The sequence below is a fragment of the Lepidochelys kempii genome, chromosome 10, assembly GCF_965140265.1.
Source record: "Lepidochelys kempii isolate rLepKem1 chromosome 10, rLepKem1.hap2, whole genome shotgun sequence".
In the NCBI taxonomy this organism is placed as follows: Eukaryota; Metazoa; Chordata; order Testudines; family Cheloniidae; genus Lepidochelys; species Lepidochelys kempii.
Window position 1 is genome coordinate 22,107,097 of NC_133265.1, and position 288,358 is coordinate 22,395,454.

The window sequence follows — 288,358 nt, forward strand, 5'->3', positions numbered from 1 at the left end:
TTTCTTTTAGCGGACCACTTGAAAATTGCTGAGGATCTCGGCGGACCACTTAATGATCTTTTCAAATGTTGTTTGTACCATTAGCTAACTACTGTATTGTAAAGTGCTTTGGATAAAAGCGCTATATCAAAAAAACGTAATAATAATTAACATTTCTTTGTTCTACAAATAAAAACACACAACTCATATTTGAATATCAATAGTCTTACCTTTCTAATGCGATGGATGTGCCCTCTCTCCCCCACCACAGCAGCCTCCAAGCTGGGGCTGAGAAGGAGGGGGATCTCTCCCTCTCTCTCCCACCATGGCAGCCCCTGAGCTGGCGTTGGGAAGGGGGAGGTCTATCTCCCACCACAGAGCTGAGGCTGGGAAGGAGGGCCATCTCTCCCCGGCAGCTGCAGCCCTGGAGCTGGGGAAAGTTGCTTCTTTCTCTGGCTGCCTCAGCCTTGCATGTCCCAAATTCTCCCCACCCCCTCTTTTCGCCCCACTACTCCCTCCCAACTACCCCCTATTCCCCCCACAGCCACCACCTCACCTTACATGTGTATCTTCTCCAGGGTCCAGGCACCTAATTAGTTGAGCCACACTTGCGTGGCTCCACTAATTAGGTTGGTGGCCCTTCATTCTTTCGTGTGTGGCAGCCCAGGTGCACAACTTGGAGGGAACTATCTGCGGACTACCTGTATGGAGCTTGCGGACCACTGATGGTCCGTGGACCACAGTTTGAGAACCTCTGGTCTAGAAGATACACACAATAAACAAACAGGCATGCACGCAAGCTCTGAAGTGCATACACATCTGAATGTACTGATGAATCTCACACCCACCATGTACACTTTTCAAGCTTTTGGCAGATAACAGTTTAAAGATTTGACCCACTAAAATGGGAAGAAAATGAAAATCTGTATCAGAATATGTTTCAGAAAACAAGGAAGTACTCAAAAGTTTAAAAAAAACTGAAGGGAGAAAAGTATGAAGTTGAGTGTATGTGCTGCAAATGGTGTGGCCCAATTATTAAATATAAATATTTATAGGCTAATAGTTGCAAGTCTACAACAGTAAACTGTTTATTTAAATGAAAAGTTTTATTTGGCGATCAGAGATACATTGTTTTCTTAAACTCAGAGGTGACATTGTGTTTTGAGTTCTGTTTTAGTTCTGCAGCAAACCACACTGATGAACAAAATTCAAAGCATTAATATACTGAATACTTTCCCCCCGTCTTTCTGTCCACCAAAATAAACCCCGATATTTACCCAGAAAATTAATAGTTTTTTGCACTGATTTTCACCTGTTTTTGTTGTGGTGGTAATAAAAACTGATAAATTTCTGGGAAAAATTAAATAAAATAAAAACTGAAAACAAAGGGCCCCAGATATGATCCATGCTCATCCTGCTGGACTTCTCTATAGCCTTTGATACTGTTGATCACCAAATGATGCCATTGTGCTTCAAAGAGATAGTGCTGCAACTGAGATCAGTGGGAGCTGACCAGTTTAAGCTGGAACTTCTTTTGGTTTAAGTGATGGAGTAATGGCAAGTCATTTTCTATGAAGTCCCTTGATTTTGCAACATGCTTCTTCTCTTAGTCAACCAGAACCTGGATTTATTACCCTACCAGACACACTGTAAACCCATGTCTTTTCTCAGATGTTTGAGGAAGGGACTGTTTGAAAATTTTTGGGATATTATTCAGGAAGTTTTGAGGTGTGAGGTTGTGTGTGGAGTTTTTATGGGGATCATTATTGCTGGCAGTAAATTCAAGATGTAGGCAATTTATTTTGCTCCTCTTATTGGCATTTTGATGTGGGTTTGAAATATTGTAAAAGGACCCAGAACTATGTAAATGGGTTGCTAACTTTTGGGCACCAATTTAAAATGAAATAGAGATTTTTTTTTAATCTAGGATTTTGTTTGTGGAATTAACTGAAAATAACTGCTATAAAATGTTAGCATTTGATTATTACTAGGCCTGATCATGAGATATTGTGCTTATGGATCAAGCTCATACTCTACAATATGGCTGAAATATAGTTGAAAAGTTTCAGAATAACAGCCATGTTAGTCTGTATTCGCAAAAAGAAAAGGAGTACTTGTGGCACCTTAGAGACTAACCAATTTATTTGAGCATAAGCTTTCATGAGCTACAGCTCACTTGAAAAGTGTCTGTTTCCAGAATGATACTTTCAACAAAATCACATAGGTTTGGGTTTGGTTTTTTTAACTACGCCCTTCTCTCAAATACAGTGTATGGGTGTATGCCAAAACATATATTTGTTAGGGATCATAATAACTCTTTGGATATGAGGATTATTTGGATTCCAAGAGGAAAGATGACTTGTAAGAGGAAGAATATTTGAAGCATGAAACGTAATCCGTATTTGTATGTCTTACTGCTACATATCCAAACATAATAGGACATGTGACACCAAAGCAGGGGCCTCTCACCCATCAGCTGTCTCCTTCATTATATTGTTTTTACAGGTAATCACTGTTCAATGTTTATGCTACGTTTATTTAATCTTTTTATTATCAAGAAGAGATGTATTCATATGACTGACAGTGATATAACTAATACATTCCATTCTGTGCTGTTAAGGCTTAATACCAATGTTTGGACTGCTCCAGTTTCATAATTAGTTCTCGATTTACTTTTATTACTCTTTTTACTTATAGGACTGAAAAAACTTGTCTTTTCATATAGTTGAACCTCATTTTCCTTGTAGTTATTAACAGCAAGCTGCTAATTTGTAAGTGTGAGGCAGAGTCAGGTCCATATTCTTTGGAAACAGTATTCTCCTATCAATAGCAATCATTTTACTTCTGTTCATTTCTCTTACTTCTATTGTAAGTAAGGACATATAGAGTTAATTATTATTCCTGGAAGCAAATTGATTTTTTTCCTTGATACAGAGAAATTAAGGTAAAGAAGTATTGTATATATTCATGCCCAAAACAGGAAAGGTGGTGCCCAGGAGATTAGCACTATTGTGTTGGGTTGGACAGTTTCCATGGAATGAGTTTGTGGGACTAACTGTTTTTTAATAGTTATTTGCATCTTTAAATGTACTCTCGGTTTCACTTCTTGGTTACGTTGGCTGGTATCACTGTGCTTTTGTTAAAACGATGCACTAGCATTAATTGTGTTAATTAATACTGTTAACCAGCTTTTTTCCCTTTTGTTGTTTCTCCGCTTTCAAAAGGGTAGAGCTCTTAGTGTTTTAATCGGATGAGCTGTTATGTATCCACTTTGTCCTACACTACAGAGTTTTGTCAACCCAACTTAATCCGACAATCAAAAATAGGTATAATTACATCGCTTGTGCATGTTCACACTACACTCCTTCTGTCAGCAGAACACATCCACACTTGGTGCTCTAGCATCGAGAATGAGAGCAGTGCACTGTGGCTAGCTATCCCACTATGCTACTCACCATCTACTGCAGCTAGGAGTTGTGGAAAGATGTAGTGGATTGAGGTGCATCATGGGTGCAAGCTCAACATCCCATGATGCAGTTCTTTTCATCCCAGCATTCTATGGGCTTCTGACTGAGTTTCGTAGCACTTTTCAATGGCCCCTGTTTACTGTACACCTGCTATCTCTGTCTGAAAGGATGGGTCCCGCACTGCTCTCTACTGTTGTGGTCACTGTTATGAACACATCGCAGATGGTCATACAGTATATCATGAGCTTCCAGTCTGAACTGGAATCAGAGTTCTGAACTGACCTGCTATGTGCCATGGAATAAACAACACCAGATTACTTTTGGCATTCACAGAGCAGCTGAACATGGTGGACCGTTGCTTTTGGGCTCAGAAACCAAGCACTGAATGGTGGGATCGCATCATTATAAAGGTCTGGGATAACAAGCAGTGGGTGCAGAACTTTTGGATGTGGAAAGCCACCTTCCTGGAACTGTGGCAGAGCTTGCCCCAGCACTGCGGCTCAAGGACACCAAAATGAGAGCTGCGCTCTCAGTGGAGAATTGTGTGGTGATCGCTGTGTGGAAGCTGGAGACTCCAGACTGCTACCGGTTGGTCACAAATCAGTTTGGAGTTGGGAAGTTGACCATTGAGGCAGCGTTAACGCAAGTGTGCAGGCCCATTAATCACATCCTGCTTCAAAGGACTCTGACTCTTGGCAATGTGTGTGAAATAGTAGGTGGGTTTGCAGCAATGGGATTCCCTAACTGCGGAGGGGCGATAGATGGCATGCATATTCCAATTTTGGCTCTGGATCATTTAGTGACAGAGTACATCAATAGTATTGCAGGTGCTTGTGGATCACTGTGGGCATTTCACTGGCATCAACATGGGGTGGTCCAGGAAGGTGCATCATGCATCCATCTTCAGGAACATTGGCCTGTACAGAAAGCTCCAAACAGGGATATACTTTCCAGACCGGAAGATTCCACTAGGGGATGTTGAAATGCCCATAGTGATCCTGGGAGACCCAGCATACCTGTTACTCCCACGGCTCATGAAGCCTTACACAGGAAACCTGGACAGCAGCAAGGAACACTTCAACAATAGGCTGAGCAGGTGCAGAATGACCATGGAATGTGCCTTTGGCAGATTAAAAGCACACTGGTACTGCCTTTATGTCAGGTTAGACCTAAATGAGGAAAACATTCCCATGGTCATAGCAGCATACTGCGCTCCACAATATTTGTGAGGCTAAGGCTAAAAAGTTTCCCCCGGGGTGGAGCATAGAGGTGAATCGCCTGGCACCTGAATTTGAGCAGCCTGATATCAGGACTATTACAGGGGCACAATAGGGGGCTTTTTGAATCAGGCTTTGAGGCAACATTTTGGTAATGAGCACCAGTAATGTCAGGTTTCAGAGTAGCAGCCGTGTTAGTCTGTATCCGCAAAAAGAAAAGTAGTACTTGTGGCACCTTAGAGACTAACAAATTTATTTATGTCTTTCTATACATCACTCTGCCATGCTTTGTTAACTTGTCACCTTGCATTAAAATTGTGATGATTCCTGATGGGAATTTATAGTCAGCAAATGATCAAACTGCCACTGTGTATTACTAGTAGCACCAACCACCAAGCGTAGGAATCAAATAAAGATTGGTTATCTTTCAGAGAGTTTGTTTTTATTAAATACCAATTAACAACACCCACAAAAGGCTTAGTGGGAAGGGAGATAACAGTGCAGGGCAGTGTAGGATTTCATGGCTGTGTGTAAGTCCATCTATCATTTTGGAAGCTGTCCACGGGGTGAGTGTGGAGTGAATGAGGTACTGAGATGTTATGGAAAGTTGCAAGGAATGTGTGGGAGGAGTTTGGGGAGGGCATGGAAAGGAGTTCTGTATTGGCTCTGAGGGAGTGGGGAGCACACATGTGTTATGCCTGGTGCATGATTAGGGACTTTAGCATCTCTATTTGTTCCTTCATCACTTTTATCATCTGCTCATGGCCCTTTTACAATGCGCTCCTCACTCTTCTTTCTGTCTTGCCTTTCTGTTTTTCCTTCTACTCCCTACATTCTCTTTTTTCAGCCTCTGAGGATTGGAGCACCTCTCGGAACATGCCCTCCTTGCTCCACCTTGGTCTCTTCTTTTTCTGGTTGAGGCGCTCCGCTGCTGTGTAGGGGGTTCCCCTGAAGGCCACATCTGCAGAAGCACAAGAAACAATATCCAGAAGCATGATTGTTAGATCACACACAGCATTGAATCATTATAGTAAAATACATCTCTTTTAACATATGAATTACATTCTCACTGTCCCTTGGCAAGCACACATCTCGGCAAACATCTAAACACAGTGAGTTCAGCCCAGCTAGGGGTTGGGTGTTCAAGGTGGGGCAAAGGGTCTAGGTGGTTTTTTAAGGGGATCAGTGCAAGTGACTAGGGACAATATTGTAAATTTTGATACCATTTTCCACAGGCAGGGGTCATTGAAGCCGATATCTCACTCCTGATGGTAAGCAAGGGTGCATCTCCTGCATGCATGCGACTTCAGACCCAATCCCTATGCTGCTCGTCTTTGTGCCACTTTGGCCCCTGCACAAGTGATTGATGAGCAGTGCGAGAAAGTTTCTTACACATGGGGGAAGGAACAAAGCAGCTCTGTCAAGGAACCTTTGGCAGAAGATTGGCGAGTACCCCCAGGAAAGTTTCCTAGAGATCTCTCTGAAGGATTCCTGTGAAATTTCGGTGTGCTTAGCTGCACAGGGGAATGTAGCGCACACTCAAACACAGCTAGTCTTGTACATTTCTATCCCTTCACCCACTTCTAGAATATACAGAGCGAAGGACAGCTCTGCCTCATATAGCTGAGTGGCATCAACTGAAAAAGATCACTTACCAGAGCTCGCTTCTCCTGCATCATGCACACCGCAGACGGACTGCTGAGACTAGCTAAACCCTTCTGGGGAGGAAAAGAGGTCATGACTCACCATACCACCAGACGACCCTGTAGCGTGCTCCACATCATCATTCAACTTGACCTCCTCATCCACGACTTTGTATTCAGGGTTAGATCCACTGCCTCCAGACCTGCCGAAGTATCCATGAGATACTTGGAGGTGGGGTCACCTTGGTGTCCAGCTCCTTATAGAGTGGTAGGTCTTTGGTGCAGCATCAGAGCAACAGTTTGCCTCTCTTGCCTTCTGGTACGCCTGCCTCAGCTCCTTTCTCTTTGTATGGCACTGCTGCCTGTCCTGTTCATAGCCTTTATCCAACAAGCCATGAGAAATCTACCCATAGGCATTGAAGTTCCTACAGCTGGAGTGGAGCTGGGATTGCACAGCCTCCTCTCCTCCACAGTGCCAGTGGATTCAACAATTCAGGTGTGTTCCAAGAGGGAGAGCATTTGCCAAGTGGAGCTGCCATGGTCAGATGGCAAGATGCGATGTGAGCTGTCCACACCAAGCAAGCAGGAAATGGAATTTCAAAAATTCCTGGGCCTTTAAAGGGAGGGGGGGATGCCTGTGTACCTGGGTGCAGAGCTGCAGAGTTCGAACTGCTGACCAGAGTGCTCAGAATGGGCATTGTGGGACACCTCCTGGAGGCCATTTACAGCGACATAACCAAGCATGATATCTACATTGACACTTTGTTAATATAACTTTGCCACCTCATCAGCAAAGCAGGGGAGTTTTGTCAGCAGAAGGAGCATTGTAGTGTGTTCACCTCCACTGTTTTGTTGACAAAACCTGACTTTTGTTGACAAAACTGTGTAGTGTAGACAAGGCTCAGTTAGTTAATGATGCTTAAATACATGGTGTGGTTATTGCCCTCCCCTAAGAGAACAGAGACACTGCTTCTTTGATAGTCATTGTTTTTTTCTCTCAGGGAATATGGGAATTAAAATGTCATAAGAACATAAGAATGGCCATACTGGGTCAGACCAATGGTCCATCTAGACCTCTGTTTTTCAAATTTCAGGTCGCGATCCAGTACTGGGTTGCAGCATGTAAGGCACAGGGTTGCCTTGCTCAGCACCCAGGGACCATAGTGGCTCTGGTCAGCACTGTCGACCGGGACATTAAAAGTCCCGTTGACATGCTGCCCAGCTAAGGCAAGCTAGTGCCTACCTGTTCCAACACCGCGCTGCACCCCGTAAGCATCCAGCAGCGGGTCTGGCTTCTAGGCGGGGGGCCACGGGGCGCCGCGTGCTGCCCCTGCCCTGAGCACCAGCTCTGCACTCCCATTAGCCAATGGTTCCCGGCCAATGGGAGCTGGGGGGGCAGTGCCTACGGGCGAGAGCCACACAGACCCACTTGTTTGCCTCCGCCTAGGAGCTGGACCTGCTGCTGGCTGCTTCCGGGGCGCAGCACGGTCTGTGGTGCCAGGACAGGCAGGAAGTCTGCCTCTGTACCGTGGCTGTCCTGCTGACAGGGAGCCACCAGAGGTAAATTTGTGCCCCAATCCCCTGCCCCAGCCTTGAGCCTCCCATTGAAAACCAATGCAACCAGAATCCCTTCCTGCACCCCAAACCCCTCATCCCTGGCTCCACCCCAGAGCCTGCACCCCGAGCCCAAAGCCCTGACCCCCTCCCACACTCCAACTCCCTGTCCCAGCCCTGAGCCTCGCCCAACCCAGAGCCCCTCCTGAACCCCAAACCCCTCATCCCTAGCCCCACCCCAGAGCCCTGACCCACTCCCACACCCTTAATCCCTCATTCCCGGCCCCACTCTGCAGCCCTCACCCCCACACCTGAACCCTCTTCCCCAGCTCTGAGCCCCTCCCAGACCCCAAACCCCTCATCCCCGGCTCTGTTGGGTCATGGGCATCAACAATTTTCTTCAACTGGGTCCCCAGGAAAAAAGTTTGAAAACTACTGATCTAGACAAATATCCTGGCTTCCAACAGTGGCCAATGCCAGATGCTTCAAAGCAAATGAACAGAACAGGGCAATCATCAAGTGCTCTGCCCCCTGATGTCCAGTCTTAGCATCTAGCAGTCAAAGGCTTAGGAACATCCAGTATGTGGGAGTGCCTCCCTGACCATCCTGGCTAATAGCCATTGATGGACCTATCCTCCATGAACTTATTTAATTCTTTTTTGAACTCAGTTATGGTTTTGGACTTCACAACATCCCCTGGCAATGAGTTCCACAGGTTGACTTCTGTGTTGTGTGAAGAAGTGCTTCCTTTGTTTGTTTTAAACCTGCTGCCTGTTAATTTCACTGGATGACATCTAGCTCTTGTGTAATGTGAAGGGGTAAATAACACTTCCCCGTTAACTTTCTCCACACTATTCAAGATTTTATAGACCTCTATCATATACCCCCCTAGTAATATCTTTTCCAAACTGAACAGTCCCAGTCTTTTTAATTTCTTCTCAGATGGAAGATGTTTAATCTATGTGTCTGCTCATTCTGTTCAACTATAGTTTCAGACAATTTGCCTGGTACTGAAGTGAGGCTTACCAGCCTGAAATTGCCAGGATCACCTCAGGACCCTTTTTTAAAAATTGGCTTCACATTAGCTATTCTCCAGCCATCTGATACAGAAGTTGATTTAAGCAATAGGCTACATACCACGGTTTGTTCTGCAATGTCATAATTGAGTTCCTTAAGAACTCTTGGGTAAATACCATCTAGTCCTGGTCACTTATTACTGTTTAATTTATCAATTTGTTCTGAAACCACCTCTATTGACACCACAATCTGGGACAGTTCCTCAGATTTGTCACCTAAAAAGAATGGCTCAGGTATGGGAATCTCCCTAACATCCTCGGCAATGAAAACCAATGCAAAGAATTAATTTAGTTTTTGGCTTCCTTGAAAGCTCCTTTAGCAGCTTGATCATCCAGTGGCCTCACTGATGGTTTGGCAGGCTTCTTGCTTCTTTGTTATGCTGATCCTATCTCATCTGCTAATATGTAGGTTGTTTATTACCCCTGCCTTTTAATTATAGAATCATAGGGTTAGAAGGGACCGCAGGGGTCATCTAGTTTAACCCCATGCAAAAATGCAGGGGGCTCCAGATTATTCTGTATTTTTCTTTTTCTGTATGCCAATAGTTTTAATCTTTCAATGCTAGGACTACAGTAGAACCTCAGAGTTATGAACACCTTGGTAATGGAGGTTGTTTGTAACTCTGCAATATTCGTAACTCTGAACAAAACGTTATGGTTGTTTTTTCAAAAGTTTACAATTGAACGTTGACATAGAACAGCTTTGAAACTTTACTAATGCAGTAGAAAAATGCTGCTTTTAACCATTTTAATTTAAATGAAACAAGCACAAAAGCAGTTTCCTTACCTTGTCAAATTTTTTAACTTTCCCTTAATTTTTTTAGTAGTTTACATTTAACACAGTACTGTATTATATTTGCTTTTTTCTTTTGTCTCTGTTGCTGCCTGATTGCATACTTCCGGTTCCAAATGAGGTGTGTGGTTGACCAGTCAGTTCATAACTCTGATGTTCATAACTGAGGTTCTAATGTAGTTTATATCTTAACTTTATAACTTTATTAATTCCATTTGTTGTTAGCCCCATGTAAACATGACATTTTGCAAAAAGAGACTGTTTTCTGCTTGATCTTTTATGGAGTGGAAGAGGCTGTTGCCTTCTCTAGAACAGTTAACAGAAGGAACAAATATAGGGGAATAGTATGTACCCCAGTTCTGGAACATGAATATAAATTCTGGTGTTGCCTTCTTGCTGCTTTCCATATGGATAAAGTAAGCAACATCTTTTCAGCATGCTTTTTTCCCTGGCTTTCCCACAAGTGATTTGCATTGTTCCACCCCCAAATTGGCCTATTTAGAGGAAAAATGTTCTTTTCTGCAGGAATGTACGTTTCTCTGCTTCCAGTTTTCTAAAATACTCTGGAGACTATTGTGATGGGAGTTTCAGGGATGTAACCTAGACTGCGCGACCACTGAGCCCTCTGTCTCACCAGCCTGGGGTATCCCTCTCATCTGTGATAGTGTCAAGCCACAAACCTCTGGCAGATACTGCACTTACACAGACATCCACAGGCAGGGACACACCCAACTGAGTTACATGAATGCTTTCTCAGCCACTCATGAACCAACAATAGAGATTCCAGCCAATTTCCTCCTGTTCCCCCACCTTGCACCCCAGAACTGTACTGTCTCGCTCTGGCCAGAAGCCTGGTCAGTGTAAGTTCATTACCCAGTCTGCCTCACTATGGAGTGGACACAGACTAGCCTTTGTAAACTGAGCTGAGATTTCCCAAGCACTTCAACCAAAACATCCTGTTTTAGGTAAAATATAAAACAGATTTATTAGCTACAGAAAGATAGATTTTAAGCGATTATAAGTAGCATACATAGAAATCAGAGTTGGTTACAGAATCACAGAATATCAGGGTTGGAAGAAGAAACAAAATAAATTTGCAGTTTGAGTTATACAAACTAAACAGGGTTTGAATCAAGCAGTGTCTCACCCTGATATATGGCACAAACAGGTCACAAATCCTGAATATACAGGCTGGAACTCTTTTCTGGCCTGGGACCACCCTCTCCAATTCAAAATCTTTGTCCTCCAGATGGTTCTTCCTGTTGTTGAGTTGAGGGGAGAGAGAGAGGCCAAGTGATGAGGTCACTTCTCCCCTTTATAGTTTCTTCCAGCTTGCTGAAAAGGTCTGTGAGATGGGTTAGTCAATCCCATTGGTCAAACAGTCTCCACTGTCTTTGTGTTCTCTCTGAGAAATCTCCATTGTGTATAGTGGATTCTTTCCTTGACTGCTGTTTGGCTATTACATTGTTGTACATGAAAGGCTGGCTGTGGGTGTTCCCAACTTCACAACATTTTTCAGTAACATATAGAGCAATACTTTATAACCTAACATATAATGATAGCACATACAATCAAACAGGATATTAATGTTCAACAGGTCGTGACTTTTAAAATGATACCTCACAAGGCATATCATAATTATATCATCATGGTGAATATGGGGGTTCCAGGGTGCTGCTTTGAGGTACAAAGTGTCACAACTATACTGTATCTTAAAGGAGAGATTAAATATCATGCCCTAGTACAAAATTACTAGAAATAATATAAACTTGAACCCAGATCTTATTAGATTGTGTAGGCAGGTTACCGACTCTAACTTAGGTTGGCCATCCATACTTTATTTTTATGGTCTCCTTTATTTGGTGTCTCATGTCTCATATTAAGTCAATATCAGAGACACTCTTCCATATTTCTGCAATAATGATGTATATAATCATATACTCCTATTCAGATTTATGATTTTGAACAATGAATATAAAACATTGTCTGCCATTTCTTGAAAATATTTTTTATTTTTCTTTGTAGTTGTCTCTCTTTCCTTGAAAGTGAGGGTGGGAGGTATAGCTCAGTGGTTTGAGCATTGGCCTACTAAATCCAGGGTTGTGAGTTCAATCCTTGAGGGGGCCATTTGGGATCTGGGGCAAAAATTGGGGATTGGTCCTGCTTTGAGCAGGGGGTTGGACTAGATGACCTCCTGAGGTCCCTTCCAACCCTGATATTCTATGATTCTATGAAACATACATGGTCACCTGACTTACCTAAATTGGAAATAACATCTGAATAGATTCTGAATCTGAATTTTGTCCATGTGATCTTTCCCTGGCAAAGTAATTGCAAGTCCAGTCATTAGAGCTTATCATGGCAACTTATCTTAATGCATGTAAATCAATAAGGATATTTGGCAGATATCTTAATTTAGGTGCTTTGCCCTCCTTCCTATTCTTAGGAAAACAGACATTATTGGTCCTTCTCCCTCCTTTACTCTCCAGTGAGTACAGAAAGTCTATCAAATGCAAGCTGAGATAATATTAATAAAGCAAATACCCTGATTATTCAATGAGTTTGCAGAAAAGTAAATGCCATAACTTAATTTCTTTGTCATTTCTATGTGACCTTTCATCTTCAGTACTGTTAATAATCAAATGCTTGTGGCTGGAAGCTAAGGAATGACAAATCATATTTTTTCCTATTATTTATAGGCGTTGTGTGCATTTTAGAATTCATTAATGAGGATTTTTCTTTCTAATTACTGGAGCTCCTTAGACCAGAGTTTTATTCCAGAAGACTTGATTTTATTCATTTATTTTATCTGAGAGAACAGCACTGAGGATTTATTCATCTTTAGAGAGAGAATATGCATGTCCTCATACTCCAGATACCGTTACTTCAAATGCTTGATCTTAGAGCTAGGCATTAGAAAGTGTAAGAGGTGAGGTTAGGACATTCATGTTTTCAAGAAGGGCCCAAAGAAGGGTTTAACTCTTAATACTCCCCAAGTTCAAGTAGTGGTCATAGCCGTGGTTTGATAGAACCTATCAATTTCTGTACATAGGCTGCCCAAAATTTTGTTAAAGGTTTACACTAAATTATACTTGCTCTTTTTTCTGAATAGTTTGGAGTTCCCTGGATGATTATTGATTACACACTTAAAATAAGCCTAAAATACTGTAAATTGTCTTTTAATTGTGGTAGCCTGTATTCTAGCATCAGAATTATAAAATAATGGTAGGTAATGGGGACAGAGTATCCAGGATACTATGTAAGGCTATCCTTAGTTTCCTTTTAATGTCCCCTTAGATGATGATGAGGGGATGTTTATGGGATATATCCCATTAAATTTGCAGAACCAGAAGATCCTTAGGGAACTCTTTTTGCAGCCTGTGGGTCCCTGGGTCTACACATTGCTCTATAGACAGGGCCGGGTCCAGGCACCAGCTTTCCAAGCAGGTGCTTGGGGCGGCATTCAGAATGGGGCAGCAGTCCATGTTCCGCGGTGGCAATTCAGCAGCAGCTCCGCTGCTCTTCTGGGTGCGGCAGCTCTGGCGCTGTTGTGGCAGTGGCAATTCAGCAGTGACTGCTTGGGGTGGCAAAATTGGTAGAGCCGCCCCGTCTATGGATCCATTAACTTGTGGGAACCTGCCTTGGTACACCAACATTATGGCATCCCATTGTAGCTGTGCTAGAGAAATCACAGAAGGGACATCCTGAAGCTTGGAAATAGCTAAGGCAAGTGGGGAGCATGATTAAAATTATTAAAAGTTTGCTTTCTTTCATGCATGTACATATTTTGTGGTACTGTGGCATCAAACAACTCTATAATAAGCTCTGTGGGGCAGGGACCAGTTTGTTTTTTAAGTATTGCTTAGCACAGTTGGCTCCAGGTCCATGCCTGGGGCTTCTAGGTGCTACCATAGTACAAATAAATACTGCAGGGTGTGATTTAATAGAGCTGCAACTAGGTTTTTAATTTGTGGTTTTGCAGAAAAATAGTTGGAATTCAAGAGGTAAGATTTTTGTATATCTGTGATGCACATTGTACAAAGCAGAACAGCACTGGTTCTATGTTAATTGAACATTTATTTCAGTCAGAATACTCAATTTGCACTATGCTGGAAGTAGAATTGGTCTCCGCACATGCAATGTAAACCATTAAATTTGCATTTTGAAATACTCAAACTTGCAGCCTGAATATCATCCAAATGTAGGTTTTTTTCCATTATGCAGACACTGTTGACGTCTTCTAATTCAGCAGCCTCAGCTGTGCATTGCCCTTTTGTAAGAGGGAGTAGAACTCAGCATTTGTATTTCTTGGGGTTTTGTGAACATTTCTTTTTGACTCTCCTCTCACTCCCATTATGATCTGTGCGCCTGTGCACAGCAGCATTTGGCCCATGTGTATTTTGTGCATTTTTTAATCTAGTTCTAGTCTGCAGTTGTTTGGTCTAGATGTGTGGCTAATGCTTACAAGTAAGTGTATGCATATAGTATACTCTAGGTTCAGAATCATAAGCCACCTTTCACAGAGGTGCTGGAACAATTTATATAGGGAGGATACTGAGAGCCATTTAACCAAAGTATAAACCTTGCTTATGATGGAAAGCACTTCATGTCAGGAGGTGCACCAGCACCCCCAGTTCCAACGTTCCCTTTGAGTTTATTAGTATAAACCCAACAGTTGAGGGAAAACACTGTGGGAATTGCTCTGTTGTGTCTTGGCGCTTTTGTCTTCCTCATCCCAGTCTCACCCAATCCTGTAGAAATGCGCACGAGCCCTGGGGGAAAGGTCTCTGGGTCTGGGCCTGGTTTAAAGTGAGTAATGACCGTGATGTAGGGAGAGGTAGGTGGCTAGGGACAACTCTGGCCCTTGCATCCACAGTAGCAGGGAGATGCCCTGCATGACACACCCTCGCTCGCGAAGCGGCGGCGAGTGTAAATGAGCGACCGGGTCCCCCCTGCATCCCTAAGGTGACTGAGTAGCCAAGCGTGATGAGCGGCGGCGAACAGCTGGGAGTGTGACACGTAGCTCCCGACCCGCCGCCTCTGCCCTCTGAGGAGAAGAAGGGGCGGGAGAAAGAAAGAGGGAACAGAAGGACCCGGATGGAGAAGCCCTGCCCTTCCCTCTCCTCCGTTCCCCACATGTGCTAGGCGGCCGGAGCCTGGAGCGCGCGCACGCATACTCCCCCACCCCTTCTACCCGCAGGCCAACGGCCTGGGCACGCAACCCGCACCCGAGAGAGAGGTCTCGGCCGCACAGCTCGCGAGAGGACATGTCCGCGGCGGCGGCGAGGGAGGGTGAGTGAGGGGCAGACGGGCAGCTGCTGCTGGGTGCTTCCATGTGGGGTCCGCGGGGGAGGATATATCACGTGACCGGCTGTGCGCTAGCTGAGGGCGGGGGGATTATTTATTCCCCTCCCCCAGCCCTCTTACTAAGAGATGGGGGCAGTCGCTGAACGGTGTGCTCTGCCCAAGAGTCAGGGTAAAGCTAGGCAGTGTGTCTAGGGTTGGGACCGACTGAGCCTGAGGGCTGTGAGTGGCAGTGAGGGAGCTGCCTGGCCTCTACTGGTTGCAGTCTCCCACCAGAGGTGGTTGCCGTCTAGTGGGAGGTCATGCGACACCCCCCCCCCCCCCGTACAAAGGCCGGTGGAGGCCAGTGGTGTGAGGGACAGCAAGCCGTGCACCCCAGCTATGGAAAAGGGTCAGGCTGGTGGTGCCAAAATGAGTCTGTTTCTTGTGTAAAAGCAGCAGGTCCTCTGAAAATGGAACCCATTTCACTGAGTTTGAGGGCTGGGGGCACTGGGCCTTTGGGAAGCTGACCAGCGCCAGGTGAGCAGGAGCGGTGAGGTGCCTACAGCTCAGATTTTGAACAAAAAATTCATTTTTTGTAGTCTGTAAAGTGTGCTTTATTTCTGTCAGATAAACAGGGCTTGTCTACACGGGGAAATTGAGTGGCATAATTATACACGTATGCAGTGGTGAGTTGGAGCCAGTTCGCTAGAACCGGTTGTTAAATTTAGAAGCCCTTTTAGAACTGGTTGTTCCATAAGGTTCTAAAAGGGCTTCTAAATTTAACTGGCCAAAAGTGGTGCCTTAGGTGCCGACTCCATGGGTGCTCCAGGCCTGGAGCACCCAAGGGGAAAATTTGGTGGGTGCAGAGCATCCACCGGCAGCTCCCTACCCCCGGCCCCAGCTCGCCTCCGCCTCCTCCCCTGAACGTGCCGCCCCGGTCTGCTTCTCCGCCCCCCAGGCTTCCCACGAATCAGCTGTTCGCGTGGGAAGCTGGGGCAGGCTGAGAAGCAGGCAGCAGCTTTCCACTCAGGCCCGTGGAGGTGGAGGTGAGCTGGGGCGGGGGGGGCGCAAGGAGGGCTGCTTGCCCCGCAGCATGTAACCTGGGGCCGGGGGTGGGGGGCCCGTGCAGGGGAACCACTCCCCGCCCCAGCTCACCTCTGTGACCCTGGGCCTAAGCGGGAAGCCGCCACCCGCTTCTTAGCCTTCCCAGGCTTCCTGCCGAACAGCTGATTCGCGGGATGCCGGGGGAGGGGGCGGAGAAGCAAAGCAGGGTGGTGCATCCAGGAGAGGAGGCAGAGCGGAGGTGAGGTGAGCTGGGGCTGGGCACAGGGTGGGGAGCTGCCGGTGGCTGCTCTGCACCCACCAAATTTTCCCCGTGGGTGCTCCAGCCCCAGAGCACCCAGGGAGTCGGTGCCTAAGGCACCACTTTTGATGTGATCAGTGGGGGAGCAGCCGCTCCCCCCGCTCTCTTCCAGCTACGCTCCCATGCCCCTAGGAGCCAGAGGGACCTGCCGGATGCTTCCTGGGAGCTGCCCCAGGTAAGCACCTCCAGGACTCCCCACCTCGCTCCCTGGCAGGTGCGTCTGGCTCTTAGGGGTGAGGTGGGCACCCACTACGGTGGCCCACAAGACCTTCCTGCCTGGATCTAGGGGCAGTCAGGGGACAGGGGAGGGGGGTGGATAGGGCAGAGGTCCTGGGGCTGGGGGCATCAAGGAACGCAGTGGGGTTGGATGGGGCAGGAGTCCTGGGGTGTGGGGGTGGGCGGGAACCTGTTAAGATTTTGGTAGCTCATCACTGCATGTATGACTATAGTGCTATAGTTACACAAATATAACCTCCCCCCCACACACACACACACTGTCTGGAATAAGAAAAGGAGTACTTGTGGCACCTTAGAGACTAATAAATTTCTCTGAGCATAAGCTTTCATGAGCTACAGCTCACTTCATTGGATGCATTCATTGGAAAATACAGTGGGGAGATTTTTGTACATAGAGAACATGAAATAATGGGTGTTACCATACACACTGTAAGGAGAGTGATCACTTAAGGTGAGCTATTACCAGCAGGAGAGCAGCAGAGGGGGACCTTTTGTAGTGATAATCAAGGTGGGCCATTTCCAGCAGTTGACAAGAATGTCTGAGGAATGGTGGGGGGAATAAACGTGGGGAAATAGTTTTATTTTGTGTAATGACTCATCCACTCCCACTCTCCATTCAAGCCTAAGTTAATTGTATCCAGTTGCTGTTCCTCAGACCTTCTTGTCAACTGCTGGAAATGGCCCACCTTGATTATCACTACAAAAGGTTTTTCCATCCCCCTCTTCCCGCCCCCACCCCACGGCTCTCCTGCTGGTAATAGTTCACCTTAAGTGATCACTCTCCTTACAGTGTGTATGGTAACACCCATTGTTTCACGTTCTCTATGTATAGAAATCTCCCCACTGTATTTTCCACTGAATGCATCCAGTGAAGTGAGCTGTAGCTCACGAAAGCTTATGCTCAAATGAATTTGTTAGTCTCTAAGGTGCCACAAGTACTCCTTTTCTTTTTGCAGATACAGACTAACACAGCTGCTACTCTGAAACCTGTCTGGAAAAGAGTGCTTTTTTCTATGTGGTCTTCAGATGTGACATTCTTATTCTGAATAAATGAGTCTGCATAGTGCATTTTACTGATATCATTATATAGCTAAAGTTATGCCTGTAAATTCCCCCATATAGAAAATCCCTTTATGTTCTAGTTTTATCACAAGTTGTTGGGCTAGATTCGGGAATCACTGGATGAAAAGTATGACTTTTGTTACACAAGAAATTAGACTAGGTCATCATACTGACCCCATTTGGCCTTAAAATGTATGAATGGAAGAGAGAGGTTTGTCTTGTTTAAAGCATAGGACTTGGAGTCAGGAGATCTGGTCCTGATCACCAAGTCACATAACTGTTCCTCTAAATTTACTTACATATGAAAGGGCAAATAATAACTACCTGTTTCACAGGGCTTTTTGAAAGACTTAATTATTTCTGATGTGCTTTGAGATCTTTCGACTTTTGTGCAACTGGGATTTGGTTAATCAGCATTGTATGTAAAATAGGTAATGTATTTGCAGCACATATGTATGTAGATGTAAAGCAGCTTAAATTTGTGAAAGATTTTGGAATTCTCTGCATAGAAGGAGCAATAAATAGTTATGTTACCAAAAAAATTCCACACCTACATTTGTTTACTTTGCCTTATCCATGTTTGTGCAACCTTTATGTTCAGTTTTAATTATTTTTCCTTCATGTGCTTGAGAAACCTGGCTATACAAATTACTCATCCAAACACTGAAGATAAACAATATTATAAGAACATAAAAAGGGCCATACTGGGTCAGACAAAGGTCCATCTAGCCCAGTATCCTGTCTTCCGACAGTGGACAATGCCAGGTGCCCCAAAGGGAACGAACAAAACAGGTAATCATCAAATGATCCATCCCCTGTCACCCATTCCCAGCTTCTGGCAAACAGGGTAGGGACATCATCGCTGCCCACCCTAGCTAATAGCCATCAATGCACCTATCCTCCATGAATGTATCTAGTTCGTTTTTGTTATAGTCTTGGCCTTCACAACATCCTCTGGCAAAAAGTTCCACAGGTTGACTGTGTGTTGTGTGAAGAAATGCTTCCTTTTGTTTGTTTTAAACCTGCTGCCTATTAATTTCATTTGGTGACCCCTAGTTCTTGTGTTATGGGAAGGTATATATATCACTTCCTTATTTACTCTCTCCACACCAGACATGATTTTATAGACCTCTATCATATCCCCCCCAGTCGTCTTTTTTCCAAGCTGAAAAGTCCCATATGGCAGCATTTCCATACCCCTAATAATTTTTGTTGCCCTTTTCTGAACCTTTTCCAATTATCTTTTTTTAGATGGGGCAATGATATCTGCATGCAGTATTCACTGTTTATATAGAGGCAATATGGTACGTTCTGTCTTATTATCTATTCCTTTCTTAATGATTCCCAACATTCTGTTAGCTTTTTTTGACTGCCGCTGCACATTGAGTGGATGTTTTCAGAGAACTATCCACAATGACTCCAAGATCTCTTTCTTGGGTGGTAACAGCGAATTTAGATGTATAGTTTTATTTTATACCATCATTTTAAACATCATTTTATACGTATAGTTGGGATTATGTTTTCCAATGTGCATTACTTTGCATTTATCAACGTTGAATTTTATCTGCCATTTTGTTACCCAGTTTCGAGAGATCCTTTTGTAGCTCTTCGCAGTATGCCTGGGTTTAGGCATATGTGACTTTTGTGACTAGTCACAACTAGCAGTGTATCTTAAACAGCAAGCTATACAGTATACAAAGTCCAAAGAATAATTTGTTGAATAATGAAGTAAATATGAGAAAATCACTATCCGTTTGGATCTTGAATATTTCATCACGATCTTGGACATTTCATAATCTGTGATAATTTCAAAAAGTGTTTTTACTGTTTATTTGTTCAGTTCTCATTAGTAAGTATAAAATATTTAGACAAATACCAACCAATCATGTTAAAATATTTTATTACTCAATACTATGAGTACAATATGTATTTTCATTTATGTTTATATATAAGAGGAGCTGTGGCTCTTCCTTAATATTACACAGATTTCCTCTTCAGATGGAAAAATGCCCAACTTTTGAATTAATAAAACTTATTAAGGGGCGATCAACAGGTTATCTCAAGTGCTTATATACAAATGCACAAAGCCTTGGAAACAAGCAGGGAGAACTGGAGGTCCTGGTGATGTCAAGGAACTATGACGTGATCGGAATAACAGAGACTTGGTGGGATAACTCACATGACTGGAGTACTGTCATGGATGGTTATAAACTGTTCAGGAAAGACAGGCAGGGCAGAAAAGGTGGGGGAGTAGCACTGTATGTAAGGGAGCAGTATGACTGCTCAGAGCTCCGGTATGAAACTGCAGAAAAACCTGAGTGTCTCTGGATTAAGTTTAGAAGTGTGTGCAACAAGAGTGATGTAGTGGTGGGAGTCTGCTATAGACCACTGGACCAGGGGGATGAGGTAGATGAGGCTTTCTTCCGGCAGCTCACAGAAGCTACTAGATCGCATGCCCTGATTCTCATGGGTGACTTTAATTTTCCTGATATCTGCTGGGAGAGCAATACAGCGGTGCATAGACAATCCAGGAAGTTTTTGGAAAGCGTAGGGGACAATTTCCTGGTGCAAGTGCTAGAGGAGCCAACTAGGGGGGGCGCTTTTCTTGACCTGCTGCTCACAAACCGGGTAGAATTAGTGGGGGAAGCAAAAGTGGATGGGAATCTGGGAGGCAGTGACCATGAGTTGGTTGAGTTCAGGATCCTGACGCAGGGAAGAAAGGTAAGCAGCAGGATACGGACCCTGGACTTCAGGAAAGTAGACTTCGACTCCCTCAGGGAACGGATGGCCAGGATCCCCTGGGGGACTAACTTGAAGGGGAAAGGAGTCCAGGAGAGCTGGCTGTATTTCAAGGAATCCCTGTTGAGGTTACAGGGACAAACCATCCCGATGAGTCGAAAGAATAGTAAATATGGCAGGCGACCAGCTTGGCTTAATGGTGAAATCCTAGCGGATCTTAAACATAAAAAAGAAGCTTACAAGAAGTGGAAGGTTGGACATATGACCAGGGAAGAGTATAAAAATATTGCTCGGGCATGTAGGAATGATATCAGGAGGGCCAAATCGCACCTGGAGCTGCAGCTAGCCAGAGATGTTAAGAGTAACAAGAAGGGTTTCTTCAGGTATGTTGGCAACAAGAAGAAAGCCAAGGAAAGTGTGGGCCCCTTACTGAATGAGGGAGGCAACCTAGTGACAGAGGATGTGGAAAAAGCTAATGTACTCAATGCTTTTTTTGCCTCTGTTTTCACTAACAAGGTCAGCTCCCAGACTGCTGCGCTGGGCATCACAAAATGGGGAAGAGATGGCCAGCCCTCTGTGGAGATAGAGGTGGTTAGGGACTATTTAGAAAAGCTGGACGTGCACAAGGCCGGACGAGTTGCATCCGAGAGTGCTGAAGGAATTGGCGGCTGTGATTGCGGAGCCATTGGCCATTATCTTTGAAAACTCGTGGCAAACCGGGGAAGTCCCGGATGACTGGAAAAAGGCTAATGTAGTGCCAATCTTTAAAAAAGGGAAGAAGGAGGATCCTGGGAACTACAGGCCAGTCAGCCTCACCTCAGTCCCTGGAAAAATCATGGAGCAGGTCCTCAAAGAATCAATCCTGAAGCACTTGCATGAGAGGAAAGTGATCAGGAACAGCCAGCATGGATTCACCAAGGGAAGGTCATGCCTAACTAATCTAATTGCCTTTTATGATGAGATTACTGGTTCTGTGGATGAAGGGAAAGCAGTGGATGTATTGTTTCTTGACTTTAGCAAAGCTTTTGACACGGTCTCCCACAGTATTCTTGTCAGCAAGTTAAGGAAGTATGGGCTGGATGAATGCACTATAAGGTGGGTAGAAAGCTGGCTAGATTGTCGGGCTCAACGGGTAGTGATCAATGGCTCCATGTCTAGTTGGCAGCCGGTATCAAGTGGAGTGCCCCAAGGGTCGGTCCTGGGGCCGGTTTTGTTCAATATCTTCATAAATGATCTGGAGGATGGTGTGGATTGCACTCTCAGCAAATTTTGCGGATGATACTAAACTGGGAGGAGTGGTAGGGGAGGGATAGGATACAGAAGGACCTAGACAAATTGGAGGATTGGGCCAAAAGAAATCTGATGAGGTTCAATAAGGATAAGTGCAGGGTCCTGCACTTAGGACGGAAGAACCCAATGCACAGCTACAGAGTAGGGACCGAATGGCTAGGCAGCAGTTCTGCGGAAAAGGACCTAGGGGTGACAGTGGACGAGAAGCTGGATCTGAGTCAGCAGTGTGCCCTTGTTGCCAAGAAGGCCAATGGCATTTTGGGATGTATAAGTAGGGGCATAGCGAGCAGATTGAGGGACGTGATCGTTCCCCTCTATTCGACATTGGTGAGGCCTCATCTGGAGTACTGTGTCCAGTTTTGGGCCCCACACTACAAGAAGGATGTGGATAAATTGGAGAGAGTCCAGCGAAGGGCAACAAAAATGATTAGGGGACTGGAACACATGAGTTATGAGGAGAGGCTGAGGGAGCTGGGATTGTTTAGCCTGCAGAAGAGAAGAATGAGGGGGGATTTGATAGCTGCTTTCAACTACCTGAAAGGGGGTTCCAAAGAGAATGGCTCTAGACTGTTCTCAATGGTAGCAGATGACAGAACGAGGAGTAATGGTCTCAAGTTGCAGTGGGGGAGGTTTAGATTGGATATTAGGAAAAACTTTTTCACTAAGAGGGTGGTGAAACACTGGAATGCGTTACCTAGGGAGGTGGTAGAATCTCCTTCCTTAGAGGTTTTTAAGGTCAGGCTTGACAAAGCCCTGGCTGGGATGATTTAACTGGGAATTGGTCCTGCTTTGAGCAGGGGGTTGGACTAGATGACCTTCTGGGGTCCCTTCCAACCCTGATATTCTATGATTCTATGATTTTGGCGACTTCTGCAGCTGCAACATTTGGCACTTCATGAAGTTCTGTTTTAATGTTTGGTGTTCAGTCTAGTTCTGTTTTAAAGTTGCTTGATCCCACATACTTGGCTACTGCTAAATAACATGTTTGTACGTGATATAGCTTATGTTCAGAATTTAATACTGTCAATGCAGGTTTTTCTCACACCAGTTTGCAACAAACTATATGGGAATTGAGGATGCCCAGTACCTTGCAGGAGGTGCTCTTCCTTTCAGAATCGAGCTGTGTCTGAGGAAAGTTAAAGAAATTAGCCATTTAAAATTAGACTGGACAGAACACTAGAAAATAAGCTTGAAGGAGCAACCCTATGGTGGCTTAGAGATTATAAAATTATAGGGTTTTTTCCATCTCTAATTTGTAGGATTCTGTTAAATTAATTACTGCAAAAATTGTAGAGGTAAGTGTTAGTATATTAATGTTCAACCCATGTTTAGGATTTATTTGAATTAAACATTCAGTAAATCAAATATCTTATTTTGCAAAACAATCTAGCAATCAAGATGGATTCTTGTGCAGCGGAATGGTAACAAACCATTACAGTGTAACATTTGGAAAGGGAGTATATTTTATTTTGAAAACTGTAATTTAGATTATCTTGTGATGGGTTGGATCACAGAAACCCCCTTGGGGCTGCCAACTGACGTGCCAAGACTACCTCTGCCCCTGCTTTCCCTGCCAGCTTGGGACTCCAGCACCCTGTCTTGCTGAGCCAGACACTCCAGTCTGCTCCAACACAGACCCAGGATCTGAACCACGTGCTCCAAAGCTGCAGATTTAACTGAAAGCAACTTAAGAAGTGTTCCTGTCTTTAACACTCAGATGCCCAACTCCCAATGGGGTCCAAACCCCAAATAAAGCTTATACAGGGTAAACTCATAACTTGTTCGCCCTCCATAACACTGATAGATATGCACAGCTTCCCCCCCCCCCGGGTATTAATACATACTCTGGGTTAATTAATTCATAAAAAGTGATTTTATTAAATACAGAAAGTAGGATTTACGTGGTTCCAGGTAGTAACAGACAGAACAAAGTGAATTACCAAGCAGAATAAAATAGAACACGCAAGTCTATTTCTAAGAAAACTGAATACAGACAAAATCTCACCCTCAGTGGTGTTCCAGTAAGTTTCCTTTTACTGACTAGTCTCCCTCTAGTCTGGGTCCAGTAATCACCCCCCTTCCCCCCCGTAGTTACTGTCCTTTGTTTCAGTTTCTTTCAGGTATCCTTGGGGTTGGAGAGGCTATCTCTTGAGCCAGCTGAAGACAAAATGGAGGAGTCTCCCACAGGCTTAAGTAGACTTTCTCTTGTGGGTGGAGACCCCCTCCTCTCTCCTATACAAAATCCATCTACAAGATGGAGTTTTGGAGTCACATGTCCATGCATGACTCAGAACTTATAGGCAGCCGCCATGGCTCACGTTCTAGCTTCAACGTCCTTATGTAGACTTCTTATGTGGACTGGAGCCTCCCAAGATCCATTGTCCCTTAAGTGCTTCTTGATTGGGCACTTAATTTGTACATTCCTTTCTCAAGAAGCTGACCAAATGCTTTACAAAGGCTACTTAAAAATCAAGCCCATACACAGCCAATATTCATAACTTTGAATAACAAAACAAAAAACAAATATGTGCATACAAATAGGATTAATAGATTTGGTAGATCATAACCTTTACATAGATATGTTACATGGCATATGTAGCATAAAACATATTCCAGTTATGTCATATATATATTCATAATATATTTCCATAAAGCCTTATGGGGGGCACCGTCACATATCTAAATAAATGTTTGGGGACAGGGGAGAGGAAAAAGTACTCTAGAGGTTATGTTCTAATATATAACACCTCCATTCTCATCCCCCTTCTCCAGCTCCTTTTTCTAATGACTGAAGCCCATGTACGACCGGCTTCGTTGCCCTTTTCTTAGCCTTCTACCTTCAGAGTCTATCCCTTCCTTCAGTTGTAGGGACAATAATATTAATTTAAAAACTTTAACTTTCACAAACATTTTTTTAAAATGTCAAGACTGTCAAGACTCATGCATTACTAACCAGAATAACTGCATGATCTTGTAGTGAGGGCCCTACCTAGTTCATGGTCCCTTTTGGTCAATTTCACCAGTCATAGGTTTTTAAAACTAATCAGTTTCACGATTTCAGATATTTACATCTGAAATTTCACGTTGTTATAACCATGGGGGTCCCAACCCAAAAGAGGGTGTGTAAGGGTGTCGCAAGTCTATCCTGGAGGGGCGTGTTCCTGGTATTGCCACCCATACTTCTGTGTTGCTGCTGATGGAGGCACTGCCTTCAGACTTGGGCAGCCGGAGAGCAGAGGGTAGCGCAGAAGTGAGAGTCGCATGGTATGGAGGGGTCATCACTTTTTGGGTGGATCCCTGTGGTCAGGGGGGCACTGTGGTTCCTCCTCCCCCAGCCAGCACAAAGCCCCTTTAGCCCCGAGCACTGGACCCGGAGCCGGGGAGGGGCAGAGCTGGGGGCAAGGGCGCTGGAACCTTTGTAGAAGCTCCACAGCCACTCCCTGTGCAGTGACCCTTCCTTCCCTTCCCTCCCTCTGTGGCTGGGGAGCAATGGGGCAGGAAGCAGGGTGGGGTTGCAGAGCTTCCTGCACCTGGGGGATGTTCTAAGAGATGGGTATGACCCGGCTCCGGGAGTCGCCTTTGCAGGAGAAGAGGAAGTCCCATCCCTCCCCAGCCCTGTCAGGACTGGCAGCTGGAGCCTGGATGCATGGGTAGGAGCCCCGGCTGGGGTACCTCCATCCCTGCGCATCCCTGGCAGATTTCACGGTCTGTGACGCATTTTTCATGGCCATGAATTTGATAGGGCCCTACTTATAGTTTTACATCTGGGACCTTTCACACAGATCTGATTACAGGGTCAAAGCCAAAGTTGGTAAACTTAGTAATTAGCGAGATCTGCATATAGTTACACAAACGTAAAACACTACTTAACACCAGGTTTCAGAGTAACAGCCGTGTTAGTCTGTATTCGCAAAAAGAAAAGGAGTACTTGTGGCACCTTAGAGACTAACCAATTTATTTGAGCATGAGCTTTCGTGAGCTACAGCTCACTTCATCGGATGCATACCGTGGAAACTGCAGCAGACTTTATATACACACAGAGAATATCATCGGATGCATACCGTGGAAACTGCAGCAGACTTTATATACACACAGAGAATATCATCGGATGCATACCGTGGAAACTGATCCGATGAAGTGAGCTGTAGCTCACGAAAGCTCATGCTCAAATAAATTGGTTAGTCTCTAAGGTGCCACAAGTACTCCTTTTCTTTTTACTTAACACCAGTAACCCTAAAGATAATGACTGAGATTTTTCAAAGCTAACCGGGGGGTTTAGCTACACAATTCCTTTTAATGTTTGTGCATGTGTATTATGATATTTTAAGTCACACATTTCACTCATTGTCATAGCAAAAGTGCCAGAGCACAAATATCAACATTCTTCCTTCCAGCTTCTGAGAAATGTCTACTGTGAGAATTCTATTGTTCTTACTAGATTGAACTGATTTCATAAGCCTCCCAAATCTAGGCAACTGCAGATGCTTTTCCTAGGTATGGGCAGATACCTAAAAGGAAAATATTTAATGCCAAATATCCAAATCTGTCCCTTCCTAAAGCAGTGTCACAAACTCAGCCCAACTGACAGATACCAGTTGTCATAGCAAAAGTTTCAAAACACAACCACCAATCTTCTCTCCTCCCCCCAACTTTTTTTTCCCTCTAAACTTCTTTATTCATACTGGGAATCTGCAACCCCTCTAAATATGTTTTGATTATAAAAGAAAGAGGTCGTAGTCTAGCATTTTAAATGTTTCAGGTGTAAAAACATTCCAACTCAGGGATTGTGCACACAATTGAGAATTTGAATTCAGAAAGATTTCAAAGCATGGTCAGACTTGAAGTCTTGCATGTTATACCGTAGCTATGGAAAAAGGGCATGGGAAAGCACCTCTGGGCTTGGTCTCTTAGTTAGTTTTAACTGGAATGACAAATGATCGTAGTGTTATATTGTGAGTCATGTTATTCAAGGTGTCAAAGAGTCAGATTTGAGAGCACTGGAATGGGTTTTACTATATAAATTTGGAATTCAATTAAATATTTGCACATCACAAAACTAGAATACTAGAACTTGGATCAAATCCACTCTCTCAGAACAGGTTGCAGGATCAGGGTCTTGGGTTGTAATTTGTAATGCTTTTTTGTTTTGTTTTTTAAATACATATATAGATTTAAACGTTAGTTCTTGTGGAATTATTTGTGAGCTTTAATTTTTAGTTTTAATGTCAAATCCATTGTAAATGTGTTGAAATAGAGAATATAAAAGAGGGACACAATTTTAAATATTAGTATTAAGGCAAGTCAAGTATTGTGTTTTGTTTAACATAGAGAACTATTTTACATTTAAGAGCCCATTAGTTTCCTTTATTACACAACGTAGTCTTCAAAACAGCTCTCTCAATTGTAATTCCTGTCAAGTAGAACTTAAAGGGATATTAATTAATTTAATATTTTACCACTGTCTGAAAATGTTTTATGTACTGTTTTTTCAAGTAACACTTAAGTTTACTACAACTGAAGTAGATTGTAAAGGGAGAAAACTATTTTTGGCATTTGACAGCACTTTCTGTATAATCACTTTCAACAGTTTCCTGTGTATAGTCAGTTAGTTTCCATTTTTTGTTTGCTTGAGTTTTTAATGCAGCATGGAGAGAGAGAAATTTTTAAAATCATGAACTGGGATTGTTAAACCACAAAATATTGTTAGGGGGACTGTGGTAGGTATACTGTCTGACACTATTTTTAAATCACGTTGTGAAATTGACTAGATTTCCAGTTGACGGTATCCCTTTAAAGATTTGTGATCAATATGGATATGTTGTGTTTTGGTAGAGTTGTATATGTTTCTCTAGGGTAATATTTTTTAAGATTGTATAACAGCCATTTTTAAAGTAGGTTGGGGGTTCTTTCAGCAGTTGTCAGTATTTGATTTGTCTGTTGTCCTTTAACCACAGTCTGTAAGAACCTACCTGGGGAATTAAAAAGGCCTCTATTATCAAAATTTCTATCTAATAGACAAAGGTATATAAGATTAAATGGCTAAAAGTTGAAGCTAGACAAATTCAAATAAAAAATGACATTCACATTTTAAACAGTCAGGACAATTAACCGTTGGAACAACTTACCTAGCAATATGGTAGATTCCCTATCACTGGCTATTTTTAAATCAGGATTGGATATTCATCTAAAAGATATGCTCTGGTTCAGACAGGAGCTAATTCAAGGAAACTTATGGCCTGTGTTACACAAGAGGTCAGACTAGATGATTACATTGGTTCATTCTGGCCTTTTAATCTATTAATCTGTATATCTACATTTATATAAGCATCCACCTTGAAATAATTGTGGAGGATTTTTGGATGATATTTTATATTTTATTCCTTTTATACTTATGAAACCTATATACTGTAATGTATATCAAGTGCATTTTCTTGGTCTGATACTATTTCATATTAGTGATCATCCTTCCAAATGTATAGTGTTTCCAGTAGATCTCAAAAACCAAAGCTACAGTTTTAAATGATTTAAATTAAAAATAAAATTTGGCAGTGCTTATTCAAAAAATTGTCTTTTTACTACACATTGCTATGTACTAGGTAACTTACATTTGCTTTCTGTTAAGAGGTAATGTTGCCTGTTTAGTGCACAGGATTGTGACTCAGGACTCGAGTTTATTCAGAACTCAATCAGTGCTTTGCTGTGGGATCTTTGGCATGTTGGTTAAATCTCTGTGTATTTGGTTTACTCTTTAAAACTAGTGTAATACTTATATAACCCACACAAGCAAGTTTCACCACACCTAATGTTAATAAAGTGTTTTGATGTCATCAGATGAATGGTGCTATAGAAGTGTAAGTTATTAACAATGATTATAAAATAAAATGTTGGTACAGGCTTCAGTTAGTTATTCACTTCTAAAATAGCACCAGAGCACTAAATATTCATGCTTTTTAAAAATCCCTCATGTGCAAGACCAGATCTCTTTTCTTCCTTGTGGGTTACTGGCTGCCTTGCATGAAATTTTTGACTGGCAAAACACTACTTTAACAAATCTTGGGAAAACAAGTGGCTTGAGCTACTTAGCAAAGCAAAAGAACTTGAAAAAAAATTGCAGTTAAAAATGTCATCAATTTCTTAATTACATGCTTCAGGTGTTAAACTGTTACAGAAAATAAAAGAGAAATGATTGGTTTCTTTCCATTAGTTATTTGAATGAAGAGAGATATGGAGCTTTGTCACTGTTAACTACAAGGGTGTTTCAGGTGTACATGGCAGCATGACCTGCAGAACTACTTTGAATGTGGGAAAAAAGAGAAGTATTGGTAGAGTACAGGGAACAGGATCAGACAGACGTTGGCCAGGATGGCAAGATAAAGAGAAGATTTTTTTGTGGAATGTTGAAGTGTAGTGTTAGACTTTATTACGGTATAATGTTCTGCATTTATGTACAATTATCTGACATGCATATAAACCAAGATTGTACTTAATCACTGAACTGTGTCTGCAGATGACATTTACCAGCCAAAGAAACAATTTGATAAAATCGAAGTTCTAGATTTAAAAGTCTATGTTTTGAATGTTGTATTTGCCAAATGTCCTCAACTGTAGCAAAGTGCAGTGAGTATTCCCAATAGCCAGGTGTCATGGACTCACAGGTCATGCCCACTCTTTGCCTGTACGGTCCCTGGGGGGAACCCCTTTCAGTGCGACAGCCCTTCTCGAGGGTCCACTCTCTCCTGGGGGGTAAGCCCCTCTGCCTAATGGAACTTCACCTCTCTGAGACTTAGCATGCCTGTCTCTCGCCATGGGCCCCTCAGGGAGTCCACTCGCTCTGAACCCCCAGGGCCTCCACTTCCAGAGGGAATAATGCAACCCTGCCCTCTAGACTGGAGTGACTCTCAGCCAGCGTAAAACAGGAGTGTTTATTGAGCGTCTGAACACAGCATAGGAAACTCTCAGGGCCACCAGGCCTGGCCTCCCTCAGCACAGTACATCTAAGTCTCCCCTGCATCCAGGTGGGCTCTGCCCACTCTCACTCACTTTCCAGCTGGGCATCTGATATCACCTCCCCCAAGCCCCGCCTCTGTCCACTGTCTTCTATCCAGGTAAACAGGGTCTCCTGGACCTCCTCTCTTCTCAGCTGTCCTTAGTACTCCTCTGGCTGGAACTGGCTGGTCAGGTCACCGGAGTCCTCTCTTTGCAGCCCATTGTCCTCCCACTGGCCAGAACTGGCTGTGACTCCCAAATTGGGCCTCCCAGTCACCATGTCACCAGTTGCTGGGGTATCCATTCTCCAGGCCATTGGCTGGGGTCCCAAGTTCCATCATTGGTCTTCTGTAACAACACACTCTCTCTCCCATCTTTTCGTTAAACCAGTAACACCCAGGGAAACTGTGTCCCACCTCTCAGCATGCAAACCATTGAAAATAAGAAAAAAAACAAGAAAACCCCCCACTTCGTCACACCAGTATCAAAGGGATAGTCAACACACCATTTGTTTAAAATGTATTTAATCAACTGCAGAAGTCTGCTGGTGCATGGAGCATGTCCCTAGGGATGAAAGGCTAGGTTTTGTTTGTTTTAATGTTCAGTGTTGCCAAAAAGAAAAAAAAAAGAAAGCAAAACAACCCACAACAAGCAAACAAACTTAGCTCAAAGGGTAAACAAAAACATTAGTATTTAAACAAGTAAGTAAAAACTTGCTTAATACCACCTTGTGATCCTGGTTGAGTGTGGAACAGTATAAAACTGGAAACAATGGTAAGTTATGGCATTCAGTAGGGCAGGACAGCCAGTGTTTGAGTCTGCATGAGTTGAGGGAAGCAAAATGCCCGATTCTGTGTTCTACAGCAGTGACTCTCAACCTTTTCAGACTACTGTATCCCTTTCAGGAGTCTGATTTGTCTTGCGTACCCCCAAGTTTCACCTCACTTAAAAACTACTTGATACAAAATCAGACATAAAAATACAAAAGTGTCACTGCACGCTATTACTGAAAAATTGCTTACTTTCTGATTTTTACCATATTATTATAAATAAATATTGTACTTACTTTTCAGTGTAGAGTATACAGAGTAGTATAAACAAGTCATTGTATGAAATTTTAGTTTGTGCTGACTTTACCAGTGCTTTCTAGTTGTAAAACTAGGCAAATATCTAGATGAGTTCATGTACCCCCTGGAAGACCTCTGCGTACCCCCAGGGGTACACGTTTCCCTGGTTGTTCACCACTGTTCTACAGGGTCTTTCTTGGTACTTGGAAGGCATGATTCAAGATTGGACTTTCTGGTTGCCAAGTTGTGGAAGTCTGCATAACTGGAGGGTTTTGGTTTTTATTTTCATTAAGTGAATAAATCCCAATTTTGTATGCTTAAAATAGATAATTAAACTAAGATTTAGTAAACTCATATAAGAAACTCATATTCCTATGAAAATTTTTGTTCCACTTCCAAACTCTTATTATTTTTATAAAAATCTACTTTTAAAGACTAACATTGTCATTTCATTAATAAATTTAGTCATATTTGTGAATGTTCCTGATATTGTATCAACAGTATTCAACAAAACTTGTTTTCTCAGTACATTTTGTTTCTTTGTAAGCATTGTATAAACATCTTAATAAGAGATTATAGGTGTGAATTGAAATTATATTCAAAATTTTATCCCGAGTCAGTTATTCCTAAACTGAAATACTTTTTCTGTCAATTTGATTTTCCAGTCTCTTGCAAATCAGTTGAGTTTTGTAGAGTAAGTTAAATCAACTATGCATATAACTTTTGTGACAGTAGGTAATTACCTGCACTGGTGTTAGTCATGGCAAGCGTACAAAGAACACTTAAATTGCCTATGGCTATTCTGTCGTGTTATCAAGCCTTTTCTAAATGGTTCCTAACATTCTGTTAGCTTTTTTGACTACCACTAGACACTGAGCAGATGTTCTCAGAGAACTATTCACAATCACTCCAAGATTTCTTTCATAAGAGATAATAGCTAATGCAGACCCCGTTGTTTTGAATATATAGTGAAAGCTTTTTTAGCTGGCATGTTGGGGGAATGGAGGGTGCTGGTAAGTGAAAAATTCTGATTAAGAGGGAGGGAGTTTGGGTGCGGGGCAGGGGGTTGGAGTGCGGGAGGGGGATTGGGGCAGAGGGTTGGGGTGTGGGAGGGGTTTCGGGGTGCCAGATCCGGGAGGCGCTCACCTCGAGTGGCTCCCTGTAAGCGGCGACCTGTCTCTGCTGTTTCTAGGCGGAGGCGTGGCTAGGTGGCACTGCGTGCTGCCTCCGCCCACAGGCACCGCCCCTGCAACTCCCATTGGGCGCGGAGCCAGTGCTCGGGGCAAGGCAGGGGCAGCGCGCAGAGTTGCCTAGCCGTGCCTCCGCCTAGAAACAGCAGAGACAGGTCGCCACTTGTGGGGAGTCACTTGAGGTGAGCACCCCCCAGATCTAGCATCTCAAAACCCCTCCCATGCCCCAACCCACCCAAACTCCCTCCCAGAACCCACACCCCAACTCCCAGCCCCATATCCCCTCCTGCGCTCCGAACCCCTCGTGTCTGTTCCTCTGCCTAGGTGCAACAGGGACATGTTGCCGCTTCCAGGGAGCCACGCAGAGTCAGGTAGGGAGCCTGCCGGCCCTGCGCCAACCAGATTATAAACCAGAGTTTCTATGAAGATTAGAAATGCCGGTTTACAGAGCTTTCTGGTTGGTACAGGGCAGGATAACACAGCTTTTACTGTATATAGCTGGGGTTATGTTTTCCAACGTGCATTACTTTGCATATATCAACATTGAATTTCATCTGCCATTTTGTTGCCCAACCACCCAGTTTTGCGAGGTACCCTTGTAATTCTTTGCAATCTGCTTTTAATCCAAACCTTTGTTTCCTATCTTTTAACCAGTTACTGATCCATGAGAAGACCTTCCCTCTTATCCTGTGACTGCTTAGTTTGCTTAAGAGCTTTTGGTGAGGGACCTTGTCATAGGCTTTCTGAATGTCCAAATATCCCATATCCACTTGATCGCTCTTGTCCACAGGTTTGTTGATCCACCCTCAGAGAACACTAATAGATTGGTGAGGTATGATTTCCCTTTATAAAAGCTGTGTTGACTCTTTCCCCAACAAATTATGTTCGTTTGTGTGTCTGATCATTTTGTTTTTTACTATAATTTCAACTAATTTGCCTGGTACTGAAGTTAGGTTTACAGGTCGGTAATTGCCAGGATTGCCTCTGGAATCTTTTTTTTAAAAATAGGCTTTAAGTTATCTATCCTCCCAGTCATCTGACGCAGAGACTGATTTAATCGATAGGTTACAATCCACAGTTAGTAGTTCTGTAATTTCATGTCTGAGTTACAGTTGTTTGTGTGTAACTGAAGGGTATAATCTGGCCCTACATGTTTAACAATAGGTGTTTTCAAGGCAGATCCTTTAAAGCCAATGAGCACATAATACACCTAGTCGCAACCAGTTGCTAGGTAAAGCCGTGGCTGGCTTGCACAAGCAAAATGCGGCAAAGAGCTGCTTGATCTGGACACAGCAGAGAATAAAGATAGGCATAGGAATGGTTGCAACTTTATTAAACTTAACACAGGGGAGGGCCACTACCCACCCATGCACCCATAATCTCACATGCCAAGCATTTGAAGTGGTTCCAGTGAGGGGGTTACAGAGCTCCCACCATATAACCGATAACTTGGGGCAGACTTTCTCAGCCTACCGCTAGAACTCAGCTTGCTCCTCTGAATGCTGCCACTGCCCGTGAACAGGATAGAGGGTACTAAAATGGGAGGGACCTCTCCTTGTGAAGGCCTCAAAGTCTTCTCCTCTCCCATAACCATGAGGTGCATCAAAATTCCTGGTCTTTTACTTCTGGAAGTAATTTCTTTTAGCCTTTTTAATTAACTGGAAACTGGCTCCAAGCTGCAGCAAACTAATATCCCTACCAAGTAATAGCATGAATTACTAATCCAAATTACTAATCCCATTCCTATTTAACCTACCTGTGCCTCCAGGATGCTGTGAAGAAAGTGAAAAAAACCACTATCCCTATGCCAGTTTGGCCCCAAAAAGAATAAAAATTCTTTCCTGACCCTGTAACAGGTTGATTGTTTGGACCTGCTGCATCAGGAAGATGCAGCTCCAACACTACAGTTACAGGGGGGAAGGGCTTCTGAAATAGAGCAAAGCAAGGCTCCACGTGGCCAGGTCTGGGGTTAAAAGTAATGAAAGGGATGAGCAAGGGAGCCATCAGCTCCCTTCTTCCCCAACTGGCCAATGAGTGGATAAAGCCTCTGGAGGGGAGGGGTCATTGCTGTGTCCCCAATGAGTACTCTTTACTCTCCTTCCCCTTTTTACTGGGGCTGTCCCAATCGCTGCCTGTCCCATCAAGTTTTCCACATGTTGGGCAGGTAGGCCATATCCTACCCTCATTATTACTTCCATCTCTTCATGAGGCTGCAATATTAGGCAAAAATAAAGCAACTGTGAGCACAGCGAGGATGAAGGTTAGAGATGAGGACTGCAATTATCCTGTAGTAAGGAATCTGACTGCGGTGCCTTCCAGCTGTTTGGAGAACAGCTGGTTTGATCAGTGTTGGCAAAGCAAAGTAGAGTGTCTGTCCTATTGATTTAATAAAGCTGTGATCTTTATTTCTCTGAAACAAGTGTGTCTGCTGCTTCATTAGCTGTGTGTCGGGCAGCAACCAGCATCATGCCTAGAAAACAACTAACAACCCAAATTAAGTCTATTTGTATTTGCAGTTGGCAACCATGAACATTTCATCTCTCAGCATCTCTAAATAAAACTGTTCCATGCACTGTTGAACACAATGAATCAGACACTCTGGCACTGGTTCTTAAGCTGTTCTTCATCAGCTGAAGTTCAAGATAGCTTTCAGTAACCCAGAGAATAACTGAAAACAGTATGGTCTTCATTATGCAGTACAACCTTGAAAATTTCTTTTTTCTGTGATAAAGATTCTGACAACTGTAAAATCTTTCTGTGGACTTGTTAAGGCTCTGTTTTAAACCACCACCATAAACCTCTGTAATATCTTTAAGCTCCAAAGCAAATGGAAGTCATAGAGCTTATTAAATAGTTTTCAGATAGCCTAGTTAAATTCAGATGTTAATATTATCAGTTATGCACTCATAGACTAAAATGAATATGTATAACCATTGCACTCAGTATATAGAGTTTTAACATAACGTAGTATTTGGGCACTTGGCTAAATATTAATAACTAAAGCCATTAATTGAACGTTGTTTTGAAAACTGGATTCAATCTGGGCATAATGCCAAAAGCAGCACACTAGGAGATAAGTCTAGTTATGCTCCCTCTAGGTTTTCACACTGAATTGTGAAACATAAACAAAACAAAAAACACTTGAATTACTTTCATCCTTGTATGAAACTGAAATCACAGACAACAAATAAATAGTCTTTATTAGTATCCTCAGGAAAGCTTGGCCAGTTGCATTTATTTCCAGAAGGCTGTAAATAGTGTTAGAAGCCTGCTGGAAAGTTAACGTCGTTTTTATTTGTTTTAAACAGTATTTCATTGCAACTCTGAATGTACTAAATCAAAATTTTCCATTAAAAAAGAAATTTGCAATATTATAGTATCAGGCCTTGTTATAGGCTCTAATTCACAAGTAGCTTGAGATGCATTCTAACTTGAATCTTAATCCATTACCTGCTACAAAAATGCAAAGAATATTGATTAATACAACAGTGTCGGAGCTGGCAAGCAGAAGATAAAGATGACCATTTTAGGCAGTAACATGCTTAAGTCTTACGTTTTTTTAATAAATCAGTTGTTACCATTGCTAGAAATATAATTTCACTACAATGTAGCTGTACTGTGTCTTTTTAGTGGCTGTTCTTCCAACGCAGTTAATGTAATTTTGCCGCACCAAAATACTCAGACTATCTACCAGGTAATGCCATGATACTCAGAGTGTAGCTCGCAAGTGGCTCTTTAATGTATCTCCTGCGGCTCTTTGCAGCACATGATATTAAAACACTCTGTGGTTTAATTTTAACCAATCAGGATGTTTTTACTTGGTTATTAACCAATTGTAGTTGATATAATAATACTTGGTCGGTCATTTTGCTGTGAGAATTATATATAAATGAAATATTTCTCCTGTCATCCTGTTTCAATATGAATATATAGTAATATAATAAATGAAACAATGAAGTCACACCACTGTGGCTCTTTTGGGTAATGTTGATCACTAATTTGGCTCCTGAAACACTGAGGTCTCAGTATCACTGATGTTGTGGACTAATAATAGTCAAAACACCAGCTTTCAATTCTAGGGAAGAAGTGCTAAAATGTCTGAAGTCTTCAATATATTAATTTTTAGATAGAAGCACACTTTTTATGGCAGCATTATTAACCCAAGAAAATAGAGTAAATTATTTAATATTTTTCTTCATATTTTTATTCAGACATATATTCTGAAAAATAACTCTGCAAAAATGTTCCTGTAAATTGGTGATAAAAGAACTCCCTCTGCAATTAAATCACAACTTTATAGCAACTATGATAGAGAGGAACTAACTATTCTCAGTGAGAAGCCAGAAAACAGAATTGTAAAGATGGTTAGTCAAGTACAAAGACTAAGTGAACCAAATGGATGACAGACCAGTGGTGACCAGGTGGTTGAGGTAATATCTTTTATTGGACCAATTTCTGTCAGTGAGAGAGAAAAGCTTATGCAAAGCTCAAAGCATCTCTCTCACCAACAGAAGTTTGTCCAATAAAAGATATTACCTCACCAACCGTATCTCTCTAATATCCTGGGACCAACACGGCTACAGCAATGCTGCATGACACCAATGATGTCACATTAACTTACAGTTGGTGCTTTAATTATATAGCATCACACATTTTATAAGTCTGGTATAGACCTCATATGTATGTTCATAAAATACAAGGTTCTAGAATACAAAGGTATAAAAGGTGAGCTTCCCTTACAATTATGCACAATATCGCGGAGGACCGTATAACAAGGGTGATTAATGTGATGCCTTAAACATGAGGAAATCATCAGCAACGTATGCTCCAGAGCATCAAAAACATATACGTTACATTTATATGTATCTTTTCTCTTACGCTTTTATAGTCCATAGTGGTGAAAAAATGTTTTTGCAGTCATGTCTGAAATGAGAAACGGATGTTGAAGACTTAGATTAATCTAGTGTTAAGGATGTAAAATGTTAAACGGTTAACTGATAAGCAGGGTCTTATTGTGAAGGTATTCTAGTTAATGTTTAAACTCCGCTGCAGGACCCTGCTGCCGGCCATAGATCCTGGATGCTGCCCCCCCCCCCCCCCCCCGGCCTCCAGCCGCTCCCCTCAGGATCCCAGCTGCCCCTGCCCCCTTGCCCCCACCCCCCAGGAGTGTGTGCATGGCAGCAGCAAGTCCCAGATGCGGGGCTGGCAGCCGGGACCCCGGGCATTCGGGGCAGTAGTGGAGCCTGACAAACATTTAACCAGTACAATTTTAATAGTTTAAACGTTTACTTTTTTAAACACTATTTACATCCCTATCTAATATAAACATTAAAGTTAGTTGTTTGTCCAATTTTTATAATCAACCCTTATAAAAATTCAGAAATAGAAAACTGTTAAGAAAGAGTTAAGGTTGTCCCTGTGTGCCAGTGGAGTTCAGTGAACACTCAAAAGAAATTGTAGACTTCCTTTACAAAATTCTGTTCTTCTTGAAACTCCGAGTGCATTAATATGGGTGAAAATAGGGTTGCAACACGGTAACATAATCCATTATTCAATGGCACTCCACTTCACTTGCATCACCCACCAATGTTACTTTGTCCACTTGTTTTGTAGTGAAAATATTCTGTTGGAGGTATACTATTGATTTTATGTATTGTATATTGAAGCCACAGTCTTGCGGAGACTTAAGCACGTGCTTAATTTTATGCACTGTGAGCAATCTATCTGACTTTGAGACTGCTTACAGTGTGTAAAGTTAAGCATATGCTCTATGTATATTTGGGGCCTAAATGTGTAGTAACGTTTTAGAAGTAATAACATAGTCCCAAATTAGATTAAATTATAGAATTTTGATCTTAAATTCTTAGTGTATGTGTGGTCCTTTCTGCATGAGAATATGATAGATTCTTTCAACTCTGTATTTATGGATGGTGTCTTTATGTATAATTTATTAATAAATATTATTAATATATAACTTTGTCTCTCTACTACAAATAGGACATTCCTAGTTGCTCATACACTTTCTCCTGCTATATTTTATCTGATTTCTCATAGCCAAATACTTTCAACAGTTAAAAGTGAACTATAAAAAGCTTTCTTATTTTTATGTTTTTCAATCATTAATGGACTACTCATGTAGACCTAAATATTACAAAAAAAAATACATTGCTAAGTTTTCCATTTTAATTGTTAGACATGCCTTTGTTGTTTCAAGTATCAGTGGGTAGCTGTGTTAGTCTGTATCCACAAAAACAACAGGGAGTCCAGTGGCACCTTAAAGACTAACAGATTTATTGGGGCATAAGCTTTCATGGGAGCTTCTTCAGTAAAAAAACACTTTCTTTTGTTGTTTCATTATTTATATTGATTACCTTTGATATTTTACATCCTTGTCAACTAATGTAGGTTCAGCTGGGCAAGTAAGAAAAATCCTTTTACCGTAGGCAAGCAGAAAGCATTTGCTCAATAAAGCTGTCAACTTCTGCAAAATACAAGTTTAATAAGTTTCTGGACCTTATGGTCATGAAGCTGACCTTCCAAACACGACTCAACAGTAACCAATGCAGAGTTGCCTTCTAAAGCCTTGTCTCCAGGGGGATGGTACATTCCATAGTTAGTGCTCCTTAAAAGTGCCTTATGTCCACATTAAACCTATTTTCAAAGTGATTTATTTGGTATTTTAGGACATAGTAAGTAATCTTCCTTAGAAGAGAAGTAACTTCACAGTGAGTTTATTCGTCTAAGATTTTTATGTACCAATTCCTAACTAGTGTGTTGCTGGCTGTCTTTCAACTAGAATCCCACACTGCACTGCTTCACACCTTGGTTCCTGTGTGCCCTCCACTGCTCTGAGTTTATCTTGACTGGATATAACCTCTCTGTTAAATGTTGGCAGGCAGCCAGTAGTACCCCTTTCCAATACTCAGCAGTAGTGTTGGATTAGATTTTCCTCTTTGAACACATGCGTGTCTAGTCCCGTCTGGGTAAGGATCATCAGAATGAAGACATTTACAGGGGACTGTCAGAGAAAATGAAGGTGAGAGGGCACCAGAAGCAGTTCCCATGACAAGTCAAAGCAAAGGAGTTCCAGCAGAGTTACCTGAAGACAAGGGACTATAACAGGACCTCCAATGATGCTCCCCTCTATTTGCCCATAATATGAGGAACTAGATTGTATTTTTGGTCACCGAACCCAAAGTTGATGTGGTGGATAGTGTCACAGGGAAGATGGCAAACACCCAACTGCTCCCTTGATCCCACGTATACCATGGAGGCTGACCAGGAGGAGAAGAATCAGGGCAGCCAAGAACTGTATGACTGGGCAGATATATACAAGAAGCCCATGTGGGCAGCCATACTGAAACTACCCTGGAGGGGAGCTCTACCACCACCTGGCTAATCGTTGCTAGAGAGGGGAGCAGAACTATCCATTTCTCCCTTGCTCTCACGGGTGATGTACAAAAGACACTGCTCACAGGAAGCACATAATGATGAGAAACATCCAGCCTTCTCCCATTCAGCCTTCTAAAAGTACATTCCACTGACACTCTACAAGTAATCAAGGTAAAGTTAGGCCTCTTCGTTCTCTTGTCCATGTATCCTGTGTAGAGCTTCTTAGGCCAGGGAAGCGGAGGGTAAGCTGCATCTCCCAGAATGAGGAGGAATCATTATTCCATTAATGTCCACACTGTTGTGAGGAGCAAATGTTCCCTTGCTCATTCCAGAAAACAGTCTTGAGTTTCTAAGTATCCTTAGATCATGGACCTTTCCAGGCTACCCCATGTTAATATTGCTGAATCATAGACTACAAGGCCAGAAGGGACCATCATGATCATCTAGTTTGATCTCCTGCACATTTGAAGGCCACAGAACTTCATCCACTCACTCCTGTAATACACATTTGATCATCTAGTTTGATCTCCTGCACATTTGAAGGCCACAGAACTTCATCCACTCACTCCTGTAATACACTCATAATCTCTGGCTAAGTTATTGAAGTCCTCAAATCATGATTTAAAGTCTTCAAGTTATAGAGAATCCACAATTTACTCTAGCTTTTTTTTGTCCCCACTGCTCCCTTTGGAAGGCTGTTCCTGATTTTCACTCTGCTGATGGTTAGAAACCTTTGTCTAATTTCAAGCCTAATCTTGTTAATAGCCAGTTTCTATTCATTTGTTCTTGTGTCAACATTGGTGTTTAATTTAAATAACTCTTCTCCCTCCCTGGTATTTATAGAGAACAATCATATCTCCTCTTAGCCTTCTTTTGGTTAGGCTAAACATGCCAAGCTCTTTGAGTCCCCTCTCATAAGGTAGGTTTTCCATTCCTCTGATCATTCTAGTAGCATTTCTCTGCACCTGTTCCAGTTTAAATTCATCTTTCTTAAACATGGAAGACCAGAATTGCACGTAGTATTCTAGATGAGGTCTCACGACTGCCTTGTAGAACTGACACTTCCCTATATCTAATGGAAATACATCGTCTGATGCATCCTAGGATTGCATTAGCCTTTTTTCACAGCTGCATCACATTGGCGGTTGATCGTCATCCTGTGATCAACCAATACACCCAGGTCTTTTTCCTTCTCTGTAGCTGCCAACTGATAAATCCCCAGCTTATAGCAAAAATTCTTGTTAGTCCCTAAGTGCATGACTTTGCACTATTAAATTTCACCTGCTGTGATCAACCAGGTCTTGCAGCACCATGGAGAAATAACTCTTCCTATTGATAGTCTTTCTTCTGGAGTAGGGGGGTAAATAGGCACATGTCCAATTTAATAGCCCCTGTACAGTTTGGGGACCTCAACAATGCTAAGCCATCAGTAACCTCTTGTACATTGCCAATCTTTATGGCACTGCACTGCAGCATCTGCTTCACAAACCTCCATGATTAGACGCTGCACTTGATCTGCCAACACCAAACTAGTTAGTTACTGACAGGTGGTAGAGAGTTTTGAGATGGTGATAGCAACACATTTCTTCACACTGAGGGGAGCTCATATTAGTCTCCTGCTGCTGAAGCTCCAGGTTGAACTCTACAGAAATTTCGAGGAAAGCTGCTTTTGTCATCCTGAAGTTTTGCTACTACTGCTGTTCATCCAGTTGTGCATCACTACTCTGTCCCACCAGTCTTTGGTAGTTGGCTAAACACAGAAGTGGTGGTCCTGTGAGTAAAGGTCCTTCAGCTGCATGCTGTGCAGAAGTAACTACTCAATTTCATCCTCCTCCAGTAGCCATGTCACTGCAGTATCAACAGTCCTGTGAAACCTCAGAGCCAAATTCATCAACTTAAAATCCATGTGCATCATCCTCTTAATACTAATGACTGTCATAATCACAGTGCTCAGCACTGGGTCCTTCATACTGCTTGACACCAGTTAAAAAATGGTGCTGGCAAAAAATGAATGGTTGCCAGGAGAGGAGTTATGGGAGTTTTAGTTTCACACCAAGTCCCAAAATTCCTGTAGTTTCTGGTATGCATCCCAGAATGAATGAACCATGTTTAAAAAAAAAAAAAAAAAAGCAGAGTTGCAGAACAGTGAATCATGGATATCTGCTCAGAATGGTAAACTGTTAATTCGACCCAATGCAGAGCTGTGTGGATTCAATGGTAAATCATGAAAGTACTACAACAAAGTGGTGTGGAATCACTTGAGTTAAATCACTGCATTTAGAGTCAAGAAACAACATTGATGTAACATCACTGTGTAGACCCGCCTTATGTCCGCAGACAGCTCTAACTGACATCTCTGCAGCTACGGTAGAATGTCAGAGTTATGAACACCAGCGTTACAAACTGACAAGTCAACCACACACATCATTTGGGACTAGAAATAAATATGCAATCAGGCAGCAGCACAGACTACCAAAAAAAAAAAAAAAAAAAAGCAAGTACAGTACAGTGTTAAATGTAAACTACTAAAAAAATAAAAGTTTAAAATAAAGATTTGACAAAGTAAGGAAACCCTTTCTGTGCTTGTTTAATTTAAATTAAGATAGTTAAAAGCAGCATTTTTCTTCTGCATAGTAAAATTTCAAAGCTGTATTAAGTCAATGTTCAGCTGTAAACTTTTGAAAGAACTACAACGTTTTGTTCAGAGTTATAAATAACTCTGAGTTTCTAGTGTGTACAGAACCCTGAGGAAGCAAGAATCTAGTCAGTTTCACACTCTGGTCACTTAAGAAAGCTATGAGCAGTAGCAGAGCCAGGTACTGAAACTATTCGTGGAGGAGAAAGCACTAAATGCTGAGACAAGGGTGCTGGGACGGGTGGGGGCTCATGGGCCCGGCCCCCGCCCCTCCTCTTTCGCCTGAGGCCCCAGGCCGGAAGCTACAGCCAGGCCATGGTAAGAGCTGTGTGGACAGCTGTCGGGAGCCATGGACCCTCTACCTGCCCTAGGCATGGGGTCCTGGGGCCCTCTCACCCCAGCTCTGGCTTCTGTCTTGGCTGGGGGTGGGGTCTTGGGGGGAAGAGTAGGGGCAGGGATACAGCCATGGAGGGGGCAGGGCCTTCTTGGCCCCCACCACCCCCACTTTGAGGACGAATCACCTGAATAAAGTACTGGAGAGATGGTCTTTTCCCTTTCTGCAGCCTAAAAGCTTCACTCTCTAAGCTATCAGGAATCAGTGGGGTGTAGGGAATAGAGAGAGAATTCTGCTTTTATGAGGGTTTGGGGGTAGCTGCAAACATATCAGGCATTTTCTAGCCAGAGGCTTATATAAAAGATTCCCTTCCCTCCCTCCCCCCACCAGCAGAAACCGGTGACAGCATCCCCCTAGGCATCTCAGCAGCATCCATCTTTCCCAACTCCTGGATAGAGACCCTAGATATTGGTGTGCACCAGTCTTTCAGATCCATTTGTGGACAGTATATTTAGTCCTCCAGCTGTTTAGATGCCTGGTAGAAAATATCTGTTTGTGACTGGACACCTGGAAATGTCTGTGCACCTGTGGATGTATGGGTGGTTGTGGAGATGGCCATAAGAGGGGGAAAGGAAGAATGGTATGTAGAATGGTTTTGGGGATTGAAGTGGAAATTGCAATTAGAGGCAGGCATTGTAAGAGAAGGACATAGAGAACACAATATTAGGTGGGTAAAATAAAGAAGGGGATGGACTGGTCGAGAAGGTGAAGAGGAAACAGTACTGAAGTGAATAGAGGAAGAGTTGTACCATGATCTATTACAGGAAAGAAAAAGAAAGTATACTGAAATCAAAGAAGGTAATGTGAAAGCTAGGGATGCAGTAAGTAGATCTGGTCAGAATGTATTTGATAAATATATTATTTGATCAACTTGACCATTAATCATCTAATAATTTATTCATCTAACTCTAAGTGTTTGTTATATTTTTAAAAAATTGAAAAACAATTGAATTACAATACAGTATGTTACCAGTAAATATAGTAAACAATTTTATTTTAAATTGCAAAGGCATGGTCTAGGGGAAAGGGATGGCATCACAGATACTTTTCACCCTGGCTGTCAGGATTAGTAGTTGTTGGGTAGATTTTTCAAGCCCTGTAAATAGGCTTATCTGACATTCTAGACAAAGCAAACCTGACAAGTGAAGATTCTAATTGGAGATGGAGGCTCAGATTCCAGTGAATGCAGTCTGGCTAGTGTTTTTCCCGTTTACTTGCTAAATTAAAATAAGCCTTTTAATATCTATTTTTGTATAATTAATATACAATTAAAATTGAAATTTGGAAAAATATTTAAATACTACCAGTCACAATTTATGGGATCCAGCTGTTGAAAGCAAACGAGTTATTTTTTGGAAGATCGTGGTTCTGATTTTATTTTTGGTGTATCAAGAAAGCAACTGTATATTGACAGTTGAGAGAGATCTTTATGATATTATAGACAAAGAAAGCTTGCCAAAGAAGCTTGGAAAAGCAAGCAAAATGAAACACTTTTTTGATTGTGTTCAAGCTTTTTGGCTCACAGGACTGCCTTGTCGAGCTTACTTGGAGTATTTGATACTTTATTTATTGAAAACACCTATAGTACCTGGGAAGAGGTACTCCTCTGTAGAAGAAACTTGATTGCTCTGGTTGAAGTATATAAAAGGAATCGATGTATGGTACTCTTCTCCTTTGATTGTTTATCGCACCAGCACGTCAGTTTTAAGAAATGACTGTGTTTTAGACTTTTAATGCATTTGGTTGAAGTAGATCTAATAACTGTGAATATTTAGTGGCAGTAGAAGTGTTGTTAGTATGCAGTGTACTTCGCTTTACTTCTGCACATGACTACTTCTTCAGAACATCAAGTCTCCTCTCATTGCTGCTGGCTGCTTTCTGCTTCTGGTTTCCTCCCTCTCTCTCTCTCTCTCTCAAAGGGTGGTGAGACACCTATTCTTTTATAACCTTTAATCCCCTTTGTCAGGTGACCCCTCAGTAGGCCTTGTCTGATGATCAAAGCACCCTACCAGGTGATCTGTTGCTTAGGTACCACCCCCCTAGAGTTAAGACTTGGAAAACTGTTTGCAGTGGGTGGTAGCTATCTTTGTCCGTGTGTGTTCTAATTAGTGGACAATTATAAAAGCTTAACGACCCTCCATTATTAGTCCTGTACCAGGTTCAATGTGGAGGCAAAAGACACCGGAGAAGGCAACCAAGCCCCACATTAAAAATGGAGTTTTCAGTCTGACAGAGAGTGAGTTCCAAATATCAAACAGAATTCATACACTGTATATTGACACATTCCCCAAATGGTCACAGCCACTTTTTAGGCAGCAGGGAAAATTGTATAGAAAAACCTGGATTAAACCTCAATCTAATAATAGTTAAATTTCTCTTACTTAGAGTATGCCTACACTTAAAATGCTACAGCAGCCCAGCTATAGCAGTTATCTCATTGGTGTAGGTAATCCATCTCCCTGAGAGGTGGTAGCTAGGTTGACAGAAGAATTTTTCTGTTGACCTACGAGTGTCTACACAGAGATTTATGTTGTTTTAACACCATTCAGAGGTGTGGATTTTTCACACCCCTGACAAATGTAGTTAAACTGACCTAATTTTCTAGTGTAGACCATACCTTAGGAGTTAAAATGCTAAAAATGTGGGTAAACAGAGATGAGTTCTATTGACTACATTATTCTAACTTTATAAAAAAAAAAACAGTCCATTACTGGATATTAACAATATTTTGATTCATGCTTGTCTGTAAATAGGTTTCTAGTTTATACATGGTTACTCTGAACACATATAGCATGTAGTAAATTGGGACACCTAAGCACACCTGATTGTGTATTACTAGATAAGAGCTTTATTTTGAATTTATTTCTAATTAGCATTCAGTTTATTATGAGATTTGGAAACTGAATAAAATCCTGGCCCCATTGAAGTCTCTCACAGTTTTATTATTTACTTCAGTGGGGCTAGGATTTCACCCTAAATATCTTACTTTGGGACACCAAATATAGTGTTTAAGGATTAAATTATGCTAACCCTTGTAAGATTCAAAGGAAGTAAAGTTAATATTTTTGGAAAGAAATTTCAGTTTGTTTACAGAAATTCTTGTGAAATATAGAATTATATTCATGGAGGAAGATGGAAAGTGGAATGTTCTACAGGAAAAAGTCCTGAAGTTCCTTCCTCTATAACTAGAATCCTAATGCTTTCCTCTCTTTGTTTGATTCAGTGGCTTAGTTTACATGCACTAAAATAAACGGAATTGCACCTGCAGTTTAGTTATAAATGGGGACATCTTGAAGTGGCTAAGCAAACAGATGAAATCATGAAGTAATTTAACCGTTTATGAACTGCTTCCTGAAAATTCTACCAGCATAATTTTAAAAAGTAAAGGGTTATAGGAAGATCAAGGCTAAAGGACCATTATAGTAGAAAAAGAACAACCGCGTAAAAAGAAATTGTTTCAAATGTATGGGCTAGTGTTCTGACAGAAGTGAATGGAACTGATCATTTTTAAATTGCATGGACTCCTCATCAGAAGGATCTCAATGTTTTCTGTCTTAATGATTTTCTGTTTGGAAACACACACTTTGACAACATTTAAGAGGCTGAAAACATTAATCCTTATTAGTATGTTTGCTTCTACAATATGGTCATATAAATATTTGACTTACTCATATTGCAGTTGTCAAGAGTATTTTAAATGCTACAAAATATCTAAACTTCCATTTTGATTTTACATGAGATCAATTTCAATAACTCTATAAACATCACCTACATGCTAGTTGTCATTACACTGCAGTTTGTCTGCACCCATACAGTGACATTAAACTACCCCTATTTTTCCCTTTAACTCCTTTCACAAAATTTTGTCATAGTCCAGAAGAAATAGAAAGAATTACCTTAGAAAATTAAACCTGAGCTTCCTGTGTGATGTGTAGAATGCTACCAATAGTCTCTTACTATCAAAACAAATTATGCAAATTTCTAATTACAGATGAACAGATTTCTTGTATTGGACTATTAGAATTGATTGCTTCTGTTGTGGTAATGCATTTGCTTTTGAGAGAGAATAGTAGACAATTTTATAAGAAAAGTTATTCTGAATAATTTAAAATGTATAAACATTCTAAGTGGGTAGGAAAATATAAACACATTTTTAACACTCATATAACCCATTTGAAATAATGGCAGTTGTTAAATAAATTAGTATTTTGCGGGAACACTCTAGTATAGATTCAGATTTTTGAGTGGCCTTTATATTTATACTTGTGGGATCAAAGCATGTGCTCCGTTAACTTCTGAAACCTTCTGGAAAGCTGTGTTTGTTGAGGTTACTCAGCCCTTCCTCCTCCATTGTATCCTGAGAGTATAAAAAGGCTTATGGCCCCTCAGTTCATTCTAACTGTTGAAGGTGCAGCAAGATTGGTCTCATTGCTTTGCTCTTTTTATTTATTTATTTGTTTTCTTTTTTTCCCCCTGCCCTTTGGGGGGAAATTTTGTTTATAGTTAATGTTAGTCAGCTTCTTTTTTAAGAAAGAAGAGAAGATGCCCGTCTGGCACATGATCTGTCTGGACCCACAGGAGCAGGACAGGTCAACTTATAAAGCCCTATTGACTGAAGAGGCTTCTCAGGCCCGGTTGATTAAGCGGCTGTCGGTAAGTCCAGCATTAACTTGAGGATCCAGTAGCTGTCAAGGTCCCTACATCTGTCAGGTGGACCTAGGAGGCCTGGTTATATGCCTAAGTGGCTCTGGCCATTGGATCCAAAAGAACTGGATCTGCAAAGCCCAGATCCGGGGCAGCCAAGCCGTGGATGCAGATCCACAACAAGGCCCAAAGAGAGTGGGGGTGGAGGAGAGATGGATTTGACAACTAAGTACAGACATGTGGCTGACAAATATGGATCTGGACCCAACATCACAAGCCAAGCCTGCATCTAGAGCTGGCAGCCAAACACGGATCCTGGGTCAGAGCCCAAATCCAGATTCAACAGACAGACATGAAGGACTGCCATGCATGATGGCCAAGAAAGGATCTGATTGCCCGGAGTCCAGCATGAGGATCTGACATATTTGATTATTAAGAGTCACTTGTTCAGTGGCTTCTCACTACTGAGACCCCAGGTCAGTAGAGTCTGATATTGCAGTTCCAGTACAGTAATTGTTCAGAACCACTTGCCTTACTGATTGTGTGCCCTACGTAGTGGTGTGAGTAAACAATCCACTGTGGAAGTCCTCACAACACTGGAATGGGGAAATACATTGCAAGCTTCTGATCTGATCCAGGATGATGGATCTCTTAGTTACATGAGAATGTTTTAATAATTTGCTTTCTACTTGGCCATTTTGAGCAGGACACACTCAATGCTTTGCTTGCCTTGGAGAGGGACTTTCCCCTTCTAATGCTTCATCTATCATACTCTCACCCTGAAGGCTAGTAAAGAGGGACAGATCAATTCTTAGACTCTTACTATCTAGAGCCTTAGAAGCCAATGTAGTCCCAGAGCTGTCCGTTCTCTTGGTTGTGTGTAGGACCTGTTGAGATTCTTTTCCCCTCACAACCAGTCCCTAATGGCTAAATTGTCTAGAAGAAATTTTGAAGGGACTGTATTCAGAGGATCTTTGTAGCCCTTGAACGCAAAAGCCAAAAAGACATACTTAGAATCCCTTTTCTTCCTTAGGGAGTTAATAGGAACATTGTCAAGATTCTGCAGAGAAGATAGGGAGCTGTAGGTCTAATTTGGATTTAGAGGTGTATGTGAGTGGTCATGACACCAGTGACAGATTTGGTCACAGAGATCCCCTTGAAACTGACGTGCTGAGATTACTTCTGAGCCCATTTCCCCTGCCAGCTTGGGACTCGAGAACCATGTCTTGTTGAGCCAGACACACTAGCCTGCTGCAACACAGACCCAGGGTCCAGTCCACGCCCCCAAAGCTGCAGACTTAACTGAAAAGAGCTTAGCAGGTTACCTGCCTCCAGCACCCAGACACCCAGCTCCCAATGGAATCCAAACCCGAAATAAATCCATTTTACTCTGTATAAAGCTTATACAGGGTAAACTCATAAATTGTCCACCCTCTGTAACGCTGATAGAGAGAGATACACAGCTGCTTCCTCCCCCAGGTATTAATCACTTACTCTGGGTTTATTAATAAACAAAAGTGATTTTATTAAGTATAAAAGGTAGGATTTAAGTGGTTTCAAGTAATAACAGACAGAACAAAGTAAGTCCCCAAGCAAAATAAAGCAAAAACATGCAAGTCTAAGCCTAATACATTAAGAAACTGATTACAGGTAATATATCACCCTCAGAAATGTTCCAGTAAGCTTCTTTCACAGAGTAGACTCCTTCCTAGTCTTGGCCCAATCCTTTCCCCTGTACAGTCCTTGTTAGTTCCAGCGGACATCTTAGGTGTTAACTAGGGGGGTTATCATGACTAGCCACCTTTGTTCTGCTTGACCCTCTTTTATAGCTTAAGCACAAGGTGGAAATCTTTTGTCTCTCTGGGTCCCCACCCCTTCTTCTAAATGGAAAAGTACCAGATTTAAGATGGATTTCAGCATCAGGTGACATGGTCACATGTCCCTGTGAGACCTCATTCTTCATTACCCACAGGTACACAGGAAGGCTTGCAGGTAAATAAACCCATTCACAACCAATTGTCCTCGTCAATGGGAGCCATCAAGATTCTAAACCACCATTAATGGCCCACACTTTGTATAATTACAATAGTACCTCAGAGTTGTACTTCATATTTCTAGCTTCAGATTCAAGAATGATCATGCATACAAATAGGATGGACACACCTAGTAGATTATAAGCTTTGTAATGATACCTTACAGGAGACCTTTGTATAAAGCATATTCCAGGTACATCATATTCACATTCATAAGCATATTTTCATAAAGCATATGGAGTGCAACGTCACAACACCCACATTGGTATTTCCATGATCTGATGTCATAAATATGGTGGTGGATTCAGGTGTTTGACCTCTCACAGGAGGATGTTTTATAAGAACATTATTTGGCTCTAGGCTACTGACCTCCAGTTATAACTAGCTCTCAGTTCTAAGCCAGAAAGGATACTTTTCAGGTCCAACTCTGGAATATATAGGGTCTAGGATTGGGTAATGTATTACCCAATTGTAAGAGGAATAGAAACACCTAGGGGCTCCCATCCTTTAGCTTTTCTTGTCCCAAGAGAGCAGTCAATTGAGGCATTGGCCCAGCATTTCAGAAGGTTTCAGTAAATCTAGCTTCAGTTCTTCTCATCTTGGAAGGAGCAGTCGCACATAAAGTTGAAACATCTATCACCTATGCTTAACAGTGTTTGAGCTTTGTTTTCTGGCTGCAGTGCAAAAAAAGTTTGCCACCTATCATAACTGTGTAGCTTTACTAATACCCAAAGGGACATCATAATCACCCCGAGTTCCAGAGGCAAAGCCTTTTTCTAATTTCCATAACTTCCAGATGAACTTCCCATTTGTGACATCGTAGTGTCAAAATAATAAGTAGCAAGCACTATCAGACAGTCCTGAACGAATCACTTTTCATATCATATGGATAGAAAGCTGGCTAGATTGTCGGGCTCAACGGGTAGTGATCAATGGCTCCATATCTAGTTGGCAGCTCGTATCAAACGGAGTGCCTCAAGGGTTGGTCCTGGGGCCAGTTTTGTTCAATATCTTCATTAATAATCTGGAGGATGGTGTGGATTGCACCCTCAGCAAGTTTACAGATGACACTAAACTGGGAGGAGAGGTAGATACACTGGAGGGTAGGGATAGGATACAGAGGGACTTAGACAAATTTAGAGGATTGGGCCAAAAGAAATCTGATGAGGTTCAACAAGGACAAGTGCAGAGTCCTGCACTTAGGACGGAAGAATCCCATGCACCGCTACAGACTAGGGAGCGAATGGCTCAGCAGCAGTTCTGCAGAAAAGGACGTAGGGGTTACAGTGGACGAGAAGCTGGATATGAGTCAACAGTGTGCCCTTGTTGCCAAGAAGGCCAATGGCATTTTGGGATGTATATGTAGGGGGCATTGCCAGCAGATCGAGGGACGTGATCGTTCCCCTCTATTCGACATTGGTGAGGCCTCATCTGGAGTACTGTGTCCAGTTTTGGGCCCCAAACTACAAGAAGGATGTGGAAAAATTGGAAAGAGTCCAGCGGAGGGCAACAAAAATGATTAGGGGACTGGAACACATGACTTATGAGGAGAGGCTGAGGGAACTAAACTGGGAGGAGTGGTAGATATGCTGGAGGGGAGGGATAGGATACAGAAGGACCTAGACAAATTGGAGGATTGGGCCAAAAGAAATCTGATGAGGTTCAATAAGGATAAGTGCAGGGTCCTGCACTTAGGACGGAAGAACCCAATGCACAGCTACAGAGTAGGGACCGAATGGCTAGGCAGCAGTTCTGCGGAAAAGGACCTAGGGGTGACAGTGGACGAGAAGCTGGATATGAGTCAGCAGTGTGCCCTTGTTGCCAAGAAGGCCAATGGCATTTTGGGATGTATAAGTAGGCGCATAGCGAGCAGATCGAGGGACGTGATCGTTCCCCTCTATTCGACATTGGTGAGGCCTCATCTGGAGTACTGTGTCCAGTTTTGGGCCCCACACTTCAAGAAGGATGTGGATAAATTGGAGAGAGTCCAGTGAAGGGCAACAAAAATGATTAGGGGACTGGAACACATGAGTTATGAGGAGAGGCTGAGGGAGCTGGGATTGTTTAGCCTGCAGAAGAGAAGAATGAGGGGGGATTTGATAGCTGCTTTCAACTACCTGAAAGGGGGTTCCAAAGAGGATGGCTCTAGACTGTTCTCAATGGTAGCAGATGACAGAACGAGGAGTAATGGTCTCAAGTTGCAGTGGGGAAGGTTTAGATTGGATATTAGGAAAAACTTTTTCACTAAGAGGGTGGTGAAACACTGGAATGCGTGACCTAGGGAGGTGGTAGAATCTCCTTCCTTAGAGGTTTTTAAGGTCAGGCTTGACAAAGCCCTGGCTGGGATGATTTAACTGGGAATTGGTCCTGCTTCGAGCAGGGGGTTGGACTAGATGACCTTCTGGGGTCCCTTCCAACCCTGATATTCTATGATTCTATGAACTGGGATTGTTTAGTCTGCGGAAGAGAAGAATGAGGGGGGATTTGATAGCTGCTTTCAACTACCTGAAAGGGGGTTCCAAAGAGGATGGATCTAGACTGTTCTCAGTGGTAGCTGATGATAGAACAAGGAGTAATGGTCTCAAGTTGCAGTGGGGGAGGTTTAGGTTGGATATTAGGGAAAACTTTTTCACTGGGAGGGTGGAGAAACACTGGAATGCGTTACCTAGGGAGGTGGTGGAATCTCCTTCCTTAGAAGTTTTTAAGGTCAGGCTTGACAAAGCCCTGGCTGGGATGCTTTAGTTGGGCATTGGTCCTGCTTTGAGCAGGGGTTTGGACTAGATGACCTCCTGAGGTCCCTTCAAACCCTGATATTCTAGGATTCTTCATTTATCTGTGTCTCTGTATATACCTCTGATCAGAATTCACAACATACTTTGATCAATAAAACAGTACCTTGCCCTTGGCTTTTCTATGGCCAGTTAAATGCCTGTTTGTCATGACTTTTCTCACTGACTGTTTGGGTGTTTGTATGTAGATCTGACTCTCATTAGAATGTCCAGATAGTTCTTCTCTAATAGTATGTATAAACAAGGATACTTTCGTATCCACTTATTAGAAAATGTGGGATCACTGAAGCCTTATTATATTCCACCCCTGTAAACTTTCCTGCAGTGGACGGGTACCTTACTGATGCAGTTATGGTATAATTTTAACATCAGGCTATGTCTGAAGTCTTAACAGAGCTCATTATGACACTACCAACTTTTCTTGACACTAGGTATACCTGAGCTACCTCTCTACTTTCCAGATGTTTATTTTCTAAGATAGGGGAAAAACATGCCCTCCAAGAAATTCCATTATCACCTTGCTGCCATGAGCCATAATAGTTCTGGAGGGTAGAAAAGATTCTCACCTTGATCTCCATCTGCTTCCATATTAGCTATCTCTGTGGAAGATGTGGCTCCACATAAAGGTACTGGAGCTGAGAGCTGTTTCTCTGATCTGCAAAACTTGTCTCTCCATCAAATTCGAATCTGTCTAAACAATGATGGATGACATTATAAGAAAGCATTCCAGACTACCAAAGAGAGCTTTTTTTTTTTTTTCCTACCCAGTTGGCTCAGGAAAACATCCTGTTCATAAAATTCAGTATTCTCAGTGGATGGATCCAAAGTCTCATCCACCAGGGAAAATTAATGTATAATGTAACGGACCTTTTGAGCTGAGTTTTCATTCAATAGTTCAACTACTCTGTTAAGAGCTCTGTCTTGTATTCTTTTTTCTGCCACAACTGTAGTAAATGTCATTTCTTTTTCCCTATTGGGATCAATAGGCTTGTCTGTGATTCTGATCCAAAGATAAGCATGTTCTAACATCAATATTACACTGCTTTCCTGCAGCAAAAGCAGGAGCTTGTACATGTCCCTGATTCTAATTTATTGATAGGGCTTTCAAGTGTTGGTCTAGTTGGTACCAAATTCCTGTCAATAGCCATGGTAAGAGATTGGCAATTCTGATGTTCAATATCATAAGTGTGATGTTATTATCTGTAAATTCCTGCTTTCCAAACTACATGGTTTGCTGCATCTGAGAAGAGGTGGATGTCTCCACCCAGGTTCAGAGTTCCTCTGGTCAACAGCCTGACTCTGAATTCCTGGGACACTTGATTATGAATGACAGGTTTCAGAGTGGTAGTCATGCATCTGATGAAGTTGGTTTTAGCCCATGAAAGCTTATGCCCAAATAAATTTGTTAGTCTCTAAGGTGCCACAAGTACTCCTTGTTCTTGTTCTTTTTGATTATGAATGTTACACTGAGGTCTAAAAGATTCTGTTGAAAAGCAGGAGACCTTGATCTGTCAAACCTACTCTATAAATTGAAAGAGATTCACCATCTGAGCATTTCCTAAACAGGCGGACCTGATAACATCCTTGGCTGTTAGTTCATACATTTATACTTGGAATACTAAAAATCACAAAACAAAAACGTTGACATCTGCAAAGTGATATTTGGTTGTCATTTCTGTTCCAGCCTCTGGTATACAGATAATAAGCCTTTTCTCACCTTGGAATAACTGTCTGGATTCAAGTTCTTGCTCTGAGTCTGGAGGCTCTGGGCTGATGTTCCCAGGCTGCTTTTCTATTGCTGTCACTATTGCCCATTGGTTAGTCTCTAAGGTGCCACAAGTATTCCTTTTCTTTTTGCGAATACAGACTAACACAGTTGTTACTCTGAAACTATTGCCCATTGATTCTTGCATCATTATGCATTTCTTCCCTCCTCTCATGCTTCCTTTCATTACAGAACATGCTGTCCTTTCTGTCATGACCCCCTACTTCAGGACTGATACAGCCCATTGAAGTCAATAGGAATTTTTCTGAAGACTTTAATAGGAAGAGGATTGTTTTCAAAATTATGGCAATAATTGGGAGAAATGGAGTAACTGGAAGAAATGGAATCAAGCAATTGTGTACTCAGCTGCTGCACTGAGGGCCACATGAGTATTTTTTACTGTGTTTTAGAATATTTTAACTTAAAAAAATTAATTGAGATTAATTCCAGTGTTAAACAATGGAATACCAACTGAAATTTATTAAATATTTTTGGATGTTTTTCTACATTTTCAAATATATTGATTTCTATTACAACACAGAATACAAATAGTACAGTGCTTGCTTTATAGTATAAATAGTATTTTTCAGTTCACTTGTACAAGTACTGTAGTGCAATCTCTTTATCATGAAAGTGCAACTTACAAATGTAGGGTTTTTTGTTATATAACTGCACTCAAAAACAAAACAGTGTCTACTTAGTCTACTTAGTCCTACTTCTTGTTCAGCCAATTGCTAGGACAAACAAATTTGTTTACATTTATGGGAGATAATGCTGCCTGCTTCTTATTTACAATGTCACCTGAAAGCGAGAACAGGCATTTGCATGACCCTGTTGTAGCCGGCATCACAAGATACTTATGTGCCAGATGTGCTAAAGATTCATATGCCTCTTCATGCTTCGGCCATTGTTCCGACGCCTTCTGCAAATGTAAACAAACTTGTTTGTCCTAGCGATTGGCTGAACAAGAAGTAGGACTGATTGGACTTGTAGGCTATGAAGTTTTATATTGTTTTTTTTTTTAATGCAGTTATTTTTTGTACATAATTCTACATTTGTAAGTTCAACTTTCATAATAAAGAGATTGCACTACAGTACTTGTATCGGGTGAATTGAAAAATACGATTTCTTTTGTTTTTTACAGTGCAAATATTTGTAATAAAAAATAAATATAAAGTGGGCACTGTACACTTTGTATTCTGTGTTGTAATTGAAATCAGTATATTTGAAAATGTAGAAAACATCCAAAATATTTAAATAAATGGTATTCTATTGCTGCTTAACTGCGTGATTAATTGCGATTCATTTTTTTAATGGCGTGATTAATTGCGATTAATTTTTTTATTCGCTTGACAACCCTAGTTTTGTATAAAATGTAGCATGACAAGACCTAGATCCTGGCTGAGGCCTTTGAGCATTTGTGCAATACAGGTAATAAATAATAATGAATTGTATGCATTGCCATGAACTCCAGATTATGTGAAGATGTCTCATGACTACTGTCAGCAATTAATAATATTTCTCCTCTGTTTTGTTAGTTTTTTTAAAGTCTAGTTTTGGTTTTGTAGAACAAGATGCACATTTTCTTGTTGCTGTTTATTTTACTCCATAGAGTCATTTCTTCATAAACCAAGATGTAACATTTTATTATTTTAACGAAGCGATTGTACATAGGTTTTCTTATCAGATTGTAACATGAATTTTGATTTCACAGCTCATGTCTATTAAAATAACTGTTATTTTGGATAAAGTAACCATTTTCATGGGAAAATTCGTATTTATGTGAAAGAACCAATGTATTTTACAGAAAAAAAATAAAACTGTCTGCTGCTGAAATTACAAGGAAAACCACAGGCAGCTCTGAGTTGTCTTCTTTTTCAGTATTGGTGTAGTTATTTCTGGGAAAATGTGACAGTCTAGAACTATTTGAGAAGGACAAGGAAGGCTATTGATCTTTTCAGCTGGCTTTTTCGTTAAAAGGCTCTAATTTAGGTATTGGGGAGCATGGAAAGTGGATTAAGGTGCTTGAATTTTAAGAAAATAATCATGACTTGAACAAAAGAAAGTATTGCTGTCAATCTAACATTCATGGGTGTGGTTAATTAGAAAAATTGCATATATAAAAATGTTTTATCCAAGTTTTTTTAAGTGATAATATATTCTATGTGGCAAGACTCTTTTAAAAGTCAGTCTTAGGTATGGTATCTCAGTGGTGTATTGATAACATCTAGAGCAGGAGTTCTCAAACTTCATTGCACCGCGACCCTCTTCTGACAACAAAAATTACTATGTGACCCCAGGAGCAGGGGGGCCAAAGCCAAAGTTGAAGGCCTTCAGACCAAGGTGGGGTACATGTAACCTGAGCCCTGCCATCCAGGGCTGAAGCCCTCAGACTTCAGCTTTGTCCTTGACAAGTCTAATACCAGCCCTGGTGACCCCATTAAAAGAGGGTCACAACCCACTTTGAGGTCACAACCCACAGTTTGAGAACAACTGATCTAGAGCATTCATTGCCTGTAGGTGTTCCAGATGTTGGACTGATCATTCAGAGATATGAATTCATCCTCACCAAAAAATTGATTCTTGTTGCTGCATTGTTTATATTAATTTTTAAATAAACGCAGTTTAGGTACATAAGGAAACATAAGCCAAGCTTAAAAATCAATTATTTAGCAAACTACTTTTAATATTGTTTCAGTGTCAGAAGCACAAAACTTCTTCGGTGATTCGGTTAAAGAAAACAATACTTTTTAGACTAGTAAATGGTTGAGAATTAAAAAAAAAAAGTTAATCAATTTTTGGGAAAATTTTTTAAGAATTAATTATTTAGATGCTTTCTAAATAAGATCAGCATGTAAAAAAAGTTTTAAGTAAGCCTAACCTGCAATTTTATAAAAGAAATTCTCTTTGTTAGGTGACTTCAGAACTTTTGGAAATACACTCCTCTGTATAATCTGTAGAAAATTACAGAAACTACTATACTGAACAGTTTTTTTTTTTTAAATTTTATATGACTGTTTGAAAAAGAAAACTTGAAGCTTTTTGTTAAAGTAGTTAATGGCATGTAAGAATTAACAGAGACTGTAACAAAAGGTGAAGGAAAATATTAAGTGTATATATACACTATATACCAAAGAAGATCTGGAGAAAATGTTAATGGATGCAGTGAAATCTCTATGCAAAAGAATAAATGGACACAAATCAGATGTCAAGAATTATAACATTCAAAAACCAGTCAGAGAACACTTCAACCTTCCTGGACTCTCAATTGCAGACCTAAAAGTCACAATTCTTCAACAAAAAAACTTCAAAAACAGACTCCAATGAGAAACTGCAGAATTGGAATTAATTTGCAAACTGGACACCATTAAATTAGGCTTGAATAAAGACTGGGAGTGGATGGGTCATTACACAAACTATTTCCCCATGCTAATTTTTTTTCCTCCTACTGTTACTCACACCTTCTTGTCAACTGTTTGAAACGGGCCATCCTGGTTATCACTACAAAAGTTTTTTTTCTCCAGCTGATAATAGTCCATCTTAATCGATTGGTCTCGTTAAGAGTTGGTATGGCAATCCCCATTTTTTCATGTTCTCTGTGTATATCTATCTATCTATCTATCTATCTATCTATCTATCTATCTATCTATCTATCTATCTATCTATCCCAACTGTATTTTCCACTGCATACATCTGATGAAGTGGGCTTTATTGCATGAAAGCTTATGTTCAAATAAATTTGTTAGCCTCTAAGGTGTCACAAGTACTCCTCGTTCTTTCCAGTGAAATCCTTGTGTCAGACTAGCTTTGCAAGACTAACACTTGGCAAATATATCATTGTTTATGATTTTAGAGGCTTCCTTGAGGTATTGTTTGGATGGTGATATTGCTACAGTGATGAACTGTCCTGCCTGTCAAAGTATTGGATATGATGCTTGTAGGTGAATAAAGACAGACACAGGGATGGATTTAAGTGGCAGAGTGCAACCTTATTATCTATACACTATGGAGGGGTGCTATATGCTTATCCTACACCTATCTCTTATGTATTAGGCATTTAACTGGGTCTAGTGAGGAATTATATGACTCCTACCATATCCCAGAACTCACTTCTGAATCATCTCCTCCTCCTCCTCATAAGGGAGATATAGAGTACCCCAGGGAGAACCAGTGTGCAAAGACTTCAGGTCTCCCCTTCTCCCAGAGGCACAAGGCCTACTAGCAAAGTCACATGTATCTCTTACCTCTGGGAGCTGACCTTTTCAGAATTGCCAACCTCAAGAGATCAAAATCATGAGTCATACCCCTTCAAAAGATCAAACATCATGAGTTGTACCTCAAAAAAAATGAGGTATTTTTTTTAAAAAAAAGATTATAATATGTTTTATTCAGTCTTTCTTTGATTTTCGCCAATCCCCAGTGTGTGTATAGATGTGATAAATAGTGTTGCCCACTCTTCCAAATGTATTGGTTAGGATGATTTTTGGCCCCTGCTGCTCTCCACGCCCCACAAAAGGTCTAACATGAGCCAATGGCTGGAAGTTGAAACTAGATGAATTCAGACTAGAAACGAAGCATACATTTTTAATAGGGACGCTAATTAACCATTGAAATAACCTGCTAAGGCCTGCAGTGGATTCTCTGTTGCTGATCTTTCTTAAAGCAAGATTGACTGTGTTTTCTAACAAGACTTCTCTAGTTCAAAGCCAGGAGTTAAGTCAGGGAAGCCGGCTATTCAGGAAGTCAGACTAGATGACCATAATGGTCCCTTCTGGCCTTAGAATCTATGAATATGTTCATCCCTTGTTCAGCAGTTAAGCTTGTTCCCCAGGCCCCCTAAGTTCAGCCCCCACTGCCTCAGTTCAGCCCCCCTTGACTCCATCCCCCTCAGTTCAGCCTCCCACCTCCTCCTGTGACACTGGTCCCTGGAGAGGCCTCACTGAGATTGTTCAGTCAGGGCAAACTGCAAAGGATGGGGCAGACGACCCCCAAAACTGGTGGTTTATTCTAATAATTAGGTTGACTAAGCCAGCAACAAAACAGCTTCTACAATACCTTACTGGTTACTGAGAAGCCAAAAACTAATCTGAAATTTATTAAAAAGGAAAAGAAAGAGTTATTGTGGTTAAAGACCATTATACATAGAGATGTGAGTAAAGTTCTTAGGTCAGTTTCATAGTAGAGATGGTGAGCTGCTGAGCTGCAGAAAGTTCTTTCAGAATCAATTCTATAAGCTATAATTCAATAGGAAGTCCCTGTATGGAGTCTGTTTAAATTCTTCCATGAGAAATTGGAGGGTAATCCAGAATCAAGCTGGAGACCTCAGTCTTGCGATTTTAAGCTTCCCCTGACCAAGTTTAAGCAGATCTGAGATAACAGGATCAGGCCCTAGAATTCTTTTATAGTGCTCTGGCAGGTTCTGATAGCCTCTTGACAGTAGATAACACAGCAGGGGCCTTCACAGATGAAGAATAGGCAGTGTATAGCGTTGCGTTGAAGTTAAACTTCTATTTTCTATGTGTACCCAAGTAAACTAGTAGTATTAATTAACATAAGGCAATTATCCATTCAAACTATCCAGGCATTCCATTATGGCATAGACCATTTAAGCTGAAGTCGATATAAGTAATATTATTTCTTCCAATATCTTACATTTTTGATCTTAAGGTTAATTGAACCATCTGCAAGCATACTACAATTTAATTAAGACATAAAAGAGAATTAGCATCCACTAGTTAATTTGTTACATTGTTAACATCTAACAAGGTGAAGGTTAAACACAGACAAATACAATTAGTATTTACCTCTAACTCTCTACAATACAGAATTCTCATCCATTTAACATGGCGTAGATAACTGTTATAAGGAAATGGCTTTTCAGTACTTCTCTAATATATTGAAGGTTGATCTTGGGTCACTTAGCCTGCTGGTTGTTTAACCCTCTCTGTCTCAGTGTCACACCCCAATTCAATCCCCCAAGCCTCACCTCTGTTCCTCCTGGGGTTCTTAACCCACCTCTCCCAGGCCTGGGGGGCTGCAGCAGAGTCCCCTCTCCCTCTTCCCAGGCTTCTGGCAGAGATTAACTTTTTGAAGGTCCTGGAGCTTCTTGCATCATCATGAGGCAAGCTCAGGCACCCTCTGAAATCCTGTCATTCATGGAAAAAATTGCAAGATTGGCAATTTTGCTTTTACCCTGTATCCACACTGGGCACAAGTTGTGATGAAGTAAACATTCCTTAAAATTTCTAATATTAAATTTCCAACTTCTACCTCTTGTAACCCAACTGTCCTTCTATGATGCATGGAGGAAAGTGAAAAAACCCACGGGGCCTCTGCCAGTTTGACCTAACAGGAAAAATTCCTTCCTGATTCCAAAACAGATGACAGATCCACAGTATCCTCAAAACACACTCCTCTATGCAACTACAATTGAGGAGGAATGGTGGGGCAGCTAAAGGGAACAAGAAGACCCAATAGTCTGGGAGGAGATTTAAATTAATGGGGGGGACTCTCTCCCTGCTGACCAATGGGAGGTAGACAGTTCGTGAAGGAGGTGTGGCCAAGCCCTGCATTCTCAAGCATGAGCTATCCCTCTTCCCCTTCTTACTTGGCTGTCTTTCCCACTTACAGTTCAGTAAATATTCCTCACCCAGTGAGATGCGGAGGAGGTGGCAATGTGAGGATAAATCCTGTTATGTATTTCATGGGAGAAAAGAAACTGCATTTAGATAATGTTCAAGTTATTTGCAGACTAAGAAGAGGGAGTTAACTTTTTCATGGCTCCGGATGAAATTTTAATCTAACAACATTAAAATAATTTTTTACATAAACCATTTTTTGCCACATTTGGCCAGCAAGTATTTAGACAATGTATCTGTTATATCTAGTACTATAAAGTGTAAATAAAAGTTTTATCAATATATAAACTGTCCACAAATACTGTTGAAAATTGGGGAAAAAATAACATTGACTAAGAGCACTTTTCTATGTAGAGACTCTTTGGTAAGCCGGAATGTGACTCTACAGCACACTAGCTTGCTGTGTGCTAACTGGCAATGCTACAGTTTACTAAAAGTTCTGCAGTGCACATACATACATTTTAGTATATCGAGTTTGCAGGATGTATGCTTTTTTCCCCTTTTAATATGTTGCCCAGGAAATGTGCATTTTTCTTTTGAAGATAAAATGTCCTTGTTTAAAAATAAAATAAGTACTTGTCTTTGGTATTTAAGAGCTATTGCAGCCATCTTCAGTCTGTGAGAACACTTACGTAAGCTTGCTATACAGTACATCAGTTCTTTTAGGGCATTTTTCTAAGGCATTATTGCTGTACCATTGTCAGATAGATTAAAACCAAATATTACTAATTAGCTTTTGGTGAATTTCCAAAATGGACTAACAGGAAAATAATTTTGCTGGTAGAAGTTGAAAACAGAAACATGCATGATGATGTTGGATTCTGTATGTGCTGTTTGTTCTAGTCTCCATTTTACTACTCTGTCATTTTTGTCTGGTTATGTGGAACACCACCAGGAAATCCCTATTTTTTGGGAGGCTGAATAAAGTCTACCAGTTTATTATCTTAAATACCACGTCTTAAGTTTTATTAATGTGTATTTCAATATTTTATATCCAGAAACTTTTTAAACTCAGAATGGAACAACATTTTATGCAGCTTGGCAAACTTTCAGGTGTTTCAAAAAAACAAAAACAAAGCCAGTCAATGAAGTGACAACTCAGTGCAACCTGTCATAGTAATATAATAAATCTCATTTAAGACAAACTCATCATTATCTGAATTAGTCGTATAGAAATATTATAAGACAGCACAGAAACTTTAAAAATGTTTGTGTATTTCCTACATATCAGTATTTCAATATTGAATAGTAGAGAGTTGTGGGATATTTATATACTTTTATGTTTAAGCAGATGAAAGTTAGCATATGTAATAGTTAACATATGTGAATGCAGATGGTAAATATTAAGTAATTCTTCAGAATGCAAGAGATTTCAAATAAAGCAAAAAGGGGAAGCAAATGTGCTACCTTTGTATTTATAAAAATATAATATTTTGGCAAACATTTTTGTTCATTTTTATAGTTTTCACAATGTGTGTATTATTATAAAGTATAGCATGAAGTGTTTTTGAAATAAAGTCTAGCCGTTGTTATTCCAACTGCTCCTCTATATACAGTGCACCATTCTTCTTTATTTATATTAAAGGGCTGGATTAGTTTACTACACTTGCAATAAAGCTCTGGTTTTTACATTCATAGTAAAGGCATCCATTGTGTTAGTAACTATTCAGAACCAATTTTTAAAATTAAGAAATTGATGGTCAGTGCCCAGCTCTGGTTAATAATGATTGTGCCTCTTATTTTAAAAATGTATCCATAAATTTCTTTTAACCTTATCTTTTAAGTATTGAGAAAAGAGGTGAACAGATTGAGTCTTTTAAAAGGCGTGATTTAAAATCAAATAAGCACGGAAAAGTGTTTCTTTTCTACTATTGTTTTTTAAATCCATAATTAGTGGATAAGGTTAAGGTTAGTCATTTCACAGCTATATTTTGTTTTTATCACATTAAAGTAATAAGCAGTTTGTTGCCTCTGTTCATGTCATTTAGTTGGAGTCCAAACAATTTAACTGTTAAATTTAGAAATACTACAATGAAATGTGACTTAAGAAAGCTGGGAGTTAGAGGCTGCCCTGGGGAATTTAAGACTATCTTATGGTGAAGTAATTTGTGGTGATCATAATTCTTGATTGATGATAAAATGATATGATGTATCCTCTGTGTTCCCTCTGAAAGTTAGAATGTACATCCTGAAAAACACAGAAGTGGTTTAATCCTATAAGGCACAACAGCAGTGGATGGTAGATAAAAAGTCTGTCTTGATAGGTGTACTTCATTTTTCTTAAGTGTTCTATTGTTTGTTTTTTGTAAAGATGCATCTGAAAAAAGCTTTGTCTGAAACTTTAGATTTTTATCAATAGTGTTTAATCAGTGGGTGAAACCTAATGTTTACAAAAATTTTGATAAGGTCACCCGCTAATTTGAGAAGTTATTTTCTTTAGAATTTTGAGTATTTGAATACTCTCTTAGAATCAAGAGGACTTCAAAACATTTGCCAAAATGACTGGCAGTATGTGTCAACACCAATCTTAAAACTAAACTCTTTTTCCCAGCTGCCTTTCTCTGTCTAACCATTAACAATTGGCTGCAGGCCCATACTGTCCATGAGAGAGGTCTTCTTGCTCTTCTGCTGTCACTCCTCTCCCACCCTGCCATTAAGGACAGAAGCACTGCCTTCCCCAATTTCATGGTACAAACCATAACACCACAACATCTTACACGTTATTGTTCATATATGGTCCATATCTTCCTTCATAATTGGAGTATAAACTGGATACTCCATTCACTATCTCAGTAAGGATCAGACATCTAACACTCTGTGTATGAGTTAAAGACCAACTTTTCCCATGTCCATCATGAATGTATGGGCAATAGACCACTTCTACTCTATACATTTATGTAAAATAGGCCTAAGATAACCCATTTCTCATATAGGACCAAAGGGTGGGTTAGGCTACTTATATAATTTAATAACAAAAGATCATGCTATTGAAAAATCATGCATTCAGCAAAAATGATTTAAACTTCTTTCATGTGACAACTAATGAGGTTCTGTTATCAGTTGGGGGAACACAAATGAAAGTAAAGGGGCAGAGTTAAGGTACTTCTCAGATAGAGATCAATATGTTCAGTTATCCTGGGTTTTGTCTTTCTGCTTTCTAATTCTAATTCTACTGATATTCTGTAGGTTATGGTACTGCATTTGTTGCGTTACTGAGGGGGATAGAGAAAGGTCAGAAAAATATGATTGTTTTAGTCTTGTCCCTTTTCTAACTTTTAGTATACACCATTCTTCTTCACCTTTGAATAAGATTTAAAGTGTGCTTTCTCAAATAATTAAATTTGAGGCTGGGGGAACAGAACGGAACGTGTGGACAGCTGCACTAAAGGCCTTTCTCTCTTCTTTGGGGGGGTAGTCTTATGTATTTTGTTACTGAGGTAACTGTGTGAGGGGCATACAAGATATATTGGTTCTTCTTAAAGTGATTGTCCACACTCCTAGTGCGCATGCATCCATGTGCACATGATCAGATTCTTTGGGCCAGTAGCATCCGTTATGACTGCACCTGTGCCTCTCAGAAGTCCTAATCTGTTGTTCCCTCTCCCCATGAGGGCATAAAGGGCAGGGCTGGCCTAAATGCCTCTCAGAAACTTTCTGCCACCTCTGGCAGTGTGGCAGTGTCCACCTGCTTTTCTGCAACTCAGTTGCAGTTTGTGTTAGTGATTAGTTAGTTAGCTTTTAGTTTGCCTGTTGTTTTAAAAATAAACTTCTTTACTAATTTTTCTTAGATAGTAGGGTCAGATCCTGAGACCTTTATTTCTTTATACCACTTGTGAATTAAGATTACCTTTTTAGTATGCAGTACATCAGCTGGAAGGGTAGGGGGGATATGGTCCTTCATGGCTGGTTTCTTTTTCTGTCTCGTACGAGTAGGATCGTTTGAAGGTCTCATCTCAAGTTCCCACCCAAAGTGATGCTGGCCACTGACGTAACCCAACAGCCTCCTGTCCCTGACTGCAGCGCCGGCAGTAAAAGGTTACGCTTTAAGGAGGCATTGTGTACTGGGGCTCCTAGGAACTTGACTGCAGGGGCTTCAGCGGCTGTGGAGCTCAGCCAGAGGTGGCTCAGCAGGGGAGGGCGCCCCCTGAAAGAGGAGCAGCACTGCATGTGGCTGCCGCCTAGGGTATAAAGCCCCACACTCCCTGAGGCCAGGATCCGGGCAGCGGAGGGTTGAAGAGGGCTCTAAGGGAGCTGTGGGAGGAAGCAACAAGGAGGGGAGCATGCAAAGGGCCAATGGGTGCGCAGTCTGCTTGTTAGTCACCGAGAGTGGAATCCATGTGGACAGTCGCTCAAAGAAAGAATAGTTACTTACCTTTTATGATAACTGGTTCTTTGAGATGTTCTGTCCATATGGATTTCATAACCTGCCCTCCTTCCAACTACAAGAGAAACCTACTTTTCTGGGATTCTGTATTGATGAAGGAACTGGGGGGATGAGTGGGACCACTCCATCTTTATGCCCTCGCATGTGTGTGCAAGGGCACTTGGGGCTCAGGCATGGCCCAAACAGACACTGCTGACTAAAAGAATCTGATGTTGTATGTGGGGTGCACAAATGGACTCCATATAGACATGCATCTTGAAGAACCACAATTACTACAACGTAAGTGACTGTTCTTTTGTTACCTCTCTTTTTGGTGTCCTGCTTAAATAGCGAAGTTGTGCAAACTTTTTACTAAGACCTAACTGTGAAGAAGTAGTTTTCTGGTGTTGACCATCCGAAGTCTTTGAATTGATACTGAATTCTAGTGGTGGTGATAGAGAAGAAACGCAGTCTTCTGGATAATGTTTAATGTTAATGTTTGTTTGTTTTTTAACGTTCTTCTCCTGGTCACAAGAGTGTTCTTATACTGTTTGTAACCATAGTAAACAGGAACTGGGGGTTAACAAATTTGTTGCTAAGTAAAGTACTTCTGTTCCATAATCTGTGCATTCCATTAGGCAAGTCAGCTTTGTGAAATAACGTTCTTGCAAAAAAAACACAAGTCAGACCTAACTTGAGTTACATTACAGTGGCACCATTCACAATTGCTGTACATAAAATATAAATCATCTTAAAAAAATTACACACACAGCCAGCTGAATTTAGGCATTTAAGGCACATTTTTCATACTTCTTAAACCAAAATTAACAAGTGGACATTTATCAATTTAATTTTCTTTTCTGCACTTCAATAACTCGTTTATTATTTTAATTAAAAATAAATTAATCTAGTAATCCATAATAGGGGAAGAGATGTAGTAAAGGTAGGACATAACATATTAAGCACTACGTTTTTAATACAAAGAGGCATTTCTATTGACTTCAGTGGGGTTACTTGCATGAACAAGGCAAATATGAATTTGCCTCTGACTCTGAAAAATGGTCCCTAGGCATAATTTATAGCCAATAAAATTTCATGAATGTGAGTAGGTATTCAGTTAGATTTTTGTGTATGAATTCTGCTCTGAAAAGACTTGCTTAGTTAATAATGCACTTAATTTGGATGGGGGGAATGGGAGTTTGAGGAGAATATGATGTCAGGAAATAGTATGAAAGCTTAGTAAGTTATACTTCCTAAAAACTAAGAACAAAGATGTGGGGAGATTTTAGAAGATTTTCAGTTAATGTGCCTAAATCTGAATGATCTCAGTTTCAAAGCACCAATTGGTAACTACAGAAAATAAAGAAAAAAATACATATAGTATCAAAATGTTCTGATTCGCTATAACTATCAAAGGATTTATCATGCAATTCAGGTTATAGTGATTATTTGATAATTTTTAGTGTCTAGCAAAGTTATGAATTTAAGCTCCTACGCTCGTCTTTTGAAGTTGTAGAGCCGGTTCCCTTTGGGGATGAGGATTGAGAAGTCAGTTATAGAGTCATACACTACCCTTTTAACACACCTTTCAAGATCCATGGGTGCTACATATGCCCATGACAGCATGTAGTGTACCTCATCCAGTGCACTAAATGTCCCAATAACTGTAAGGGTGAACCAGACAATCACTACACTCTCGATTGAACTCGCACAGGACAATGATAAAAGGTAAAAACACCATACCACTTGGGGGGGGGGGGGATACTTCCCGCAAAGCAATAACTCTATATCTGGCCTCTGTGTCCTCATCTTCTAAGGAAAACTGCTCTACAACTTCAAAAGTCGAGCCTAGGAGCTCAAATTCATAACTTTGCTAGACAGTAAAAATCATAGAATAGAGATACTGGGTTTATGGCTTATTACAACAACCTATAACCCAATAACCCCCTGTCCCAGTTTCTCCCCCACCGCCCATGTCTGAAGAGGTGTTACCAGGCCACTTGATCTGTATTGGTCCCTTGAAATATGTGTTAACTACTTATGCTAAACAACCTGTTCCAGCTTGTATTTAGCTGTGATGCTCTGAGTATATTTCCCAGACCTGAAGAGCTCTGTGTCAGCTTGAAAGCTTCTCTCTCTCCCTCTCCAACAGAAGCTGGTCCAATACATATTACCACCTTGTCTTTCTTACTAAATATAAGCCAGTTATTCCAAGTCTCATTTATGACTATCAATTTGATGTTAGAAATGTTTGCAGCACGCCAACAAACTGAAATCAGGACTGCTCTGATCAGAGATCGTATGTGTATGTATGTACATTAGCGTGTACATCTAACTGAATTTTGAAGATGAAATTAGGATCTTCTTAAAGCTCAGTGTTCAAGTGAAACAGTTTTTTTGTGGTAGGGCAAGTGCTGACATTATTTTCTTCTAGGACATAATGGCCAGGACACTGGGTTTTTATAACCTGCTTCTGGTGCACTGAACAGGAATCATCCAGTAGGATCAAGAGGAATATTTTACACAATTAGCTGTCTCTGATTGAAGGGATGGGTATGGATGCACCTCTGTCTTTGCATCTTCTTTTATGGTTCAAGAACCATTGTAGAAGTAATGGATGATTTGTGGGCGAATTAGGAAAGAGTGGAAGAACATTTTGACTGCAATCTAGAGGAAATGAGCAACAGTAAAAAAACAAAATCCTAAGAGGGATAGATGAGTCATAGGAATACAAAGAGAAAAGCTTTCTAAATGATACACCCACAGAGTCTGTCATAAGTAATATTTTTACTTTGCCTCGCTTATTGGTACAGGTTTTGAGAAATTATATAACATCTGAATTCGTTCCTAAGGCCCACTCCTAATTTGACGAGGGATGATTTGGATACTTCAAAAGGAAAAGATGATGCAGGTGGACATGTTCTACTGTGGACATAATCCAGTGTTGCTGGTAAATAGCATACGAGAAAATGACTGAGATTTTGAGTAGAGGCATATATGTATTTTTCTTGATGGTTGGACAGTTAATCAAGGACTGGTCTGATCTGTTTCAAGCTTTTGGGTCTGTTTTCTTTTGAAAAGGTGAATACCAGTCAATTTCTTTCATTTCCCAAGTCCCATTTTCCTTCTTTCTTCATCATCTTTCCCCATCTATATACTTATGTCCTCTCCTCTGCTTTACTATTACATTTGTAGTTTTTTCCTATTTTCTTTAACAGATATCTCACTATTCACTTGACTGAGTTGCTCTTTGTCAAAATTAATCTTTTTAATGAGTCACAGTACCATGCTAATTAGCATTGCAAGAGCATGTTCAGCTGGGTCAAGGTAATGAGGTGAGAAGTGGCTTTTTAAAATACTTTTTAAAAACAAAACTATAACTGTCTTTCATTGTGTATTTGTATAGGGCATGGCACCATGAAACTTCAATCCCAGTGGGTTGCAGCTATGATACAAATAATAATAGTACTTAGCAAAATTATGTTAAATCTCAGACAAATATTTCTATGCAATTTTAATAAATATTAGCAAAGTTGTTAAGCAAAAGAGGGTCCTTTTAAAAACTGTTTGTCCAAAATTGAAGGTCAATGTGGTTTTGTTGGTATAAAGTACATTCTTCAGTTGTCAAGTAGCTGCAAGTTTGTTGAATGCCAGAGGGGAAACAAACACTTATTTTTGCTTATCATTTTGTTCTGTGGGACATGATAAACTGGTTGGATGGGTTTTTGTAAGTCTGAGGCAATAAAACGCTCTTTTTTTTTTTCTGCCTTGCTATTTCAAAGTTTTTCTGACATTTGGCTTCTTCAGTAGCTTTTCCAATAAACTAGTGGGGATTTAATTCTATTCTTTGTTTCTACAGTCCAAGTGCATGACTTTAACTCTAAGTTCCACATGTACTGTGTTCCATGGGCGGCTGGTGAACCTGCCGTTGAGGGAGGCTAGCCCCTGACCCCTCCCATTCTGCCCAAAGTGCCACCCCTCGCCCTCCCCTTCTGCCCCCTCCCCCAGAGGAGCCCAGCCCAGAGCCCCCTCTCTGCCTCCCAACCCCAGAGCTCCAGATGTGTGGCCGCAGCACCCCCAGCTCCAGAGCTCCGGGTGAGCCCCTAACACAAGTACCGGGCAGGCAGCATGGCCCCAAGCACCAGTGCCAGCCGCCCTGAGTCCCGGTGGCCTGCCCCAGCCAGCCTGGGCTAGGGAAAAGTAGGCAGGATAAAGGAACAGCAGGAAGGGGCCTGGGGGCAGGGCATGGGCGGCGCAACACCAGGCTGTTGTTTTTTTTTTTGTTTGTTTTTCCAGAAAATACAGGTTCTAAATAACATGCATGTGGGATTAAACAGATGTTTTCCAAAGACTGTTTACAGATATTTAAGTCCTAGTATAAGTACAAATATGAGGCTAGTGTACTAATGAATAACAGAATTTCAGTTATTTTTATGGCATACTTTTACTGCTTAACTAGTAGTGAAAGCATGCAGTAAGAATCATTGGGCCCCATTGTCACCTAGGAATAAATTGCCAGGAGAGATGAAACTCTGAGTTTCAGCTAGTTGGAGTTTATTACTCACTCTTCCATCAGGAAGATAAGGGAGGTTGTCATGACTTGTACCATATGCTAAGGAAACCCTTATACCTGTTGACCCAAATGAGAGAATATGGACTAGTCTAAATTCCATTCATTAGTTTCTTAGACTTCTGTTTAAAAGTATCAGGTGTGAGAATGCAAAACTGAAAAATGGAACCAATACTGAACTCAGTTCTAAAGTATAGCACCAGTAAGGTACTTTAACATATTGCATTGTTAGCCGAGATTGCTGTTAATAAAACCAAATTTGAGGCAAGAAAATACTTTTGAAGTTGTAATCTGATAATTTAGAAGTATTAATTAGTATAGTACTATTTAAAAAAATTAATTAGATTCATGATCATGAGAAATAAATAATAATATAGTATCTTACATAATACTGTCGTGTGCTCTGTAGTAGATGGGGGGCAGAAAGAAACTTTGCTTCAGAGAAATAGAATATCAAACCCAAAGGCAAAAGACGTTTTATGAAGCATGTAGAATGTCATTGTACATTTGGTTAAGAGTATTAATTCCAAACCAAATAGTTATGAATACTGACTGAAGCTGACTTAACTGTAAGCATTAGTTCATTTAAGGAAATAATGAGGTTAATTTAATACATACCAAGGTGAATATTGCCCTGTGATTTTATATTTAATATTATCCAAAAAAACCCCACCCATTTTTCAATGGTGAATAGAATGATCAAAACATTTTAATGAATATTTGATGGGCTATGCACACTTTGGTAGCTCAGTTCTTCATTTTATCACAATTATATATCAATATGTTTTTCTTCAACTTCCTCCTTTTAACTTTTGGATTTCCTTATTCATGTATTTTTCTATATGGTTGGGTTTCTTTCTGTGGGTTTTTCCTTCTTCTTCTTTCTTGTGTTAGGTTCTCTTTCTTCTGGGTGAATTTTAGTACTACTGTACTTAAAACATTAAGACCAACTACTGACTTGCGCCAAGCAGAATTGGAGACAGGTGCTTTAAAAATAACAGAGAAAGCCTCTCCCTTTGTAATCTGTGATGACAGCTGCAGGCAGTGGAAACACTGTAAGCTAACCGTCCTTGTGGGAGATTTTCCAGGAGGCTGAGAGCAGAGCTTTTGCACTAGAAAGCCCTTGGCTGTGAAACACACAGCCACTGGAGGTAAAAATGAGTCCAAGTCTTGCCATTTCTAAGACCCAGGACAGGCCCTAGTTCTCTAAGATGATTTCCCCAAATAAGAGTCATGTAACAGACTAGCAATGATTCTTCCAGAAGTCAAAGATTAATATTGATCCCACTTGATTACAGTGGGGAGGAGTCTTTGGTGCAGTTTGAACTAATACAATCTAATCCTTTGGTTTGTGTGTAGTATCTAGTTACAACGTTAATTAGCACTTTAGAAATGCATGTGGATCTATTTTTCCTCTTAATTTTTAAGAACTAGAAAATAAACCCCCTAATTTGTCTTTTAGGGATCTAGTCTACACAAAGATTTTATACCAGGCAGTGCAAGTATTTCAGTTGGGAGGTGTAATTTTTTTTTTTAATACCAAAATAATTATAGTGATGTGCCTTATACTGATGTAACTTAGCCCCCTTGTCATACAAGGTCTACAGGTCTAGCTGCATCCATGCTGGGGGGTTGTACTGGTATGGTGAAAGCAGTATATTTTCTGTGTGTAAATATTGCCTTAGATAAAGTTATTAAACCCAAGAAATTCAAAGTTAAGGCCGCATATTTTATGTCTTATAATTAGGGCTGTCAAGCGATTAAAAAAATTAATCACGATTAATCTCGTGATTAAAAAATTAATCATGATTAATCATACAATTAATTGCACTGTTAAACAATAATAGAATATCATTTATTTAAGTATTTTTGGATATTTTCTACATTTTCAAATAGATTGATTTCAGTTACAACACAGACTACAAAGTGTACAGTGCTCACTATATATTATTTTTATTACAAATATTTGCACTGTAAAAAACAAAAGAAATAGTATTTTTCAATTCACACGATACAAGTACTATAGTGCAATCTCTATCATGAAAGATGAACTTACAAATATAGAACTAAGTACAAAAAATAACTGCATTCAAAAATAAAACAATGTAAAACTTTAAAACTTTAGAGCCTACAAGTCACATCAGCTACATCATGCCATATCAAGAAAACTGTGCAGGGACTTCATGTCCTACCTTTAGTTAGGAAGTGGGATTGCTCCCTCCCAACACCGACCTAGTTCTTTATTGCAAAAGCCTTTTACTCAAATTTTGCCTAGGAACAAAGATTTTAATATTAATTACTGATGCCCCATTATTGTTAGATATGTATTGTGGGATGAGTTACATTTCATTTTTTATAGTGGAGCCATTCAAGATATCCTTTGATGTTCTTTAGTGGATTTGTGTATTTTATAAAGGAATTTCCTTTAGAAAAATATATTAGTGTAAATGTATAAATATAAAAGGTAAAGTATCCTTAAAGAATTAAGAATACTTTTGCTGCATATCAGCATGAACTCACTGAAGTAGAAAAACAGTCCACGTAGTTTTTAACATGAAATTATATGTTTTAGCCCTTTTCGACTTTCCTTAAGCTTTAGGATTGTTGAGCAATATGAAGATGGATTTCACAGTATTTTCATTGGGCAGCCCTGCCTGGAGTGCCTTCCTGCTGCAGGTCATGGAATGACTGGTGCACCTGCCTCAGTTGTCTCTCTCAGATACTCCAAGGACTCCATAACATTCTCTTTTGACTCAATAATACCCTCCTTGGGGCCAGTTTATTGCAAAAACCTCATGCAAAATAGTCCATAAAAATCCCCCAAATAATCCATTTATAATCAAGGTGTATATAGTCCTTAAAATTGCACATTCTGTAATCCATTTACAAAGAACAAACCATACTGTGGCATCTTCCACCACACCTAGGATCCTTATCAGTCCTTTTCTGTCCCTCTGCCAGGACAGCAACTTCAACCCTTCCAGCTGGAGTACAACCCCATTCTTCCCAATAGGAACCCTGATAGCCTCTCTACTCAGAAATCATCCTTGCCAGGGGAGCATCCCTTAGGCCTTCTCACTGTTCCTATGGGATGGGTCCAGTTCTCCAGCATGGAGATGTCAGTGGATAAGCCCTTTTTCATCACTGCCTTCAGCACTGTCCAGTCCATGGCTTTGGCTCTCCAGTTTAGACATCAGCAGGCAACTCCCTCTGCTGCTCTCTGGTCTTCAGTCATCTGGCCCTGGATCTCTGGCTTGGGAAGGCCAGCCAGTAAACCCCTCTTGCTTCTTCCCTGCCTTCAGCCTTCCTTCAGAAACCATCTACAGCTTCCTTCCAGGAACTTCTACAGTCCCCCTTTCTTTGGCAGCTCTTTCTTAAAGTGCCAGTGTCACCCTTTGACCCGTATAATCTCAAATACTCCTGAGCTTTTAAACAACTGGGGGGGGGGTGGCGGGAAATGTACTAACATATAAAGGAGTTGAGCTCTACTTGACCTTTTGAAGATGGTGGAACTTGTAGATAGATATCTGACATATTATTTTCTTTCACTAGGAAATTTTCCTCCATAAAAGTAAAATTCCCTTTGTATATTTCCTCTTTACAGGTTGTGAAATGAAATTACAGTATTAATTTTTGGGTCTCCGCACAGTTCAATTGTAACAAAGCTGGTGGTACTAATTTTCTGCTTCTTCCCCTTCACATCCCCTAACCTGTTTTATTATGAGAAAATTAGATTAATAAATTGTCAAATGACATTGTTACATGTGAGGATAGGTTTTTCTGTTGTTTTTTGTTTGTTTTAAAACAAATTCATGGATTTTTGGATTAGAAATAGTTTTGTTTTATCACAATAGTATGATGACATCTTAGTACTTAAGGAATACCAAATTATGATTTATGTAAATATTTCAATAATAGTAATATTTAGCACTTCTACAGTACTTTCCATATAAGGATAGAAAAGTGTTCAGATATTCCAGTGACAAGGTTAATATAGAATAGCTAGATAGCATTTTACAAGCACTAGTGAGTTACTCATAATTCCCTGGTGAGATAAATTGCACACCCCATTTTACAGATGGGTAAACTGAGGTGCATAGACATGAAGGGACTTGCCCAAACTGTCAGAGGATGTCTGTGACAGAGGTGGGTGTATGAGCCCAATCTCCGAGTTCCCAGTCTTATGTCTTAATCACAAGACATTCCACCTGTTTAAAACTGACCGGTACTGGATACGAAAGCAAATTAGGAATTACTTATGTGATTCATTCAACTGAAGTTAATTGGTCAGAATCTTTTATAGTGTAAGCACACACAAAAGGAAGAAAGTCCAAGGGAATCAAATTGTGAAAAACTGAAGCTTTCAAAGTAACCTTAATCTTGTTACAGGGAGGATAGCTGCTGTTAAAGCTTCCTTTACACAGTGTTAACTCTGACATGGGAGCACTGCAGACTCTGAAGTTGAAAAGTTATTTATCATCCCATCTTTTGTTTTCATATAAGTCAGAATAAAAGCTGCCAATCATGTAAAAGTAAGTTAATATGGGAGAGGAGCACAGGAGAGAGGTAATTGTTTCCTGTAATTGTTTCCACAGCCCATGCTGTTCTAAATGCCTCTGCTAAATCTGTCAGTTAACACAAACTGTGGTGGTCAGTTGATGATGTGGGAGGAAGGTGAGTTGAGGTCCCCATTTCCTTGATTCCCATTAGCTTAATCTATGCAGCCAGTCAAATTCTATACCTGTCCCCAACCTATCACCTCTAGTAGACCCTCTTCCACCATGGCTCTTGAAGGTTCCTGGTTCCCTTTATCCCCATTAGCTCCTGAGTTTCCCACTTACCCCCTTTAGCTCTCCTCTCCCCAAATTAGCTCCTGTGTCAATGCCTTCCCTATAAGCTCCCATTTCCTGATGAGCCTGCTTTCCTCATTGCTTTCATATGTCCCATTATCTACTTGTCCCCATGAAGTCCCCTTTTCCTTCGGGAGTTTCTCACACAGTATGAAGCACTGTAATGATTTGAGTTTGATTTAAGGTTCTGAAAGGGGGAAAAAATTGCCATTGTTCTCTGATGAGCTATAATCCTCATTACAAGAATCAGTTCACATGATTAAGGTTGATACATGCTGGCAGCATGTATGAGAAGGCTGACTCTATAGATAAACAGAGGGCTTCATTCACCGGGGTTGCTTTTCACCAGTGCTAAATTGGCACTTTTTTTTTTTTTGAAAGTTGAAAGTAGATTGTATACAGTTTTATTGGAAATATGCAAAACACATTAAAAATTCCATAAAATGCCACATGTAGTTGAATGGAACTTGGCAGCTATGCTTCATTGAGGTGAACAGCATGAATAGAGTTGTGGTGAATTGCAACCTTTGCTTCTTCTGTTATTTGCTTGGATACTGCTGGTTCTATGCAAAAAAGAAACTAGGGTGGACTACTACGCTTCCGGAGTGCCCCATTGACTTCATGGGAACTTGTCATAGCCACGGGAGTCTGTCCAGGTGACTTTTTTTTCAGGATTGGATCTTATGTTTCTGTTGGATTGGACTCCTAATTTATTTTTCAGATGAAAGTTTAGCATTTGCAGAATATTGTTCAGTGAGTTGCTGCTGCAGTCACCATAAAATTGTTGAATCTGTAGTTTTTCATACCTACAGTTTTCTCCATAAGAGAGAGAGCTACTAGGGATTCATTTGCTAACTCTTAAACAGTGTTTTGAGGATGTGAAGTGTTATATCACTTCTAATAATTGATTTTTTTTCCTCCTGTTTTTGTTCTTAAGAAGAGGAGTTACTTTTAATTTGGACAATATCCTCCAAAAAACCTATCACACACTCCAAGCTATCAGAGTGGAGTTAACTCACCTTTATTTAACATAGGCTGCTTACAAAGGAGAATCAGTTTTAAGTATTTTAAGTCTGTGTGCTCACTAAAATAGGATCCACTACAATTTCCATAGGAATTTTAGGCTCTCATGCTCTATGGTATCACCAGCTAGCAGTACACAATGTATCTGTGAAGCTGGGGATGGAGAATATGCACTGATGCTCAAAGAAGTTAGTGATTTTTTTAATGCCCAATAACATTATTACCCAGCTGTTTTTTCTGAACTTGAACTTCTCACTGAAAACTATGCACAGATCAAGTTTCAGTGTTCAGCTGGTTTTGAGTTCTATGTGGGGAAAAGAGTGTAGTAACAGTGTATTAAAATGGCATAAGTCTGTATTTTCTCACCTTTTCAGAACTCAAGACAGTCTAAAGGGATTTTGCTCAACTTTAAATATATATTTAGAGAGAGAGTCCAAAAGTGGCGGTTTTAGAAAGTTAAGAGTTAAGAAAATGCGGGGGTATAATGGAAACTGGTTTAGGAATTTTAACAATAGCAGCGGTTACCATTTGACTATCATTCAAAGTAGTACAGTGGGGGAAGATTTCAGTTCATGAGCTTTCCAAGCATCATTCCAAATATAAGGAGCATCCTCTAAAGATGTGCTGGAAAGAGAAAAAGTCCTGTTGTACTTCTTTATTATGTAAAATAGCATGAGTGGGTTTGGTTTAAAACTATTTTTTTCTTCATATTCTTTTACATTGGAAATTCTATTGTCTCTTCTGGTACGTTCTATGCTGGGATAAGAAATTATGACACGGCAAGAAACTAAAAGCTGAGCAATTGTGAGAGAAAGGAACTTTTAGTCAGCCTATTTAAAACTTTTTTTTTCATTAATGCCTACTTTACTCCACTGTGTAATAAGCACTTGGCTGAAAGGTTGTCTTGATAAAAGTTTCATTGTCCTGTTCCTTCAATAAAGATGTAAGAGCTCACAGTAAACATCTGAGCCCTTGCCCCCGTCACCCCGCTCCCCACCCTCCAAGAATTCCTCCAGCAAATCCAGGGAAGACTCAGAGTGGACATGCTTATAGTTTCTAAGGCCTTGTCTACACTAAAAAGTTAGGTTGATGTAAGTTGCCTTGCAATGTCATATTTGTGCATGAGTCTACACTTAAATTTGTTTCCAGCTGATGTAAGTGCCTCGTTACAGTGATGCAGTAAAACCACCTCCTTGAACAATATAGAGCCATGGTTGACCTACTGAGGTTGACACAGTGAGCATAGATGCTCTATGACCCGTATTGACCTCAACAGTCCTCCAGTAGCTGTCCCGCCGTGCTCCATTCTGTATGACAGTGACCGCTCTGGTCACAGGTGGCAACTCCACGGCTTGGGGGTCACAGAGACCGGAAGCCACGCACCCCCCCCTTTTAAAACCCTGTTTGTGTTTTTGAAATTCCTTGTCCTCGGTCGCCCACCTTAGTGAGCACACCTAGGAGCTCTCCCTTGTTGTCTGCAACTGCTCAACCAACCATGCCAACTCCACACACTAGACATGTTCCTGCCTGGAGTAGGCAGGAGGCATTGGGTCTGTGGGGAAGAAAGTCTGTGCAAGCACCACTAGAGACCAGCCATAGAAATGTGGAGATCTATGACTAGATTGCCCAGGGGATGCAGGAAAAGGGGTATGACAGGGATCAGCAGCAGTGCCTTCTGAAATGAAGAAACTTTCCCAGGCATACCACAAGGCCAGGGAGCTAACAATAGATCTGGTGCTGAGCTGCAGATCTGCTACTTTTACAATGAGCTACATGCCATACTTGATGGAGACCTCACCAGCACCCTGCATAACACTGTGGATATCTCTGAGGAGACAGACCCTGGCTGTGAACTGTGAGGAAGAAGGAGACACCACAGTGGGTTCCAGCCATCCAACGAGGCAGGACCCATTTGAGGCTCACCACCTAGCCATTTCCACCATGCAAGTGTGGAGGAGCCTGATGAAGGGAAAGAAAACTCGGGTACGTGTGTGCATGCATTTTTCCTTATCATGTTTGAATTTAAAGTTGGTGCCCAGCCCAAGTTAACAAGACAAAGTTATCAACTTTTCATTGTTTTACTCACACAAGAAGAGATAGAGGTAGAACAAACAGAGATAGAGTTGGCATCTGCTTTTCATTCTCCTGTTGGGTTGGGGGGGGCATACGGAACACTTGGTTTATGTACATTTTTGTTCTTCTGAAACATCTTGGTGAAACTGTCATGGAGATACTTTGCAATGCTCTCCCAAAAGTTTCTGTGGATGGCTGCCTTATTTATTCCTCTGCAGTAGTACCCTTTTTACACCACTCTGCAATGAGTTCAACTGGAACTGTTGCAGTAAACAGGCAAGCAGTATATGAGCCTGGGTGGCTTCATGATGCCAGTAGCAGTTGTGTTCTCTGTGTCTTTGTGACCCTCAGAAGTAAGGTATCAGCTAAAACCACTATCACCTGTAGAAAATAGTGCCCGTGTTCAATGCCGTTTCCCTATACTCATACCCTTGGAATAAGGGCTGAAATGTTATACCTTCATGCAACAGAACAGCCTTCCCTCCGTTGCCCCAGGCGCAGACCATACTCACTATGGCATGGTACTCCAAAGCTGTAGTGTCAATAAGCATTTCTTATTAAAAGTGTTTATGGGAATAAGGGAAGGAAGTTTTGAAACTTATTTTTCCCTTTCCGTGATGACTGTAAATCCAATTGCACATCTGTCTGTTTTTATCAGCAGCGTTTGGCATGGCAGCCTTGAGAGGTGCCCACCTTCTACACCCACAGAATGCCTGACCCTGATGAGGAGGAGTTGGAAGAGGACTAGGGAGGATGTGTTCTCTGAGATCCTGCAAGCTAGTGATACACTGGACCATGAGCAAAGAGCTTGGATGGCCAGTATGACCAACAGCATGGAGAAGTAAAGTGAGGACAGGAGAAAGGCCCAAGAAACCCAGCAGGAAAAGGAGAGGGAGATGCACCAGGACATAATGGGTCTTCTCAGGCAGAAAACCCAAATGCTGCAGACTATGGTTGACCTATAGGTCCAAAAATCCCAGACTCCCCACCTTTGCAGTCTTTGGAAACTCCATGGTTGCTGTTCCCAACACAACCCAACATACAATGTGGCATCACAGGCCACATCCTTATCCCTATCACTCCATGGCAAGGGACAGCAGGGAAAATCACATATTGTCATACACTGACCTGTGAGGACCACAGTTGATGCATGGGTAGCCACAATGGACTACATTTTTGCACACAAATGGACCAAAATATTTACTCCCTTTCCAATTTTAAAGTTCCACTCTGTTAATTTATGTTAAAAATGTGTATTACATTGCCTGTATTTTTTGCTCATTGTTTTTCTACACTGTTTTCCCCCACTCAGTAAAGTTCTATTTTTGGAGAATCAAATTATCGTTATTAGTTCACAATAAATATTGCAGAATGCGTAGCCCTACTCAAAGCAAACAGTACTTGTAAATGTATAGCAAGCAACACGTAATTCTTAGGTTCAGGAAAATAGTCATATTAATAAATGTACAGTAAGTAGTACACTGTTCTGATCAGCACCCAAAGCTCCAGGCCCAGAGAACAGTCCAGCACAGAATGCTACTTTGGTTGACTGGTTAAAGTGCCCTTTCAAAGCCCCCCTCAACCCACTAGCGCCACGCTGGGCTCTTGAAATGGCCATTGTGTCTGGCTGTTCAAAGTCAGAAGGCAGCTGATCCACTTCCTCCCTCTACCCTGATGGCAATTTTTCCCTTTTGCCTCACAGGTATTATTCAGGACACAACAGGCAGCTTTAACTATGGGGATATTTTTTTCACTAAGATCCAGTCTAGTGAGTAAACACCACAGTCTCCCTTCAGTCTACCAAAGGCACATTCAACAGTCATTCTGCATCTGCTGTTCTGGTACTAGAATCTTTTCTTGGTATTGTCAAGGTAGCCACTGCATGGCTTCATGAGCCCGGGAGCAACAGCTGGGTCACCAGAATCACTATAGGCATTTCAATATCACCCATGGTAATTTGCCAGTCGGGAAAGAATGTTCCTGCTTGCAGCTTGCTGAACAGTCCTGCATTCTTAAAGTGAGCATCAGGCACTTTCCTGACTAGCAAACACTGATATCGGTGAAACGTCCCCAGTGATCCACCGATGTTTGCATAGCCAATTGAAAAGTAGCCCTTTCTGTTGGTGTACTCTGTGGCAAGGTGTACTGGTGTCAAAATAGGAGTAGTCATGCCGTCTGTTGCCCAGCCCCACTTTGGGAACCCCATTGCTGCAAATCCACCACTATGTCCAGCATATTGCTGAGAATGTCGGTCCTGCATAGCAGGAGATGATTAATGGCCCTACACGTTTGCATGACAGCGGCAGCCACTGTGGATTTTCCAGCTCCAAAATGATCTCACCACTCGCTTCTCCACTGTTAATGCAGCTCACATTCTGGTGTCCCTGTGCTAGGGAGCTGGGACACACTCAGCACACAGATCCAGTAATGTGGCCTTTTTCATCTGAAAGCTCTCCAGCCACTGTTCTGTCATCTTAAACCTCCCTTATGATGTAATCCCCCCAGTCAGTGCTAGTTTATTTGACCCAGAAGTGATGCTGCACGGTCTGTAGCTGCTCCATACATGCCAACAACAACCTTGAATTATTTTTCCCTGTGTTCCTTAGAAAACAGTCCTTGAAGAAATCATCGTGTCCCATCTTTACAGTACTTGTTGTACATCTGCAAATACAGGAAAATTCTGCATCCTGTATTTGCAAAGTTCATGAGAACAGTGCAGAGCTCTGCAGGCTTCTATCAGAAATGGCAGACACCAAAAAGTGCTGTTTGAGTTTGTGGGATTTTTTTTAAAAAGGCACAAAAATTATGGGATATGAATGGCATTATAAGATGGAGAATATTGCATGCTGAGAAGCTGACTCATAGCTCCCAGAGATCCCATGGCAAGTCATTTCTATCCCACAACACACTGTGAAAATTTCCCAAAAGGCGTTGTGCCAGATGGTGGCACATGACACACTGGGATACCGACTATGGTGTACTGCACTTTGCATTGACACAAGCACTCCTGGTGAGTACGTGCAGCGCTGACACAAGTGTGCATGCACCTGAGCAATATACAAACTTTGGTGGCTTACGCTGATGTAATTTGTGTTGACCAAAGTTTGTAACGTAGACATGGTCCCAGTCAAATAAGCAGGAAAACAAATTCTGCTTTTTTATACATCATAAAACAGCCAAAAAAAAAAAAAAAGTGGGGAGAACTTTTAAACTTTAAGCAACTTTTTAAAAAATCCTTTGAATGTCTCCTTTACAAAAAGTCAAAGCATAATTGACAATGTGATAAATCTTCATAGATACAAAATCTGTGGGGTATGTAAGAAGCATTATCTTAGACTAGGGATTCTCAACCTCTTTCAAAGTGTGGACCATGACTTCAATATGGAGTTTTGCGTGGACAGTCTTCCATCTTCTTTTCAATCGTGAAACATTCCTGTAGCAACTACAGAAATTGTTCACATGGCAAAGTAATGTTAGGAAAGTATTTTATATCTATTTTAGCTTTTTTAAATTTAGCATCTGAAAACCAGGAGGCAGACCACCACCACGTCACCTATCACTTTCACAGACCACCAGGAAATGTTCGGCAGACAATCACTAATCCAGGGACCACGAATTGAGAACCATTGTGTTCGAGCTTTGTATTAAGGAACTCTTCACCATTGTTTTTATTTATTTGGTATCAAGAAGGTTTTATGAGGGAGATCTTCAGATTTGTCTTTTGTGATAAAATATTCAAAGTCTCATAACATCTTAAGCATTAAATAATTATTCTGACTACTGAACATTTGCATATAGTTGCATGCTGTCTTTATATTTTTCCCTTTTTTTCTTACCAGATTCATCAGCGTGCTGCAATTAAGAGGCCAGCTGCCTGGACACAATGGACCACTTAAGGACAGCAGACACTGAAGATGATTCAGGATCACTAACAAATCTTGTTCCTAGTCCTCACAGTGAAGCAGTTGCTCATGAATTTCAGGAACTCTCATTGCAGCCTAGTCAGTACTTACCTCCCCTCAACGAACGAAAGAATGGTGAGTACAAAAGGTTAGAGGCAGGACCTCCCTGCTCTGTCATGAAGAAATGTGTATTTTTATAAGTGGAGGTAATAATGTTTTTAATTGTTTACTTTCCTCAAGTTAAATATTTGTTAATCCTCTCCATTTATGTGTCCAACAACCATATTAAAGTATCAGAGTGGTAGCCGTGTTAGTCTGTATCAGCAAAAAAAAGGAGGAGTACCTATGACACCTTAGAGACGAACAAATCTATTTGGGCATAAGCTTTCGTGGGCTAAAACCCACTTCATCGGATGCATGCAGTGGAAAATACAGTAGGAAGATATATATACACAGAGAACATGAAAAAATGGGTGTTGCCATACCAACTGTAACGAGACCTATTAATTAAGGTGGGCTATTATTAGCAGCAGAAAAAAAAACTTTTGTAGTGATTCTGTAGTATTCTGTAGTATTCTTTATCACATTGGTGATATATGCCATCATGTGCCAACAATGCCCCTCTGCCATGTACATTGGCCAAACCGGACAAAAATCTACGCAAAAGAATAAATGGACACAAATCAGACATCAAGAATTATAACATTCAAAAACCAGTCAGAGAACACTTCAACCTCCCTGGTCACTCAATTTCAAACCTAAAAGTTGCAATTCTCCAACAACAAAAAACTTCAAAAACAGACTCCAATGAGAAACTGCAGAATTGGAATTAATTTTCAAACGGGACACCATTAAATTAGGCTTGAATAAAGACTGGGAGTGGATGGGTCATTACACAAAGTAAAAACTATTTCCCCATGCTAATTTTTTTCTCCTGCTGTTACTCACACCTTTTTTTTTTAACTGCGAATTGGTCCTGCTTTGAGCAGGGGGTTGGACTAGATGACTTTCTGGGGTCCCTTCCAACCCTGATATTCTATGATTCTATGATTCTTGTCAACTGTTTGAAATGGGCCATCCTGATTATCACTACAAAAGTTTTTTTTTTTCTGCTGCTTATAATAGCCCACCTTAATTAATTGGTCTTATTACAGTTGGTATGGCAACACCCATTTTGTCATGTTCTCTGTTTATATAGATCTTCCTACTATATTTTCCACTGCATGTATCTGATGAAGTGGGTTTTAGCCCAAGGAAGCTTATGCCCAAATAAATTTGTTAGTCTCTAAGGTGCCACAAGTACTCCTCATTGTTTTTTATATTAAAGTATGAATGTTATTTTTATTTGTTGTGAAATGTGTCTTGAACAACTTCATTTACCATTGCAAATGGCCTAACTTTAAACACCCAATCTTGAAAATGTTGGCCAATGCACATAAACTGTGGCTCTTTGTTTACATGAATGAAAGATATAATCCTCAACAAATACAAAGTGAAAGTATGAGTTAATCAAATGTATGTTTTCTCCCTGGGGACATAGTAACATTACCAAACAACTGAAGATAGTTATTCCAAATAATTATTTTTTGTTGAAAAATTAGAGGTGTTTAAACTTGAGGTTTTTAAAGTAAAAAGATTATTTCACAGACTAGTTTAAGGATGAACGTTGTAGCGAAAATGAGGTTTACATTTTAGGAATGTTTCCAGTATCTTTCCTCATTGTTTATATTGGCATGGCAGCTTAGTAGAAATGTGTTTCCACTGCTACAGTAAGCATAGGAAGAGTTAGGTTTGAATCAATATGTACGTTAGTGTTCACTATAAAATGGAGTCATAATTATTTTAAAACATGTTGGACCTCACATGTTTGCTCCTTATGTTGCTCATCACCTTTTTCTACTTGGCAGATTTGTCTTAAATACTTGTTTTTCAACTCATTTTGGTAAATATTGGGAATATTCAGTTTCCAAATTGGAATAATAAATTTTGTGTCCATTTTTATTTAACCAGGGAAGTTGGCCAAAGCAAGCCATTTATTAATGATTCAGAAGTATAGTATAAAAGTACATAAGGAGAAAGGTGGTGTACCTTCTCAGCCTTAAAATAAAATAAATACATGGACACAGGGTGTCTGTGTCTTCCTATGAGGTAATATCTTTTATTGAACCAATTTCTGTTAGTGAGAGACTTTCGAGCTTTGTCAGACTGTCTATGTTAAAGACCTGAATTTGGGCGCAAGTCTGGAGACTTATGCTTCCTATCGTCAGGATGCTTTTAGTTTCCAAATAGACGAGTATGCATATGATACTCAAAGTTGGGAGATGTATATAGTATGCCATGGCCAAAGTTGTATAACATTGGAGGAAGGATACAGGTTTAATCAAGGAAAAGTTAGGTAGTGAGAAACTTCAACCGCTTCCTTTTTTCCATTGCAAACTTAGCTTAGCTTTTGTACAGCTGGGAAGAAATCTTCCCCTGCCCTGTTGTAAATCTGTGCATCGCTCTCTCGTCCACAAGTGTGCAGATTTTAAACATCTATCAAGTATTTAACATACTATTGATCCATAACTAAAACAGTTCATGAACAGTTTAATATAACTGCAGTTCAGTTCTCTTGTTTCAGGGCTCTAAAACTTTGGTTCTAGATCACTTTTCGATGGATGAGCCTTTAAAAAAAAAATCCCTTAAACTTCAGAAAGAAACATATAACTTTGAGATGTTAATCCTCACTATGTATTGTCTGGGACTCGGTTTATACTGAAGTCCTTTTATAAATTTATCTGCAGCGAGACTGGTAGTTCATAACTAAAGCTACGTTTTAGTCATGGGTATTTTTAGTAAAAGTCATGGAAAGTCATGGGCAGTAAACAAAAATTCACAGCCCGTGACCTGTCCATGACTATATACCCCTGACTAAAACTTGGGGGGGGGGGGTTCTGGGGGCACTGTAGGTGCTGGGGGGATATGACCCTGGGGGTGGGGGGCGCTGCTGCAGATACTCAGGGAAGACACGGCCCAGGGAAGCACTGTGGGTACTCGGGGTGGGGCACAGGTGCTTGGGGGTGTGGGCTGGGGAGACGCTGCGGGTGCTCAAGGTGGGGGGCGCGGCCCAGGGGGCACTGCGGGGAGCTGGCAGGGGGTGGTTGGCGGGGCTGGGGCAGGTTTCCTACCTGGCTCCTGGGAAGCGGCAACCTCCAGCTCTTAGACCCACGTGTTGCCTCTGCTGTGCCCCAGCCCTGGTTCTGCAGCTCCCATTGTCTGGGAACTGTGGCCAGTGGGAGCTGTCGGGGCAGTGTCTGCTGGCAGAGGCAGCATGTGGAGCTAGGAGCTGAGGGAGGGGAGTTCCTGTTGCCCTTCCAGGAGGCTCCCCCCCAGGTAAGCACTGCCCCGCATCCCAATACCCAACCCTAAGCCTCCACCCCCCACCCCCAACTCCTGTTGCTGGGGGGGCGCGGGGGCCCCGGACTACCCCAGCAGCAGCCAGGACGACTGGCTCAGCGGCTGCCCGAGCTGGGCAGCTGCAGAAGTTATGGAGGTCATGGAATCCGTGACTTCCGTGACAAACACAGAGCTTTATTCATAACTATACATCTTAAGCAGCCCATGCAATACAGCTTGAGAGTTACCATCACTTTCTTGGTACCAGCTATAATGAAATCTATTTAACAAGCCTTGAAAAACAAATTATCCCAACAGAAAAAAGTAGCCTTATGAAATGGCTTACCTTAATAATAATGAGAGTCTTGTATCTGTATGTGCTTGCCTCCCAACCCCCCAAACATTCATTTCTTGTCTCCCCATATCTCTGAACAGTCTGCTCTTTATTACCTTGTGGCTGTCTACTTAGCTCTTTTTCTGATCCACAGGATATTATTGAGGCCAAGAGTTCAACAAAATTCAAAGAGGGATTAGACAGTTTTATTGGTAACAAGAACATCCACATTTATAATAGTTATTTCTAAAAAGATTTGGAAGGAATATAAAACCTCATGCTTCAGGGTTAAAGCTGATCTCTAACTATTAAGAGTTAAGATTAGACTTTCATTGGGGCACATTATCACACATCTGTTTAGTACAGGATTTCTTATACTGTCTTCTGAAGCATCTGCTGCTGTCCACTGCCAGAAGCAGTATATTATATTTGATATACCATAGGTGTGACTGAGTGTAGTATTTTCCAGGTTCCTATGAGTCTGCTCTCCGGTGAGCTAGGCAGACAACACTGCACTGGTTCAATCTCTTTTTGCATTTGGAAGGTTGTCTTTATAATCATGAATGCTAGAAACATGAAAACTTTTTTTTTAAAAGAAAGCGTAATTTTTAAAAAAAACCTGACAGCATTCATTCTGGAAAGATTCCTCTTCAATATGGATGAGTGTTTTTCTTCCAACCTGTCTTTAAGCTACATTTTGTGCATGTTTTTCATTGTGCCTCTGAAAGAACTGCCTGATTTTGTTCCTTGTGCAGACTGAAGTAGATTACTGTGCATGTTGAGCCTTGATATACTGAGCTTTTCATTTTATGAAGGGTAGCCTGACATCAATATATGTATCCACAAAATTTAAAACAAAATTAAGCTCCTGAATGTGCCTGTTGACCATGTTTCCTATCATTTCACCATATACATTTAGCTGTATTTTCTTTCTTCTTTTACTTTTTGTGAAAAAGCAGCTCAATTGTAATCCAACCAATAAAACCTAGCTACGTTGTGCTTTATAAACTAAATTGTGTAAGTTAACTTTTTAGTCCTTTATTTTTAATTCTTCCTTTTCAATGGGCCATTCTTGGTGAGTGTGCTTTAGATGACTTAACAGAACTCCTGCAGCTGCTGTTTCAAGCCTGTTTTGGTGCTGTCACAGGGGTGATGGGCACTTTCTCTTAGCACTTGCACTGTTCAAAGGAATGTTTTTGTAGAGTGTGAGCTAATATACACGTTTCAGAGTAACAGCCGTGTTAGTCTGTATTTGCAAAAAGAAAAGGAGTACTTGTGGCACCTTAGAGACTAACCAATTTATTTGAGCATGAGCTTTCGTGAGCTACAGCTCACTTCATCGGATGCATACTGTGGAAACTGCAGAAGACATTATATACACAGAGACCATGAAACAATACCTCCTCCCACCCCACTCTCCTTCTGGTAATAGCTTATCTAAAGTGATCATCAAGTTGGGCCATTTCCAGCACAAATCCAGGTTTTCTCACCCTCCGCCCCCCCTCCCCCCCACACACAAACTCACTCTCCTGCTGGTAATAGCCCATCCAAAGTGACCACTCTCTTTAAAATGTCTATGATAATCAAGGTGGGCCATTTCCAGCACAAATCCAGGTTTTCTCACCCCCCCACCCCCTCCAAAAACCACACACACAAACTCACTCTCCTGCTGGTAATAGCTTATCCAAAGTGACCACTCTCCTCACGATGTGTATGAAAATCAAGGTGGGCCATTTCCAGCACAAATCCAGGTTTTCTCACCCCCCCCCCCTTTTTTCAAAAAAACACACACACAAAAACTCACTCTCTTGCTGGTAATAGCTCATCCAAAGTGACCACTCTCCCTACAGTGTGCATGATAATCAAGGTGGGCCATTTCCAGCACAAATCCAGGTTTTCTCACCCCCCCACAAACTCACTCTCCTGCTGGCAATAGCTCATCCAAACTGACCACTCTCCTTACAATGTGCATGATAATCAAGGTGAGCCATTTCCAGCATAAATCCAAGTTTAACCAGAACGTCAGGGGGCGGGGGGAGGGTAGACAAAAAAAAGGGGAAATAGGCTACCTTGCATAATGACTTCGCCACTCCCAGTCTCTATTTAAGCCTAAATTAATAGTATCCAATTTGCAAATGAATTCCATTTCAGCAGTTTCTCGCTGGAATCTGGATTTGAAGTTTTTTTGTTGTAAGATAGCGACCTTCATGTCTGTGATTGCGTGACCAGAGAGATTGAAGTGTTCTCCGACTGGTTAATGAATGTTATAATTCTTGACATCTGATTTGTGTCCATTTATTCTTTTACGTAGAGACTGTCCAGTTTGACCAATGTACATGGCAGAGGGGCATTGCTGGCACATGATGGCATTTATCACATTGGTGGATGTGCAGGTGAACGAGCCTCTGATAGTGTGGCTGATGTTATTAGGCCCTTTGATGGTGTCCCCTGAATAGATATGTGGGCACAGTTGGCAACGGGCTTTGTTGCAAGGATAGGTTCCTGGGTTAGTGGTTCTGTTGTGTGGTATGTGGTTGTTGGTGAGTATTTGCTTCAGGTTGCGGGGCTGTCTGTAGGCAAGGACTGGCCTGTCTCCCAAGATTTGTGAGAGTGTTGGGTCATCCTTCAGGGTAGGTTGTAGATCCTTAATAATGTGTTGGAGGGGTTTTAGTTGGGGGCTGAAGGTGACGGCTAGTGGCGTTCTGTTATTTTCTTTGTTAGGCCTGTCCTGTAGTAGGTGACTTCTGGGAACTCTTCTGGCTCTATCAATCTGTTTCTTCACTTCCACAGGGGGCTATTATCGTTGTAAGAATGCTTGACAGAGATCTTGTAGGTGTTTGTCTCTGTCTGAGGGGTTGGAGCAAATGCGGTTGTATCGCAGAGCTTGGCTGTAGACGATGGATCGTCTGGTGTGGTCAGGGTGAAAGCTGGAGGTAGGAATGTAGGTAGGAATAGCGGTCAGTAGGTTTCTGGTATAGGGTGGTGTTTGTGACCATTGTTTATTAGCACTGTAGTGTCCAGGAAGTGGATCTCTTGTGTGGACTGGACCAGGCTGAGGTTGATGATGGGATGGAAATTGTTGAAATCATGGTGGAATTCCACAAGGGCTTCTTTTCCATGGGTCCAGATGATGAAGATGTCATCAATATAGCGCAAGTAGAGTAGGGGCGTTAGGGGACGAGAGCTGAGGAAGCGTTGTTCTAAGTCAGCCATAAAAATGTTGGCATACTGTGGGGCCATGTGGGTACCCATAGCAGTGCCGCTGATCTGAAGGTATGCATTGTCCCCAAATGTAAAATAGTTATGGGTAAGGACAAAGTCACAAAGTTCAGCCACCAGGTTAGCCGTGACATTATCGGGGATAGTGTTCTTGACGGCTTATAGTCCATCTTTGTGTGGAATGTTGGTGTAGAGGGCTTCTACATCCATAGTGGCCAAGATGGTGTTATCAGGAAGATCACCGATGGATTGTAGTTTCCTCAGGAAGTCAGTGGTGTCTCGAAGGTAGCTGGGAGTGCTGGTAGCGTAGGGCCTGAGGAGGGAGTCTACATAGCCAGACAATCCTGCTGTCAGGGTGCCAATGCCTGAGATGATGGGGTGCCCAGGATTTCCAGGTTTATGGATCTTGGGTAGTAGATAGAATATCCCAGGTCGGGGTTCCAGGGGTGTGTCTGTGCGGATTTGATCTTGTGCTTTTTCAGGAAGTTTCTTGAGCAAATGCTGTAGTTCCTTTTGGTAACTCTCAGTGGGATCATAGGGTAATGGCTTGTAGAAAGTCGTGTTGGAGAGCTGCCGAGCAGCCTCTTGTTCATATTCCGACCTATTCATGATGACAACAGCACCTCCTTTGTCAGCCTTTTTGATTATGATGTCAGAGTTGTTTCTGAGGCTGTGGATGGCATTGTGTTCTGCACGGCTGAGGTTATGGGGCAAGTGATGCTGCTTTTCCACAATTTCAGCCCGTGCACGTCGGCGGAAGCAGTCTATGTAGAAGTCCAGTCTGCTGTTTCGACCTTCAGGAGGAGTCCACCTAGAATCCTTCTTTTTGTAATTTTGGTAGGGAGGCCTCTGTGGATTAATATGTTGTTCAGAGGTATTTTGGAAATATTCCTTGAGTCGGAGACGTCGAAAATAGGATTCTAGGTCACCAGAGAACTGTATCATGTTCGTGGGGGTGGAGGGGCAGAAGGAGAGGCCCCGAGATAGGACAGCTGCTTCTGCTGGGCTGAGAGTATAGTTGGATAGGTTAACAATATTGCTGGGTGGGTTGAGGGAACCATTGCTGTGGCCCCTTGTAGCATGTAGTAGTTTAGAAAGTTTAGTGTCCTTTTTCTTTTGTAGAGAAGCAAAGTGTGCGTTGTAAATGGCTTGTCTAGTTTTAGTAAAATCCAGCCACGAGGAAGTTTGTGTGGAAGGTTGGTTTTTTATGAGAGTATCCATTTTTGAGAGCTCATTCTTAATCTTTCCCTGTTTGCTGTAGAGGATGTTGATCAGGTGATTCTGCAGTTTCTTTGAGAGCATGTGGCACAAGCTGTCAGCATAGTCTGTGTGGTATGTAGATTGTAATGGATTTTTTACCTTCAGTCCTTTTGGTACAATGTCCATCTGTTTGCATTTGGAAAGGAAGATGATGTCTGTCTGTATCTGTACAAGTTTTTTCATGCAGTTGATAGATTTCCACTCCATACGGCTAAATGCAGTGCCTTGCATAATGACAGGTTTCAGAGTAACAGCTGTGTTAGTCTGTATTCGCAAAAAGAAAAGGAGTACTTGTGGCACCTTAGAGACTAACCAATTTATTTGAGCATGAGCTACTACAGGACAGGCCTAACAAAGAAAATGACAGAACGCTACTAGCCGTCACCTTCAGCCCCCAACTAAAACCCCTCCAACGCATTATTAAGGATCTACAACCTATCCTGAAGGATGACCCAACACTCTCACAAATCTAAATCTAATGGCTAAGTCATTATGCAAGGTAGCCTATTTCCCCTTGTTTTTTTCTACCCCCGCCCCGCCCCCCCGACGTTCTGGTTAAACTTGGATTTGTGCTGGAAATGGCCCACCTTGATTATCATGCACATTGTAAGGAGAGTGGTCACTTTGGATGAGCTATTACCAGCAGGAGAGTGAGTTTGTGTGTGTATGGGGGTGGGGGGGTGAGAAAACCTGGATTTGTGCTGGAAATGGCCCACCTTGATTATCATGCACATTGTAGGGAGAGTGGTCGCTTTGGATAAGCTATTACCAGCAGGAGAGTGAGTTTTTGTGTGTGTGTTTTTTTGAAAAAAGGGGGTGGGGGGGGTGAGAAAACCTGTATTTGTGCTGGAAATGGCCCACCTTGATTTTCATACACATCATGAGGAGAGAGGTCACTTTGGATAAGCTATTACCAGCAGGAGAGTGAGTTTGTTTGTGTGGTTTTTGGAGGGGGGTGGGGGGGTGAAAAAACCTGGATTTGTGCTGGAAATGGCCCAACTTGATGATCACTTTAGATAAGCTATTACCAGCAGGAGAGTGGGGTGGGAGGAGGTATTGTTTCATGGTCTCTGTGTATATAATGTCTTCTGCAGTTTCCACAGTATGCATCCGATGAAGTGAGCTGTAGCTCACGAAAGCTCATGCTTAAATAAATTGGTTAGTCGCTAAGGTGCTACAAGTACTCCTTTTCTTTTAGCTAATATACAGTCAGCTTTGATCTTGACTTCAAAGATAGTTGCTTGCTTGTTTGTTTTCCTAGAGAGAGGTACAGTAAGGTGCCATGATGGTGAAGTTGGGTGTAGGGAGGGGAATAGGGAATAAAATGATACGGAAAAAGGCAACTAAAGGAAAGGAATTATGAAAAACATTGATTCTTCTTTGAATAGTGTTCTTATGAGTGCTTTACTGTAGGTGTGTCTGCGTCCCTGCACTGCCGATGGGACAAATTTGGTAGCAGTGTCCATTCAGCCTATGCATGTGCTGGCCCATGCTCTGTCATGAAGCTAACTAGCATGGGTGGGCAAACCCTCCTCAGTTCCTTCTCAACCGCCCCTGACTAGAGATGGGGCTTTAACTGTCCATTCACAGATTAGCATTTCTAAAAAAGTTAACAATCTTTAGCTCCCTTCTGAAGACTCTTTTCTTTCTTTTCTTCATTTACATTTTTATTTGGCCATTGCCTAAAGAAAAAGAAAATACTTCATTCTTTCATCAACCCCTGGTTGTGGGGGACCCTTCTGGTCAGGGTGTGCATTGCTCCCCGGACTTCAAGAAGTGTCTCTGTTGCAAAGAATCTATCGAAGTGACTGATGGACACTCCGTGCATCCACTGCCTGGAAGAGAAACATCCCACAGAAGTGTGGTTTGTGTCAGCTACTGAAGCCCAGATCCAGAAAGGACAGAGAACTGAGGCTCAAACTCCTACTCATAGAGTCAACCACCCAAATTGCGGCAGGAGACCTTACCATAACCCTCTACTTCAAAGGGACCTGTGCCCAAGGAGACACCCACGAGCCATTCACATAAGGCCTCTAAGAAAAGGTCCGTGAGTCCCCATAGCAAGCCCAAGAAAATGATCTCCTGCTCCATCAGTGTCATTAGTACCAACGGCACCAAAGCCATCTAAATCTGGTACACAGGGCTCACACAGTACCATTCCGACAGAGCACTTTGGGTTGCTTAAGAACCCAGTGGGCACAAGCAAGGAACAGTCAGTACCACCAAGGCAAGAGAAACAGAAAGTCTGCCGCAGGTAAGGCTCTTGTGGCATGGATATCATCATTGGTATCGTCTGGGGCACACCAATGGACCATACTATTGAGTCTATATCACCAACTCCTTCGGTACAGGCATTTCAGCACCGACAACCACCACCAATACTGACACCTTTGGCACTGCCCAACTTCAGATGTGTGACGGATCTTGTGGTGTCTGATGTACTGGACTTGTTTCTTCTCAGTACTGGGACCCTGGTACCGAGTTCACCCGGAGCCTTTGACTCGCTGATGACCTCTTGCCATGCACCACTCTTTTCATCTTCTGAATCAGAAAGTAAGCAAGAGGATGTGGTCTCCCGCCACTCTTCTCACCTACCGTATGGTGCCCCATTTCACTATGGACCTCCATCATATCATCCTCCTGATCCACAGCCTCCATGGTTTGGACAGCCGTGGGTCACTGGGTCCTTTCCCACCCTAATGGGCCTACTGGGATCCCTGGCAGGCTCAAAGACAACAGGCTCCCCATAGTTCCAGTATGGCCTAACAGCAACCAATGAGACGCCCTCCTTCAGCTGCTGCTTCGAGGTCATCTGAGCTCCCTGAACAGGCACGGGAGGAAAAGGAGGCTGAAGCTGAGTAGGAAGTTACCCCACAAGTCCATTTTTCATCATCATCACCAGATGAGATGATGATGCCCCCTCTGCTGTATATGGCAGATGACTTTAAACTGTTTCAGGACCTGGCACAGCGGGTGGCAGGGGCATTACAGATACCACTACAAGAAGTGACTGAGTCACATCACTACCTAGTGGATATTTTACATTCTTCTGCCTCGTCCAGAGTAGCCCTCCTTATTAACAAGACACTCTTGGACCGTGCCAAGATCATATGGCAGACCCCCCACACCTGTCCCAGCAACATGCAAGTGGGCTGACCAAAAATATTACACGCAGGCAAAAGACACAGATTTTTTCTTCTGCCTGCCTGCCTCCCAATTCAGTCATAGTGGATGTGGTCAACTTAAAGTGCCATCAACACCAATTTAAATCCACCCCCTATGACTGGGACTGGAAGCACCTGGATCTTTTTGGCAGGAAAATATATTCCTCAACCACTCTCCAGTTCCGCGTTGTGAACTCTCAAGCCTTAATGGCAAAATACAATTACCAGAATTATCTGAAGCTGAACTCTTTTATTGAACAGCTTCCTGATATTTGCATAAGGAACAATTCAAGGCCAGAGTCAATGAAGGCCAGCTGGTGGCTAGACATCCCTCCAGTCGGCACTTGATGCAGCTGACACAGCAGCACACTCCATTTCTACAGCCGTCATGATGAGACGAGCCTCTTGGCTTCACCTATCCAGTTTCCCAAAGGAGGTTTGTACGACTGTGGAGGACCTTCCTTTTGAAGGGACAAAACTATTTTCGGAAAAGACCAGTGCCTCCCTCCACATCTTAAAAGACTCCAGGGCTACTCTTCAATCCCTTGGGATCTACACACCTGGGTATAAGAGAAAGTATAGCCCTCAGCCACAATTCAAACCTTGGTCATTGCAATATCAATATCAGAGGTCATTTGAACCTCAGAGGAAGAAAGTCCAGGTTCCCCACATGGAAACGGTTGGGATCTCAACCCACTTCCTCTCAACCTTCCATCTCAAAGGTTTGGTTTCCATCTCATCTTTGACAGGTTGGTCAAGGTGGCTATAGACTATTCTCCTCAACATCATCACAGGCTGGAAAACCTCTCCCATTCCTTCAGAAGCCATCTCACCCCTCTCTGCCGCACCTGAAAATGGATGACCTCTGACAAATGGGTACTGGAGATTATCCGAGATGGACATCCATTTTACCTCCCCCCCACATACACTTCCCCATCCCTCTTCAGGGACCCTTCTCACGAGAGCGTACTATGACAGGAGCTAAACCATATCTTCAGCGTAGGCACTATAGAGCCAGGGCCCACAGAACTAAGAGGCAAAGGCTTCGACTCTCACTAGTTCCTGATACCGAAGAAAAAGGGAGGTTGGAGACCCATACTAGACCTCAGAGCACTCCACAAATGTATCAAAGCTCAGAAGTTCAAGATGGTCATATTAGCGACATGAAGATAACGTTCCTGATCGCCATCACCTCTGCGAGAAAAATAGGGAAGATAGCGGCTCTGATGGCGCATCCCCCCCTTCACAGTGTTCTTCTCTGACAAAGTCATACTGAGACCAAATCCAAAGTTCACTTTCAAGGAGACTTCCACATTTCATATGAACCAACTTATTCAACTTCCAACCTTTTATTCCAAACCTCAACAGGATAATAGGGAAGCTATCTTCGACATGAGGAGAGTCTTGGGCTTCTATTTGGACAGGACAAGAGCTTTATCTCCAAGACTCTTCTTCTCCATTACAGATAGGTCAAAAGGCTATTTTATTGAACAGCTTCCTGATATTTGCATAAGGAACAATTCAAGGCCAGAGTCAATGAAGGCCAGCTGGTGGCTAGACATCCCTCCAGTCTGCACTTGATGCAGCTGACCCAGCAGCACACTCCATTTCTACAGCCGTCATGATGAGACGAGCCTCTTGGCTTCACGATTTCAGTTCAAAGACTCTCCAAATGGATCTTGACCCATATCAAACTCTGTTACTAAATGTTACACCCCCATCTTCAATACATAGGCATTCTATGAGGTCAGTGTCCTCGTCCGTCTTCTCCAAGGGTATCCCTATATCAGAAATCTGCAGAGCAACTACCTGGGCATTTGCACATACTTTTGCAGAACACTATGTCATCCTTGGGGACTCTGCTAGAGACTCCAGATTCAGTGTCACGGTGCTATCATCTATAACAGACTCGACTCCAAAGCCCCCACCTCCAATGGGGGGGTACTGCTTAGAAGCCACCTGCAGTGGAGCACCTATAGGGACTTGACTCGAAGAAGAGAAAGTTACTCACCCTGTGTGGTAACAATGGTTCTTCTAGATGTGTGTCCCTGTGGGAGCTCCACAACCATCCTCCTCCCCTCTACTTCAGGGTTCTTGTCAATGACTCTGCGGTAGAGAAGGAACTGAGGAGGGTTCATCCGTCCATGCTAGTTAGCCTCATGGCAGAGGACAGGGCAGTGCATGCACAGGCTGAACAGACACTGCTACCCAAATTCTCCGGCAGCGCAGGGATGCAGACATGCTTACAGTGGAGCACCCGCAGGGAAATACATCTTGAAGAACCACCCCTATTGGCCCAGTTCAGGGTTGGTACACCCTGTCACCCAGTCATTGGGATTTCCCGTTAATTCAGGGAGTTGCAGCAAGGTGCACTCTAGTCCCCTGGCGGAGCCGCGTAAACAAACAGTCCATAGCCCCTGAGTCTCCGGGCTGGGACCAACAAGCACAACTGGAGTTCTGGCCCCTGTGGATGGAGCAGAATCAGTCTGTAACCCCTGGGTGGGGCAAAAGAAACAAGCAGTCTATGTAACCCCTGGGCGGGGCAAAACAAACAAGCAGTCTATGGCCCCTAAACCTCCTGGCTGGGGCAGCCAGTAGCAATTGGGGAATCGGCCCCCTGTGCTGAGCAAATACAGCAATAAATCTGTGGTCCCTGGGTGGGGCAGAACAAACAAACAGTCCATAGCCTCTAAGCTTCTGTGCTGGGATGTATAGCAGACAGCAGCCATGCCTGGTGGCCTGTGGGGTGTGGTAGGGGAAACCCGCCTCTGCTCTCTCCACCAGTTTCCGATCCAGGGACCTATGAAGCAGGGGAACTCCCCGCCAGGGGTTCAGGCATCAGCTTCTACTACCTTCCCTGGGTCACTTCCTACCGCAAGTTGCATCCTGCGCATCTCCTCAGCTGGCGGTGGCTTGGCTTCGCCGTCAGTCTCTGCAGTCAGCGAGTCATCTTCAGCATAATCTGAGTTCTCAGAATCTACCGCCTGAAGCATCGCCAGCGTCTTTACAGGAACTTGCAGTCCACATCCTTCCTCCTCTGCAGCCAGCTCTGACTGAGCTGGGATGCCTCCTTTTAACTGGCTCTTCCACCTGGAGCATGCATAGCATGAGGAAAGGGGGTGTTGCCTCCTGAGCCCACAGTGATTGGTCTGTTCCCCGTTGGCCCAGTTCAGGGTTGGTAGACCCTGTCACACAGGGCATGACATTTTTCACCGCCTATGTGTAGACCAGGCTCAAGTCCTTCCATCTCTATAGAGTGATTTCTTTTTTTCGCTCCTCTGACCCAGCCTGTCAAAGACCCAGTACTTGTCATCCTTGTCTTTATTAGAGAGAAAAGGTAGGTGAGGTAACATCTTTTATTGGACCAACTTCTGTTCGTGAAAGAGACGAGCTTTTGAGCCACACGGAGTTCTTCTTGAGGTCTGAGAGAGGTACTCTGAGAGTCACAGGTAAATGCAAAGAGGAACAGTTTGTTTAGCATAAGTAGTTATCTTCCATTCTAAGGGACCATTCAAGGTGGATTATCTTTATTGTCTGCCCATTAATGTCTAGAACATTTCCTGAAAATTTTGGAATTGATCAGATGCAGCATTCAAAAGTCGTCACAGACATTACAGACAGAGAAATTCCATCCACTGGAGTTAAACCTTGAGTGTTAAACCTTGTTTGCTCAGCCAATGACTTAATTGCTGCAGCTTCCATAGTTCCATTTTATGAGACCTCCTGTTCTATAAAACCTTCCAAAAGTTGGCTGATCTTGTGTATATTTTATTTCAGAGTGGAGATAGTCAGGGTTACAGTGGTCTATCTGCTTTTTTATTTTGTTTGTTACAGTTGCTTCTTTAGAATGTGTTTAAAGCAGTTCTGAACACACCTAAAGAGAAACAACCTGTACATTTCTGCATTAATTTATCATTTCTTCATTAAGTAGATTATTGTAGACCATAAATATAAGGAGATACTGTCAATTTCAATAAGCCAAAGATGTAATGTCTTTAAAGAAATGTTTTGAAAGGTGTAATTTCTTCCTTTTTTGAAAGGTGTAAGAAATGTTTTTTTACAGGGAGAGGTGGTTTTTTCCCCCCAAACTTCTATAACTTCTACTTACATGACTAACTTTTACTTAGGCCAGGAGTACATTGACTTGTCAGTCCTTCAAGTTCAGAATAAAGTTTTATAGAGAGACAGCTCTGCTATAGTTCACGTTACAACGAGCGTTCTGTTTGAAGCTCAACTCTTTTAGGCGCTTTAAAATCTACACGGTTACTTGATGTGCCTCCTGAGGACATGGGTTTCTGTTAGTGATCCCAATTTGGGTCCATTTGACCAAAGGTTCCCAAGATACAGCCGCCCGGAGAGGAAAAAAAAAAAGGCTTTTTTTAAAATTGATGGATTCTGGCAATCTGTTTTTACTCTCAGATGAAGATCAAAACCAGGACTCAGATGGGTGCACCTAGGTCTCAAACACTCAATGATTACCCCCAACAGAGTGGATACCTCTTCCCCCCTCCCCAGCATATTGGAGGAAATCAAATGAAAACTTTATTTGAAAAATATTTTGTCTAGCTGGGGACAGTAAGGCCAGGTCTACAATCAAAAGTCAACCCAGCTAAGGGCTTGGCTACACTTACAAGTTAGAGCGCATTAAAGCAGCCCTGAGGTGTCCACACTGGCAAGGCACGTAGAGTGCCTGGACTGTGCAGCGGGAGTGCTCCTGGTAATCCGCCTCCACGAGAAGCATAAGGCTTTCTGCGCCCCAGCTGAAACGCCAGGGCGTCAGTGTGGACGAGGTGTTGCAATACTGCACTGTGATTGGCCTCCGGAAACTTCCCATAATCCCCTGAAGTCAAGTGGCCACTCTTCTCATTGTTTTGAACTTGGCTGCAGGCATGCGGATATCCCTTTTCAAAGCTCCGTTTCTGACAGTTGGCATGCTTATCTCCTCCAGGACAAAGCAACCGTTAGTGTGGAATGCTGCTGTTGTGAGTGTGCGGGGGGGGGGGGGGGAGTCTGCTGCTGTCTGAACTTACAAGACAGTATGCTGTCACACTCTCAGCCCCCCAGAACACACGGTCTCTCCCCCCACATACACACAACACACTCCCTGTCACACTCCACCCCACCCCCCATTTGAAAAGCACATTGCAGCCACTTGCACACTGGGATAGCTGCCGCAATGCACTGCTCTTTGTGACGTTGCAAGAGGTGCTAATGTAGTCATGCTAGTGCACTTGCAGCTGACAGTGTAAACATACGGCAACATTTTCCCTGCTGCAGCCTCCGAAGGCTGGTTTAACTCCCAGCGCTCTACATCTGCAAGTGTAGCCATGCCCTTAGTCATTCAGGGGTGTGAAAAATTCACACTCCTGGGTGACGTAGTTAAGCTGACCTAGCCTTCAGTATAGACAGCACTAGGTCAACAGATGAATTCTTCTGTCAACCTAGCTACTGTCTCTCGGGAAGGTGGATTACCTACGTCAATGGGAGAGCCCCTCCCATTGGCATAGGTAGTGTCTACACTGAATTGCTAAAGCAATGCAGTTGCAGCACTGCAGCTGTGCCACTGTAGCATTTCAAGTGTAGACTAGTTCTAAGGCTCATGAGCCTATTTGTATTTATGCCACCCAATGGATTGTACAGAGCATGCATGGACAGAGAAGTTAACAAGATTGTTAACCTTCAAAGATTCTTACTAACTGGATAGCACAGTAGTGTAGAAAAGGAGGAAACCTAGTCTGTATGTTTTAATAAATAAACACGCAACAGATGAAGACAGTCTTTTCTAGAAAACCTGGTGAAACTATCAAATTACAGACATTTTAAAAAAGAAAAGGAGTACTTGTGGCACCTTAGAGACTAACAAATTTATTTGAGCATAAGCTTTCGTGAGCTACAGCTCACTTCATTGGATGCATTCGTATGAAGTGAGCTGTAGCTCACGAAAGCTTATACTCAAATAAATTTGTTAGTCTCTAAGGTGCCACAAGTACTCCTTTTCTTTTTGCGAATACAAACTAACATGGCTGCTACTCTGAAACCAGACATTTTCAGTAATCCTAGAGTCACTAAACTGAAAGTAATGAGATCTGGATAATAGTAACAGATATTCTCCATTCCAGTAATTTGTTCTATTAATGTAGCTTTACACTTTTTAATAAAAGGCTGAAATCTGTGAAGTACATGTGTCATGAATACTACTATGAGGGTATTTGCATTCTGTAGGTACGCAGTGCAAAATGTTTTGATTCAATACGTTGAATGATTTTTTTCAGTTTAAGTTTATATTTCATAGTGACATTCGCCTACGAGGCAAATGTTTTTTAAAAAAATGAAATGTATATCTAAATCAAACTTTAAAAGTGTGGTTATGAATGCAAAAATATGTAGGAGGTTTGATAATTTATCATCCTTGAAAATTAAAATTAAAATGTAATCCTTGAAATAAAGTGTACTAGGTTTTATAATCTTAAACCTAAAGCCTAGTAGAAATGCAAAATGTTGCAACCAGTATTCTTTTCTTTTGTGTCTCTGAAGTTATCTTCAATGTTTTGAAGAAACAGAGTCAGTAGGAAAACAAATGACTGCTAACATGTGAAATCCTCCTCCCCAAGCATTTGAATATTATCTACTAAGGGTTGAGAGAGTAAACTGAGTAGGTACTGATTTCCCATTAAGTCTGCCTTTGTCATTGGTACTGCCAGTTCCCACAATCCTAGCATTCCCAGAGTATCAGTCAGTGTCTACAAGGAACAATTTTCAAATATTAAAGCATGTGAAAAGCCATACAGGCCGAAACTCAGAGCTCTCTAGAGACTCTGACCTCTTAAATGGAATATATTCTGACATTTTCACAGGCTACTTGAAGGAATTCCAGCAGGGTCATTCCATTTGGTAAACTTCTAAACAAACTCTCTGTCATTTTAATCTGATTTATAGATTTTTTTTTAATTATCTGCTTATTGTGAAGAGATTAAGATGGGAGACTGATTTATAACTGACTCCGCTTAAGGCATCTAGTGTATATGAAAAAATCCTGTGCTAGAGGTTTTGGCATTTAAGTAATTACAGAAGATATGAAAAGTATGCTTTCCTTCAGAGATCTCTTGATCATAACGTCTTATTTTGATTTTTGTTTCCAGAAATTCCAAGTGGATAACTAAATGTTTAGCTGAAAATGAACACTGTGTTAATACTTCAGTTCAATTTAGTTCCATAAAAGTGATCTTTGAAAGTGATATTGCTAGAAACAAGTCTTAACCACCTGGGTACAGTCATTTATTGATGCCTACCTTAGATCTGATATTACATTAAGGAATGTGCTCGGGGTCTTTTGGACACATAAGCACAAGTACTCATTTATGTTTAATACAGCATTGTTTGAGATTTTATTGCTATTTTTAAAATTACTAAACTGAACTCCATCATTTAACAGTGTCTTAAAAATTCTGCTGCTCCATCGGAACCCCTTTGGAAAACAATTGTGGCATAGGGGATAATTTAGTACTTTGCTAGAGGGAAAGGCTATTTGGGGTGTGTGGAGGGAAAAAAGATTTGCATTGTATCAGCAAACTAAGTAAAATTGTTTTCTCAGATACATGTGATGGTTCTCATTCCTTTTATATATATACCGTATCACATCACATGTATCTGAGAAAACAGTTTTACTTAGATTGTGGAGTCCTGACTCCCATCCCTCTCCACCCCGCCACTCTAACCACTAGCACCCAATCCCCTCCCAGAGCTGAAGAAAGAACCAAGGGTGCTGACTTTTCAAAGTACTGAGGAGTGCTCAACCCCTGGCTCTGCCCCAGGTCCTGCCCCCCCTCCACCCCTTCCCTGAAGACCCCACTTCTGCCCCTCCTCTTCCCGCCCCTGCCCCACCCCCACCCTGCCTCTTTGTGCCCAGTTCTGCCTCCCCCAAGCACGCCGCATCCTCCTTCCCCCCCCCCCCCCCAGAGCCTCCTGTGTGCCGCGAAACAGCTGATTGTGGCGGGCAGGAGGCATTGGGAGGGGGTGGGGAGAAGCAAATAAGGGGGCTGCCAGTGTGTGCTCAGCACCCACCATATTTTCCCCATGGGTTCTAATCCTGGAGAACCCACAGAGTTGGCATCTATGGTTTGCTGATATAATGCAAATCTCTTTTCCCTCTGCACACCACAACTATCTTTTACATATAATATAATGAGCAAATTTTGCATGAATTTCACTGAGAGATCCTAGAGTGTTGGAAGGGCAGAGTATTTGAGATAAGAATCAGACCTAAAAAAAGATAACACTATAAGTACTTTAGAAGAGTGATTGACTGCAGTGGAGGATAATCTTAATTTGTGTTACTTTTTACTTACAAGTCATGAATAATATAGGCAACAGAGTCTATCACTCAACATAAGACTAACAAGGTGTGTGAGGCGATATGTTTTATTGGACTACGCGTTCAGATACCACAGAATGTGCTTTGAGGAGAAAGTCTGTGATATACACCCAAACACACTTAAAACTGCCTTCACCAAACAAGGGCTCTCTACCAGAAAAGTAGATCTCATCATGAAACGGGCCATCCAAATACCTCTGAGAGAACCTTCTTCAGTACTGAAATAAACCCCCTCTGATGGCACACCCCTAGTTGTCATCTGCCACTCCTCTATACCAACTATACCTGGTATCATTAAACATTGTTTAATGTTGTTGATGGGGAGTACATCCTGAAATAAATCTTTCCTGAACCCCTTCTTCTGGACTCCCTATCCTCGCCAAGTTCATCATTAGAAGCAAGCTCCCCACAGATCAGGACCCATCAACTCAAAGTGGCACCAGACCCAGCCAGAACAACATATGTAAAACTTGCATACATCTCCACTGCTGTGATTGTCTACAGCCCCCATTACATATCTTTCAAGATCCATGGGTCCTACACATGTCTATCACAACATGTGGTATATCTCATCTGGTGCACTAAATGCCCCAATAATAACTATGTGGGTGAAACCAGATAATCAGTATTCTCTTGAATGAACTCAAACAGAAAAATGATAAAAGGTAAAAACACCATATCACTTTGGCAGGGGGAACACTTTTCACAAAGTGATCACTCCATATCTGACCTCTGAGTCTCATCCTCAAAGGAAACCTGCACAACACCTTCAAAAGATCTAACTTTACTAGAGACTAAAAATCATGGACTGAATAGAGATACTGGATTTATGGCTTATTACAACAATCTATAACACACTACCCCTCCCCCCAGCCTTCTCCACCCTTCTTGTCCCCTATGACTGGAGAGGTGTTAATGGGCCACTTCACTTTGATTGGTCCCTTGAAACATGTGTTAACTACTTATGTTAAACAAGCTGTTTCACTTTGTACTTAGCTTTGAAACTCTGGATATATCTATACTGCAATAAAACATCCACGTCTGGCCCATGTCAGTTGACTCAGGGTCCCAGAGCCTGAGCTCCAGCGCGAGCCCAGGTGTCTACCCTACTATTTTATATATTCCTGTGGGAATTCTGTGTCAAAAAAAAGTTCTGTGCACAATAGTTTAAAATTCTGCAAAATTCTGCATACTTTATCAAAAGAACACAATATAATCACACTAGTTTCAATTATTTTGGTAATTTATTTCAAAATTCCTGTCAGCAAGTATGTCTGTAACAATACAGATAAAAAAGATTCAGGAAATGTTTTTTGACAAATAGATACCTTACTAGGCATATTATTAAATAACTTTGAGTAATAATTCATTTAAACTACAACACAGAAAAATATTTCCTGCATCCCTCAGAAGCAGTGCAAAGGCTTGGGGAAGTCAGGGGAAATGGAGGAACTGAGGGAGAGGGAAGTAATTGCTGTGAAGGAGCCTGGGAGTGAACCTGGAAGGTTGTTGAGTGTGTGGGGGAAAGGGATTCTTGGGGAGCTTCTCCCATGCAAACCTTGGCTGACCCCTAGTCTCTCCCATTCAGTCAGGTACATCTACCCTTGACCCCATGTGTCCCTGAACCCCCACTAGGCCACTCCTCCTCCGCAGTCCCCATGTTTCCTTGTACTCCCACTCAGCTACCCTTCCACCCACCTGTCTCCATTTGTCCCTGCACTCCCCCTGCTCCCCGTTCCCATGTGTCCCTGTATCCCTATGCCCATTCAGCCCCTGGTTGAGTGCTATCATCCCACTAGCTCCTGTGGCCCCACTCTAGTCTGTCCCCCCACTAGCCCTTCTGAACCCAATTTATGTTATCCCCACAGCCCTGTGTGCCCCTCTCTGTTTCCCCCCTCCCCCCATATCCTGTGCTACCTCACTTGCTTCCGCAAGCAGGGCTCTGTGAGGAACGCAGCCCTTCCCTCACCCTAGCTGTGGTTGGCTGCTCTGGCCTGTGAGCTGGCTGCCCTCTTTTCTGGTGCCACAGCTATCCCCTGGTTAGTGAAAGGTGTAACTGCAGCACTTCTCTGGCAGAATCTATTTTCTACAGAGGAAAAAATCTGTAAGGGACATGAATTCTGCGTGTGCACAGTGACAGAGTTCCCCCAGGAGTATTTATAGATCTGCAGACTGAGTCCTGCAAATCCCTGACACAGGACAGCCATGGTTGTTTTATTACATTGTAGATACTACCCACTGAGTACATTTCCCAAACCCGAAGAGGAGTTCTGTATAAGCTCAAGAGCTTCTTTCTCACCAGCTGAAGTTGGTTCAATAAAAGATATTACCTGATCCACATTGTCTCGCTGATATGGCTACAACAACACTGCATACGTCATAAGACGTATCACTCACACATGTGAGGTATCACTCCACCCTGCAAGAATTTGAATTGATAGGAAGAATTTGTCAGGTTTGCAGCTTTCTTTGAGATAGTGTTTTTTATTAGCAAACACAGAGATAGTTAGGGTATGTCTACATTGCAATCAAGGGTATGAGTGCAGTATGTGTAGACATATTTGACCTGGATTTAATCTAGCTAGTCCAAATACAAATAGTGGTGAAGCTGTGGCAGCAAGGGTTTCAGTATGGGCTGTATAAACTCTCCTGGCCCTCTGGGTACTTAGGCAGCTAGCTGGCATGGAAGTCCATGCTGCCATGGCTTCATTGCTGTTGGCACTCTAGTCTGAGTTAAGATTTTATTAATAGTCTTATAGTTGTCTTTAAAGCAATTTCTTCAAAAACTTTCAAATCTATCTATCTATATATAATAGGTGTACGAATTTTATCCAACCTCCTTTTTTGTAAATATATATGTGTATATATATAGTGTGTGTGTATATATATATATATATATATATATATATATATATATATATATATATATATATATATATATATTTACTTACAAAAAAGGAAGTTGGATAAAATTCTTACACGGATAATTTACTCATTATTTGGAATGTCATAGAATGTCATAGAATATCAGGGTTGGAAGGGAACTCAGAAGATCATCTAGTGCTTTCACAACAATGTGTAGTAATCTTTGAAGGAGACATTTTAAGTTACAATACCTTCCATTGTTCATCATTATTCAGACAAAATAGAACATGAACTGTGGTTGTCTACATGATTAAGTGAAAAGCATACTTTTTCAGTACACTGAGTATACTTGGAATGCTATTTTCTTATGAGTTACTACATGGAATCTGTTTCTTCATCACCTTGTGTTGAGTTAGTGCTTTCTAATTTGACAAAGAAATAAATCCTGGGACATTAAAGGCAAGATGAAATAAATCTATATGTCTGAGTAATAGAGAAAGTTCTTTCATCCAAGCCTGATGCTAATGGAATAGCCATACATTTTTAATCTACCCTGTGTTGTTTGTGTTCTGTCCAGTTTGAGGAATAGCTCTCTTTTTTGTTTTTGTTTTATTTGTATGATTAGAGGGCAGAGAAAGGGGAATGGATTCTATATGATAAGTTCTAGACAATTTTGGTGAAGTGATTGTTTGTTAGTTCATTTACCTCCTGTTTTAATGAAACTGTAAAATTGCTCACAACTGTTCATGATTTCATTCCTCAGATCATTGATACATAAAACTGAGGTTAGCCATGCTCTTATTTCCAGACAGGGGTGCATTGCTGAGATAATGATGCTTTATTGTTTCCTGTATGCAGTGTGTTTCTGGAGAACCTCTAATAGGTGTCTCCTCTTTCAAGTAATGATGTTTCTGCAGGCTGTGGTATGGCAGTATGAAAGGAGAGCATTTGTAGGCCTACAGAAAAGTAGTGGGAAGAGAGAACATCAAGTATTTATTTTTGTCAGATTTTTTTTAATTGTAACATATCAAGTATTAATACAGTGTTTCATCCAGTATTTTTAAATTAAATTAGTTCATGGAAAAATAAGCCACATAATTTCCAGTTTTCTGCTTCAGAATCTAGAGGTGACAGATACACAAAGGGGTTTTTAAGGTGCATGGAACACCATATAACAGGGCGTAGGAAAAAAAAAAAAAGAAGCTGAGGACACTTTCAAATACATCAGTTACAGAATAAATACGTTATATAAAAGCGTGAAATAACATTACTTCTGTTCATCTTTTAAATCTGCTTGTGACTCCATTTTTCCACTGGTGAACAGAGTACATAGGCATAACAATTCTTATTTAGATGGAGACTATTATATTCCTTATTTTGTATCACAGCCTTAACTTTTCAAACAGAGGGATATCTAAGGAGATCCATCTACAGGTCAGGACCATAGGAGCAGGATGCCTCATGGGAAAGAATGTGTCATTTGCATTCACCTACCTGAGACCCATAATACAAAAAGAACAGATGTTAAGAATAATCATTCAGTGATTAATTAAATAATAGGTTGTGATAGTTGTCATCAGCAGATGCCATTCTCCTCAGCAATGTAGCTTATCACAGATGCCTTGAAATTTTTCACAGCTGAACATATCACTAGGACAGCTTATTGGATGTTTTACAATACCTGTGGTACTACTAATGTGTTGTAATGGGAGAATTCAGTCCCTCTCTGTGGATAGCACTACAGAGCAACTATTTGAAATATGTGCAATATATTAGGAAAGTGTGGGCTGCAACACAAAGGTGGGCTGCCACACTCCTGGGTGGTCCACTGGTGCAATTGCATTCTCCAGTCAAGCTCTTAGTAAATCTTTAACTCCATGTGACTCATGTAATCTAAGTAAAAGCTATATAAATGCAATATTTTGAGCTGTATATGTTGGACCGAGTATAGAAAAAAATATTTAATAAAAAGCAGGCTGCAGTATGTCAATATTAATTCTTACAAGTACAACAGTGCATTTCACTGCAAGGTATCGTGGCCATGTACCCACACTCCACCATTTAAACCATAAAAAATGGCAAGCAGTATTTCAATCTGACATGGATTGATTTATTTTTCAAAAATGAGAAGGGTGCACTGGTGGAAAAGGTAATGAAAGTCCCAGTCCATCTACATCTTCACTAAATGAGCCAGTCAAAAAAATAAAGAAAGTGGAAAGCAAATATGATGACATGTACTTGAATTTTGGATTCTCCTTTACCGGATCAGATGAGTACCCATTTCCTCAGTGTGTTATAATATAATGGTTATTTAAAATTTTTATTTACAGTATTTGATTCTTTTCTAATTAGTAGAGAGTAGGGTTGGGTATTTACTTACACAGCACAGGAATTCAGATTTTACACCAAAAAACTGAAAACACAATATAGTGTTCAAAGTCGGACAACTATTTTGTTTTAAAATCAACAAATAACACAATGTGTTATTAACTCAATATTAACAATTTTGTTAAAAGTTGTGGGCCTCAGAGAAAAGTTTGGGAACCCTTGATATATAACATTTAATAATTTAAACCAAAATGAAGACTAGAGAGACTCCCACCTGTTGAAGATAACCCCGCAACTGATATTGTAGCTAGTAAAAGTTCTGCCATGTGTACGCTGAAGTTATTTGTACTCTGGTGGTATAGGCCTTTATTATCAAGCGTTAAAATATAAAAAATAAAAAATGCTTTTCAGCATAAAAGGACCATCATGTTTTGTTGTCTGACTGTTAGTGATGGGTGTTTCATGCAGTGCACGCTTAGGACACTATTTATTTTTCAGTGTAACCTTCCCTATAATTCTGATAGTGTCCTGACTACTGTGCATGTTAGAATAGTGGTTTGGAAGCAGATGCATGTTCATTTTAACAAAGGTGATCCACTCCACATTCCTTTTCAGAGATTCAAAGTTCTGCTGTCAATTATTAGAACAACTTCTGCACTAAACCCACTCATTGAAAACTCAGCTCCTTGAAAAAGTTCAAGCCACAAATCTGTCTTGAGTTGCCAGTACAGTAGCATTTCAGTGTTGGCAGATGTGAAAGTAGCTTGAAGATAACCTTCCACCATCTGTGCAGCCTTACAGAATTCTTAAGAGGCAGATCACCATTCACAAGTCCAAACATCTAACATAATACAGATACTAGCCTTGTAATAATGGCACAGGCGGAACAGAACAGATACTCAAACAGCAGTTACCTTAGGACATGACAGTTTAATATGATACAGTGAGGAAATATCAAACGTAAAACTATTTCAGTTAAAATTGCAGTTGATTCCCTTCCTATTGTTTAAAAATCAAAACAATAGAATGAGTAGGTCATGAAATGAGACAAAATAGCCTTCAGGACCACTCAATTGTAATGGAGCTGAAAGAAGTTCCATGTGATCCATGTTCCAGATAAATCCTGGAGTTAGGGAATGCAGGCCAATCAGCATCCCTTCCCCCGTTTGCTCAATGGGTCCTAGAGATGCCAAGGGCTGGGGGAACTAGTTGGTGCCCTCAGCAAATGTCTCCCACCTCACTTTTGGGGCTGTCTCCCCTCACTGCTGACCCCATCAAGTTCCCCCACCTGCTGAGGTGGGTGGGTGGAATTTCTCTGTCTGTTTGCCTTTACGTCTATAATCAGTAAGAGGCTTATGTAGTCTTAAAATTATAACAAGAAATCAGTTTGGTTAACCTTCTTTAGCATATAACTAGAAACAAACCACGTATGACAATTTTAAAGAAAAAGTATTATTTAACATTATATATGAAATTTTCATCCAGTGAGCACTTCTTGGAGTGACAGTCCCTACTGTATTCCACTGTGGGTTACGCATGCACACCATGGACTTGGAGTCAGAGGATTGGTCCATTGGTCTGTGCATGCACCTTGGCTTGCCTTTTGCCTCAGACTAAGGCAATAAACAGCAGAGCGGACTGACCACCCCTTCAGTTCTTTCTCACCACCACATGGTCCAGGTTGGAACATTTAGTGTCATCAGTTCTGACATCGTTCTGAAAAGCAATATTAATCTGTTGTAAATAGTTCATAGTTTTAATAATTCTTAATTTTGATTTAGTAGTTTTAATAATTTTAGAACCTTTTAAAGTTAGATTAGATCATGGGGGATCCCCACCCCTCGGTGCCCCATTTGGGTACCAAACTATGCACAGAACTCCAGGTTTCTAACTCTGCGCCTCCTGTCCACTATCCTTCTTGGGTCAGTGACGACCATCAACGCTGGCTCTACTGCCTAGGAGAAGCTATGTTGTGGCTCAGTGCAGTATTTGCCAGTCCTTCCCCAGCCATACCCTGGAAGGGTGGGCACTTTGCCTCTGCAAGTATTTCCTGGCGATGGCCATCACAGTCCAATTGGACCCAGTCTGGGGAATACCCCCGGTACATAGGCCTGAATCAGCGAGGAGTGTGCCCCCTGCTGCAAAGTTCAACTCCGGTGCTGGAGTATCCACCCTCAAAAACCTACAGCGGGGCCTAGTTGGGAATTTAGGAATCACTCGTAATCATGGGACCAAGTCTTCTTCCTCTAAGTCCACTTTAAATAAATCAGACATGCCTGCAAGCAAATCCACCAGCTCGGCTCATGAGGATTTACTAATTTCCATAGGCATGCCAAGAAAACATGGAAACATTGGGCAGCTCCAAACTGTGCTCCATTGGTACCACTGACCCCGGTTCCTCATAAGACCTGGGACCCTCCAGCACCAGTGAAGGCTGACCACCACTGGGTACTATCATTATCACCAGCATTGACAACCTGGACAGAAAGAGTCCCCGTTACACCTGAAAGGTCTGTATCAGTGGCCACACCACAGGATGTTTTTGCTCTCCCAGATCCTGCCTTCCATCAAGACTCTCCATTTCCAGGGAGCTCATATCTCTTCCGAGAGACCTGCATGCAGGACAGAGCATATCACCACTGTCTCCCTGTCCCATACACAACGTACACCTCTTCAATGGCACTGGCGATACCGCCACTGGAATCCAAGTCAGTCTTTTCCTTCTCCAGAGATTCAAAACCATTGGAGGAACTGCTCCTCCCATACTGCCTTTACCCATTTCCCAGGAGACCCGCTTTGGGATCAACCACTGCTTCACCTGACTCAGAGTCACTGGTTCCCCACGCCAACAAGGCTACCTATCCATCCCTTCTGCTGACCATATTGGGAACTTTGAGACCAGTGCCCCACCTTCAGAATCTATTCAGTCCGCCAGGGAGTTGCCACCTTCCTCTCCTCCGAGGGAAGCATCACATGTACTCCGGATCCAATGGAGGAGTAGTACTACGCTCTGGTTCCACTGGAACTTGCCAGATCACCATCATCATTGCCAGATTAAGCAGTGACCTCGGCATCCCCTTTCCCCCCAGATGACTTCAGGCAATTCCAGGACCTTCTCTGCAGAGTTGCCAGGAAACTTCAGATATGCTAGAGGAGATCCAGGACTGCCAACACAAGTACATTTACATCCTCCACATCACTTCCTGGTCAACGAGGCCATACTGGAGCTGGCTAGGAAGTGTGGTACATCCCTACCGCTTGTGCTCCTACCCTTAAAGTGGCAGAGAGACATTATGTGCTGGCTAAAGGTTCAGAATTTCTTTTCTCTTACCCAGCTTCTAACTCAGTGGTGATCGAGGCTGCTTCAGAAAGGTCCAGGCAACAGCAGACAAGAAGGGTAAATGCTTAGATCTATTGGGGAGAATGATTTTCTTGTGCTCTAGTCTTCAATTCAGGCTAGCTAATTATTAAGCACTGTTGGCTAAATGTGATTTCCTGAACTATGCCAAGTTTAAGAAATTAGCCAACAGTTTCCCACAACAGAATTGTACTTGTTTCCAAGCCTTGATAGAGGAAGGAAAGTTAATAGCTAGATCCACCCTCCAATCTGCAGTCAATGCGACTGATGCTTCCTCTAGAGCTATGGCTACTGCTACTGTGATGTGAAGGGAGTCCTGGCTCCATGACTCAGGGTTCCCCAGGGAGGCCCTGAATACAACTGAGGACCTCCCCCTCGATGAATCTCACCTCTTCAAACAGAAGATGGATGTGTCCCTACACTCCCTGAAGGACTCTAGGGCTATCTTTCGATCACCGGATATATACACACCTGCCTCTAAGAGGAAGTTTCATCACCAAGCCACCTCATGAAGAGAGAGGGCTCAACACTTCTACCATCAGAGACCCTACGAACCACTGCATAAAAAGCAAAGGACTAAAACGTCCCACTTCCCTATGCCCACCACACCAGCCTTGGCATCCTAATCCCAGACCCTGACCCAGCAATATTTTTGATGCGAGTTTGAGAGCCCTGAACCACTGAGCCCAACATCCACCAAACCCAGTACTCCATTTGGGGGTTGTCTAGCATTTTTTATTGACACCTGAAGTGCAACAACAATGGACAAGTTTGTGCTGAATGTCCATCCATGCTGGCTATATGATTGAGTTTGCAATATTACCTCCTCCAAAACGCCCTTCCCTATCCCTCTTCTTGGACCAATCTCATGACAGTATTCTTGCTGAAGGGGTGAACTCCTTATTGCAGTGACGAGCAATAGACAAGCTTTTATTCAACCTACTTCTTCATACCCAAAAAGATGGGTGGTTGGAGATCAATCCTTGACCTCCGCCATGTCAATCGCTTCATTCACAAACTCAAATTTCACACGGTCACATTGGCAACAATAATTTCATCTTTAGGAAATGGTCTTTGATTCACAGTACTGAATGTGAAGGATGGTTTACTTTCATGCTGACATTCATCCTGTCCACAGATGATTTCTCAGATTTATGGTGGGCTCTGACTGTTTCCAATACCGAGTACTACCCTTTGGCGTAGCCACCACCCTCAGAGTCTTTACCAAGCTACTTTCAGTGGTAGCAGCTCACATCAGGGTCTCCTCGTTTTCCCATACCTTGACCACTGGCTCCTCACCTCCAAGTCTCAGTGAGCTGTAGCTCACAAAAGCTTATGCTCAAATAAATTGGTTAGTCTCTAAGGTGCCACAAGTACTACTTTTCTTTTTGCGAATACAGACTAACATGGGTGCTACTCTGAAACCAAGAAGCCTATAGTTTGACTTCTGTGAATGATGTTCCGCATCCTTTCCTCACTGGAAGTCAGCATAAACATAGAAAAATCTGTTCTTACCTCTACGCAATCTTTATTAACCTCTTTTTTGCCAAGACACAACATTGGCCCTCACATGTATTTTATTCCATTCCTCTAACCTCTCTCTGGTCTTTAGATCATTGAGTTCCTAAGGGGAAAATATAATGTCTTATTTTTATTTTGAAAGTGCTACCAAAACCTAAACAATAAAAATAATAGGAAAGGAAATATATTTTTAAATAAGTTTTAGTAATTGTCTGACAATATCACTTGAGCTATAGTAAGTCTTTTAGAAAACTTTTATTAAAGAGGCAGAGTTGACCTGGAAGTCCAATTCATTTTGCAAATTGGGCTCAAAGTACCACTTAAAAAGTATCACACATGAGGAAGAAATTGGTAAGTGTTTGTGTGTGTGTGTGTGTTTTAATAAGAGAAAAATAAATCTTCTAAAGATTTTCTGGAATTTAAATATTACATAGTTTAAATTCCCTTCACATAGCAATTTTCCAGGTATGGATGTCAAAATCTGTACAATTATGGGCCTTATTTTTAAAAAGAACTTAGTTCTCATTTAGGAACCAAAATAAGTGGCCAAGTGGCCATAGCACATTGAGTGCTGAGCTCTCTTGAAAATCATGTGACACAGTGGGAGCTGTTGGCTGTTCAGTGCTTTTGAAAGCTGGCCCTTTTCTTGGTGCCTGATCTTTTTTGAAACTCTGGTCCTAATTGTTGGTGCTGTACATTTGAAAAACTGCTCCGCACTATTTGAAAATATGGCCTCTCCAAACAGGTTTTATTCTTTGGAGGTTTAAGAGTTAAACTTTAGTTAAAGTTTAACCTAATTTGGTGACCACATCCGTGCTCTCACAAGCCCTACTCTGAGATAATTATTTCATTGGTGCATCTAAGCATGCTCTTTTCATATGAGCAGCAGTACTGTAACTATTCAGTGAGAGTACTGGCAAAAGGGCTGTTCTCTTGTACTGTTAAAAATTCTGCAGATGCAGGTATATGGAACTTGTTCATGGATTGCAAGCCCTTTGTTGGAATCATGTTATCTCATCCAGGTTATAAAATGGCTTTACTGGATTGTGGCATGACTGCTTTTATTGGGAGTGCTTTCAGACGAGGTGCTATAATTTGCACTCTGCCATTCTCCTTGCTTCAGAGATTTTGCATGCAAATCATAGAATATCAGGGTTTGAAGGGACCTCAGGAGGTCATCTAGTCCAACCCCCTGCTCAAAGCAGAACCAATCCGCAACTAAATCATCCCAGCCAGGGCTTTGTCAAGCCTGACCTTAAAAACTTCTAAGGAGATTCCAACACCTCCCTAGGTAACGCATTCCAGTGTTTCACCACCCTCCTAGTGAAAAAGTTTTTCCTAATCTCCAACCTAAACCTCCCCCACTACAACTTGAGACCATTACTCCTTGTTCTGTCATCTGCTACCACTGAGAACAGTCTAGATTCATCCTCTTTGGAACCCCCTTTCAGGTAGTGGAAAGCAGCTATCAAATCCCCCCTCATTCTTCTCTTCTGCAGACTAAACAATCCCAGTTCCCTCTGCCTCTCCTCATAAGTAATGTGTTCCAGTCCCCTAATCATTTTTGTTGCCCTCCACTGGACTCTTTCCAATTTTTTCACATCCTTCTTGTAGTGTGGGGCCCCAAACTGGACACAGTACTCCAGATGAGGCCTCACCAATGTCGAATAGAGGGGAACGATCACATCCTTCGATCTGCTGGCAATGCCCCTACTTATACATCCCAAAATGTCATTGGCCTTCTTGGCAACAATGGCACACTGTTGACTCATCCAGCTTCTCGTCCACTGTAACCCCTAGGTCCTTTTCTGCAGAACTGCTGCCTAGCCATTCGGTCCCTAGTCTGTAGCGATTCTTGCATGGGATTCTTCCGTCCTAAGTGCAGGACTCTCCACTTGTCCTTGTTGAACCTCGTCAGATTTCTTTTGGCCCAATCCTCTAATTTGTCTAGATCCCTCTATATCCTATCCCTACCCTCCAGTGTATTACCTCTCCTCCCAGTTTAGTGTTATCTGCAAACTTGCTGAGGGTGCAGTCCACGCCATCCTCCAGATCATTAATAAAGATATTGAACAAAACTGGCCCCAGGACTGATCCTTGGGGCACTCCGCTTGATACTGGCTGCCAACTAGACATGGAGCCATTGATCACTACCTGTTGAGCCCAACAATCTAGCCAGGTTTCTGTCCTCCTTATAGTCCATTCATCCAGCCCATACTTCTTTAATTTGCTGGCAGGAATACTGTGGGAGACCATGTCAAAAGCTTTGCTAAAGTCAAGGAATAACACGTCCACTGCTTTCCCCTCACCCACAGAGCCAGTTATCTCATCAAAGATGGCAATTAGATTAGGCAGGCATAACTTGCCCTTGGTGAATCCATGCTGACTGTTCCTGATCACTTTCCTTTCCTCTAAGTGCTTCAGAATTGATTCCTTGAGGACCTGCTCCATGATTTTTCCAGGGACCGAGGTGAGGCTGACTGGCCTGTAGTTCCCCGGATCCTCCTCCTCCTCTTTTTTAAAGATGGGCACTACATTAGCCTTTTTCTAGTGGTCCAGGACCTCCCCCAATCACCATGAGTTTTCAAAGATAATGGCCAACTCCTTTAGCACTCTCGGATGCAATGCATCCAGCCCCGTGGACTTGTGCTTGTCCAACTTTTCTAAATAATCCCGAACTACTTCTTTCTCCACAGAGGGCTGGTCATCTCCTCCCCATGCTGTGCTGCCCAGTGCAGTTGTCTGGGAGCTGACCTTGTTCATGAAGACAGAGGCAAAAAAAGCACCGAGTACATTAGCTTTTTCCACATTCTCGGTCACTAGGTTGCCTCCCCTATTCAGTAAGGGGCCCACACTTTCCTTGACTTTCTTCTTGTTGCTAACATACCTGAAGAAACTCTTCTTGTTACTCTTAACATCTCTTGCTACCTGCAACTCCAGGTGTTATTTGGCCTTCCTGATTTCATTCCTGCATGCCCAAGCAATATTTTTATCCTCTTCCCTGGTTATTTGTCCAATCTCCCACTTCTTGTAAGCTTCTTTTTTGTGTTTAAGATCAGCAAGGCTTTCACTGTTAAGCCAGCTGGTCGTCTGCCATATTTACTATTCTTTCTACACTTCGGGATGGTTTGTCCCTGTAACCTCAATAAGGATTCTTTAAAATACAGCCAGCTCTCCTGGACTCCTTTCCCCCTCATGTTATTCTCCCAGGGGATCCTGCCCATCAGTTCCCTGAGGGAGTCAAAGTGTGCTTTTCTGAAGTCCAGGGTCCTTATTCTGCTGCTCTCCTTTCTTCCTTGTGTCAGGATCCTGAACTCGACCATCTCATGGTCACTGCCTCCCAGGTTCCCATCCACTTGTGCTTCCCCTACTAATTCTTCCCGGTTTGTGAGCAGCAGATCAAGAAGAGCTCTGCCCCTAGTTGGTTCCTCCAGCACTTGCACCAGGAAATTGTCCCCTACCCTTTCCAAAAACTTCCTGGATTGTCTGTGCACCGCTGTATTGCTCTACCAGCAGATATCAGGATGATTGAAGTCTCCCATGAGAACCAGGGCCTGCAATCTAGTAACTTCCATTAGTTGCCGGAAGAAAGCCTTGTCCACCTCATCCCCATGGTCTGGTGATATATAGCAGACTCCCACCACAACATCACCCTTGTTGCTCACGCTTCTAAACTTAATCCAGAGACACTCAGGGTTTTCTGCAGTTTCATACCGGAGCTCTGAGCAGCCATACTGCTCTTATACATACAATGCAACTCCCCCCACCTTTTCTGCCCTGCCTGTCCTTCCTGAACAGTTTATATCCATCCATGACAGTACTCCAGTCATGTGAGTTATCTCACCAAGTCTCTGTTATTCCAATCACATCATAATTCCTTGACTGTGCCAGGACTTCCAGTTCTCCCTGCTTGTTTCCCAGGCTTCTTGCCTTTGTGTATAGGCACTTGAGATAACTCGTTGATCATCCCTCTTTCTCAGTATGAGGCAGGAACCCTCCCCTCTCGCGCTCTCCTGCTCATGCTTCCTCCCGGTATCCCACGTCCCCACTTACCTCAGGGCTTTGGTCTCCTTCTCCTGGTGAACCTAGTTTAAAGCCCTCCTCACTAGGTTAGCCAGCCTGCTTGTGAAGATGCTCTTCCCCCTCTTTGTTAGGTGGAGCCCGTCTTCAGTATCATTGGCAAGAATGACCTTGAGCAGATCACTGCAGACTACGTGGCTCTGGGAAGAAGGATAAAGGAGTTTGAGGGGCAAGTGGTGTTCTCATCCATCCTCCCCATGGAAGGAAAAGGCCTGGGTAGAGACAGTTGAATTGTGAAAGTCAACGAATGGCTACGCAGGTGGTGTCGGAGAGAAGGCTTTGGATTCTTTGATCATGGGATGGTCATACGTAAACTTTAGGGTCATCAACATGAGTAAACTCTCAGCTGGCTTTCCACAACCATGAATTAATTACACACTTTATATTTGCACTGTAAAAGTAGAAGGAGTTACATTTTCTTGTACTTTAAAAAATCAGCCCCTCTCTTTTTCCACCTGGACCTGCCTGGGGGCTCAGTTGCCTGAGCTCTGGGAGTTGGTGCCACTAGTTTAACCCAGGGCATCTCTTCCTTAACTGGTTGGGTCAGTTACCTCACCGTCCTACGCCTCTCTACCAGGGTGACGACCTCGTCATAGGTGGAAGGGTCGTTCTGGCTTACCCAGGTGCGAAGGTCTGGCAGTAGTCCTTGCATGTACCGGCCGATGACCAGAACCTCTAGTATCTCTTCTGGAGTCCGAGACTCGGTTCGAAACCACTTTTGTACGAGATGGATGAGGTTATATAATTGGGACTGCAGGGTTTTGTTTTCCTGGTACCTCCACTCATGATACAGCTGGGTCCATGCTGCAGTCATTACCCCAGATCTGGCCAGGATCTCTGCTTTCAGCTGGGGCTAGTCTGCCGCAGCCTCTTCAGACATATCATAATATGCCTTCTGGGCCTCCCCACACAGGAATGGAGCAAGGATGCCAGACCACTGTTCTCGAGGCCAAGCCTCCCGTAGGGCTGTCCTCTCAAAGACCAGGAGGTATGCCTCTACATCAGCCTCCTGCGTCATTTTCTGCAGCCAATTGCTGGCCTGTATGACCCGCGTCCCATCATGGCTGCGGTTCTGCTCTGTAAGGGCCTTCACCTGGTTTACCAGTTCCTGCAACATAGCATGGTCTTGAGCAGCCTGGTCCATCAACAGGTGATTAGTCTCTTGCTGCAGCCACACTGCCTCTTGTTGGGTGGCTGCATGGACACGAGTAGCCTCCTGCTGGGCAGCTGTGGCTTGTATCAGTGCCCACAGTATGTCATCCATCATGATGAAGGGGAAAAAAAAAACCCTCTCCCTCTTTTCTTTTTTTTTTTTTTTTTTAAAAACACCCTCCTTCTTCCGCCATGCTGTTCACCCAGTCCCACTCCTGACACCAGTGTGATAAAGGTCCTCCTCTGCCTTGGTGGGTCCTGCACTTTTTGGCAGATTTGTTCACCTCAGAGGTTCACAGCAGCCCTCAGTTTGGCCACTTCTGCTAGAGGCTCAAACCTGCCATTCGCTCAGCTAATCTCATCACTGGCCAGCATGGGGGAAATGGAGAACAATCTCCACAGTCTCGTTGTCCCACCTAGTGGGTCGGGGACAGGCCAGATCCCTTTCCAAATTAGACCTTCCCTTCTGATGTTGCTCACAGACCAGGTCAACTCCTCCTGTGTCCAATCAGGAGTTGGGGGGATGGGGGGAACCCAGGCCTGCCGTCTACACCGGGTTCCAGCCCAGGGCCCTGTGGATAGAAGCTGTCTACCTCTCCTGTATCAGCCACATGACAGCTACAGCTACAACTCCCTGGGCTACTTCCTCATGGCCTCCCCCCAGCACCTTCTTTATCCTCACCGCAGGATCTTCCTCCTGAGGCCTGATCACGCTTGTACTCCTCAGTTCTCCAGCAGCACACCTTCTCACTCCCTGCTCCGTGCACTCCTTCCATTAACTGATAGGAGGCCCTTTTTAAACCAGGTGTCCTGATTAGTCTGCCTGCCATAATTGATTCTAGTATGGCTAGAATCTAATTGGCTCCAGGTGTCTTAATTAGCTTGCCTGTCTTAATTGGTTCTAGCAGGTTCCTGATTGCTTTAGCACAGCCCCTGCTCTGGTCACTCAGGGAACAGAAAACTATTCATCCAGGCTAGTATATTTGCCTTCTACCAGATTCCTGTACCTACTGGTCAGGATCTGTAAAAGTAGATAAAAATCAATGATTTAAAACAAAAATCAAAAATCAGATTTTTTTAATTTAAATCGGATATTTTTGATAAAATGCTTTTTGAGGAAAAAACCTATCTAAAGATTGTTTTAATTAAGATACATTATAGGTCAAAGATATCTCATCATGGAATAGGGATTATAAATTCTAATTCTATAGTATGAGACAATATATTCATGTAACATTTAAAAAAAAGTTTTGTAAATGAGTTCCAATAGTTCATGAATTAAGGACTCAATCTTATGGGGTTCCAGGGGCTTCTGTATAGATTATTCAGGTTAATATTTCTGTCTACCCAATGGGACTCAGTGCTCAGTCTAGAAGATACCATCAGAGATGCTTAGTTTTGTAGTTCTCAAACTGTGGATTTGTGTCTCCAGAGATAATATGCTTGTTAACAGCAAAAATGTTTTTAAATAAATAAATAATATATAGAGGTGAGAAATAACAGACCTTACCCCTATTGTCCCTCTGCAAATTTGTGTACACAGAGTCCATCCCTTACCTCTCTCTAAAAGTGCAAAGTTTCAGAAAGTTCAATGAACAGAAGATTGTTGGGGGCGGAATAGATCTGGACAAGAAGAAGAAGTCTGAAGATAATGTGAGAAGGGAGCCACAGGGAGTAGAAACAAAAGTGAAACTGTTTGAGCAGCATGTTCCAGAAGTCTTGAGGTCTTTCTGAGTTTAGCCTTCATTGATTTGAGATCTACCATACCATTCTCTCACTAGAAGGGAACACCTATAATGGCAGCAGGCCATAAAAGAAACCCAGTTTGGGAATAAGAAGCATTTAAGAAATATATGTTTGCTGAGGATATTTTAAAGAAAGTCACACCAGTGAACTGGTGGAAGTCACTTAAACACCTGGATTCAGAGACTGTTGAAGTGATAATCTCACTTTTAACAACAGTAGCTTCTTCTTTCGGTGTGGAAAGAATATTTTCTTCCTTTGGACTAATTCGTTCCAAATTGAGAAATTGTTTGGTACCTGAAAAAGCAGGAAAGCTTGTTTTTCTTTTCCAGATTATGAACAAACAGGAAAATGAAGGTGAAGAGACTGAGTTAGCTGCAGAAGCCAATATTTTAAGTTTCTCATGCTGACCTGGCTGACATAGTCGATATTTTTTAATATTTCATTTAACTATTTTAGTTAAAAACAATTTTAACAAAAACAAACCTGATTTTAAAAAACTTGAATGTTTAACTGAATTCAAAAATTCATATGCTTGTTTTGTTAAAATATTATATGTTTGCTGTTGAAGAAAACAATCCAGAATACATAACGTTGTTGTTTTAGTTAAATAAAACAATTTAAATGTCTCTCTGGTGATGTTCTCCTCCTAATACAACATAGCAAGAAAATCCTGCAAATATTAATGATTAACCTGTTGAATTGGAGATATTTATGAAGTCATTGGGAGGTGAACTATCTGCTTCAGTTACCTTTGGTAAGTGAAATAACCAAACAATCATTAATTTTCTGATATAGCTGTAAAACTAATCTGAAAAGTTTTCAAAATAAATCACTTAAAAATATATATAGTGTGTACCTTCTAAAAATGAAACCTACATTTATCTCTGAGTTGTGATGAATACGTATTAAGGTTATAACAGCAAACAAGAATGCACTTTTATGTAGAAATCCATGATTAAATTAAATCGCGTCTTCCTGACTAGTGATTTAAATCAATTTGATTTAAATCAAATCCACCCTGCCCTTTATAGCTTTAGCATTTTGATTTCAGACACCAATGCATTTCTTTTTAAAAAGGCAAGCAAAATAAAAGTAGAAAACGTTAAGTTTATCCATTTCTTTTCTTTTTTTAAAGTGCTGGAAAAATATTTGGTAAAATACACATGCTGCTTTTTTATGTTTATAACTAATTTGTGGTATGATTTTGGTATCATGTTGTTTTAAAAAATGCTGTACCTACACACTTGAAAACAGAATTATTTTAAATAAATTTTAATTTCTAGAGAGTAGTTAGGAAAAGAGGTTCTTGAAGACAGGACTAGGTAAAATGGATGAGTTAACTCTTCAGTTTTTATTGTCTGTTGATGTAGAAAAATCTGTAATATCTTTCAAGGATTGCTTGTTTTGCAGAATTCACATAGCTCCTATAAGAGCACTAGAACTAATCTTGGTAACCCTTAAGCATGTGAAGAATATTACTCACTTGTGTAGTCCCACTGAAATCACTGGGCCTATTCATATGCATTATGTTCACAGGATCAGATCTCTCTGTATTATACACAATCACTTGTTGAATGCGGTGGTATAGTTGTGTAGCTGATGAAAGTTAGTTTATAGAAGGGATTCTTTTAGTGGTCACAGGGTTACAGTTAATGGATTTAAAATAAAGAGATTTTATTATAATATAGTACTTTCCTGTTCCTACATTCCTACAAAAGTCTGGAAAAACTGAACTTACTGTTGGGTCCATTGCAGGAAAATTAGAGAGGAATATATAGTAGAGAAAATAGTGTATATGTGTTTATTATATACAGTGTGTGTGCACTGTTTTTATTATTGTAGTGTGGGGGGAAAAAGTAGTTTTATTACGTCCCAACAACAGAATAAAGTTAGTTTTTAAAACTGTATATAGTGCATATTGTAATATCTCCTGGAAAGCTACTGATGTTTAAAATATCCATTCATCAAATGCAGACCCAAACTCTTACGCTCTTGCTTAGCTCTTTCAAAGTTAAGATATCAGCTTTAAAGTTTGTAAATTAAAGGATGAAGAGACCTTATAAACTGAAAAGAAACCATTTCAAATATTGTATAATAGTCTTTTTTTTGTTTGCATTTGGTCTATATGCTTTCATAACATAGCTTCCTGTGTTGTTTTACTGCACAACTGTTAAAGCAGAGCTATAATTAAAGTAAAAGTAGTTGAAGAGCAAAGCAGTAACTAGCATACCACTAATGCTACTTTACAGCAGGATGTAGGTAAGTCAATATTCTTGTTAATGGAACTGTATCAGCAGATCCCCACTGTAGGAGTATTACACCGTGTCTAAAAAGGCACACCTGATATGCGACTCCTACATTGGAGAGCTACAGAGACAATATGTTCAGAGACTTCTGTGTACAAAAAAGTTACTTTTATTTTAAGTGTTACCTATGCCTCCATAATACCATGTTGTATCCTAATGCACACATGCTTCCAATGCACAATATACATAGCATGATTTCATTTTGAAAAAAAAATTAAAAATTGCTCTTTCTTATAAATTTGGAAAGAGACAGATGTAACAAAATAAAATGTCCATAGTCTCCAAAATGGAAGTCAGTGGAATTGTCAGAAAACTCCTCATCCATGACTTTATCTCGGCTAAGCAATCTTTCCTTTGGCAGGAGGTCTTTTTTAAAAAAATGAAATGAATCAAACTAACTGTACATGTTGCCATTTTATCTGTCAAAACTATGGTCTTTGAAGACAGATATTATTCAAGTATAATGGAAATCATAAAATGCCAAGATGGCATTTTTAAGTCGTGGTGGAAATCTTCTTTAGTCTTTTTGCATGTTAAGAAGTGTTACAAACTTTGAAGGTGCCTAAGAAAATGTCATGATACAGCTGCATTGAATGTTGTTCAGAAGCATGTATTGAATAACAAAGCCTTTTTTATTTAATGGTAGCTTCTTATTGTGTTTGGGGTTTCTGTATGTGCATGTGTGTGCACACGCTGCTCATGACAATATAGATAATAATTTCTTTGAAATACTGATTTATAGATTATAATGGAGAGTGTAAAAAAAATTTTAGGACATGCCTGATCTTCAAATTGTATCCATCTAGCATGGGTATATCTGGGAAATGAAGAATTTGGAAACTCAGAGATTTAAAGGAAATCATTCCAAAACAATATGCAGCACTGATGCTATTGGAATGAGTGTTAACTGCTATTTCATTTAGCTTTTGCATTCATGCTCAATTTGAAAATATTCCTCTTTTGTGAATGTTTTATGCACATCACTTTACCAGAACTATTTGAAGACAGAATTGTCATCTGATAAGTATTAAAGATTGACAAACCTTTTAAAAAATGTATGTGCTGTGACATCTGTTGTTACAACAGACTGTGTGTATAACTGAGTAAAACGTGATGGTTTATGGGGAAGGAGAAGTACAGTAAATGTTAAAATGTTACTGTTGTCAGCAAAACTGGCAAACAGCCTAAGGTCTAGTACCTGAAATAATTAGAAGAACTTTGCAACATTGTGCTAACATTTGACATCCCTAACTGACACTTCCTGAAACCATTTGTGGACATTTAAGGAAAAATATTGAAACAGAATAGCTTGTGAGCCTTAATAAGATTAATTCCTTCTCTCTTCCCCCCTGTTTTACTTAATACAGCAGCACATGCAGTGTAACAGTTCCAAATGCAGCTTTGAAAATTAGTAGCATGATCTGTTTTCCTGTTTAATGATTCAAAAACAACTTTCCATCTAGTTGAGTTGTGTTGATTTAGCAGATGAATTTTAACATTTGAGTATGTTATCTTAACTGGCAGTGTTTTAATTATTCTTATTTGTGAAGTTCTTGCCTCTGAATCCTTGGGAATCTGTTTAATAACCTCCTAATTAATTAATTTTGCTTAAGTTATCTGAATTACACATGGTAATAATAGCTTTCAGAAATGTGTATATTTCATACACTACAGTGCTTAGCTATTGTTTTATTTTACTAGGGTGGTAGTGGGACATTCACCCAAACACCCATGACTTCCCTCAAAATACTTGATTTTCCTTGTAGACATCTAAGTTACTCAAAGCTGTTATTTTTGTTGATTTTATTCCTGAAGTACCATCCAGGAAAGGCTTACTTGTTGGAATATTATCACCAAAAATGATAAACTTCTGTTTTCTTGGTAGGTCACTCAGTTAATCAAAATACTGAGCCTGCCTTCAGTTAGGTAAGTGTTACCTCATGTTCAAGGTTATAGGTTAACAAAGACTTTATTGGAGATCTTGGGAAGATTATCTTTCATGACATGCGGTATGACCTTCAGCTCATAGTAGGAATTCAAGAAGAATGACCGCCCTACACTGAAAGCAGGCAGACTGTTGTCCAGGCTTGCTGGAGGAAGACAGTAGTGCTTTATGGGGGGGGAAGAGGGGAAGTGGAGGAGAACAAGGTAAAAAACTGCTGCAAAAAGGTGGTGTTGGTCAGCTTTGCAGCACTGACTCACCCCCTTGGAATGTAACGGCGGAAGGCTTTAAAGGTGCAAGCTCTGGTATTGGAAACCCCTTTCTCCATGCAGCAGGCAAGGCAACACCCAACCTCCCTCCCCTTGAGGTGTGATTATCAGATGGGTTTGAACCTGCTGTGGGCATTGTGCTAGTTGCTCCTTCTTATGGGGGCTGGGACAGAATTTTTTCCCTCACCACCATATTGGCTTTGGTGGAGTGGGTTTTTTTCGCCTCCTGCACAGCAGGTGTTAGGGAACACCTATTATGGTGAACACAAAGGTGTGGTAGGCTATATGTCGCAACTTATTTGGTGCGTGTGGGGCGGATGTCCAGTGCAGGTACTTCATAGGGAGGGCATCCAGTGACCAGATAAATGGTCTGGTAAAGGACTTAAAAAGGAGGTGCTGGTTAAAGGAACGGAAAGGCGTGGGGTTTGGGGATCCTATGGTTGGAACGGCAGGGAGCCAACCCCCCCCTTTCTTATAGCCCACCTTACCCCTCCTACAGGGGGGAGGGGCATGGCGTGGCATGGATGCTAAGGTTCCAGCAATGGATTTGCTGGAGGGACCTGGCTGGAAAAAGAGAGGGGAGCTGGTGGAAGCCCCCTCCAGAATAAACAGAGGTTACCTGCACTGTACACTTTTGTTTGCCTAGTAGTCCCAGACATCTAATAATAAAGTTGTGGCCTGATTAAATCCATATCAAGTGTCTTCTGTCCTTTCTGTATAGCTGGACAAACTGTTCCTTGCATTAGAATGCCCAAATTATCTAATGCGGCATTATCAATCTTTTATCCGCATCATAACAGAAAAGTTTTTTTCATGGACTTCCTACCTTTCCATGTACTTATTGTCATATAACATCCCTGTGGCAACTACAGCATTTGCTAAAATTGGAAAAATAATATTAGAAAACTATTTTATGTCTTAGCTGTCTTTTAATGCTTGCAGGGTATTAGTCTCACTGTACTTCTAAGATCTGTGTTTGTGCATTATTTTCAGTGAAGGTGTCTGCAGAAATGTACATAATTCTGGAAGTAGTTAATTACAACTGCCAATAGCGAATATAGGCAGTTTGTGCATTATTTTTGTGGCACCCACAAAAATGCCTTTAAAAATTCTTGTCAGTGACATGCAGTTAAAAATATGTGCACAGTGTTGGAACAGTGTTCTCCAAGAGAATATAACAATTAAAATATTTGTCACTTTAATTAGCAATACATGGTAAAAGATACAACTTTTACAACAGGCAAATGAAAGTATTGATGTATAAACTGTCATATTTCCAAACTTTGCACTCAGTGTAAGATAAAGATAACAGTAGAGAGGAACATCTGATTGCAGTCTTCCCAGTAATACAGGCCTTCTTATCTTGTTCCTTCCTCGTATCCTCCTCTCTCTATTCTACTTTATCTCCTCTGTCATCTTCATTCCAGTTTTCACAGATCTACATGCAGTCTTCAGGATTCCTTTATCATTTGCTCCCACCTCCCTGTGTTCCTAGTGCTAATGTCTTCTTTTCTGTGACATATGAAGTTCAAGTGATCACCTGCTAGTATTTTTCATGGTAGACTGTCTTGTTAATCATGTTTGTATTTGATTTGAGTCTGTTCTCTGAATCATTTTGGAATTGTTTCAGGATCAAAATAGTATTTTAAAAAATCCCACTTTTTTAACATACAAAACACATCGTTTACCCCTAAATCTTTTTTGTTTGTATCTTTTCTTACTCCGTGATCAACTCAGTTTAACTAATAATTTGCTTACTATTTTATTGCAACAAAGAATCTGTAAAATAATAGTCTGGTGTATCTGTAACTGTGTAAGAATATATTGACCTTGCCAAATTTTCATATAGGTCCCTTGAGAAATGTTTATATTCTATTTGCCTTGAAGTCCTTCTTTGGCTGTGCCCAGCTTCTCAGCAGTATACTTTTTCTCACTCATAATAAGTGTTTGGACTTAGGCAATGGGAAAATTGAGTTGATTTATGAAGGAGTTCTTGCATAGTACTTTTTTTTTTTTGCACCGTTAAAATCAGTATGAAATCAGATGCATTACAGCACAAATTAATATGATCTTATATATTATGGATTTAAGCAAAATATTATTTAAGATAATTGACATGTATCATATATTGCAAGCAATTTGCAAACATCAGATTTTTAGAGGATAGAACCAGCTTGAAAACTACTATGATGCACATAATTTTGATGCCTTTTGTCTCTGAAATAGCTAGTGATGTTCTTTTCTGTGCTTGTGCTATATGGGCTAATTATATTTTCTGATCCTTAAAAATGTAAAGAATTAATTCTGTCACCAAGATGGCCCATTCTTCTTCAGACTGGTGGTTGGTTGATAGGGTTTCCAACTGTCCAAATGCCATGGTAATAATGTTTTTCAGGAGTCCTGAAGTCCCTACACATTTATATCCTCTTATGTATGAAATTCTGACCTGATCTTTATTTTCCATCTGCTACCTATCTAAGGAAGAATACTGAAGAAGACAGTGAAGGGAAAGGACTTTGCTAGTCATCCAAATTGTGCCAGACGCACTCATCATGAAGTCCTGGCCGTGTCAATAGCTTCCCTATTTTGGCTTACTCTCCAAAAAGATCTTTTAGGTCAGGAGTCTGCACTCCCCTGTGTCTTGCAGCATTGCTGCTGCATTGGTTTTCCTGAAAAGGCAAGGTGATTACTATTCTTTTCAATTTCCATTTAAAAAAATCGTTATAGTACGTGGAGAAGTCTTCAACTCTTTTCTAAAGAAAGAAAAGTGAAATCATTGTGCTGCCCAACTGTGGACAGTTCTTGTGATTTCAGACTGAAGTGCTCCATCATTAGACATAAGTTAGGGTCTGTGAGATCTCACCCCACATATTGAGGGTTTTTGTTTGTTTTTTTAGAGTAGCTAACAGCACTTCAGAATGAGGTACCCTCTGTCTCACTGGAAGATGAACCTGGGCCTGAATACAATTCTCTGAGCTTGTTAGAAAAGATGCTTTGATGCAAAAGATGGCCATTTGATCAGCTAGGAGAGCGGGGACAATTACAGCACGTAATGTAGCTTTAGTTAACTTACTTCCAATACAAACTGCTCATTAAAACTATTCCACATTTTAAATCTAAGATCCTTTCAAATTTTCACCTTAGTTAGGAAATCTCCTTACCCTCTTTGCGTCCTGCAGTTAGTAAGGAGAATGGAAAAAGCTTCACACCTTTAGCATTAAGAAGACATTGCATATTTGCCTTACCTGTACCTTAGTATTCAGGAGGTCCAATTATCTCATTTTCATATTGTGATGAGAGGAGAAGAAAAGTGGATGATGTCCATTCTTTTGGCTTAGCATAAGAAGACTTGAAAAACAAAATTAAGAAAAAATAACCTTTTCTCCTGTAGCATATATAGTAACTTTAAAACTCAAAACGTTCATATTAGGCCAGTTTCTGAAAATACACGTTTGTATAACTTTGAAGTCAATGCGCCTAGTTGTGAGAAAAGTTACACTTGTGCTTGCACGGTTAGAGCCAAAGAGAATTGTCAATACTTCAAGATGCATTGCATACCAAATAATTTTAAATACTTCTAGATATAGTAAACAGTAAAATGTTTAAAAGCTTCTTAAATATTGTTGAAAAACTTTGCAAGCTATACTATTCTATTTAAAATTAGATGTGGTATGTTATATATTTTCTGTATTTTATTTTCTTGTGAAAACAGACTGGTTAACTCATCCTCCTTATTTGCACATAATGTTAATTCTCTAATCATTACATCAAAATCATTTCAAAAGTTGGTTGTGGTGCTGCAAACAGAGAACTGTGGCTTTCAGTAAGGTATGACCCATCAGAAATTAATAAATCCTTAAAAGACCAAATTTTCTTTCAGACATCTTTAATATTAAAGAATGAGGGAAAAGAAATACATAAAGACGTAGTTTTTCAAAGAGCTGAAGTGCTAGCCTCCCTTGATGAGGATGGGAATTGTGCCTGTAAAATACACTAAAATACAGTAAATTACACTAGAATGAATTGTTGGCACAATTCAGACTACTTAAATATACAGCTTGTGTCTGCAGTCAGGTAGTTAGAGGTGCCAATATTCATATTTTCACTCATCGTTTAATTGCAGTTGCAAATTGTGTCCAGGGAAAAGGGGGGGTACCCACTTGAAAAGGTTGCCCAAAATTATATTACATAAATGGAAAATTTTCTTGGCAGAACGGTTAATAATCAAAAAAATTTCTTTTGAACATGTGGTAAGGTAGAAGTACATTACAGATATATAGAAATATTTACATAAGACCAATTTACGTGATTGGTACACTTAGTAAAGGGAATTTTAGATTCCTGTTTGAGCATTGCACTTGAATATTCATTTTTCATGCACAGAATGGAGTCACCAAAGATACAGGGAAAGTATTTTGTGCTCACATTAGCACATAGATCAAAACACTCTAGTTTATGAATAAGGATACCAATTGGTCATGGCGGTCATGGATTCCGTGATTTTAATGAACCTCCCTGACTTCTTCGGCTATAGCCCCCACTGCAGCCACTGTGGAAGGGGCTGGAGTTGTCAGCCCCCACCCTTCCCTGTGGGGCTCAGGCTTTGGCCCCTCTAGGCAGTTAGCCCCCCCCCCCCCTCGTGTTTCCTACCACCGGTTATTTTTAGTAAAAGTTACAGACTGGTCGTGGGCTTCTGTGAATTTTTATTTATTGCCCATGACCTGTCCATGACTTTTACTAAAAATAACCGTGACAAAATCTTAACCTGATTTATTAACATACATGTACACTTTCAGTTGTACACTCTTTTGTTATGTGACAGGCAAAAGTTGTTTATAGAATTAAAGGTATGTTTAGGAAATATTGCAAGGTCTTATGACTAAGCCACTTAAAATTTAAGTGATTTTGACCATATTTTTTTTTAAATAAATGTTTGTCCTTTAGCCTTGTATTGAAAATCACAGCTGTAAAATATAACTTTGCTTAAGCTGGTCATCATTTAAGGATATACAGTGTACTAAAACATATGCACACAAGAGGATTGCAGTTTGGTGGAATTTTGCAGCCAACAGTAAACTGATAACACACATCATTACTGAAAAATATCATAGGATTTACTCATATTTGCAGCAGAATAAGTTTGCCGTTACCACAAAAATCAAGTCCTAATGGTGCCAAAGCATTCCAGGGGGCCTGAAGAAAAACTACTCCAACTCCTTCAGTTGACACTGAAAAGGTATGTTGGTGACTAATATAAAAGATTGAAAGGTTCATGCTGGTGAGAATGGGAAATCAGAAAGACTGTGTAGGAGGAAATACTCTGGACTGACTGCTCGAAACAAGAGTAAAAGTTACTGCCTCCTGAGTGTAGTGCAAAAGGAAAAAATAGAAATTTGCAGTTTTAAAAATTTATTACAGGGAGTAAGATCTGTGTGTAGCAAAGGTAGTATATGTACATTTTGTAGTGTAAACAGTATTACAGGAATCAGTTGCTTTCAGATTGTTCCTTACTTGTTCTTAAGATTTGCAGCTATGCTGAGTAAATATGCTTCTGCAAAATAGGACCTTCTTTATTCTTTACATAATCTTCTTTTTAGACAGCTGTTTGTTTATTGATTAAACTTAATGAGTAATGAATCTGCCTGTCAGGCCAACATAAAGTATATCCACAGCCTCCAGCAGCCTTTAGAAAGAGAGACCACAGCAACTATTTGTCTTAGATATCAGCAAAGGCTGCTCCTTCAGCAACTGCTGGATTTATTTTTAACTGCTTGACTCAGTGTTTGTCAGATGATTCTGATGATCAAGCTGCATACTGAAACATAAAAGTACGGAGGAAGCCAGGATAGCTAAAAGGGAAAGGAGAGTGGTTGTCTGGGAAAGGGGGTGGGATTTGTGAGTTTTGCTTCAGAAGCTCAGTTTCCCTGTCTGGAAGAGAGTTAAGGGCTTCGAACAGATTGAGTGTATTTGTAGGTCAGACTGGGAAGTAAAGGGCAATGGCTGCTTTCAGCTGCTTAAAGACATAATTGCTCAATTATTGTGAAAAGGAACCGGGGAGCAGAGTATTCAAACAGTGTACTGCTGGGTTGCAAATTGGTCTTTTTCCTGTGTTGGATGTTGCCATTCAAAGGAGTCTCATCATGATCGATAGCTCCAAGAAGCAGCAACAGGGCTTTCCAGAGATTTTACCTACTGGAGATATTGAGACATTGAAAGAAAAGGAATGTCTTGAGGTGAACAGCCAGAAAAGTCTCAAGGAAGGTCAGTTACCTGCTGTTTGGGGGGCAAAAAAATGCAGACATGCGACAGTAAATTCAGTCTGTAAGTGCCTGCTCTAAAATTCTTTACATAATTTTTTTTGCATGCATGCAAATACTCTGCTCCCTTTTCAGATCATTTAAAAGGCCAGGTTCATTATTATTTATTTTATTAAGTTGCTCTCAATTAAATGCTAATGGCTGAACAGTAATTAAGTTCTAAAGGAAATTTAGTAGAAAGTGATCATTTCAGAGTGATACTCAAATGCATTTGTTCAGTCCATGGCACATGTTGAAATGTGCCCTGAAAGGATTTCACAAATTGCTTTTAACTAAAGAGAATAGAGCTAAGGATTTTTAAACAACGATGTGTTTCTTCCTCATTTTTAGCAAAGGATGCTGTTGCTTTCTCCTTACTGCTGCCTACTTACACAGTTTGTTTTTTTCCCTGTTTTATAATTGTTTTGTTTTTCCGTTACATATTGTGAATCTAAGCTTGCATTGTTTCTGAAATGGTTCTGCACACTGTGCAGTTAATTGGCAAAGCAACATTAACATGAATTAGCTTGTAACAGTCTAGCAATCTACTGAGGCACATAGTGTTATCTTTCAGTACTGACAACTATTATAATTGCCACCTCATGTATCTTGAGTAGTTTTCTTAGTATCATTCATTGGGCTGTAGCAGAAATTTTGCCAGGAGACTGCTGGTGCCCAGTTACCTGATGCACTTGGAGATAACTGGATCATACGGAAGGAGGAGGAAGAGGCTGATAGAACCCCACTGCCTAGAGCACAGCTCCTCAATTTCTGATCCTGGCATCCTCAGCACAACTTGTAGTCCTTTGCAATCAAGACTCCAACAACATTTACCCTACCCAAGCAGCCAAAAAGCCCTCTCTTTTTTAGTAGACAAAATTCCTTCTCCCTCTATGTGCCTTCTTGCATTGGCCTTCTTCATACCACTGGGCTCTCTGGATGACCTGTAGTTGAGCTAGAGCACTTTCCTTGGTTCCTGTGAGATAGAACTGACATTTTGTTCCCTCAGGAAACTATGCCTTCTGAATTGAAATAATATAGGCATAAGGGTCTAAAATATATTGGTAAATTTTAAGAAGGGAAAATTGCATTGCAGTTATTACTATACCAGATCAGAACATCCTTGCCAGTTTTTCTTAAACAAAAAGATAGAAACTTTTCAACCAGCTCTAGATATGGCCAAAGAGAAAACATATTTTATGTTATTTGTTGCTTTTAAAGACAGACTACTTTTTTTAACATGTGGAAGAACACCAAGATAGAAAGAAGTGCTCAATGGCTACTGTAGAGGACAGCCAATATCAATGCAGTAATAAAAAAGGCAGCTTACACTGAAAGGCACAGGAACTTGAAGAAGGGTAGAGAAAAAATACGTATTGTAACAGAAAAGATGGAGAAGAAAAGAGATCTATAACATGAGGAAATAAAGGGAAGGATAAGAAGGAGAGAAAGTAGTGAAAGAACCAATAAACAGAAGAGTGGGGTGGGTTAATAAATAACCATGTAATTAACATTCTTTATTATATATTTTAAAACCGACTACACTAGAATTGCACATAATATATAGAATAATGTACTCCAGCTGTACATTACAAGGTTGTAATTCCATCAGAGTGGTGACAAACCACAAGTATTGAATCTTGCAATAGCCTAAATTTATGTATGTCTTGGGGATTAAATTATTTAATATTAATATGGTTGAAAATTGAGGTTCACCCAACCTCTTTTTCTTTCTTTTTCTGTATTTTTTCAGCATCCTTGTGTATTTGCCTTCCTTCCCCCTACAAATTTTTGCCACTTGGCAGCTTGAATTTTAAAATGAATTGCACTCTAAAGGGTAAATAAGTATAGTAAAGAAATAATAACTTATTACATTTATTTCATGCTTTGACATTCATTACTGAACAATGAGGGAAATTTCTGTTTTATTAATCAGGTTTAGGATGCCATGTATACTCCATTGCAAATCTGCCTTGATGTTTTAGTGACACAAACAAAAAGGGTCAGCTTTGTTGTTGTAATTTATAGTGTCACCAGAACATTTTAAGGGCTATACTAATTTATGCAGTTCAGATATATAGTTCTATATTATTTTTTATGTAAGTGACACTGTAAATCATTTATTTGAACTATATTTGGTAGAACAGTATTTTCTAAAATAAGATTATTTGAAATGTTAATGATTACTTTCTTATTAAAATAAAGATTTGGCTACGTCCACCATCCCTTACCTTGAAATCCTTTTGGATGGAGGATTTTACAGATTGTATTCACTAATGGTGAGAGCCATGACGATTCTCACAGGAAAACTCAAGAATGAAGAAATTAGAATTCTGCTGGCAATCCAGTATTGGTTAGGTGTCTTATTGTAATTCTAGATGATGATAACCGTTTGAAGGTCCTAATGTGATTTGCTTAAGTATGCTGAATTTTAAAATCCCTACACAGTAAAGGTAATTTCCCACTAATCAAGAATATTGTAAGCTTCTCCCTTTTTAATTAATTATCGTTTATAAGATAAAAAATGTTTCTGTTGCTGAGTGTTAAAAATTACAATGAAAATGAAACCCACACTAATTTAAAAACAAGTTACTGTATAAAATAAAGGGCATTAGGAGTTTAGAAGATGAAATTGTACAAGGTACATTTCATAACTTCCTGTTGCAGATTGGAGGGAGGAAATCCTAACTACCCTACTTTCCTGTAAACAACCTCAGGCAGGACTACTTTGCTTTCCGTCCATTTTCAGTGAAAAGAATTCAAGATCCAAATTCTACATGTAGATTTAGCTAGAAATCTTCACTGTATTAACCAACAAAAAATCTTTTTAAACTGTTAGTGTAATTTTATGGTAATATCTAATCATATGATTGTACTTCAACAATGTTTTCAAAAATGTCAGACATGCCTAAGTCACTTAGACGCTTAAGTCCCATTATAAGTCAATGGGAGTTAAGTTCCTAAATGACTTAAGTGCTTTTGCAAATTTGATCCTAGAGTCTTCTGTTGTAGAATAGCATATTTATGTACCTACAGTAGTACCTACAGGGCTCAACTGAGATCAGGGACCCAATATGCATACTCAGAAATAAGAGAGAGTTCTTGCCCTGAAGAATTACGATCTAAATAGACAAGAGAGAAGAGGTATAAGAAAGGGAAAATAGCATTATCCACATTTAAAGCAGAGAGTTCAGAGCCCCCGTCCTGCCGAGATTTATGAACGTGCTTAATTCTATGCACTGTGAGTAATCCCATTTAAGACAGTGGGACTACTCACAGGACGTGATTCAGGAAACTGTTCTTATTCAGCAATCACTTTAGTATGTAACAGGTTTCAGAGTGGTAGCCATGTTAGTCTGTATCAGCAAAAAGAACGAGGAGTACTTGTGGGACCTTGGAGGCTAACAAATTTATTTGAGCACAAGCTTTTGTGGGCTAAATCCCACTTCATCAGATGTATGCAGTGGAAAATACAGTAGGAAGATATATATATACACAGAGAACATGAAAAAATGGGGGTTGCCAGACCAACTCTAACGAGACTAATTGATTAAGGTGCTCTATTATCAGCAAGAGAAAAAAACTTTTGTAATGATAATCAGGATTGCCCATTTCAAACAGTTGACAAGAAGGTGTAAGTAACAGTGGGGGAAAATTAGCGTGGGGAAATAGTTTTTTAGTTAGTGTAATGACTCATCCACTCCCAGTCTTTATTCAAGCCTAATTTAATGGTGTCCAGTTTGCAAATTAATTCCAGTTCTACAGTTTCTCATTGGAGTCTGTTTTTGAAGGTTTTTTGTTGAATAATTGCAACTTTTAGGTCTGTAATTGAGTGTCCAGGGAGGTTGAAATGTTCTCTGACTGGTAATAGCCCATCTTAATCAATTAGTCTCATTAGAGTTGGTATGGCAACCCCCATTTTTTCAGGTTCTCTGTGTGTGTGTATATATATATATATATATATCTTCCTACTGTATTTTCCACTGCATGCATCTGATGAAGTGGGCTTTAGCCCACGAAAGCATATGCTCAAATAAATTTGTTAGTCTCTAAGGTGCGACAAGTACTCCTCGTTCTTTTTAGTATGTAAGTAACTTCAAACACATAGTTAAGTCCCATTGATTTTAAAGGTAAGCACATGCTTAAGAGCTTTGCTAAATCAAGATTATTGTGCATAAAGTTAATCATATTTACATGAGTCTCGGTGGGATTAAAGCCACAGTGACGTGTCAGGGAGTAAGTCTGTGGTAGATTTGGAAGTTGAATCCAGGTTTGATGAGTTCCAGGCCAGTACCTTAACCACAAGGCCATCCTTCCTCTCTGGATCTTAAGGCTATATGAGGACGTGTGAATGAGTTTTTTTAAAAAAAGGAAGTCTCAGCAACTATTTATGAAATGGTTAGAAAAATACCTAGAAATTTAGAAAGCATAATTTTTGCTTATATGACTGTACCGAATTTCACAAAACCTTTGGGGTTTTTTAAACATTAACTTCTCCTCTCTCTCCACACAAAGCAGAGAGAGATTATTTTCTCATTATATAAATTTGGAAAAAATTGTGGGAAGTTTAGATTTTATATCTAGAACAGTCCTTGCAGCAAGGATTCTAACAACCTAAATTTGAAGATAAATTTATGTCCAGACTTGTTTCCAAATAATAAATGTTCCATAGCAATAATGTATGACACAGATTGTCCCGTTCCTCAGTTACTGATGAATGACATGATAGACCTTCTGGGTTATATTGTCTAATAGGTTTTTTTTTTTTTTAATGTCAGAAAAATTGCCTTTAATTAGTTTTCCTTCCAATGTATCTTTTCATTTTCTACATGCATGCAATGGAGCGCTTCCTCTGGAGACACTTACACAGTGATGTTGGCTGACATACAAAAGCCTGCAATCTCTGTGGTACACTTTCCAGGAGTTTATGGGATCCTGCAGGGTTTTTCAGAATTTCTTTCAAGAATCCTGAAGAGTTTCTATGGAACTACTGTAGGGGAGGGATAGTTCAGTGGTTTGAGCATTAGCCTGCGAAACTCAGGGTTGTGAGCTCAATGCTTGAGAGGGCCATTTGGGGATCTGGGGCAAAAACTGGGGATTGGTCCTGGTTTGAGCAGCAGGTTGGACTAGATGACCTCCTGAGGTCCCTTCCAACCCTGAGATTCTATGACTATATCATGCACAGAGATTCTGTAAGCTCTGCAGAGCACTCAACAGTGTAAATTCCAGCTGTTTGCACTTATTGACTATACTTTTCAGCTGATGAAACTAAAAGGAACAAAGGAAGTACTCCTCAGAATGTGAATGCTTAAAAGGCTCTAGACATTTCCAGCTGGTTTTGAAGTATGTTCTATTATTTACCAAAAAAGGACCTGTATATAAAATGGATAAGCAACGTATATATTAATTTAATAATAATAATAAAGAACTCTTTACAGAACTTTGATTCTTATAATTTAAATTACCTTAACACACATAAGTCTCAGATTTCTAACCTATTGTCAATGTATTCTTGTGCTGAGCTGAACTTTCTTTGTCACAAACTGTCATCAGACTAAGATGGCAACTTTCTACTTCATTGTGAATTAGTGATTTTTATTATATTAAATATCATTTAAGATATTATTTATTTACTTCTTGTAATAGACAGGAAGTGAGACCAAAAACCTTTATTACGTTTCAGTTTTGCCTGTGAAATCCTGTGCAGTTTGTCTCTAGGCGCTTCCCCCAGATCACAGGCAGTTTAACACTTCCGTTATAATGAAATCACTTTTTCTGCAATGGAAACCAAAAGAATACAATGTTGTTATCAAATTTGTGAATGCTATGGAAACCAAAAGAACACAATGTGATCATCAAATTTGTGATTCTGGAAACATACAGGATGAGTAATACAGAGTGAGAAACAACATATTCCATAATCCTTCACAAGCCTCTACAGTGAATAATAAATAGCAGAAAGAACAGCTACTCTCCAAAACATCCTAATTTTTACATTTTGAATTTTCAGTTTTATATCTAGCAATTAAACATTCTCTGAAAATTCCTAATATTTAATTCCAGAGTATTTTATAACTATATAAATATGGTACAACACTACTGAAATGTACTTTCCTTGGAGATGGAGGGTCGCAAATAACATATGATACAGCATTTTGGCATAATTCCCTTCTCTTTAGGAAAGTGCCATGGGATCTTTAAAGTCCATGCAGAGCAAACAGGACCTTGTTCTTTTTAGTAGTTGTCAAAAGATAAACATTAGAATTAACTACTTGTTGCTCCATTTATGTAGCTAGGAAAGATAAAGGACTGATTTGACCTTCCTGGGATTTGAATCTCTGGCTTTAGTATTCTAGACATTCCAAACTTTATGTTTAGAGTATTTAGCTATATCATTCACTTCGCTCGATACACTATTTTGTGCTGCTTTATTGTGACTTTACTCACTCATTGTGTCTTATATTTCAAAGTCTCAATGTCAAATAACTACAGTTACAGTTATAGGTATATATATTGTCAATAATATATATTGACTTTTAAAAAGTATCTCAATCCTGTTATTTAGAAGTGATAGATCTATCCAGAGAATCTTTTGTGTCCATTGTTACTGTGGTTCTATATTTCATGTGCAGCGTCCTAGAGGGACTTTGGCTCACCAAGAGTAGAACAAGTTGCTTTAAACTAATTTCTGTTTCAGAAAAACAAAAACAGAAAAAACAAAAATCTCACCACAGACTTTTTGTGGAACAGCAATTAGTTTAAAGGAATCTGTCCCGTTTTGAGCGCTGTCTGTTTCCATGGCAGCCAGAGCAGCAGCCAGCAGTAGAGTTGTCAGAACTCCTGTTAATTTCCAAGGCAGAATGCTGGAAATGCCATTTTCCCAACATCATCGATGTTCTTATCTAAACAGCTAATATCTGCAGTGTTTTAACTTCGGGAGAAATAATTAGAAAATTGTACAGAGAGCATTTAAAACATATTTTTCTAGCTACATTATTTTATTTTTGCCTTTTCCACAGGTGTAATCATTTGAAAGATGTATACATTATTTTACTAATCCCTCCCCAGAGATTTACAGTGTTTATAACAAATCCCCTAAACAGCCTGAACTTTCAACAGCCATTTGGAGCCTCATTTCATAACACCTACTTTAAAAAAAACAAACTTTATGTTCTATCTGAAATGCATAGGATTTGGAATTAGTGCTAGGATTACTATGCACAATGTGAGCTCTGGTTTTGTTCAAGACAAGGAGCAGTGATGAAAGCCTGTCAATCAATATAGATAGCATTGTTCCTACAGGACAGCTATCAATTTATTTTTGTCCTCTTTACATTCCAGTTCTTGTGGTTACATATGACTACTTGGAGACACCTTTTCCATAGCATACAAATTACCAGTTCATCCCATGAATACCACAGCAGCTGAAAATCACTTATCTTAACTTTGATAATGATGTATTTACTTAAGATGCTTTAATAATACCATATCTTTTATTTTCATCAGTTCTACCTTTCACACAATTATCATTACTCCAGAAATAAGACACATTAATTTGTCACTCTTCAGTAGACTATATATAAAATGCGATGTGATGTATTGGTGATTGTGAATTTGCTTCTTTATATATGCTTGCCTCCATGTACTCAAACAGCAAGGCATTCAATGATGTGCTGCAGGGCCTTTTTCCTTTGTTGCTGTTCATGCTTAACCTTTTGCCCCCCTTTGAATCTTACAGTATGTGAACTCTTAACAATATTCACTGTTGGGAGATGGAGCACAATTAAACTACTTCTATGTAATCCACAACTAGACTGCAATGTATCTCAAAACAGTAACGTACATTCTGTTACATGTGTGGTTACCAGAGAACCATTTACTCCGTACACACCATCTTTATTCCTTTGTCTGTAGATGCAGAGATTTCCTGATATGCTAACACTAAATGAATTAATAGTGGGAACTCTAGCCTCTGTGGAATAGATCCTCGCCTGGTGAAAATCTGCACAACACCACTGAAGTCAATAGACAGACCTATACTGATTTTTAAATCAGTTGAGGATCTGGCATTCTGATTGTAAGAAATTAACATATTTTTTTCAATTAAGTTCCAAAGAAACCACTCAATAACAATAGGATAAAGGTAAACAAAATTGATTTTATTAGAAAGTACTCCTTTTAAGTGATTAATATATTGACTCCCATTGTATAAAATTTATAAGGAGGCTTTTCTAAGAATCTGAAAGCTAAATGTTAATGTTGCGCTCAAGTGCTGATTTTAAATAAATTACACAATCTAGAGCTAACCAGTGATTTGGCTGACAGCTCAGTTCATAGCTTTTGTTCAGAAGCATTTTTGAGACTTTATTCCCTCAATTACCAGCGTTATAGAGGAGATATGTCAGATCCTATAAGTTACAAAACAGTTGTCTGTCTTCAGTAGCCTAGTTCGTGCATTGGTGCTAACATAGGCCTTATTTCTCCAAACACTTACATATATGGTTAACTTTAAGCATGCTAGTGGTCTGATAGAAGTAAATGGAAATTATAACATGCTTAAAATTATGTACATGCTTCAAGACTTTGTGGGTTGGAATAACTTACTAAAATTTGTAGTGGATTCACCATCACTGATAATTTTTAAATAAAGATTGGATGTTTCCCTAAAAGATATACTCTAGGTTATTTTGGGAAAGTCCTATGGCCTGTGTCTTACAGATGGTCAGACTAGATGACCACAATGGTCCTTCTGGCCTTGGAATCTATGAATCTAAGGTTCTGGCTCAGGGCCTTTGAGACAGAGTGATTCTTGGCTCTCTCTTCAGTGGTATGAGTGATATTATGTGGATAATTATGCTTGATTCAGGAAGAGGTCATCATTATTGTTTGTCCCTTCAACACCCCATAGCCACGACCCAGTATTGTTACTTATCTTTCTGTAATTCAGCGTCTAGGTTAGTGGAATATGTCCATACAGTGGAAGTCTTGGTTTATGCACTTGTTTTTGTCTCTCTTTTTTTACTGAAGACATCCTGCATCATGTATGATGGTGTAATCCATGCAAGGCAGTATAGCAACAGCGTAGGAGTCAGTTACAAAGTACCAATGATGATCCTACAGGATTGACTGAGTTTGGTACCAATTTTGTGTGCATGGCTCAAGCACGACCATATTGGGCCACAGTGCTCCGCAGTTGACCTTCCCTCCCCCTCAAGTACACCAGATGTTTACAGTGCTCAAAGGTTATACTATCCCACAATATTTGAAGTTTTTGCTTAGCCCGATGGTGTTTCGGTGAAAGGCGTACACTTGTGTCTTGCTCAGGAACTATGTATGATAATAATTTCTGAGTACACTCAGGAATCCAACTAAATTGTGCTCAGTGTCCTTAAATCTTTTCGATTGGATGGCAATGCAAAGATCACTTGCATAAATGAATCTTCACATGTCAGGGGAATTCTGGTTGGTCATTTGTGTATATGTTAAATAGCAAGGGTAATAGCATTGATCCTTGGGGCAATCTGTTGCACTGAGTGTGTTATTGACTATTTTGACCACCTAGCTCAACAAAGAATATTGATTTTTGAGCTCCAAGGAGATGACCTGGAGCATCTTGCTATTTCTCAAAATTCTTGCCAGTTTAAATAGAAGTACACAGTTGTTCACAGTGTCATAAGCAGCTGACAGTTCAACAAACACAGGCCCTGTAATTTTACATGTTTCAGTCATCTGTGATGTATTGGGTTAGGTTTGCAACTTGGCCACAGCATGAACATCCTGGGCAGAAACAGCCACTCCAAGTCTCCCTATGAGAAGGTCTAGTTTTCTGACCCATCTAGGAGTACAGGAAGTATACAGATTTGAGAGATCCTGAACTTTGTCTTAGAGCGGAGATGTTTTTGCATCTGTAAGTGAGACATGGACTTCATGCAGTAGGCAGCATGAGCTGCTTGTTGGAGCACATCCAGTTTGCTGTGACCGTTTGATCTCTGCTTGCATCTTAGGTAGTTGAACTCATAAAAATGCGCTCCACAGTGTTCGACCTCTCCTGTACCAAAGGTTCTAGTGCTTCAGCTCTGAGCTTCTAGATCTTGGTCTTCTGCCATGAGATATTCAACTCCATAGTTTGTGTGACATCTTGGAAACTTTGAAGGGCAGGGCTGAAATTCCCTGGCTTCTCTGTAAGCAAGCCAGCATTGTCTTCATAGTTTTGTTTGGTGAAAAGTTCTTACCAGCTTGACTCTGGTATGTGGAGTGGCAAATCTTAATATCCAGTTGATATTTTGACAGAATAGTGCCAGAGCAAGAATGTATCCCTGCTGCACACTTGAGGTTTTATGGAAACACTGCTCTCTTGCACCAGTACCGGAATGAAGGTCATGCACCAGATTTAGCAGAACATCTGGGACACCAGCTCGTTTCAGTGCAAGCCAGTCAAATCAAAAGCCACTTCGCTGTTGATATATGCCACATATTTTTTTAAAAAAGAAAGAAACATTGTCAAAACCACCTAGTTGTGTAGACCTGGCCTGTGTACACAAGTGTTCTTATTACTTTTTCCCTCATCTTCCTGCCCCCTTGCTCCCTCTGTCTGTTGCAACATGTCCTATTAAACTGTACATTTTTTAGGGTAGGGAGCAGTTTTTATTGTTTGTTTGTGTATCACCTAGGACAATCAGCCTGATCCTGATTGGGGGCTTTAGGCACTACTAGAATAAAATATTGATAAACATGCAGCACGGCCACCCACTCAACTATGGTAGAGCTGTGTGCTGGGAATTATATGGCAATGAAATGTGATCATGAAATTATTAACTTAGCATTCTGATTCAATTGAAAAAATAAAGAGTGAGGGGAGAACATTTAATTCCTGTTAATAATTTATCATGCACAAAACAAAATGACTGTTAAGGGATGGATTTTTTTCATATTTTTGACTGGCAAATTTTCCATGATCGCTTCACTCTACATGGAAAATAGGTTGATTTTTATTTTTTAGGGCACACGTTCCACACTGAAACCCTGGAGAAGGCTTAGCTTGCACTGTTTTTCTGACAGGTATAAAGTGTCATTAATTCAAACAATTAGTGTAAATTCTGTTAACCTTATATATAGGTATTTTAGCAGCAGTCATTCTTATAGTGCTGGTTGTTTCAATGATCTCATGTAATAAGAACATGCCTGTTCTCTCTTCAATCCACGTGATATTAGTGCTGAGTACTGCTATAATATGGCTTGTTCCTGCCCCTTTGTGTTATCTGTGCTGGAGGACAGGATTCAAAACTGAAGTCTGACACCGAGGCTTTGGCGCAGCAACAATTTTCAGAGAAAGCTGAGCAATTCAATCCCTTTTCAGTCAAACTATTTTTAAAGTATATTTTAGGAAATACTTATGCCTTATTAAGAGCTTTAAAGAGGTTATTTGGTTTTACTTTTATTGGCAGACATCAGTGTTAGTTCTTTCCTTTTTTCCTCCGGACTTGGAAACTTGCCAATAGAAATTCAAATCCTTAGGGTGGTTGGTGGAGCCTTGGGGATATGGGGATACAAGTATGCCCTGTCCTCCCAAAAATAATCTGTATATTTGGTAATAGCACAAATGGATGTTGTGGGTAATATTTGCACTTTAAAATAAAATATTTTATATGTTTTTGCCAAGCATAATTGTAAAAGTTGAGACTAAAGTAATTAAGGCTATTCATTATAAAGAATACCCAGTTCACTCTAGATATAGATGGAATAATACCCTTTTGTATTACCCACTTCTCTCACATTCACTAATTTAACCTAATGTTTAAGTCACTAAACAGGACACTGCTGTTGAGTTTCAGAATTGCCTTGAGATTGTGTCCCAGGAGGCATCTTCTTTCCACTAATTAAAGGCTAATTTTGCCTTGACATTTTTCTGCAAATTCTGCCTAACTCAGCAGCTTTCTCATTGTCACTTTTGACTGATCTATTTATATCTGTGAGGGTATCAGCTTCCACTGACCATGGTCCTTAACATAGCCTCAGAAAAGTTTTGAACCATGTAAAGGTTCCTTCAGTGAAGAGCCAACAGTGTAATGACTCTGCTGCTGAGCATAGAATTGGAAGTGGATGCAATCATGCCCTTGTATGAGGAATGAAGATGAATTTTCTCATATGTTACTCCTTTCCTGAGTTGGCACAAAAGCTGCTATTTCAGGGTTTTTTTTATTCTAACTATTTAAAAAATAACTTCAAAATACCAAACTGTGGGCTGGATCACCCTTTCTCATGGTAAAACCTGCGTAAGAAGGTGAAAGAGGAAGAAAAGTATTGAAAGGATTCCATTGCTGAACCTCTCACCTATTGCTCCCTTGGAGCAAGGGTTTGCCCCTTCCCCCCATAATAAGCCATACTTCAAACCCCATATGTGTCTCAGGAGGTCAGTGCTATGCATATGGAGGCCCTGGATCGCCAGCTGTAATAGATCTGTACTGCCAGGATTCCCCTCTCCCGTGGCTGCTGCTGACATCACCAGCCCCATTATGAAACTGTTAATAGAAGCTCTGGTAATATTCGTTTTCCAAGTAAGCTCCATTGGGAATGTAGTGTCTTCCTCCCTCCCAATCAGCATGAGGCTGCCCACTCTCCTTCCCTCATTCTCTTTCCGGCTGTGGATCCTGATCCCACAGAGCCTCATCCATGTTGTCTTTGGAAGGGAGCACAATGCTAAATAATAGTCTTACCCCTTTTATGCAAGAATGGGAAGATCATCTCTGTGGTGATCTGGGGGAAACAATCTGATCCAGTAATTAACAAATAAATTGACATACCTAATTTATGTATATCTTGAAAGTATTTAAGATATACAAGTGCAAAATCAAGTATCTCAAACCAGTAAACCTCCACCCCTTTCATGTAGTTTATCAGCCAAACTGATTAGATAAAAATATGGTAACGCTATTTGTTCCTGCACTAAGACCTTGTACTAGCCTACAGTAATTTTTGTTCTAGCCTACAGTAATTTTTTTCTTTGAAATTTTTGAATAATTAGTGTTTCATAAAGTGAGAAACTAATAGCACTTATTTGAGCCAGGCTGAAGGAGTAGATACTGCGGAAGCTTCCCACTCACAAAGCTTCCAATCCATACTGCTGTTCCAGTTTGGGGAGGGATTTCAAACAGAGATTACCAATCATACAAAATTGTGTTGTGGATTTGTAGTGTGGAGACCAATCTTAGAATCAGAATTACTTTTTATATTGGATATACTAACACCTGAAAATGTTTTATTATGGTGTTAAAATAGCCTTAGCTGTTCAAAAAGTTTTCTGATGATCTTGTCAGGAACCCCTAAAAAGGTAGGAAATAATGTAATCAAATTGTAGTTCTGTCTGCTGCAGTTTTCAGCTTCTCTAGGCCTAAGGTAATGGGCCATCATAAGACTCATAAGGGAAGACTCAATCGAACCAAGTAACAAGATGAACAGCCTAGTAGCAATTGTAAACATCAAAAATCACATCTTTTTACATAAAGCGAACCATCTGTCTGTTATGGTAGATGGATCCCACTGATGACTGACTGGATTCCTCATACCTATTGTAATAGTACCAGCATTCATTTTCATGTTGATCCACTGTGTTAACAGGTGCTGGAATCCTGCAGAGATGGTGGTTCCTATGAACTAGTGTCAGGTGTAACTTGTTATCTCTGCTCAGGACATCAGAATAATTCATTAGGCATAGAGAACTTGGGTGTATGATAGAAGCTGAGGATGTGGTTTACATTTCTGTTGTTTGAATTCCCAGCAAAGCCAAGCCCAAGTGTGGAGTAAAGTTGGTCTACATACAGTGTGTGTGTTTGTACTCTGTTCTGGCCAGGACAGGAACTCCACTGGCTTTTGTTGTTTACAAGCAATGTCAAAAGAATCATTGAGTTTAAAGGAGATAGGGGAAAGCCAATTTATGTTTGCACAGTTATTATCCACCCAAGGAACAAAACAATTGATTCTGTCTGGAGAAAACTTTGCACTGAGGTAGTCATGACATGCTGCTTCTAAATCATATTGTTTGAATAGTAATGCGCCTACCCAACGTGTATAGGTATTACACACTTGATTTTAGACATATTGTCCATTTCGTCTTATGATAATTCTGAGCTTTCTGCGTTTCCATGGTTACATCAGATAGAAGCCAGTACTAGAACATACAGTGTTATTTAATCCCTGGACACCAGTTATTGGATTCCTCAGTGCTGTGTGCTAATTCAATAAGAAATTGTTAGTGCTAAACCCAGGTGTTTAAGGTTAATATTATAATGTTAATTCTTCTCCGAGTGCTGTCCCTGTGGGTGCGCCACTTCCGGTGTTGGTGCATCCTGACTCCGTCGATCAGAGATTTATGGTAGCAGTGTCTGTGCAGGTCACACGTGCGCAGTAGGCATCTCACGGTGCTGTTGGTTCCATGTCTAGCGTGCACACAACCCGCCCTCCAGTTTTTTCTCAATCGCCCTTGGCTGAAGACGGAGCTCTGGGGCAGTGATCATTACTCTTCCAAACCTTTCAGAAAAAAATACATTAGTTAGTCATATAGAAAGTTGTAGTTAGTGTTAATGTTAGTTTTTATTACCAAAAAAAGTTTACTTTTATCCAGTTTACCGTCCCTTCACCAGGGGTGGTTAACTGTTAAGATGCCTGGCTCCCCAGGCTTTAAGCAATGCAGCTCATGCTGCGAAGCAATGCCCATTTCAGATGAACACCCTTTCTGTGTCCAATGTCTTGGGGCCTACTGTAGCAATCTAAAATGGAGAGCGCAGTGTGACTGGTATTTCAGACTCAAAATAATCTTGATGGAGAAATCTCTCCAACCTGAGCCAGACCAACAGACCTCCTCTCCGGGCACCCCCCGCTGCAGGGACAGGAGACATGCCTTCCTCTAAAAGACCAAGGAAGAGGGCACAGACGTCTCTGCAGAGAGCACCACAGAAACAATGGCGGTCTCCTGCCAGGTCGCTACCCCTGATCCCAACACGTGCTTAGGTGAGCACCTGTGACACTCCTTCGGCACCTTCGGCACTGCCAAGTCCCAGGCGAAGGAGATGGAGTCAAGACACAGATGGCAACATACCTCCTCCATGGCACCGAATTCACCCGTAAGGGACCCGGTACTGAGCATCTCCTCAGGCACCATGCCTCTCTCCCAGATTCAGCCTCATGGGGGGGACATGGAGCTCCCCACTACTCCACTCACGATTTCAGCTGGCGGGGTAGGTGCACTGGGGCTTAAGCTATGGCTGGTGGGGAGGGGCACTGGGGCTGAAACTGGGAGCAGAACTGCAGGGAGCCCTGGCGCTTCCTTCTTAGCTAAAGCCCCAAGCCCTGGGGACCACTGTGGGGCTGAAGCCAGAAACAGCCATGGTTCTGAAGCCCCAGCACTACCACTGGGTCTAAAGCCTTGAGCCCTGGTGCTCCCACAGGGCAGAAGCCCAGAACCCCAAAGGTCAGAAGCCCTGAGGCCCCCACCCAGAACCCTGACCACCCCCACCCTGCAGCCCCAACTCCCCCCAGCCTGTAGGAGTTGGGGCTAGCACCTAACACTAGTATTGTGGTGCAAGCTCTTTATAATGAAAGTTGAGCTTACAAATATAGCATTATGTACAAAAAATAACTTCATTCAAAAATAAAACAGTGTAAAACTTCGGAACCTACAAGTTCACTCGGTCCTACTTCAGCCAATCGCTCAGACAAACAAGTTTGGTTACAATGTGCAGGAGATAATGCTGGCCACCTCTCGTTTACAATGTCACCTGAAAGTGAGAACAGGCGTGTGCATGGCACTGTTGTAGCCGGCATCGCAAGATATTTACATGCCGGATGCGCTAAAGATTCATCTGTCCCTTCATGCTTCAACCACCATTCCAAAAGACATGCGTCCATGCTGATGACAGGTTCTGCTCGATAACAATCCAAAGCAGTGCAGACAGACGCATGTTCATTTTCATCATCTGAGTCAGGAGCTACCAACAGAAGGTTGATTATTTTTTTTTGGTGATTCGGGTTCTGTAATTTCTGCATCGGAGTGTTGCTCTTTTAAGACATCTGAAAGCATGCTCCACACCTTGTCCCTCTGATTTTGGAAGACACTTCAGATTCTTATACCTTGGGTTGAGTGCTGTATCGATCCTTAGCAATCTTACATTGGTACTTTCTTTGTGTTTAGTCAAATCTGCTGTGAAAGTATTCTTAAAACGAACATGTGCTGGGTCATCATCCAAGACTGCTATAACATGAAATGTATGGCAGAATGCAGGTAAAACACACAGCAGGAACATACCCTTCTCCCCCAAGGAGTTCAGTCACAAATTTAATTAACACATTATTTTTTGAAGAAGCATCATCAGCATGGAAGCATGTCCTCTGGAATGGTGACCGAAACATGAAGGGTCATATGAATGTTTAGCATATCTGGCATGTAAATACATTGCAACGCCGGCTACAAAAGTGCCATGCAAACACCCGTTCTCACTTTCAGGTGACACTGTAAATAAGAAGGAGTCGGCAGTATCAACCGTAAATGTAAACAAACTTCTTTGTCTTAGCAATTGGCTGAACAAGAGGTAGGACTGAGCAGACTTGCAGTCTCTAAAGTTTTACATTGTTTTGTTTCTGAGTGCAGTTATGTAACCCCCAAAAAAATCTACGTTTCACGATAAAGAGATTGTACTACAGTACTTGTATGAGGTGAATTGAAAAATACTATTTCTTTTGTTTATCATTTTTACAGTGCAAATATTTGTAATAAAAATAATATCAAGTGAGCACTGTACACTTTGTATTCTGTGTTGTAATAGAAATCAATATATTTGAAAATGTAGAAAAACATCCAAAATATTTAATACATTTCAGTGAGCATTCTATTGTTTAACAGTGTGATTAATCGCGATTAAATTTTGTAATCATGGTTAATTTTTTTGAGTTAATCGTGAGTTAACTATGATTAATCAACAGCCCTAGTTACAACTTAACTTCATGCTGCTCCAAGAAAGAAAGAAAAATCAAAATTAAACCATTCAAATTGAATTTTTTAGAAAAATATTTCCATGGTTACATTAGTTCCCTTACTAATTAACAACTACTGCAACACCACAATCTGTTCCATTACATATAGTGAGTGTTTTGAAGTTGCTATGGAAATGCTATTAACTCAATATTGATTTTTAATATATTTGCATCTCACATACATGATTTTCGTGACATTCTTTTTTGTTGCTACATTTGCTTTCTCTGGTCTCTGCCCTCCTTACTACTTATAGCAGGGGTTGGCAAACTAAAGCCCCCTGCCTGCCCTGGCCCCGTGCCGCTCCCAGAAGTGGTCAGCATCATGTCCCTGCAGCCCCTGGTGGCGGGGGGGCAGGCAGAGGGCTCCACGTGCTGCCCCTTGCCTGCGGGTACCAACCCCAAAACTCCCTTTGGCCGCGGTTCCCCGTTCCTGGCCAATGGGAGCTACGGGGGGTGGTACTTGCAGGCGAGGGCAGCAAGTGCAGCCCTTTGCCCCTCCCCACCCTCAGGGGCCGCAGGGATGTGGTGCCAGCTGCTTCCGGGAGCAGCACGGGGCCAGGGCATGCAGGGAGCCTGCCTTAGCCCCGCTGTGCGCCGCTGACACCCCGGAGTGGCTCAAGGTAAGCTGTGCCAGGCTGAACCCCACACCCTGAACCCTTTCTGCACCCTGCACCCCAACCCCATGCCCCAGTCCTACATTCATGACCCTGCATGCAATTTCCCCACCCAGATGTGGCCCTTGGGCCAAAAAGTTTGCCCACCCCTGACTCGTACAGTGTACAACAACACTGTAATCTTGAAAGAGGTACTCCAAACAAAACTGCTCTAGTAGTGTCATTACGGCTTACAAACGCAGAGCTACTTTTAATTCCTTCCCCTTTTAACAATATTATTATTAATATAATTACCTTTTACATAGAGCTTTTCCTCTGCAGAAAATGCAGTTTTACAAAGGTGGGTAAGCATTATCATCCTTATTTTACAGAAGGGAAAACGGAGGCATGAGGCAGCTAAGTGATTGGTTCAAGATCACACAGTGAGTTAATGCCAGAGCTGGGACTAGTACATAAGTCTCCTGTTCTTAACAATAACAACACCTTGCACTTCTCTATCACTTTCTATCTGAAGACCTCAGAGCTGCTCACAAATATTAACTAAGACCTTGTCTATGCTGGTATTTTTGTATTTGTGCAGCTACACTAATGCAACTGCCCCAGTGCAACCCTTGAGGTGGATGTGCCAGACCAATGTAAAAAATGACTTGCACATGTGCAGCTTAGCCCAGTTTAAAATGATCTAACCTTCTCAATGCCTGTATGACATAGGAAGGTATTATCCTTTTTTTTCAGGTTTGTGTCTGAGTCTGGAATTGCATCCAGATATCTCCACTCTCAGTCTTATGTTTTGGCCAGAAGGCCATCTTCCTCCTCCCCGCCCCCTTCATAAAACAGGAAACAAGCTGATTCCCTTTTATACTCTGAAAACAATTAACGCTGTGCTCAGACTAATTTTGAAAAAATTACATTCATTTTGATGTTCTTTATAGTTTGTTTTGAATCCTAAAGAAGTACAATGGGAACAGTGTCTCCTAATCATACAGCCAGGAGTTATCAGAGGAAATCTTTAGAATGCAGTATAATTTGTTTTACATAGCCTACATCACACAAAGTATCAAGGCATGCTTTACTGTAAGAGAATGTGTTTATTATTTCTCTGTAGGTTAATTGTTTGGTTAAGCTGTGTTTATCCTCGTTTGCTAATATAATGAAAAATTTTAGACATTTAAAGAAAATAAAACCACTCTTACAGATGAACATTAAAATATTAGGGGGAGGGAAGTTAGATATTTTTAAAACAAATAATGTAAAATATTTTTGTAAAAGAGAGGCTGCAGTCATCTCTGTGAAGGAAAACTGAACACTTGAAAGTCAATGGGACCTGTGCTTCTAAATTCCTTGGAAATACAACATCAGTGTTGGTTCTGTCAAGGGCATGGGTGTTGCCACACGTTAGTCATGCAAGCAATCCCATAGAAGTCAGTGAGGCTGTGAGTAGTGTTACGGTTATCGGAATCAGGCTCTGTACTGGGTGCTGTTTTAATGGGCTTTTGACAAGATATCAGGTTCAGATACCTTGCATGGGGATACAGAGCTCTGATTTACCTATCTATTATAGGTCTACTCCAGGAAATCTTTCTGTTGCATGTAAAGTCAATAACAATAATTATTACTTATTACATTCATGCAAAGGGGTCCCAAACAGATCAGGGCCTTTTTGTGTAAGGCACAGTATAAACATATAGTGGTCTATTTGTCCATCCTTAAGACTCCCCATTTTGGATTTACAGAAAGTGGTGTACAATGCTTTAACAGTATCATAAGGAATAATATAAATATAAATATTTTGTGCATAAAATACTGCAGCCCTGAAGTCTTGGCATTGGTTCTTATTCCCAGTACTCTCTGCTGTTTTCCAAACTAAAGACCTATATAAGTTTAGACAGTGACACCAAAAGAAGCCAAATTAAAACTCCATTTCTATTTAAAATTATTTCAAATTAAACTTTGGGCTACCAAATCTTTTTGTTTTGTGTTTGTACAGCTCCTAGCACAATGGGATCCTTGTCCATGACCAGAGCGTCTATGTGCTGTAATAGTATAAATAATAAAAAATAAGTACCTGTTTGAATATTTCATGAAGATTTCTTTGGAGATTATTTAAATAAAATATAGAATAGTTACCTCTAAAGTTTGGGCAGGACTTCCTTCAAATTACTAAATGGCAGATTTATTCAGTATTTAAATTAGACCATTGAGACAGGGTAAATCTCTCATTAATCAAGCAAGCAATTAATCTCTTCTTCAGTTCTCTATTTTTAAAATGGGAGAAATTCCCCTTTGTAAAATACTGAGATATTCAAGTCAAAGATGTTATGTAAGTGCAAAATTTTATTATTATTATTTATTATTGAGGAAATCAATGTAATGTGATTTCTTTAATTTGAAATTCATATCCTTCTGTATTAGAATCTGAATTTGAATCTAGAATCTGTTGTACATAAATAATCTAAAAAATCTTATCATATTTGTGAAAAAAATCATAAAATAGAATATGAAAATTTGAATTCTTAACAGCATTAATATATCGCTACAGAATACTGGTGTGCTTTGGATTCTAGACATGTCAGAAGGACATATAGTCACTATGTGTTTTTACTGAAGGTGTAACATTACCAAAGATTTTAAAAAGTAATCTACAGACCTATTATACAATATCCTGTGTCTGTTACTGAATAGAAATATTTTGATTGTGTTCAAAGTTGAAATATTTGACTTCTTAATTAGAATTTATATTGTTCTTTTCTGCAGCTTTAAGTAGGAGATAGTATCATAGCATGTGAATTAATGATTGCTATTTTCTTTTGCCAGTACTTCAGCTTAGGCTGCAGCAAAGACGGACAAGAGAACAGCTGGTGGACCAGGGCATCATGCCACGTAAGACTAATTTTATTTACAGTAACTTGTATCATATTTCAAGACATATAAAATAATTGAAGATGAAAATTTCTAAGGAAAGCAGTCGTGATAACTTTGTCATTTGATTATGTTCATGTAATACCTACAGGAAAATTATAGCTAATTTAAATAAGAGGTATTTAAAATACAAGGTAAAGACAGTAAACTAAATTAATCTGCAGACAGAATAGCCACTGTGTTAGCATCTCCCTAGAGTTGGAGACATTTGAAATAAGAGCAGACAAATGATAGAAAATACTGGGCCTAATTGTTCTTTACAACAGTTTAACCTGTGAGTAACTTCACTGCAAATGATTGAATTACACCAATGAAAGCAAGTGGACAAATAAGGCTTACTGAATGACTTAGGAAGTCATTTCCATCTCTAATTCTATGATATAGTCTAAAACAAAGTTACTGTTTATTAATTTAGTTACAGTTTGAAAATGTAGATAATTTAGATGCTTTTTATTAATCAGGTACAGTTTGAAAACTAACTTAATTTAGTTATGTTAGTTGTATTTACAGTACTATGTATCTGAAATTACTATATTGTATTTTTAAAAATATATGGTTTCTTTGTAAATGATTTCAGTACTTTAAAGTAAACTAACTATATTTGGTCTTAAGGTCCATTTTCCCCCTTGACTTTGCTTATTTAGGGTTAGTGGCTGTTTCACAAGCACAAAGGTACCCTAAAGTCAGTTTAATCAATAGCAGAAGATCCCCATGCATAAGGGGTTTGAGTGGCATAGAGCTGCTGTTCCAACTCCAGCACCACCACCGCTCCATGCCCCATGAAAAAGGAGAGGGCTCTGGTTGTGGTGTTTTTATGCCCTGGCTATCCCTGACTGCCATAACATTCTTTAGGGACCATAAGCAGCTTGACCAAGGTAGAGCAGCCTATGGCTATTTTAACTTATGCTAGCCGGGTGGAAGGCAGTCCTAGGATCAGGGGAGTGCAAAGATAGATTAAAGCCACCTTTGATACCACCATCCCTAGTTGCATTGAATACTTTTTTCTCCCCCACCTCTGAGCATCTTTATCTTAGTCCATTTTTAGAATCAGTGGAAGTTGACAATGTCTAGTAAGAGAAAACTGGACTCCGTAGATTATGGACCCCATTAGAAAAATTATTCTTTATGCAATAAACAAATAAACCTATTTAAAATTACAAAAATACATTAGTTACAATTATTATAAATAATATTCAAGTCTTCACTGGTTGAAGTCACAATTCGTTGCATTCCTTGCATGGCTTCTTGAAATTAATCTCTTCTTGAAGTTTCCAGTTACCCAACACATCTGAGACTGCTTAACCATAGTATCCTCTTAACCTTTTCAGTACAGTAGTGGCTTATCAGTAAGGCTACATTTTAGTAAAGGATATTTTTAGTAAAGGTCACAGGCAGTAAACAAAAATTCATGTCCCTTGACCTGTCCATGACTTTTACTATATACCCCTGACTAAAACTTTGGGGGTGGGATACCACTGAGCAGGGGTGCAGGTGCTGGAGCGGCAGCACGGGTACTGGGGCGGGTTGCAGCTGCGGGGAGGGCACCATGGGTGCTGCGGCAGGGGCAGGTTTCCTACCTGGCTCCTGGGAAGCGGCAACCTCCAGCTCCTAGCTCCACGTGCTGCCTCCACTCGACCCCAAATCCCGGTTCTGACGCTCCCATTGGCTGGGAACCTTGTCCAATGGGAGCTGCAGAGGAGGTGCCTGCAGGTGGAGGCAGCACATGGAGCTAGGAGCTTAGCCTGCAGAAGAGAAGAATGAGGGGGGATTTGATAGCTGCTTTCAACTACCTGAAAGGGGGTTCCAAAGAGGATGGCTCTAGACTGTTCTCAATGGTAGCAGATGACAGAACGAGGAGTAATGGTCTCAAGTTGCAGTGGGGGAGGTTTAGATTGGATATTAGGAAAAACTTCTTCACTAAGAGGGTGGTGAAACACTGGAATGCGTTACCTAGGGAGGTGGTAGAATCTCCTTCCTTAGAGGTTTTTAAGGTCAGGCTTGACAAAGCCCTGGCTGGGATTATTTAACTGGGAATTGGTCCTGCTTTGAGCAGGGGGTTGGACTAGATGACCTTCTGGGGTCCCTTCCAACCCTGATATTCTATGATTCTATGATTAGGAGCTGAGGGAAGGGAGTTCCTGTCACCCTTCTGGGGAGCTCCCCCCACCCGAGGTAAGCACCGCCCTGCACCCCAATCCCCAGCCCTGAGCCTCCCACACCCAAACTCCTGGTGCTAGGGAGTGAGGAGGTTGAGACTGCCCCAGCAGCAGCTGGTGCGGCTGGCCCAGGGGCTGCCTGAGCTGCTCAGGCGGCTCCCAGGCCAACTGCAGGGGCTACCCCAGAAGTCACGGAAAGTCATGGAATCCGTGACTTCTGTGACAAACACGGAGCCTCACTTCTCAGTGATCTTCATCTATACCTTATCTCTCAAGGACAGCTGGGCTTTCAGCTACCATGTTGCAGACTTCTTACACTGTGGAGTGGGCTCGGAGGGCACCTTTCTTTTTCTGTCTGGGAATCAACAGACCTCACTAGGAAAGTGAAGAGATCACACTTTAAAAATACAAATGTTTCCAGGATTTTTTCCCTTAAATGTTTATATTTTCTTGAAAATTGCTTCAGAATGAAACACAGCATTATGGTGCTATCCTATTTTAACTGTACTTTACTTTGAATATTTTGTGTTTTTACAATGTTTAAAAATAGATTAGTGCAGACAGTTCTTAGTAAAAGACAATTTCTATACCTGCCTGTTGAATGTTTTGTGCATTGATCTTTCCTGTATTTATTATTAGAGAAAATAAATCATAAGTGAAGGGTAATGTAGTGGGACAGATGTCCCACTACATTATTTCAGTATTTTGAATGGTGGCTGATAAAATTCTACCATAGAGCACTTTATTGGTAAATAGCTAGGGGACACCAGCATATGACATAGGTAACATAAAATATTAGAATTTATTAGGGTATCACAGTGTACCTTTAAAATGTTCTAATGTGCTCTGCCTATGCTTGAGAAGTGGAGTTTGTTTTGCCTTCATGATCGACAGCTTTGCTTAGCTACAAATCCCAATTTAGAATCTGTACCTCTGTTATATCAGTGAGTTACAGTAATTTTCTATGTGAGAAAAAGACTTAACCTGTACATATTTTAACAATGAGTTACAATCTCAGAGTGGAATGCCTCCCTGTACAGAGGGCCAGCACAAAGAATATGCAATACTTCAGTCCCACTTAAGCTGTCTGCACAGGGATGAATTTAACCTTCAGTAAATACAAGCAAATAATAAATAGAAAGAGTCAGGTGTTGGGCAAGTAAAATGGAGTCCCATACCGGATGTAGTGTTGAGTGCAAGATGCCTATCCTTAACTAATACACTGATTAGAGCATTTCATTTGGAAACCATTTCCTGTCAGTTTAACTCTTTCTTTCTTCTCACAGCTTTGAAAAGCCCAGCTGCATTCCATGAGCAGAGAAAGAGCTTGGAACGAGCCAGGGTAAGGGATGTAGTTTATACTTTCTTTAAAACTATCAACGTACTATTAATATCTGAAAAAAGAAAGCTAATTTATTACTTATGAAAAACAAAAATAGATCAGAAAAAAATGTGAGGTAGGCAGTTCTCAGACTGCATAGGACGTTTTATTATCATTGCAAATAGTCTATGGTAATATTCTGGAAGAATCCCTAAAATTGAAATGCAACATTTGTAGCAAATCTCTTGTGTTGCGTGGGAGTGTTTTAATTCTCCACCGATACCAGACAGGTTGGGGGCTTAAATGTGACAGTACTCTATTGCAGGTCTTCCCCCAGTCCAAGAAGAGCACTGTTAAAATGACAATAGAGAAAGATGACATGTTTTGTACAAGGAAACAGGCCTTGCCTGTGCTGAAGTTTTTATGCACCAGTGCAGCTGTATCAGTGTAGGTACTCTAGTGGCTAAAACTGCATTGTGGATAAGCCTTAATCCAGGCAAGAGGGGAAAAAATGCCGCTGTCATATGATCCATCCTGACATCCGGTGCTCTAGGACTTCAGCAACAGTTGTAGTGCCTGCATGCTTTTTCTGTAGCTTGATCCAGCTTTGGATCATTGTAAAATTTACTGGCCTTTCCCCAGCACCAATTCTTGCTCATTCTGCCTTCCCCACTGGTTGCCGTGGAGACACACCAAAGAACAAAGCTCAGTGGTGCATGAGTTGCTGCATACTACACAGAATCATAGCAGTTCCACTCCGTTTACATTCTTCCGCAGATGTGGAATGCAGAATATTGCCCTTAGATCTATTTCCAGTCTGCCTGTCTTCAGATTCAAGAAGTCACCACTGATCTGGATCACATTCAGAATTACCTTAAATTATGTAGAAAGGGATGGGGCCATTGATACAGCTACTGCCATGTACAGTACTGTTTCAGTCCACCTTCTGGTACTATTTTATGGAGGATAATGAACAAATTGATATCTTCTAATACATATCCTTTATAAGAGAAACACAGGTAGGACAAAAAGAAAAGGAGGACTTGTGGCACCTTAGAGACTAACCAATTTATTAGAGCATAAGCTTTCGTGAGCTACAGCTCACTTCCTCAGATGCATATCGTGGAAACTGCAGCAGGCTTTATATATACACAGAGAATATGAAACAATACCTATTCCCACCCCACTGTCCTGCTGGTAATAGCTTATCTAAAGTGATTTCCAGCACAAATCCAGGTTTTCTCACCCTCCACCCCCCCACACAAATTCACTCTCCTGCTGGTGATAGCCCATCCAAAGTGACAACTCTTTACACAATGTGCATGACAATCAAGCTGGGCTATTTCCTGCACAAATCCAGGTTCTCACATCCCCCCCACCCCCATACACACACAAACTCACTCTCCTGCTGGTAATAGCTCATCCAAACTGACCACTCTTCAAGTTAAAATCCAAGTTAAACCAGAACATCTGGGGGGGGGGGTAGGAAAAAACAAGAGGAAACAGGCTACCTTGCATAATGACTTAGCCACTCCAAGTCTCTATTTAAGCCTAAATTAATAGTATCCAATTTGCAAATGAATTCCAATTCAGCAGTTTCTCGCTGGAGTCTGGATTTGAAGTTTTTTTGTTTTAAGATAGCGACCTTCATGTCTGTGATCGCGTGACCAGAGAGATTGAAGTGTTCTCCGACTGGTGTATGAATGTTATAATTCTTGACATCTGATTTGTGTCCATTTATTCTTTTACGTAGAGACTGTCCAGTTTGACCAATGTACATGGCAGAGGGGCATTGCTGGCACATGATGGCATATATCACATTGGTGGATGTGCAGGTGAACGAGCCTCTGATAGTGTGGCTGATGTTATTAGGCCCTGTGATGGTGTCCCCTGAATAGATATGTGGGCACAGTTGGCAACGGGCTTTGTTGCAAGGATAAGTTCCTGGGTTAGTGGTTCTGTTGTGTGGTATGTGGTTGTTGGTGAGTATTTGCTTCAGGTTGCGGGGCTGTCTGTAGGCAAGGACTGGCCTGTCTCCCAAGATTTGTGAGAGTGTTGGGTCATCCTTTAGGATAGGTTGTAGATCCTTAATAATGCGTTGGAGGGGTTTTAGTTGGGGGCTGAAGGTGACGGCTAGTGGCGTTCTGTTATTTTCTTTGTTAGGCCTGTCCTGTAGTATATATATAATATATAAAGCCTGCTGCAGTTTCCACGATATGCATCTGAGGAAGTGAGCTGTAGCTCACGAAAGCTTATGCTCTAATAAATTGGTTAGTCTCTAAGGTGCCACAAGTCCTCCTTTTCTTTTTGCGAATACAGACTAACACGGCTGTTACTCTGAAACCTGTCATTATACAGGTAGGACAGCTGACAATTTTTTTAAAATACAGTTTGAAAACTTTTAATAAAAATCTGGACTCTAGGACAAGGTTAGCTATGCCTGAATTATTCTGCACAATCCAATAAGAGTCAGTCATCGTGCCATAACTTCATAAAACTGTCCAACTTTAAACTGTGAAATCTAGTCATCTAGATCTTCAAACTTATTCCAAAGAGATGGGTTTCTTTTAAGAAAATTAATAAGGATGTTACTTTGCACAGCACATTTTAATAGCAAAGGTCTTAACTGTGCTATATGACATGGATCTGCATTATGGTACAGCGGATCTCTGGATTGCTCCTGGGTTGCTTACGCAGGGATTGTGACTCAGACACTTCAGTCCCTTGCACAGGATGTGTTAATGTGTGTAGAGAAGCCTCTCTATGTACCAACACAAGGGCCAGGAGCAATTTATTCATTAGTGCTGGCTGCTGCTTTGAAGTAGAGATGTCACTAACTTTCAAGTAAAGAAAAAAATTGAGTTTTAAAAGCAGTTCAAAGGCAATTTCTGTCTTGCTTACTGGAGTCATTTTATGTCTGTACTAGTGTGCTGCATTTCCCAAATTCCCATTCAATCACACCAATTAGATTTAGATTTCAATCTCCCTTTCTTGCTCTGTGTGTTTAGGTTGGAGGAAGAGGGGTAGTTAGGCAGAGAGTCTGTTTAAGGTGGGTCGTTTTATGGGATCCTTGTTATTTGTAAACTATTCAGGGGAGGGGAACTAAGTTTTATCCTATGCCCTGTAAATTGTTAGCTATACTTACTGTGCAATATAAATACTTCAGTAATCACAAACATAAAGCCACAACCTAAGCTTTAATGCAAAGTCTTGCCAAAAATTCTGAAGTTTTGATGGCTTTGTTCATAAGGAAACATTTTCAGTACAAAAAATAAATCTCTCCCACAACAGAAAACAGTGATGCTCGTAAAAGTTTGTGTGAATGAACAAATTGCTTTGTTCTGTAGTTATTAGCATTTGTGTGATGCTTTCTCCCCCCCTCCCTTTTTTTTTTTTTTAAAGACTGAAAATTTTCTGAAGCACAAGATTCGCAGCAGACCAGATCGATCAGAATTGGTCAGAATGCATATTCTGGAAGGTAGGAACCCATATATCCTGTTTTTCAGGCTAAGGGTTTATTTTAGTTTTGGGCTATCTAACTGAATCAAGCTTAGTTATGAGGTACTTATTAAGGTGCAAGACTTCTTTTGCATGCCAATCTGTGGTTCAGGTAATTGGCACTCCATGGAGACTTGAACCAGTGGGGAGGAATCTTTATCCTTAATCCATAGGACAGCAGAGAAGACACTCCTGGCCACGGCTGTCTTCTCAGCTGTGAGGAGGATGTCTCTATAGCCACTGTTTCCCTTAAATAAAAATTGTGTTGTATTATATAAAGTTAATTGCTGTATTATCTATCTCCTAAGGGTTGTACATACAGTATACATTGTTGCAGTCTTTCCAGGAAGCCCTGAAACAATCTTTTAAGGGATGTTTTCCGCAGTAGATTAACCATTAATGAGCTTGTCTCTCCACATTTTGTTGCCTTGCTGTTCAGGTAAATTTAATACTCAGAAATAATAAAATCAGTTTTTGAATGGGATAGCATTAGCATGTTTTAATATTGAAATCCCATTGTATGTACAAACAGCAGTATTAAAAACCAAAATGAATTAACAGTATTCCATTTGGTGAAATAGTCTGCTGTTTTTAGTTTTCAGAACATGAACTACACTCAGATCAGGATTCTTCATATTGACAGACCATCTGCATTTTGTCATTAAAATTAGCGCGCAACAAACATCTAACAACCTTTAAAATTACATTTTAAAATTAAGCCTTTTATAGTTGAGTTTGGCAAGAGAGTCTCCAAAAAATTTGTTTTGAAGTTGAAAAACAACAGTTTAATGGATTGCATTCATATTTGTTCTGGGAAAACTGTCATTAGGGCTAAAGTCATATCAAGTTTCTGCACAGTATATTGGGAAACAGCCAAGACGTTACATTTTGAAAATTGGGGTTTATAATGGAAATACCAATTCACCCTTAACTGTAAGAGTGCTGCTATAATGTATACATTTTTACTAATATGATCTGCTTTTAGATTTATGAATCATATTAGTTCTGTGTGTCATACTTTTGGTTTCACACACATGATTACATATATGCTGATATTATTACGATAGAATAAGAAGTGCCTGCATTCTTTAAAATGTCCCTGATGGGTTTTTTCTTTCTACTTCAGCCTACTTAATGAGTCTAGCAGAATAAATTGGTAGTCTTACTTTGGTGACAAAGGCCATGATTTGGCAAAGTGTATAAGCAATTGCGTAATTTTAAACTGACTCAGGTGCTTAAAGTTAAATGTGTTTAAATTCTTTGCTGAATTGGGGCCAAAGTAATTGAAGATTGTTTTTCAGGTCAAATTTGACTCAAATTTTACCTTTGTAAAAATATGCTCATCGAATTCGTGAGGATTTTTTTTTTAATAATGAAAATCTTTTCAAATAAACAAAATATGTCACTGGAGTGTTTTAAGCAAATAAACATTACCCTCTGGAGTTTTCAATTCAAACATAAGCTGGAGAATTGCAAGTGAACTTGACAAGAAACTAGCTATCATCAAATGCAAATTGTGAAAGAAATGTCAAAAGTAACCAATACTATATCATAAAGTGTTAAGTTGTATAAGTTGTTTTAATTATTTCAGTAACATAGAAAAGGACTTTTTTGTAATAAAACATTTAAATCTGATAGTGCCTCTCTAATAGGTCACCACCATTTATATAGCTGCTTATACTAATAAACAGCATTTTGGTGTCCTGTCCGTCTGTTGTAGTGTACAGTAAATATTATACACCTTGTTTATGTTGTGTAGATTCTGTAGCTGCAAGTTGCATCCTAAATTGATGACAGGGCAGGGTCCTTGATCAGAGTGCCTAAGAAACTTGATTTGGGATCCCCAGGCACTACCATAATTTAATAATAAAATTTATAATTATTATTAAATACTATGTTGGTTGGTTGAGCCCGTATGAGCTTGATTTCTTTGGCTGGGTATAAGTTTTTGAATTTAAATTTTAAATTTCGTCTTGTGATGCTGAGGAAATTTATTGTAAGTGCACTAAAAAGGACAAATGACTTCCTAAAACCAGAAAGTTTTTCTGAGTTGGTCTTTTTTCAAATGTTTACCTTTTGTTAAAAATGTTACAAATACACATTGTTGTGATGGCTGCAAAAGTGCTATATTTAGCTAATTGTGGGAGGATATTATAAACAAGAGCTATCTAGAACATTTTCCTTTTCTAATACTAATTTTGAGAATCTGTAGATAAGTTAGTACTATATATGTATTTTTTATAACAAAATGACACTCTCTAATAAAGGACTAAAATAACTCACCGATGTTTTAAAGTTTTCGACATGCATGGAGGTATGGCTATGAAGATCAAAAGCTATTTTGATGGTCTTAAAATGAGACAAAATAGTTAACAAAATCATTAAGAGTTTTATCTCTTTTAGAGACATTTGCAGAACCCTCACTGCAGGCAACTCAGATGAAACTGAAGAGAGCTCGGCTGGCAGATGATCTGAATGAGAAGATTGCTCAGAGGCCTGGCCCTATGGAACTGGTGGAAAAGAACATCCTTCCTGTCGACTCCAGTGTTAAAGAAGCAATTATAGGCAAGTAGAAGAGCTACAACTTGGATCTGTTATCAATAAGGCAATATGAGAAATTAGTAATTTGAACCTTAACTTTAAAGGTTAGTTGAAAAAAAACCCGTAAAGTTAATTAGCTATGTATTATGTCAACTTCTAAGATACTTATGCCCTACCAGCACTAAAGTGAGCAAAGTAATACTATTTTTATTCAAACTCAGTTTTAACTGTACAGTTGATCGGACTATAAAGCTATGTCAGTCTTACATGAGTGAATCTTTTAATTATTAAAAATAGTTAAAAATTAATTGACGCTACATAAATGACTCTTATTTACTCACCTCCGATATTAAGGGACCATCCCACTAAATGCTCAAACATACTGAATACAGTTCTTCTCATCCTTTCTTAGAAGACCATCACCATCGAGCAACCAATTTTTGGACCCTTGAATATCATTTAAGATGGCTTTTATTGTGTTAAAAATAACATTTATATCCAAAAATATTTAAATACAAAACATAGTATGCTAGTTGATTTCCAACATTTCATGGCTCCTCTAGCTAGCTAAATATTGACTTCTGAAACTAAATAGTTTATTTATTGTAAACATCCTAGCAGTTGGACAAGAGAGTTATCCCCAAGCTTTGGATGATTACTCATTTGATGAAGACAGCAGTGACGCTTTATCTCCAGATCAGCCTGCTAGCCAGGAATCCCAGGGTTCAGCAGCGTCTCCTGGTGAGCCAAAAACAAGGGACTCGCCATCATCAGTCACACCGAACACTACTTCTACTACACAGGTACAGTTTATAAATGTCAGAATCAAATCACAAACCTATCTATTGTAGTACTGTATTGCAGTAAAGAGAGCACTGATAAAAAAGCACATTTACCATAACATGATATTTAACTTTCTGTGTGTTTTTGTCGCATTTCACTTCAATGGTGCTCATTCTAGGGTGACAGATTCAGACCAGAAGAATATAAGAGAGTGCTGGAAGGCAGGTATATCCACCTTCAGAATGAGCAGACCCGTGTTCCCTGGATAGCCAAACAAAGGTTACTCCAGGCCAATTAAGACACCTGATGCCAATTAACCAGTTAAGGCCGTTAGGCTAATGGAGACAGCTGAAACCAATCAAGGTCCCACTTATACTGTTTAAAAGCTCTCCTTCCACCTTTCACCTTCCAGTGCCCTCCAGGAGGCTGAGGTGAAAGGAGCTGGAGGAGAGGAAGCATTGCTGAATCCTGAGGTAAGGGTGAAGCTAGGAAAAGGGGACCATGGGGAAAGTGGCCCAGGGAATCAAAGCAGTTTCAGTGGTGAAGGGAAAACCACCAACAGGTGCTACCATTAGAATCCCTGGGCCGGAACCTGGAGTAGAGGGCGTGTCCGGGTTCTCCCCTCTTCCCACCCCCACTCTACAGAGATCCCCTGGAGAAGGGAAGCAGGACTCAGTCCAGGCAGGAGGCCGAACTGCGTCTACTGAGCTCTATGGAGCAATAGAGACTGTGTGGTATTCCCCCTTCCCATCTCCCACACTGGCCGGTGATGAAAGTAACTCAATAGGCTGTGACTCTTGTCGCTAGACTAAGAAAGGGAGGTCACACTGGGGCCATATCAAGTTTCTGAGGCCACTGAATCTTCCCAGAAGCGCAGGACCCACCAATACAGGCTCGGGACTTTGTCACACTAGGTACTGTTGACCAAAGTTGGAGGACATATTTGATCAAAGAGAGGTACTGAAGGCCCCGAACATAACACAGGAAAAGGAGGAAGCAAATAAAGAGCACTAATTGTGTTCTCACCTTTCTTTATTTCCCTCATTTTTTTTCATTAATATTAATAATTTTTAACTCTTCTTTTGTTTTATCTTTCCTACTGGCCACCATCTCTGTGTCTCTTTCTATGCTATATATGACCCTAGAAATACTTCCTCATCTTAAATATCAGATTTCATTCATCACACTGCCAAGCAACTCAACAAGCTTTTAAAAACTCTCAATATTATTTGTGTAGGCTACTTTTCATGTTGATAAAATAACCGGCTTTAACTTAAGCAAAAAGTCAAAAACTATTCTTTTTAAAGTATTGTGCTGGTTAAAATCCAGTTACCTCAAAAATGAACTTGTGACACTTCTTGGTTCCCCTCTGTATGAACATGGTAGAGAAATAGATGGAGTGAACATGACCTACCTGCCTGCCAGTGTGTTAAAGAAATCTTTGCTCGTATTCTGTAATGTGGCCTCCCACCATCATATGAGGATTGCATTTTACTTTTCCCTTTATTGCAAGTACCCTTCCTCTGCACCCTTAAAAACAATGTAACTTTGTATAGTTGTTCCCCCACTTTTCTTGTAGTATTTAGGACACTGAACAAACAGTAAAAATATCATGGTGGTAAAAAACATAAAATATTAAATCTAACCCTGCAGACTGCTGTTCAAAAATCTGAGAAAGGTGGGATTTGTAGACCTTGCACACCCTTCTCACCTTCATCAACCTGAAACCTCAATCCAGAATCCAAATATATGCATGGAACTTCCTCCACAGTCAACATGGATAAACATTCAGGAACTGCTTTAAAAATAATGGAGGTGGCAACATTCATTCTCATAAGAGAGAGAAAACAGATCAGTTCCTAAAGTATCCCATTCTTAGCTGTTACACTGTGCAAAAGTGTTTGGGTCACTTCTGAATTTAGGTATACTTCATAGCAGTGTATTGTGATAGCCTTGTCTGGTCAGTTTGAACAGGGGGAACATATCTGTATTCCTTTTATTTGCTAAATGAATACAGGGAACATTTGTACTATTTAATTATGCAAAGTGGTTAACAAAAGCAGGGAACAGGAAATTTCCCATGTAGCATAATCTAACTAACCATTTCTTTGCTATCCATATATTTCACATTTCCACCGTACTTCAGAGATGACATTGAATTAGATATTTGGGGGAGGAAAGATCATATCCACTTAAACTCAGACACAAAAATAGATAAACCTTCGAAAAAGACAAACTTTCATGCTGTTTCAAGCTCTCTGCATAGTCTAGAACTGATAATGAATTAAATCATCTCAGATTCATTGCTTGCTAGTGTCTAATTATTGGATTCTTTTTAATGGAATTTAGAAACACTTGTTTACCTAGCTTACTTTTCAAATGCTTGCAGTAAAAGGGTTCAAAAAATAACTTATGGTTCAAAAAAGAACTAGATAAATTCATGGAGGATAGGTCCATGGCTATTAGCCAGGATGGGCAAGGATGGTGTTCCTAGTCTCTGTTTGCCAGAAGCTGGGAATGGGCAACAGGGAATGGATCACTTGATGATTACCTGTTCTGTTCATTCCCTCTGGGGCACCTGGCATTGGTCACTGTTGGAAGACAGGATACTGGGCTAGATGGACCTTTGGTGTGACCCAGTATGGCTGTTCTTATGTCGTTGCATTGGAATGTGCAGAACCCAGTTTGCTGTTCCTAGGTTCCAAGAGTGAAATCCTGGCTCCCTTGAAGTCAATAGCAAAACTCCCATTCACTTCAAGGAAGCCAAGATTTCACCCCATGCTTTTTCCAGAATCTGTAGAACCTCTGCAGTCATCCCAGAAGAATGTTTTGTCTTTAATAGTAATGATTAACTGCAGTTGCTACTGGGTTTTTAGTACCTTTCTTCATTCCAGATAGTTAACTTGTATAAATCATCATAATTCTGCTGAAGTTAATCAGTTGGGTATCTGGCCCTGTGTCTCCAGAAAAGATCACAGAATTAATGAAGATGTTGGTTTTTATATTTATATAATTTTAAAACAGTGTAGATGTTTGGTATTAAGAAACAAAACAAACTTGCTGTTTCTCACCTAAGCTGGATTTTCTTGTGTTTTCTTGCATTATGTATCTAAATTAGATTTTCCAAAGAAGAGTGAAAGTAAGGAAACCTGAAACACTAAAAGGAACAAAACTGGCAGATGCAACATTTCCCTAATCTATAATAAGATAACTGAATGTATCGTATTTTTTTAAATAGATGAACAAAAAATCAAATGTAGATTTGACTCAGTAGCTTCAAAATAATACTATCCACTGCCATGGAGAGATCGGAGCTTAATTGTTAGTCTTTGTAGCTTATGTTCTTAGGTCAAAGAAGCAACATTGCTTCTCTCAGGTGCTTCATTGACTGGTCCAAAGTCTCATTCATAAGGATGGCAGTTTTGTGTCTCTGACAGTATAAATTATTAGATCTAAAAGGGAAACAGATCGCCTCTACTTCTGAAGAGGCAATTAAGATGGATCCAAATGGCAGTATTATCCATTAAGAAGCTCCCAAGAGCCTAAATAGTGTCATCTCATTACATTGGTGTAAATCAGTAATAAATCCATTGTAAATTATCAATTCCACTGTAAATATGAAATATGAGTATTGGGACCATAGTCTCTTATTTCAAACATTTTTAAAAAATCATATAGTAGCAGACGGATGGAGGCATAATGCTGTACTTGAATTTCTTTTCTCAAAAGCCTGTCTCAACCAATTTGTAAAATTTGTAGACTTAAAGTACGAAACACTGTTACCCCCCATTATTTTTTTTTTGGATTATTAGTTTAACAGTTTATACCATTTAGAATAAGGCTGTCAAGTGATTAAAAAAAAATCATGATTAATCACGCTGTTGTTAAAGAATACCATTTATTTAAATATTTTAGATCTTTTCTACATTTTAAAATATATTGATTTCAATTACAACACAGAATACGAAGTGTACTGTGCTCATTTTATATTTATTTTTTATTTAAAACAATTGCACTAAAAAACCAAACAAATAGTGGCTCTCAATTCATACAAATACAAGTACTGTAGTGCAATCTCTTTATCATGAAAGTTGAACTTACAATTATGTACAAAAAATAACTGCATTCAAAAATAAAACAATATAAAACTTTAGAACTTACAAGTCCACTCAGTCCTACTTCTTGTTCAGCCAATCACTCAGACAAACAAGTTTGGTTACAATTTGCAGGCGACAATGCTGCCCACCTCTGGTTTACAGTGTCGCCTCAAAGTGAGAACAGGTGTGTTCAGCTGGCACTGTTGTAGCTTCAACCACCATTCCAGAGGACATACGTCCATGCTGATGATGGGTTCCATTCGATAACGATCCAAAGCAGAGAGGACCGACGCAATATTCATTTTTATCATCTGAGTCAGATGCCATCAGCAGAAGGCTGATTTTCTTTTTTGGTGGTTCGGGTTCTGTAGTTTCTGTATTGGAGCGTTGCTCTTTTAAGACTTCTGAAAGGATGCTCCACGCCTCGTCCCTCTCAGATTTTGAATGGCACTTCAGATTCTTAAACCTTAGGTTGAGTGCTATAGCTATTTTAGAAATCTCACATTAGTACCCTCTTTGCGTTTTGTCAAATCTGCTGTGAAGTGTTCTTAAAAAGAACATGTGCTAGGTCATCATCCAAGACTGCTATAACATGAAATATATGGCAGAATGCAGGTAAAACAGAACAGGACACATACAATTCTCTCTTCCCGAAGGAGTTCAATCACAAATTTAATTAATGCATTATTTTTTTAATGAGCGCCATGAGCATGGAAGCATGTCCTCTGTAATGGTGGCCGAAGCACAAAGGGGCATATGAATGTTTAGCATATTTGGCACTTAAATACCTTGCAACACCAGCTACAAAAATGCCATGCGAACACCTGTTCTCACTTTCAGGTGACATTGTAAATAAGAAGCAGGCAGCAATATCTCCGGTAAATGTAACCAACCTTGTTTGTCTTAGCAATTGGCTGAACAAGAAGTAGGACTGAGTGGGAGGGTCTAAAATTTTACATTGTTTTGGTTTTGAGTGCAGTTATGTAACAAAAAAAAGCTACATTTGTAAGTTACACTTTTACGATAAAGGGATTGCACTACAGTACTTGTATAAGGTGAATTGAAAAATACTATTTATTTTCTTGATAATTTTTACAGTGCAAATATTTGTAATCAAAAATAATATAAAGTGAGTACTGTACACTTTGTATTCTGTGTTTTAATAGAATCCAATATATTTGAAAATGTAGAAAAACATCCAAAATATTTAATAAATTTCAATTGGTATTCTATTGTTTAACAGTGCAATTAATCGCAATTTTTTAATCTTATTTTTTTTAATCTTTTAATCTTTTAATTTTTTTAATTTTTAATCTTAATTTTTTTTAAGTTAATTGAGTGAGTTAACTGTGATTAACTGACAGCCCTAATTTAGAAGAAAATATATATATAATATAAAATAAATAAAATTTGGAATTGCATTTCAAGCGCTCATAAGATCTATCCACTGATTGGTGAAAACTAGAACAGTTTAAATACGCAAAATGGAATGTTGAGATGCTTGATTCCCTCTTTCACAGTTCCTCTGAACTGCAAAAATAGTTTGAGCTTTGCAAGAAAACAAAAAAAAAATCTTCACAATAACATAGTTGTGTGGTCTAGAAAGGACAGTGACACTGTTTGACCTTGAATATTTCTGCATCTTTAAACATCTTATAAAAATGCTGCTGGAAAACAACTTGCCAGAATATCAGTGGAACTAACATCACTTGCACTGGAAATTAAATTTAAGTCTGACCAATTCCTAAAACAGATGGCTATGTGTATAATATAGTCATCTGGGCATTGTTATCATGAGTGCCTCTCGCTGGATTCCCACAGCCAGTTTTGGTATCTCCAGCCTTTGAGTTACTCAGTAGACCATTATTTATGATGCCTACTTGTATTAGATGTTGTCAGACTATTGGTTTTCCTCTATTGTTAATTCTTTGTGCCATTTTGGTCCTTGATTTCTTTGAAATAGCCAGCATGGATGCTGATTAGTATAAGTATGGTGCTGGGCTTTTTTGATAGGGGGACACTTATCCACTTGGAACTGGAGACCACCAACTCATTTAAAGAAGGTTACCAGACTTCCACTAGACTTTTGGTCACTGTTGGTCAGTAATGAATTTGATCTTAAGTCCAGTTGCTTTCAAGGAAATAAGGTAGTCACTATTCCCTAAATAAAATTATCCGTCTTTTTCTCATTCCTCTTTACACTACCAACACCTTATTTTTTTCTTTTCCTATGTCTTGCACTTCTTAGCCAGATTTCCTCCTTATTACATATTACTGCGCTCATGAACACTTAAATGTTCAACCCAATATCTTGCAAGTGTTTTTTATTTGCATATAGATTTCTAATAACCCATTGATAGTGATGTTTGGGATCTTCTGGTGCTTATACTATACATTCTTAATTGTATACTCTAAAATAAACATGTGTAGCTTTTGCAATGCAACTAAGAATAGCTATTTTACAGTTTATGGAAAGATTTAAGGAGGTAACAATTTTAATGGCCAGAGTAATGGGTATTAATGTAAACGTGTAATATCTCTTTTGGTTAATCATGGCTGTAATCTAGTGCTGGATTTTCAGAAGAACTTCATAGGGAGCTCAGGGTGTTTCATGAAGGTTCTATATACAAAGAACAAAATACATAACTGAGCACTTTGGAACATTTTCCCATTTGTTGTTTAAACTCACTTTATATCGGTACATTTATTTTTAAACTGAGCCAGTGGACTTCTAACATAGCCATGACTAGGGTGACCAGATGTCCTGATTTTATAGGGACAGTCCTGATTTTTGGGTCTTTTTCTATTGTAGGCTCCTATTACCCTTCCACCCCATCCTGATTTTTCACATTTGCTGTCTGGTCACCTTAGCCATGACTCCTGTAAAATTGCAGCTACTTTATACAAGGCATGGCAGAAACTGGAATTTTTCTGAACCTTTTTCCTGACCGCCACCATGATAAAATACAAAAAAGATTGCAAAATTCAAATTAAAGAAAAACATGTCTATCTAAGGCAGCTGATAGTGTACATCATTTAAAGTGCATTCCTTCCTGAGGGTGCAGATTGTGACATGAATTAGGTTCCATATGGAGAAAATGTAATGTGTGTTGGGGGAAATGAAAACAAACCACATGAAATCAGATCAGTAAGTGAAGAGTTAGGGTCCTTATGGATAGTTAAATAAAAATACTCGCATGGTAAGTGTTAGATACATGATAGCAACAACAACACAACAGAGCACTTACAGCTAATTTGAAAAGCACTTCAAATAGGGCTTTAAATCTTCTGGTTGCAGATTTTACACTGTGTTCCATACTCTTTTACATATACACCTAGAAGTACAAAACTGCTCCTCCACAGACTGAAACAGATGCTTATCTTCATGTTCCTCTTGAGATATAAGAATAAGAGCCCACATGTGGAACATGTGCCTGGGAATTTGCTCTTTCACTCTGTTAATTTCCTTGGACAAACCTGGCATTTTACTACAACAGAAAATATAAAGAATATTTTGAAAACAATGGCATATAGTCAGGACTCTTTGAAGACTTCCTCCTGTACATGTTTCCAGGCCTTAAAGAATTAAAACATTTATGATCCCTCAGCACAGATTGAGTGATGACCCAAAAGTCATCTTGCTTTCACCTAAGATGTTTGCATCTGGTAAGGATTAGGTGTTTTGACCTCATTACTTCAAACATGTCAAGTGATGATAACTGCTGCTTAATAGCCAATTTATTTTTAGACCAATTTCTGAACATTGAAGTACATTGCTCGATGAAGCAATGTGAAATTACTTTCCTAATACACTCAGACTAGCTGTTAACCTGATGCATGTTCACTTTCAGTTAATGGAGAAAGTGCAGAAATAACACATCTGTGATGGGAAATGGGAGATTTGTTCTTTTATTGTTGTCTTTACATATTTCCTTTAAGAAATAGAGAAGTGGCAACCAATCCACAATTAAAACCTGTTAAATTAGAAAACATGATAAGAAAATGAAGGACATTGTTTGCCCTTTCCTCCCCCTGCTTCCCCACCCCAAATAGAACTATTGTAAAAATGAGGAGTCCACCAAGCTGCATATTTCATATAGTTCACAGCCCTTTCAATTTGCACCTCATTGTCAATGTGAGAACAGGTAATTGACTGTGTGGCAGCTGGACTGTTCAAGTTCAAGTAACATGATGTTTGCTTGAGAGACAGCAGTTTGATTCCTAGTGTCAGTGAAATGGCAGGGTTCGATTGGTTTGGGGTGGGGTATTTTTTAATAGTACTAATAAAAAGCCATACTCTGAAGGGAAAAAAAGAAGAAATGTTGACTGGCTAGGTCAGGGAATTACACAGAACTACCACTTTAAATTTAGTTCCTTGTGCCATTGATCTCTGATGGCCGTAGACTTTGTTCCATGCAGGTAGGATGCTGTTTGCATTTAACCTTGCATTGTTAAGAAAACCTCAAATATGGTCATCCCTGTAAAATTCCATTCATTGAGAGTTGGCTGTAGTATCATTGCCTAGGTAAGTATAATCATGGGTACTGATACTACTGCATGTTTTAGGATTTAAAAGGCTGAATAAGGAAAATGAGTAGTGCTGCAGTTACTCAAAATAAGTTTTATTTTAGCTCTTTTACAATTATATTGTTCATGGTTAACCTCCTGCCTGAGAAAAAACAGAGATATGTTACCACACAGCACTTCCTAATCAAGCCTACTTTATTCTTAAGGTAAAAAGCTTTACAGAGAAAACATATTAAAAATGATAAAAGACCCTGTATACATGCTAATAAGCTTAGCAGAATTAACCCTAACATGGACTCTGTGAGGATCAGTCCTTCAGCCCTACCCAAGGGGAGCCTTTGTGGTTACCTGTTCATCACAGCTTCAGCTCAGAACAAACACCCAGTCCCTTCCAACCCCACACTGAGAATGTCTGAGCCCAAGGCCCATTCTAAAACCAGGTTATTTATCTAAAATCCTTTTCTTTGTCCGTTGGTCCCTGGAGAATGTAGTTTGAATTAATAAATGCGTACCTTTCCAGTGGGTGGCTTCAAAGGACTCATAGCAGAGGAAGTACATTAGCATCTCCCCATAGGTGCTGACTACATGGGTGCTTCAGGGCTGGAGCACCCACAGAGAAAAAAAAAGGTGGGTGCTGAGTACGCACAGGCAGCCCTCCCAATCAGCTGTGCACAGCGTGCAGGAGGTGCTGGGGTGGGGTGAGGGTGGGGTGCACTTGGAGGAGGGGACAGAATGGGTTGGGAAGAGGCAGTGCAGAGGTGGGGTGCTGGCAGGGGTGGTGTGGGGGTAGGGCCTAGGGCAGAGCCAGGGGGAGCACGCCCTAGCACATTAGAAAGTCATCACCTCTGCATCTCCCTCTCTACTAGAGAAATACATACAATACCACAATAACACATACATTTTTGTGTTCTTAATAGAATGTACCCCAAAGGTATTAATCCTGATTCAATAAGGTTTAACTTAATTCAGTAAGGTTCATTCAGTATATTGTAGGAAATTGTCAGTGTGTCACCCCACAAGAATTGGCAGAGAGATTCAGGGTAGATATTATACCTCAGAACTACCTTTCTCATTTTGTGAAATGAACTACATTTCAAGTTGATGGTGTCCCTTTTAGTTGTAAACAAACTGGAGGGAATTTAAAGAACTAAGATTGAGGGCTGCAAAGGTTATAAAAACTAATTCATGGGGACACAGTGGCAAAATGAGAATAGATGCATGCATGGAATTAAGCGGCAGGTCACAACTTTTATTAAACTTTAACACAGGGTAGGGGTGCTACCCAGGCATGTAATTGGTTCCAGTGCAGGAGTTAAAGGGCTCCTTACCATATAACCCTTAATGTGGGTAGGCTCCCCTCACCAGGACTCAACTCTCTCTGAGTCTTAGCACCCTCCCGGATGCAAGGGGGACAAAGGGTGCAGCAGGGTGAGGACCTTAGCTCGCAAAGGCCATAGTCTGACCTCAGCCCACGAAGGACACGGGGTCACAACCTATCACATTAGCCCAAGGCCCATCACCGAAATCCCAGGTCTTTTACCTCTGGGAACCTTTCATTTTATTCTCCTAACTGTCCTGGAAACCAGCCACAGGGGCCACCACTGACTAGCTTAGTCATTCCCCACCCACCTATGCTGCCTAGAGTCACAACACCTGCCCAGTCCATGTCTGCACATGCTGTAGCAGTATGTCAGCACTTCCATCTGACAGATATACACCATCATCCCGTCTCGCTGACTGTAAGGGATGTCCTTATACTGTATCACTGAACCCTCTTTCTCCTGGAATATCTTAGTGACCCCCTTATTTACTTTCTTTCTAACATTGTCCACATGGGCTGGGTCTGCTCCCAACCCTGGCCTGTAAGTGAGTGCAGAAGAGGCATGAGCTGATCCCACTGCATGCCTGTTCTGAATGCAAACCACTTTGGCCCTGAAGCCCACTGAGATCTAGCTACCATCCTAGGTGCCCTCTTGTGGGCCCAGTTCACTACCGGGTGCTCACAAATCCAAACGTGCACACTCTGGGTAGTTGCTGAAACAAACAAGCACAATGGGTTAATTACATTTCGCCATTCCCTGCAATCTTTTCATTGGTGTGGATGTAAGTCCTGTAAAACTTGATTTCCAGTGCCCTATGGCCTGCACCTGCCATGGGCCAAAACCATTTGCAGCTGCTAATGTTGCAGCCCCGATCCTGAAAGAATGAGTATCAAATTTACCTGGGTCAAGACCACAGTACTACAAAGTTTTTCTCAGTACCGTGCTGAATTGATGCCTTGTCTGGAAGCTGTCATCACCATGTATAAATAGCAGGCCTAGCTGCAGACCCTGAATTTTTATACTTTTCTTTGATTCCACATTAGCCCCTCTCCCCTTCTGGCCTGTTAGGGAGTACCTTGAGCACAGAAACACCACTCTTTGCAGATAGCTGTATGTCTGTTACATTTAATGCACGCTGGGACCTGTCTGCAGCTGCTATAGGCACCAGTTCACTCACTCTCAAAGTGCCAAAGAAGGCAACAACAAATGCCACCTTAAATAACATGGCCTCCCTCTCAGCTGCAGCCCCAGGCAGAGCCATTGACAGCTCTGTCAGGGTTTCCAGTGTTAGGAGTAACCTGTCATCCCTCTTGTGCCAACCCCTCTAAGAGTCTCTATACTATGAATTGCCTGCATGTGTCTGGGAAACCCACCAACCTATATCAGGAGGACAGGTGCACAAGCCAGCCAGAGATAATGGAGGGAGCCCACCTGTGGTGGGTCAAAGGCACTACATATTGCACCACCTGGTGTGTGGGTATGGGCCACCCACAGTGAAGCCCTGTATCCTAAATTCCATGGACTCTGAAAGGCTTATAGGCCCTCAGAGTCCACAGGACAACCGAGTCCTCAACTAGTTTCACAGCTATCATGAGCCAAGGTCCCAGAATTGCTGGAGCATTGCCCACGGATCCCTGCTGGCCAGCGGCAAGTTTTCAAAATCTGTTGTCCTGAAATTGACAGAGGATTGGCAACACCATTATCCATTTCCGGAACATGCACTACATGAAAAAGGATGTTAAACTGCAGGCAGTGTAAAATGAAGGCTCCCACCAGCCTTGTTACTCAAGCAGTCTCTGCCAATTGTCTATTTATAATATGGACCCTGGATTGGTTGCCACGCCAGAAATGGACTTTCTTGTTCTGAAAGTTTTCTCCCCTATTGACTGCCACCAGTTAGGAAAAATCTCAAGCAAGGTGATATCCCCTGTACTACCCTGCGCCATCTGGCTTTCTGGCTCCCTTTGTGCACACTACTTACCTTGAAAGTAAAGTAAACCCCAAAACCTATACCTCCCAAGACAGATTATACCTGCAGCTCAGTCTTGAGCAACCAGCCCCAATACCATATTGAAATCTCCATTTAACTCTTCCAGGAATCTTTCCCACCCTTCTAAGTCTTCCTTCATTTTCCTCGTCATTCTAATAAAGTGGTCGGGTTTTCACGCTCCAGAGAAGGCTCCTAGGATTGTCCCTTTCACAGCTGGCCCCATGAAGTTTCCCCACCCATTGGTGCAGGTGGATGGCATTTTGTAGCGCATGACTGGGAGACAATGGGTATACAAAGGAAGGAAAATAATTATCATGTTATAAAGGATATAAATTGGTGGACAGGATGAAACTAAGAGGGCAAAAATTTAGGCTGAATGTCAGGCAAAACTTCCAGACAGTAAAATTTATAGCACTGTATAAAGGCTTGATCTTTTGCTGTTACCTTCAATAACAGCTGGAGAAAGTCCCAAGACTGTAGAATATTCTCTGAAGGGAAGCAGCAGAAAATCCCATCATTAGAGATGTGTAAATCTAGACTAACAATTCACTAGAATATATAATACATCAACAATCCTGCTTTGGCTGGGGAAAGGTCTAGATGGCCTAATTAATTTTTCTCTAATATCTTTAATTCTGTGTGTGTGGATTAGTCATAATTTGTTTTATTTATTTTTTTACATGTTTTTGTGATGTGTTCTGGAAGTGTTCAGGTGCTCAATTTTAATGAAAGTTTCTTTGTTTTTCAGCAGTATCTCTCATTAACTTCTGCAGTCCCTGAATTCCTGAAGCCTGCCCCCACCACCGAGCAGCACACTATACACTCTACAACTACTGCTACTACTCTGACCACAACTACTCTATCTGCAGCAAAGCCTGGGCCAACTTTGGTAAAGGTAGGTTATAATGAAGGCATTTGATGTCTTTGCTTTAAATCTGCTTTCTCTAATCCTGTATAGAATGAAAATGAATATATCATGGTGTTATAGTGCTTTTATCTATGTATATAAAATATCCTGCAGTGTTCAGTTGAATATACAGTGAAGTCAACTGAAATCTGGCATACTGTGTCAGATTTGCCATTCATAATTTGCAGGCTCTGCAAAATGCTTTATGAGCCATCCATATATTGTAGTTGTAGACAGACCCAGCAAAATTCTGCAAACTGAATCATGTAGTAGGATTCATACTACTTCTGAAGTGCAAAAGAAAATGCAAAATGAGACAAATACTGCAAATACTTGGCAAATTGCCTTGATAGTTTGTATTTTTTACTGGTGAAATTCATCCCTCCCAACACAGAGTCCAGCTAATCTGGTTTCAGAGTAACAGTCGTGTTAGTCTGTATTCGCAAAAAGAAAAGGAGTACTTGTGGCACCTTAGAGACTAACCAATTTATCGGATTCATCTGATGAAGTGAGCTGTAGCTCACGAAAGCTTATGCTCAAATAAATTGGTTAGTCTCTAAGGTGCCACAAGTACTCCTTTTCTTTCAGCTAATCTGGCTTTGTGTAGGGGACTAAGCGGGAACAAAGAAATTGCATTCACACACCAACCTACAAATAGGCCACAGGGCTGCAGTGTATTCTTTCCCCAGCTATTTTTGAGGCCTGTGGACTGAATTAGCAGAAATTGTGCCTCCATGCTGCCTTGTGGTAGTTTTAGACCACCGGATCCTCATAAGTGAGAATCTTATAGGCCCATTCATAGTAGCCCCTTCTGCACTAACATAGTTGGAGCTAGCATGAAGCTTTTGCACAGATTTAGGTGTCCTGTGTTTAAATGTCTACAGTTGTCCCCTTTTGGAGCCTCTGAAGGTGTTGTGGAAGGCATTATAGACACCCTACACATCAGGATGAACTTCATTGTCATATACTTTTATAAGGGATGTACGGTGTTGTTTTATACTGGTATACATTTGGAGGATATTCACTGAAATTCATTCACCAACTCACTTATAATGCAAAACCTTAACAACTTCAAATACTCACCAAAATGCATGATTGTCAGGAATCAGGGCCTGCAGCAGAGCCAGTCTCTGGGCAACCTAGTTGAGTGCAGCCAGCCTGTAGTAGGGTGCCTGCTTGGCTACACTGCCTGATTGGTTGGAAGATTCCTCAGACTGGCTCTTAAGCCTAGTAGCAGCAGCAGTTCAGCAGCAACTCAAAGCATTTGCCCATGGCTGCAATAGCTATGGTGCCTACTTGTTTCCAGCCAAGTTACTGCCCTTGTCTCCAGACTTGCCTCGGTCCAGGTAACCTGGTCCTGACACTTGGCTCCAGTTCCTGTCTTTGGTTTTGATCCTTTTCTCTGGCATGTGGCCTCTAACACAGGTTCTGACCCTTGGTTCGGATTCCTGACTACCGACTCCTTCTCTAACCACTAGGCCCAACTCCTGGATCTGTTCTAACTACTGGAGACGCTCACATCCTGGTTACTGATCATTAGTGCACATATGTCAACACAGAATTTCCTCTTTCAGAATTTTTGTGCTGTATATCTGTCTCCAGTTTTTCACTGGAAGTAGCTTCCAAGAGTTCACTTAAAGAGAATTCCCTGTCCAAAAGAAGTTTTTTATTGGGAGCACAAGGACCCTCCAGTGAGGGTAGAGCTGAAACAATCTGTCTACTTTTGGGATTCATAGACTTGCACATGTTCATGTTCTCACTTGTTTCTTAGTTAGTGTTCAGGCTTGAAATACAGAAAATAAACCTATTTTAAGCAGTATGAATCCAACTGCAAATAATTAAAGATGTTCAGAAAACCATCTCCTAAATTTAAATGAAAGGGGGACAATTAGTAATATTCCCAAGTCATGTGCTCTTTGGAGCAGTCCTCCAAACCAAGCACTGATAATTACTGATTCTTTTGAACACTTCATATACAGCACACTCACAAACAGCATATTGCATCTCAACCCTGCTTGGAGACTTGGAATTTGTTTTAGTTCTCTCCTCAGAGATGATCTTCCTTGAGGTAGAAAGAACAATTATATCCCAGGATATCTGTGGATATGTTTTATTCCAGAATCACATTTTGTGGCTCTCATGAGGAAGAAATATCAGCAAAAACCTGCCTCAGCCAGGTTGGGTTTGCTGCCAGTTGGATCAGTAATCTCCAAAGGAATGAAGAATAGGGCATCCCCTGCAAGCTCAGATAAAATCATTTTATGAGGCATTTCCGTAGGGTAATTGAAAAACAGTATTTCAATCAGTGGCGAAAATTGTAAGTTTAGTTAGTAGTTATACTAACTAAGCACCTTAGAAACACAGTTTAAAATATGTATATATTAGGGCTGTCAATTAATCGCAGTTAACTCATGCGATTAACTCAAAAAAATAAATCGCAATTAAAATTAATCATGACTCATCACAGTTTTAATCGCACTGTTAAAAAATAGAATACCAATTGAAATTTATTAAATATTTTAGATATTTTTCTGCATTTTCATATATATTGTAGTCTGTGTTGTAATTGAAATAAAAGTATATATTATTTTTATTACAAATATTTGCACTAAAAATGATAAAAGAAAAAGTATTTTTCAGTTCATCTCATTCAAGTACTGTAGTGCAATCTGTTTGTCGTGAAAGTGCAATTTACAAATGTAAATTTGTAAATACCAACAAACAATTTGTTCCTACCAACAAACAGAAGCTACACTGTAGCGGCACAGCCATATCACTAAAAGCAGTGTAGTGTAGACATAGCCTAACACTTGCGGCAGTGATAGTTAAGTCCTGGTCATATTGTGGGGGTCACCGTACACTTACCCTGATTTTTTATGTGGAAAAAATGACAATCTGTTGTTTTGAAATGTACAGGGGACTCTTTTATTTTGAAAATAAAACTTCAGTTTGCTTTTAACTTTTGACACTTTCTGAAATTCTATAGTGTGGGATTTTTTTTTTTCAGGAAGTGAGCTAATCTGAGAGATCAGCTGCTGGTTTACTGTTAGAAGTTAAGGAATAAAAATCAGAAATCTATACATATAAAATGAATAATTAAACATGAATTAATTTGGGATAGTGTCATGGCAGTTGTGAACATAAATTTTCTTTAGCTGTTTTGACTGGTTTCCTTAGGAACAAGAAAATTGTTTTTACCAGAACTGAATGTGGAATTGTAGTAAATGGCTTAGTAACAGGAAGAGAGTTTGCAAAAAGAATTTTTGGTGATTTCCCTCCCACTCCTGCCCAAGTTGAGCAGTTGTGTTCCCTAGAATCTAATGATTTTGCATAGTAATTGTTTTGGTCTTTTTCATCATTAACTTTATTGTGTACCTGTAAGAGCAGTTAAGGTCTGATCTATCACTTTGTTTGCTATCATGAGGAGAAAGATATTCTTTGTAATTGAAAATTAGCCTCACTATGAAAAGCAGAACTATGCTAGTAGTGACAATTAAATTACTAGAATATTTAAATCATAAAACATAAACATATATAGACTAGTGCAAGTTGTCTTTTTAAATACTGTGGATTTAAGGAGGGTTAGTGAGAGTCTGGATTGAATTGCTTTCAACATGTTGATGACGCCCAAGTTTATATCTCCATTTCACCCAAGGCTGTTGAATGCCTGACCCCAACATCTGGGGGAGATTGAGGTGTGAATGAGAACTGGCTGTTTGGACCTCAGTCTGTATATTGTTGTTAATAAGACTGAGGTGTAGTTGGTAGGTTGGAGGAAGCAAATAGACAATATGGTAAAGCTGATATCTTTTCCTTTGAGAGCATTTGGCTGCCATTTGTTACTTGGGGGCACAATCTGGGGTACTGGTGGATCCCCCATCAAGGGTGATCTGTTGGATAATCACATTATACCAGGGCCCAGAAATGCTTTTACCAAATGCATGTAGCCAGCAGCTGGCTACATGCATTTGTGATATATATCTATCTACAGAGAAAATGAAAAAATGAGTGTTGCCATACCAACTTTAATGAGAATCATCAATTAAGGTAGCCCACCTTAATGGTATGGTGGTATGAGATGGTATGATGAGGTTGCCTACAATGGCATATAGCTTATTACCAAATATCTCCAACAGTTGGTGATGGGACACTAGATGGGGAGGGCTCTGAGTTACTACAGAGAATTCTTTCCCATGTCTGGCTGGTGTGTCTCACCCATATGCTCCGGATCTAACTGATTGCCATGTTTGGGGTCGCCAAGAAATTTTCCCCCAGGTCAGAGTAGCAGAAACCCTGGGGTGGGGAGGTGTTCGCTTTCCTGTGCAGCATGAGGCATGGGTCAATTCTGGTCGGAACTAGATTAAATGGTTGTTTTTCTGTAACTTGAAGTCTTTAAATCAAGACTTGAGGACTTCAGTAACTCAGCCAGAGATTGTGGCCTCCTGCAGGAGTGGGTGGGTGATGTTCTATAGCCTGCCGTGTGCAGGAGGTCAGTCTAGATGATCGTGATAGTCTCTTCTGGCCTTAAAGTCTGTGAGCCTCTGAGACTGATGGCAGAATGTTCTTCCTAATGGTTTTATTGACCTTCCAGGCATGCTGCAAAGCCCATCTGCTTAAGTAGGTAAGGTTGGAGGGCTGAGGTAGCTGAGGTAGAATTTCCGTCTGGTGGAGGAGTTTGTTATATTGTCACATGACTTGTGATCAACTTATGCATAGTAGGTAGGAGGAATAAGTGCTGCTGCTGTGGCAGATTTTCACTTTGTATCTCTTATGTTCTTGTGTTTTTAAATCCATGTCTGTGGCGTTGTTTGATATGGTGTTATATAAGACCAATTGCTCAATAAAATAAATAATAAAACCAGCCAGTGCAACAGCATCTTGCACATTATGCCTACCAGTCACACCATTCTTCTTTGTGTAGTTAGAAAAAGATACAATTGAGCATCTGCACCCTGGTTCTTGGTACAACAATAAGACATAGTCAATGAACAAATGATATCTGTGAAACTAAAAGTATGAACAATGAGAACATCCTTGTTGTCACTAACAGACTATAGTTATGACAAGCATATCATCATCCATTTTTCATGCACCACTTGAAACACTATGGACTTGCAGACTGTCATGAAAACACCTTTAAAATATATATTAGTTGATATGAACCACATTATAATCTGAATTTTTTTTTTTACCAATGTATAATTTAAGTGATAAAAGGTTGTTCTAGGCAATGTTGGACCAAAACAGATTACTTTCCTGTGAGGATTTATTATTTGTTTAGCACAATGTGGTTGTTAGCTTTAGATGTGGAATGCAGTAAAGTGGTAAGCATTGGCATAATGTGGCAGCAGAGTGTCTTGTGAGTGTTTCTAATAGTTGCTTTGTTTGGAAGTTACTTAATACAGTATTACAGTGATCTACTGATGTAAGTAGGATGTCATGTAGATTAAATTGTTTAACAGAGCTAGTGGGAATCTTTAAAGTGGTCTGAAGTTCCCTCTTTGACAGATACTCATATATTAGTAGGGAACCTTCATTTAGAATCTAACTGGACATGACATGTCTGGTCTTTTTGACTGAACTGAATAAAATATATAGCTTACTAAAATGGCAAAAAGATCTAAAGTAGAACCTCAGAGTTACAAACACCTTGGGAATAGAGGTTGTTTGTAAGTCTGAACAAAACATTATAGTTGTTCTTTCAAAAGTTTACAACTGAACATTGACTTAATACAGCTTTGAATCTTTACTATGCAGAAGAAAAATTTGGTTTTAACCATCTTAATTTAAATGAAACAAGCACAGAAAGTTTCTTTACCTTATCAAATTTTTTTTTTAATTTTCTCTTTATTTTTTTAGTAGTTTACATTTAACACAGTACTGTGCTGTACAGTATTTGGGGTTATTTTTGGTCTCTGCTGCCGGATTGCATGCTTCCAGTTCCATATGAGGTGTGTGGTCAACTGATAGTTCGTAACTCTGAGGTTCTACTGTATATTCTATTCCAAATGGCCACAGCTGAGCTGATGACTATAATGGACATCATTATTTCTTGCCATCTCGTTTTTCATAACTGATGTGTTCCTTTATGCCTCAACTTCATTTGTTCATACAATCGCTTTGTAAAGATGTCTGTGTAATAGCTGTTTTATTTTATAATTTTTTCTAACTTTGTCTCTAAATAGCAAAGCCATCCCAAGAACCCAAATGACAAGCATCGGAGCAAGAAATGTAAAGAACCTAAGCCTAGGGTAAAGAAGTTGAAGTACCATCAATATATCCCACCTGATCAGAAAGGGGAGAAGAACGAGCCACAGATGGACTCCAATTATGCTCGTTTGCTACAGCAACAGCAGCTTTTTTTGCAGCTGCAGATCCTGAGCCAACAGCAACAACACTACAACTACCAGACAATTCTACCTGCACCGCTCAAGTATGTGAAACTTTGTCAGTTTTTTCCTTTAAAGGGATGAATTTGCATTTTTATTAAATAAGGAAAAAATACACATCAAATGTAGAATTTGTTAAGGTTAATTTGTGCATGTTAGGCACCAACCCTATATTAGGGGATGGTGACTCACCATGATTTGAGGTGGTTATATCTAAAGGTAGGTCAGTGCACATACCCTCTATACTACCTCTTCCTCAGTCTCCAATTCTCTGCATCTCTTCGCAGCCCACATAGTGATGAGGCTATAGTTTTGATTTATTGAAGGGACAGTAAAGTCTGATAAACCTATAACTGGACCTACTGGCTTAATTTTGGTCTATGGACATATGCAAGCACCGCCCCTTTATTTGTCTGCTATATTTTTCTAATCAAACATGTTATTTACATTCACAAGAATTGTGATCTCTTATGAATGCTTGTAACTTTCAACACCCTGCCTACACATACTTTGACACAAGCAGGCAGATCAGAGACAGAATGCAACTTCTATGCACATTTTGCTATTGCTATCCCAGTGTTGCTGTTTGGGGCATTTTGGAGAGGTTGAGAGACTTTTGGATAAGAAGGAATGTTGGGCTTTGTAAGATGTGACGAAGTTAAAATCTGGACCTAAAATCCTGTCTAGGTACTTTCTACACCCCTCCTTTTCTCCCCTCACCATAGTATATGAGTGACTCAGAAACATCATTAATCCCCAATATGCCCATGATGGAGAGAACCTAATTTACAGCAATGTAGCATTCTGTTTCCAGCCTTCCTTAACAACAACCTGATAGTAAATAACTAAAAAGTATAATCTGAGAGTAACCAATGACATTTGTATAATTGCCATGTATCCTATCTTTGGAAGCAGTGATGTGCATGTGGTATCAGCTGCTCATTCTCTTACATGTAGAGGCATTACAAAAATATTTTTATCTTGAATTAAATTGAACAAAGAAAGTGCAGGGAATGTTAATTAACATCCATTTTAAACTGATATTAATACAACAAGCTTAGCCCTGCATGCTGTAACAGCAGTTTGTTCTTTGAGTGCTTGCACATGTCCATTCCAATGTTAGTGTGTGCTCTCCTCGAGCAGTTGCCGGAATTTTTTCCCTTAGTGGTGGTATCTGTTGGCTTGGCTCTACTGCCTCTGGTGCCACACACTCATTGTGCCAGTATAAGGGGCGTTGCCATGCCCACGCGCTTTCAGTTCCTTCGTACCACCCATGATAGTTGCTGGAACTTCCCTCATTGCTCAGGTCTGGACGTGATCACACAGGACCATGGCCAGCTTCTCCACCCAAACCTTAGCTCTCTTCATCTGATGACCTGGAACCTTCATGGCTGAACCCTGAAGAGCAAGCTTGCTCAGAGCAGGTTTGTCAAGTCCGACTGGGCAGTAGAAAACCCTTCACTAGAGTGATGTACCTGGCAAAGTGGAAACAATTCTCCATCTGGTCTTCCCAGCATGGAGTTCTGCCTATGCAGTCCTCATTACAGCTCATTCTGGAATACCTTCTGCTTTTAAAGCAGCCAGGCCTGGCCTTTTCTTCAGTCAAGGTCCACCTGGTGGCCATTTCAGTCTTTCATCCTAAGGTTGACAATAGGTTGGTTTTCTCACATGAAATGGTAATTTGTTTTCTCAAAGGAGAAGGGTATTCCCTCAGATAAAGGAACGAATTCTCCTCCTTCCCCCAGGACCTAAACCTTGTCCTGTTGAAACTAACAGGCCCGCCTTTCGAGCCACTAGTGACATGCTCACTGTTGGACCTCTCTTGGAAGGTGGCCTTTTTGGTGGCCATTACATCATTTAGGAGACTTTCAGAGTTGCCCTCACCTTGGAACCCTCATATATAAGGCTATGATTTAGTCAAAGGTATTTTTAATAAAAGTCATGGACAGGTCACAGGCAATAAACAAAAATTCACAGCCCGTGACCTGTCTATGACTTATACTATAAATACCCCTGACTAAATCTTGGGGAGGGGGGCCGCTGCTGGGGCAGGGCCATCAGCACTAGCTGCCAGGAGCCACTGAGCAGCAGCTGCTCTGGCTGCCTGTGGGCTGCCGACAGCAGCTGCTCCAGCTGCCCTGGGACCCCTAGCTGCGAGGCCACCCAAATGGGTGGCTGCAGAGCCAGCAGTGTATGATGCAGCTGGCCCCAGAGCCAGCTGCTTGGACTGCCCTGTGGTCAGCCACACTGGCAGTCACGGAGGTCGCAGAAAGTCACGGAATCCATGACTTCTGCGACTTCTATAACCAACACGGAGCTCTACTCATATACAATCTTCTTCAGAGATAAAGTGCAGCTATGCCTGCATCCAAAGTTCCTCACGAAAGTGGTTTCTCAATTCCACTGCAACCAATCAATTTTTCTACCATTATTCTATCCTAAACCACACGCAGATAGGGAAGACCACTGTCTGCACTCCTTGGATTGCAGATGGGCCCTGGCATTTTATGTTCAGAAGACCAAACTGTTCCGTAGATCAACACAGCTCTTCACAGCGATAGCTAAAAGCATGAAAGGGGCTCCCCATCCCTACTCAGAGGATTTAATCTTGGATCATGTCATATATCCAGGCATGTTACGAACTTGTGGGGGGTCTCCCCGCTGCCGAACCTGACTGCTCATTCCACTTGGTCTCAAGCCTCTTTGGCAGCTTTACTAGCTTAAGTAAGTTCCTATTCGAGATATCTGCAGTGTTGCGACCTGGTCCTCGGTGCACACATTCTCAGCACACTATGCCATTACTCAACAAACCAGAGACGGTGCCTACTTTGGCCATGCAGTGTTGCAGTCAGCTTGCCCTTAAGCTTCAAGCCTACCTCCTGTGCAACTGCTTGTGAATCACCTACATTGGAATGGACATGTACTCGAAGAAGAAAAAACAGTTACTAACCTTTTGTAACTGTTATTCTTCTAGATGTATTGCACATATCCATTCCAAGACCCACCTGCTGTCCCCTTTCTTGGAGTGGTCCGTGAGAAGAAACTGAAAGGGTGCAAGCTCAGCAGGGCCCCTTATTCCTGCACTATGAGCATGCTACAACTGGAGGTGTTAGAGCGACTCTATGGGTACCACTAAGGGAAAAAATTTAGGTGACTGTGCTCAGGGCATGCCTGCACCTACGTTGAAATGGATATGTGCAACCGTTTTTTCTTCTTCGAGTGCTCACACATGTCCAATGTAACTGTTTTTTCTTACTGAGTAAGAATTATTCTACATAACAGACGGAAACATTAAAAAAAAAATCTTGCTAACCCCACTTTAAAAGACCCTTGAGATATTAAGAGGTATACATTGTTGCTTAGAAATGCTAATAAGGGCATAATTACACAAACCAGGAAAGAAAAGTGCAGCTGTTCAGAAAGATGAGGTGGAAGTATGGAATTTCAGTGGCTGCTAAACATATTAGTTTTTTTCACACACAGATCCACTCTCGATCTGATCTTTTTTCAGAATAACAAAATTAAAGATTAACCTAGCATAATCTTTTGGATATTTATTATAAAATATGTGCTCTGCCTTGTCAGCAAGGTACAATTTACATTTGAACAGTAAGTCCAAATGTCTCTAACAAAATGTGCATTTTCCTGGTACAATATTGTTTATCCGGGAAAGTTGTAATCACAAATACAAAGTCAGTAAGAGGCAGGCCCACTTGCTCTGTGGCCATATGATGCAGTTTTATTATAGAAATTTAGGAATCCATGCTTAACCAATAAATCCAACCAATTAATTAACATGAGTTTTGTTTTCAGAGAATGACTGGCCAGGTTTCTTGCAAAGCAAAACCAGTTTGGCAGATGAAAAAATTATGCCAAAACTTCCAGTGCTATATATCTAAAGTTAGACACCTAACCCCATATTTAAGCACATAAATAAAACCAGTTTTCCTCCAAAAGAACTGAATGTGCAGTCTCCAGTGAAGTTACAGGAAGATATGCATATTCAATTCCTCTGAAAATCAGGCCACTCTTACTTAGGTGTCTACATGTGGACTTAGATGCTTCATTTTAGGTATCTAATTTGAAAATGTTCGTTTTAGCTTTTATGATAGGAAAGAGATTGAAATGTTAGTGTGCAATTTGCAAACTCTTCTTCTTGGCTCCATTTGTTCACATATATCTTAAACAATTATCACACTCCAAAGGTTCTTTAATTAATTCTAAATATGTAAATCTGCATATGAAGACAGCTTTTAAAATAGAGTGACATACATTATTAACCTAGTTTACTGCACTAGTCAGCAGAAGTTTGGTTAATTTCAATATTTCTTCTTGTGTTTTTGATATCTGATTGTGGTGTTCTTGCATTAATAGAAAAAATAGTATGATATTTGAAACAAAGACAGCTTGGGTTGTATAAATCCTGTTCACTTTTTAGAGGCAAGATTTCCTTAATATTTTAGTAGTGTAATAAAAGTGATTAAACATGAACTTGTAAGACTAACTGTACACTACAAAAAATACCAATATATTTTCCACAGTAGACTTTTCCTCTGCAAGCAATTCAAGAATCATTTGAAATATGTAATGAGTCCAACTGTTCTAGTTTTGCATCTGAGGAAAAGTCAATTTTCTGCCATTAAGTGGATAAATTTTAAATTCAGTACTACTGCTTCTTAAAAGTAAATACCATAATAGCTAGCACTGATTTTTGTTTTGTTTTTTACTTGCAGACCCCTCAGTGACAAACAGAACAACAACGGGAATATACCACTGACTACTTTGAGCAGCAGCGCACCTACGTCGGTAGCCTGCACACCAAGACAGAACAGTAATATTCCCAGCAGGAAACCAGGACCGCTTCCTTCAAGCTTGGATGACCTGAAGGTAAAAATGAAGAGGGATTTGTCTATGTGCAAATATCAGCAAAGGTTATAACTTGCAAAATGTTACTGACAGGCATAAGCCTGGATTTTATTTTTCTATGTACTTTACATTTCCTCTGAGATCTTATAGAAATGTTTTTGTCAATTTCATTTACTACCAATCTAGATATTTTGCTTTTATTTAGTTTTTTTTCCCCCCCAGTTTCTAAGAAGCTCTTTTCTTGTCCAAAGCATTTTATAAATTTTATCTAATCCTTACAACAGTTCTCTACTTCAGATAAGAAAGGAACATAGAATATTTGCATACTTTATCTGTTCAATATATGAAGGCTTGCCCAGGAGAATGAAAGTATCTAGATGAAGCAGACTATATGCTAAATGTTGACCACAAACAGATTGACATTGAATTAATGGTTCCCTATGAAGAGTTATAATATTCTAATACAGAGGTTTAAGTCAGCACTATAAGTTTAAACAGATCCCCTAATGAGACATTCAGAGAAGTGACTGCTGTAATTTCTGCGTAGAAATAACACCATTAAAGATGGGCTAAATTTTATTGGGGCCTTAACTCACTTGTTTCTCCTGTTGTGTACACACTTCTGAGCACTGTCACCTGTGTGCACAAATAGAATTGGCTTGTCTGCTGCCTATGCAAGCAAGTGAAGTGTGCAGAATGTGTGCACAATAATTTTGTACACACAAAGTGGGGCACACCTCTCTATATTTATATATGTTTATATTTGGTCCATCTTACATAATTTAAAATTTCTATACAGAAACTACATTATTTACCAGTAGTAGTTTTATATCCTTTATAAACAACAAAACAAGAATTCCCTTTTGCTAATTGGTCCTATGAAGTAGAGCTGGTTGAATTATTTGTTGCTAATTATGCTACAAATATAGACTTTTTTTCCTGTCTGTTAATTGTTTATGAACCTTTCCTGCTGTTAGTGTATTCACCATTTATGATGTATGACTGGTCAGCTATGTCACATAGTATTGTTTTGTTTCCTGACTGGATTATGGAAACTAAGCAGGAGAATAATGAATAGCAATATTGAACAACACATTGATTCCTTATAAATTTTCAGTTAAGCATTCATGCTAAAATTCATGAAAATGTCTTCACTTTTTGTGAATCCTGAAAAGGAAGTTGTGTGAATAATACGAACCCACAGACTGGGATCATGAAATAAACCTGCCAGGTTTATTCACAAAAATATTCACACGTCACTTTTGTCATATTCTACCAGCTCCAGCATAAAAGGTCCTTTCTTCATTAAGAAGCTGTTCTGCGGAATTAAAGATGTCAGTCCGCTTTTGAAAATGGATATGAAGAACATCAAGTTTGTGGTGTTCAGATTCAAATATTTTCATTAGCTATGACACAAATGCTCCCAGTTTTGTGTGAAGGAATAGCAAGACATCTAGTGGTCAGCTTGTTTATTCTCTGCCTTGTGTTCCTTAACCCAGTGAATCCTGGTTTCTTATCCAAACACAGAAGGAAGATTCTGAAGATTAGATTGTTGGGACAGCAATCTACTGGTTTCAAAGCTGTCTTTCTCATATAAAACAAGCAAAACATGTAGCCAGTTTAGCCTGAAAGTTGGAAATGCTAATCATCTAGATCAGCTGTCGACAATGGGAACCTTTAACAAATTCTAGAGTAGGCATGTGGGATATTCTTATTGTGAAAGCCACTAGTAAAATATTACTAATGGCAAAATATAGTTCTTATTTGAGTGCACATATAGATTCCATTCTTGTTGATACATGCGTCCCAGGCATGCAAGATTGGATTCTGTTGGTCAGCAGTGTCCTTTGGGGACATTTCTGCACTTGAAGTGCCATAACAGCCCACACCTGAGGGCATGAAGAGCAGGCCCAGCAGTTCCTCAGTTCCTTCTTACTGCCCATGGCAGTGAGACAACACTCTTGCAGTATCTGCTTTTCTGTGCACTGTGTGATTTATTTAACCTACTATATAATACAATAGGTCATATAGTAAGTATAGTTTTTTACCTCTCCCAGAGATTCCAAACATGTTGTCCACACGTCTCAGACTTCTAGGACACATGGCCTCATGCACTCATGTCACACAGCATGCCAGACTTCACCTAAGCTCCTATGCAAAGGTGATTGACATCAATATATCTACCAGCAGGCACCACATGGACGTGAAAAGCATGGTCCCTCAAGAAGTCCTCTTCTTGTGAAATTGTGGAAAGACATTTTTCAAGTGTGCAACTGAGTGCCCTTAGCAGCACCTCTACTTACCAAGGCTCTGGTGACTAATCATTGTTCAGGGATTGGGCTAAGGCTCATCTAGACGGCCTTTAAATTCAGGGACTATAGTCCCTCCACAGAGACTCATCTTCATAGATATCCTAGAGCTCAGAGCAATCCACCTGGCATGCAAGTAAAATGGTGCAATGCTGACAGACAGCACCACAGCTATGCACTATGTCAACAAGCAAGGGGAAGCAAGATCATCCCCACTCTTGTCAGGAGTCCATGTAACTATGGAATTTGATACATTCTGAATCAAATCACCCAGTGGCTCTGAGTATTCCCAGTCTTCAGAATATCTTGGTAAATCAACTGAGAGACAGTTCTGTCAGCCATGAGTGGTCAGTCAGAGAACACCTTTCATAAGTGGGATTCCCAGAAATAGAAATCTGTTTGCCATGGACCAGATTGAGTGTCAGCAGACATTCTGTTCCAGAAAGGGGTGCAAGCCCAGACTCCTGGACAGATGTCCCCTTCTCTTGGACACCAGGATCCCCACAATACCGAGGTTTCTGAGGAAACAGAGAGGATGCAGGGTGCATGATAGCCCAAGCATGGGCAAAACAGCTCTAATACTCAGATCTCCATCAGCCTTTCAACATAGCCACCAATTGCCTTACCTTCTTTGCCCAACATTGTCTCTCAGAACAACAGTCAGATACTGTACCCGGATCTAGCACTGTTACACCTGACAGCCTGAATATTGTCTAGATGACATCCACCAAAAGAAGCTGTTCAGTTGAGGTTCAGAACATTCTGCTTCACAGCAGGGAAATCTTCAACCAGACTTAAAATACGAAGCCAAATGGAACCAGGTTTTGTTTGGCATCCCAGCACCAGTTGTCTCCTTTAGCATTACCAATTTCAGCAATGCTGGACTATTTGCTGGCTTTGAAACAGTCTGGATTGTCCATTGGTTGTATAAGTGTCCATAGAGCAGCAATATCTGCTCATCACCCCACAAGCCAAGACCAAACTTTTGCCCCACCCTATAGTGGCTAGATTCTTAAAATACCTCATTGCATGTTTTTCCCACAGTTCAGGACTTTCCTTTGTCCTCTATATAGTATTAGGGTTGATGAGTCCGATTCCTGTCCTAGCTGTCAACGTATACTGCCTTGCCTTTCTGGCGTGAAGAGTAAAGCAGGTTCAGGCTCTCATGACAGATCCTCTATACAGAATATTTCATAAAAATAGGGACACTCTTAGATGTCACCCCAAGTTTCTACCTAAAGTTCTCTTAGATTCCACATAAACCAATCTATTCACCTCCTGGTTTTCTTTCTTAAATCTCACTCGACCCTAGGAAAGCTAGGTTTCATACACTTGATGCAGCAAGGACACTATCTTTTTACTGAGAACAAAATAATTCAGGAACATGCCCAAACTATTTATGGCCTTTGCTGATTGAATTAAGGGGCAAACTGTATCCTCACAGAAGTTATCCAAATCAGTCTCCAGCTGTATAAGGCCATGTTATGAACTAGCCAGAGTAGATCCACCAAGCCACATTAAAGCACATTGCATTAGGGCTCAGGTAGCATCCACTGCCTGTTCGAGGAATATTCCTGTATCTGAAATATGTTGAGTAGCTACACAGGGCTCACTGTACACATTTACAAGGTGCTATTCTTTAACACAGGCTTCCAGAAATTGGATGGCAGTTTTTTGAGGGTTCTCCTGCAGTATTTTTAAGTAGGACTCCTAGTACCCACCTCCACACAACCAGACAACTGCTTGTTAGTCACCAAGAGAGGAATCTATGTGCACAGTCACACTCAGAAAGAATGGTTACTTATCTTACAGTAACTGCAGTTCTTCGGGTCGTGTTGTCCACACAGTTTCCACACTCCATTGTACTTTCGTGCAAATACAGAATTCTACTCCTATGGCATTGGTGAAGGAACTGAGGGACAGGTGGATCTACTTTGCCCTGTATATTCTTTGTTGGGGGCACTTAGGGTGCAGGTGTGGCCCTAATGAACACTGTTAGCCAAAATAATACGGTCTTTTGCACGAGGTACATGTGCACCAAGAGTGGAATCATGTGGACAACACATCTCAAAGAACCACAGCTACTATAGGGTAAGTAACCATTTATTTTTAAATCAAAATTCTGATTAAAAGAATTTCATAAAATACATACTGTAACTTACCCCTTCTGTCCATAGTTTAACCCCAGTGAGCATGTCAGTCAGTATACTTATTTGACTGGAAAATCCAGGCTCTCTCCTCCAGAAGTTAGATAGCTAAATTGGTTATGCTTTTCATTCTTGTAAAAGAAACCCAGGTGGCATATAGTAATATTTGGTCAATTTCTAACTAAAGGTGACTAATGCACTGAGTCATCCAATCCTCCTGATAAATTTCTGATACAATAGGTCCCATAACCTTGTCTCATGCTGGCATAAAGAAGTGACTCAACATGCCAAATTTTGTGTATTCAATGCTTTAATGTGCACATTTGTCAGATACTGTAGATTTGTTTCAGAAGTTTTCAGTTCAAAATGGAGAGATGATGTACTTTCATAGTTCCCAGATGAGTCTTGTTTGCATTAAAGAAATATGCAGTGTGCTTACAGTGCTATCTGAAATGTTTGTCTATTGTATAGCAATGTATTAGTATTAACATGATTTTTTGGCTTTCCACCAAAAGGAACTTGTTTATATAGATATGTTTTTTACATAAATGTTGCTATAAAGAATCTCTCTCTTGCACACAAAAGATGAGTGCATAATGAATAGTGAATACGCTGAATATGCTTTTAGCAAAATCCAATGCAGGTAAAACAACATGCTGGTTTGGTTTGGTTTTGAAAACTAAGTCTTATTTTATCCTCAGGTAGCTGAACTGAAGATGGAATTGAAATTAAGGGGATTGCCAGTGTCTGGAACGAAAACAGATCTTATTGAGCGTCTGAAACCCTACCAAGACCTTAATAATAATAGTGTCAATACTAATAAAGTGGTTGCAATAACCACTTCTACTGGTGTTATCAGTAACACAGGGGAGGTAACTGTGACATTCCCTGTTACAACATTAACTAAATCAGTAGGGAGCTTTCCTTCAGAAACATCGTCTGCTGGAACTGGCTTCAAATTAGCACATACTGAAAGCATTAGCTCCCCTTTGCCCATTTCACCATCTTCTTCAGAACAATCAAGTCTAAGCACAGATGACACAAACATGACAGATACTTTCACAGAAATGATGACCATGATGTCACCATCCCAGTTCTTAAGTACTTCACCTCTAAGAGTGACTGTGAATGAAGACAGTCTGAGTCATGCTAGTAGAAGCATCTCAAGCATGGAGCTTGATGCAGCAGAAAAGGACCGCAAGCTTCAAGAAAAAGAGAAGCAGATTGAAGAGCTCAAAAGGAAACTGGAACAAGAACAGAAACTTGTGGAAGTACTGAAAATGCAACTGAAGGTTGAAAAACAGGGTCAGCAGCAGCAATCCCAGACTCCTGTTAACTCCATAACTATGTTGGATCAGAAACAACTAAATGCTGCTATCAAAGATGAAAACACTCTCACTGATTGCTCTAGTCCAAGGCAACCAGTATCTGTAACCAGCCATTCTTTAGGACAGCCAGTGTCTACTGGTGGCCAGAACCTAGTTGCTAAAAAGGCTGTCATTATCAAGCAGGAGGTACCTTTGGCCAAAGCTGAACCACAGAATGTAATCTCTCAATTCTATGTGAGTTCACAGAGGCAGCCACAAACTGCAGTTGTTGCCCAGCCTCAAGCTTTACTAACTACCCATGGATCAACACAGTTGCTACTCCCACTGTCTATCCAAGGACCAAATTCAGCCACTTCAGTGCAGCTACCAGTGGGCAATATACAGCTACAGGTATGAAATGTTTTATCTAACTTTAATCATTTAAATTACCCATTATGATTGTAAGCCATGCTACTCATTTTTTATATAGAGTAGAAAAATGCTGTTTATATGCTTAATTATAAAAATATTGACTTATTTCACAATTGCATTAGACTTGAGTAGAAAGTATCAAGAGCCAATCTTTTCAGTTAGCTTCTTTTCCCTCACGCAGGCATTTCCTAGATGAGTCCTTTTTGTGCATTCTAGCAAAGATTTTTTTGAAAAATTTCCATGACAATTATTCTTCCAGGGATTAAGCCTACTAGCCCAAGAGACAAGTACCTGCAGTCCTCTATCCTTTTCCGCATGCACTCCCTCCTGCCCCCAGTAAATCAACTCTGACTTCCCACCACCACACAAGTCATCAGTTCTTCCCTCATAAATAAAATCAGTTCTGATGCCCACCCCTCAGATTAAATTAATTCTCACATCCACTTACGTTTTAATTAATTAGCTTTAGGCTCTCCCGAAATCAGTTAATTCTGGCCTCAAAAACCACATTCCCTCCACATGCTGGGATCTCCCCTGCCAGTGTAGCTTGGGAAGCCCTATCATCTCTTTGCTTGGAACCTCTGCTGCCTTCTTGAGTATGCAAATAGCTCTTCTCCACATGGGCCACTCTGCTCCTTGCTCCCCTAACCTTCAGGTAAAGCAGCAGATCCAACCCCTTTGCTCCTTTTTCTTTGCTTCAGCAACCCCACTCTCCACAATATAAATCAGTTAGGTGATTCTAGTGCAACTGATCTCCATGACATTCTGTACTACTGACCTGTGAGTCTCCTTTATCTCCTTTCATTCAGACTTTGTAGTAGTGACATCACTTAGTTTTAGTAGGCTACCAAGCTAAGAAGAAAAAAAACATGACTTAAAAGTATCACCTATCATACCAGCATGCAGTGATGGTACACTTTGTTTAGGAAACAGTCTGCCCAGATTGTGTTGGGGGAGAATTAGCTTTGGCATAGAAAAGTTGTTAATGTTTTGGGGATGTTGGGTTTTTTTTGTTTGGGGGCGGAGGGGGGATAAGGGATTTACATTACCATACATTTGAGGTTCAAGGAACAGGTGTATAGAAAGGGGGTTTCTCAGTTGTGTACAAATATTTGTACACTATATATTCATGTGCTCTTGCTGTTTCATTTGCAGTCTCTGTCAATAAGGATTTGATGGAATTTTCCCACACTGTACAGAAAGTATCCTATTCAGATTTTCTGATCTATACTGGATTAGAGCATATAACTCCAAATGCTGTCATTTGCAAAATGTGTATTGGGACTTTTCCCCCACGTCCAACTGCGTGTTTGCCCATCTACTTCTATTTTACTTTTACATACTCAAATGTTGGGCTGTAAAGCTTCAGTGGAATCTGAAAGTGAAACAGTATTCAAACAATGTGACTTCTTGACTGATTGTAAATTACCACAATTGAGGATTATTGATTATGCCATAACTATACTGTAAATAGCTAAAATATTAAATGCCATTGTGTAAATTTCATTTGTATTCTGGCTCAGTCACAAGCAGGAATTCAGGCTTCATCACAAGTATCTGCGCCTGTTTCATCTTCTGGTCCAGTTCAGACAGCAGCACAGATGCATGGTCCACCATCAAAACAAAATACTGTCACACAGTATGTGCTCAGTCAGGCCCAACAAATCAGAAAGGTTTGTGACTACTGATGAGATATAAATGTGAAATTATCATATACTGTAATTTGAGGCATTTCTGTTACCATTTGCTACATGGGTAACCTAAGTTCTCTGTTAGGAAATATTATCCTTTCTAAGGCAGACAACATGGTTTACTGCATACTATATAGCGGGCCAGAAAGAATGATTCTGTAGCCTGGTGGTTAGGGTGCCCATCTGGAAAACCAAGGTTCCAGGCCCTGCTCCAGTGAATATTTAAGTATTCTATAAAAAGTGAAACAGCTTCTACAGGGGAGATTGAGAGAGACCTACCCCAGAATACCCTCTACTCTGGTGGTTAGGGTACTCACCTTAGAGACGGGAAACCCTGTTTCAAATCAGTGTGTGAGGATTTGTACCAAAGTCTCCCACATACCCAGTGGGTGCTGTAACCACTGGGCTATAGAACATAGAAGGGATGTATTTCCTCTCTGTGTATGTGTGTGAGAGAGAAAGGTGCCTAACTCCAGGGCTGTGAATGCAGAGTGGAGGGAAGCATCTCCCTGCAGCCCACAATTAGGCACCCAACTCCCTTTAAGGGCCAGGACTTAGACCACACCCCTTTCTGACATTTTCTGTTGCCTAATTTAGGCAGCTTCCTGCTCAGTGTGCTGGCTTGTATGAATCCTGTTCTTTGGTACATAACTTGGGTCTGTGGATTCCACTACACCCCAGGATGCCTACATTTTAGGGATTGCACTGGTGAGTCTAAGTCACCTTTCTGGACCTAGTTGTTAACCTCTGTGTGCACCATATTTTCCCGATGTGAAAAAAAATGGGGCTGATGGGCTTTAAACTTTAATAAGGTAGATATCATGAAAGAAAACTACTATATTAGTACTAGCTGTTGTGTTTCTTTGTTATTAACCATGTATTGTATTGATGGGAAAAACATTCCCATTTTTCCATTTATTTCTTTAGATTGTGCTCAAATACTAGCTAACCTACTCAAATAAGGACTTTTTATCTTAAAGGGGTAGACGTTACTGTTACGTAATTTTGATAATCCAGGTTTACAAAAGGTAGCCCCTAATCTGGCACGTATTTCAGATATGCACTCGGAGTTTATATCATCTTTTTCTAAGAACTAGTTTGAATTTAAATCAGGCCAGAAATTAGTATAATTGTGCTTCATTGGTTGGCCACTAGGTGGAGATGTTACTTTAAATTGTTTTATGCCTCATGTGCCAGAAACCATGTTCCTCTCAGAACAACACAGATAGGTCATGTGCTTCCTGGAAAATCAGAGAGGAAAGCAGTTTAGATATTTTTTTTTTTTTTAAAGTATAATCATGAGCAAAAGCTTTTGGCAGACTCTTCAGGCAGACTGAAGCTGTATTATAAATTTCAGGTGAGTAAAGGCTCAACATTGCAGTGTGACAGTCTCTCTCCAAGAACAGCAGTGCTGACAGTTGCTCCAGACTCTTCTGCCTAATCCACTGAAAAATACAGACAATTATTGTAGTTATAGAAAAATCACTTTCCCAGGTAGAAGTTAAGCAAACAAATACATAAGAAAGAAAGCATAATTGCTTTTACTTTCCCTAATGATTTTAATGTCATTTAACCATGATTGCGAATATAAAAATGTTAGCTTTTGATAAAATATTAATCCTTTACAGGTTTTCCCACCTAATACATCAAATACAGTATTTCCCTATCAAAATCCACCCGTTAAAACACTACAACAGCCTTTTATCAATAAGGCATTAAACACTAGCCTTGATGCTGGGAAGAACCAGGTTCCCTCAGTGCAAAACGGACCCAATAAGGTAAGATTTGCTCACTTCTTCTCCACAAGGCTGTTGCTACATTTTTTATTAAGAAAATGTAAGCATGAGGAATTAGTGTTGGGTGTATATGAATATTTTACATACAGAATACATACATCTAATCTAGCTGTAAAACAGTTAAAAGTAATCACACACTATCAGCTAAATAGTTATCTGACTGGAGAACCAGGGTAAATCTAATATTTATATAGCTGATCCCCTTAAGAATAGTTTACTTTACCAATATGGTTCACTTGTTTGTTCATTATGTTGTTGTTTCACATAGCCTGACTCACCATCGGAGTCCCAACCATATATCATACAACACACTCTATTCAGCAATCCAGGAACCAAGACAAAAGACCCTCCACGTTATGAAGAGGCCATAAAACAGACCCGCAACATGCAGGCATGTCAGCGAGAGGTAGGTTAAATAAGAGAAAATAACTATCAGATAATTTTTTCCCTTTTTACATAGAATTATTAAAATCAGTGTCAGTGTGTTGGTCCGAGTGCCAGGATTTCCCTGCATGCACTCCATTGCTCAGACCTACCCTATTGGCCTTTGGATATATATATAGTGATTTTCACTCCAAGAGCTCTGGTTTTTCATGATTCTGTTAACTGAATTTATCCTTTAGATAAAATTATTTCAGATGTACAAAATATTGGTTGTTTGTCTGTATATTTAGCTGTATGGAAATAATTAATATTGTGACATTATCAAATATGACACCTTGTTACCAATCTAGCAATAATTACCCTTCAAATGACATTGCATGTTTTCAGCTCTTTAAAGAGGTTGTCTGACCCATAATACCTTGAAAATGGACAAGCTGTATTTGATAAGTGTACGATTAATTATTTTTTCATTGTTTGTATTTGTGTAAAATTGTTCAACAACATTTAAAAAGGTACGTTAGCAGGACCACTCAAAAAGACCCTCTCATTTTAATGAGTGTTGTCAGTACTATTATGAGGAATATTGGATTGTGGGCCTTAAAGTATCACTATGACATCATTCATATTGGCAATGAGGAGACTTCAAGACAGTTGCAAGGCAAGATGCTCATTTGCTTTATTTGTATTTCGTTGTAATAATTTCTTTAGAATGCTATTTAATATATTTTATATATATATATAAAACCCCAGTAGCCCACCCACTAGTCTTGGCTAGTGGCTTATGTGGTAGAAGAAGCCACTATTTAAAAAGCTATTAAATACATCAACATTACTTACATTATTTAAAAAAACATATTTCTCCTTGCCTTTCAGCAGCTTCCTGATTTGCTTCATGCTAATCCCCTCAGTGACAACACTATAAAACAGATGACAACCACCTCTAATATCATTCAAAGTATTATTTAAAAGCATGGCATTACTCCAGCTTTTACTGGTGAGGCTAAAGTCATTTAAAAAAAAATCTAGAGCCATAATCCAAGCTAATGTTAATAGTGTTATTGAGGGAAGATGGCATCAATCACATCTTATATTAGAGTCTGCATGACAAGAAATTCTCTCTCCGTTACAGATTTCAAATGCACACAGTCAACAGATGGATGATCTCTTCGATATCCTCATTAAGAGTGGAGGTAAGTCAGATTAACACTATGTGTAATGTATAGACAAAACTATTTTAAAAACTGACAGAAATTAGAACAAGAAGTTAAGATGCGACGGGAAGAAAGGAGTAAGGAAGAAAATGGGACCACTACAGCAGAGGGGTCTCATCTGCTGGAGTAAGTGGATATTTAGGTACCAAACATGGCATTTATTATTCCTGTTCAATTCTCTAAGAACACTGTACCTAAATGCAAAGTATTTGAAAGGCCAAAGTTCCATTAGCACTGAGGAAAATAATCATTCACCCTATACCACAAGCTGACTGCTGCTGTAGAAGGCTGTCAGTTGTGATATATTAGCTTTAGACAGTGACAAAAATATCTTAGTAGACAGTATACATGTAGTTCTACATTTTAACTAGACAGCTATTTATCAAGGTTTCAGCTCTCATTTTGATGCAAGTGAAACATTCATTTCAGGGGTATTTGGGAAGTAAATTACTTATCGTTCTGATCCAGTTCAGAGGAAAGAGGTGTAATTAAAATCTGCTTTCTGTAGATTTATATGAATTAAATTTTGAAAAAAAGTGATTTGTATTTAAAACAAAAGGACAATGCTATATCCAGAGTCTTACAAACACGTACTTTTGTAAATTTAATATATTCCTCATCTGCCATTCTAGAAAACGTTTCTTCCCCATTTGTCTAGAACATTGTTTCTCAATGACTGTTCCATGGACTGGTGCTGGTCCCTGGTATCGAAAAGGTTGTGAAACACTGCTCTAGAATACTGGCCATTCTGCTCATGCTTCCTGTCTTTTTCTGGGCTCTTTCACATACCTCTCCCTCCCTCCCGACTCCATGAATGTTAGCAAGCCTGGAGAACCACTTCAATCACTCTCTTTGGGTAAGTTATTTAAGTGGTAAAAGTCCTCAGTAGCTTCCCCTTTCTAACAGGGTACAAGAATAATTTCCAGGGTCAGTCTTCTTGATGTGGTTCTAGTTCTGCCGCTACAGATCCTGTGTATTACTGACTATCATTATCACATCAAGCCAATTATGGATGCAGTTTTTGTATCTGCCACCTGAGAAAAACCTGCACTCTAATTCTCACAATTCATTATGTCTGCTAACAGTAGTATAGTATTGTTTGGTAGGATAGAAGAAAAAGACACATGAAAGGAAAACTTCATATTAGAATCTGGAAAAGACAACATATATAGAATAAAGCATGTTTCCATTGTAATGTACAAAATTAACACGTTAAAACCTAACCCTCAAAGAAACTATTGGGGGAAATAGGCATAAAATGTGCACACACACACACTAGTTAATGGCTAACTTCCTGTAAATTAAGGAAGTTAAATTAAATAAAGTAAATTAAAACGTGACGTAATTTAAATATTAATTAATTTAATTAATTAATATTTCAGTCAGCATTTAAACTAAGGTTAAAGATCAGAAAGCAACTCTGAACAAAAGAATTTTGCAAACTATCATTGGCATAAAACTATACATAAAATTCATTGTAAGCTGAGAAATGATTAATATACTCAGAGGAAAATGTTCTGATAGCAAGTAATCAAATTAGTGTAATATTTAGTGTTGCTTCCATAAGGTTATTGATGAGTGCCAAGATAAAAACCTGATTGTTCGGCAGTAGCTGGAATTTCAACCACATCCTAAAAATCTATAGTATTTCTGTTAGTCAAAATTAACTGAAGAGTTATAAGAATAAACTTGAATTACACAATGCAGAGATTGTATAATCTGAAAGCAAAACAGCTGCCTGTACAGACTAACCACAATATAAGACCTTTGTCATGATCAAGACTATTACACAAAAATTCAAACATCTTAATACAGACCAATCAAGCTTTGTTTAATGTATACAAATGGTTCTAATGCTCCCAAAAACATCTTCATGCTAATGGTTCTATGCTTCTCACTTCAAAATAATGATGTAAAGTTACAGGAAATGGTAAAGAACACATTATTATGCTTACTCAGGTATATACAAACATCTGTAGCAGAGGGTGAAGAAATTATGGTTTGATCAGTCAGAGTTATTTGCCAATTCCTGTAAGTTTTGCAAAAAAGTTAAACAAAAATACCATGGCAGATATTTTCCATCATCTTATTAAAAAGGAAAGACCCCCCTTCCTGGGTTATTGCCCTAACCTACATGAGCTCTGCACTAAAAACCTCTGCCATCATAATGTGTTTTTAACACTTTTTATACCAACAGAAGCCCTCTTGCAGATGCAGTTATACTGGCCAAAAAGTGCTTTTGCTGACATAGAAAAGGCCCTACTTGAACTGCGGCTGAGTTGCAGACAAGCAATAACAGACCTTATTATTATGGGCACACGGCAGGGCATCCACTGTCAAAATTGCAGTGGAAGCCTAATATTGTGGAATCTGCAGTATTGCAAATTAAGCTGGGCCTTAGATATAGCTTATATTGTTTGGGAAACTAGTGTGAACTATACCAGCAAAAGCACATTTTTGCCATGAGAAACTGTCTCTCAAATTGGTTAGTCTCTAAGGTGCCACTAGTACTCCTTTTCTTTTTGCAAATACAGACTAACACGGCTGCTACTCTGAAACCTGTCTCTCTACTAGGCACATTTACTAGAACAGCTATATACCAGCAAACCTTTTTTAGTGAAGACTAGACTCGAGAAAACTGTGTGGATTGGTAGACAAAAAAAGCTTTTCATTGTCTTCGCTTAAAGTTTTATGTGCAAAAATTGTTTGTGAACTCTGTTCAGTTAGTAAATGTACAACAGAGGTGTGATCTTGCAACTAGTTCCATTAACTTTACTGGGGCTATTTCATTAAAAGCAGCAGGATTGAAGTTTAGAAAGAGCTAATAAACAAGGCATAAGAAAAAAAGTAGGCATACTTAGCCTGTCAAAAATTAGAGGGAACATTGCTTACAAGTTGAGTATGCAAAAAAATTTCTTCTGTGCAAATTTTTGCAGCAGAGTTCAAATTTGTGCACCATGAGGCAAATTTGCCCAAGTGAGTAAAATGCTTATACATTTAAAAATTTGCAATTTATGTCTATTTATATGGGTTTTCAGATAGAGACATCATAAGTAAAAAAAAAAAAAAAAAAGTTTGTTTTAAATTTTAAAATTTTCCTTTAAAAAAAATCAATAAATGATTATCAGCTAAGAATAAGGTATGTAATTACAAATGCATTTTAATTTCCTTATTGGTGGAAATGTCAGGCTGCTAAACTAACCTTACTGTTTTTCCCCACAATCTTTTTCATTTGCCCATTTAATATAAACTCTGTCCACATCTGTCAGTCCTCCATCCAGCTGGTAACTCTTAATACACATCAGCATGTTCAAATGATCTACTTGTAAACAATTCCGTAGTTTGTTTTTTAGAGTGTTCATTAAGCTAACACCACACTCAGAGTCTGCACCTGATGCTAGGAAGGTTCCTCCAATATCCATCAACTTTGCAAGATCCTGAAATGTTCGTTCTGGTGAGCAAATGTCACCATATTCGGGAAACTTAAAACCAAGTGGCTTTTGATTCTTTTGGCTACTGCAAACTTGAAGTCGTACTGACTGACTATAACAATCTCTTCAGCAAGTCTTTGTATTTTGAACAAAGGGATTTGACCTGATGACTTCCAAAATTGAAGTCACACTTAACTATTGCTGCACAATCAAAAGCGGACTTCATCCTCTGGAAACCTGTCTGCCAAATGTGCACACAAGATATTTATGGAAGTTATTATGGAACTGGTATCAATTTCATTATTTTCTTGAGAGCTCATATCTAAGAGAGCCTTAACTTTGTCACTCCATAAGACTCTCCAAGGTACTGTCTTCTGATCTTGTTCAGTTTACCTCGGGCAAAAGGAAATGCTTCAAGAGGTGTAAGGCCCTGTTTCTGGAGCAGCGTGGATAGTGAAGCCAGCTCCGACAGAACATCATTCAAAACTTCTAACGTTATTCAGTATTCCATGGTATTCAGCTTTTTGTGGCAGTATTTAGAAACCGGATCCGGATCTTTATCCTGCTTAAAATATTCCAGAAGAGGATTAGAGTTTGAGTAAGTGCTCGAAGTGCAAAGTGCCTACATAACCAGTGCACTTCATTGAGTGGCCTGAAAGCCACTGACTTGCATTCAGAAGCATCCACTATTTCCTGAAATTTGCATTTTCTCCTGGATGACCAACAGAACACCGTGTGGACAGTTCTCATTAAGGTTTTGATGTCTCTTATCAGCTTGACCTCTTTCCATTCATCAGAAATCCCCAAGTCTTCCCGGTGTGCAATGCAATGTTGCTGAACTAAGTGTGGAATATCACGTTTCAGCTGAGCAGCCATGCCATTGAGTTTGCCCAACATCACGGAGGCACCATCAGATGTGAACATCACCATTTTCATTAGATCAAGTTGGTGGTTTTTTAAAACTCTTTGATTACAGACACTATTGAAACAGCATCATATTCTTGCAATCATAATAGTCCACCAAACGAAGGTTTATAGTCTTCAGAATTTATGGATCTATATCTAAAGTAGAGTATCAAGTATGTTAATGGATATATCAGTGCTTTCATCAACAGCTAGAGTATGAAATATTGCCAATGCTATTTCATGCATGAGGTCATTTTGGACAATGCAGTTGATAATTTCAATAAATTCAAAAGTATAATTTTTACTTCTCCAGCTCACTGGTACTTTTCCATATGGTCATTAATATCCTGAACAGAAAGCTTTGAGCTGTTCATTTTAATAGCCAACACCGCATTGTCAATAAATACCTTGATTTCTTCTGGGTTTGAGCGCTTGCATTCAAGATTAATTTGCCTCCTCTGCTTTTCAGCTGGACTTTCAAGAATCATGCTAAGCAATCTGCTCTGTAAGGAAGGGTTTTTGTTTCTAAGTCTTGTTACACCATCTATATGAGACTTATTTGACAGATGATGCTTTCAGAAATCCAACTTCCATACATAGTTCCACATTCTTCCTGTTGAAAATTCTCCCAGAGCTCTGGCATCTCAACAATATACACAAACCACTCGGTTGTCCTCATCATATGTGAATATTTCACAAAGTTTAACAGGCATTACACTATGTGACTTTGGTGTAACCATCTCTATAGTCTCATCCAGCCATCCAGATTTAAATGAAGTTGCTGTTCTTTTATGCTTTAGACCGCTAGACAGTGACATTTTGGGATTGACTGATTTATTTAAAATTAATACTTTTATTATATGGCTACTATTTCAGTGTGCTTAACAAAAGGGCAAATGGGAGATCATTCAGATCAGGAAACTGGAAGTTTGTGCATAGCTCCGATCACATCCATGTATCTGTGGCAAAAAAACAGTAAAACATCACAAGTAAATGTATGAAGTCCAATGCCTTTGAAAGATTTCAATCACGAAAACACTTACCTTTGTTCATTTCTGGGAAATCTTTGCAGTTCCTTAGCAACTACAGCTAGGCATTTTGACTTATTCGCATGTACTTGAGTTTGTACACAGACTACAAGGAGATGTGTGGATCCCCCCGTCCCGCTGTGATCAATGTTGCATGTTCAAAATGCTGGTGGGGAGGGGTATGATTCATTGCCCTCCTTTCCCGCCCCCCTTGCCAGCTAGTAGAATCTGGCTGTGTTGATAGATGGCGAGCAAATAATATCAAAAGTCACCCATAAATAGGGTGACCAGATTGCAAGAGTGAAATATCAGGACACATTGGGCGAGTGGGGGAAGAGACCCACACAGCTTCCCTGGCCTACACCCCCTGAACCCACTATGCCCAGAGCCCCCCCCCCACAACCTCCCACATTTGACACAAATGCACAGTGCTGTGCACACCACCACCCCTGCCCACAGCCCCAGCACCCCACACAGAACCCCCCCACTTGCTAATTTCCCAATACAGACAGATTTCTCCTTCCTCCCAGTGCCTTTCCCCACAGCCCCACCACAACAATGCCCCACACAGACCCCCACCCACTGCCCTGACACACACATCTCCCCCCCCGCTAGCGCCCCAAAACACACAAACCTCCCGCACTGCCCAGCGTCCTCTTTACCCTTGCAGGCCCCACACACCTCCCAGACGCTCACTCCACCACACCCTGCCCCCTTCCCTGGCCGCACTCACCAGCCCTCCTGGGAGGTTTCTGGCTCCTAGGGTCAGAGTGGCGAGGGGGTGTCTCCACTCTCCATGTGCTGTGCCCGCCACAACTGTGAGCTCTGTGGCTCCCACTGGCCGGGAAAAGCACTAATGGGAGCTGCCGGAGCAGGGCTTGCAGGCACCGGCAGCACATAGAGACCCAAAGAGCCAGCAGGTCCCTCTGGCTCTTAGGGTCGGATCAGGTTAGGTCAAGGGGAGAGGCACCTGCAGCAGGAAGCGCCGCCACGCCAGCCCCAGGACTTTGGCGGTGATGGTGAGCGGGCGTCCCAACCGATGTGCGGTCAGGACACAAGACAAATGTGTGCATGGTGTTTCCCCGTGTGCCCGGGGTTTAGAATCTGTGTGCGCGCGTGCACAGCTTAGAGGGAACAGTGCTTGTAAGGTTAAGTAAATAGTTCTGTTAGCCTCCTCAAGGATTTGTGCAGTTACTGCTTAAGTAGAAATGTCCTTTTAATAGGAACGACACTAGGTGAGCTCTTGTTCTAAGGTAATATTTGGTACTAAGTTAGTGAAGCAGCTGTATAACCGTAGTAAAATACAGTTGGACATAGCACTAGTATTTCAGATCTTCAATTTAGAAAGACCATGGACATCATGTCAGTCCTCCTCAAATTAAATACAGTATTTCAGACTTGCTGAAATATTACTGACAAGAAAAGATGGAGATCAATTTAAAAGACCTCGTGTCTCATTATTTGCAGTGTTATAGCCATGTTGGTCCCAGGATATTAGACACATGTAATGGATTAGGCAGCATCTTTTATTGGACCAACTCCTGAAAAAGCATTCTGTGTAAGCTCAAAAGCTTGTCTTTTTCATCAACAGAAGTTGATCCAAGAAGAGAGATTATCTCAGCCACCTTGTCTCATTATTAAAATGATAAACAACTTCACATGCTTAGTTTAGGATTTACAGTTCATACCTCAAGAAAGTATTTAGTAGTTGAATATTTGAAGGTACCTAATTTTTTTTGCCCTTTATTTTCATGGATTTTTTTTTTCTTTTATACAGAGATTTCCCTCCCTCTAAAAGAGGAACCATCTCCCATTTCCAAAATGAGACCAGTTACAGCCAATATCACCACAATGCCAGTGAACACAGTAGTATCTCGCCCTCCACCACAAGTCCAAATGGCACCTCCTATGTCTTTAGAACCAACAAATAGTTTGTCGATAAGTTTGGAGAATCAACTTGAAGCTCTCTTGGATGGACATTTACCTTCAGGTAATGAAATTCCTCAACTAGCAAGCAGTAGCGAGGACAGAGAATCATTTTCTCTGATTGAAGATCTTCAGAATGATCTGCTTAATCACTCCAGCATGCTTGATCATGCTCATTCACCCATGGAAACAGCTGACCAACAATTCACTGCTAATAGTTCCTGTTTATCTCTTGACCTTCCTGACACAAATTTAGACAATATGGAGTGGTTAGACATTACCATGCCCAATTCCTCATCAGGGCTTACTCCTCTGAGCTCTACTGCCCCAAGTATGTTCTCCACTGACTTTCTAGATCCACAAGACCTACAGTTGCACTGGGATTAAGCTATAGAGGTACAGCAGATGAAAACTTCACTTTATCTGTTTACGGTATAGGTCCTTTGACACTATTCTGATTGCAAATAAGGTAAATTACCACAGAATGATTGGGAAGGAGAAATGCTTGATGCTAATTCTGCATTTATGTTTAACTATACAAGTAAGTTTCTTTACCCTTCTATTAATAATGCAGATCAGAGCCATCTGGGAATTATACTTCACAGGTCAAGAGAATGATTGTAGTTATTGATGGAAAAGTACCACCAAGAAGAAAGCAGTGTATATAGGAAATAGCATTGAGATACCTTCATAATGCTCAAACGAACTGCAAAATGTGTGGTCATTTGATTAGACTTTAAACAGAAGAAAAATAGTGCAATCAGATTTCAACCTACTGTACCAATAAAGAGTAAACATTGTTTGAGGGAAGGTAAGATATCTCTGCACTTGATTGTTCCTGTGGACAGCCTGAGCCAAGATCAAGAGGCATTGTAAGGGCAAAGGCAACTAAAAGCACTGGCTGGTTCAGTGAAATTTCACTAGTCTAGAGTCTTTAAATTTGTTCAAGTTGTTTTTATATTTTATTTTCTGTGACTTTTAGAAAATTCCTCTTACTCTCTTTCATTTTTAATTCCTGAAGGAAGAACTGCATCCAAAGGGATATTTTAAATGTAATTGCACACAATCCACTGTAGCAAGGCCAGGTATATTGAGAACACTGAATTTTCTATAGCAACACTTTGGATTTATTAGATATGTGTATATCAGACAGTTATTTGTATACTTTTTACCTTTGTGACTTGTACAGCTTATTTTTGTGGAGGCAGAGTAGCAGTGGTCACCAAACCAATAGACTACAGTATTCTACGAATATTTAATATCCAAGTTTACTTCCATTGTTTCAGAGACTATTTGCTAGAGACATTCATCTAACCAAATATCTCAAAGAATCATTTCAGGATATTAAAATGTTTACAGGACAATACAAGAGGAGTTCCATGTGATTCTTGTAGGCCCTGATCTTGCAAACATTTATGGACATGAGTAAGACATGCTGACCTCAATTAAAATGTTTGCAGGATCATGGTCAGAATACATAAGATGTACACAAGATAGTGACACACCGACTCCCTAACCCCTGAACATCTTAGGTAAAGAGCAATGAAAAAATAGAAAAGCTTCAAGATGTAAAATTCAACACTATTAAGGATTAATGCTTCAGAATAGATGACTGTAGCAAAAAAACAGTAGTTAATTGAGGGCATGCTGGATGGGTAGCAAGGGGGTTGTCATTTGTTACTGCATGCCCATAATTTGCTCCTTGTAGAATTTCTAACTTTTTAGAAACTAACATGAAAATACTTTGAAAAACAAACCAGAATGCAAATAAGAATTAAATATTCTAGAACTCTTATTTTATTTCTCATACAATAACTTTAACAGTATTGCTGTAACTAATACATACATATTCCCACAACATTAAGATCAGAAATAAAGCAATTTCTGGGCTGAAAATGGGTCTCAGTTCAGAAACAATTGTTTTTTCAGTTTAAAAAATAACATTTAGTAAGTGATTAGTGCACAGTGTGGTGTTAAAGCTTATGCCATTTTGCAGAGGTAAACTGATATCAAAGAAATGCTGGAAACAAACTAAAAGTGGCTGCTGTTAACTGTACAGTAACCATTTTAATAAGCATACCAAAATGAACTTTCAAAATGGCTGTTAGTACTTCTAGATTATAATAGTCCAAATTCTTATAACTTCCTAAATTACCAATCATGAAGTGTGAGCCATTAGTTCTGCTTGGGCAGAGTTCTGTTAACTAAGTATAAATACAGAAATCCAGACTAATGGATTACATCACAGACTTGGGGACTAAATTAGCATCTGTACTTTTTGGGATAGAGCCAATCAACATTTTAAAACTAATTACATATCTTGATATGAAATGTTTGCAAACACTTCATAAAAGGCCACGCTTATCAAGATGCCATATCATACATGTAGTTTGGTTTTAAACAAACATTCTAAGAAAATATCAGTCATATTAACAAAAAAAGAAATTCAAAGTTAAGGGATAGGATGCTATCCTTATTCCTCACTGTTGTGCCTAGATACTGCCAGAAGTAGTTGTGCATACAATACTTGGGTATAATGTTACATAAGGACTGTCTGCCTTAAGATTTGATTGTCTTGGCTTTGGTATTATACATACTGTTACTTATGTGTAGTATTTTGCTTTTAATATTGATGAATAGAGTAGGGTTCTTCAGACAATAAATGAACAAATACCCTGACCTTTACCCATTCCACTTGGCGACACGCTCTGTGGGGGGTGATCCTATGAGGTGCTAAGTGCCTAGTCTGAGTGTTAAAGGCACTCAGCACCTTGGAGGAATAGGTGCTTGGTCTGGTAGCTAGACCTGTGTATGTAATTTATATTGTTCTACGCTACTATGTTAGTATATTATGTATGATATTGTACTAAAAATGTGCAGTGTGAAATGTGACACCAGACCAAAGATGGTAGTAACAAAATGGCCCCTTTTGTCTTTGCCTTCTGTTTAAATGTGATGAAGGTGATTTTAACTAAAGTCAGTTTTCTAGTTGAGGAGAAAGAATTTTTTTGATATGCATGTAAATATAGCTTCATGCTGGCAATATTGTATAGTATATTGCTATACAAATACCCTTATTGGCAATGTAGAATGTTAACAAACCCATAGGAATCTGTGTGCAGAAAAAAAATCCCATACATCTAAAATATGCTGATACCAGTACAGAATTGCTTTCTACTCATATTGGCTCAATTCATGTAAAACTAAGGGATTATTATACCTGTCCTTGAAACGAAAATGTGATTTTGTACAATTCAAAATTACTTGTATTGTAAAACCTTACACACACACAAATATAGATATACATATGTTTGCTTTAAAGTGTATGTTGTGAAATGTGCTACAATATTTGCCATATTCATACATACCTGGCATTGTGGAAAATTTTTCTTGTGCATGTTTTAAATGATCGTTTTTGTAATATAAAAAAGACAAATCTTTAACAATGACTGTACAGACTTGTGACTGCTACCACTAGAGTGGTATTTCTCATTGTGAGAACAGTTGCACTTGCAAAAGAATGCACTGATACCAAATTCACCAAGCTAGCTAAAGTAGACTAACAAAACATGGTTCCTGTGAACTGTGCTGTTAGTGGATGGTAACATCACAATTAAGGATACCATTTTTATCACTAAATTTACCACAGAAACAGTTTTTCTTCTGCACTTCTAGTGCCCTTACTGAGGCATATAAGTTTACAAGATATCCTTATATGCCATTTTTCTTGCACACTAAACAGTTGATTATCCCGGTCATAAATTTAAAAGGCTTTTGAAGGGCAGAATTTATGGCAATTGTTCTCTGCACAACTTTAGGATCCAATCCTGAAACCTGAACTTGCAACAGTGAGGGTTTTCAGAATCAGGTTTTTAAAGAACGAAGTGCCACAGCATTTAGGAAGAACTTCCTACTCCTATGCTGAAATCTTTTTTAAACAGTTATTAAAACATAGTTAGTTCACCAAGGTAACCTTAAGGTAGGTAAGCAGGTATATAAAACAAGCAACATATGGATGTTTTCTATTGGTATTTGCCTATCTGCCAATATACAACACACATCTCGTAGGGCTGAAAATTGTAACAGGCAACATAATTGATAACCCAGCACAAGCTGTCTAACTGCTTTAAAGGTCACAAAAGACGACTCACTGTAATCACAGAATACTTTAACTGGAAGGGCCTTGTAAAGCTGACTGATGCACCATCATTTATTTGGATTGCATCCTAATTTTTTTTAAACTGGAAAATAAATAAATAAATATTAGGACATAGTGCCACAGAATTCTGAATAAAGAACCCTTAAATGCTGAAACACTTTATACAGTTGTAGAACTGTTAAATTTTTAAATCTGTTTTCCTATCACTTTTCTTATCAATCAAATAAACATAGCTGTAAAGAGATTAAGTGGAACATGCATAAGAGGATCATTATCTGAGCTCTCAAATCTAATTAACCTGTATGTTTGAGCAACAGTCCCCTTTTACATCGAGTTGTTAAATGTAAAAGGAAATTGGAAGCAAGCACTGAAGTTCATGCATCAGTGCAGTTCCACATTAGAAAAGGAGAGACTGCATTCTGCAGTGTCTGAGTTTGAATGCAAGGAATTTTCTTATCCAGTGTGTAAAACGTAGCTTTAGAAATCTAGCAGTCATCATGGTAACTGTTTGAGGGCTATGTTTCAGCAAAGAATAGGAACAAGTACATCTTTATACTACAGTGAAACAACTGTGATTTTTTTAGGTAAGACTACTGCTTAAATAATCAAAAGGAGATACACAGCCTCAAATAAAATAATAGGAACCAAAGCATTGTCATTTATATTGCCAAAGGAGGCATTTTGTATTTTAAAGGAAAAAAAGTCAGTCCCAAAAGGTATTATCCACTTACTTAATTATACTTATTAAAAATTAAGGATGTAGATATTTCTGAAGTTGTTTTTGATGTTAACAGCACACATTTGTTGTTTTGTTTGAGAAATTGTATTAAGTAATATCTGGTTTCTCTCTTCATTGTTGCTTGCAGTAGAAATAATGCTTATCGTGATAGGTGTTTCTCTTCTTATTTTCATAGTCACAATTATGTCTTAGCATCTCACTTTATGAAAAAAGAAGAAAGATACTAATCTGTAGAGCCCTCTTCATTTAAGCACTAGTTTATTAAATAAAAATTATGGCAATCAGGATGTCCATTTATGTTTGCCTTTCTAGAAGAAACCATGATGCCTTTGTATTTGCTGTTTGCACCCCTGAGATAAATTCCATATCTTTGAATGCCATATGTTTTGCACATTGTACTGTATATATGTAATGCATACTGTATTTTTATATGTGTAGTACATTTAACAAATATTTTGTACATAGTGGCAACATTGTAGCTACTGAGGAAATGTCTGACATCAGCATTTTTGCTATGTGTCTCAAATAAAAAAAGAAACTGTGTACATTTTTTGTTCATGTCTGACAAATACTATCATTTCAGAGAGTAATCAGCAAAAGCAATCAAAAACATACCATCAGAAATATTCTTAACTCTTGACCCACTGCTACGGTAACACCTGGGTAACCACAGCCCCAAAAAGGAATGAGAATAGAAATATATAGGTACAAATACCCTACAAATGGATTTTTAAAATGTAACAGCATAACAAATTGAAGCCTTTAAAATTTAACTTTCGGGGGGATAAAAACAACCAAACAAACAAGGATATTTGTAAAGGAGTGAATACCAGACCAGCTGCGTGTTCCATTCTAGAAATTAAGTAGAAGATCCATACTGTACATGGTATATTTTATATTTAGAACTATAGAAAATTATCTTGCCAGCATCCAGACATCATGATTTTAAGCAATAAAATGAAAATCAACTAGAACTTTCCTTTAAAGACCAGAAAAAAATGAGATGCCAAATACCATGTGTGGGAGCAAACTTTTGCCACTTAGCTAGAAAATGGACAATGGCTTTTGGAGATTATTAGCAGGGTCATATTGCAGTGGAACACAAATTCACCAAAATCAGTTTTACACCACACTCTCCATCATCAACTGAGGAACATGAAAAATTGGGTTTTTTAATTACCAGGGCTAAATAGCAAATTCTTATAACTACTGGAATTATAAATACTATGTAGTCATCCCTTCTATAAACTGTAAACAGAAAACCACAAACCTGACAAGTTCACTTATTTGAACATGTTTTTACAAGTGAGAAAACAACATTTTGGGAATCAGGTGTGAGAGTAATGTTATTTCCATTACTTTATAATGCAAATGAACATTTCTGTGCAGCTCTTTAGAAATTCCACTGTTGTGGATCACTACTCCTATTCACAAATTTTTTTTTTGTTGAGAAAACTGGTATCAAATACCCTCCAGTTTATGTTGTTTATGTCAAATGGTTTAAAATTCACAAAGTGTAATGCTTGTCTAGAACAGTAAGAACCCCTGCATAGCTGCTGCGTGTTTATCTGTTTCAAATGGAATAGAAAAAAGTCATGTTCCATAAACATAGCAAATATTTCTTCAAGACTGACAATCATTCAGCTATACACACAGCTTCCGTTTACCCACACAAGGTAACATGCTACTTGCAGTACTTATTAGCATTCATCAAACTATAAACCATAGTTCCAAAAAGGTTTGGAGCATAGTTCAAAGGTTGACTATCTTATATAAAATGTAGGTATACTAGACTAAAGTCTCACATTCTTTGATACAATTCTTGAGCATGATAGAGTTCCCCATTTAAAGCACACCAAGTCTCTTCCCTCTCTCCCGTTAAAAAAAAAAAAAAAGGATTTGAAACACTGATGTATTCTACAAAGCTTACCAACCAACATTCAACACTCATCATTGTCTATATATCTTTTCAATGGTAAGCTCATCAAGGCAGTGACCTTATTTTTGTAAATTTTGCATACTAACATTCAGTGCTTTTTTTTTTTTCCATAATGCATGGCATGCCAATACATGCCTTAAAGTGAGAGTATATTTGGGGTCCTATATGCTGTTCAGCCCACACACAAGTAAATTACAAGGTCCTTAAAATCAAAGCTAAGCAAGCAGTGATGATCAACCCTAGTCTAACAGATCAGTATATGATGTAAAAGTTAAACATTTTAGGAAATACCCCTGCTTCAAGTGGTTATAAGTACTGGACAAATGCATAATTTTAAAAGTGAAGGTACTCTGGAAGTATTAATTTTTACTTGGCCACTCAGATAACAACTAACTGGAATGAAAGGAACTGAATTAGTCAAGCTCTGGCAGTATTTTAAATCCATACAAGCAATTAGGTAATACCATGCATAGAGATGATCTCTGTTCTTTGAACAAGCCAAAAATAAAATTTTAAATAAAATGAGTCATCCGCAGTCCCTGGCACAGAGTGCAAGAACGTCAAGTCATACAAAGCTAACACCGCATGACTAAGTAGAAATGTTTAAGGAGACAACTGAACAGGCTTTAATCCAAACTTACCTATGCTAAGAAAGAAAAGCCAACAAAACTGAGGAAGCTGAACTCAATCACAGAGAAAACTGCAGTACACTACAATATGTACTGATTGTTTTTGGCAGCAAGAGAGAATGAGCGAGGCTGGATGCTGTTTTGGATTATTCATGCAGGTGACAGAAGAAAATGTCTATCTGATTTGGATTTTCCTAAAAAGCCCTATCACTGTAGTAACAAAGTAGCGAGTACTGTGATATAAAGCTAGTTACACTTAAACCATGTCTACTGGCCAAGAACGGAGATGTTTTAGATTCCTCACTGGCCCCTCCCTTTGGCTGTGTCATCACTACATACAACAAGGCTGGAAGGATGCACTTGACACTCAAACTAACCACCAAACGTGGGTTGAATTTTTTTTAAATGGAATTTTTCAATGACAATCACATCATTTTGGAAAAAAAGATCAATTATTTGAAGAAAGTGACTACTGGGCTTGGAGAATTTTGACACCCAATAGATTCCCATCCCATCATTACCGGCTCCCAGTGGAGCAGATTACTGTCATACCAGTGAAAAATTTCCACAGAAATTATCTGCAATACACAGCAGTTTATTGAGAAAGAATTACACAAGTGGTAAAGGGTTATATTAAGCACATAACTCCTATGTTAGACATTATGAGCTATACATTCCTCTTAGCAAGTCTCTCTTTCACAAACAGGCCCTGTGCTAGCCTCACGCAGTTCCTGCTTGACAAACAGAGAAGGTGGTTACCAATTTTACAGATGGCTTCTTCTCTCCTGGTCTGTTTTTCTCAGTCCTCTGGCCTGTCTCAGATTCCCTCAAGGCAAGGCCTTGGTTGCCTTTAGACCCCTCTGGTTCCCAGCCCTACTCGAGCCCACAGAGCAGAGTTTTGGCTACTCTGTCCAGCAGCGTTGCTCCTTCAAGTGTCAATTAAGGAATCCCAACCACAGTAATTTACTTTGCTTGATTCTTACACTTTTTTTCCTCAAAGGAGTCATACGTCTGAAAAGCATGCTCCGTGGGTGTTGGGTTACTAATTTGTACCTAATTAGTGTTTTAGAAAGGGAGGGGAGGGGGTGGTACCAAACGAAGATCACCCTACGTTTACTCACTTATCAGTCATTCACTATGGCTCTCTGCCTGACGTCCTTGCAGTAAGGTCATTATAACCAAGTCAACCTGTGCTCCATGCTGGAGCTTTATACATGTGATATTTACTTTTGCATGGACCCATATTTGCTGACCAATAAGTTCAATATCGATCATACATGCAGACTTTGCCAGTTCTTTATCAAATTTGTTTCTGCTTAAAGGGAACCTGCTCCCAGGATCCTCTGCAGCCATTCAGCCATGTTTAAAATCATGTCAAGTTATGCTCACTTCATTCAGTATGGCCATACCAATTTGGCACCATCCCAACACCTGAGCACCAATTAAAGTTCAAAGTCCATTACACTAATAAAAACGGAGTACTTGTGGCACCTTAGAGACTAACCAATTTATTTGAACATAAGCTTTCGTGAGCTACGGCTCACTTCATCGGATGCATACTGTAGTAATAGCTATTACCAGCAGGAGAGTGGGGTGGGGGGAAGTATTTTTTCATGCTTTGTGTGTATAAAAAGATCTTCTACACTTTCCACAGTATGCTTCCGATGAAGTGAGCTGTAGCTCACGAAAGCTTATGCTCAAATAAATTGGTTAGTCTCTAAGGTGCCACAAGTACTCCTTTTCTTTTTGCGAATACAGACTAACGTGGCTGTACTCTGAAACTAATAAAAACCAACGTCATAGTACTTACAGAAATAAAGACTATTAACTTTAAATCTCTTAAGTCTTTTAACCTCTCCAAGCTCATCATCAGAAGCAAGCTCCCCACAGACCAAGACACAAAATCAAAGCAGCACCAGATCCTACCAGAACAACAGAAAACCTTCAGACATATCTATATTCCCCCATGTCACACCTTTCAAGATCCATGGGTGCTACACATGCCTATCACAAAATGTGATGTACCTCATCCCGTGTATCGAAGGTCCCAAAACAACTATGTGGGTGAAAACAATCACACAGAAAAAGAATTAATGACAAAAATACCCTATCACCCATGTGCAGACACTTTTCACAAAGCAATCACTCCGTATCTGACCTCTCAGTCTTTTGTCCTCAATGGACAACTACGCAACACCTTCAGAAGACAAGGGGGACTTAAATTCATAACTCTACTGGTCACAAAATAACTATGGACTTAGGATATGTCCATATTTAAAATGCTGCAGCTGCACCACTGTAGCACTTCAGTGTAGACTCACTAAAGCATCAGGAAGGGTTTGCCCATCACTGTAGATAATCCACCATCTCAAGAGGTGGTAGCTAGGTCCGCAGAGGAATTCTTCCACTGACCTAGCACTGTCTGCACTGGAGGTTAGGTTGACATAGCTACATCTCTCCAGGTGTGGATTTTTCACACCGCTGAGATACACAGCTATGAGGACCTATGTTCCCAGTGCAGACCTGCCCTTAAGAGAGAGGCTGTTTTATAGCAGAGTACAACTTGTAAAACACTGCTACCTTCTAACATTCCATTCCCTTATGACTGCAGAAGTGTTAATTGCCTACTTCATTTTAAGTGATCTCCTACAACATGTGTGAACTCCTTATGCTTAACAATCTGTCCCACCTTGCATTTAGCTTGGATACTCTAGTTTCCCTTCTCCAGATGAAAAGCTTGAAAGCTTGTAAAAAGTTGGTCCAATAAGGTGTTATTTTACCCACCTTGTTTCTCTCATATCCTGGAACCAGCATGGCTATAACAATAATGCAAGTTTTAAATCCTAACCTTTTTAGAGATTAATTTATAGATCCTTAAGCACATTTTCTATATGGAATCTTAGGTAAAATGCTTGTATTTAGGAGCTGCAGGGCCAATAATCCTCATGAATTTCTTCACTTACTGTATTTCCTCAATTAATTGACATTTGTGAGGTTTTATTAACCATAAAGTGATTATTCTATATCCTATTAGCATGTGGTCACTTTAATGGGACTAGGAATCAGGGCTGTTACCCATTCTACAATTGTGCAGTGCCTTAATTGGGCATTCATATCTAATATTGAGATACTCAGTTCACCATTTAGGCACATCAATGCCCATCTCCTGTGCCTCTGCACCAACATGAGCGTCCAAATGCAGGATATGGGTGTCAAGGTGCCTTCCCCACTCTGAACTCTAGGGTACAGATGTGGGGACCCGCATGAAAAAACCCCTAAGCTTATTTTTACCAGCTTACGTTAAAACTTCCCCAAGGTACAAACTATTTTACCTTTTGCCCTTGGACTTTATTGCTGCCATCACCAAGCATCTAACAAATATATAACAGGGAAAGAGCCCCCTTGGAAACATCTTTCCCCCAAAAATCCTCCCAAATCCTACACCCCCTTTCCTGGGGAAGGCTTGATAAAAATCCTCACCAATTTGCATAGGAGAACACAGACCCAAACCCTTGGATCTTAAGAACAATGAAAAAGCAATCAGGTTCTTAAAAGAAGAATTTTAATTGAAGAAAAAGTAAAAGAATCACCTCTGTAAAATCAGGATGGTAAATACCTTACACGGTAATCAGATTCAAAACATAGAGAATCTCTCTAGGCAAAACCTTAAGTTACAAAAAGAGACAAAAGCAGGAATATACATTCCATTCAGCACAACTTATTTTATCGGCCTTTTAAACAAACCAGAATCTAACGCATATCTAACTAGATTGCTTATTAGCCCTTTACAGGAGTTCTAACCTGCATTCCCGCTCTGGTCCAGGCAAAAACAACATACAGAGAGAACCCTTTGTTCACCCTCCCTCCCCCGCCCCTCCAGCTTTGAAAATATCCTGTCTCCTCATTGGTCATTTTGGTCAGGTGCCAGCGAGGTTATCTTTAGCTTCTTAACCCTTTACAGGTGAAAGTTTTTTCCTCTGGCCAGGAGGGATTTAAAGATGGTTAGCCTTCCCTTTATATTTATGACAATGGGCATCACATTTAGGGTGCTATGCTTAAAAAATGTGTTGTCAACAAAGGAAAGAAATAAAAAAAAGCCATTTCCAGCTGGCTCATCCCTGTAGTTTAACTCTACAGACAAGTACTATATTATATTATATCTAAATCTGTTGTATTACATGTCACAAGCAATAGATTCAATGCCACAAGATCTTAACTGCCTCCTAAACTGTGCCATTGACTACAGTGGGATTTGAAAGACATTCAACACCTTGCAAGATAGGGCCTCATATATGTTCGGTCATATATTTGTGATACAATTATATAAAATTAACCCACGTAGGGGCATAAAAAAAGAGAGAGAGAGAGAGTTACCAGTTTCATAACTGGTATTCTTAGAGATGTGTTGCTCATGTCCATTCCACTGTAGGTGTGTGCGCTCGCCACATGCACCAGTGCCAGAAGTTTTTCCCTCAGCAGTATCTGTAGGGGACCGGCTCTGGTGCCCTCTGGAGTAGTGCCCATATGGCATGGTATAAGAGGCACCACCAGCTCCTCCTCCCCCTCAGTTCCTTTTTTGCCAGAAACTTTGACAGTGGGGAAGGAGGGCGGGTCAGGAATAGATGTGAGCAACACATCTCAAAGAACACCAGTTATGAAACAAGTAACTGTCTTTTCTTCTTTGAGTGCTTGCTCATGCCCATTCTATCGTAGGTCTCCCTCAAGCAGTAACACTGGAAGCGGGGCAGGAGTTCATGGATGTGTCGACTGCAACACAGCTCTGCCAAAGCCAGCATCATCTCTGGCCAGCTGGGTGATGGCGTAATGCATCATGAATGTGTGTACTGATGACCACGTGGCGGCCCTGCAAATGTCTTGGATGGGGACATGCGCTAGGAAGGCAACCAAGGACACTTGTGCCTTTAGTATGGGTGGCGGCTTGATCTGCGCCAACTCATAACAGGTCCAGATACACAAAGTGATCCCATTAGAGATCCTTTGTGAGGACACTGGCAGACCTTTCATCCTGTCTGTGGTTGCGATAAAGAGTTGGGTCAACTTGTGGAAGGCCTTGGTCCGCTCCAGGTAGAATGCTAGGGCATGCTGGACATCCCAGGTGTGCAGCCTCTTCTCCGCAGTTGAGTATGGCTCTGGACAGAGAACTAGGAGAAAGATAGATATCCTGGCTAACATGGAAGGGAGGAACGCCGGGTGGGGTCACAGCTGGACCTTTTCCTTGTAGAAAACCGTATAAGCGGGCTCAGAGGTGAGGGCTTTAATCTTGGAGACCCGTCTCACCGAGGTAACAGCTACAAGGAAAGCTTCTTTCCATGACAGGTGTAAAATGGAGCAGAAGGCCAGGGGCTCAAAAGGAGACCCCGTGAGCCTTGAGAGGACAAGGTTGAGGTCCCATGGAGGATTTGGGTCCCAGAGCTGCTCTAGTCCTTTCAAGAACCAGATGGACATGTCATGTGAGAACACCATTTTGTTCCAGGCCTGCTGATGCAAAGTCGATATGGCTGCCAAGTGCACCTCGATGGAGGAAAGCATGAGGCCTTGCTGTTTAAGATGGAGCAGGTAATCAAGGATGGATTGCACAGACGAGCGTGTCGGGGAGATGCCATGCTCCTCCGCCCAGCAGGAGAACTGCTTCCACTTTTCCAGGTAAGTTGCTCTGGTGGAGGGTTTTCTGCTTCTCAAGAGAACCTGCTGTACCCGGCTAGAGCAGGCCCTTTCCTCTGGGTTCAGCCACTCAGCAACCAAGGCATCAGGTGGAGGAAGGGAAGGAAGGAAGGTTCAGGTGCAGGAGTTATCCGTGGTCTTGTGAGAGGAGATCTGGACGGCTGGGCAGCAGCCCCGGGGGAGCCACGGCCAGGTCCATGAGCGTGCCAAACCAGTGCTGGTGAGGCCACACCAGGGCAATTACGATGACTCTCGCCTTGTCCCTTTTGACCTTTGCTAGGATCCTGCTGACCAATGGAATCAGTGGGAATGCGTATAACAGATCCCCTTCCCACGACAGAAGGCAGGCATTGTAGAGGGAGTTCCTGCTAAGGCCCTGGAAAGAGCAGAATTACTGGCACTTCCTGTTCTGTTTGGTGGCAAACAGGTCTACTCGGGGAGCTCCCACCTTTGGATGAGTACCTGGACAACCTCCGGATGTAGGGTCCACTCATGGGAAGAGAAGAAGGACCTGCTGAGGCGATCTGCCAGCGCATTCCGGACGCCAGGGAGGCGTGATGCCTCAAGATGCATGTCGTGCTGCATACAAAAGGTCCCACAAACTGAGTGCTTCCTGACAGAGAGCTGACAACGGGTTTCCCCTTGCCTGTTAATGTAGAACATCGACGCCATGTTGTCCGTGAGTATCCGTACACTTCGACCGGAAGGTGCAGCAGGAAGACTCCACAGGCTAGGCGAACTGCCCTGAGTTCCCTGACATTTATGTGCAACGTCAGCTCCTCTGGAGACCATGCCCCTTGAGTCTGCAACATACCAAGATGCATTCCCCAGCCAAGGTCAGAGGCATCTGATATCAGATAACCTGAGGGTCGTGGACTCTCAAACGGAACTCCTTCCTGTACCGCCATTGCAGAGAAGCGAGTACCTTTGGTAGAATCGTATCAACCTGGTCCAGATGGTCTCTGGAGGGGGTGTAGACTGTTATCAGGCACTGTTTGCGGGGGTCACAGTTTGAGCCTCGCATGGTGAATGACATAAGTACACATCTCCATGTGACCCAACAGCCTGAGACAGACCCAGGCCATGGTCAGGGGATATACAGAGACGCTGGCAATGAGACTCACCATCTTCTTGAACCTGTCCTGTGGCAGAAATGCTCTGGCACAGGTGGAGTCGAGGACTGCTCTGATGAATTCTAACCTTTGTACCAGGACTAATGTCGAATTCTCCTCATTTATCAACAGGCCCAAGGCATGGCACATGATCTGCAGCATTGAGACGTCGCACTGGACTTGATACCTGTAGCGGCCCTTGATGAGCCAGTCGTTAAGGTACAGGTAAACCTGGATACTCCAACGCCTGAGGTAAGCTGCCACCACTGCCATGCATTTGATAAACACCCTTGGGACTATACAGGAGCACCACGAACAGGTAGTGAGTGGGACCCACCGTGAAGTGAACAGGAAGCACCACGAACTGGTAGTGAGTGGGACCCACCGTGAAGTGGAGGAAGTGCCTGTGTCCTTAGAATATCTATACATGGAAGTACACATCTTTAAAATCAAGGGCAGCATACCAGTCTCCTGGATCCAGGGAGGGAATGATGGAGGACAGGGAGACCACGCAGAACTTCAACTTCTTGAGATACTTGTTGAGGTCTCGCAGGTCTAGGATGGGTCTCAGACCCCATTTGACTTTGCGGATTAGAAAGTACCGAGAGTAAAACCCCTTGCCCCTGTACTCTTGAGGGACCTCCTCCACAGCCCCCACTTGCAGAAGGCCCTTTACCTCCTGCGTGAGCAGGGTCCCTGAAGAGGGCCAGGGAAGGGGTGGGGGGCAGGGGGGAGACAGAAAGAAACTGGAGGGTACAAACCTGCACCTTGGTATTGAGGACCCAACAGCCTGAAGTTATAGAGGCCCAAGCGGGGAGGAAAGGAGACAGGCAGTTGGAGAAATGCAGGGAAGCAGGATCCAGGCTGGTAGGTCACCCTCAGGCACACCCTCAACACCCTGTTCGTTGCAGGTGGAGCTCTACTGGGCAGAGGATGCTGGCTGGTGACCTTGCCAGTGTCTGTAGCCCCTGCCTTTTTTACAGGCAGGTTCCAATCTGGGTTGGCTCCCAGAACCCTGGGGATGTTGCAGCTTGACACGCTTTCTGGCCAGGCCGTAGAGGCCCAGGGTCTTTAGCGTCGCCCAGGAGTCCTTTCACACCTATTTGTTCAGCAAACAGAGCCTGGCCATCAAACTGGAGGTTCTGAATCAACTGTTGGACCTCCATCGATAGACCCGCTGAGTGCAGCCAGGATGCCCTCCTCACTGAGATGGCTGAGGCCATGGTTCAAGCCACCGCATCTGAGGCTGCCTGGAGGGCCGCTCTATTGCCTTTCCCTCCTTGAGGATCACAGAGAACTCTTTTTTGGGGTCCTCAGGCAGTGAATCCTCGAACTTGGCCATGGACCGCCACATATTAAAGTCATAGCAGCCACGCAGGGCCCGGTGGTTGGCCACTCGCAGCTGGAGGCTTGAGAACAAATAAATCTTTCTTCCAAAGAAACTGAGCCTCTGAGTCTTTGTTTTTAAGGGGTCACTCCTGGTTGGCCCCATCTTTCCTGTTCATTAATGGCAGAGACCACCAGGGAGCTTGGGTGAGGGTGCATGTAAATATATTCAAAACTTTTAGCAAGAATATAATACTTGCATTCTGCCCTTCTGGAGATAGGCAGCAGCTACAAGGGCATCTGCCACAAGGACATGGTGATCTTTGCCACCCCCTCATGCAGGGGCAAAGCCACCCTGGCTCGGGCCACCAAGCTGAGGACATCAAATAGGGAATCCAAGGGTTCCTCCAGCTTCCCAGCATGAAAGACCCAAGTTCGAGGCAACCCTCTTTAGAAGCACCTGATGGGCCTTAGCATCATCCTACAGAACTGGATGAGGGGGCCCTGTAATCACCTAGTTAGGCAAGGATGAGGAGCCACAGAGGATATGCCGCTTCCGATGGCTGCTCGGCTGGTCCTTCCATGGGAGCTGGGTGGACCTGAGGGGTCTTTTCCCCAGAGCCCTCCACATCGGGGGGTGGGCGGGAAACCGTGGCTGATGGTTTACCTGAGGCCTCTGAGACTGACCTGAGCCCTTGCAAAGGCTGTAGAAACCCCCAAGGGACAGACCACTGGCCCTAGGGCCACGATGCAATGGCAGTGCCACCGGCAGACTGGGTACCGCTGCTGCGGGGTCTTGACCCGCTGATATGGACTCCTGCTCGGTACCAGAGTCCGAAGAGGAGGGATCACATACAGGAGACCAGGCCAGTGCCCACTGTTCATCCTGGTCATGACTGTGCCGATCCCAATGCTGCAATGGGGATCTATCAGATCATGACAAGTCCCCACATCCAACTCCCGGAGACTGACTGCGTTCAACAGATCGGTGATGGTGGCCCAGCGATCTATGCCTCACACTTCTTGAGCGGTGCAGATCCATCGAGCGGGAGAAAGCAAGTCAGCCATTGAGGTGGGGAACATCGACCCATACTGGCACTCCGGCGACCAGTGGCAAGGCTCTTGGGACCGTTTGCTTGGGTCCCTGGATCAGTGCTGCACATTAGGGGAGCAGCTAGGTCGGTCCTGCTACTGGGGCTGCAGGAATGGGCGCACCTCCATGAGTCAGGCGATTTGTGTCTTGATGCCAGCGAGTGGTGCCCCAAGTCCAGAGACTAGTGGGGGCTCCGTCGGGCCAGCCTCCCCATGTCCGAGGCCTGGCAGCTCCGCATGGGCGACTGCTGGTGGGACACTCCTTGTGGAGGGGAGCAGTGCCTCACTGATGGGGACCACTGGAAAGGTCCCAGCACAGGTTTGCTCTTACAACAGGGCACTGCCATGGCCGGTGTGGGCAGCACCGGTAACACTAAGATATCCTGTGTTGACGGTATGTCCAGGTGCCGGAGGCCTGTGTCACTGGCTGATATGGGTCTTGCTCAGGCACCTCAGACAGCTACTATGAGGATCACCGATGGGCATGATATTATTACAGCAATCACAGGATTTGAAGCCTGGGGATTGGGGCATGCCCCATCCCTAGGCTGAGTCCCATCCGGGACTAACTAAACTACACTAAGGGAAACTATTAACAACTATTTACAGGGAAAAGTTTCTATCAACGGATTGAGAAAGAGAAGGCTTGCCGAAGCAAAATGATGTTCCAGCACCATCACTGATGGTAAGAAGGAACTGAGGGTGCGGGGAGCCGGCGGCGCCCCTTATACTGCACCATGCAGGCGCCTCTGCAGAGGGTGCTAGAGCCAGTACCCTACGGATACCACTGAGGGAAAAAACTTCCATTACCGGTGCATATGGCAGGCATACACACCTACAACTAAATGGACATGAGCAAGCACTTGAAGAATCCAGACACATTATTCCATACCCCTAAGATGTTTTAAAGTTTAAGTCTTCAAATTTAGACAGAAACTGAGCAATTAAAAATGCTATTTCATATCCATTTACAACAGAACCAAACAGCACCAACAGAAAAGCAATCTTACCCATTAAATAAAAAAATTCTGCAGGAGAAGGAGAGGTTACTCAACTTGCGCAGTAACTGGAATCCTTTGAGACGTGTCCCCCTATGGGTTCTCCGGTTCAAGTGCATGTGTCCCATGCAGCTTTGATCTGAGATTTTCAGTAACGGTGCCTGTTCAGCCCTGGGCACTCCAGTCTTCCTCGCTGTTCCTTCTCTACCACAAATTCTTATGAGATGGAACTCCAATGCAGAGTGGAAGGAGGACAGGTATTGGAGCACCCAGGGGGACACACCTTGAAGATGATCAGTTATTGCACACGGTGAGAAACTTCTCTTTCAAGTAGTGTCCCTATGGGAGTCACCTGAAGTGGAGCACCCAAGCAGTATCCCAAGAATGAGGAAGGAACTTCAGAGTTGGGTCTAACACTAAAGACAGAATTGCACTGCCAACCACAGCATCTCATCTAGCAGCAGACCCAGTGTCTGGAGAAAGTATGTATTGCTGCTCTACAGATTTTAGCCACTGGAACATCTTTCAATAGCGCCACAGAAGTAGACTGGGATCTTGAAGAAAGGCCTAACACCCCAGAAGAAGGTTGAATGTTGGCAGCCTCATATCAAGAGATAATACAGCCAGAGATGCACCTTGAGAGTCTCCAAGTTGAGATTGTGGGGCCTCTGGATCTGTCCAGAAATGAAACACACAGCCTGGCAGTCTTACTAAAAGGTTTGGTTCTGTCCAGATAGAAGGCTAACACTCTTCTGGCATCCAAAATATGGAGAAAAACTTCCTCCTTGGTCTGGTGTGTTTTGAGGAGAAAAACTGGAAAATGAATAACCTGGTTAATATGTAATTAAGAAGATGCCTTCAGTAGAAATTTAGGATGTGGTCATAATGAAACTTTCTCCATGAAACACACTATAAAGGGAGAGGTCTCCCATTAAAGCCCTCATTCCCCCAGCTCTTCAGGCACAAATGATGACAACCAAGGATGCTATTTTCATGGATTCATGAAGAAGAGATCAGGTTGCCATTGGCTTAGAGGGAATGTCATGAGACAATTAAACACCAAATTTGTAATTTTATAATCCCATACAAAGGTTGTTTTTCAGAACTGTGGGAAAAGGTTCATCAATCCCTTGATAAATATTGCTGTCATAGGGTTAGCAAACACTAAGAATCCCCCAACAGAGTAATAAAAGCTGGTATAGCTGCCAAGTGAACCTTGACAAACTGCACGGAGAGACCTGACCTTTTCAATTCCAGTGGATAGTCAAGGACTGCGGAGACAGAAGAATGTACAGGTGAAATCTCTTCCATTTTTGAAGATAAGTATTTTGAGGAGGTATCTTCCTACTGTATTTCCTATACTTCTGCAGAACAGGAGGTCTTTATTCCTGAGAGCCATCGAGTAACCAAGCTCTGAGACAAAGAATTCCTAGGTTGGGATGAAGAGTCTGAGGGAGTCCTAAGACAGTAGGCACGGAATGGACAAAGACTCAATGCCAGAAAAAAAGCAAGGTGATTACGGTTAGGGTACCAGACTTGTCTCAGCCAAATTGGAACAACTAAAATGGTCCTGTCTTTGTCTTGTTTGATCGTGTTCACTCTCAAGATCAAATGTTGGAGGAGACCCATGGAGAATACCCTTCATCCAAGGCAACAGGAAGGCATTCCCTAGTGACTGAGTACCCTATCCTCTTCTGGAACACAATTTTATACAGCTCTTGTTGGTGACAGTGGCTAAGAGGTTCACTTCTGGGAACCCTCAAATCAGAAAAATGTGTTTGAGAACCTGCACGTATGGCTACCACTTGTAATCTTGGGAGAAATGCTGCTAAGATCATTGCCTGTAGTGTGTTATATGCCTGGGAGATAAGAAGCTGAGATGAGGATGTGATGGGCTATTCACCAGTTCCACAGCTTTACCTTTTTCCTCCCCTTGAGATCTGATGTAAAACATACAGGCCATGTTGTCTGTCATGACTATGACAGACATGCCCTTGATTAACAGTTTGAGGAGGCTGATGTGCAAGGGACACTCCTGAGACATCCATTTGCCCTGAACAGTGTGTCCTCCTAGGTGCGCCTTCCATTCCCTGAAGGGACACATCAGACATTATGATGATGGTAGGAGGAGGCTGGGTGACAGGAACTACTGTACAGACCTGGGATGGGTTGTTTCACCAACTGAGTGATTCCAGTACTCAGTGAGGGACAGTCAGAGGCTTGTCCAAGTTAAGATACGTTAAAGGGGTCTAACTTTTCAGAGCTTGGGAGCTCAGCATTTTCAGAAAAATCAGGCTCCTTTAACATCTCTCAAGTTGGGCTCCTAGAATCACTAGCCACTTCGGAAAATCTTGTCTATCGTCTCCAGAATAATTCAGCTCAAATATACTCCAATGACTTGTTACGTTTACTGCACTGTAAACAAGTACTGCAGTGTGTTTTATAACAAGAAGGCTTTTCTCATATAGGGGAGTGTTTTCAGTAACAGCTCATATTTTTCCCTCAGAGGTAAGCTGGAAATTCCCACTTTTAGCTACAGAGGAAACATTCATTCCTGCTAATGTGGATATCTCAGTGGTAAATGGGGAACTAAGAGACACTACATCTGACAAGCAGTAGTTAGATCTGCAGCAGCACGATTAGTCACCTATTGTGTTACAGAGAAAGCACCTCCATTGCAGAATATTATGCTGGCTCATGCATGAGAAGCTGATGAGCCATGCTTACAGGAAACAAGGTAAGTTTTGGTATAGGTTGTAAATGATCAAGAACATATGTACAAACTAACCAGGTCTGAAAAGTAAAAGTTATAAAAAACTCTTTTCAGTTGCTTATTACATTGCCAGTTTTTAATCATTTGGACTGAAATTTTCCATACTGGGTGTCTGCCTTGGCCTGATAAATATATATACACATTTAATTCCAGCAAAAACCATTCAGCCATTTTCAAAAATTATGTTAGGGGAAAGAAATATTGTTTTACTCATGTTAAAAAAGTGTACAACCCTTTCGTTAACAAGCTGTAGCACATCCACCCTTTGTAGAGGGGACTTGAAATTTGGCAAGGGGTTCCGATGTCAGGAATGTGACTTTTGCAATCCCAGATCGGGGCAAGCTACAAGTCTGTGAATTATCTCAGATCATATATACTCAGTAGAGACTTGTCAGAGTTCTTCAGATAAATTATCTGTGCTTTCAATGCCCTACCTAAGAGGCCCAATAGTATAGAAGCGAAGAAACAGCCTTGATTTTAATGACATGAGCTGGGCTGTGCGATTGGTGTGTGTAGTGAGCTAAATGGGAGGAGAAGGGAATGGGGGATTGGTAGTTGGGGAGGGAGGTGGCGGAGGCAGACAGAGCTGAAATTGGTTGAGAAACCCTATATGGGTTGGGGATGCAGGAAGAGACTGAGTGGAAAAAATAACGTGTGTCATGTAAATAAAGACTATCATAATTCATATGCACAAGGGATCATATTAAGGTTGTATAGGGAACCTTAAGTCTGACACTCTCTAAACTTTTAGTGTTAGACTTAGCAACCGTAACACTCTTTTCATATAGGTTTTTTGTGTAAAATTATATAGACAGATTAGAAGAGTACTGGGCTTTTAATTAGCCAATTTAAGCAATACATAGCTATATCCCCCACCCACCTAATTCTAGTGCCTTTATGAACCCGAAGTGTGTTCTGTGAACTGACTAAATAACTAAGCCTTTGCTAATGGGATTTTTTTTTCTTCCTCATTTCAGTCGATAAGTCAGGAAAACTACCTTCTCCCTTGAATACCTCCCCATTTCTATAAATGCTAGTAACCTTGCTCCCAACAGTATCAACCATACCTTTGCCATTCCCCATTCCCTTATCTGCCACTCTGTAGCACTGGACTCATGCAGCACTCACAGTTCTAAGCCAAGATTGTGAGGGAATGTGTAAGCAGCCCTGAAAATACAGGTAATTTTGAGACTTCAAAAGAACTTTTGGGATGAAACTGGAAAAAACAGCTGACACCATCTATTACATTTTGATTAAATAGGTTTTTCATGTAAATGAAAATCAGACCCTGTGTACTTTTTTTCTTTGTTTTGGTTTTAATATTATAGTGGGATAGTAGCACCATTATAGTAAAGGTTGAGACTAGCTTATTATTTATTAATCTATTGTAGTCTTTTCTTTGGGTTAAACACCTACTTTCTACAGTGTGGCTGAGATGGGGGTGCTTTGTGTAAACAAATTACTATTGGAACTTTTTTGTGTAATTATTATAGGCCCCATAAATCTATGTAGAGAAAGCAGAAATAACACATTTCTCTTCTTTAAAAAAGGGAAGAGGGCAAAATCTGTCAACAATATTCTAGGGAGAACTACAAATTTTATTAAGTATTACTCCAACTCCAGTTATCAGCAGCTGATTTTTTAAACTTTTATTCTTTGATGTTTGACAAAGGTAAAGATATTAAATCTGAATGGAAACTGAAGTGCTGACAGCTGCTCTAAAGTTACAGCAGTTTCAGAACTCTCATTAACTGGAATGATTATTTCCACCAAGACAAAACAAAGTGAAAGAATATCCCAAGAAACTGAGTTTGTTTCCTCCAATAATAAAATATTTCATAGAAATAAAACTAAAAATGGTAAATTGCTACCAAGACCTGGTAAATCAGACAAACAAGAAGATTTTTATCCCAGACACTCACAAACTTAACGAGACAACTTCAAAAAAGACAGGACATAGATCACTCAGATTCTTTTAAAAGATTTATGTAAAGCTGTTTTGTAAGTATACCGTGAGGATGATAAATTCCCTTTCTAAAAATCAGTTTCCTACAGTTAACTGAGCAAAACAATCAAATATCAGCTGGGAACATCTCCTCTGAGAGAATCATAAAGCTCATTAAAAGAGGACACCACTCTTACAAATATTTACCTTTTCAATAAACCCATAATAAGCCTGGAGTTTTGTGTTGCAATTAACGAAGGTGCCATCATTCTTTACACAGGAAGAGATTTAATGGCAAGTAAAAGTTCTAAGCAAATGATCAAGGTAAGACAATATAAAAATACTGTAGCTGTGCCAAAATCTTAGTGATATGTCTATGTAAACTATTTATCTCATGGTGAGTAGAGGACTAGGAACCAAGGCCTGGATCCACAAAGGGATGTAGGCACTGCAACACCAAGCATCACAGTGCCTAACTTCTATTGCCTAGAAAAATCACAGGAACAACACTGCAATCCACAAACCCTGAATTAGACACCTAGGCTCACTATACAACGAGTGGGCAGACAGAGGCACCTTAGACTGAGATCCACACAAAGTGAGGAGCTGCCTAAGCTAGCCAATGAGAGGAACCTATATCTGCTTGGTGATCCACAAATGGGAAACCATTTCCTAGAGCTTGGGAGCCTAAGCAATTTCTTCCAGAGTTAGATGCCTGCCACACTCCACACAAAATGGCAAGAGGAAGTGGAGTAAGTGGGAGAAAGGAAATATCACTAACTCCATTTTACAGATCGGGAACGTTGGGGGGAAATAGAGAGAAAGAGAATATATATATGACTCTGTAGTCCAGGTGTGGGTAGTGCACCCATTTAGGAGGTCCAGTCTCCCTTCTCCAATCACTCCTTGATTATTTATCCATAGTGGCACATCTTCAACAGAAGAGACTGAAGGAACCCTACATCAGAATATCACACAGCTCAATGATCACAGTGCTCTCCTGAGAGGTGGGAAAGCCCTGTTTAAATCATCTCTCCCCATAAGGTATAGGGGGGAATTGAACCTGAGTCTCCCACATCTCAGATGTGTGCGCTAACTACTAGGGAAAAAGTTTTAAAGTGGGCAGTTGTGGCAGCAGCACCACTTGCTCCACCCAGATTTTGAATGGGATCTGATCTGTTAGGCACCGCTGAGCCTGCCTACCAGAGCAGGCACCACGCACCATTTAGGAGGGCAAATGCCCATCTTTACCTGGTTGAAGATCGCTCTGGGACTTAGGTAGGACATAGGTGTCTGGACGGTTAGACTGATGCATGTGCCCAGAAGCAGAAATTTAGGAATTCAGTGAGTTTAGGTGCCTACAAGATTCAGCAGGAGTTTTGTTGATCACAGTGGAACCTAATCCCACATTCAGGTGCCTAAGTCCCTTTGTGGATTGAGGCCCAAGACTTCTCAGTTCTGTTACAGGATCTGCTGCTGTCTCATCCTGTGCCCTTAAAGACACTGAAGCCAAAATTTTCAAACTTGGGTGCCTTCATTTAGACCCCTAAATAAATCTTTAATCCAGCAAAGCACATACGCCTTGCAGAACTAAGTATAGGCTTAAATGGTTTCTCCAATCAGCACCAGAAGAGTCAGTACTTTTTTGTTTAAAGAGGTGTCAAACTCCTACTGACTTCATGAGCAGCTGCAGTTGCTTTGCTCCTCCTGAAAACCAGGCCGCTTATTTAGGTGCCTATATGCAGATGTAGGGAGCTAACTTTAGGTATCTCCATTTCAAAATTTCAGTAATAACTTCTCTGTCCATAAATGTTGTCACCTGGAAAATAGGGATAATACCCATATGTCTCAAAAGGGTGTTACAATACTTAAATAATTAATGCCTATAAAGTTCTTCAAGGCCCTCTAATGGAAGGCAAAAAAATATAATTATTGAACCTCATACTCTGACATCAAACATGACTATTTGAAGGAGACACAGAAAGACCACAACCATGGGCCTCACTCCATTAATGTTGTCAATAACATTTCATTTAAAATGTCCTTAAGTGACTGTTAAGTCTCTCTCAGGATCATGCCTTGTAGCAGTACTAATGAAGACACATTTTTATTTCTGGTAGTGTTCCGACAGAGTGGGTTAAGATTATATAGTCACTCACTGAATGTTATCAAAATAAATATGAAAAGTTTCATTTGTAATAAAATGACTTGGTTCCTTGGATTTTCATCAGATGAAACAGAACAACACATTAACTAGTAACTGAATTAAGTGGAAGGCACTGTGAAATGCACCACAAGTGCATGACTGGTATGAAATGTCTCCATGAATGAGGAGTACAGAAAGAATTAATGAGTGATGCTTGCAAGAATAATTTTAGAAAAATAATCAGACCTCCCAACATTCATATACACAGATAACACAAATATTAGAGACAAATTTGAAGGAATGGTGCCAGACTCTTAATCACACTTATAATTATTAGCATATCAGACATCCTGACAGTATACTTCAAATTAATCCGGTAAAAGTATTTCCATTCCTCACTACTCATGTCCACATTGGTTGAATAAAGTGGAAAAAATATTTTAATGTGAAATGTACATATTCTAAAACATTTTCCCCCCCTCTAAGTGAGCCTACTTCACATTTTGTTTGTGAACAATTAAAAGGTTTTGGTACTCAGTAGATTGGAAGTTAATTTCCAGCTCTGCCACAGACCTCCTAATATAATGAGATACGAAGCACAGAGTTGTTAAACTGTTGGGGGACTGATGAAGCTAAGGGAGTCTGCCCCATTCAAACAGCAAAATTCCTTTTGTTCCTAGTGGACAACAAGCAGCACAGGAGCCTCTGAGGCTGTACTGAAGCTGCTAAATTGCCACAATCACTAAAAATAGTTAGGAACCTACAGGTGGGCTAGCAAGATTTCCAGCCCTATTTGAAATTCTCCTGTGACCAGTCCAGATCCAAGATGGAGGGAGAAAGAAAAAAATTGCCAAAGAAAATGCAAATAAAGTATGTCTTGCCAAAAGTGCATTTACAAAAGGTGCCTACAAGATTCAGCTGGAGTTTTGTTGAATCTCCTGCTCCGCTTTATGGAGGTAGAAAGACTGGATGGGCATGATCAAGTCTGCAAACATGAGCTGGAGAAGCTTTCAGAATATATGACTCACTTACAAATATCCATACACATATTTTTCAGAAACAAAAGTATTTCCAGTAAAAGATTTATAAAGCTTTGTTGTCTAAACAAGAACGCAACAAAACCCTATTTCTTCCTCTCTGCTGAACCCTCCAAACCCAGTCTAGGGTGTTTATCGCAGGCTCAGGGAGAAAATATTTGTAGGAGCCTCTTGTTTAAAACACGGGCAGTACATCACTGAAACTCAGACATATCCACATATGTATTAACTTGGATACTCAGCATTTACTCAAAAACACTTGATTTGTGGCAAGTCTGCCATGCTTTCTCACTGGATATCCACCATCTGAATATAAGCTGGGGGTCAAGACTCTTGACAGGACTGCCTGGCACATAAAGAGGTATCAGAGACAGTACTTGAGGCCATATTAGTCATGCATATAGGATATCTTATTCCTGAGCATACACTAATAACCCTCTTTAATCTTCCAATATAATCAAAACTGCAGTTATGCCATGTTTTGTGAGCAAGATATATCTGTTTTGTGATTGATTGCTATCTGAAAATTCATTAGTTCATGATGCCCTAACAATGATACTAAAGGAACACAAACTTCAATGTGTATACAAAACATTTTTCTTTTAAATGAGATATTTTATCAACAAATCTTTGTCTCATCTTTCTGAAATCTGAAGTCTAAAGTGCAAATCAACTCAATCTCCCTGGAAAACAGAATGAAAAGAACATGTCACAAAAATCACATGTTAAGGCAGTTAAATATCAATAAAACAATCTGGAAAAAACAAACTATGCTCCAGAAAGTGCTTAGAACCTATTCCAAACCTGGCTGAACATCTAGATTAGTTCCAAAATGTTACTGTTGGCTGTTCATTTGCTTCTTTCCATTCATAAACACTCCATAAACATATGCTACTTACTTAATGTTTATATCGGTATATTAAAGCTTTATTATTATTTATATTACAGTAGCAAGGCCCCAATATCACAGAGTAAGGCCCCATTGGGCTCTGTGCTGTACAAACATGTAACAGGAAGTCAGTCCCTGTGCCAAGGGTCTCACTCACGCTCTAGGCTTATGCCAAGACATGAGCTGCAACAAGTAGATAAAACAAATGTGGGTGTGGGCAAGACAAGTAACAGTGAAACAAGCATGTTTTGTATAGGTGACAGCTTGCCACCTGCCTAAGCATTGCTAGACAGCATTGTTTTGGAGGTTTCAGAGCAGAGATAAGTCTTCAGGAAGCATCTGAAGGAGAATAATATGGTGGCTTTATGGATTTTGTCAGAGAGTTTTTTTCTCTCCATGAATAAGAGGAGACACAGAGGAATACAAAAAGGTGTTAGTAGGAGAAGTGGATTGGTGATCTTTCCTTTTTATTCCAGAATCAACTAGGTGTTGCCCGGGTTCAGCTTTAGACAGCATCCACACACTGAGAAAACTGCTTTAAAAACTCATCCTCTTCCACAGGAATGACTTTATTTTTAAAAAAATCAATAAGATTCAAATTTAGTTCATACCTTCTCCTAGTCACAGCTGCTTCTCAGTTTCCTTCTTTGGGAAAGCTCAGCCTACAGCCTAGATTCTCTGCCCCTTATATCTGGATGGAGTGCTGAGATATGAACAACAGACTCAGCAAAAGCCACTTAATATTTTCCCCAGTAGTATCAACACTTTAAAAATGGTAGGGGTGTTTCAAGCAAACACTAAAAGCCTGTTACACTGCTGTTTAAGTTTGATGTAAAGCAGTGGCTCTCAACTTTTTCAGACTACTGTATCCCTTTCCGGAGTCTGATTTGTCTTGCATACTCTAAGTATCACCTCACTTAAAAACTACTGCTTACAAAATCAGATATAAAAATACAAAAGTGTCACAACATGCTATTACTGAAAAATTGCTCACTTTCTCATTTCTACCACATAATTATAAAATAAATCAACTGGAATATAAACATTGTACTTACATTTCAGTATACAGTATATAAAGCAGTATAAACAAGTCATTGTCTGTATGAAAATTTAGTTGGTACTGATTTTGCTAGTGCTTTTTATGTAGCCTGTAGTAAAACTAGGCAAATATCTAAATGAGTTGACATATCTCCTGGAAAATCTCTGTGTATCCCTGCTTGAGAACCACTGATGTACAGGAACTCTAGAGCTTGATGTCATCTGCATCTGCTGGCATTTCAGCTCATGTCTCACGAACTCTCCCAACAGCGACTTACAGATGTTGAATAATATGACCCTACAGGACTATACAGGTAAGAGCTTTGGTGACATAGTAACAACAACCCTCTGTATTTGGTCTGAAAGGAAGGACTATTCCTGGTTATCTATTAGACCACCCCAGATACAGGTGATTGTCTCTGTAAAATAAGAAATACATTTTTTAGAATGAAAAGTAGTATGTTCTGAGGTTCAGTGCAGGCACTCAGTTTATGAAGTGAAATACACTCTGAAAAGAAAAATACAGCTATTCCAGGAATTATTATATATACACACATGCATGAAGTTTTGTAGTAGGATGGTAAATTAATATCTTGTTTCTTGTAAACACTGTACTTGTTTCTTATAATTTTCCTTTTCAATTAATGGGACAAAAAACTCAGTTTAATCGCCTTAAGAAATTTAAAAATACATATGTGGCATTTTTAAAGACTAAAGAAGTAATAAAAAGGTTAGAGGATTAATCTATACGGATTTGTAAAATCAGGGGCGAGGGTTGTCTTTTTTGTTTGGCTTTTTACTTTTCAGCAGTTTTGAAGAACTTTGGAAGACATACATGAATTCTTGCTACACATCAAGAGTGAAAATTAGTATCTGGATGATTTTTTTTTAATCCGCAGAACATAGAAAAATGCTTGCTTTTTTTATTTGCAAGAGAGTTCAAGTAAGCTATTCATCATCCAGTGGAACATCATCATCTTAAATCTAGTCTCATTTAAAAAGTCTGAACTGGTTTAGTGGTTTCAGAAACCCAACCTCATGCACATGTTCAGGACGAACAACATTAGCAAAGGCAATTTCAGTAGTGGAAAAATCAACATCAAACATCTAACAGTGAAAGTTCTCATTTTAATTCTGAATTATACAACTGTATCCCCCAGAATACAGTGATTTTCCTGTGCAGAATCAAGAAAAAAAATAATCTATTGTTAACCACTTCAGCATTTCCTGAAGAGTATCTTGTAAGGAAAACAATGCATCACATACAAAATGGATTTCTACCAGCAAATGAATCCCAATTCAAATCCTCAAAGATTAGGAAAAAATATTTTCCAAAATTTAGCTTTGGGGGGAAAAAGGATAAAATGTATTTTCATGTTGTTAAGAATTCACTTGCAATCAAAATTGGAACATGTTCTGTAACAGTTAAACAAGTTTACAGAGAGGATTCCGTTATCAAAAAGAAACCACTTCCAAACCAATTCTCAATGATATAAAAGAAGCACAATGGAAAGAATAGCATTGATGACATTGACAGATTTCCTTTAGCATACAGATTTTAATATAAAACAGAAACATCACTTGGCTCACTGGAAAATTCCTCCTACTCGGACAGAGTCCTTAGAAAAAAGATTCCAAAGGCTCCTTCTTCCAATCACTCCTAATTCCAGTGATTCCAGCAATGAGAATTGCAAGAGACATACCATTTATTCCAGAACAAGTTAGAGATCAGCCTGAATGGCATATTAGAAAGAAAAGCATGGATCATAATTGTGCTTTCCCCTTATAGACACAGAAACCTACTGATGCCTCCATGCCAAACCCATCTAGGATAAGCAGAGTAAAAAGAGAAACAGTTTTGGAAAATGTAAATAGTTTACCATTCAACAATGAAGAAACTAAATATTTCCTTGAGTTCCATGTAAAAAAGAAAATAATTCAGAAAAAAAATGGAGAACTTCCAAAAAAAAGTAGCAGAATCATTAAGAAAATGTATGCTCCTAGCACTACAGTTCCAAGAAGAGATCATGGCAGGAAATACAGGAAAAGCCCAACATTAACCCTAGTAAACATTCTCAAGTCCCTGGATATAAATTTCATATTAGATGCAAGATCTGTAGTCATGTATCCAGAAGAAAGAGAAATGCCACAAACCTTTATTCTCAAATCACTGAAATCAGAAAATTAATATACTTGCTTCACACACTACTGTGAAATCACTAAAACTTAAATCAGGAACAATTCCTGCAATGGCTAAAATAACCTTCAGAGCAGGTCATCTTCACCTTTAAAAAAAAAAAAAAAAAAACCACACACCTCTGATTCCTTATGGTAATAAAACAAAAAGGGTTTAAGGACCCTTACTTACCATTTATAACCCAAGATGCTCTTGTATTCCTCTGGAGAATTCCTTCAGCATATAGTGAGTCTATGAAAACGATGATACCCAAGGCCCCACCTGCACTTGCAGAAATCCAGCCAAGTGGTGCTGTAACTATCTTAAGAAAGAATGAAACTTCATTTATTTCTACATTACTATGGAGGAGAAATCTACAAATGTAAAAAAAAAAAAAAGAAAAGAAAAAAAAATTACTATCCAGCTGCAGAACATCACTGACTAGACAAGAGTCAGGAACTCATTCATTTCACCTGTGCCTCACTGAGTTTTTATGGAAAGATTACCAGAAGCATATTTAGAGGTAAATCTCATAGTTAATGATCTTTTCTTAAACACTAAGCAAAATCTTGAAAAACATGTGAAGATGACCACTATATAGCAACACTGCACTACTCATGACATTAATACTGCACAACAGCCCATCAAAAAATCAAGGAACATGCAAAATGAAAAAGTATCCAGAAAAATCCTTTTACTAAAGAGTGCCTATCAGTGCACTGGGATCCCAAGGAGATGACAGAAAAACAGAACATTCAAATAAAACTAACAGAACACTTACCTACCCTGTGGCTTCAATTTTAAAAAGAGGCATCTATTTAGAGCTAGAAATGAAGGCAGAGAAACTTAACGTGTATCTAAAACAGAAATTAAAAATGAATTTGAGATTACCACCAGAAGACATACTAGAATTTTGCACAATTAACAAAGTTGTGGACAGAAAAAGTAAAAAAAAACTTCTTCTAATCAAAATCCGAAGTTCTGCTCCCATGCTCAGCAGAAGATAGAAGACTACACACACACGCTCTCTCAAAAAACAGGGTCCACAAACAGGACTGTCCATTGGACTCTCCAAAAACATGTTATGTAAAAGAATGGATTCAAAGTTCCCCAACTAATAAAGATTGAGAACAAGTACAATATTAAGAGGTCGTGTCAGAAGTAAATGCAGTAAGTGCAATTTGGTTTGGCTTTGCTCTCCCTCTATTGAAAAAAGTTAATTTAAAACAGAAAGGAGTACCAGAAAACTAAGAGATATACCTTGTCATCTTAAAGACATACAGGAATTTAATCCTTCAAAACTTTAACCCTGAGAGACAAAGCAAGTATCTTAACTTCCTCCTACCATATTTCAACAACGGTTCAACTTTGAGCTCCCCAGTGCAGCACACACAGCAGAATTAAAGGATATGACTTTTGTGACATCATATCATGTAAGAAATGACAATACCAACAGAAGCTAGACCAACAAAGGATAATGATTTAAACAGCACGAACATTTTAAAAAAAACTCCTTAAATTCATCAACAAACAGCTCTTTAACTAGATACCTAACAACAGCATCAAAATACTCAAATAAGAGAGTGGTTTGACCTAGGACATCAAGCCACTGTTTTGTAACCAGATCAGATGACTTTCTCTAGGCAAGATGAAATTTTCTATTTTTACATCGGTCATTAAGACATGTATTATTTCACCTAAACACCACCTTAACCATCATTTCATCTTGGATTATTAATTTCTCCATGTTATTCGAAGTAACTTTACAATATAAAGGTCTCAGCAAACACTGAAGAAATGTATACAATATTTCATATCTCTGAGAAGCCAAGTCATGTACACAAAGCATAATTCACATAACACACCCACTATACATACGCGTGCACACACTGCTGCTACCACAACAAAAACATATGATTTACCAGCTCACCAGAGAGGGCATAAAAAAGGGCAGCACAGCAGCCTAAAGACAGAACTGTACATGTACCACAAGATAAGGTTCCAGTCAGTGAGTCTGGGGCAGAGAATGGCAGGAAGAACCAGGTGGGCCAGATGTGGCAAGCACAACAATCTAAGATTACCTATTACAGTTTGGTCCTCACCTGGTATCATAAGGATCAGGCCAGAGGGATCAGAAGGAGGTAACCCTTCACCTAATTGGGATCACTAGCTGCACATGTGCATCCTTAGTCACAAAAGCAAAACTTATCACCCCCACATACTTCATCACCATATCAGGGATGCTAAGAGCAATCCATATGTTTAACGCAAAACCAGCATCTTCATTAGGGGAAGGATTCTCTCTTGATATCTAGAGTTGATTCATTGCACCAGAGTCCACACCATGCTATGGAACTGTAAGTTAGCAAATGAACGTGGCTGGATGAAAGATGCTGCAAAAGAAAAAACTCAGCAGAGGATTGGGCCCATTCAGGTCATTACTAATGTCTCAGTTGTGGCTTTCCCTGCTGGGCAGTCTCAAGAACACACCAGAATGTAGACTGATCCACCTTTCATCAAATCCTCACTAGGGGTTCACTTAATTATTTTATTAACTGAGCTATCCACAGTTAAATATGCCTCATTTCACCCTACATTTCATACAATAAGTTCATGCAGCTCTAGAACTACTATGGCAAACTACAAAACTGAAACAGATTTGTTCTTTTACACTTAGAAACTCCAGCTAAGGTTAGGACCCCATCATGCTAGTTGCTGTACAAACATATTAAGAGACAGTCCCTGCCCTAATAAGCTTACCTTCTAAATAAGACAAAGAGAGGGGAAAAAGAAAAGAAGTACTTGTGGCACCTTAGAGACTAACCAATTTATTTGAGCATATGCTTTCGTGAGTCTCTAAGGTGCCACAAGTACTCCTTTTCTTTTTGCGAATACAGACTAACACAGCTGTTACTCTGAAAAGAGAGGGGAAGTGATTTGTCCATGGTCACACATATCAGTGGCAGAGCAGAGCACACAATTCAAGTCTTGAGAGACTCAAATCAGAGCCCTATCATTAGGCCACATTGTCTCACTGTTTTTTGCTACAGTATCCTGTAGGTTTTGAATTATTATGGTTTCTCTTTGAAGGAAATTTATTGTGATAAAGTAATGCCAATATGTGCAATTCTTTTCTTCACTGGACAATGAATCAGTTCTTCATTTATACTTTTATTTCTGAGGACAGCGGGGATTCAGGATTCATACACCAAGAGGGCAAGGAAGGTTACTCTTGAACATAGGCGATCACTACTGAGACAGCTTAATTTTGCTTAGACTCATTGCACCAGGTAGACCCTTTTGATTTTATCTGACATCAGCAACCGGAAGGATCATACATCACAAAATTAACCAAGAAAACCACTTAACTTGGGTGTCTGGGATAATTCTCCTCAGAGGATTTAATGGGATCTCTCTGGGTGTATCTGCACTGTGTCTGTGAGCGAGCCTCCCTGCCCAGATCCACACTTAAGAACACTAGCACAACCTCTGCTCACTTCAAACAGCTGTACAGATGGTGCTTTGACGTTGTGGCTGAGGCTGGAGCTCAGGCTCTCAAAGTTTCCCCAGCTTCAGAGCCAAATCTTCAGTGTCTACACAGCTATTTTTAGAGCACTAGTGCTAGCCTCATTACCAGAAGCCCATGGACCTGGACTCGGAGGCTCACTCCCACAGGGCATGTCTATGCATCATATGAGGAGTCTGAGTAGAGCAGCAAACCTGATTGTCAATTTATCTTCAGAGATATGCTTAGGGGACATCTATGAAGGTGGTTTTCAAACTGTGGTCACGACCCAGTACTGGATCGTGACATATAAGGCACTGGGTTGCAGCGGCTCTGGTCATCGCTGCCAACCAGGCTGTTAAAAGTCCCGAGAGCAGTGCTGCCCGGCTAAGGCAGGCTAGTCCCTACCTGTTCTGACACCGCGCTGCGCCCTGCAAGTGACCAGCAGTAAGTCCAGCTCCAAGGTGGGGGCCACAGGGCTCCGCACACTCCCATTGGCCAAGCTGGAGGCCGGTGCCTGCGGGCAAGAGCAGCATGGAGCCACTTGCCTGCCTCCATCTAGGAGCCAGACCTGCTGCTGGCCGTTTCTGGGGCACAGCATGGTCTGCGGTGTTAGGACAGGCAGGAAGCCTGCCTTAGCACCCCTGCTGCACTGCTGACTGGGAGCCGCCCGAGGTAAGCCTGCATCCGAATCCCCTGCCCACACCCCAAACCCACAGCCCCAACCAAGCCTGCACTCCCAGCTCAGAGTCTGAGGTAATCCCCTTCCTGCACCCCAAACCCCTCATCCCCAGCCCCACTCAAGCCCACACCCGAACTCCCTGCCCCAGCCCAGCATCCCCTCCCACACCCTAAACTCCTCATTCCTGGCCCCACCCCACAGCCCTCACCCCAACCCTCATCCCCAGCCCTGAGTCCCTCTCAAACACCAAACCCCTCATCCCCAACTCCGTTGGGTCATGGGCATCAACAATTTTCTTCCATTGGGTTGCCAGAAAAAAAGTTTGAAAGCCACGATCTATGGAGTTGGGATTGAACTTTGCCTAGCACTAGAGCAGGGGTTCTCAACCTTTTCCTTTCTGAGCCCCCCTGCTATTAAAATTCTATGGTCCACCCATGCCACAAGAACTGGTTTTCTGCATATAAAAGCCAGGGCCAGCATTAGGGGGTAGGAAGCAGGGCAACTGCCTTGGGCCCCAGGCCACAGCTATATTGCTCAGGGTTGGGTGCAGCCCCAGGGGTTTCAGCCCCATGCAGTGGGGCTTTGGCTTTCTGCCCAGGGCCCCAGCGAATCTAATGCTGGCCCTGCTTGGCACCCCACGCCCCATCCCGAAACCTGCTCACAGCCCACCAGGGGGCCCCAGACCCTGCAGAGTGGAATTTTTCAGTCTGAGGAAAATCATAACACTGTACAGAAGGAGTAGATGGATTTGTGCTGTGTATGTACTTACCTACTACTATAAAACCAGTGACATCTACTGGCAGACAATAATATTTATCACGTTCGTATATTCAATAAAACAGTTACCGTGCAGAAAGCTTGTGACTGCTGCTTTTCTCAGGAGGTGCCTACCTCCCCGGCTGAAATCTGACTGCCTTTCGCCCCCGGCAGACTGAGCGGGAAGCATCTCAAGTGACACCCCCACCCGCTATTCCAACACCTCAACACAGACCCCCTCACCCCAAAACCTGTCTCCCACTTCTCCCTCAGGCCCACACTGACGGCCGGGCACCCGCTTGCCACCCCACTTGTGCAACGTGAGTGTGCAAGCCCCCGCCACGGCTGCGGGCCACGCGCTGGTCTCCCCGTATTCCCTTGACCCTTTCCCCTAGCACGAAGGGGACGCCCCACGCGCCTCCTCCGGCTAACGTTCCCGCCCCGTAACGGAAGACGGGAAGGGAATTTTACACCCTCCCCTATTTGAGCCACGGTAAACCCCCTCCGCGCAGGGCGGGCCGGCCGCGCGCTCCCCCCGACCCCCACACAGCCTGGGCGGGGAGCGTGAGCCGCCCCCGCGGAGAATCCCTGGCCCCGGGCTCTGCGGCGAACGCCGGAGAAGCCCCCAGGACTCCCCGCTTACACAGCACCAGCAGCTTGCTGCGAACGACACGCAACGCTCGCGTCAACCAGCCAGTGCGCATGAGTACTCGGACCACTGAAAGTGGGAGGAGCTGGTGCTTCTAAATGCTGCCCACGCACTCGGAGGTGCCTCAAGAGCACGCCCACTGTCGGGAGTGGTGCCAGCATATATAGCTGTCAAGCGGCGATTTCAACGCAGGCGCGGTGGCCAAGTGGTAAGGCGTCGGTCTCGTAAACCGAAGATCACGGGTTCGAACCCCGTCCGTGCCTAATCCACTTAAGGCCGGTGGTTTTCCTGAGAAGAATTGCTGGGATCATTTTTAGGGGAAAGGCTCAGTAGCATCCAGCGGAGCACGAAGATTTGGTACAGCTGCACACGGGGCCTTTTCAGACACCTCCTTCTGTCTGCTGAGAACCTGCATGTCTGTGTCTCGCTCGTATTGCATTAGTCTCTGTCACTTTCCTTCTGACTATTGCTCAGCTGAGGTCTATGCTTCACCTACCCAGCTATAATTGTCTCCATCCCTGTTTTCATTGTGTATCCTAATTTATTCTTATGCATCCTTCACCCCAATCTCTTGGCACTCACCCAACCTGCAGCAGATGCAATGCCCCTCAGACGGGAGAAATAAAGAGAGGTGGCTCTCCCAAGCCAGACTGAGTACAGGTTGTAATAGCACTTGGGAGTTGTCTCTTTACCCTACAGGCTTGCCTTGCTTTTCCTTGTATTTCCAGCAGCCAGGGACTGAATTGCCATGAGGAAAAAAAAGTTGTGCAGTATTTCAGGCAGATAAATGCATACAAACAAAACACATTGAATACCACAAGTACCAATGCAGACCAAGAAGCTGAGAGCTTCTTTGGACGTGCAGAGCACGGTGAACTCCCACTTTACTCAATGGACCCCAGCCTTCTTCCACTGAAATCAATGTCAAAACTCCCATTGATTTCAATACGAGCAGGGTTTACCCGTTATAGCTTTTCTCAGACTTATTTGGCTCTACCTAAATACCAATCTATCTTTGTTTATTCAAGTTCCTGCAAAGCTAAATATGCAGTCTTTCTCTAGAGTACCAGCCCTGGAGCCTGATCTTGCATGCCTGGTGAACTAAGGAATGTTGACGTTTGATGCCAGCAGCAGGGATATGGGATTGGTCCCAAAATTTATGAACTGCAGATTAGGAGAAGATTGTTGGTCCATACAAAGCACATAAAGCACACACTCCCCTCTCTCATGCTTCAATACACTTATGTGTGGGTGTATAGCCATTCTCAAAAGTTGTGTATCAAATTTGTTGGATAATGATCATAATAAAAGGAGCAGTATGTCATCTATAAATGTTTCTCTCTGTTTTTAAAGAATGTAAATCCTGCTTTTATTTTGGTTATGGGGAGTGGTAAAAATATTAGATTAATTTATCTGTGTCACTAAATAAAAGTATTATTGGTAAGTAGGTCTTGGTATCATGCTTTATTTTACAATGCAAAAATATAAAATGTATTTTGTTTACAATTGCATGGTCAAGATAAAAAGAAATTTAAAGTGTACTTAATTGTATTAATAATGACACAACAAATTTAAGAAGTGAGAGATTTGCAGTTCATTATTTATTGTTTGTTTACATTTTGAATTTCACCCACCTGGGACAATTAAACTAATCTGGTCAGTTTCACCTTTGGTTTTGATCAGTTTTACTTGCTTGTTCTCAGGCATTTCTACAATTTTGTTGTCTGGGTTCAGAACTTTACAATTTTTTCAAGCCATTCGTTTTTTTCACAAGTCATATTAGGTCTGGGTATAGCTTGTTTTTAACTTAATTGGTAAATATGTTTGGTAGACCAGAAATAATGCATCCTACACTTTGATTTAAAGAACAGACTTTTATTTATTTTTCATTTAGCTCTTTTTGCAATGGCACCTTCACTGTGTCATGCAGATCTTCAAACCAAAATAAGTTATTGATATGTAATCCATATTGTGTAAAATACAGGGTTCCTGAGAGTTATCCTTTTACAAACAGTCTAATCTTTGCTTATTATCAACAGAATTATCATTGCCAGCATGGATTTTTAATATTTAATATGCAAGACCTAGTCACACGAGAGCTGATGTCCACCTGATGGCCTACCTGAATGTAGATAACTATATAAAACTATTAATAAAATTAAACAAAAAAATCTCTTTTTATCAAGATTAAATTTTCACAAGACCAAAACGTATGATTTTTCATTACACAAATCTTTCGTAAACCAATTTAAGTTTGTATTTAATCATTAGATAAATAGTGGCATTATTTTGCTAAAATGTTAAAAAAGCAAAAATCATATTGCATACTTGACACCTTACTGTTGTACTTTTCTACGTGTGAAATACAATGAAAATTATTCTCACATGGAAACATTCAGACTGACCTGCTAACAGAAAAATTACTTTGGATAGTTAAATGTTTACTTAGATTACTCCAATAAGGGATTATGTCGAATGTATACAAATTGCTTACTCTCACTGTGTCCGATATCAGTGGCAGTTTTTGGTGCAAAGGCAATGCAGGAATACAACAAGGAAATGTTCTACAGTGTATTATCTTTTTAAAAATATTTTTATAGTAAGCTGTCAGACATTCAGACATAATGTCCCTATCCTTCCCTTTAGAGCATGATGTCCACAGCTACTTTCCAAGATTAACCACCAAATGATGAGATCCATAAATCCAAGATATATCTTTTAATTCCCTAAAGCATGTTTTTCATTCACTACAACCTCAATAATAAATCTAAAGTAGAATTGCACTGTATGATACTGTGCTTGTTTAAATATATGTTTTTTTCTTGAAAGAACTGCAAAAAAGGGGCAAGACTATCACAAACGGTACATGAAATCCTATAACTCCACTCACCATCCATCATAAAGATGGTTTGGAGCCTATGTACACTCAAATGAAAAAATACAGAGCCAAATCCTGAAAGCCTTACACAGATTAAACTCCCACTGCTGACACTGGGCATTTTGCCTGAATAAAACTTCAGGGCAGGTCCCATAGCTGTTCACTTGAAATTATATATTGATTTTGTATTGGAAGATGATCTTCTAAAATCATAGCAGAAACATAGCTGTTGTAGAATATAAATTGAAGTACTATAACTGTAGTTAAGACATGTGGGTATAATTTAAAGAAAAATATTATGGCAGACTTACTGCAGTGACATGCAGAATTAATTTACATCATGTCAGACTGAGCGCCTCTTTAAAATTTATCATGATAAATTTATCATTTATCAGCTATCCTTTTCTTTATATCATATCCAAATGACTGTTTCTTCACATTCTACTAGGAAAGGTGTACTGATAATACTAATCTTTATTTCTAGCATAATTTACTAGATATTTTCAGTCCTTGCCAAAAGAAATACTTAAAAATGCCTAAGACATAAGTAATCAATCCTGCTCCCATTTAAGTCACTCAGGAGTTTTGTTATTGACTTCATTAGAAGGGCCCTCGCCCTATATTAAGGCAGCAGATTTTTAACTTTAGTAATCCAGTATAATATTTAAATAGTTTCTTCCTTCATATGCTGCATTATATTGCATTATGCAAGCCCGCAAAAGATGGAAAGGGTGCCAAAAGTCAATGCAGCATTGTATGCCCCCAAACATGCTGCCATTGATAGATTGCACTGGGTGGAGTACATAGAGGAACTGCAGTTTTTTCTGGCTCCACCCTTTGTCTGCACTGCATCTCTACTGGTCCTGTGAGCTGGGGAGGAGAAGAAGGGAGTTTAATGGCTGCAGATGATAATCCCTGCAGATGATAGTTCACTTCCACACATTTTCCCTTTGAAGGAGAATTCCGCTACCATGCATTACGCTTTCTATAACAATTATGCAGAATGAGTAAATGGATAATTGTTTTATTTTGTGCATGTTTTTGGTTTTTTTATTTGATATATCTTTAAAATAAGTATGATCCCTACAGAAATTGTCCTGGGCACTGAAAGGAGCACCAAAAGGGGCACCAACCAAGAGGCCAAGAATAGTTCACCCTTTAAAGCCAAATTTTGTTCTCTTAAAGAAAGTAAGAATGCATAAAAGAAAATGTTTGACAGATCAGCATAGTATTAAGGATTTATACCAGATTGTTGTCACTGATTTTCATGAATTGTAGACCTGCTGTGGGAGGAATTATCTGATCCATGCTTCTGCCAAACATGATAAGTTTTTAATCAGCACAGTCGTTTCCTTATATTTTATTTGGCTACTGTGTACCTTTTACTGGATTTCCAATCCAGAATACGCTTTCTAGTCATCTCTTTACCAGATAGAACAGATCATTATAGTAACTCTGAATTTGATTAGCATTAAATGTAGAACATGCAGTGTTAGTTGAAACAGCACGATCCTAGTCTGTGTGCAGTATAACCCAGATATTAAGTAATAATGTATGTAAATAAAGTTGCTTGAAACTAGCAAATACTCACTCAAGCAGGAATATGCTTTGGCTGTGTCCAGCCCCATGCCTAGCCTCTTGTAGACTCTTCTAAGAGGAGGACAGATTTCCATATAGCATAAGGAAGCGGGCTGTGAAAAAAATGTGTACAAGGGGCTTGCCTAGCCAGAGTATTCCTATATGTATATGATCATAAACATATGGCTCATACCCCATCAGGACTTTCCAGCTGTTATATAATTTATGAAGGATTTGTGGAGCTGTGATTTTTCCATTAGGGAAGAATTCAGGCAGCCAACCAGCACCCTGCATTTCTGGCTCAGCTCTTGCTGGTATGTACACATGTGCAGTCCCAACAGGAATTCAGCACAATAAAAGTTAAAATAAAATAAAAAACTGTAATTAAGAATTGAGTTAACTTAGATTTTCTAAGCACTGTGCAAACAGGTTTTACAGCACTACTCCCATTAGGCCAGGGGTTCTCAAACTTGGGGTCATGACCCCTTAGGGGGTCATGCGGTTATTACATGGGGTTCACAAGCTATCAGCCTCCACCCCAAACCCCGCTTCACATCAAATATTTATAAGAGTGTTAAATATAAAAATGTGTTTTTAATTTATAAGGACGGTCACACTCAGAGGCTTGTTGGGGGAAAGGGCTCACAAATACAAAAGTTTGAGAACCACTGCATTAGGCTAACTTCTGCCCTCCGAAGTACATAGAGAGCCCTCAGTAAAGTCAGCAGGGGGGAGGATTTATTTCTGTGGTGGAACTGGGGCCAGCAGAGGGACCAAGTGGAGGGCAATGTGTCTCCCTTTTCTCAGGGCTTGTGATGGTTCAGTCTTCAGTACAGTTGACAGCAGACTGTGTGCTATCCTATAATGTGCCTTGGGTGCAATGGCCCTCTGATGGGGGGCACTCAACATTGGGCAGCGCCTCCTAATGGTTAATCTGGGGAGTTAGCTCTGACATCTGCTAGCACACCCTTTGCTGCAGTTACTCAGTCCATCATTCCAATCATTCACTCACTCACTCACTCCACAGCCTCTCATCCTCTGGGCCTGCAGTGCTTTCCTCTTGATAGCTTTGCATTCAAGCCAAGTCACATTAAAGTTCTCCCCCTTTTGGAATATCGCAAGTTCTTTGAGGCAAACTGTCCCAGGCAGTCCACTCCGCACTGTCTGGTCTGTACCACTCCCCTAGTGACTGGTAGGGGAACCCAGGACCATCTTCTACACCAGGTCACAGTCTAGGGACCCAGGAGCTCTGGGCTTTTACTCTCTCTGCTGTTACCACTCCTTCTCTACTTTCTCTTTGCAGCTTCCTGCTTTTCCCTCTTGTATCAGGGGGTTCAAATACAGGTTTCCTTTCCTCCCCTAGCCTGCCAACTTCCTTTCTTTACAGATCCTGCCCAGCTCCTCCCCCCAGCTGGACTTCATGTGCAATTAAGCCGTAGCACTCCCTAGGTTTCCTCCAGGTGCAGCCTAAGGTTAAATGGACTAATTTACCCTTTCAGGCCTTGTGTTGGGTGGACACCCCATCACAGACCCCTATGAATTACTCTGGCAGCAGAACTAGCTGTGACATAGGAATACCCCAGCCACATACCTTCCTAACTCTGACATGCCCCCAGTGTGATTCCTATCCCAGGGCACCTGCCAGCAGAAATTAACTTTGCAGCTGCTGTGGATTCCCCTCCATCAGGAGAATTCGGGGGCGAGGGGTCTGGTCAGCCTTCTGTTGGCCCTTTTTTGCCATCGCAGCTGATGCAAACGGAGCATAAGAAAGTGAAGAATTAGAGTAATATATGCACATTTAAGGGCAGAATTTGTCACATTGATGTTAATGGGAGTCATCCTGCTAATATAGCCCTGCCTTTAATTTATCCTTTAGCACAGGGGTCGGCAACCTTTCAGAAGTGGTGTGCCAAGTTTTCATTTATTCACTCTAATTTAAGGTTTAGCATGCCAGTAATACATTTTAACATTTTTAAAAGGGCTCTTTCTATAAGTCTATAATATATAACTAAACTATTGTTGTACGTAAAGTAAATAAGGATTTTAAATGTTTAAGAAAGTTAATTTAAAATTAAATTAAAATGCAGAGCCCCCCTGACCGGTGGCCAGGACCCGGGCAATGTAAGTGCCACTGAAAATCAGTTCATGTGCCGCCTTTGGCACTCGTGCCATAGGTTGCCTACCCCTGCTTTAGCATCTCTCACTGTTTCAGTCAGTATAAGTAAAACTATATTCTGAAACTCCAAGCACTACCCAATCACAATGGTGAAAGAAGACTGTATAGCAGTTTTTAAACTCAATTTCCTTGCTTTTTTCATCTTAAGTCAGACCCTTGCTACCTCTTTGCTTTAAAAACTTAGTTAATTTTACATGTGACAACCAATATGACCAACAGAGGACAGCAAATACATTTTTTTAATGATCAAAGGATTCGAAACTTCAGACTGTCATCCACGTTCCCCTGAGGAAATTAATCTGAGTGACAACAGTAACATGTCTCAAATAGTCTGACCATCTTAAAAAGTCCTTTTGCAATTTACAAAAAAGCTGTTTTGGATTTTAAGAGATTGTTTAAAATGTGTCCTTTAAACAAGTATTATTATGAATGAGACTGAGTAGATGAACCTATTAAATTATGGAATCTGTATTTTTATATCATTGTTAATTCAACACAGAGCTGACAGTTAAAACTCACAGCACACTTCAAGTGAGATTGTAGCTCAGATAATTTTTTTCATACTATGCCTCTTTCAGGATTGCAGATGAGGAAGATATTTGTAATTACATTTTTAATAAATGCAAGCTTTTATTAAAATTAAAACAAGGCAGGGGCACAAATCCAAACAGCAATATTTTTGTATTTACTCTTGGGGGTGTAGGTGGGAAGATTTCCTGGCTCATGTTGAAAATTTGAACAAGACCACCAAGGGTAATTTAATTATGAAAATCCAAATGACCAACAAAAGTTAAACACATTGAAACCTATTATCTTCTTTCCCCAAAAGCTGGTCATCATGGTTTTCTACAGTTGTCACTGCTATTGTTGGAATACAGATTGTTTTCCAAATCAGGAATGCATTGAAATCCTTATTTAATTAGTAATAATAATAACACTTTTCTCTTTTGAATGCTTTACTTATGAGAATCTTAAAATACTTTTCAAACACAGTATAAGCCTAAGAACATTTCTAGACTCCTATTAATTATTATTATTATTTATATTAATAGGGGCAAAGGAAGACAAAGTATTTTTAATACTTAATTGGGACAATTAATGTGAGTAAAGGTTTAAAGGACTGGACTCCAAGACATTAGACACATGCATAAAGCATATAAAGGGTAAATATAAAGATTTATGAGAAATACATGTAATAATAATAACTGCCTTCATCACAAAGTACAGTGGTCTTGTGAGAACTGATTTACAAGGTGCTTACAGAGCCTGATCCTGTGAGTTGCTGAGCACCCTCCACTTTCATTTAAGTCAATGGAAAGTATGCACCTGGCCAGATTGGGGCCTTATCATGCAAATTATTATTCATGTTAGCAATAATAATTATACTTTGCATGTACACAGCAATAGCTTCAGTGTTATTCAAGTGAATAAAGATTTGCAAGATGGCACACACAGTGCAGGCTGGAAATACATCACTGTATCCTCTGATGTAGGTAAGAATTATAAGCACTGAAATCAGCATTTTTCATATATATAGTCCTTTTATTTACTTTGTGCCTGTGTATGATGTAAGGTGTGTGTGGGGGGACAGTAAACACAACAGACAGGCATCTGTAAGCATCATTAGAAAATGAGGAAAGAGCTTTACTGATTAGCTTTTCTTCACATATGACAGTCCCAGACCTTATCTGAGAAATGTGAGTTAAGTGCTTTGCTATTCTTTTTTTAAAAACCATTATCTGATCAGAGAAGCATGAAAAGCACTTTACTGCTCACTTGATTTTTTTCCCCCTCCTTGGGCTGGGAGCCCTCTGCAGGAAGTGAAGCTGAATTTCACAAATCTTCCCTTTCTGACGTCTCCCGAATTTCTAGGAATGCCCCTTCCCTGTTACTATATTTGGAGGTAGCTTCTAGGAAAAAAATAATTTACAGACGATCTTGGACTCACCACACCTACTATACAAGGACTCACTTCACCTAAGATTCTCTGACAAGGACCCTAAAGGAGTTTAGAAGCCAAATGACTGGGATCATCAACTCCAGTGACAGAGCGGCATGTCTTTGTAACAGTGTTGCAGAAATGAGCATGGAGAGGGAATGGGAAAGGGGAGAGAGGTGTCTTTGTGGCAACAATGAGTGAATCTTCTCTAGTTATCTCCTGGTTGCTGGGTTTTTTCCTCTGCACTTTCTTTTGCAGTTGAAAGGAAGATGATCGTTTTAAAATTATTAATCCTCCTTTTTTTCTTCTTCTTTTCATCCTCCCTGCCACCCCCCTTGATGTGGCCTCTTGTTTAGCTTGTGGCGTGACCATGATGAAGAAATTTTTCTGGGAGCCTGGCAGTGTGATCTTTTTATGTAATGAGTCAGGATTTTGCCAAGGGAAGGAGCAGGGTTTGAGGATTGAGTGTGTCTCCTTTCAAGAAGAAAACTGACAGGCGAGATGCACCTTTTCCCCAGGATCCTTTTTCCCCCTCCCCGCCTCACAGGAATGACAAGTGGTAAGTTGTATTTTCTTTTGACCACCTCCTGGCCTTGCAATATACCCCCCACCTTGGTTCTAGACAGTGATTCCCAGGCTTGATGAGTCGCGTGTCCTAATGCACGTCTCCTTTTCTTTGGTGATCAGAAGGTGTGGGGTTCGCCGGAGCACATTGCTTGGGGTGGCGGGCGGCGAGAGCTGCTGGAAGGGCGCGGGGGGGCGGGCATGGTAATTGCTGCGAGATTTGTGTCTGTCTGGATCGGAGAGGTAGCTGCTTTGCTGAATGGGAGTTTGGGGGCTGCTGCTTGGAGACTGGTGTGTGTGTGTGGGGGGGAGGTCTCCTTCCTTTGCATTTGCCCATGCTGCCATCATACCCCAGGGGTGGATGGCTGGGAGGTGGGATTGCCAGGCAGTGAAAGAGGTGGAAGGACCAGACAGAGTAGGGCACCCGGGCTCTCTCGGGACCACGCGCTAGACAGTGTCTGAGATTCAGCAGCAGCTCAGCTGCAGTCTCCCTTTCCCGAGGAAGATGCCTCCTTGCCTGTCTACAAGTCTTTTCTTTTCTTCCCCAGATCGCGTTTAATGTAAGCTAAGGAATCTGCTGGAAAAGATTGTTCGCACTCTGGACTCTTCCTTTTGTGCGTGCGTGTACACCTCTCCCCCCCCCCACTTAATTTAAATATGTATATCTATAGGTATATAAAATTGACACACAAGACAACATAATTGACTGAGGCTTTGTTTTTCGATAATACAAAACATGAAAAAGTATACACAGCAAATGTCTCGTCTGATGACATGGCTATTTCAAGACTGTGTGAATACAGGCATACCCCAGCACTACCGCCCTGTTTGGTGTGCTTACATGTGCTGACAGCCATGTGGACTAGTGGAATTATTCGTGTACGGTTTATTCCAGCTAGATTATTTATTTCATTTATTGTTTTAGAGATAGAACACAATGAATTCAAATATGCGTACTATAGGATACGGATCAAGAGTTTGTAGATTGGTCTTGGGTAGCTAATGTTGGAGCCCATATAAATTTTTAGGCACCTAAATAAAAGTGGTGCTGAGCACCTGCAGCTCCTATTTGAGCTACAGATGCTTTGTATTTTTGAACATCAGGCCATCCATTCAGGTTTCTAAATGTCAATTCAAGTGCCTATCTTTAGGCATTTTTGAAAATGTTCGCTGAAGGATCTTAGCCAAAAAAAGTACTGTAAAAGCAAAGAAATTAAAAATGTATAAATTCTTAATTGTAGCTATATGACTTGCAGTAGTTAATAAGATTACATACAAACAGAAAGGCAGTTTTTTAAAAAAATTACATATAAAATAAAATAAAAATAATACCTATTTTTACAGGCCATATATCCCATTTTAAGATTTCTAGCTATTCAGTATTTCACTGGAGCCTTCAATCATTTTTATTTTAAGATATATTTGCTCAGTTTAGTACAATTATTTTCTGTAATAGTAGGAAAGCTATCAACCTTAATGTTCCAAAGTATCAAATACAGAGTGAGTTTAACATGCACTTTATTTTCACTTTTAATATGCAGGATTAAATTCTCTCTTTTAAAATAGTGTACACAGCGAGCTGCTTCAGTAGTCTAACTGAAGTGAATTATAATGTTTTTAATAACTGAGTTTATTAGAAATTTTTCAGGAATAATACACTGCAAGTTTCAGGAACATATTCCTCTGAGGTAGAGATCCACATTTTTCTGTTATTTTAATAAAGTATTATAATATTTGCTACCCAATTAAGCATTTAACAAATTTTGACAGTAATGAGAGACAACTCTCTAATATTTTTCAACTTTAATTTGAATTAAAAGAAACACACAAGAAACTCTGTTTTTCATGACAGAGGATGGATCACTTGATGATTACCTGTTTTGTTCATTCCCTCTGGGGCACCTGGCACTGGCCACTGTCGGAAGACAGGATACTGGGCTAAACAGACCTTGGGTCTGACCAGACCTTGGGTCTGTAGTAGGGCGATTCTTATGTTATGTCAATCTTAGCTAATAGATATAAATTGGGTTGGGTCTAATAATTTACTATATTATTCTGTGTGAATTCTGAGTTGTTCACATGTGCTATAAAAGAAGTTGGAAAATACTGCTTTACTATGTAGTAAAAGAGTCATGAGATATCAATAACAAACAGTAAGCTCTGGTAGCCCTTCCTGTTTTTCAGTAAGCAAAGAGAACGTGCATTGTGACTTGGTTATGCTGTCCTGTTTTAGCTGTCAGAAAAGTTAGCCATTTATAGCAAATAACCATTCAGTTAATTGGGCACATCTTGCAAAGAAATTTTACTTAAAAATTGACCTCTGAAGATTGTGGTTCCAGAGTCGGGGTTTTGGGGGCGAGATGAGCTTATGTTTTATCCAACTGGCCCACAAAGTCCCGCTTTTGGTGGTCACTTTGTTCTGCAAAAGAAACCTATACATTATGGCTTTTACAGGGGACAGTAAACTAATACTACACTACTGCTACAAGAATACTACACACGTTAAATAAATAACAATAGTTTAACTTTATTATTGTCATCAATGTAGTAAATGGGTAGAAAATGCTTCTACCTCTTGGGAATTAAACAGAAGGAAATGTTTTTAATTGTTGATGTGGTTTGTAAAAGCTTCTTTCTTTAAAAAAAACAGTAAAAACCTATTGAAAAAAAGTTCAAAGTTGTCACTCAGTTACTGAATAAGATCCAAAAAATGACTATTTAAAAGAAGGGAATTTTGGCAAAAAGCAAAGCTGTTCATAGAAACTAACAATGACAGGTTAAAACTTTTTAAAAATCCTGTAATTATTAACGTTTACACTATTTTTTTAACTTGTTCACAAAATGCACCTCTCTCAAATTAATATCTTGATGCAGCCTGAGTGTGTTTGTGTAGATATATAAAACTTTACAGATTGTTGGCTGTTGTATGACATTAGCTGTAAAACGTATTTTCAAGGTAAATACACTGTACTTTTGCAATTTGTAAAAATTCCCAAATCCATTCAGCTACTTGCAGTTTGGTATTGATATCCTTTAAAAAAAACTGGGATTCTAATAAACTCTTAAGATTTGTTAGTAGAAAAGTTGTCTTTTTTGCAGCCCTGAATATATAATACATAGGTTTAAGATGTAAAGAAATGAGTTACAAAATATCTAAGTTTGAGGGAGATTATATACATGCTATGTATGTACAGAACACACACACACACACACACACACACACACAGAGTCAGATCCTCAGCTGGTATAAATGATCATATCTCCATATTTATACCAGCTGAGGATCTGTCTCATACTATACATAAAAGATTAATGTATTTATGCGTTGTCATATGCTGTAGTCAGAGTTATTTATTTCAGCTGCTGATTTTGTATGCACCACTTAAGATTTTCTAGTAGAAAAGTTGAAAATCCTTTTAAAAGGCCTGGTAAATCATCAACCTTTGTACAGTAATATACTGTTAAGATAAAGCTGTTGATATGTGCATATTATTTGATTACAGATAAAATCTGCATACTCAGTCAAATAGACTATTTTGCTAAATGAAGGAATTCCATTAATACTTCATGGAAAAGTGGATAGCTAGATAGTATTCACTATACATGTGTATGTGAGTTATAAGAAAGAGATCCCCACTCCATATATAATAAATGGATCAACTTAGTTTAAGACTGAAAGGATTATTGAAAGAGATATAGGACAGAAATTTACATTATTGGATACCTTTTAGCTGTTACTTAATATGAAAGCTTTTGTTGTTTAATAGTAGCATTTATTGGAACACTTTAATTTTTCGTGTCCTCTTATATGTTTAACTATAGATAAATGTATTTAACTAGTTTTCCATTAAAGTACTTAAAAATTATGCTAGTGAATACATTATAGTCAAATGCGATATTATGTGTCACTGTTCTCAACCTGTGCTTGGTGGACCTCCAATTGTTTCTGGGAAAATACTTTGAGAAGTGAGGACTAGAGAATTGGGGAGTTGGGAAGGAAAATCACTCTACTAGAGGATCTTGATCTTATATAGTAGGAAACAAGAACAAAATGTAGAGAGGCTCTCCAAAGAGCGTTAGGAACCAACTCTTTTCTGATAAAATATAGCAGTAATTTTTCGACAGACAGCACAATCCAATTGTTATTTAAAAGTTCTGAGAATTAAAATATTTTCCTTTATAATGCATTCAGTAAAATGTTTCCATTCTTATGCATATCATTTTGTTACCCAGATATATTTTTGCAATTTTAAAAATAGATTTTAATTTAATTTTTCATTGATAGTACACAGATTACATGCATAATCTTCCTAGCAACATTCAGCTGATTATAAAATAAGTAGAGTGTTTAAATGAATATGTTTAAATTCTAAGATGTCAACACTTATAAAGAATATGAGTCTAACCCTGAAGGCCTTCCTCATCCAAAACTCCCATTGACTTAATTTTTTCCATTAGTAAGGACTACAGGTGCAGACCTTGTCCGTTTCTAATGTCTATTAAAATGATAGATTCAGATGTCAAACAAATATCCTAAACGCAAAATCTCTATTTTAATGTTAAGTTTGTAACCTAAACCAGTGACGACCGGGTAATACAGTGATGGACACCATGAAACTTATCATAAAAATTAAATTGCAGCTTTGCCCCTTCACTCATGCTGTTATGCCTTTTTATCCTATAAGGCACAAGTGAAAGATGGAATGTCAGCCTTCACTCTCACTTTCCTAGGATTTATTTTGTATTCTGAGCTTTAATAATTAAAGATCATGGGACAATTTCTTTATTTGGCTGTTTAAAATGAGAAAATGTATTTTACGGAAGATAATAAAATACTTATTATATGCTTAAAAATGATTGTTTGCAATCAAAAATAATGTATTTAAAATCAAAGCTGTTTTGAATTATTAAAGTTAAAAAATTAATCACCCCAATAAATATCAATTATTTTTTACTTTAATAACTTTGAAATCTCCTAACTAGTTAACTTTTGTTTTTTTGTAAAATATAGTAAAAAAATTATCATATTTGCCAATGTGTGGTTTGAGCACTTTCAAAGCAAACTTTTAAGAGGAATATATAAACCTTTTAGAAACAGCGAAAGGGCGAACAACAGGCTCAATCCTGCTCCTGTTGGAGTCAGTGGGTAAACTCACATCAAAATCAGTAGAAATAGATCAGGCCCATGACCCGCATTGCAATGACGTGACTTGTTCTAATATCATAAGGCCTGTCATAAATATAAAGGGAAGGGTAAACCCCTTTGAAATCCCTCCTGGCCAGGGGAAAGCTCCTCTCACCTGTAAAGGGTTAAGAAGCTAAAGGTAACCTCGCTGGCACCTGACCAAAATGACCAATGAGGAGACAAGATACTTTCAAAAGTTGGGAGGAGGGAGAGAAACAAAGGGTCTGGGTCTGTCTGTATGCTGCTCTTGCCAGGGACAGAACAGGAATGGAGTCTTAGAACTTTTAGTAAGTAATCTAGCTAGGTATGTGTTAGATTATGATTTCTTTAAATGGCTGAGAAAAGAATTGTGCTGAATAGAATAACTATTTCTGTCTGTGTATCTTTTTTGTAACTTAAGGTTTTGCCTAGAGGGGTTCTCTATGTTTTTGAATCTAATTACCCGTAAGATATCTACCATCCTGATTTTACAGGGGGGATTTCTTTATTTCTATTTACTTCTATTTTTTATTAAAAGTCTTCTTGTAAAACACTGAATGCTTTTTCATTGTTCTCAGATCCAAGGGTTTGGGTTTGTGGTCACCTATGCAAATTGGTGAGGCTTTTTATCCAACATTTCCCAGGAAAGGGGGGGTGCAAGTGTTGGGAGGATTGTTCATTGTTCTTAAGATCCAAGGGTCTGGGTCTGTAGTCACCTAGGCAAATTGGTGAGGCTTTTTACCAAACCTTGTCCAGGAAGTGGGGTGCAAGGTTTTGGGAAGTATTTTGGGGGGAAGGACGCGTCCAAACAGCTCTTCCCCAGTAACCAGTATTAGTTTGGTGGTGGTAGCGGCCAGTCTAAGGATAACGGGGGTAATATTTTGTACCTTGGGGAAGTTTTGACCTAAGCTGGTAAAGATAAGCTTAGGAGGTTTTTCATGCAGGTCCCCACATCTGTACCCTAGAGTTCAGAGTGGGGGAGGAACCTTGACAAGGCCTGACCCTGAAAGTTGTTCAGCATCCTCACTTCTCTGGAGCAATAGTTCTCAACTTTTTGTGTACTGTGATCCCATGTTACAACAGAAAAGTTTCGGAATGCTCCTCCCATTTAGCTGTAGCTAAGGGGAGGGTGGTTATGACCCCCAGTTTGAGAACCAGTGCCCTGCAGTAAATGGAATTTTTGCCTTAGTAAAAACTGAAAGATTAGGATCATCTTCCTATGATGTTATCCACAGTGGTTATTCAGAGCCAGGAAACAGAATATCTTTTATATGATTTGGGGGCCAAACTCAGCAAATCACACTCATGTGATTAGACTAATTGACTTCAGCGAAACTACTCTCATGAATATTGCCAACAGGATTTGGCCATTAGAGTGCACAGAAAAATTGTTTATGAATATATGGAAATATTTGCAGAACATATCTTTTCAAAGATCAGTCATCTTTATGGTGCCTTTATAAAAACATAGTTGCTGCCATGTTTGGCAGATTGTGCCACAATAGAATTTTTCGTTCTTAGAGCTTGTTGATGGCTTTTACAGTATCCTATGAGGATTCTAAAAAAAGCTGATCTGACCAGGAACCTGCACTCACAGTGGAAGAAACTGTAAAAAAGTAATTGTACTGGGCAGGCTACCAACTCCATTTCAGACTGTGCAGTTTGAGGATGTAAAGCTAGTGAATTTAGCTTATTTAAAACAACATTAGTCCTGTAGAGAGTGCAAGTCAATTAATGATTATGCAAACCGCTTGTTGTGTGCAGTGTCTATACTTTTCTCAGTCAAACAATGCAGATAGTTAGGGATTGTGGGAAAGGTACAATTATGGCAAAAACAGACAAAGAATCAACTCTTTTTTATCTGTTGCCAGCATGTCCAGCTAGTTTCTGCTTACTAAGGTTTTGGTGCGAGGGCCGTGCTTATGTAGGCAAGGGGTGTGTGCGTGCGTATGTTCAGCATTGTTAGGGAAGGGGGGCGGTTTCAGGACATTCCTGCAGCATGCTGTGAGGCAGAAAGCTGGGGTAAAAACCTATCTTCTATTGTTTAAATAGCGTTCATTATGTCGACCTGCCAAACATGACAACATATCAAGAATTGTGGCATTTAAGAAGGTTGCCAGTGACTTTTGCATCTCTGTGATACAACACATTTAAAAAGCAACCTTCTTAAGTTACCACCATTTTGGTTATCACATGGATTCAAAAAGAATGGAATCACACCTCCCTAGAGAAAAGTTCCAGTGTCTTAAAGGGTATTTGTTTCTTTTCCTGCTTGGAACAGATCTGTTCACTGGTAAGATCAAAAGAGGCCTTAAAAGTGTTGTAGCAGTCCTATGTGATTTCCTTATAATTAGAATGCTTACATCATTTATACATGTTAATAATGTTAAGCAAAGCTATTTCTTGCTTTTAAATGAACACTGGTGTAATATTTGAATTTGGTTGTCAGCAGGAGAAGGGAGAAGTTACAATTCACCAGTGTAATTTAATATTTATGCATTTAACCTACTGTAAGTCAGTTATCTTTGAGCTTCTATCTCCTTGCACTCAGGAGGCCAGAATCTCTTCAAAGGATTCAGGGGCTCTTTAAATTTATTGGTATAAATTAACAGCCAGACATCTGTCTTTTGCTGGTAATTCACCCCCCCGCCCCGCCCCCTTTCTGTAGGCTAGGAAGGAGAATTTTAGAAACAAACAAACAAACAATCTATCCTGTCATCTATGACAGGCCAGATTTAAGTAGGCTTAACACAGGGGGAATAAAAACTCTTTGGCAGATTTCATGGTAGGCCCACAAGAGTCAGACAGGGAGAATGACAGAAAGAAGGTATTGCAGCTGCTAGTTTTACTGGTGATATATTTTTATTTATACTCGCTGTTATTATTTGACTGGATGAATTACTTGAAAAGTGAGCATAATATTTTGGGTTAGTGTTGCTGGGGTGGGGTTTTTTGTTTTCTTTTTTGCTGTCATTGTTAATTCTATAAAACCTCTCTTTCTCTAGTAATTAAACTCCTCTATCCTCTAAAACTTTTTTATCATCGTTACTGTGCCTAGTGCCATCCTCAGATAGATGGGTGTAAATCCCAGAGAAGCCTGTATGCCTGCCACTGATTGCATTTATGCTGGTGTAAATCAGGAGTAACTACACTGAAGTCAATGTAGTTACACTAGCATAAAATCAGTGTCAGATAACAATAAAATCCCATGTACCTGAGGGCAGGATTGGACTCATCTTCTGTAATGTATTATGCTTTAAGATAAGAATAAACAAAGAGCACAGGTACTGTATACTACCCTATATTTAGTAAGAAATCCTGAGAGGTTGTTAAAGCCTGGCTTGACAAAGCCCTGGTTGGGATGATTTAGTTGGTGTTGGTCCTGCTTTGAGCAGGGGATTGGATTAGATGACCTCCTGAGGTCTCTTCCAACCCTAAGATTCTATGATTCTATGAATTGATAATCATAATATTCAGCATATTCATATTCATATAGTGCATGTATTGTGAGGCTACCGCACAATAATCCAGAGAAGAATCTGCCTATTATGCAGTATTTATAATGGATTATTTTATAATTTTACCTTTGTATTTGACATATCAATTTAATATGCAGCACTAATCACATCAAAAGTAATACCTGCTTTTTGGCAAGATTTGTAAATATGAAGCTAGATCAGGTGTTCATAACATTTTTGTCGTCAACATTTATGTTATGTTACAGTAATCTTTCACCTTTTGTGGAGATTGGAATATTTTTTACCCAATAATTTCCTTTCTGCTAACAGCATCTCCCACAATTCTGCTACATCTGGGCTGGTAGCTCCCCTGCTTTGAAGCTCCTGGAAGTTGTTCAAAGTTGCAGTGCCACACACATTCCTGCTTGCCACCAGATGAGACATCCCAAAGTTGTGTAAAACTAGTAGAAAAAATATTAGTAACAAAGAACTCCAGAGGTAAGCTGATAAAATAGGCAGGTGGCCTACATGGTAATGATTAGGGCCCTACCAAATTCCTGGCCATGAAAAATGTGTCACGGACCTTGAAATCTGGTCTCCCCAACGTGAAACCTGGTCTTTTGTGTGCTTTTACCCTATACTATACAGATTTTACAGGGGAAACCAGCGTTTCTCAAATTGGGGGTCCCGACCCAAAAGGGAGTTGCAGGGAGTCACAGTATTGCCACCCTTACTTCTGCACTGCCTTCAGAGCTGGGTGATCAGAAAGTGGCAGCTGTTGGCCGGGCTCCCAGCTCTGAATGTAATGCATAGCTCCTTGTCCCTCCTTATTTGTTATATATGCAACCATAGTTGTATTGTCTGACTGAACTAGACTATGGCTTCCCTCTAGGTGGGTTTAGAACCTCTACAGAACTATCTTGACCACTATCTTGACCACTTCATAAGATTTACATTGTAGGCCTTTTCCTACAAGTTCGTTGGGTGGTTTGGAGGCCCAGATGTGCTCCCCAATGTTTCAAACTGGTGTTGTTTGTGAGGACTATGGAGTCTGGGAGACATATAGAGAGGCCTTTGTGGATATTCTCTGGCTCTGTCCAACTATTTAGGGATGTGAGCACCCAGTTTGGGATTTACACTTGTTCCATCGTGCACTTCAGGGAGTGGTCCCAGACTTAGGAAGAAAGTTTGGAGATCCCAATGTGTGATGTTGCCCATGGAGTGATCCCTATACAGAAGACCAGGAGGTCCAGAGGCTGAAGACATGGCACAATGGTAGGTCTCCTAATAAGATCCTTTATCTTCTGGAACCTACTGAGTGATTAATAGATTTTTGCCACCGAGGTGTCTATGTCCACTCCCAGGTGAGAAACTTCTGATGAGGGAATCAGATAATTTTTCTTGATGTTGAGGACAAAGCCATGTATCTGCACAAACTCCCAATCCTGAGTCGTGCTGCCAGGAGCTGCAGCTTGGGATCAGAATCTGTTGAAGATGTTATCAAGAAAGAGGTACAGGTCAGTGGTTTTCAACCTGTGGTCCACAGACCCCCGGGGTCCACAGAGTATGTCTAAGGGGTCCACTAAAGGTTGTTGTTACCATAGAACAGTGGTTTTCAAACTGTGGTTCATGGAGCCTTGGGGGTCCACAGACTATGTCTAAGATTTCCATAGAGGTCCGCACCTCAATTTAAAATTTTTTAGACATCTGCAAATGAAAAAAGGTTGAAAACCACTGGTGTAGTGGGTACTTTGTGATCTGAGTCTGGCTATGATCATCACCAATATCTCTAAAGACCCAGGGCTGGAGGACAAACAGAACGGAAGTTTTTGGCACTGGTAATGGTTCATGCCTTAAGCAAATCCCCAGAGTCTGCAGTGTCATCGTCACATGGGAATGTGGAAATAAGGCTTTGCCAAATCCACCAATGTCAGGAAATCCCCTTGGGACAGGGATGTCAGCATAGAAATGCATCCAAAATTTTGTTTTCTTCATCTACTTGTTGTGCCTCTTGAGGTCAAAGATGGCTCTGACACTCCCCTCCTCCCCACCCCTAGTGCTTTTCTTAACTATAAAGAAGATAGATTAGTGTTCTGAGAAACTTTCCTCTAAGGAAACGCTTTCTCTCAGTCCTATATCTGGAAGACGAAAAATCTCATTCTGATCAGATTCCGCTTTATGGGATCACTGGAGATAGGAGACTGGATAAAAAAAGAATGGGGTGGAGCCTTTAGCTCAAAGGAGTATCTCTGTCTCATGATCTGCTTTACCCACCTGTCTGTGGCATGTGCATATCATTCCTCTATGAAATGGGAAATTCTGTCTCCTAGATTCAATTCTGGGCGGAGGCAGACTCGCTCATTGTCAAAAAATGGTTTTTCAGATTGCAGAACCATCTCGGGACTTTCTGCCTGAACTTTAGTTCCAGGACTTTCCTTGGGAGAATTTTCTGTCCTTTCATTGAAACTTCTGTGAAAAAGACAGAAGAAAGGAACATCTCTGGCTGAAATTGGGTTTATATTCCCTTTTGAAAGCTCTTAGTGGTAATGGAAGGGACTGCTTGGATTTTGTTGCATTTGTTGCCACTATTTTGTCCAGCTATTCCCCCAAGAGGAGGGAACCTGCAAACTTAGCTGAGCATAGGCCCTGTTTAGAATGAGTATCCACCTTCCAAAGACGGAGCCATACATGGTGCCTGGCCACTGAACTGGATGCCATAGCCCTGGCTGAAAAATATTATTGTGCCCATTGAGAAATCAGCCATAAATGCTCTTGCAAGGAAAACTTTTCTGAGTATAGAGCTGAAATCAGGGTGATCTCTGTCCTTCAGGCCCCTTAGATCTTCCAACCAGGAGAGTGATACTCCTGTAAAGCAAGTACAGTGAGTGAAGCTCTGAGAGTGGCCAAGGAAGCCTCTAAGTCCTTTTTGAGGGTGTCTTCAAACCATGTCCCTCGCTAGGGATGCTACAGTGGTATCAGTCAAGAAGGTTGTTGATAAATTGGAAAGTTTCAGAGAAGAGCTATGAGAATGATTCAATGATTAGATAGATTAGAATCATGCTTTATGATGTTAGGTTCGAAGAGCTCAATCTTTTTAATTTAAGAAGATTAAAGGGTAATTTGATCACAGTCTATAAGTATCTATGTGGGGAAAAATATTTAATAAGGGGCTCTTCAATCTATGTGGAGAAAAATATTTAATAAGGGGCTCTTCAATCTAACAGAGAAAGGGATTCAATGGCTGGAAGCTGAAGCTAGACAAATTCAGACTGGAAATAAAGCATACATTTTAACAGTGAGACTAATGAACCACTGAAACAATTTACCAGATTCTCCATCACCAACAATTATTAAATCAAGCCTGGACGTTTTTCTAAAAGATCTGCTCTAGGAATTATTTTTGGGATGTTCTATGGCCTGTGTTTATAGGGTGTCAGACTAGATGATAACAATAGTCCCTTCCGGCCTTAGAATCTGTGAAACATTTGGGACCTCAGCAATAGAGTTCTTTGGCTCGTCTATCTCATAGAGCCTGAGATCAATTTGTTAATGTGTTTGGCCTCCTCAGATCTGTCCCACACCTCCCTGATCACATCCCCAAAGGAGGCGTGCAGTGGAATTGTGGATTCAAGGGACAATTGTAAGCAGTAAAATTTACTCTGAAGCTTGCCCTCTTGAATCTGTTCAAGATGGATCTGTATCGGGGACACCACCTTTTTGAACAGGGTCTCAAACTTCTTGGGGGAAAATTTTTTGTTGTGCTTTGCCCTGGTCCTGCTTCGGTTCAGAGTCAAAAAGCTCCCCTTCCTCAGTAGAAGAGGGGAGGAGAGGAAGTCAGAGGATGAGTACCTTGTAGATTTTCTGTTTTTTCATCCCCTTCTTGCTCATTTTGAATCTTCTTAGCCGGTTTGTGGGCATAGGTGCCTTGGTGTGGCCTTTTGTGGGGTGGGTGATGGGGTCTCGCTGGCAGAGCCCTCCAACTCAAATTGGGAATGAGGAAGCCTGCTTCATTCCCCAAAGCACTTAGGATCCACCTTAAGACTTGGGATGGGGGAAACCTGCAAGCCTCTTGCCCTTGCAATCCATGGTTACCCTGGCACTTACCCCCTGGGCTGGCTGAATGAGGTCCTCCTTGTCCTTAGAGCCTCTCCTGGCTCTGCACTGGGTCTCCTGATTGGGTTTTCCCTCTTTGGAGTCATAGCTACTTGGATGGGCAGGGGACCACAGAAGCCTGACTGACTCACAGCCCCTGGCCTGACGGAGTTAGGGTTGGTTAGCTGGGAGCTGGCTTGGCACAGCTCACCATCTGCCAAGCCTGGGAAGGCTGGCTCACAGATAGAGCACCATTTGGACTTTGCCCAGGGCTTTCACAGCTGCTGTGCCATGCTTGAAAAGGGGCAAAGGAGTTAGCAGGTAGGCACTGCAGCAGAGACTCCAGGTGGTTACAACTACCACACTGCTCAGATGGCTCCAGGGAGCAAGAAACGAGGCTAAAAGAAAGGAAGCTGCCTGTCACTGCCCAAGAATGTGAGGAAATTAAAATGCAACTAAAAAGGACGGGAGCTAGATGAACTGTTAACTGACCACTGTTACAGAGGCAAAACATCTGGTAGCAGTAGGAGCATGGGGTGTGGCCAGCACATGTGGTGCTGCAAGTTTGAACTGCCTTTGGGAGCTGCAGAATGGAGAGGAGCAGCCCAGACATAGCAGAATTGGGGGAGATGCTGGGCTGCAGAAATATGCATACTGTTGTTTATAAAATGCTTCTAAATCCTTTAGAAAAAAGTATTATAGAAATATAAGATATTATTTATTTGCTACTATAGAGTTTAAGTTATCTATTCCACTAACTATCAAGATGTGTTTAAAGTCAGTCCTTAAACAGAGTAGGAACTGTTCTGTTGTTGGGAACTGTTCTGTTGTATTTTGTACCTTTGTTATAAGTGAAAGAATACCCAGAAATTGTCTTGGGTACCTGCATTTTTCATATCATATTTTCACTTCTCCAAATGTTACCAGTTCTAGTTTCCTGATTTAGAAGCCACTTCTGTGAATGAACAGAGCTGTTGAATGTATCCATGAATATGAATTAAGAAATGTTTGGCAAATTAGAAAGTTATACATATCAGTTTCCTACAGAGTGGACTAACAAGACACTATGAAAGCTTGAACTGTTGCTGGAAAAATGTTTGTTCTAACTTCTTAAAATTTCTCCTTTTAGTTTCACTCTTGATGCTCCAGCATTCACCACTTCCTGTATGGCTCATTACCGCAGGGAAAATGAGGGACTTTTGGGGGCAGATGTGTTTCCATTACACTATCATAATGCCCCTAAAAATCCTTATTACTCTTGCAGTATTCTTCTGTGTTGCTGGGCCTGGTGTGAATTACTTGAAGACCTAGTTTATAAGTGCACCTATATTGCAAAATCACTTTAAAAAGCACTGAGTTTGAATTTATTTTATTTTTATTTTTAGTTGTGTTTACTGATGCTTAAAATATAAATAGCAAGATGTGCAACTACCTGTTGATAAACAAATGTAATAAGTCATAAATCCAAGGGACATGCTGATACCTAGGTGCTACTTAGGGAAAATAAATAAATTTCACCATAAGAATGAGGTTTAAAAACAAGCTTTACTTGTTTGGCAAGGCTAATTTCAACTTCGTTTAGTATGAGAACTCACATTGTATGACTAGGATCATTAACTCTATGACACAGATATTTCTCAGTAATTTAGTATGCCCACTTTTGAATTACTTTGCTATATTTGATCCCACTCACAAAGAGCTTTAATCTGTTGCTGATAAGAGTACATTTGAAGCAGTTTATCCAACAAACAAACCTTCCCAGTGTGGTTCCTCTATTAAACCCATCAAAATCTACTGTGAAATTAAAATCAAGGGCCTCACACAATCCCAAAATCAGCAAAAAATTAACGGTTTCACTCTGATATTACATCCTGGCTCATCACCTATTCCATGCAAGGGGACTCTGTGTTGGCAGAACTTCCACTAATCATGTAGTAGGGTGCTACCTCCATGACATTGTCTTCTTCCCCTCTGATAGATCACAGAAGTGATGGGGGCTCTGTTGGTTCTACCCTTGCTGGGTTTTGGCTGGGGAAAGGTGATATCTATGTGTTGCTATTACCATCTCATCCTACAGATTTTTACTAGGCAGCACTGAGGGATTTCTGCTGGAGGTGAGCTTCTGGAGAAGGGGGTACAGCAGAGCCACTTGGAAGTGCAGTTATCCATGCTGGATTGACCTTGCATCTGCCCATCTGTGTGAATCCTCTGGATCTGCACAGTTGGGAGGCCTTATCACTTACTCAGTCTACAGCAGTGGTGGGCAACCTTCAGACCGTACATGCCCCGTCAGGATAATCTGCTGGCAGGCCGCGAGACTGTTTACATCGATGATCCACGGGCATGGCCGCCCGCAGCTCCCAGTGGCCATGGTTCACTGTTCTGTGACCACCACTGCTCCAGTGACACAGAATTCAGCTGCTGTGCCCATTAGAGTACCAATAAATGGTCAATAGTAAATATACTATTTAGCCTAACCAAAAGAAGGTTGAGGGGAGATATGATTGCTCTCTATAAATATATCAGAGGGATAAATACCGGAGAGGGAGAGGAATTATTTAAGCTCAGTACCAATGTGGCCACAAGAACAAATGGATATAAACTGGCCACTAGGAAATTTAGACTAGAAATTAGACAAAGGTTTTTAACCATCAGAGGAGTGAAGTTTTGGAATAGCCTTCCAAGGGAAGCAGTGGGGGCAAAAGATCTATCTGGCTTTAAGATTAAACTCGATAAGTTTATGGAGGAGATGGTATGGTGGGATAACATGGTTTTGGTAATTAAATATTCATGGTAAATAGGCCCAATGGCCTGTGATGGGCTATTAGATGGGGTGAGATCTGAGTTACCCAGGAAAGAATTTTCTGTAGTATCTGGCTGATGAATCTTGCCCATATGCTCAGGGTTTAGCTGATCGCCATATTTGGGGTCGGGAAGGAATTTTCCTCCAGGGCAGATTGGAAGAAGCCCTGGAGGTTTTTCGCCTTCCTCTGTAGCATGGGGCATGGGTCACTTGCTGGAGGATTCTCTGCTCCTTGAAGTCTTTAAACTATGGTTTGAGGACTTCAATAGCACAGATATAGGTGTGAGGGGTTTTTTTTTGTGGGAGTGGTGGGTGAAATTATGTGGCCTGCGTTGTGCAGGAGGTCAGACTAGACGATCATAATGGTCCCTTCTGACCTAAATATCTATGAATCTATGAATTCAGGCACCAGATTAGGAGGAATAATATCCCTTTCATCTGAGGATGTCAAAGAGCTTTACAAAATATTAATTAAACCTCATACCATCCCTATGACCTAAGGAAAAGAGCTGGTTAGAAAGCAGAAAATGTTAATTTGCTCTAAAATTTCACCTCAAAGGAAATTTTCTGGCCAGGTGTAGTAGGGAAGTGTTATTATGCCCATTTTACAGATAAGGAAAGGGCCATCAAAAGGTGAAGTCACTTCCTAAAATTCACACAGAAACCCAGTGGTGAAAACTACAGTGCAGCACTCCTGACTCCCAGGCCTGTACTGTAGCTACAAGACCATTATTTCCCTACCCTAGGCCACAGGGATTGGATAACTGGCATGACACAGTATCATAGGTCATCTGAGAGTGCTATGAGACATGTGATATGAACTACAAAAATATGACTAGGGATTGGCCTGAGTTTAAAGCTGTAAGGATTATTTACAGGTTGTTAGATCTTTAATTAGCTTGTTAATGTTATTAATAAAGTTTCAGTTATTTTGGAGTGTACTCCACAAACCTGCTAATGCTGAATAGAACTCTTGACTAAAGACCCAACATCAAACTGAGAATATACTTAAAGCTATGTGAATTCACACACTGTTGGAGAACACTACATTATTAAAGAAAAGTGAGGAGAGTCTTCTTAGAGCAATATTGGTCGGTATTTCTTTGCTATGGTAGACAATAGTATAACTGATGGGGATTTAGTTATTTGGTTTTGTTTGTATGTTTATTTGTTTGTTGTCTTTTGGGGTTATGTTAGTCACAATAATATCTAAAGGACATTTTAATGGTTGGTTTCAGAGTAACAGCCGTGTTAGTCTGTATTCGCAAAAAGAAAAGGAGTACTTGTGGCACCTTAGAGACTAACCAATTTATTAGAGCATAAGCTTTCGTGAGCTACAGCTCACTTCATCAGATGCATATCGTGGAAACTGCAGCAGACTTTATATATACACAGAGAATATGAAACAATACCTCCTCCCACCCCACTGTCCTGCTGGTAATAGCTTATCTAAAGTGATCATCAGGTGGGCCATTTCCAGCACAAATCCAGGTTTTCTCTTTGTGCTGGAAATGGCCCACCTGATGATCACTTTAGATAAGCTATTACCAGCAGGACAGTGGGGTGGGAGGAGGTATTGTTTCATATTCTCTGTGTATATATAAAGTCTGCTGCAGTTTCCACGATATGCATCTGATGAAGTGAGCTGTAGCTCACGAAAGCTTATGCTCTAATAAATTGGTTAGTCTCTAAGGTGCCACAAGTACTCCTTTTATTTTAATGGTTGTATGCAATAAAACTGGTCTGTTTTGACACTTGCCCCATACTGTAATCTTATATTAAGGATTTCAGAAAGTCTTAATTTTTTTAATGTACCATTTAAATAATGCTATATTTATCATATGAAACTACTATCAAGGAAATAAAAAAAACAAGAGTCAAAATGAAAACCTCTTCTCGTGGGTGCATATAAGATCTGATATAAATCACCTGTCATACAAGAACATGTGTTTCTTTACACAAATTTTCCATTGTTGGATCATAAGCATTAGAAAATGAGAGTAAAGTGTGAGGCTTGAAATGTGTTTTTTAAACATTTGAGTCCAGTGTGTGGTACGAGCTGTGTATTCTAAACGTCTAAATTACTGTACTTTGGAACAACTAATACTTTCCATATACCAGACGCATTCTTGAGAGAAAGCTGACTTTTTTGTGTGAGAGGAGGGGAGGCTGCATTTGAGCCCTGTCAGACTTGACAATTTCTCTCTCTTCACATTTTAACTCACATAACTGAGAATAAAAAGGTATATGATTTATTAGGCTGAATTCTTAATTTCTTGGCTTGCTAGCAAGTCACAAAAAGATCAGAGTCTGATTTTGCCCCAAACAAGGATTGCAGAACTCCTATGCAAAACTGCCACCTGAAGATGATAGTTTTCCTGGTCTGTAGACTGCAAGATAAGGCCTATAATATTATTTAAATATTAAAAAAATTAAATATCCTTTTTCTTGTTTTTGTTTGTTTGATTTTTTAATACAAATAATGTGAAAATTCCAGTGGAGTTAGTCTTTTTAATGGTTTCTGTTGGTTTTAGTTGTAGACTAACAGACGCATTGTGCTGTTCCAAAAATTAGTTGGCTAACTAGAACCAAGAGGAATCCAGTGAAAATTTTCAACTGAAAATTCTACTCTGGAAAAGTTATCAAATGCTTTTTATCTGCCCAAGATATGAGAAATACAGAGATACTTCTATTCTTTAACAAAATGTGAGACGCATTAAAAAATTATATGCCTCTCATATACAACGTTTTTGACATTAGATATATATAAATAATGAACAAACAACACAGATCAGACACAAAATGAAAATGGTAAAGAAAATGAAATAAAAATATTACTTTAATTTTGCAAGACGCATTACTGACTCAATCCGTTATGAGAACTAACACAGGATCTAAACTTATCTCTCTGGATATTTAAAAAATTATTGCCAATGTAACACTTGACTCTTCTGTTTTTAAAATCAGTTTATTTATTTATTTTACGTATGTATAGGACTGTAGATTAATTGGGTCCAGTCCTTTACTCAGTGAAGTCAATAGCAGTTTTGCCTCAGGACAGTGAGCCAATGCTAGGCCCCATGACCAGAACTATGCAGGATACAAGATCCCAAAAGCAGCAGAACCTGAACCAGGAAAGTAATGCAGAAGGTGGTAGGGGACACAGGCTACAAAGCAATGGTGGGCAGCCTGCAGCCCGCAGGCTGCATGTGGCCCATCAGGGTAATCCGCCGGCAGGCCTCGGGACAGTTTGTTTACATTGACTGTCTGCAGGCATGGCCGGCTGCAGCTCCCAGTGGCCACCGTTCACCATTCCTAGCCAATCGGAGCTACAAAATCTGATTTTTTTCTTTAAATGAAGCTGTTATTGAATTAAGGAAACAGAAATTCATAATAAAAATCAATCAACTTCCATTAATAAAGGGTCAGTCCCACCACTTATCACTCAGGCCAAACTGCCGCTGACTTCCTGTATTTATTTGTTTATTTTTCACTCATAGAACTTTAAATACAGTTAAATAAGCTGGGGGAGGGGCTGTGTGTTTATATTTTAAATGTGTATAAACAAATTTATTCTCAGGCTTACACCTTCAGTGCCAAGATGCTACCTGAAATGGATTTTTACTGTCATGTTATAAACTACTGCAAACAGAGGTTATGAATAGTAGTGCTGACACAACCTTAATTATAGCTGGATGAAGTTTTGCTACTTTACTGTGTGTGTGAGTTAAGTAAATACATGGGGTCACTATAAATATCTAAGATAATTTCAAGGAAATATGCATTTCAGAATCAAACTTTTCTGAAGATGTAGTGACTTATATTAGACTTTTAAGAGTGTACTACAGAAAATGTACAAATTAAAATTTAAGATAATTTCATTATATGAATTAAATTAACAAGTTATTCTGCATGATTGCTTAATTTACTTTGCTAGGGACAAAACAGCAATCAAATACTTGTAACTGATGACCTTATCTAGTCATTGGGCTGTAATAGATAATATTATTAGACACTTTAATGGATCCTTGAAATCCTTACTCGGTGTGGTTTATTAATGGTTTCTATTGTGTTAATTTTATAGATGAGACCCATAAAAGGGACAAGCAGCAGCTTCTTTCTCTTTTCCCTCCCCTTCCAATGACAACCTGTATACCACATATTCTTTTGAGAACAAAAGGCTAAAGCTTTATTAGTATTTGTTCAAACTCTGGTTTTCAGATTCCACAGTGATGAGCGTAGTATAACTACTTAAACAGATATAGATTTGAGATAGCAGAAGAGGCAATGACCATATCTAGAATGGGTTCAGGCTATGGTTTGGGTCAGAGGTTGAATCTGTGGTAGAATTTAGATTCTGATTTCAGGTCGCTAAAATCTGGAGAACTCTTGTAAGATCAACTGCTTTCATGAAATTTCTTCTAATTTGTACCAAAATCTCATAAGAATTACAGTTTTGTTTTTGAAGATTTTGGCTGCATCTGAATACAAAGAGGAAAATAAACCCCATTCTGGTTTTAGAACAGACCTGCAAACCAAACCATAGGGTTAGATTCAAATCCAGGGATTAGAATCTGAGGCCCAGATGGGAGGTAGACGCCTAAATACCTTTGAAGATCTCTGGGCCTGAATGTCTGAAATTCAAAAGGATTTGGATTCCAGGTTTGGCTACAGAACAAAACTGGGCCCAGTCACAGGACACTGCAAAACCCTTTCATTTGAATCTCACTTGCAAGCAAGGTCACTGCGTCCACTTTCATGTGGACTGTCCTTAACCATAATATTTTTCTGGGGTTGCTCTGTTCATCTCTTCTCCTTTGCAAATTATCCAGTTAATAAACCGTTACAAGAAGTTCAAAACCCAAGTGTAGCTCCTTTTCAAGATCTCAAATGCACTAATACCAAAAATTAAAGACTTAGCCACAGCTGCAGTTTCCTGATAGCTCTGCCTCCTGATAACACCATAATCTGGGTTGGGCAACTGGGAAAATTCCACCAGCTGCTCAATTGCAGATGAATGTTGTGCGCCATTTTGAGCTCCTTTCATTCCCATTTAGTTTACTCATAGCCCCATAAGCATAATCCCATTTTCCTCTCTTATTCATAATTTGCCTGATCTAATGAGAAACCAAAGGTGGATGCTCATCAGCATAGGCAATGCTTTCCTTCCAAGTCACATACAGTACTTCTGCTCATGGGTATAAATGGGCTCTGTTTTGCCTACTCATTTTGAGAGGTCATCAGTCCCTACTGGGTGTATGTCAGGCAGGAGGGAATTGCCATGTTATAAGTTTTCAGTAAATTTGTGGACCATGCCACAGTTATCCATGGCTTTTTTACCTCCAGGGTGGCTTGGCAGGCTGAAATGACCACTTCATACCAGTGTTCTGCACTGGCCTCTCATTTGCTTGGGGGTGCATTGCAAGGTGTTGATTATCTATAAAGTCCTAACTGGCTTGGCATTTAGCTGTCTCCAAGTGGATGGGATGGGCAATTGGTGTGTTTTTAGGTCCATATTGTTTGGCCTTTGGTATTATTTTAATTTTTGTACCTGCACTGCGATGTTGCAGGACACACATCAATCAATCAATCAGTGGATTTTTAATGTAATTGTTTGTGGTGATATTATTCTTAAAAGGAACCAACAATTAATTTTACACACCTAAAGAAAGAACAGTAATAATTTATCTAGCAGAGACTGAAAACAGGACTAAAGTTTGTGCTGTAACAATTGGATCCATTTAGACTGCATACTAATTTTTGTCAATTCCTTGTTTTAAAAGGTATGTTACAAATAGTTTACATGAATACTAGCATAAATGGGCATAGATGTTCTACAGGCTTTTAAAAATTCATTTTTAAAATATTTACATATTTACATGGAGATGCTACCTCACTGTATTTTATTAGTCCACCAGGTATTCTAAGTGTTGCTTTAAATGGTATAAAAATCTAGAAACTCAACAGCATTACATTAATGGCACCAGCTTCTGACATATTTCAGACAGCCATCTTATAAATTATGCTGTTGTATTAAGAAAACGTTTTAAAGGTAAGACTACGGTTTCTTTTCTCCCTTTATTAAAAAGGGTAGAAGCTGTTGGGGAGAAAGCTAAGTTGTATATTCTAATTCTGCCTTACCTTTCTGCTGTTTACTGTACACCCTTAACACATCATGCTCTCACAAAACATTAGTTAGTTATCCGTAGATTTCAAACCCCTAAGCTATCTGTTCCCGTAATTAATTCTGAAAACGTGTTACCTGTCTTGGCGATAAAGATAATAATAAAAAGCTTTGCACAATGATTACTCTGATGCCAATTCTTTTTCAGGTTGTTTTCTTCAATTAATTCTCTAGTGCTTTTATATTAGTTACAATTCTGCTGTAAAATTCAAGTTTTTAAAATGCAGTCTGGCAAAATACATCAGTCTTGCATTTTAAACTCCTATGGAAATACAGCAAAGTATCTTCATTGTTTTCTCTTTTACTAGGCTTAGGCACAACTTTACTAATGGGCAAACTAACGTAACAGGTTTATGAGGGTGCAAATCCTGCTCCTTCCTCTATGAAGACTGAGGCTCTGTCCATAGCAGAATGCATGTGTTTTCCACTACACAGAGCCTGGGGGAGGCAGGGAATCTAGCAAGGGGTGCAAAAATCCTGCCCACAGGAACCCATGTCTGTGGGCTCTCATAATGAGTTGCAGAGAAGTTTTGGGATAGTGGTTCAGAGGAGTGAGAACAGTATAGTGGATCTGTTCCTTTACAGATTGAATGGCCTTTGCTGCCATGTTAGTGGATGAGGTGCAAACACTAATGAGGTTAGTGCCACCCTCAGTTTGCAGCTGTGACCAATGTTCCCTCTAATTTTTGACAGGCTGTGTGCAAAAAATTTCTTCTGTGCAAATTGTTGTGCTTCTGTGCAAATTTTTGTGTGTGCGGTGTTTTGCCGTGTACGCAGGGTTTAGGATCTGTGTGCGCACGCACACGTGCACAGCTTAGAGGGAACAGTGGCTGTGATTGTAGAGAATGGATGGGAATTGTGGGGGTGGATTCCTTTCCAAAGACTTTATATTCAGGATATGTAGGGAAAGGAGGATTTGGCCCTCAATGTTTAACACCTTTGTGTAAGTTTGTAAGACTGATTACTACTCTAAAATTCAGTTTTTGTTTTGAAATATAACTCCCCCAAATTGCTGATAATAGTGAATCATTAGGAACCAAGACCCATGAAAAGTAGGGGAGCTCCATGCCAAGGTGGATCGGCTAACTAGATAAGTATTTAAAACTGTGTTATTCTTCACTTCTCCCCAAAACATACTTCATGTATTTCAGATTAAGGCCTTGAGCATGCACTTTGCAGTGCACAAGCAGACTTCTGAGCCTGCATGGAGTCACAGCAGTCTGCCATGCTACATGATGTGGGACTGGGGCATAGCATAGGATAACACCTTACATAAGCAAGAAATTTAATATCTATACAGTAACATAAGTGTGAATGGTGTTTTACGCAAATGTAACCAAGACAGATCCTTGCTACAAGAACCAATAACTAAAGGCTAAATCCTGCTCCCACTGAAGTCAACACTGAGTTTTGACATTGACTTAAATAGCAGCAGAACCAGGTACTAAGTGAGACATAACATAGCGTGGGTTGATAGCAAACAGTGCACTCTGGGACTGGGGAGTAAGGATGTGGGAAGGGAAGCAAGAGCTACCAAGTTCAATACTGAGTCTGATGCCTTATCATTTACTCATCTCATGTCTCTGCAGTGGGACAGAGTACTGATCATGTACTCTGTGCTCAACCAAAACTGTAGTCACAGGGGGTATATATCTAAACAGGGATTTTTTTGTATGAACAAGGACTGCAGGATAAGGTCTTGTTTTGAAGATAAAATACCACAGTGATTGGAGACCACAAGACTATTAACCATAGAGGGGCATGATGACAGACCAGAGTATCAACCTTAATCTATGTTTAATTTGGTCCTGTCAGTTTCTTTGTTAGTGTTTGTACATAACACTAATGTTCTTAAAATTATTTTTGTGCAACTTTTTAAAAAAGAAAAATAATGATTCACAGGAGCAAACTAGCAAGTGGACAACAAAACCAAAGGGCAACCTGCTAAATATATACTGATAGCACACACAGTAAAAATCCTCAGGAAACATGAGAAACTGCTGTGACATGTTCAGTGGTTAATGCCAAAAAAACTTGTTTCTCAAGGTACCAACATGGATTAGACTCTAGTAAGGATTATAAATTTTTCAATATTTTTTTCATTTTGAATTAATTTAGTGCATGTGTGATATGCCAAATTAACATCTGGGAAGTCTGGTGTTGGCCATTTATCCAAAGCACAGAGAACAGGAATATGAGCTCCCCTATACTACCTACACTACACTATAAAAGAAGATACTGCCGTATTCTGTGGTAAAAGCGTAAAATACTGCAGGGTCACTCTTGTAAGCCATAGACTTTTGAACCATTCCTGTAGAGTGCTGCAGTACTCTTTATTTTGTCATGCCTTTTCTACTTCAAGCAGTAGTTATTGGTTAACAATCTTCAGCATTAGAAATAATAAAAATATCTCTGCTGTCTGAGTCTTGGAGAGAAAAACCGTAAGAATAAAAAATAAAACAGAACGAAACAAAGTCCCTTTAAGATGCAGGCCATTTGCCAGCTTCTTTTCACAAGAACTTTCATTTCGCTGTTTGCCTCGAATGTATCAAGAAGATAAACATTTTCTTGTTGCAAGTTAACAAACACCACCATGCGTGACAGATAGATAAGCACTAACTAGAGCTGTATCTGGAGTTTATTAGTTCATTTGAAAAAAGTGCAAATACACTGGAGAATTTTGATCTGCAGCTGAAAAATAAAAAATAATTGGTCAGTGCCCACTACGTCCCACTGAAAAATGTTTTCTGCTGTTCTTATTGGAGCTTTTATTGCCATAGCTAACTTATCTCTCTGTAAATGCTTCAACATCTCTGCCTGCTATATGTAGCATATACCATGATTAGGTGGTGATACATGTTTTCTAATATTCTAAATTTTGCAGTTATACCCAAGCAATTCCACTGAACTCTGTAGGATTACTCAGGCATAACAGAGCAGAACTTGACCCAGTGACTTTCTGCAGACTAAAAATGATCATTTTGTGCAACACCCTATATATCTTCACTTTAAGTGAGGAGGAGGGTTTTTTTAAAAGTTACTGAAAGTGAATTACTAAAAAGCATTGACTAGTCAGTCAGGCATAGTACAAACTTCTGCACTTCCCCAAGAAACTCTGTCTCTTATTGCACTGTGATTCTTCCCTGATTTTTTTGTAATGCAAACAAATGACAATTGGACATTAAATTGATACTACTCCATTACCATTACTTGTGACCAAGTCTATATTTGAACTCAGATTTCCAAGGGTAAAATGCTATTAAAACATTATTCCACATATATCCCCAATGCAGACTGTGGTTATTTTTTCTCAGCGGAAAATGCCAATATGATATGAATAGGGACATATAACTAGATGGTGTATGGTGATATGGTATAAAGGTTTTATTGGCAAGAGTTTGGAATGGTTATATTAATCTCTAGTGGGGAAGCCACAAGAAAATCATTAAGAACTTTCAAGTAAGTCTCAATAAATCCTTCTATATCATACCATCATGTATTTTCTTTAGATCACGAATTGTATAAAGAAGCTCTTTCACAAATGTTTTAAAGAGTTTTAAAAAATTCTGTCAACACTATTTTTATATTCCTTCCCCTGGAATGCCGGGCTTCCTTAGCACCATGTACATACAGTTGGATGCTAGATAAATAGTGATAAAACAATATGTAAAGAAGATAACCAATACATTTTAGAAACCCCTAAAACAATTGTGAAGAATGGTGTGAAGATTTTCTTAGGCTGAAAAAGGTTGTTACACTCTTCCCCAAAGAAATACTGACAGTGTAATACTAAAAAATGTCACACCCTGTCTCTAGAAACAGGGTGAAAGGAAAAAGAACACAGGCAGGGTGGAGTTCAATGTGTAACTTTAGTAAGATATGATCAATAATCAGGGCAAGACTAATATTTTTAAGTTCTTTGTGAATAATTCTATGCCCCTTTGGAAGCCTGGGATAAGGGCAGAGAGGAGGGCCGGTGAATTTCTTTAGATATGATGGTTGCTTGACACTGTGCAAGGTGGATACCTGTGGCTATTCATATGAGAATTGTATCCCGTGCCTTGGTTTCCTGCTAAGGGTATACAAGGGAATACACAGCAGGTCTTTCAAGACTTTTTTCTTTATTTAATGCAAAACCACAGGAGAAGAATCGTGCACAGGATGTTTATTGAAAGGAATGAGAAAGTGTTGCTCTTCCAACAACGGAATGTTCATGAGCGACTATAACACAAATGTGATGACTTGGTGAAAGTAAACATACCAGTATCTGTCCTGAAGGAGAAACAGCAGTCTTTTTTTGGTTCCATGCATTCTCAGAGACACTGAATCGCGTTCTGTTGCAAGAGTGAAGTGGTGTTTTTGCAGTTAGGTTGGCTTCCCTGAACATACAAGCAGTTTTCATGGTAGCAACACAAGCAATTTACCATGTTAGCACTAGTCACCTTGTAGTAACCATTTTTTAGCATTACACTGAAGTTAATAGACAGTGATCACACATTGTGCTGTGGTATTTTCAACTAATTGAATAAAAACTTCTGCCATCTCTTATTTCTGTCTTCTGCCATTTCCAGAATGTTAAAGGTTTTGCAGAAAAGTAGACTCTGACCCTATAAAGAACGCCATGTGGGTGGCCCCAGTAAGGTTCTGGGGGAAGGAGGAATGCCATACTGGAGTGGGAGTATACCCATGTAAATTGAGTTGCAGAATCAGGCCCTCAAAGAGAAGCACATTGTAATCCAGGTTTCAGAGTAACAGCCGTGTTAGTCTGTATTCGCATAAAGAAACGGCGTACTTGTGGCACCTTAGAGACTAACCAATTTATTTGAGCATAAGCATCCGATGAAGTGAGCTGTAGCTAACGAAAGCTTATGCTCAAATAAATTGGTTAGTCTCTAGGGTGCCACAAGTACTCCTTTTCTTATTGTAATCCAGAAGTTTTATGTATGATATGGGAAATAGTTCAGCTGGAGAAAAGTATTTTGTGGTTGAAAGTGTCCGGAGTAAAAATATATGTGTAATCTAGTGACTCTGAGGCATAGAAGGTTTATGTCAAGTTATTAAATCTTCTATGAGTCAATAGCTTCTTATTGCTCAATGAGACAAGAATGCACTCCATCCCACCTCTGATGCGTCTATCATTTAATGCCATCAGTCCTCTACTTATAATCAGTACAGTGTGTAGCCACTGCACATAGACTGCAGAATGAGGAAAGAGGGATTTTAATGCACCAGCATTCCTCAGATTTTTTGCTCTGGAGTAGCAAAATTTATGTATGCCTGTATCATGAATAATGACTTGTGAGGAGAAAAAATATGAAATGTGCCAATTTAGCTGGCTGTGTGCCTGAAGAAGCAACACCCTGTTTCAAGAATAAATTGACTTTCAACTAAATGCCAGTAGTTTTGCTGCAGGTACAGCAAGGGCTAAATCTATCACACGTACAACACCCCCCCCCCCCGGGTGGCATTTCTCTTGTGAGCTCTAGAAATATTTTTCTGTGGTTTGTGCAAAAACCCAAATGGTTGACTAGAGATAATATGTAATTTGTTGTTTGTCTCCTTTAGACAGCAGAGAACTATATTGTCTGACTAAAAGTGGTCTGACATATACTCTGACGGGTTTATAATTTGGGTAAATATATTGTAAGTGATTAAAATCGAAATCAAATATCATAGAAACCCCACTGCCACAAGGCCTGAGAAAGTGTAATTGACCTGCTTGAAGGACACATTTAAGAAAGGTGCTTTTTAGATCAATTTATGCTGTGTAATCTCTCAAAACAAGTAGAGAGGATCTGACGTCTGAAATGCCCTTCATGAAAAAGGAAAGTTGTTTAGGAGCTGAATTAGGCCTCAAGCAGATTAAACATCTCCTTTAATTTGAAGACAATGAAAACAAGACACAGATCCCTTTTGATGAGGAGCTGCTTGCTCTGTAGCATGGCCATACTGACCCAATACAAAAACCCAAAGATCCAGATCTTCACCTGGGGCAAATCAGCATAATGCCATTGACTTCAGTGGAGCTATGTCAGTTTACACCGGCTGAAGATCTGTCTTAGATTGTCCCAGATCCTAGAAAGGAATCTACAAGATTTTACAGGCAAATGTAACCTGTTCTGAACGATATATAGCAAAAGGGTTGTGTGTGGGGGGGGGGGGGGGGGGACACACCAGCACTATCTCTTCTCCCCTATTTATACTGTCAAGACATAAGGCAAGTGTATGGATGTGGCTAGGAAATATTTAATAGTTGTTGAGCCTAGTAATATTTGTGTTTGGCAAGAACAAATTACATTTTAATGCAATTTTTTAAACCTAAGTTGCAATTTTAAGACAATAAAATCAGTGAATGCTTATTAAAATATTTTACTTTCTAAAATATTTATAGCATCAATTTTAAATTCTGATACAAATTTGTAGTTTTTATTATTTTTCTTTTTAAAAGACCATACTCATTGTCTTTTTAAATATTCGAGACAAATTTTAGATAGGGATGCATTTCTCACTGGGCCTAAATTTTGTCTGAAGGCCCAAATCTCTATGGTGCTGAATACAGTGACAACCTGAAATGTATGGAAACACATTTAGAAAATGATTTATTAAAAACAACTGAATGATATATAACAGTTTTGATTGTGCTCAGTTTTAATATGTAATTTAAATATTAAAAGCTGTGATTTTTTAATGCATTTCAGTATTAATTGTGCTGCATTTTAATATTTAATTTAATTTTTAAAAGCTGTAGATGTTTCCATGCATTTCAGGCTGTTGCCTAATTTTTATTTCACTGCATGATCCAGTGTAGGTGATGGAAAAGCCACCAAATCAGAGTGGTAGAATTTTATATGCACTTTGCACTGGTATAAATGACAACAGAAAATTCAGGGGAGTAGAGAATTGGCCCCAGTGACTCTGAATTCTGCAAGAAGCTTCTTCTGGCTTTTGTTCCGCAATGGATCCTGAAGCCAAATAGAAATTATGTAACAGTCTGAAAGCCATGAAAAAACACTCACACCATCTAAAAATTATTAAATATTTAAATGGAGAAGAATCAATGCTATCGTGCCGGCAGACATTTAAACACATGCGTAACTTTGCTTTCAGGAGTAGCCCCGTTGATTCCAAAGAGCAGTCAAATTCAGTTTTCTCTTTTGTTTGTGTTTGTTTTCACACACTAACGGGGGGAGGGGGAAATTTAAAACAGGAAAATGCAATTACAGACTTGGCAAATTCTTCATATTGAGATATGTCAGGTTATATATCACATCACAATACACAATTTCATAGCTGGTGTCATTGTATTGAGGGTGTAGTAAAATATGCTCAGCACCCAAAAGGCCTTTTAATTAAACCCCAAATACAAAACCTCTTTCCAAATATCAGTAAACATTATGTCCATGATAAATAAAAAATGCTGTTCTGATATTCAAATTCTTATGACTTTCAACACACCTGCCATCCTGATATTTTTTACACACACACACACACTTAAAAATCCCATACTTAAACTCACAAGAAATACAGCCATGGCAATTTAGCTGAGAGAGAAAGAGGGAGGATGTGTAAAGAAAGAAATAATGCTGCACATTCATAAATCTTCATGAATTCATGAAGAATTAATGTGAAACTTGGAGAATAGCAACGTTTAAGATCTGCACTATTTCATTTCTAAATCCTCTCAGAATGGTAGCAGCAAATATCTCCAATGGTCAGTGATGGGACACTAAACAGGGAGGACTCTGCATTACTACAGAGAATTCTTTCCCAGTTGTCTGGCTGTTGGGACTTGCTGACATGCTGAGTGTAAACTGACCGCCACATTTGGGGTCGGGAAAGAACTTTGCCCTGGGGCAGATTGGCACATACCACTGCAGCATGGGTCACTTGCAGATTTAAACTGCAGTGATGGATTCTCTGTAACTTGAAGTCTTTAAATCATGATTTGAGGACTTCAGTAACTCAGCCGAGGTTTAGGTTTATATGATGGGGTGTACAAACTCCACACTGGTGAGGCAGGGGTTAAGGTGTTTCTGTGGACACAGGAAGCCATGCCCCATCGCTCCTGCTGGGCACATTCCCAGTGGAGGGAGAGGTCAGAAAGGAGGAACTCAGCTCAGTCTAGGCTGACTGAGCAGGAGAACAGCTGGGTGCTGCAGCCTCCTGCAGAGAAGGATTCTAGCCACTAGGCAAAGCAACCACTGACTCTCACCATGGGAAGACATAGACTGGAGTATTGCCACTAGGCAGTCCTGCCGGCCTTGGACATAACCCCTCCCCCCAAAGTCTCTTACAGGAGTCGATTCGTGAGGTTCTGGGCCTCACGAATCTGGGTTCGATGTTTACACCGACCAGCTGCAGCCTCCTGCAGAGAAACTGCTGGGGCTCCAAGCGGCCAGGTCCTGGATTCACAGTCAAGCTGCTGCAGGCCTTACAACTGCAGGATCTGAGAATGATGAGTTGCTGCAGAGAGGGGAAGATGCTCCAGAGAGTGACCTGAGATGATGGCAAGTGACCCCAAGACAGACCCATGGCACAGATAGAGGAACAGCAGGGGTAGGAATTGACCCAGGGTACAGCCATAAGGGCACCTGTCCCTAGGCCACGTATCTGGACCATTATTTGAAGGTCCCTGGGTTGGAACCTGGTGGAGCAAGGTGAGCCCAGGTTCCTCTACCCCCAACCACTGACTCTTGCCGTTGGGTGACATTACTACAGACTAACTGCTAGGCAGGCAGGCACTGATTCTCCACTGGATTACACTGCCACTGGGTCTAGCTGGTAGGCAAGGCATTCCTGGATGCTCACCATTGGGTGACATTGCTACTGACTCTAGCCACTAGGCAAGGTGGCCATGGTCGCTCACCATTCGGTGACATTGGTACTGATTCTAGCCACTAGGCAAAGCAACCACTGACTCTCACCATGGGAATACATAGACTGGAGTATTGCCACTAGGCAGTCCTGCCGGCCTTGGACATAACCCCTCCCCCCAAAGTCTCTTACAGGAGTCGATTCGTGAGGTTCTGGGCCTGCAATGTGCAGAGGTCAGACTAGAGGATCATGATGGTCCCTTCTGGTCTTAAAGCAGTGGTGGGCAACCTGCAGCCTGTCAGGGTAATCTGCTGGCAGGCTGTGAGACAGTTTGTTTACATCAACCAGCTGCAGGCATGGCCACCTGCAGCTCCCAGTGTCTGCAGCTCGCCGTTCCTGGCCAATGGGAGCTGCGGGAAATGGTGGCCAGCCCGCACCACTTCCTGCAGCTCCCATTGGCTTGGAACGGGAGCTGCAGGCGGCTGTGGCTCTGGCTGGTTGATATAAACAAACTGTCTCACAGGCCACCAGCGGATTACCCTGATGGGCTGCGTGTGGGCCGCAGGTTGCCCACCACTGCCTTAAAGTCTAAGAGTCTAAGTCCAGTGTTCTCCAAGTATAAAAAATACACATAAAGATTACCCTTAGGAGGTCATTTCTTCTGAAATGTTTATATATATTTACATATATAAGCAGTCATGTTTGTATTTGCCAGGATAATAATACACTAAAAATGTATTACAATGTAAATTTGATCACACAAGGCCCGATCCTGCACAACTGAATTCAATGGGAGTTTTGCTGTTGACTTAGTGGGAACAGAATCAAGGACCAATACGAACATCTGACTAGACATTTCTTATCAGTGGAGATGTCATACTTATAGAACACCGTTGTCCTCCTGCCATACTGCAGCAATTGTGACCTGCAACAATGCTTGAGCTATAGGCCCCTGGATTTAAAAGAGAAGAGGCTGGCAGAGGTTCTCTGAGAGGCGGCCCCATCTTTGGAACCTACCCCTCTACATGGTCTGAATTAAGTGGGTCTGTTGACCTTCAGGGCATATTGCAAGGAGTGTCTATTTACTTGGACTTTTGCAAGCCAGTACAGAATGCAGAGCAGATTACTCCAGATAAATCCCTTTGCATGCTGAGAATGCTGCACATCTAAGTCTGATCCTATTGATCTGTAGTGCTCATCCCTGCTTAAATAGGGATGTTCAATTTGGCCCATTATGCATACATTCTAATAGTAGTGATAATTATTTAGATACAGACAGTATCCTTTTGAAGACCATACAGGTGTTTTGATTAAATTGTATTAAGAATTGAGCGTTCTCCAAAACTGATTTTTGCTAAGTTGATAACAGACCTAACCATTCGAAGGAAATAAAGAGTTAGTTTAAAAAGAGCTGCTCAACATTGTCTACAGCTTTATTAACTCTATGGAGGTGCAAATGTTAGTTAGTTATCAATTTTTAAAGATGGATATTTCCATATTGGCGCTGTTATGGGTACACATGGGATTTGCTTAAATAATTCACCTGCTGATAGACGCACATTAGATAGTGTGACTAGAATAGGATATTTATTATTGTAGTAATGAGACCCCAAGACACAAGAACGTGGTAGTGAGGAGAGAGATCTTCTTTCTAAACACATGCAACCAAGTTCAGCACCAGAAACATTATCACACTAAAATATAGACTGCCTCAATGAACAGGCTTTATCATAAAAAAATGTGCACGGTGGAGTTTAGGTTCTCTTTTGTAACTTGAAGATAAAGACTTTTTATGAGATTTATTTGTAATATTTATTACTTCCCCATAAAAATATTTTGAATGCTTTGTTAATCCTACTAAAGAAGCAAATGGTATGTACAGAGGAACAGAATGAAAGCAATGGTTATCTTCCAATGGAAAAATACTACAGCATTTAATAGAGAATTATGTGCTTTCTGTATAAATTTATAGAGATTATATAAACTGTATAGGGTAATTTCTATAGGCCCCTATTATTTAATCCCTATGAAAGTTTATAGGAGCTTTCCATAATAGCTGGAGCATAATGTTCATTTTAAACAAATGCTTCCATATATGAAAAGATGTAAATGGCTCCCTTTCTCAAGATTCAAAATTATATGATTATGAGATCTAGGTTCAGTTTAAAAGTATTGTGGACATCTAGAAAAACAACTATGTGTTGTGCTGACTATTAAAAGTTTTGGAAAAGGAAATAAAAAGCAAGACAAATGGGACGAGTGGAAGGATCTCCACTTAATCTTGTATGCTGACAGCAACTGGTTCAAGGTAGAAAGATGTAGTCAAAACTTTACTCTCCATATATGAAACACCACTTCCTCCTGGAATTTCAGATCCATGTCCAAATTTTTTATTTTTGCTCATCTCTGGTTCAAGGTCTACATTTTTAAAAAGTAATTAAAATGATGGACATATTCCAAATCACAGGAAATGTAGCTGGTTGAACCTGATTCTGCCCCATTACAATCAATGAGAGTTTAGACACAGACATAAAAAGTTAACTGTACTGTCAGTTTGTGTATAAGCGCAGTTTGTGCCATATGAGAAAATAAAGGAAAAGCCTTGCCAACCTTCACATTAAATATCCTGGAATCTGTTATGCAGAAACACTTCTACCTCATTCTGCAGTCAACAGTCTACAGGGGGAATGCTGCACTTGCACAGAGCTCTGACTTCAGTGGGGTCTGTGTGGGCCCAGCAACCAGCTCACACACTGTACACTGCAGGATTGAAGTCTACGATTTGTTTGAGAAAAATTAGTAAGAGTAAAGTGACTACTTAAGTTGATGCACAACACAACTTTTTTGACTATTGAGTTGAAAGACAAGAAAGAAGAAATGAGAAAAGTAGGGACTGCCTCATTAATAAGGATAAGATTTTGTCATGATTATTTTTAGTAAAAGTCAGGTCATGGACCTGGGCAACAAACAAAAATTCACAGAGCCTGTGACTTTTACTAAAAATAACTGTCCAAGCCGTGGCAGAGGCGCACAGCCCCAGCTGTAGCCCCCACTGCAGGGCAGGGGCGCATGGCCCTGGTGGTGGTCCCCACCACAAGCCGTGGGGCAGTGGCACACGGACCCTGCTGCAAGCCACGAGGCAGGGGCACAGCCTCAGCTGTAGCCCCCACTGCAGGGTAGGGGCGCATGGCCCCAGCGGTGGTCCCCATGTGTGGGGCACAGCGGCTTCCGCAGCAAGCCATAGGGCAGGGGAGTAGCAACCCAGCTGCAGCTCCCACCGTGGGGCTACGTGGGGACATAACCCTGGCTCCAGCCCCAGCCAGGCCCCAGCCACAGCTTCAGCTGCTGACAGCTGAAGCTGAAGAAGTCACGAAGGTCCAGTAAAGTCATGGAATCTGTGACTGCCGTGACCTCCATGACTAAATCGTAGCCTTACTCATTAATAGCTGTCTGTCCTTGCTACTACACTGCCCTATAAGCACTCCAAATACATTTATATAACTTACAGATACCTTGCATGATAAATATTATTTAATACTAAACAAGTACAAGAGAACATGGTGTGCATTTACAAAGTACAATTATTTTAGTAGGCAATAGTAAACGAACAAAAATTAAAAATCACAGAAATAAGCCTATGACACATGGAAAACTAATGAGAGGTTAAAACCCAAATCATCCCTAAAACAAGAAAGCACAACTATACTTAGGGCTTCTCTACATGGGAAAATTTATGAGCAAATTTTGACTGGTATAATTATATGGCTATAGTCATCCCAGCATAACTCTCTATGTGGACACTCTTATCCCCAAAACAAAAAAGTGTCCACACAGGAATACCTGTATAACCACAGAGGTATAATCATACCAGCATAATTATGTTGGTAAACTTCCTTGTGTAGAGAAGCCCTTACACAAAAACTATGCAAAAAGAAAAAGAGTACTTGTGGCACCTTAGAGATTAACAAATTTATTTGAGTATAAGCTTTCATGAGCTACAGCTCACTTCAGCAGAGGCTCCACTGAAGTGAGCTGTAGCTCACGAAAGCTTATGCTCAGATAAATTTGTTAGTCTCTAAGGTGCCACAAGAACTCCTTTTCTTTTTGCGGATACAGACTAACACGGCTGCTACTCTGAAAACTATGCAGTAATCCTGCTGCATATATGTCTCTGTGATCTGAACTATCTATTGGAGATGCATCTTTACTAAACCCAGGTACAATCTTTGTGGTTTCAAATACAAACTTGAGGCTGGATCTGAACTTTGTAAGTAGCTCTGTATTTATAATGGAAGAAACCAAAATACTGGATCTAAACATTCCTGAATGATGTGGTATTCAAATTGTATGACTTAAGAAATTTCTCCCTTCTTTTAAATTCTAGTTTCTTATTCTTTAGCAGGATTGTCTGGCTGTACTTTTCTCAGTGTTTCTGAATGTGTGGCTTTCTACTTTAATCTCTGCCTTAATGCTGTGCCTCAAGATATCTTCCCTCCTTGGAATATTTGCCTCACAGGCTTTAAGAAATCTGCATTTTACCCTAAAATCATCTATCTAATTGCTGACTCACAGAACTATGTGAAATGCTCGGAAGGAAATCGGATACTCTGATACTACCAGCAACAACAAAAAACCAGTCCTGCTTTCAAGATTTTTTTTTTTAAGTCAACTGGAAATCCAGGCCAGATTCACAGACATTTCAGTGAACCTGGGCTGATTTATGGTTTCATGTCAGTAGAATGGTAAGTTAGAATTGGTGACAGGAATTGGGTGAAACTCAGAGCTTTTGGAGATTGGGGGTTTCACTGAACCTAAGGTATGTGAAATTATGTGGTCGAAAAATAAGAAAATGTCTGCACTAACCCTTTTGAGGCAAAATTACTATTGTTCACACCAAGTCTTTGCACTGCCCATAAAGCAAAAGTCCCAGAAGCTAGAAGTCATTCTGCTGCAGGGAGCACAGGAGACCCCCTCTTGTTAATGCCGAGTGATTGAGCATCAGAGACTATGTAAATGTTGTGTTTATAAAAAGGGGTAGGTGCATGTCCAGGAGGAGGATCTGTACAAAACAGAGGTAGACTTTGATAGCTGAACCACACAATGAGTAAACAAGACTGATGACCTTCCAGAATATTGCTACAGCCAAGCTCTTTGTGCTCATGTTTACTGGAAGGCTTCACTTTTTTTTGTGGGGGAGGGTGGAACAAATCTACAGCCATGTATTTAATTCATGTACTTTAACAAATGCTTTGCTGCATTAAATGTTGCCTTGCTAATGAGCATGTGCGTTGCATGAATGCAAGGAGTATCAGAGTATTGTAAGAACAATTGTAAAGGACCTTATATCCATTTATATTGCATGTTGATTAGTAAGAAAACCTTGTGCAAGCAAGAAAAAGGTGCTTGGTCCATTATGAAATGCATGCTTGGCTGTATAAAGAGCATTTCCTGATCATTGCAGAGATATTTCTGTATTATTCCAGCCCTTGTAGGTGCACTGAATCTAGAGAGCCTCTGATATACTGTCCTAGAAACACATTTCAGGTACAGTATGTAGTTTGAGTTCCAGCACATTTTGAAATGGCAAGAATAGTCAACAAAATATACAGTAGCAAAGTAAGCTCTCCTTGCAATTTGCATCTATTTGTAACATGTTGAAGCACGATTTCACACTATGCACAAGAGACAGTCGCGACATATTTTAATGATAAAAATCTCTCTTGTGAAAACATTTTACTCTATAGATCCCCATTAAAATACAACCCTAACACTCTTCCCTCAACATAGGGATTTCTCTATAGAGCTATGTTGTTGAGGTTAAATTTTTCACAGGATGTTTGATATCGCTGCTGTAATGCTGACCAGATTAAAGGGTCTGCTTGATGACAGTGTATTTTGGAAAAAGGACATATTTAGTAAACCATTTTAAACATTAACCTAAGTGAATCGCTGTCAGTTAACAATAAAAAAATACTTTGTTACTGTTTGTTACCGGTCAGCAAAAAAAGAAAGCTCAGTGGGGAATTCAGTCGGTGGATTAAGGCTCTCCAGCAAAACCTTTGCCAGCTTGCTTCAAACAATAAACACTTACATATGCACACACTTCAGAACAAATACTTACAAGCATACTGCCCTGACTAAACTCCCTAACTCCTTTTGCAGCATACACTCAGCTCAGTGTAAAATCTTTGATAGATTTCCTCAGGCAGGTTTTCTTTGGTTATGCCAAAGTCCTGGTCAGGAATTTAGAATTGACATAATCAGAGCATTGCCTCCACCACCACCAAAAAGATGTACCAATAGGAACATGGAGTTAAGGGCCAGATTTACAGAGTTATTTAGGCACCTAAAGGCCTGGTCTACACTACAGGGTTAGGTCGAATTTAGCCGCATTAAGTCGATTTTAAAATGACTGCATCCACAGAACCAACCCCATTCCGTCGAGCTAAAGGGTTCTTAAAACCGACGAGGGGAGTAGTGCTAAAAATGACATTGCTGGGTTGAATTTGGGGTAGTGTGGACACAAATCGATGATATTGGCCTCCAGGAGCTTTCCCAGAGTGCTCCATTGTGACCGCTCTGGACAGCACTTTGAACTCTGACTCAGTAGCCAGGTACACAGGAAAAGCCCCGGGAACTTTTGAATTTCATTTCCTGTTTGGTCAGCATGGCAAACTCAGCAGCACAAGTGACCATGCAGTCTCCCCAGAATCGTAGAGCATTGAATGTTTCTATGCTCCCGCTATCATCTCTGTCTCTGAGGTTATTGCAGATGGTGAAAAAAAACACACTCGCAATTACATGTTTTCCGAGCTCATGCAGTCCTCCCGCACTGATAGGTCACAGCTTAATGCATGGAGGCATTCAGTGGCATAGGCCAGGAAAGAATTAAGTGAGTGCGAAGAGCGGAAGCAGGATGCGATGCTGAGGCTAATGGGGGCGCAAAAGGACATGATGAAGCATCTGTTGGAGCTGCAGGAAAGCCAACAAGAGCACAGACTCCCACTGCGTCCACTGTATAACTGCCTACCCTCCTCCCCATGTTCCATAGCCTCCTCACCCAGATGCCCAAGAACGCTTGGTGGGGGGAGGAGAGGAGGCTCCAGGCACACAGCCACTCCACTCCAGAGTATGGCCCACGCAACAGAAGGCTGTCATTCAAACAGTTTGATTTTTAGTGTGGCTACAATAAGCAGTGTGGCCTTGTCCTTCCCTCCTTCCCCACCCTACCCAGGCTACCTTGTCTGTTATCTCATTTTTTTTAAATTAATAAAGAAAGAATGCATAGGTTCAAAACAACAGTTACTTTATTTCGAAGGGGGGAGGGTGGTTGGCTTACAGGGAATTAAAATCAACAACGGGGCTGGTTTGCATCAAGGAGAAATACACACAATTGTCACACCGAAGCCTGGCCAGTCATGAAACTGGTTTTCAAAGCCTCTCTGATGCGCAGCGCGCCTTGCTGTGCTGTGCTGTGCTGTACTACGGAGCACACAGCAAGCAGCAATAACAATGGGAATGTTGGTTGCACTGAGGTCTGACCAACAGCGCCAGCGAGCTTTTACACGTCCAAAGGCACATTTTACCACCATTCTGCACTAGCTCAGCCTATAGTTGAACTGCTCCTTACTACTCTCCAGGCTTTATGAGCCATGGGAGTAAGGAGTAGGATGGGGTAGGTGTGACCACGCAGTGCTGCTGGCTGGGAGAGCAGCCTGAGGCAAAAGGAGAGCAGACTTGCAGCGGAAGCGGTAGAGCCGTACATCATGGACGAGGACGGCTAGCAGTCCTACTGCACCATCTGCTGCGAAGGCACCCAGGAGCTGCTGCTGCCGTGTAGCAATGCCAGCTGCTGCAGGTGCTTCTGTGTCGAATGCTTGGAGGTCCTGGTAGGGCAAGGTACCTCGGCCAAGGCAAAAGAGCAAGAGCCCTGGAGCTGTTACATGTGTCAACCACAGAAGTACTATGGGGTGTTACAGCGCCGACCAGACTGGAATGTATGGCTGCAAGACTTTGTCACCAGTGACCAAGGACTGGAATATGATGCACCTAATCTCTAAAAAGGCCTGCATATTTCCCAGAGTCACTACCCTTGATAACAGAACATCAGTGATTGCATTGGCTACTTGGATCACAGCAGCCCCCACAGTAGACTTGCCCACAATAGTAGCGGTGACGGTGAGCTGAGTGGGCTCCATGCTTGCCGTGGTATGGCATCTGCACGAGTAACCCAGGAAAAAAGGCGCAAAACGATTGTCTGCCGTTGCTTTCACAGAGGGAGGGTCGACTGACAACATGTATCCCAAACCACCCACGACAATGTTTTTGCCCCATCAGGCATTGGGAGCCTAACCCAGAATTCCAGTGGGCGGCGGAAACTGTGGGATAGCTACTCACAGTGCACCGTTCTGTAAGTTGATGCTAGCCATGGTAATGAGAACGCACTATGCTGACTTAATGCGCTTAGTGTGGACGTTCGCAATTGACTGTATAAAACCGAATTCTAAAAATCGACTTCTATAAAATCACCCTAATTTCATAGTGTAGACATACCCAAAGAGGCAGATAGGTGGTGAATGCGAATTACACTCCACTAGGAGTTAGGCTCCTAAATCTCACTTGGCCTCGTCTGCATTTTAGGTTTCTAAATGTTTTGTAAATCTGCCCCTAAATACCCTGAAATGTCGCTGAGTATTAAAACCTAAGATCATAAATAAAAACAAGTCTTCAGTGGTTTTACTCTAGGATTTGCTCCTGAAACTGATTTCAGTTGAGACTGTGTCTTTAGTGAGGACCAGGGCTAGACAAGCAGAATCTACAGGATGTTAGGATTTGAGATCATCTGGCTAAGGTATATGCAAAAGTCTGCATAGCACCCACCTATGCTATATTTGACTACAGTCAATATTTTAAGCCCTCAATTTCATTATCACATAAAAGAAAGAATAATACTTTTAAAAAGACAACATTGGCACCATCAGTCACTTCACATAACTGAATTAAGCCTGAGGGATTTAAATATGCCATGGGATAAGTGTCTCCCACTTTACAAACAAAATCAGCATCTTGATGTTTATTTTAAATACATCCTTCTGTATTAATTTAGCAGCAGGAAACCTCTATCCTGTGACAATGGCATTATCTTTTAATTACATATCTGATTTTAAGTAGCATGTTACAGCTGTACCAACTAACAGTGACATAGTTAAGGATTTGTTAATGTTTCCGCAATTAATCCTGTTTTCAGGTGTGCTTGATTTAACTAAAAATGAAGTTTGCTGTAGGCTGAAACAGAGCACTAAAGGACCCAGTTCTACCCTCTTATATCCATGCAAATGTGAACACTATTTATATCCATGTATATGGAAGCAACATTTAAACCAAAAAAAGGTTCTACTATTTAAGGTACACCGTGAATGGGAATTCCAGATTCGGATGTATTTGCTGACATCATTGATTAAATGGTGTAAATTTAAAAAAAGATTTATCAAGTGATTATCTCTTGATATGGATCAATGTAAGTACACTGACATTATCTCAGAAAGGTCTTATGTGCAGCACACAAGGCTGACAATGGTTTCAATAGGTGCAAATAAGCAACGCACATTTCCTAGAAGAAGATCTGCCTGCCTCCAGAAGGAAACACTGATACCTGCAGTTTCTGCTAACTTGCTAGACTGACTTCACAACATCCTTGTGCAGCAGCTGTTCATACACTCATGTCCAATGCTGCTGCCCCAGGCCAATCTCAGATGAAGAATGGCACATCAGAAACAATAGCTGTGTCCTACCAGAGTGGCAGAAATTCTAGGATAGAAGAATAGACATGCTGATGAATTTCAGAAGCTTAATTTATATGCACCTGTTTGCAACCTGTGAAACAGATCCTGGACAAAACTGCACAATGCAAAAATTTGGGTTAGCCCAGTCTTCACACTGTGACTGCGGAGCAGCAAGGCAGATGGTCAAACGTGGTGGAGTGCACAATTAGAAGACTGGAGGGTGGACTGCAACACCTTGCCACCTCAATTATGCAGCAGTTCGATGGCTGAACAATCTAGCTATTGAATTGGGGAGCACATGAAAGAAGAAGAATAAACCTCTAAACCTCAAACACATGTTTGTATAACATCATAACTCTTATACACTTATATTAGGGAATTTATAAAGGAAGTTGACAAGGGGCCAAATTTATCCATAGTGCCTCTCCACTGACTCAAATGGGTGAATTTAGTTTAAGAAGTCACCCCTTAACTTTTTTTTATTTGTATTACAAATTTAACATTAGTTATATACTGAATATAATTTGTTTGTATGTTGGGAAAACTAATGAAATACTCATTGCATCTGCTGGGCTGTGGTATGCAGATGTTCATTAATATTAAATTATGTGTTAAATTTACCTTGGTTTTCTAAAGAAAACCAATCATCCTTAATGACACGGTTAATACATTTCACCCCAAACGTAGCCTCCCTTTAAAGTTATATGACAGTTGTAAACTTCCTTCTTATTGCAGCTTTATGGAAGTGAGTTCTCTCTTATCAATCCTTCCAGACCTGATTTTTTTTTAAATGGCACTTAGTCCTAACAAAATATATAGCTTCTTGCATGCAGAGTATCCAGATCACAGCAAGAGTTAAAATTATATTGGTTCTGAAGGAGAGCCAAGCAAAGAGTTTTCCAGCTACCTGTGTTTTTGTGGTAGAATCCAATGCATTCTTTTATCACTCTGTTCTTTATATCTGATATTTCAGACACTTTGGTCACATCTTGCGCTTTTTGCTATGTATTTTAAATTTGTGAACTTGTACTCATAATTCCCATACCCACCGGGCACTTTGCCACAGAGTCAACTTTTTGTATAATTACAGAAAGAAAAGGAGTACTTGAGGCACCTTACAGACTAACAAATTTATTTGAGCATAAGCTTTCGTGAGCTACAGCTCACTACATCGGATGCATTCATTGGCACCCTGACAGCAGGACTGTCTGGCTTTGTAGACTCCTGCCTCAGGCCCTACGCTACCAGCACTCCCAGCTATCTTCGAGACACCACTGACTTTCTGAGGAAATTACAATCCATCAGTGATCTTCCTGAAAACACCATCCTGGCCACTATGGATGTAGAAGGCCTCTACACCAACATTCCACACAAAAATGGACTACAAGCTGTCAGGAACAGAATCCCCGATAATGTCACAGCAAACCTGGTGGCTGAACTTTGTGACTTTGTCCTCACCCATAACTATTTCACATTTAGGGACAATGTATACCTTCAAATCAGCGGCACTGCTATGGGTACCCAC

General features: G+C 40.5%; 1 protein-coding gene, 2 long non-coding RNA genes and 1 other non-coding gene across 21 annotated transcripts; 3 read left to right on the top strand and 1 right to left on the bottom strand.

Annotated features, from left to right (window-relative positions):
- The first annotated feature begins 14,795 nt into the window (after positions 1-14,795).
- On the top strand, positions 14,796-217,831 carry MRTFB (myocardin related transcription factor B). 16 transcript variants are annotated; one of them, XM_073362397.1, is made up of 17 exons: positions 14,796-15,021; positions 80,958-81,155; positions 149,060-149,125; positions 152,607-152,662; positions 156,044-156,119; positions 158,543-158,704; positions 159,299-159,483; positions 172,148-172,294; positions 178,492-178,739; positions 183,429-183,582; positions 188,719-189,735; positions 191,280-191,429; positions 193,076-193,225; positions 193,512-193,649; positions 194,757-194,817; positions 201,981-202,193; positions 216,522-217,831. In XM_073362397.1, exons 2-17 carry the CDS (start codon positions 81,002-81,004, stop codon positions 216,539-216,541), a joined length of 2,997 nt encoding a protein of 998 aa, XP_073218498.1. In that variant the 5' UTR covers positions 14,796-15,021; positions 80,958-81,001; the 3' UTR covers positions 216,542-217,831. The 16 variants fall into 16 exon arrangements, 15 of the variants coding, with proteins under 15 accessions (XP_073218498.1, XP_073218485.1, XP_073218501.1 ...); XM_073362384.1 differs by lacking the exon at positions 216,522-217,831 and adding an exon at positions 18,929-18,981 and having other exon boundaries at positions 201,981-207,680; XM_073362385.1 differs by lacking the exons at positions 14,796-15,021; positions 216,522-217,831 and adding exons at positions 17,880-18,469; positions 18,929-18,981 and having other exon boundaries at positions 201,981-207,680.
- On the bottom strand, positions 142,066-237,533 carry LOC140918318 (uncharacterized). Of its 3 annotated transcripts, XR_012161145.1 has the most exons (5): positions 236,843-237,533; positions 232,002-232,127; positions 190,535-192,892; positions 183,494-183,576; positions 142,066-143,132 (listed from the first exon to the last, which is right to left on the bottom strand). It is a non-coding gene; the product is annotated as an uncharacterized lncRNA (long non-coding RNA). The 3 variants fall into 3 exon arrangements; XR_012161144.1 differs by lacking the exon at positions 236,843-237,533 and having other exon boundaries at positions 232,002-234,709; XR_012161143.1 differs by lacking the exons at positions 232,002-232,127; positions 236,843-237,533 and having other exon boundaries at positions 190,535-196,219.
- A 59-nt stretch (positions 237,534-237,592) lies between these two features.
- On the top strand, positions 237,593-237,664 carry TRNAT-CGU (transfer RNA threonine (anticodon CGU)). The gene has a single exon. It is a non-coding gene; the product is annotated as a tRNA-Thr (tRNA).
- An 8,172-nt stretch (positions 237,665-245,836) lies between these two features.
- On the top strand, positions 245,837-263,309 carry LOC140918319 (uncharacterized). Its single transcript, XR_012161146.1, has 2 exons — positions 245,837-255,656; positions 256,319-263,309. It is a non-coding gene; the product is annotated as an uncharacterized lncRNA (long non-coding RNA).
- Positions 263,310-288,358: the final 25,049 nt, after the last annotated feature.

Bases quoted from the DNA above. Each gene is read 5' to 3' on its own strand.
- MRTFB (XM_073362384.1), top strand. From the start codon at position 81,002: ATGGACCACTTAAGGACAGCAGACACTGAAGATGATTCAGGATCACTA. The intron at 152,663-156,043 runs GTAAGGGATGTA...TTTTTTTTAAAG, and splicing joins AGAGCTTGGAACGAGCCAGG to ACTGAAAATTTTCTGAAGCA. The intron at 178,740-183,428 runs GTATGTGAAACT...TTTTACTTGCAG, and splicing joins ATTCTACCTGCACCGCTCAA to ACCCCTCAGTGACAAACAGA.